The following is a 239,958-nucleotide window of genomic DNA, read 5'->3' as shown; positions in this document are numbered from 1 at the left end:
GGAGCTGATTATGTTGATAAATCATGTTCAATTTGATATCATCCAAATACATTGGGATTACAGCTCCCAATCATCTTCTTCTTCTTCTTCTTCTTCTTCTTCTTCTTCTTCTTCTTCTTCTTCTTCTTCTTCTTCTTCTTCTTCTTCTTCTTCTTCTTCTTCTTCTTCTTCTTCTTCTTCTTCTTCTCCTCCTTCCCTCCCCCTCATCCTTCTCATCAACACATATATATTGCACTTCTTTTACCTTCTGAATATTCTGCATGTCCTCCCCCAGTAGGAAAGACGTAAGCAAAAGTTTAGTTACATAGCTGAATTTTCCATGGGGATTTTGCAGGCTGTTTCTAAGGGCTTATATTTCAATTACCTTGTGTTTTCTTCCTCAGAGTGGTGGGAATGTCTCCTGCCAGTTTTCAGTGGAAGTGGTCCCCTCTGAGAGGCCCTTGCTATAAAGACACAAAGAAGGGCCCTGGCCTGGTTGTGCACTGCTGAGAGAGCACTTTCAAGACTGGCATCTTAGGAAGCCAAATGAGGGCAAAGCATTAATGAGAAAAGCCTGGCATTTTCCCTGGGGAAAGGCACTGGTACTCATGGAAACAGATTAAATTGCAAATAGTCAAACATCAAATGGATTATCTGGATTCCAAAGCACTTAAAAATCACACGCTGCTAGTTAAAATATAATTTTTCTAATAAAGAAACCTCTCTGAAAGTCAGTATTGGTCCCGAAATTAATGATTCATCCTTAAAACCCATGTTTATGTAAATGCTATTTCCCAATTACCAACCATTTGTTTCACACCCTCAAACCGGTTACTTTGTTCTCCCATTGACAGTTACTTTCATGTAATTTGTTGCTTAAATTAATATTTTGCATCTAGATGCACAAATTCAAACCAATGTAAACTGAAAGAGGACATGCATAAAATTACACTGTAAGAAACTTTCTATACGTATCTCTAGCCGAACAAAAAAGAGGGGGATAGCAATATATATTAGGAAACATTTACAAGCAAAACAGGTATATGCAGACAAGGAGGGTAGGATTTTGATGTTAGAAGTTTATATAAATTATAAGAAAATGTTATTGACAGTGATATATGCACTGAACGAGAAACAAGAAAAATTTTATACCAAACTATACAGAAAATTAGTAGAACAGGAACATGAGAACATATGTCTGCTAGATGATTACAATGCAATAGCAAATTTAGGAAAAGATTACAATAATGAAAATCCAGGGAAAAAAAGGAAAAGGAAAACATTACCAAAAGTATTCTATCAAATGGCAGAAGAATTAGGATTAAAAGATATATGGAGAGAAAGAAATCCAGACTAAAAACAATATATTTACTATTCAGCACCACACACATCATGGTCAAGATTGGATATGTTATGGACAAATGGGGAAATGGAACGTAATATAAAAGAAATAGAAATTGAACCTAACACATAGGTGGACCATAATCCCATTAAAATAATTTGGAAAGGATTGGAAAAAACAAAAACAAAAGATGGATACTAAACAAGGAGATCCTAAAAGAAAAAGAATATGTTAAGATGATGGAAAAAGAATTGGAGTTCTTTCTGAAGGAAAACAACAAACATCAATTCCAAACCTATGGGAGCATACATCAGGGGCCTAGCAATTTCATATAATACACGTAGATATAAGGAAAAAAAAGGAGAACAATCTAAACTACTAGATACTCTTAAGGAGTTAGAAAAAACACTAGAAAAAACACCACATAAGACAGCAAATATGGAGAATGTTGGGTATATGGATACACCAACCAGGTTTGGGTTGAATAAATATGTAAACCTAGTTAAAGTGTTTTGTAGCTTTAAGCACAAGAAACTGCAATGTCATTGTGGGTGCGGTTGCAGGCAGCAATATAGGTAGGAAGGGAAACGTAATAGCCCTGGCTTCTGGATGCAACTGTCTGAGTCACCGGCTTCTGGATGCACCTGGTTCTGTTCCTGGTCTGCTGCCTGCTGTTTTGGAACGTCTGCTTGCTTTTGGAGGCTACTGTGCCAGATACCATTTCAACTGAACACAAAGACTGTTTGCTTGGTGAGCTGAGGATTCAGCGTTGTCTTTGAGAGAAAGGTATCGGGAGGAGAAGATTTACAAGCAGATAAGGACATTGTATTTACTGTTAATGGACTTGATAACTGGATGGATATACTGGATAATGACATATGGACTGAATGACACTTCTTAATCTCTGTGTGCAATAAATAACTATTTTAAAACCACAAACAGTGTTTTTGTCTCCAGTGTGTGTATACTCTTGGCCCAGCCTCTCTCTCATTTGCCTGCCTGGCTTGACTGCTGCTGCATACTCTGCTTGGGGGTTTATCCCCAAACACTAACAGAGAGTATAATGATTAGACACAAATTGAATATGTTAGCACAAGATGACTGGTTACAGGACATAAAAAAGATAAAACAGAATTATTTTGAATACGCGAATAATCCGGGAAGGTGGCTAGCTCATAGACTGAAGAAAGAAAAAAAAAAAAGAGTAATTCAACAATTGAAAGATGCTGATGGTACGCTACAACATCAAACTGAAAAGAAAAAACATATTGTTAAAAGTATTTTTGAGGAATTATATAGTAGGGAAGACGTACCAGAGGGAAATATCCAACATCATTTAGAAGGGCTACCTATGATCCCAGAAGAGGATAAAGAAGAGATAAACAGGGAAATAACATTAAGAGAACTGCAAGAGGCAATCCTGAAACAGAAAAACAATAAGACACCAGGACCAGATAGTCTCCCAGGGGAACTGTATAAAACGCTCCAAGAAAAATTAGAAATGCAATTATTAGAACTCTATAATGAGGTACTGACGACAGCAAAATTACCTAAGTCATGAGGGGAGACATACATAACATTGATCCCAAAAGAAGATTCAGACCATCAATAAATTCAAATTATAGGCCCATATCCCTTTTAAATGTTGATTATAAAATATTTATGTCCATAATTGCAGAAAGATTGAAAAAAACCCTTAATCAGATCATTCATAGCAACCAAAACGGATTCTTACTGAATAGACAAATTAAAAATAATACCAGAATGGTAGTGAATATAATAGAATATTATGAAGCAAACCCAGGAAAACAATTGGCAATGGTCTTCCTCGATGCGCAAAAGGCATTTGACAATGTTAATTGGCAGTTCATAATACAACAATTAAAAAGCATGCAATTTGGCAATAAATTTATTAAATTGATTTTGACAATTTATGTGACACAGACGACCAGTGTAATAATGAACGGTGACAGAACAGAAACATTCAAGATCAACAAGGGAGTAAGGCAGGTATGCCCACTGTCACCCCTTCTCTTTATTCTTACCGTAGAAAACTTATTGGAAAAAGTTAGGAAAAATGTAGAAATCAAAGGGGCTTTGATTAAAAAGGAACATTATAAGGTACAAGCATTTGCTGATGATATAGGGTTGTTATTTTTTGAAGATCCAGAGGATATGGGAGTAAAATTAATAAAGGAAATAGAGGAATTTGGCAAGGTCGCAGGCCTTAAAATTACTAAAAACAAAACAAAATTATTGACTAAAAATTTAAAAGATAAGCAAAAAAAGAATTAGAAGAAAAATTGGGAATGCAAATTGTGAAAAAGGTAAAACATTGAGGCATTTGGTTAACAGCAAGATGTTCTTCAACCAAAAAAGATAACTATGACAAATTAATAATACAAATAAAAAAAGGATTGGAAATGTGGGGGAAATTACAGCTATCACTACTGGGGAAAATTGCGGCAATTAAAATGTCTACCCTACCAAAAATGCTATATCTTTTTCAAACTGTACCAATAAGATTGGATAAAACCTTTCTTAGAGAATTAGATCGAATAATAAGTAAATTTGTTTGGGATGGGAAAAAAGCTAGGATAAAAATGAAATTGTTACAGGGCAAAAGAGAAAGGGGTGGCTTTGGACTCCCTGACTGGGAAAAGTATTATCAGGCTGTGGCTATGGTATGGATTAAAGATTGGATCAACCTGGAAAGTGGAAGAGTATTGTCGATAGAGGGTCATGACTTGCAGAGAGGGTGGCATAGTTTCCTATGGGATGGGAAATGTAAACAGCATGCATATTTTCAGAGACACATGATTAGAGATTCATTAATTTGGACATGGAACAAGATTAAAAAGAATCATTGTATTAAAATACCGAACTGGTTGTTAACTATGGAAGCACAAATCTACCCAAATGCAATGGATCTGGGGAAAAAGAGGACATATTAGACACAAAAGAAAGATTAAAAACTAGACAAGAATTATAGCAACAAATATAAAGATAGATTGGTGGCCATACATGCAAATTCTGGAGAGATATCAGAAGGACAAAGAACAATTTGGTTTCTGCACAGAAAAGCATAAATTAGATAAAATTCTACAAGAAATGGAAAAGAAAATGATTTCAAGAATATATAACTTTGTACTAGATTTTAAAATTGAAGAGGAGGTGGTCAAAGACACAATGGTGGTATGGGCAAAAAATGTTGGCCACAATATAGACCTGGAAAATTGGGAGAGAATGTGGGGATCAAATTACAAACTAATTACATCCACAGCATACAAGGAAAATCAATACAAAATGTCTACAGATAGCACCTTCCTCCCGCTAGATTGGCAAAAATGTTTAACTCAGGCCCAAATTGTTGGAAATGTGGAAAAGAAAAAGGCACTTATTTTCATACCTGGTGGACATGCCAGGAAGTGAAAAAATATTGGAATACAATTAGACAATGGATAGAAGAAGTCACGAATCAGAAAATTGAATTTAATCCGGAAACTTTTTTATTAGGTATAACACAAAAATGCAATAAAACAGATAGATATATTATGTTACATATATTAACAGCTGCAAGGATTTTGTACACACAACTCTGGAAGGAAAAAAGGGTTCCACCGGAAGGCATGCTTATAAAAAAAAATATAGATTGTATAGAGATGGACAGGCTAACTATGAAAATAAAAGACAGATAAGATTCAATTTATTATAGGGCCTGGGATGCCCGGTATGAGTAGTTTAGAAATAAAAAGAGAATAAAATGGCAATTAGGAAAAGAATGAGGGAATATGTAAATATGTAAATATACCATGGAGAAGATTGAGATGTAAGGATAAAAGATATTGATTTATAGTAAGAGTAAGATGTAATGGTAAAGGAATAAGTAAATACATATACTGAAAAATGTGAGGAGATGCAAAAGATGTCTTGATGTTGATAACAATGTATAAAGTTTTATTTTATGTTTTTAAAATTTGGAAACTTAATTTATTTTTTAAAAAAGAAACTTTCTTTGGAACGGAGGTGCTCTTTTTGGATCCCACATACCATTCTAGTTGTAGATAAGTATGTTCTTATTACTTTATTTCATAAAGAAGATTGCAAATCTGAATCCACTATCTAGAAGTAATCCCCACTGAACTCATCATGAGGAAATTCTTAACAGATATTTGTAATGCTGATGTTAATAGTTTATACTTAAATGCATGATAACAGCAAATTCAGCAAATTTACTCTGAAGTCATTCTCATGTGTCCAGTGGGACTTACTCTATCAGAGCAACTATTATCTTGTAGCTGTGTTTGAATAGACAGAACAGGCATTTAAGTACCAATAAAGGAGAATATTTGTAGCTCAGGGTTGAAATGAGAAGTCCTTGGTGTTCTTTGAGCTTGGTTATTTTCTTACAGATGTTTCATTAACCAAACTAGGTAACATTATCAGTGCACTTATTTTGTTGCCTAGTTTGGATAGTGAAATGTCCACAGAAAAACAACCAAGCTCAGAGAGCACCAAGACAAAGACACCCCCCCCAGGCATTTTAAGTAACAAAATATGTTACTATTATGTTTACCGATCTGATCATGAAATCCGTAGAGAAGGTGGTGTTGCTATCTTCTATAAAAAGTCCTTACATCTAAAAAACATCCAAGTTACCCAGGGGCTTGCTCTTCCTGAGACCATTATCTGTGATCTGACCTTAAATATCACATTTCGTTTCTTACTATGTTACAGAGCCCCTGATTATGACATCGAACATGAAAACAAACTAAATACACTACTAACACGGGCAGCATCCTGCCCACACACTTTTATCTTTCTTGGTGACTTCAATCTACCTCATATTAACTGGACCCTAAACGAATGTACAACTGAACCCATACATGCCACCTTCTACAATGCTGTAACAAATCTGGGACTGGAACAACTAGTAACCAACAATACTAGACTTAACAACTGCCTTGATCTCATCTTCTGCAATAGTTTAAATTCAATTTATGGAATACAGATTAAAGAACCCTTTTACAACAGTGAGCACAACATGATTGACTTTTGTCTCAACATAGGTCCACACAAAAATCATCACAATGACAAAATCCCCAATTATAACTTCAAAAAAAGGCAACTATGATCTTATAATCAATGATCCCTCTTCCCTTGATTGGCAATGTCTATTCACTGAATACAATACTGTTGAAGACCATTACAACATATTCTTACAAGAAATCAAAAGAGCCATCAAACTATATGTGCCAATAACAACTCCCCAAACCAGGAAAAACAGATTACCCACAGCGATAAGGAAGCTTCAATCCAAAAAGAAATCACTTTGGCGGAAAAAAAAATCTGTTCACATTGCCAACTTCAAAAGCTGATACAAAAATCTATGCCACCAGATAAAAACTGAATGCACTAATTATCACATTAAACAAGAGGAAAACCTTCTACGCACAAATTCCACCTGTGCTTTCTACAATTTTGTAAACAACAAACTAAAAGACTCAAGATCTATCCCACTCCTGAAAGGACCCAATAGCAAAGACTGTTGGGTATATGGATACACCAACTGGTTTGGGTGAATGAATATATAAAACCTAGGTGTAAGTGTTTGCAGCTTTAAGCTAAAAACTGCAATGTCATTGCATAATTATGGGTGTGGTTGTAAGCTGCAATAAGAGGCAGTCAGAGAGACGTAACACTTCCTGGTTTCTGATCCTGGACTCGAGTTCCTGGTGTTACTGGTCTCTGGTCTATCTGCTGTCTGCCTACTGTTTCCTCCTGTATGAGACGTCTACTGTGCAAGATACCTCTCTCAACTGAACACAAGGACTGTTTGCTTGGTGAGCTGTGGATTCAGCATTGTCTTTGAGAGAAAGGTATCAGAAGAAGAAGATTAACAAGCAGATAAAGACATTGTATTTACTGTTTAAAAGACTAGGTAACTGGATTGATAAACTGGATACTGACATATGGACTGAATGACTATTCTTAATCTCTGTGTGAATTAAATATCTATTTAAAAACCACAAACAGTGTTTTTGTCTCAAGTGTGTGTATACTCTTGGGCCCAGCCTCTCTCTCATTTGGCTGCCTGGCTTGACTGCTGCTGTGCACTCAGCTCGGGGGTTTATCCCCAAACACTAACATTGGTTATGGGCCCAGCAGTGTGCACAGTCTAGCTAACCAGGATATACCAGTGAGAGTTTGGTCAAGAGTTACACATTACTGTAAAGACAAACTGTTTGTTAAATAGTTATTTTTCTGCAGAGCAATGGCACAAGTGAATTTGCCAAGTCTGTCCATGATATCCAGGTTAGATGGAACAAACTATGTTTCATGGTCAATGAAGTGTAGTTTACTTCTACGAAGAGAAGGTTTGTGGGGCATAGTTACAAACCCACCAGATGTATCCAACTTGGATCCTACTGTTGATGAGGATGCCAAAAAGATACAGGACTATAAACAAAAGAATGAACAGGCTTTGTGCATCATAGGACTGACTCTCTCAGACCAGCAACTGATTCATATTCGTGGAGTGGATAGTGCTGCTAATTATTGGGATAATCTCAAGAAAGTTTATGTTCGAGACAGTGTAGGAGCTCATATCAATCTTACACGAAAGCTGTTTAGAACACATCTTGAGAGGAATGGAGACATGTTAACTCATTTAAACTGTATGAAAAGCATTTTTCAAGAATTACAAGAAAAAGAGCTTATATTTAATGAGTTGCAACAAGTATACATTATACTGTCTTCTTTGGATCGAAGCTATGATGATTTTGTGACTGCTTTAGAGGTATTGCCAAAAGACAGTTTATCAGTAACTGAGATAACCGGCAGGCTAATAGAGGAAGCCAGGAGGAGGTTTGAGCGTGACCAGCTGAGAGCAGATAAGCCTAATGAAGAGAAATTATCTTCAAAGCCTGAAAGAAACCAGCTATGCAAGGTATAGCACCCAGAGGAAGAGAAGTTATCTTCAACGGCATACACAATTAAAAAGTGTTTTAATTGTGGAGGCAGAGGACATTTGGCAAGATTCTGCAGAAAAGGAAAACGCCAGAATGTAAAGAAGCCAAAGAAATCCTTTGAATTAGCCACATACAGCAACTGTGATATGAAGAGTGATTTATGGGTGGTGGACAGTGGAGCATCCCACTGCATCACGAGAGATAAGACAAAGTTTATAAAAATGTCTACAAGCTCTCAGCATATATCACTCGCTAACGGTTGGCATCTCAAGGCCAAGGGTGAAGGTATTGCATATTGTCCATGTTTAAACCAGAATATAAACATGTTGTATGTACCACAGTTAAAGATGAATTTACTTTCTGTAAGAGAATTAGTTAAACTAGGATATGTGGTTACATTTAAGAATAATAAGTGCATACTGGAAAGAGATGGCAAAAAGGTAACTGCAGCTTTAAATGGAGCATTGTATGTCTTACATGATAGTAAGAAAGGGGAGGCACAAACTGTATTTAATAATACCAAGCCTCATGATGAATGTATCCATTTATTGCATAGGCGTTTGGGGCATGTAAATTTTAAAATGCTAAAACGTACAGTAGAGTTATCTGAAGGAATAAGGTTAAAACCCTGTGATAAGTATTTGCGTTGTAATGTCTGTTATGAAGATAAGAGTAAAATATTGCCTGCAAATAGGCTAAATGGTTTTAAAACTAAAGAACCTTTAGAAGTAGTATTTGCAGACATTATTGGTCCAAAGAAACCCAGTATGGGGGGTGCTCGGTATATACTGAGCATTATGGACCATTACTCTAGATATGGGTTTTGCTACTTAATGAAAAGCAAAACTGAAACATATCAACATTTCTTCAACTGGTTAAAGTTTGCAGAAAGAAAGGCTAAACGGCAACTGATAACCTTGGTGACAGATAATGGTATGGAATTTGTTAACAGCAAATTCCAGAATAGATTAAAGGCAGCTGGAATAGAACATAAGAAATCTGCACCATACAGACCACAACACAACGCATTTATAGAGAGAAGAGGCCAAACACTACAGGCAATGGTTAGAACAATGTTAACTGATTCTGGAGTACCTGATTCTTTGTGGGGGGAGGCTGCAATGTGTGCAAATAGCTTATTAAACAATGTTGTTAACTCAACTACTGGTGAAATTCCATTCACCATGTGGCATGGCAGGAAGCCTGATTTGAGTTACCTGCACACATTTGGTGCACCAGCATGGGTGCATATCCCTACACAACTCAGGCGTAAAGGGCAACACAGAGCTAAACAATTATTCTTCGTTGGTTACCAAGCTAACCATAGGGCATATAGATTTTGGGAGAAAGGCACATCTAGGGTGTTATGTAGTGCCAATGCCCAATTTCTAGAGCACGTAGGATGGGATAAGTTAGAGCAGGATAGCAATAAAGAAGTGGTTATTGAATCCTACAGAAATCCCATTAAGTATCCCTGTAACTTTAAAAATAAAGTAAAGAGAGAAGTACAGGAAGAGATTGTGCCCATAGAAGAAGAAATAGAAGAAATAGCTGAGCAAGATGAGGAAAAGGACCAGGTAGTAACTCAAGACAGTCCTCATACCAGCCCTGTAATTCCCAGAAGAACTACACGTATATCTAGACCGCCTGATAGATACCAGGCTAACACAGTGTGCCAGGAAAATAGAATCCCAAATACTGTGGATGAGATAGAAAAGTATCCTTCTAAAGAGAAAGAAAATTGGTATGCAGCAATTAATAAAGAATTGAAATCCTTGAAGGATATGAAGGTATATGAAAATGTGAGATTACCTGTTGGTGTAAAACCCATTGGCTGCAAGTGGATTTTTAAAATAAAAACAGATAAGGATGGAAACATAATCCATAAGGCAAGATTAGTAGCTCAAGGTTTTAGACAAAGTGCAAATGACTATGATGAAGTATTTGCACCTAGTCTGAAAGCAGCAACTTTAAGGGCAGCATTAGTATGGGCAGCAAGCAAGCAATATATAGTTAACCATTTAGATGTGGAAACTGCTTACTTGCACGCTCCACTAAGACATACTGTTTATATGATAAGGCCTAATGGATTTAAAGAAGACAATAATAATGATAATGATTGTTGGTTGTTAAAGAAGAGCCTCTATGGTCTTAAACAATCTGGCTATGAATGGAACCAGTATATTGTGAAGGAACTGACCAATATAGGGTTTAAAGCTGGTTTAGCCGACCCATGTCTATTTAAGAGAGAAAAGAATGGGAAGATATCATTATTATTGTTGTTTACTGATGATATTGCTCTGATAACTAAGACTAATGATGAAGCAAATGAAATAATTGCATCATTAGCCAAGAAAATAAAAATCAAGCAATTAGGGGAGATAAAGAGATATCTAGGTTTGAATATACTGAGAACACAGAAAGGGTTTAAGATATCTCAAGAAGATAAGATATCTAAATTGCTATTAGATTATAAAATGGAACTTTGTAAGCCTGCAAAGACTCCAATGAGTCAGGATATTTGCAAAATGGATACACAAAGTCCCAAATGTGATAAGGCATTGTATCAATCTTTGATTGGTAGCTTATCATATATTAGCAATTGGTCAAGGCCAGATATTGCTTTTAGTATTAATCAGCTGGCACGGCACAATAATGACCCGCTTCAATGTCACTGGAATGCATTGAAAAGAATCTTAAGATATCTTAAAGGAACATTACACCATGCACTGTATTTAGAACCAGAAGGTGATCTCATATTGAGTGCTTATGCAGATGCTAGTTTTGCATCAGAAAGAGACACAAGAAAGTCGACTTCAGGAACAGCCATAATGCTGGGTAAGACATTAATAGGCTGGAAGTCTATAAGGCAACAGCATATAAGTTTGTCTACTATGGAGGCAGAATTCTCCTGTTTATCACTATTATGTACTGAGTTGATTATGTATATACAAATGTTAAAAGATATGGGTATAACTGTAAATTACCCTGTAGTTGTACATGAAGATAATCAGGCAGCAATTCAAATGGCTACAAGTATTGCAGTAAAAACTAGGAGCAAGCATACAGATTTGAGGTATCTGAATGTAAGGCAATCTGTAAATAGTAAAATGATTCAGCTAGAGTACTGTATGTCGGAGGACAATATAGCTGATAATTTTACTAAAGCCCAAGGTGTTAATAAGCACCTAGAGAGTTGTGAAAAATATGGGTTCAGATTGTGAAGGCATTATATATTTATGTCACCCAAAAGGGGAGTATGTTGGGTATATGGATACACCAACTGGTTTGGGTGAATGAATATATAAAACCTAGGTGTAAGTGTTTGCAGCTTTAAGCTAAAAACTGCAATGTCATTGTATAATTATGGGTGTGGTTGTAAGCTGCAATAAGAGGCAGTCAGAGAGACGTAACACTTCCTGGTTTCTGATCCTGGTCTCGAGTTCCTGGTGTTACTGGTCTCTGGTCTATCTGCTGTCTGCCTACTGTTTCCTCCTGTATGAGACGTCTACTGTGCAAGATACCTCTCTCAACTGAACACAAGGACTGTTTGCTTGGTGAGCTGTGGATTCAGCATTGTCTTTGAGAGAAAGGTATCAGAAGAAGAAGATTAACAAGCAGATAAAGACATTGTATTTACTGTTTAAAAGACTAGGTAACTGGATTGATAAACTGAATACTGACATATGGACTGAATGACTATTCTTAATCTCTGTGTGAATTAAATATCTATTTAAAAACCACAAACAGTGTTTTTGTCTCAAGTGTGTGTATACTCTTGGGCCCAGCCTCTCTCTCATTTGGCTGCCTGGCTTGACTGCTGCTGTGCACTCAGCTCGGGGGTTTATCCCCAAACACTAACAAAGACGACACCATCAAAGCAAACCTCTTTAACACATTCTTTGGCTCAGTATTTGTAAACAGCAATGGATTAAGCCCAGTACTTCCTAGTTGAACAACAGACAACTACAATGATCTAATACATATCGATTTTACAGAAGACATGGATGAAAAAGCACTGTGCAATATAAAACCATCCCTATCTATTGGACCGGATGTAATATGTGCCTACTTCTTAAAAAAGCTATCCACTGCCATAGCCGCACCTCTAAGCATAATCTTTGAAAAATCTTTCAGGACCAGCTCCTTGCCAAAACTATGGTCACAAGCCACGGTCATCCCCATCTTCAAAAAGGGAGACCCCAGCCTACTTGAAAATTACAGACCAATCTCCTTATGCTGCGTCACCTCTAAAGTCATGGAATCAATTATTAACCAATCCATTATCCTCCACTTAGAGACAAACAATCTATTCTCTAATAAACTATTTGGTTTCAGAAAAAAACTATCCTGTAATCTGCAATTCTTACACTGCAAAAACATATGGACTACACAACTCAATCAGGGCAAAGCAATAGATACAATCCGCATAGATTTCTGTAAAGCCTTTGATTCAGTGGTACACGACAAACTACTTCTAAAACTAAAATCTTATGGTATCTCTGGACACCTACATAAATGGATAGAAGCATTCCTGTAAAACAGACAACAAATGGTCAAAATTGGGAGTGTCCTATGAAATTCTGTATCTGTCAAGAGTGGTGTCCCCCAAGGCAGTGTTCTAGGACCAACTCTCTTCATACTCTACATAAATGACCTCTATGATCATATTAAGAGCAACTGCATTCTCTTCACTGATGATGTAAAGCTATTCAACACCACAGACAATACTACTACCCTTCAAAAAGACCTTGACTATGTATCAGAATGGTCAATCAAATGGCAACTTCAAATCTCAACAAATAAATGCTCTGTCTTACATATTGGCAGAAAAAATCAGAAAATAAAATACAAGCAAAATAGTCAAGACCTTGTTGAGGATCCAAACTTTGTCAAGGACCTTGGAATACTCACCTCTAATGATCTAAGTGCTAGAGCCCACTGTAACTACATAGCCAAAAAGGCATTAAGAGTTGTTAATCTAATCCTATGTAGCTTTTTCTCTGGTAATATCACACTACTAACTAGAGCGTACAAAACATTTGCTAGACCTATACTTGAATACAGCTCATCAGTCTGGAACCCATATCATGTATATGATATTAACATAATGGAAAAGTCCAGAAATATTTCACATGAAGAGTTCTCCGCTCCTCTACTCATTGCAGAATACCTTATGCCATCAGACTTGAAACTCTAGACCTAGAAAACCTAGAACTATGCCGCCTCCGGTCTGAACTAAATATAGTACATAAAATCATACAATGTCCTACCTGCAAATGAATACTTCAGCTTCAATCATAACAATACAAGAGCACACAATAAATACAAACTCAAGATTAACTGCACCAAACTTGACTGCAGAAAATATGACTTCAGCAACAGAACAGTCAATGTTTGGAATACTCTACCTGACTGTGGTTTCTTCCCCAAACCCCAAAAACTTTAACCTTAGACTGTCTACTATTGACCTCACTCCCTTCCTAAGTGGCCTGTAGGGGGAGTGCATAAGCCCACCAATTGTGCCTACCGTCCCTGTCCTATTGGTTTTTTTTTTTTTTCTTATAAGTATCTATCTCATGTATTCAAACTATATTTATTCTTATATCTGTATCTTGTAAGCGACTTGACAAATCAAATAAATACTAAATACTAAAATGTTCACCTCAGGAATAGAGGTATAGCTGCCACTAAGATTCAAAAATGTATAGGTTATAATCTGGGTACAGATCTCAACAATAAAGTAAAATGGTTTAAATGTAATGATCATTGGTATCAAGGTTTCCCTATTTTCTTTTGAGGTATAATATTGTCTTTATTTGTTCTTCCCTTGTCCTAATACGTTTCTTAGAGTGAATATTCACTTACTTTAGTAAATATTGAAATCACCAGTTCAGCCTAAATAGAGAAAAGACCTAGAAATGTAAATCAATTTGCATTGTCAGTTGAATTTTTGTTAACCGTCTCATCTTGAGAGCCACGTGTTTCTTTCTTTCAGAAGTAGTTATAATTTAAATATAAATTATTTAAGCATTTCAACTTAGCAATGGGGACTATATTCTAGTATTTATTGATTAAGGTGTGTTAGATTAAAATGCAACCAAAAAATAATCAGTCGGCAAACTAAAAAGTCTACAATCCTATTTCCAGCAGGGAAGCAAGGCATGTGATCATTTCAGAAAGCCTTCTTTAAAGTCTAATTGGTACTACAACTGTGGAACTGTGCTACAACTGTGGAGCACTTTACCACAACTTTATTATTGAACTCCCCTCCCACATTTTAATATCATTAGATCATTTTTTTAGACCTATAGCTCTTATCATGTTATCTGTCAAATAGAACTCTGAATTCAGAAAGGCATTTTCCCTGGAAGTATGCATAATTGTAACATTACACTCTGAGATGATTCATAGCAAAATTTAGTTTGATTTTCCATTCATACAGTTATGCTGTGCCAATTTTTCATGTTTTGTTGAAATGGAAGATGAATTGGAACTTTGTTGCTGCAGACTTTGCTTATTTTTGTGCTTGTTAAGATCATAAACATCTTAGCTTGTGGATTATTCCTTGACATTTCTTCCTGGTGTGTAATGCAAGTACAAATAACCTTGTAGAAATGTTTGCTCAATTTAGGTTTTTTTTTCATCCTTCAGTTTAACTTAATGTTATACCCTGTTCATACCCTATATAAATAATGTAACATTGATATATCTTAAATAACAAAAGCAGATAAATTCTTTGGTTAGTCTGCACCAGAATTCTTCTAGTAGATAGCCCTCAATAGTTGCAGCTGTATGCCTAGATATATTATGTTTTAACCTCATTGTAAACCTCAACGGCATTCATGAGACGAGCAAATATATATGTGCACTCACTTACAAAGTATACATAGAAAAAGAACCTCAGATAATGAAGACTGGCTATCATTGTTCATTTGTACATAAACAACCACATTAGTACTTTATTTCTGTTAAAGAGCAAATGATGTTTAAAGAATCAACAGGATTGTAGTCTTAACGATGACACTGTTTTTAGGTTCCAGAATTCAAGGAATACTTGTGCAGAGAAATGTACTGATGAAGGTATTTTTATGGATTCAGTAGTCAGGAAGGAAGTAGAATAGCAGAAATAATACCTGAATAATTGTTTGCCATGCTTGAGACAATAAAATTGGCTACCCTGTTTTAAAAGATCTGGCTAGTGATAGCACATTCTTTCCTTTTCATGTAGGAGGAGATCAAATGAATCTTTGCTTTCCAGGGTTTTGTTTCTAAGTCTCCAGATCTTTTTAAGCTGCACACATTAAACATTGATCACATGACTAATGGTTTGCTATTGTCATGGCCCTGGTTTATGGTTAGCCACATACTCAGTTACATTTTGACAAATACTTTGTTGACAATTAGTTATTAATGAAAAATGGCCCACATAAGTATTTGGTATTTTTATCTTTGATATATGTCTTTTCCTTTGCATTGTTGGGTGTCTGATGATGCTTCATTCATAAAGTGGCTTTAAATAATTTCAAATCCTTACTTTCTTTACTCAACTGTTTTTACTTCTTTCTGGAAGACTGAAAGTAATTTCTTGAATTTTTTGATTCCAGGGTTCTAGCTTAATTTACAAATTTTTGTTCTTGCATTCCTATTCAATCAAGGCAGCTCGGCACATATGAAAAAAGGATTACAGTTATTGCTGAGAGATGAAAAGCTGGCATTTTCATCTGTGTTTTAATCTGCAGAAGCAAGAAAGGAAAAAAAGGTTTGATGTTTCTCAAGGAGAAAAGTTCATCATTCTGAAATAATGTCTTGGACTCTAGAAGAAGTTGCCACAGAGGAAGTGCAGCATCCCAAGAGGCTGCTTTGGCTCTGCCTTGCATGTTCAGTGGTACCTATGGGGATGGATGAATAACCATTTGTCTAAAATGGTACAGGGTCTCTTGCTAGAGTGGGGGTTGGACTAGAAGATCTCCTAGCTCCCTTCCAACTCTGTTATTCTATAAATAAAAAGTCCAATTAAAAAGAAGCAGGGCTTCAATTGGGTGGTCATAGTTGCCATCTTGAATTTTTGCAAGGACAGAGGCCTACCAGAGGTGGTATTCAGCCAGTTCGGACCAGTTCTACTGAACTGGTAGTAATGATTCTGTGCAGTTTGGAGAACTGGCAAATCATACCACCGGCTGGTCCCATCCACCTCTCCCTGCCCCACCCTATATATCTTGCCTTTGCCACATGGCCCAGATAATTTCCATGCTTCACCTCCGCACCTCACCTGTTCTGTTCACCAAAGGTAAGCATGCTGCCTGCTCACCCTTCACCTTGGGTCGAGGCCCAAGGATGTACCATTCCCTGGCTCCAGCCTTGCTGTTCACCTTAGTTGGGTCGGTTCGGGGAATGTGCCATTCCCTGGCTCTGGCCTTGCCCAAGGTGGCGTCCACCCACCTTGGCTGAATTAGGGAACCTGCCATTCACCTGCTCTGGCCTTGCCCTAGGCTTCCGTCTGCATGCTGCCACCCCCCTCTGGCCTCAAACTATGGCCCCCCAGGCCAAAGAAATTTATTCAGCCTGCGTCATGCTGCGCTAGGCCAAAGGGTTGTGGGGTGTGTGTGTGTGTGGCATGGGCACAGGAGGGCCAAGGTGGTTTGGGAATGGACCAGATAGTTCTTACCTGTAAGAAGTTCCATCTGGAAAGCACTGCAGCAGAGATCTTTCAGCTGCTTCTTCTGTCCTTTGCGAGCCTCGATCACTCGTAGAGATGCTCCATGTGCTTTCCAGGTCGGCAGATGCTTCTCTGTGCTGCTCTTGCTGGGAGAGCATCTTGTGCAATTTAGCAGCTGTGAGCCACTGCTTTTCTCTAAGTCCCATCCAGAAAGTGCTGCGGCTGAGAGAAACAGCATTCAAGATGGCAGCTGCTTCTCTGTGCCACAGCACTTTCCAGATGGGATTTAGAGGAAAGCGGTAGCTCACAGCTGCTAAATTGCACACAACGCTCTCCCAGCAGGGCAGAGAGAAGCAGTTGCTGCCTCGGAGAGCAGAGATGGATGGGAGAATCCCCCAAAAGGCTGCTTGGTCAAGCCTCACTGTGTGGGGGAAGCTGTACACGTACAGAAGCTGTGTGTGAGCACATGCATGGAAGCCACATGTGCATGCATGGAAGCTACATGCACCTGCGTGCACGCACTCACATTTTGGGTGAACTGATGGTGAAATTATTTGAAACCCACCACTGAGGCCTACCAAAACAGTTCCTCTCACCAGACATACAAAACCACAGAAGACAGACAGAAATCTCTGATAGAAACCAAAGATGAATGTTATTATATTCTGTACACTTCCACAGTTGAACAAGCCACTGCTATTCCAAAAATTCAGCAAGCAGTAATTTCCTTTGTCAAAATAAGTAAATAAATATTGTAAACACAATTTTATGCAATTGGTCTGCAGGCAGAAAATAGAAACTTCAGGCTGACAGAAGAAAACCTAAGCTATTCCAGGGTATTGTTATCAAATAGCTGAACAGGCAAAGGAGAACATGGACAATTGGAAATAAGGACAAAAGTGGGGAAATAGATTAATTGTTAACTTTTCTGGCGTCTGCAACAAAAACTACAGCTAAAAGCTGTAAAAATATGCTTGGGCTCACATGTATATGTAATGGCATATACCTAATTTTTCAACTGCAATATTTTTTCAACAAATCCTTATTTTCAAGAACATATGCTAGCGATAACAACAAATTCAATAATGATAGATTTTTCCAATTTCACCATAGAAACGTGTGATGAGTCATGTAATCCACAGATTCCGGCAATCATAGATTTGAAGGGGCTGTATTTGAGCTGATTGCTAGAATCAGGAGACATATTCAATAACATAAAGCTAGGCTATCAAATCTCTTGATAAATGAAGGAAAGAAAGAAGCAGACTATTTACAAGGGCACAATACATAAATATTTCACCTTTTTTTTTTTTAACACTGAAGACCTTAAAAAAGCTGAACAACGTTTGATTTTAAGGCTATGCCTGTCTGATGGAGGACATGAAGATGTCTGGTAACCCTATCCCAGGACAAAAGTATTTCATTTATGTCAAAAAAGAGGAACTGTTAATAACAAGTGAAATTTGCAATTAGCCAACAGTACTGACTGACTGCCAATTTAATTCAGTTTATGATCTGTTAATCTTCTTTGGTTGGTGCTTAGCAACAGACTTATAAATGGAAGCCCTGATGCCAGATTTATTTTTTGTTTGTTTGCTTCTTGCACCAATCTTAATGAAGAAGATGTTTTGTATGAGCATTTGATATTTACGAGAGCTAGTATATTATCACTTGTTTCCTAGAATTAAGAACAAGTTACAAACAAGCTATACAAGCAATCAACTGAGTCCTGACCATGTGACTGTAGGAATGCTGCAACAGTCACAAGTCACTTTTTTCCAGTGCCATTGTCATTTCAAATGGTCACTAAATGAATGGTTGTAAATTGACAACTACCTGTACTAGAGATAAGCCAAACAAATTTTAATATATTTTTCATATATCACATTTAAAAAAAACTACAGATCAAAAAAACTATAGGTCATTATTATTTTACCCACTGAAATGAGTGGAGCATACGCTATCAAACTTCTGCAAATATGACCATTTTTAAAAGCATTTCTAGCAATTTTTGCAACATTTGCTTGACAGCAATAGCTGTGCACTATCACAATAGCATTAAAAAAAATCAGATGCAATCTGTTTTTTGCCTTCGTTTAAGAGAGGATGCAAGAGAAAATATCCTCTCAATTGCAGCATTGCTGACTGGCTTTATTAGGCGAGTAAGGTTAAAGGTGGCAATTTTTTTTTTTTTTTTTGAAAACAGTTTTATTGGTTTTTTTTAACAAAAACAGACAAAACATAAAAGCATCAGCTCTCTTCCATACTTATATACAAACAGTGTGTCGGTTGGTTCATCAGTTTTGTGCATCCATTTCATAGTCTCAATTACGGTTATGTTACATAATAACTCTTATTATCAATCCTAACTTATATATCCTCATATCATTGTTAAAAAAAATCATTTGACTATACTTTTATTCATTCGTACTTTATGAGATAACTATAATTTAAGTAATTTATTCTATAACAAATCATATAATCATGCCAATTCTATCCTAAAAAAAAAACACTTTATAAATATAGTATCTAATAGCAAAAGAAAAAGAAAAAACAAGGATATTCCTTATTATCTAAAATTCTAGGTATTCTATTGTCGTATTTCATCATCTAACCATTGATAGAAAAGGTCCCAAATTTTATAAAATTGTTTATCTTCTTGCTCTCTAATTTCAAATGTCAATCTACTCATCTCAGCACATTCCAATATTTTCTTAGTAATTTCTTCCTTCAATGGAATTTTCTCATTTTTCCAATTTTTAGCAAATACAATTCTAGCCGCAGTTAATACATTTACAATCAGATATTTCAAATCTTTACTGTATACATCTGGTAAGATTCCCAATAAAAAAAGCTCCAAAGGTGGCAAACTTTGTACACAGGGAAGCAAGACTAGAATTGGCTCTTAAAGGGAAAGCACAGCATGGTCCCAGTTCTGCACAAGGGTCCAATGGGCCTCTGCTTTCTATAGTTGATGGAACCAGGCAACTCTTGACCTTGGGATGACCCTTCTCACAGCACTTTCTAGCCCAGATTCTTGGTGGCCAAACGCCAGATGAATTTTTGGAGATCAACCAAATTGACCCCCACACCCCCCAAATTTCTGGAATTTGGTGTTAAAAAAGCCAGTCGGGTTTGAAATCAATTAATACATGTAATGTGATAAGTGTTAATCCATTCACCAATGCAATGATGTGTTTTTCACATTCAGCACTTATTTTGCAAATCGCTTGCCTCTATTGGCAATCTTCAATACCTTCATTTCTTTTCTTTCTGGCCTTTTCTTTTATTTCTTCTACCTTCAGTTGTTCTCTTCTGAAAATATTTCATGCATTGGATGTGGTGCACTTATAATCCATAAACATTTATGACAGAATGAATTTGTTTACTAAATTTAATGAGTTTAAATTATTCTGTTCAATGTTACCTCAGTCATAAGCACAGCAGTTCTTCTTGGATGTATTGTAATATAAGCTTTCAGAGGCACAAAGTCTGAAATACTATTTGCAAAGGCATAAAGTCAGTGTATTTTAACCTTAATACAAATGACCTTCCAGAGCAAATTCCAAATATATGGCCACTGAGTTAGAACTAATTTGCAAATTTTAAACAGTGTCACAAAAGAGTCTGAAGCTAATGTACAATAGAAAATAATTGTCAATTCTTAAGGATATATATAGACAAGATAGGGAATGGGGGTGAGTGAGACATGAGGAGGATATATCTCATTAATATATAAAGCATATTTCTTTCAGAACTCATGACACATGTATCAACTACCCTCCATTATTTTTCCCTCAAAATGTCAAATGCCCTGGTAACTTTTTTGATGGTTATTTTGAACTTCTTTGTGCTGTTTGATATCACATGTTTTCAAATTGTTGAACTATCATTTTCACTTCTTTGCAGATTATGCAATATGGAACAAATGGGTACTGGACACGCATAGTATCCAGGAGAGCCTTTGTGCAACTGCGGGTTGTGCACCAGTTACACCCTTTCCTGAACCAACGGTCCTTACTCATAGTCACTCATGCCCTAGTCACTTCCCATCTTGATTATTACAACAAGCTCTACATGGGGCTGCCCTTGAAGAACATCTGGAAGCTCCAGTTGGTGCAAAATGCAGCAGCCCACATGGTTTTGTGCAGATCCCAGTGTGCACATGTTTCACCTCTCCTGCAGGAGCTGCATTGGTTGCCGATTTGCTCCTGGGTACAATTAAAGGTGCTGGTTGTCACCTTTAAAGCCCTTCATGGCTTGGGACCAAGTTATCTGAGGGAATGTCTCTTGCTGGTTACATCTACCCAGCCCATTAGAGCGGGGAGGCAGGGAATGTTGCAGGTCCCTTCCTGAGGGAGATACACCTGGTGGGACCCAGAAGAATGGCCTGCTCCATGGTGGCTCCCTCTCTCTGGAATATCATTCCCCCAGAAATTAGAATGGTCCCCTCTCTAATTCTCTCCCGGAAGACACTGAAGACCTGGTTCTGCCAGCAGGTCTATGGAATAGGGGTGGGATCCAAATTTTGTAAAAACAGGTTCTGTGGGTGTGGCTTAATTTGTGGGTGTAGTTTGGTGGTCATGTGACTGGGTGGGCATGGCCAGGTGGCCATGTGACTGGCAAACCAAATACAAGTGGTCCTCGCTTAATGGCCAGTTGCTTAGCACGTGTTCAAATTTATAACTGATCTCCCCAGAGCTACTTGAGCTGTTTTTGGAGTTTTGACAGCCATGCACACACACACACACACACACACACACACACACACACACACACACTTCTAACCCTGCTATTCTTTGATTCTGTAATGATCTCCTGCTATAGCAGGGAGTTGAACTAGATGACCTCTGAGATCCTTTGCAGTCCAGCCCTAGATTGCTGTGCTGCTTCAAGGAGTCTTCTGAAGTCAGGGTTTGTGTCCTTCCTTCCTCTCCTTTTTTTCTCTCTCCCTCCCTCCCTCCTTCTATGTATTTATCTATTCATCCATATATCTCATTCACTTTCTCCTCTCTCCCTTCCTTTCTTTCTTTCTTTCTTTCTTTCTTTCTTTCTTTCTTTCTTTCTTTCTTTCTTTCTTTCTTTCTTTCTTTCTTTCTTTCCTTCCTTCCTTCCTTCCTTCCTTCCTTCCTTCCTTCCTTCCTTCCTTCCTTCCTTCCTTTCTTTCTTTCTTTCTTTCTTTCTTTCTTTCTTTCTTTCTTTCTTTCTTTCTTTCTTTCTTTCCCTTCCTTCCATCTCTCTTTCTTCCCTTCCTTTCTCTCTCCCTTTTTCTTTCTTTGTCTTTTCTCTTTCTTTTCTTTCTTGTCTCTTTTCTCTCTCTCTGTCTCTCTTTCTCTCTCTTTCCCCCCTCTCTTTCCCCCTCTCTCTCTTTCCCTCTCTTTTTCTCTCTCTTTCCTGCCTCTCTCTCTCTCTGTCCCTTCCCTTCCTCCTTCTCTCTCTCCTTCTAAAGCTAGGAGACCCACCTGAAACACACACAAACACACACATTTCCAACATTACTCATTAACTTACGTTCTTCCCGGCCAGTCTCCTAGAGTCCCAGGGACTGGGTGCGATTGTCCGTTCACACCCAGTCCTGCATTGCTCAGAAAAGCTGGTAGGCAAGGCTTCTGGGTCCAACAAAGGGGCCAGGGGCAGAACTTCTTCCCCTCCCTCAAGCTCCCCCCCCCGGCTTCTGTTGCAGCCATCTTGAGCAAGGCGAGTTAATTAGCAGCGATCGAATGAAAGTCTTCCAGCTCCTCAAGATTGAGTTTAAGAGTGCCCCACGGAAGAAGCTGAGAAGCTGAGAACAAGGTGGGGGTGTCCCTCTGCAAGGAGTGTGAAGGGAGGCAGACACTGCGCCTCTGAGCAAAAGAGAAGGCGAAGCCCTGGCTGTCATCTGGGAAGGGGCCACAGAGGGACATGTCACGTGCCCTTGTTGCCCTTGCAGTTGCTACTTTTGCTCTCGGCTTCTTCCATAGGGCGCTCTTAAACTCAATCTTGAAAAGCTTCCAAGTCCCACTCTCATCGCAAATGGCTCCCGGGTGACAAAAAGAAGCAGGATTCAACCAGGCAGCTTCTTTGCTGCCGGGGAGCTTATTCCATTGAGAGGGAGACTTGGAAGCTTCTCCCTCTGCTGAGAGAGAGGCGCTCTCATTCTCCCTCAAGTGCCTACCTCGCCAGCATCCCAACTGAAGGTAAGTGTAAAGGGAAAGCTGAGCCAGCCAGGTCAGAGCAGTTGCCACTCGGCTGCTCACCAGTCTGCATCTCGCCCACTGCTCGGATTCTCTGCAGCTGCTAGGGCTTGCGGCTGCTGGGGGGTTGGTGAAGGATGCAATCAGGAAGCACGCATTCGCCTGCATTACCCCTCTGCCAGCCACCCCTTTCTTGCCCAGCTGAGCGTTTTAGCTGAGTGCGGGCCGCCAAGGAAGATCTGCTCTCGCGAGGCTTGACTTTCTCACAGAATGCGGCCTGCATTCAGCCAAAGCATGCAGGCCAGCGGGTGGCAGAGGGAAGGGGTGGCAGGCAAAGGGGCTCCCTGGTCACCCACCCCCACTCCTAGCAGACAAGGCCAAGCAGCTGTGGAGAATCCAGGCTGGGAGGAAAGATGCAGGCTGGTGGGGATCCAAGCAGTGACACATCAGCCCTGGCTCGCCTTCCTCTCTGCCACCATTGAGCCAGGTAAGCCGGAGGCTAGAAATGGTTGGGGAAAAACCTTGCTAGGCTGCGAGAGCCACATGGGTGGCCCCCGCAGCTAAACAGGCCAGACAGAGATGGGGGACAGCTAGCTAGGCTACGAGCTCCCAGGCCACCGCCAGCACGTTGGTGGCAGCATAGGCCAGCCTGGGAGTCGGGACTCAACTGGGGCTTGTGCAGCAGTGGCGGCAAGGGCGGTGGCAGCAATGGTAGCACAGTGGTGGCAGTCTAGGCTGACCAGGAGTTGAGACTCAACTGGGGCTGGCAGCAGCAGCAGCTTGTAAGTGACAGTGGCTTGCAGAGCCTCACTCACCTAGGGAGATCATGGTGGAAGGCAGACTGAGATGGCTGGTGGGTGGGTGAAGGCAAACTGCAGGCAGTGATGGCACAGGCTGAGATAAGGAGGGGCGGGGTGGGCTGGGTTAGAATACAGTCAACTTGTTGTGCATGTGCGCGATGTTGCTCATACACGATAAGGACTGACTGGGCAGGGAGTGAAGAAGCGGGCGGAGAGGGCAGGGCCAGCCAGGGGTCCATTTTACCAATTCTCTGAACAACCAGGAACTGTAACAACTGGTTCTATAGAATGATGCCAAACTGGTAGAATCCCACCCCTGCCGTGGAACCCAGAGTGGGATGGAGCCCATCAAATGGCTCATGTGATCTGCTGTCATTGGGGAGGGGTGTGTGAGTTGGGGGGTGATTCCCCCCCCCCAGATTTTGTTCTATTGTACTTTATTAATTTATTTGATTCTTTTTGTTAGATTTTATTGTTTTTTATTTTAAATATGGTTTTACATTCTTTAAGCCACCTTGAGTCACCATGGGTGAATAGGCGCCAGTATAAATTAAATAAATAAATAGCAAAATTGACTAGATGTTGGTTGCCAATTAAATTCCTGAGAACCAAGTCTTTTGGAGAGAGATCAACTGATAGGAAGGAAATGGGAAGGAATTATTCCAATCTGTTTACCCCAAGTGATTGGTAAGAGTGGAAGCACTGCAGTCAAAATGGAATATATGGTAATGTGTATGATTCTGGTTGTATTGTACACACACAGGGGTGGGATTTCACTGGTATAACAACCGGGTCAGTAATCGCACGCTTCACTCCGTGTTTAGAAAATCTTTAATACTTACCTTCTAGAGCAGTCCCTGTGAATAAAACAGCTGAGGTGCGGCAAACCAGCTATGCTCTAAGAAAAGGAAATAAAGCACAGGAAAGAGCAGGAGAGGGTGGGCCCAGGGGTGGGATTTACCAGGTCGCACCTATTCGCTAGAACCAGTTGTTAACATTCTAAGCAGTTTGGAGAACCGGTTGTTAGAAGAAATTACTGGCCTAATCCTGTAAGGAAGGCAGGAAGGAAACATTCTGGTGTTGCTTACAGAAACTGCCTCTCCGTTAACCCTTATTACATTCTTGGCAGGACTAGACTTCCTGTCTCTGAAACTTTTCTGGAGTTTCCCCCACCTTCCTTTGCTGGTACTTTGCTTGTGTGGAGTGACCATTCAAAGTTACAATGGCACTGAAAAAGTTTCTTATCACCCTTTTTCACACTTACAACTGTTGCAGCGTCCCCACAGTCATGAGAGGCCAGGCGAGGAGATGTGTGCCTCGATGTGAGTGATATTGAGTTGGCCATGCCCAGCCAATAACATGACCACCAAGTCACACCCACCAACTTAGCCACACCCACAGCACCGGTTGTTAAATATTTGAATCCACCCCTGGGTGGGCCCACATGCTTGTTGCAGCGAATTGGTTTGCTGCCAGCTGATCTTTGGAGCAAGGGTTTGCCTGAACCGGTCTGAACCGGTAGAATCCCACCCGTGTACACACATACTTGTGGATTTACATTTTGCTTGTTAAAGTTATAGGCCAACTGTGGGTTTTCTATTTCTATGACTATGTTTCTTTTAAAAAATGCTTGCTTTGGGAGATACTAAATCTTAAAATAGAAAATGGCAACTTATGCAGCTGAGGGCCAAACTTTCCATTTTTTTGGACTGCCAAGGGCTGCAGTGGGTGAAGAAAATATATGGGGTCACATTTAATTTTTTTCTCCTTAGGTTTGGAGGTCAGGGAATTTGGATGGCTGCTTTTAGAATCACGCTGCATTTTTAGGTCCAGTTCATAATTTGGGGGAACCTTGCAAACAATGTTCAGCAATCACTGACTGAAAATTCTGCAGGATAAAGACCATATATAGTGCTGAACTAAGTATGCAGATTTCTTAGAAGTAAGAAATCCACATCCTTTCCTTGTTGCAGACAATAAGGAAGGAGCAAAGGTTAAAAACAGTACACTGGATCAGACAAAGGACACATCTATTTTTGTTTGGTCAACTTCATTTTATAGCTGCCTTCAGAGAATCCATAAACACAGATAAGAAAAGTACAGCCCTCCTTACTGATTATTTTGCAGCAGCTGGCACTGAAGTTAGTCTGCCTCTGATTCAGGAAAGGCTAAACAATTATCAGGACAAGCTGTCACTGATAGCTGTATGCTCCGTGAATTTTTCCAGACTTTCTTTAAAACTAAGTAGATTGAGAGAGTGACTGGGCCAAGCTCACCCAGCTGGCCTGGTCCCCAAAATGGGAATAGAGCCCAGAGTTTCTTTGCTTTTAGTCTGATGATTTGACCTCTACACCTCTCTTCAGAGGTTATTTGTGTGTGTGTGTGTGTTTTCCAGTGATGGGATTCAAATTTTTCTACTATCGGTTCTGTGGGCATGGCTTGGTGGGCGTGGTGTGGCTTGGTGGGCATGGCAAGGGAAGGTTACTGCGAAATCCCATTCCCTCCCCACTCCACTAACCTGCTTTCCAGTTCCATTCTCCTGTGCAGGGCAACCAAAGAAGAACCAGCCAATCAGCTGGGACTTGGGAGGCAGAGAATAGAGGGGGGGTGGGGCCAGTCAGAGGAGGTATTTGCCAGTTCTCCGGACTATTCAAAATTTCCACTACCAGTTCTCCAGAACTGGTCAAAACCTGCTGAATATCACCTCTGGTATGTTCTCCATTGAGTCAGTGTTGACTTCTTCTCGGACAAATCCTTTCAATTTTCTTTGCAAGATTGCCGAAGTAGAGCTCATAGTTCCAGTCTGCTGCCTTAACCATTGCACAAAACTGTCTCTCTTCTAATATGTTAGGTCAGGGGTCTGCAACCTTGGCAACTTTAAGCCCGGAGGGCAAAGTTGGCTAGGGAATTCTGGGATTTGAAGTCCTCCAGGCTTAAAATTGCTAAGGTTGGAGACCCCTGTATTAGAGCACTGTGATACAGTGTTTTAAATGTATAAGCAACAGTTTAAAATAGCCTGGCCCCAACATGTAGGTATAGGTAGTCCTTGACTTATGACCACAACTGAGCCCCACATTTCTATTGCTTAGCAAGACAATTGTTAAGTGAGTTTCACCCCATTTTATGATCTTTCTTGCCACAGCTGTGAACTGAATCACTGCAGTTGTTAAGTTAATTATGTGGTTGTTAAGTGAATCTGGCTTCCTCATGGCTTGCCAGAAAGTTGCAAAAGGAGGTCACATAACCCCAGAACATTGCAACCATCATCAACCAGCAGCCAAGCATCTGAATTTTGGAGATACCGCAATGGTCACAAGTGTGAAGCATGGTCTTAGGTCACTTTTTCAGTGCTATTGTAGCTTTGACCAGTCACTAAATGAATAGTTGTAAGTTGAGAATTACCTATACTTTAATTGCTGGTTTCGGATGCCAGTTGAAAGGTTGGAGTCTTCTTATTTCAAGTATTCTCTGTTTTTACAAGGACCTGTTGTTCTCTTTCCCTCTCAAAGGTTACTGAAACAAAGCAAGCTATTATTTTAGTCCTTGAGTTTACTTTTACTCTTCACATTTCTTACAGATGTCCCAAAGGGGCTTTTTCAAGAGGCAACTGGACTTTCTGGTTTTTCTTTGAAAACGTTTAGCTTCTCATTCAAGAAGCTTCCTCAGCTCATCCAGAAGCTTCTTAGATGAGAAGTGAAATGTCTTCAGAGAAAAACCAGAAAGTCCAGTTGCCTCTTGAAAAAGCACCTTTGGGACCTGACCATCTGGATGAGTTGAGAATCTTCATAGACATTGTTTACAGCTGTACACTGAAAGCTGAAATACAAGAGGCTTTCAAGTCAGTTTGTAGTAACAATATTTTCACAAGTGTGGCAATTGCTCCATCTGGTGGTGTAAAATAAGAAACACCAATGTGATCAGTATAAGAGATTACGATTAGAATTGAGACTATATAGGCAGTTTTCAATAAAACAGAATTATGTTTTATAATTGATCTAGGGCAGTGATGGTGAACCTTTTTGGCACCGAGTGCTCAAACCAAAATGTGAGTGCATGCCCATGCATCTGTGCATGCTGGAACACCGGAAAACAGAAGACCAGCTGGCCGGTGCTCGCATGCCATTTTGGGGCCGCTTTTGTCCATTTACATGCTGTTTTACAGGCTAAAAATGGCCCGGAAAATGACCTGAAAATGGCCTGTTTTTGGAGACCAGCTGGCCAGTGCACATGTGCACACTAGAAACCCAAAGAGCAGCTGGCAACAGCGCGCATGCTGAGAGGGCTATGTGCCACCTCTGGCACGCATCACAGATCTAGGTGGTTTAGGCACCAGGCTAGAAAGCAAGAAACCTTGAGTTCAAATCCTACTTAAGCCATGGATGCCAGTTGGGTGACTTTGGGGCCAGTTATTTTCTCTTAAACCAACTTACCTCACAGGTAACTGATATAAAAGACTCATTCCAGCAAGTCTTAATTTTGATGATTAACTAATACAAGGAACCTTTCAATTTATGATTCCCTCAGTTAAAAGCAATTGTAAATCAGTAAGCACAATACAAAGGTTATGCTTACAGCACACCCGCTGATTTCAGAAGACTAAGATGAGGTCCAATTGAAAGCAGAGGTGGTATTCAGCAGGTTCTGACCAGTTCTGGAGAACCAGTAGCAGAAATTTTGAGTAGTTGGGAGAACTGGCAAATACTGCCTCTGACTAGAGATTTTACAGTATCCTTCCCCTGGCACGCCCACCAAGCCACATCCACAGAACCGGTAGTAAAAAAAATTTGAATCCCACCACTGATTTGTTTTCCTAAATATAGCTACCTACAAAGTAACTGTGCAAATAATACAGTATATTTTTAACCACAGAGTTGTGTGTAAACATTTCTATTTAGGTCTCTTCATAACTATGCTCCCCCCTGCATTTGTATTTACATGATAGGGAAAAAATGAAAAATTACACCTTCCCCTAACCCAATTCAGACTGACAGTTATTTTATCTTCTGATACACAGCTTCTCCCTTTGTTATACTTCTAGACAACAGAGTATTTTGGAACCAGAGAAACATAGGCCTGTAAGGAACCTCGGGAGTCTTCTATTCCCACTCTGTGTTTATACCAATCTCAAATAGTTGTCTATCTATTTTTGAAAACCTCCAGTGAAGAAGTGCTCATAATTCCAGGAGGCAAGCTATTCTATTAATTAATTGCTCTTACTGTCAGAAAAATTCTCTCTAGGTCCCTCAACTGTTCATCATATAATTTAGTTTCCAGACCCTCAATATCCTTGGCTCAGAACTGGACATAGAATTCAAGTGTATTCTTCCTAGTACTGTATAAAGCGGTACTGTCACGTCTCATTGTCTTGACACTATTCCTCTGTTTGCATCCTAGAACACATTGGCTTTTTGGCAGATGAAAACACTGCTTATGGTCATACTTATGTGGTGTTCCATTAAAATACCTAGATCTCTCTCACAGTTGCTACTGAGCCAAGTACCACCTATTCTATATACATGTATTTTGTTTTTTCCTGCCTAAGAACTTTACTTTTCTCATCACTAAACTGCATCTTTTTTCCCCTTTAAGTACACTGAGAGCATATGCACCAAAGACAAATTCCTTGTGGGTCCAATCATATTTGGCCAATAAAGAATTCTATTCTATTCTATTCTATTCTATTCTATTCTATTCTATTCTATTCTATTCTATTCTATTCTATTCTATTCTATTCTATTCTATTCTATTCCTATGCTATTCTATATCTTGTTGCATAGGACCCAATGCCTTTTGGATCTTGAGTCTATCTTAATGTATTGAATGGATATGTGCTCATCTTCTGGCTGTTGTTAACTCCAAACCTTTATTTCTTCCTTTATTTATCTAGTTTCTTGGAATGCTACAAAAACCATGCCTGAAAAAATAAACCCCTTAAGAACAATTCTAAAACAAGCAATCCTTTTCACACGTCCTCAGAAATAAAACATACTATAACTAAGTTCATTGTATTTACTCCTCTTTGTGTACCTCCATTAATAACAGTAGGTTTTAGGCTCAAGTAAATATGCATCACATCATACAACTCATGTGAAATTCTCCTATCCCAGCATCCACTTTTTCACCCTATGTTTATCACTGTGAATTCATCTCCATGTCTCAATCCTTTCATTGTTCATTAACCAGGTGTCCAATACACTTAGTTTCTCATGAAAAAAGGTCTTTTCTCCGTAACAGAATGCAAAGCTATGTGACAAAGACAAAACACCTATGAGGCTTGGTGGCCCAGTGGGGTGGCTGGAGAGGGGAACTGGGCCATGGAAGTGGTAGACTGGCATGCATGTGTGTGCGTGCATACGAAGCCCTTGCATGAGTGGCAGGTCAGTCCACAAGCACGCAGCTCAACTTGCCGGCCTACTGCCCATGCAAGTTGAGCTGCATGCATGTGAATGACATGCTCCCAACAGCCACTCATGTGGTCCAATTCTGTATAGTCTATGGCCTGGTAGTGGGACATGGCCTAGGGTAGCTTTGCTGGCTGAGGAATTCTGGGAGTTGAAGTCCACAAGTCTTAAAGTTGCCAAGGTTGGACACCCCTGGCCTAGGGTTTGAGAACTCCTGCTTTATGCCATTGATTTCTGAATCACCACCATCTTGCATGTAGGTTATGTCTCATTAGAAAGCTTTCAGTGGCAGCATACCACGGAAGCGTACCAATTTACAAAGCTTACTAATAATTGGCAGAAATTATGACAGCAAGTTGAATTTAATGTTAAGAGAATTGAGTTAAAAGAATTGCAAAGCACATAGTTTTCTTGGTTTTATTTCCAATTCCATTAAAAATGTCAGCATATCCAGCCCATTCCTTGACTACAAAACTAGTATTTAAACAGCAAAGTTGTTATATAAAATGAAAGCTAAGAACCCTGAAATCATTATTACATTTTGAAATCAAGCAGGTTGCATTCCCATACCAGCTGAGAAAAATATGGTAATAACCGTAGGTCTACTATGAAGTGGCTTAAATTCACTATAACACAGGATCATATACCACAGCCATGGACAAAACTATGGATTTAAAAAGGAAAGAGAAATGTAAAATAAGCAGATATCTAATTCCCTTTACTTGTATGCATTATTCACTCCCAAAATGTAAACATATGTATTTATATTTTCTCATATTATTCATCAGACATATGTACAAGAATAGCCACATCAAATATGCTATGGTCATTAGTTAGATTAAGCCTTTACAAAGTGCATAAAGCAAATATATATATTCATGGCACAAAAGTATCAGAGACCTGACTGCTTGAATTCTCTCCTTCTCTTAAGACCAATATGACCATCCTACATTGGATACATTTTATTTTTAATTTAACCAGTCTCCAGTGGCTTACCATGTTTCCCTGAAAATAAGACCCAACTGGAAAATAAGTCCTAGCAGGATTTTCCAGGATGTTAGTAGTATAAGCTCTACCCCACAAAATAAGCCCCCATTAAGATCGTCAGCCAGACGGACACATTTAGTACCCCAAATAAGACCAAACTTAAACATAAGCCCCAATTCAACTTTGGGAGCAAAAATTATTATAAGCCCTGGTTTTATTTTGGGAGAAACACTCTATCTCCTATTGCTGAACACAGGAGCCCATTTCACATGCAAAGAAAGCAAAAGATGATTTCTATCTTACAAGCGCATTCCACAGGCTGATTCTCTTCTAATAAAAACCACATTTCCCAAGAGGGAGGGATCATCAGACTTGAAACAAACCCTTGGGAACCATATTTAGGAAATCTTCCTTTCACAAAACAGACTGGGCCTGTCCAATTGGGTGTGGAATCCCAATAGACTGTTGGGCAGAAAAGGCAACTCACAGTGCAGAACCTTTTTTTTTTTTAAAAAAAAGTAAATATTTATTTATTTTTTAATGGCAGAAATCTTGAGATTGAAAAATGTTAAATTTTTTGATGTTATGATTGTGTGATATCTGACATCCGCGGAAAAAAACACTGCTTTCAGAAATTCTGCTTTCAGAAATGTATTACCTTGTTCAAATACAATATCTAAACCAACCATGCAGATAAACTAATTCATTTCAAAAAGAATATATAAATACAAGAAACAAAACCATTTCACTCAGTTTCTATTGGTAAAGAATTTATAAAAATCTATAGAGTTTATTTTTTAAAAAATGAAATGGGATCCATTCTTTTATTGAATAGGAACGCTTCCTATATATACGATGAATAACACACCAGTTAAAATTGTGGTTTTAAGGCTGCATCCTGACTGTACTGACGAAGAATAAATCCCACTAAACTCAGTGGTAAATGATTGTGAATACTGAACTCTTTAAAAATACATTTCTGAAGTCAATTTTACCAAACTAAAATATATTCAATTTTTTTTGATACATATACTTCAATATTAACTATATTGTTGAAACAATAAATCCAGTGTATTAATTAGAAAAAAAAACTAAGTATATTTAGGTTCATGGTACAGGCCAGTAGAATTTGCTGCATAATAAATACTGAACTAACTTCAGCTGGACTATTAACCAGAGTAAAAATATTTTGATTTTGGAGTCATACAGTAATTTATGTTGCTCTTTCGATTGTCTATCTGCGTAAGCTTGGGGGGTTTAATTTCAGGAACTCTTTAACAGAGCTATCTTATGAGTAACTTTTCAAAAATAAATCCTGCATTTCACAGTGAGGAATTGCACCTATTATATGGTTTTAAGGTTGCATCCTTGTGAGTTGGTAAAATGCATCGTTAGGAAAGTGAAACAACACATTCAAGCTCTTGAAATGGCAATCAATCAATCCTACCAATGCTAAATAATACATAAGAAGTGATGGATGGAAATCCACCTATGAGCGTGTATATTGGACCGTGCTGTATTTTTGTTTTACCGTTGAGGACTTGCTTAAGGTTGAACCTGTGGGAAACACTTCCTGTGGGCTACTTTGGTTAAAGAATGAGTCAGAAATTAAAATCTGTTCCTGCCTCTCATTGTTAGGAAAAGTGCCTGCTTCAGCTGTGGCCCGCCTAACAGGAGTTGGTGTCACTACTCTCTCAGTTATTACCACATTCTGTCCTTCTGACAGATTGGGGATGCTTACAGAAGCCTTTAAATCAGAGCTAGGCACAAGGACTCGCTCCCTTTCTCTTACAACAACGTATTTTGAATCTGGGAGGTCTGGGAAGACACCAGCAGGTATTTCTAACATATCCTGCAAGCTAGAAGCAGGTGCAAGGACCCTTTCTGTCACTACCACATTCTCCTTAAACTGAGGGTCACGGATGACTGTTGATGGTACCGTCCCATATGATGTTTCTGTCACTACAACATTGCTGCTGCTGCTGCTGCTGCTAACCACAGGATCTGGGATTCGCTTCACTGGCTGCAGGTTAGACTTAGTTGTAACAGTTGACTCAGTTATTATTTTCTCAGTCATCGTTTCTGAGCCAAAGCCTTTCACAGGTTCAGATAAGTTGTAGACAGCCCCTGACGAATAGGTGTGTTCGGCATTCGCTGCATGCTTCTGCTGTGAGTACTGCAAACCAGATCCATTCATTGCAGGATTAGTTGTATCTTTCTGGGCATGAGAACTGAACTGCTCTGCTTTTAGGTCTGTGTGTTTGCCCATGCAGATCTCAGCCAGAGTCTTAAATTTGTCTCCCAAGTCATCCAAAAAATGTTCATCAATGTCACCGTCAATAAAGCTACAGCAGCCAACTGAACCATGAGGTGACTCGTGCTCTTCCTCCTGGGAGTAAATGAGTAGGCAATCTTTGGCAAGCTGCAGTTCATCCTCATCAGCAAAAGCATCAGCTTTCTAAAATGTGGAAGAAAAAAAAGAGCACTCACATTTCAGAGTTATCATTTTTTTAACCTAAAGTGTTTAGATCAGATTAGAGTTACATAATATTTTCATATTACAGTTGACATTCATACATTGAACACTTCAATCCAGAGCTATTTTATGTGGATGAAAAGAACAAGGATCACCACATTCATATTTTGGCAGCAGAAATCCAGAACAGTAGATTTAAAAAGATCAGCTTTACTCCCTTGCATTATTACCTCATAAGCTTTCCCTCTTTTTCCCCCTCAAGCAATCTTTTTAGATGAATTAATGATAGAACATATATTAGGTTGGTGATAGTGGCAGCTTTAGGACTGAATTATAGTAAATTTTATTTACTATCCTGAAATCATTGGCTCTACTTTTAATGCAGATGTTTTCAGTTTGCCATTTTTTCTCCTTGAAGTCCAGAAATTTGTGATCTATTTTGGAAAAGGCAATGTTTTCTACTAATTAAAAGATGAAGCAATACGTATGATTTTGTGATAATCCACAGTAATATTTTTTATTGTTTATATTATCGTATTGAGTTCATTAGTAACCCAGAGACTACTGGTAAATATATATCATGTAGATTCTTCTTCCTTCTTGTTCTCATTTTGTATTTTTTTTTTAAATGGCTTTTAAAGATTGTTTGAAAAAAGGCAATATGGGAGAGAAAAAAAGACAACTGATATATCATTAAGAGAAATATTGATAGTTGCAATTGCAACTAAATGTATTGTTATAAAAAAGAAATGAATGAAAGGGAATGAAGGCAGGATTTGTATATTTGTGTATATCAGGATTTGTCTGATATAATTATGCTGATTGCTCTCTGGAAATATGAAGAACTGTAACGCTCTTGAAAATCCATGAAAGTGTCTTCCAGCATATATAGCAAAATATAAAGGGAAAATGCGCCTTCCAGACCTAATTATCCTCCTGCTCCCAACTTCCTCAAAAGCATGCAAAACCAGGCTGTTTCAATCCTATTCTCCACCCTGGCCCACCCTTTCTCTATCTTCCCAAACAGATTTCTTAATGAAGCCAGCTGGCCCCCCCAAGGAATTGGCTTGCAGTTGCCCAAATGGGAAGAAGACGCCCCTCCCTGCAACAATACATAGTCAAAATCTATAAATTCAACAAGATTAATAACACCCGTGACTATATATTATCAAAGGATAGAAAGTGTTGATCAATAGAGTGAATTCAGAAAGTAGACTCTTACCTCATTGAAGTAACCCCGTAAGAATTCTTCATTCATGATCATGCCAGTATCCATAGCTAAAGTTCTGCCAGCTCCTAACAGCATTGTCCCACCTGCTGTCAAGCCTGCCCCTGCGGCTGAGGCACCTGCAAATTCTCCCCCAGAAAGAAGAGCTTCTCGGTCTTCTCTCTGCCATCTCGTGATCGTGTTGTTGCTCATGTTCTGCTCCTTGATTGTAGAGGAGAAGCTGTTCCCTGCTGCTGCTGCTGCTGCTGCTCCTCCTGCTCCCACGGCTGCTGTTCCAAAGCCCACATATTTTTCTGATCCAGAGGAAGTAAGGAGGTTCAGCATTGCCTAACACCAAAGGCGACAAATTAAAAAACAAAGATGGGCTTTCTTGAAGGAGTAGCACTGAAATCATGACAAGAATAGCTTTGCTAGATTGCTAGGTGAATTTGCTATTGGCATGGTTTGGTACTTACTTAGAGAAAAGGGAAAAGTTTATAATACACCAACAGAAAATCCAGGGTTCTAAACTGTGGCTACCATGTAAGACTGCATTACAATTTTATGATTGTATTACTAATATGTAGTAGGACTGTATTGCCCTTATCCTTGACATCTTTCCTACAGTATTACCTACTCCTGTTGGTATCTTATCACTATCACTTTGCTGGTTACATTTTATGATTTATGATTGTATCATATGATTTATCATTTTGTTGCTTGTATGTATCCTGAGATCTTATGCACTGGAGACAAATTCCTTGTGTGTCCAATCACACCTGGTCAATAAAGAATAGTCTGTATTGTGTGTTCCTGTCAAGACCCTTCTAAAAGCACGTTTGGAGAATAGCAGACAGAAACAATTGTGGAAAAGCAGAGCTTTTTGAAGGTAGTCCAGAAAAAAAAAGAGAGAATTATTTCCTCCCATGCTGCTTATATGTTGATATGAAACCCATAGGGCATTCTTATACATCATGATTCAGTAGTAAGATGGATTTGACTTGAGTTCCCAGTGAGTGTGATTATGGCTGCAATCTAAATCCAGTGATTTAAATGGGACTTTGGTCATATTTATGACTACAGGCCTGGGAAATTCACATTGCTCTAGATGAGTACGTTTTTCAATCTTGGCAACCTTAAGATTCTGGCTGAGGAATTCTGGAAGTTGAAGTCCATACATCTTAAAGATGCTGACTTTGAAACACTGCCCTAGATGCATTAATCCTTTTAATGTCCTCTTCCCATTCCCAAGGAATGGGAAACAATATACCTTATCTTCAGGTGCTGCTCCTTCACTGTTCCAGTTACGCAACATTTCTTCACTGTTGTCAGGTATAGCTACAAATCCTTTTCCACCTCCTGATCCAAAGCCCGATCCAAAGCCACAGGCCAGCAGTAAGAGAGGCACGACTGCAAAGGAAACACAGTGCAACAGTGAGCAACAATGATCAAATGCTAGGAGAAAAAATATTGAGCGCATCTGCACTCTGATCCATCTCAAACATTTCACAATCAGAACAAAATTATTAAAACTTGCCAGGAGAGATGAGTCACCTACACAATGATAAACAGGCAACTTTCCAGCTCAGGCGTGAACTTTCTTTTCTACCAACTCAACAGTTTTTAACATTCCAATGAGAACACAGCATCAAGCACTATCATCAGAAAGAAACTTCTATTTTTTTTAGCTTGCTTGTTTTTAGGTGAGTTTTATATATTCAGGTTTGTGCACATTCCAGAATGATAAGATATAGAATGTGTTGCTAGGTGTAAAAACAAGTACTTTGAAACATTAACATTTTCAAAAAATAAATAAATCTGTCTATATTTAGTACTAGCAAGATTAGGTCAGGCCTGAGTGTGTATATACTTAAACACATTCTGCCCTAACCTGACCTATGGAAGTTTGGAAGCTTCTTAGCTGCCAGTATGGGTTTCTTAAGAAGAAAGCAATGGAGAATTTGAGCAACAATCAAAGTGAGAGCAGAACACCAGCTCCTAAACAGAGAGGAAGAACAAGAGAAAAAAAACACCACTCCACCACCCTAACATTTTTATGTCCTTTTAAATGCTTCATTCCACATTATATGCAACAAATAAAAATTGGATTTCTATTTATTGTGGGAGAAATTAATTATGGCTGGATAATGTCTACAGTCTTTCTTTTTCAAACGAAGTAAAAGATTTGCAAGCTCTCATATGAAGAGGCCTTTGTTTCAGAGTTCTGCTTAGTGCCAGTCATGCTTCTAGACCAGGGGTGTCCAACCTTGGCAACTTTAAGGCCTGTGGGCTTTAACTCCAATAATTCCCGAGCCAGCATAGTGAATTCTGGGAGTTGAAGTCCCTAAGTCTTAAAGTTGTCAAAGTTGAACAGCCTTGCTCTCAACAGTAGAGCAGGTTGGACACCATGCTCTAGACATTATGAAATAATATTAAATGCTTACGTAGTAGCAGCAAAAATGCCAAGATCATCAGTGCAACTGCAGAGGGTCCCAGAAAAAGAGAGGAGCTGATAATTCTACTCTGGCAACCAGTGCCATCCTTGCAATCACAAACGTCCACCTCCAGTACTTGTTGGTCAGGACAGCTCAAGCCTTGGTTATCTTTTATTAAAATAGGAATTCTGTATGTGTTAGGTGTCACATCCTGGAGTATAAGCTGAGCTCTGGACCCTTTGTAGGAAAGAAGAAAAACAACAACAACAATGTTCAGTAAGGAAAGGACTTAGATCAGAAGTCTTCCTACCTTTGGTTCTGATAGCTAAAGCAGCCTTGCCCAATCTTACAACTCCCAGGATTCCTGGTCATTGATAGGAATTCTGGGAGCTGATTTAAAGCACAGCCAAATTAGGAGATGCTACTTTAAAAGAAGTATTCTTATTAGGAGAAAACTACATATTTCCATAGTCTGTAATTACTGCACAATGTTTTGGAAAAATGAACCATTCTGAACAAAGCAACAATTATCTGGGACATTGACATATTACTTGATAATCCAGCTACCACAATATATTTATCACAGTTCAATCTATTGAAGGGAATTCAGTTAATCACGAGAAGAAAAGATTTCCTAGCTGTGGAGTTTGAAGGTTTTGGGCTGCCCTCATAAGCCTACTTCTGTTTTATTTTGCAACTGGTACTAAACATGTTGCCCCATTTCATTCATATATACCACAAACAATTGCTCAACTTGTTTGCAATTGAATCTGGTCTAATTTACAATGAAGCAGCACTATTAATATTTCTCCCCTGACTTTGACTGCCAATTCTTGAAACCAAGAATTGAAGCAGGAACCAAGCCATAAGCTCTGCTCTCCTAAAATCTGTAGCTTCAGGGCTATTCCAATCTCTATAAAATGTGGCATGACTCATACTTACCATCTACATGGCCAATTCTCCATTTGTCTGACATTCTTTCAGGTTCATCAATGATCATGAAAGTGAAAGGACCACCATTTGGATGTCTATCTCGATCCTCAACAGTGATATTAATATACTTTGTATCAGTACAAACAGTTGTTTTTTGAGTCACAAGAATTGGGCAGTGATCATTCTTGTCTTCAATCTGAATAACGATGGTACCCGTAGCTGTTTTTGGAGGATAGTCTGCAAAGCACAGAAAACATATCCATTTTTATACAAACTACTGATTAATTAGAAATTTGTTTGCTTCTTTAAACATGTACAAGATTTTTAATATGAACCCAGTGGTTGATTTATGAGAAGTTTACAATTCACTAGATTGCATAGTTGAATTGAATGTAAAATACAATTCATACCCATGAAAATTTTGGAGGTTACTGTTATACAGGTAGTCTTCGACCTATGACTGTAATGGAGCCTGCTAATGGTGATACCCATTAAGTGAGACAGTGTTCCTCAACAGACTTTGCTTAACATTTATAAGGGTGAATGACCACAGGGTGCTTCAGCCACTGTAGGTTTGAAACAGGGTTGTATGTAGCTTTTTTTTTGTGGGGGTGGTGGTTGTTGTAACCTCAAATGACTGTTAAGTGACTGATCATATCTCAAGGATTACCTGCAGTGTTACTTCCCTCTTGCAGTCTCAGAATCAGACAATTATTCAAAAACCCAGAGCCTCAGATTGGATTCTGGTCAATGTTAGTTTTGTAGCTCTCACTGTACAGTGTAATGCACAAGCTTCACTACATCCTCTGCTCCTGCATCCACTTAGTACTAAGAACTCACCAGATATTCCAGATAACATAAAAGGTGTATGATTGCATTATGGATTTATTCAAAGAGAAAAGTACCTAGGCATTCTAATACGCAGAATATTGTGATTCTGATTGTGCATGATACGTAAAACCAATCTGCTGTGGCGGCAGGGAAGGGGTTCACCAGGGAAGGGGTTCACCATGCAGTGGCAGAGGACCAATAAATTCCAAATCTGCCTTGGTTATAAGACAGCAGTTATTCTGCCAGCATCCTTTCTTCTTTTGTGGACAGAGCATAGATGGAGAGTGGGATCTATATTTTTTTCAATCATTTTCTGCACCTATTTAGAAATCTGCATATTCACCAAGAATGGAAAGAAAGAAAGCTCTTCAAAGAAATGGAGAGCTTGAAGAAATCTCATATTGAAAATCACTCTGTACGATTTCTCTGCAGGTAGCTGGAAAAGAAAATTGCCCTACATTAAATCTCTCTTCCGATTTTGAGTCTAAGGTAACCAGGTTGAAGTAAATTACTCAAAACTAATCTGGAAACTGGGTTACCAGAACCTAATCTTGATGCAGAAATGACCACATTTCTGGTTTAGCATGTTTGGATGTTGTATAATCTTAATCCTATTTGTTCATCTAAACAGGATCCTAGTTTGGCTGTGGTTTGATGAAATTGAGACCAATACCAATTTCTTCAGAGTAGGAATATTGGGTTTTTTTCATGCTTTCTCTATTCCACTTGCTGGCATTTTGCCAAAGCTTTTTGACCCCCCCACCCCAAAGATCTTACAACTCTTGGTAATTAAGAACCATTATAAAGTACCACAAAAATATTAACTACGTACCAGTACTTATGGCCAAAATTGTTGCAGTGTAAGTACCATTGATGACATAGGATGATTCATAGTCTAGGACTTTACGTAGTCTGATTTCAGCTGTTTTAGCATTTATTATCAACCAGTTCGCAATATCACTTCCTTTGGCATACCTGTATAAATTTTAAACATATGTGAAAGTAAGCATACAAACCTAAGATTAAGCATACATATGGAAATATATACTTCTTAGGAGACATACAAACTTTTAAAACATCTACTTACTATATTTCTATTCATAGTTAATAAATAACAGTCAAATAATTGTTAAATACATCAATATTAACAGTCACATTTTAATACATTTATTCTTGGTGTATTTCTAGGTGTGCCTTGTTCAAATCTCTAGCAAATCCACATAGCAAGGACAGCTTAATTGGAAAACCAGAAGTTGGCCCAATAAATCATTTCTGAGTTGTTCTTTTGCGCTAATTCTAATTTGTTCAACAAACAATGTGCAAAACCATATTTTAGGATGACATGTAAATATTAATGTTTCCACTATTTATTTATCAATCATATTTATATGCTTCCCATTTCACAAGAAGCAACTCTGGAAGACCATATAAATATGGATATACCTCCATCATATTGATACTGTATGTTTATTATCCAAAGCAGTCACTGCAAAGACATTTAAAACAAAAAGCACTGGGAAGCATAAGGCATAAATTGCACCTCTCTTTTCAGCATAAAGGATGAGAAATGTTAGTAGTGAAAGTAGTGAACATGATAGTAGTAAAACTATGTGGCTGGCATATTGAAAACATATAGGAACAGAATGTTCTCTTTCTATCGTAACTCTTGACTATTGTGAGCTGCCCAGAGTCACTGGAAGTTGAGAGGCCTGTAAGTTTACTAATAAACAAACAAGCAAACAAACAAAAAGACTTACGTGATGCGTTGTGCTATTTTTTGTGTGTCTTCATCATAAGCTTGAAAGCTTCCAATAATCTGGTTTATTTTCATTGTTTCAGTTGTCTTAATCACTAATGTTTGGGGCTTAAATACAGGGCCTTCCCTCACATTTTCCACATTAATTTTGACAGAAATTGGTTTTACTTGGGAAACTTGATTAATAATTGATTTGTGATATGCTGCTTTGTTAGAAACTACTATCTTCAGGTCCATCGTCCTCAATTCTTCGTAATTTATTTCCTGAAGAAGAATGAAAAAAAGAAAACCATCATTTAGAATGTAATTTCAATTTACCGACTTGCATATCCTTCTGGACTCTTGGTGGAAGTTTACTACTGCAACTTCAATATTATTTGCTATGAAATATCATTGAAAATCCATTCAGAGTCAAGAGTCCTATCAATAAAAAAGAGCAGAAAAGACTCCTGAGTTTTCATGTCACTGTATCAAATGGAGTTCAAGGCACAGAAGAGAGCAAAGCATATCTAGATCATAGGTTAAAAAACAGATACATCAAGCAATTGAGTTAGGAACCTCTATTCACCCTTATTCTTTGGCATAAGAAAATGGGATTTGTTAACTGACTCTGATTGATAATGGTTATTAAAAACTGATGTTATATTATCTCACAATTTTAAAGTAAAACAAATTTACTTTACAGATTTGTAGTATAATTTGTGGATCAGAAAATGAACTGTTTAAATTATTGTGAAGTATAAGAATCTGAATTAATGGATGCTGTTTGTGGGTATGTATTGTAGGTAGGCATGTTTTATGTGCAAAAAATTCTACCATACTATAAAATCTCATCATAATAGAAACAGGGCAGAGATGTGGTTACAATGAAATTATACCAATCTGTGAAGAATACTCATACAGAACACATCAGCTTGCCATTGTGCTGTATGCTGTCATTGTTCTCTTTTGCTAGGTACTCTTACTGGATTGAGGTCAATGTGGCAAGTGTACTGCCTCTTCCCCTCCACTAACCTTAATCAGAGTAAGAATTCCTTGGTTGGTTTGTGAATCTGTTTCTATACGGAAGTAGCCTCCTTCATTGCCAGACACAATCGTAAAGTTTGCCAGCCAGTTATCAGTAAATTGCTCATCGTCATCAAAGACGTCCAGGCGCATGATTTCCACATTAGCTATATTTTCCTTTACACTTCCTTCATACTGTAAATGAAGAAATTTTTTATAATAATGCATCTTTCTGATCATAATTGAAGAAACCCACCCAAATAACCGCACACTTTTTACTCACCGCAGTCCTGTTAAGTTTAGGGATGTTGTCATTAACATCCAGAATCTTGATCTGTAGACTAGTCACTTGAGCATTTCCACGTTCCTCTCCATCACAATCTTTTGCTTCTACAACCAAGGAATAACTATTATGTATCTGCAGAAGATTAAAATAGCATGGAAGTTAGGATATATAAAAACAGTGTCTAAGCAAAAAGTGGAATGCCACCCCTATGGCTGAAAAAGAATTGTGCCACTGACCTGCGGAACTTTAAAGAGTGAGTGGGACCCAATATCACCCCAGAGATTGCTGAATTACAACTACCAGTATCTGTAACTTCTGGCCACATTTGGAGGCAACATATTTCCCATTCTTTTTTTTTGAAAGCTCATGGTGTGAAGTGCAGAAATGTGACACCTCCTTTTTGCTGCCAGAATGCACACAGAAAATCATGGTGCCTGAGAGTGGAGGTAATCAAAATATTCTGAACTATAGTAGTGAAAAGCAGAAGACTACAAAGCAGAAGGTCAGAGAAACAAAGACGCAAAGGTGTAAGCCATGTACGCATTGTGGTTCTCATCAAAAGATAAGGACATTTTCTTTTTCTAACCCTCTGAATTTTTTTTTTTAAAAAAGGCTCACAACCGTATTGAGACTTTGCAGGAGAGTCACAATAAAAGCATATCACAAAAGACTATGTATTTCATAAACATTCAATATATTCATAAGAGCCTAGGTCGAGCCAAAATGAAATAAGGTTTTGGAAAAATATACAAATATTAGATTATGCATGTGTGTTTACGCATATATATCCTTAAATATGTATTTTATTTATTAGGTTTACAAACCAATGACTAAAAATTATTACTTTAAGCCAACTTATAGCACCGATAGTCAGATAAAATCTACTGCAGGTCTCACGAGGAAGAATCCTGTTTCAGATACTCATGCTGAGCTTCAAAGTTGAGGTTCAAAGATCAATTGGGTCTGGACATAAATATCAAAGGAATCCTCTGAAAATTTGACTAAGTGAATCCTATCCAGTTTAGCTTATATTAATGATTATGTTTTACTCAGTTAACTACTTGCCCATCTTTTGTGAACTATTATTACCTTCAAATACAAATAGGTAGTCCTCAATTTACAGCCATAGTTGAGCCCAATATTTTTGTTGCTATGCAAGGCAGTTATTAAGTGACTTGTGTCCCATTTTATGGTCTTCGTTTGCCGCAATTGTTAAGCAAATCACTGCAATTGTTAAGTGAATCATGCAGTCCTTAAGCGAATCTGGCTTCACCCATTGACTTTGTCAGAGGTTGGCTGGGAAGATTACAAATGGTAATTACATGACCCCAGAACAGTGCAACTGTCTTTTTTAACCACATTGGAACGGTCACCAAATAAAAGGTTGTAAATCGAGGATTAACAGTATTAATACGATGGATTGGTTTATTAATAGTTTCTGTATCTTTTAATTATTTATTTGTAAGCTGAAGGTAAGATAGTGAGTGACATTTAGCTTACTGGGAATGACCAAGAAGGCAACCGCAACATCTCCTTTTACACGCAGCATACCCAATTTCCGGAACTGGAAGATAATCCGGGCCAGGAAGAGAAGAAGGCGATTGATGGAGAATGGTTGCTCCTCTCGTTTCATAAAGGAATTTTCATGAAACCTTAATACCTTCCATCCTTCTACCAACTCAATAAGAAACTAGATAAATAAGAAACCCTTATGAGAGAGAGAAAATACCTCTCTGTCAAGCTGGAATGTTGCTGTCCGGACTTCGCCTGTTGCTTTGTTAATGACAAATGCATTAAGATCATTAGGTTCTTGGGAAATAATCCTAAAAGCAATTTTGGAGTTGAATGTATTGGGCTCATCTGCATCAGTTGCATTTATCTTCAGCACAAGAGTACCTAAGAAGAGCAAGCATTTTACAAGGATATATCAAACGGCAACAACTAAGAATGCACATTTTCTTCCTGACCACTCTAGCTGTCCTGCTTATGGGCACATACCATTTTTGAAGGCACACAGGAGCAAATTCATCTAATGCAATCTCAGCTTCTGAATAGTCCTCAACTTACGACCACAACGAGCCCAAAATTTCTATTGCTAAGTGAGACATTTACTAAGTGAATCCCCCCCCCATTTTACAACCTATTTTGCCATAGGTGTTAAGTGAATAACTGCAGTTGTTAAGTTAGTGACATGGTTGATAAGTGAACCTGGCTTTCCCATTGACTTTGCTTGTCAGAAGGCCACCAAAGAAAATCATATGAACCCAGGATATTGCAACCATCGTAAATATGATGCCAAGCATCCAAATTTTGATTACTGCAACAGTCACAAGTATGAAAAAAAATGTCATAAGTCACTTTTTCAATGCTGTTGTTACTTTGAATGAACTATTGTGAGTTGAGGACTACCTGTATTGGTGTGATGCATGCCATTGCAAGTTCCTAAATGAAAAGCAGGTTATATAAACCCAAACAAGTATTCAGTGGTAGAATAGGCACACTAGATACCATGGAAAGGAAAGGTATATTTATGTCATCCCAATAATAGAGGAGGTGCTGCTAAAAGTATCACTGTAGAAATTTATCCTAAGCAGCAATTTACCTCAGCCCCTATCCTCAGACTGTTACGGTTCTCCCCAAATCCACTACAAGATTTTGCCTTTTTAATTACTATATAGTAAGGAGAACAAGGTTAAGGGTAAGGTAAGTACATGTAGTCCCTACTCCATACTATTTTGAAACTAACGTAAAACTAAAACCAAGATTTTTGGCTCCTAGACCTTATATTTTGACTGTCAATAAAGCACTGATTCTCAACTATTTAATTATGTTTTCTAATGTCCTACCTCAGCAATACTATAAAACAAAAATCTGTGATATTTCTACTCTACTGCAATACTATAATCAATAAAATATTTATCTGTGACAAGGGCACAGAGGCAATAGGAGGGAAGGAATGGATTCAAAAAATTGTATAGGGAAAAGAGTAGGAATGCTGAGTCAGAATGAAAATGTACATAAAAGTCTAGAACGTACCCACTTCACACAATTCTTCAACAGAACCACTGAAGCTTGTTTGTGAAAACACTGGGCTATTGTCATTTACATCCAGAACTCTAATCCGCAGATCCAGTGGCCTTTCCAGATTTTCACCTCTTTGATTCAGTGCATAGCCCCTCAGCTGAAAGAATATTAATGAGAAGTCCACATGATTGATTTCATTCAATTCATTCAATTAACAGAAAAATAGAAATAATTATCACCGAATTATACTGCTCACTTTTTTCCACTGGCACATTAAGAAAAATAAATTTCTATAAACACAAAAATCAAGAGCTGAAAACAGATATGAATCGATCACTTTCATCTGCTTACATGTAACATTGGGGTTTTTTCCCGATCGACTATTCCAGTTATATTCAATTCACCAGTTTTCCCATTAATCACAAACAAACCATATGGTGGCTCTGTGACTCCTGGACCAGAAATGGTGTAAGTAATAATTACTCCTTTTTCAACATCTTTGTCAGACCGAATCTATATGGAATAGGAGAAAAGAAGTAATATTTATTGTTTGTCTCTGCAACTTAAAACAAATGTTTTAATCTTTAAAAAAGATAAAGATTTATGTTATTTTAATGTGTGTGTGTATGTGTGTGCGTGTGCACAAAACTTTTTATTCTGTGAATGTAACATTCTGAGAAACTCTAGAAAAACGGTGTTTTTCTTCTGGACCATTCCAATCTATCTACTTCAAATTGGTCCAACAATTTCCAGGAATGTAAATCTTCCGGAAGAAGTGGTTTGCATTGCACTGGATGTGGCCTACTTAATTACCGAATCAATGAATTATACAAATATCAAAATAATTTCATTCCGTACCCAAGCCACGTGTTTGTATGAACTAGCCTTTATAAACTTAAAATAGACAATACTTTCAGAGGTAGGCAGAAATTTAAAACCATATTAAATAGATTTAACCAGCAAACAAAAGTCACAGCTCATCCTCCAACAGATGGATCATTATATGTATGTAGAAAAATTGTCCACTAAACTAAATGGAGAATGGAAAGAATCTTATTGAACCTCCTTTGTACATGTGTAGAACAGATGGTCTCAATAGAAATAGTATATAAATTTGTCTATGTGCTGATGTTCCCTTGTAGTCCACTATCCAGGATCTAGCAAATAATAAAATATATAATCTAGCTAAATAATTGCATTTCTGATTCTCATACGGGTAGGCAAAAGTCTTTTTAATTAATCCTCGATTAGGGGAGAAAAAAGCAAATATATTGAACTCCTTTCATAAGATTATTGTATTATAATTTAGCTATACTAAATAATAATTATTGCTCTTTTGAATTTTTTCCAATGATAAATCCAAATTGTACAACTGATATTATATGGTCGTTTCTATCCAGCATAGAAGGAGAGAATTGCAACTCCAGTCCAGGTTGAGGAAAACTATTAAGGACAAAATGAAAGACATATTTGTTTCCAAGCCTGACTTACCTTAGCAATTGGGTTCTTATAGGAATTGTCACGCTCTTCCCAGATCATGGAAGGTGGGACAATCCATTCTCGCTTTTGCCTGATTAAGCTCTTCTGATGGAGTACTTGCTCATGCCTTCCACCAAGAATCTGTGAGGAAATTCAGTTTTATTTGCAACAATAAATGTAAGTTAATGTAATGTAAGTTTTCTTATTGCCATACTGTCAAACCATTTAAATGGTTTACACTAAATTCTTATTTAGTGTAAATACCCTAGTGGGATTTGTAACAGAAAAGACATGGCATGCTTCAATATAAGCAACAACACAATATTTATATAACAAGGGTTGTCATTATTTCTGATACAATATGTATGCTCTGAAAAACCATAAGCACTTATAGGAAGGAAAAATTCTTGTTGATCCTATGGTACTGTTCATCTTTCAACAAGGAAATTGTAAAAAATATTGTTTTACTCTATGGTTTCTGCAACATTTTACGTTATTTGCTATATATCACAAAGGTGCTTTTTCAAAAAGCAACTGGACTTTCTGGTTTTTCTTTTAAGATGTTTGGCTTTTTATCCAAGAAGCTTCTTCAGCTCTGACTGGATGATGGGGAATGGAAGGATTTATACTCCTTGCATACAGCTAGTCATTTGTAAGGAGTATAAATCCCTCAATTCCCTACCACCCAGTCAGAGCTGAAGAAGCTTCTTGGATAAAAAGTAAAACATCTTAAAAGAAAAACTAGAATGTCCAGGTACCTCTTCAAAAAGCACATTTCTTGGATGACTGAGAATCTCAATTGACATTCTATATATCACATATACACTTGGCAACTGTTGGAAATAAATTACTTAGAACATTTTGCCTAAATCTTTAAAAACCTTCTTAGTAATATACAGAAATATACACAGAAAACCCCTTAAAATTGATAGTCTCTTACCTCTAAATGAAGTCCATTTCCAAAGATTACATAACTCTGCAATAAACAGACACAGCAATTAAAAATATAACTGGCCCCCCAATATAAACCACTAAGAAAATTAGCACAGCAATATTTTGGAATCAGTGGAATTCAGTTAAAATAGTGCACATTACTCCACCCAGACAATATTAAGCATATTTAAACTATTTTTTAAATAACAAAACATGCATATTTAAAACCAAATAAGCAGGTTTTCACATTTAATATGGTCAAAAAATGGAAGTAAACTGTGGAATTTCATAGACGTTGATACAAATGAAACCTGAAAACAGTTAAATCAACATTAATGCCTCAATGTTGTTACAGTTGCATTTTAGGTAAGTGTTAATAGAACAGAGAAAGCAAATACAACTTTTCAAACATGATCCAGGCATGTAATAATGCCCCTTTCCTGTTGAAACAAAACTTGAAATTGATTAATTAGATTAACATTTTAGTATCTAAGATTATGTAGCCATCTCTATTCTTTAAATAGTGGCTTACCACATGTAGTCAAACACAATTAATAATTGTGTCAAACACAATTAAGGTATCATTAATAAGATGATCAAGAAATGTCAGTTTGGTATTCATTCATTCAACTCACCCTTTAAAAAGCTATTTTGTTTAATTTGCTTAGTTAAGCTTTTATTAAATTGTGAACAAAGAACAACATTGTGCTAAGGAAATTAAAAGTATACACAATGTTTATCCGGGAAATTGCCAGCCATTAATATGGAATATAATTATTGTAATATAAATTATTGTCTTTCAAATCTTGGGAAATTCTCAAAATTATTTCTAGTCTACGGAAGGTTTCTATTTTAGGGTGGATTTCTTTAGTTTTAGTGATAAATGCATTTTCTTTTCCCATGTCAAAGCCTGTCATGTCCTGATATGATTCATGTCTCTGTCAGAAGGATGCAGGTATAAACCATAGTTTCTTGAGGAAGTGCTCTGTGTGTATGACACAGTTGTTATACATAAATAGAACATTATGGACTCCTTTACAATCTCTCAGATATTGAAACACATTAACTAGACTTGGGATCTAACTCTATAGCTCTGTTTCTCTCAATCTTAGTGGCTTTAATATGTATTGACTTCAATTCCCCAAATCGCTACATGGGGAATTCTGGCAACTGAAGTTGCCCATCTTAATGTTGCCAAGTTTGAGAAACTCTAGAACAAGCACTTTATATCAGGCTATTGAACTTTGTATTAAAATCAATATTTATCACCTGAATCAATTTTCTTTGATAATGCCCATTGTTTAAAATATTTTGGAACAAGGCCAACTGTTCCAATTCTCCTTCATCACAGCATCCCTCATTCTAGAAAATTCAGACTGACACCTAAATCCTCTTTGTTTTTACAGTCAAGTTTCTGTACAGGGGAAAAATATTTAAGTAGATACAATGAACACATTTCTTTGTAAATATTAAACTGAACAACTTCAGGCCAATAAGAAACTGTTGTTTTGTCCTGTCTCTTAAACCAGCAGTCCCTAAACTTTCCGACTCCATGGACTGTCAGTGGGGAGGGGCGGAAGCAGGGGAGGGGAAGAGATGGTTTCATGTGTGCACCTGTTGCTTGTGCAAATGGAACTTCACCTGGTTCCCAACGGACCACAGACTGGTACCAGGCCACAGACTGGGGATTGGGGACCCCTGTCTTAAACTGTTACTGGCTTTCAGAAGATGGACTCCCCCACTAAGCAACAATAAAAGGATTGTTGCAGGGAACAAAAAAGTAAACTTCCTCACATGTACCACCCAAATATATTAATATTCTGCATGCCCTCAGCTGGTATTATTTGGCTTAGAAAGATATAGGGATCAATATAGCTTCAGTCATGCCAACCAAGAGCCACGACCTCAGGTCCCTTCAAAACAATCAGCAAGGTGGAGGCCATTTTGAACTTGGGAGAGACTTCATTCCCGGGTACAGCTATGTGACAGCTCTGGGGTCAGTGCTTACATGAAGGTACCCAGAGCACATCCTGCCAAATAAATTGGTGAGGTAGATACTGCAGGAAAGATGTTCTCGAAAATGAGCACATTATTTGGACTTTCCAATCAAATAAGAAACAACAATGTATATAAGAATTCTTTCCCCTAGTATTCCAGGTCCTTCTACTTAAGAGTTCGATATGAGTTCAGTTAAGCATTCACCCAGTTTGTGCCTTCTGGATTTATAGAATTCTAGTTTCATCCACTATTTCTAGGGCTTGCACATGGAAGATTTTTCTGATCACTGCCATGCTTTGGAGGTTATTAGCACGCCAATTATAAAATTACAGAGGTATTTTGAGCTCTGTGCTTTTATTTACACCTAGTCCAGATTTTGATAATAGAATCAGTAGAGCTGAAATAACTTTCTCTGTGTTGCAAATATAGTTCCAATCCCTAAATAGCATTCTTCTATGTGCAGATGTGATACTCCCACTTAAGGGAAAGTAGAGATAAGAATGCACTTTCCCCTTGTTAATATATCTTAGTTATATTCAATTCTGAAACTTAAGTGTGTATTTGCAATGAATCATGTAGCTATGCATCACTGAACCCAATGAACTCCCTATAGTTGATGTTGCAACTAAAATTCCTTTGGGCATTCAGACTATTTTACTGCGACTGAACACTCAATTTTTCTACAAGACACCAGGCTGGAAAAGGCGATATCATTATTTCTGCAATGCATGGAAGTCATAGATGTTACTGAACTCAGTCAACTGATTCATCGCAAATACCTCTTAAACTAACTTTCTTCAGTGTGGTGTTCTTCAAATACAGTGTGTGAAAACTCAGTTTTCATTGGTTAGAAGCCTTGAGGAAGTTTGTCTAAAATGTAGAGCTGAAAAACTTCAGGTTGCCAAAGAATAGTGGGAAAGATTCAGGTTTCTGTATCTGCTATTACCTAGTGCTCATTCACAATTCTGCCAAAAAAATTGCTTTAAGTGGCTTACAAATAAAATAACAAAATAGTTTATGGAGATACAATTAAAAAATACGACTAAATATAATATAATAATATGACTAAAAAAAATCAATAAATTCCACTGATGAAGAAATATAACCCATACAGTATGCTTAAAATAATTAAAAATATAGTAAACAGAAGTACTCATAATTTCTTTGGAGCTTAGGGAGACTTCTATACTTCAGCAAGACAAAAACATATACTACCATAATTAAACGTAAGGAAAATGATCATGTATGAAAGATAGCCACCTTCAAAGGAAAAGTAAGTAGAACAAAGTCAAATTGCATTGGTGCATCAATGTGAATACATTAATTGGCTAGAAGTTATCTTCAAAACAGAAGGACGAAAATTTAACTTGATTCAATTAATGATTAAAATTAATTTCCTGAAATATTTAGCCTATTCTGAAAATTGATGCCGCATCTACTTATAGACACAAATCATTTTCTTTTCACAAAAGAATTACTTACATGTGTCCCAAATATACTTACATAGAGAAAATAATGACCCAGAAATCCAGGCCAATGATCCATAAACCTATACATGATTACTTTGTGGCAAGGCCCTTGAATGCAATGGTTCTTACGTTGAAGTAGCATGCATATGGACATACTTATTTAGCCCAATTTCCTTTATGTAAGGTGGCAACTATATATACATTATTTAATAGCAGTGAAAAGATGGCACAAATGAGAAACAGAATACAAAACAAGTTAGAAGAGGGAAACTGACACTAAAAAGAAATAATACATTTGCACCTTCAGTTTAAAATTCCCCACTCATCATACAATTTGGTTTTTCTATTCCAGTTGGTTCTGAAGGCAAAGTTTGCAATACAAGAAAAAAACATGCCTTGCTTATTTATATCCAGTGATAAGCTTTAGTGTGGATTATACAAGAAAAATCTGGGGCTCAACCATGAGAGGAGGAAGTATATTTAGATTAAGGTGGAGTTCTGTTCCTTCAGGAGTATTATGGAAAAATGCTCTTTATCCCAAACAAAATTTATCATCCTCCAATCTAACAAGGCTGGCAAAGACAATATAATGAAACTAGCCAAGTTTGAACTCGGGGAGAAAAATCTGGACTTCTGTATTTTGTTTTCCAATTTGTAACATTAACAGATTACCAGAGTTGGAAGGAAGGTCATCTAGTCCAAACCCCACACCCAAACAGGACACCCTACACTATTTCTGAAAGATGGCAGTCCACTCTCTTTTTGAAAGCTTCCAGTGATAAAGCTCCCACAACTTCTGAAGGCAAAAAAAAACCCCATTTAAAACATTTCAAATTCCCAACTAAGAGTTCCTTTATTATACTGAGTGTTGAAAAATAGCAACGAGGCAAGGCCTCCAAACCTGAGATATTCTAGAAATGAAAGATATTGATCAGCAATCAATGTATGAAGAATTGGTGAATCTAAAATAAGTTTTCTATTAGCTTCTTTACCTATTCAGTAATGAAGAAAATTCTTGATAAAGAGACAGTACATCTTAAAGGCAACTGAATTTTATACTGAAGACACAATGGACTAAAAATATGTCATTTTTCCATTAAAATCCTACCCATTCTCTCTTTTTTCCTATTTTTTACCCTTTCAGAAACAAACATAGTTAGCTCTATCTTTCCCCCCCAACAAGATTAAAAGCCATTTATAAGGAGGCTTTCAATAACAAACAGTTAAAACAGAGTAATACATAGTTTAACTTTTAAGTAAAAACTTTTAATTTTGCTTATAAAATTAATTTTATAATTAATTTTACTTATATTAATTTTGCTTATAAAAACATGCAAGGAATACAAGAAGTAGCAAGATGGTTCTGTCACTCTATCTCCATTTCCATGGCTCTTGCTTTTCAAAATGAAGCAAAAAGCTTCGCCTGTATGTAGAAGGCTCCCTGAGTAATGCTGAGTCTAGATTTCAACATTATGCAAAATACCTTCCAACTGGTTCCGCATTTCAGATATTATTCTAAATTAAAACAAACAAGGAAACCAAGATGGGAGAGCAACTACAGGATGATCAGTCTACCTCTACACTCCTTAATGCTGAATTTAGACTGGAAATATCTGAAGTTGCATTCCAGGACTTTCAAAGGCCTTCTGAAATTTAGCATCCATCTGGTCTAATATCTATTTTATGAAGGTGGCTAGGTAGATGCTTTGAGTTAGTTCACTAATACTTTTGTTGCCCCTCAAATAACCTTCAGAAATATTACTCTTTATTGCATTTTATTTAGCTGCCATGACCAATATCCCTGACAGAGCTGATTCTCCATTAATTCAACAGATTCACTTTAAATTCCTTTTAAGGAAAAAGTTGACACCATACCCTATTGTAGCGCATTCCAAAAATTCTATTTTGTCTAGAGAAGCATTCCTTTCTGTCTCTTCTGAATTTACTATCAGTCAGTTTCGCAGAAAGAGTGAAAATTCTAGTACTGTGAGAAGGAGGAACTGTAATAAGAAGCCATTTTCCTCCACATTGTACATGGTTTTATATACTCCTCCCAGAATTATTGAGAGTTGGGTGGCACGCAACTTAAATTATTAGCTACCTTGATCTGTTCCATTCACTGTATTGGATTATAATATATCCCATTATTTTTGGTAAAGCTCTGCTAGCGTACTAAAAATATTTTAGATGTCTTGGAAGATTCAAAATTAGGCAGGCACTGTTTTTTCTTAATAAAGTGAGTTTCCTCATAAAGGAGTTATCCAACTGCCTTTTTCTAAATCTTTTGTTGTTCCTTGTTTTGGGATTCTCTGAAAACAATTCTCTGAATTTTATTTGTAACTTCTGCATTAAATTTGCTTGTTTTGCTTACAAATAATGAAATTCTGTGTTATTTATTTAAGTTATACTGCCCGATTCATGATTGCGACTTTGGGCATCTTACAACAGTTAAAAACACAACAATGAAAAACAACAACCCATAACTAGCAGTCAAGGTATATGCAAGTATTCATAATGAAATCTCAATAGGAAATCCCCATAAGTTTAAAAAAAAGATTGGATGCTTTCAGTCAGCTAACTGAAACATCTAGATTACTTTCAGAGTCTGAAACAATAAGACGATTTTCTTTGGTAAAATTTTGGTCTTTCTACCTAAATATATAATATGTTCACTTTTCAGCTCAGCAACTTTACATTTTGAAACTAAACTTCTGCAATAGAATTTAACATAATTTTTCTTTTTTCATTGCTGTGAGTTTCATAAACTATTTTAATTGCAGATCTTCATGATGGTATAAAAATATGAGAGGGAAATGAAAATGACTGATGATAAAATTTCTTTTCAGTGATCTCCAGTGCAGTGCCTATGAGGAAAAATAATACAATAAAAATAATACACAATAGCTTTCCTTGATCATCCCCAACATTTCTAAAAGAAAATAATAATAATTATTCTTGGCTAGAAGAGAAAGACTGGCAAGCAGAGTCACAGAATAAAAAGAAAAAGAGGGGGGAATCAAAAATTGGTGACTTGTCACCAACTTTTGTTTTTCCTAACTTTTAATGCCCTGGACATTTTAAAAAATTTAGTTGCCAAGGTTGAGAAACACTGACCTAAGCTAATCTTTCTGGGACAGCCTCATCCAGATATACTGGGCATGAAGGCCAAGATTTTAGAAGCTGAAGTCCAAAATCTGAATGGCACTCAGTGGGCGAAGGTTGATCAAAACAACGCTGAAGGAAGCATAATATTTCTTTGAAAATGCCTGCTGTTTGAAAGGTGGGGAAATTCTACTTGTCAACATAAATGAAGTATTATGTCTCTTTCCCTGGGGATGGAGATGTTACCACAACAGCAGATAAGAGGTAATGAACCTGTCTGCACCTTATGATCATGGAACGTTTTGTCACCAATTACCTTTACAACTGTCTAGTAATTCTGCCAAAAATATTATTTTAACAGGTTTTATTGGCTGCCATCCCATACAGAACTCTCTTAATCACAACAGCAGCTCTGCCAGACCAGCAGCCTGCTTTCCTTCCTCAGCGGGTGGATAGAAACCTTCAAAAACTGCCAAGAGGAGGCAAAAACAGCTGCCTCCTATAAAGAGGAAGGCTAGGGTTAATTCTGCTTCCAATATATGTGTATACATACATATACACATGTTACATCAACATATAACACACATATTCTACCCTTCTTCAGAATTATCTCACCTTACTTATATTATTTCATTCCAGTTGTCACATTCCACATAGCCCCCTCTTTGGCCTATTTTGCATGTTTTCTCCCTTCAAATGTATTCCTCCTGCCCCCCCCCATTAGTTGCTTGTACATGACCACATCCCACAGGACCCAAGCAAGAGATTACTTATCACAGGTCAGTCTAGGTCCAGGACTATACAGGTGTATTGGAACTGCTACTCCAACAACCATGCCACAGAAGATTGCGGGAATCCTCTTCCCCAGTCATCTAGAGGGCACCAGATCCCAGGGCAGCCTGACAGCCTTTGTAGAGGGAGGAATTTTAGCAGGCAATTCAAAGGCTGGAAATTTGGTAGGCAATTTCTTTCCTCATCCTCAGAGCAAGGAACAATCTTTCTCTAGAGCAGTGTTTTTCAATCTCCAAAAAGTTAAGTTGTGTTAAGTTGTGTAGAACCAATATGCCAGCTGGGGAATTCTGGGCTTTAAATATCTTAAAAGTTGTAGAGGTTAAGAAACAGAGCTCCAGAACTTCCTGAATTATTCCTGCCTTCCTTATTCAAATCTAAATTGTCCTTCTAAAGCAAAACGATTAAAATGTAAGTAGAATTTGAACCTACAAAACAGAAATTTCCAGATTCATCCTGCAAACCAACCACTGGACAAGCCAGTCGAGATTTAAAGCCAGTTGCTTCCAAGAAAAGCGCACATACTACATATAAAATGGCAGCCTCAACAAGTTTCTCGCAATACCCAAACACCTCCAGATCTTCACACGACTTTCTCTCCCCCGAGAGGCACTTAAAAAAAAACCAAAAAACCCAACCTCTTTCCACACTGCGATAACCGCGATTAGCATCTCGAATGAACCTCCTGAGGTTCCGGCGCTGGGTTCGCAGGGCGTGGCGCGGCTGTTCGGGTGAAAGAGGAGCCATTGTGCCGACCGGCGCCCCACATTCTCCCGCAGCGGAGAGCGCACCGGTTCCTGACCCCCAAACTCAGGGTCTCCCTGTCTCTCCTTTCCTTTCCTCAGCGGGCATCTCCCCAAGAGCCGGAAGGAGTTGACCGTCGGGAGCAACAGGTGGGCTTCCAAACTCACCGAGAGTATCCAGAGGCCGAGGTATCCAGCCATGGTGCAGTCCCCGTCCTGAACTTTTCGCGCCCTGAACTCCGGGTCGACGGCAGCGGCAGCAGCAGCAGCAACCCTTTCCGCTCACCTCTCCGGAAGGGAAATAGGGACACCGCTTGGAGCGCCTGGACTCTTGGCGACGGCTTAACCCAACCCCTTCCCTGCGGGTGGGGAGTAATGAAAACAGGGCTGGTTACCAGCGGCGGCGGCCGCGGGGAGGGAGAGGGAGAAGAGGAAGAGCAACAGCCGAAGGGCGGAGAATACCGGTCTTGGAAGGGCAGACCAGGTGGGTGCGGGAGCCCCGCCCGCCATTTGAGTCAGGTTTCCTCGGGACTGGAAAGGGCGCCGGGGGGAGTGGGCGGTGTTTGTTGTTGACTTTTGCCTTTTGGGACGAAAGGGCTGCAGAAGGCGCCCCTTTTTCTGGATGTCAAGGCGAGGTTTCATTGCAACCTGAGTTACTTTTGCTCCAGCAGGGCCTGTTGCTGCCTCATGGCAGCCAACTCTCCCTTTTCCTCTTCCTCGATTGTTGGGGGCAAGTATGCTGACTTTGTAAAACTGCTTAGGCCAGGGGTCTCCAACCTTGGCAACTTTAAGTCTGGAGGACTTCAATTCCCAGAATTCCTCAGCCAGAATTCTAGGAGTTGAAGTCCTCCAGGCTTAAAGTTGCCGAAGTTGGAGACCCCTGGCTTAGAGTGGGCTGTAAACAGTGATGGGACTCATAAATTTTTTACTACTGGTTCTGTGGTGTGGCTTGGGCGTGGTATTCCCTCCCCACTCCTGGGGGAAGGTTACTGCAAAATCCCTATTCTGTCCTTACCCCACTAACCTGCTTTCCAGCTCCATTCTCCTGTACAAGGCAACAAAAGAAGACCCAGCCAATCATCTGGGACTCAGGAGGCAGAGAATAGATGGGGCCGGGGTCAGTCAGGGGCGGTATTTGCCAGTTCTCTGAACTACTCAAAATTTCTGCTACCAGTTCTCCAGAACTGGTCAGAACCTGCTGAATACCACCTCTGGCTATAAACCACTGTGAAGTAGTATATAAGTCTAAGTGCTATTGCTATCTTGCTATACTCTTGTTCCGGAGGAATTCCCAATCGCTTCCCTTCCCTGTCCTCAATTGCCTTGAATTCCAGCTCTATAGGGAGTTCGGAGTAGTCTTACTGCTTTATGTAGATTTATCCACTTGACTTGAACATAGTCTCTTACTCCTCTCTCTCTCTGTGTTTGGTGGATACCACACAGTAGCTTCTTTATCAGATTATAAATGTTGTTTGGGTGAGCTATGTTTTGTAGTACCGGCTGTGGCTTACAAAGGTTCACATTTGTGGGCGATGGCAAAATTGCTTTGCTTTCCCTTAGTGGGTTGCTACTTCATCAGAGCAGGAATGATTACCTACAATCTTTTAAGTATTTCATTTAAGCTTGTGGTTGTCATAAATTCAAGGCCTGGATTAAGGTACTTTGCAGGTCAAAAGAGGTGCACTTTCGGTCAGTGGATGCTTGTCAAAGTAATTTGTTCTTAATGGCAAAGTGTAAAGTATCCATAGCTGCTTTGGATTTGCTAATAAATTCCCTTGAATGAGTTGTGAGTGGAAAATATTTCTCTTTTCACTCTCTGCCTGCCACAGTTGAATATTAAAGTTTTCCTTCCTTAATTGCCTTTTTATCTCCTGATAGTAACACTTTCTTTACGGAATGGTGTTTTCTCTGCCCAGTTAATGGTTTCCTCCCCTAAAGTATAATTTAGACCAATTTCTGTAGGAAAGCTGTTTCAGTCTATTGACCAAGGTGAATGCCTGCCTAATTTCAACCCAATTATGTATTCTAATAGATCTTAAGTTCATCCAGTAAGGCATGTTTTGTTACTAATACCTGCTCCTGTTGTAAGGACAAACAGAAGTGAAACTATAACAGAATAATAGAGTTGGAAGGTACCTTGGATGTCTTCTTGTCCAATCCCCTGGACTAGAAGATCTATACCATTCCAGACAAGTTACTGTCCAGTTTCTTCTTAAAAGCCTCCAGTGATGGAGCACCCACGATTTCTGAAGGCAAAGCTATTCTACTGGTCTCTTTAGTTCTAGGTTGCTTCTCCCCTTGATTATGATCAAGTGATCATGAACAAAGTGGTCTGAAAACAAGGGAGAGGTTTAGAAAGATAAGTTTTTAAAAAAATGCATTCTAGACTTGGGCTTTTGTTCCTTTTTTACCTGACACTGGTGATAAAATCTCATGTCCAAAAAGGGTTTGCACATCATACAAACCAAAGAGTACATTCAAATATATATATATTGATGGCAATTATAGTGTTGGCAAATAAATTTGTACATGCAGTTACATGAATGCATTTCTGTAGAATACACTTGAAGATATCCTTGTTATGATTATGGTACTGGTACATACAAAGTTGGTACAATTAGCGTGGGGAACTGACAGGTGAGCAAACACATTTTTGCAGGTGAAAAAATATAAGATATATCGAGACTGTTAAATAGCTGCTGGATGAATAAAATTAAAAAGTGTTGGACAAAAAACCCTACAAAAAACCAAAAAGTTTATATTCTATATTCAAAGTCATAAAAGGGCTACAATATCAGAGGTTCAAAAATCCAGTTGATGGATCACGGCGCAAAGGGATAATCTGAACTCTGTTGCCATCAAAAAGTTATTTGGAATTATATAGCCAAGATACCCTAGTTTATCTAGGTTTAGAACATACATTACACGAAGCCAAAGCCATGCAAACCACAATGATGTAATGGGATTTTTGAACCCATTTGTAAATCACAGAATTATTTTATAAACTTGGGGTTTTGTGGGTGGATTTTAAACTGGGAATTTTGTTCAAGCCTAGCCATTTGTGATTAACTATGATTGTGTAAACTGTATTTGGCTAGTTAGAGAGAGGCCTGAAGAGAGAGTGCTAAAATTGTTACATTTTGTTACAGGTTGTGCTCCACAAACACAAATATTTTGAACAACTATACAAAGTTTTTCTTTGCAGCATCCATCCTTAAAGCTTAGAAACAATGTATATATTGGATGAAAAATCAGAAACAAGCTGTAGCCTGTCAAGCAATTATTTCTGTTAACATAATTTGTTTAGACTTGTTATGATGTTTCCAATATGGATTCTTTTTAAGGGTGTAGCAGTATCTTGGTTCTCGGACAAGTGATTTTAAAAGAGAGAGATAAGGGGAGGAGAGAGGGAGAAAAGGAGAGAGCAGTGGTGCTACTTCTTCAAACTGGAAACATACAAAAACATAAATTTGTTCTTATGAATGGAAAGGATATTTATTTATTTCATTTTATTATGGATACTGTGCTTCTAAGTTCCGATTTCCAGGTTCGTATCCAGCTTCTGTCCCTGTTGTCTTCTTCACCATGACACAGACTATGAATGGTGCGAAAGATTCAGAAAGAGAACCATCTGCTGCTGCAATTTAATGAAAAGGCTAGAATCTTGTGGAGAACTGGTATCAGGGATTCTAAGTGTGATGTGAAGTGCAGAGCTGATCAAACTCCCTTTTGGGAACACTGTCTTCCACCCGAGAACACTGCTTAGTAATATGACCATGAATGAATCTATGTTAAAGTCATTGTGGCAAAATTACAATGGCATATAGATCAGGCTGTCCAATGTTCTTGGAGAGATGAGGGAGGGGGAGTCATATTTGACTGATAGGCCTTGGTGGGACTCCAGTTGTATGCGGATGACAAATTGCAACATCATCCTGGTAGTCTAGACAGAATTACCAGACAAGGGAAATGCAAAACAGCTTCTGACCTGCTCTTTGCAGATGTAATGTTATATATACACACATACTTACCTACAGTATATCAAGGTCATATGTCTTTAAAGTCTCTAATATTTATTTGATAATGGCTAGGGGTTCATGGCAGTGTATGTGGAACTCTGCCCTCTATTTTTCCCCTACAGCACCTTTGTGGGGTATATTGGGCTGAAAAAAAACTGACTGCTCCTAAGTCACCCTGTGAGCTTTCATAGCTAAATGTGGGCTCAAACCTCATTTTCACAATTTTAGTCAAAATCTTAACAACATTTAGCTGCGAATAATGCCAATATTTCAGCCCACTTCTTGGATTGGTGAAAGTTCAGGGGAACTTTAAGGAAACATCATCTGATCCAATAAATTTCTCTATGTGAAAAAAATTGTTCCAATATGGCTAGTTTTATTCCTTAAAACCGATCAGTGGTAGGATTCAATTTTTTTTACTACCAGTTCTGTGAGTGTGGTTTGCTGGGTGTGGCAGGGGAAGGATAATATAAAATCTCAATTCCCTCCCCCCACCCCACTAATCTGCTTTCCAGCTCCCTTCTCCTGTGCAGGGCAACAAAAGAAGACCCAGCCAATCAGCTGGGATTCAAGAGGCAGAGAACAGATAGAGATGGGGCCAGTCAGAGGTGGTAATTAGCCGGTTCTCCAAACTACTCAACATTCCCGCTACTGGTTCTCCAGAAGTAGCCAGAACCTGCTGAATATCACCTCTGAAACCAATCCAAGTCATCTCAGAACTTAGTCTAAACTATGGTTTTGTCAACTCCAGGAGTTGTCTGTAGATTCAAAGAACACTAAAGAGGGAAGTGTCCCCTATCTTGATCTATATATTTCATTTTAGTTTTCCTCTGAATCTCATCCTTGAAATTGGGTCAAATCAGGACATGTAACACCAAGATTGCTTCTGCGTTTCATTTTGTCTGCTTGTTTTTCCCCCCAAATGTTTGTTGGTGCTTTTTAAAAAATGAATTGTAAAATGTATTTTAAAAATAATTTCAAACATATCTATGTCCTTGCACCTTAATGAGTCAATGATAAAATCTAAAAATCTTTTGCACAATGGTCAAGCCTAATTTCCCAGTATCTGTTGCCTCTCAACTGGAGGCTTAATGGTGATGTCACACAGGTGAATATTAAAGAAGCAATTCTTACTTGTGAAACTTTCTCAGACTCCATTCACAAATTCCACTCCCAAGTTGAGCTGACTAAGCCAAAGAAAACACATTAATCATGCACAGGCCTGTATATGCAATTAGCTTTTACATGTTTGGGAAGATTCTACCTTGACTGAGTCATTTAGTATTTGATTCTGCTCAGTTTGAAATCAGGGATTACTTTGAGATAAAGTTCTAACTTAGTATATTTTGAAAGTTCTGACTTCCTAGCTGATTAAGTTTTGGTTGTTTTATCTTTTAACTGTACTTAACTGCATTTAATTCTGCTTGCATTGCTTTCAAGGTTGCTTTGAGTCCTGAAACCACATGTACATGTCTTTATTTTCTCTGCAAAACAATGAAAGTAGTGATACAGTGATTGACTGGTGATAGAACAATAAAGCATGGAGAAACAGCATTTTTGGAAGCAGTGAGACCACAGATATTTGCCATTGAAGGCCACATAAATAAAGCTACTAAAGAGGGAAGGTCTGAAGTTTTTCACCCATTTGGAGCCACTGGAGCAAACATTGAAAGGCAATTTCAAAGGTAAAAATAGAATAATGTTGCCTTTTAACAAAAGGCATAACAAAAATATCTAATCAATAACGAAACAAAGTTTGAAAAGTACCCTAAATGTTTTGGATATATATAATTTGTGAATGCTGCATGTGCATGATAACTTTTGATGAGGAGCTCTGTTGGCATAGTGGTAAGAATGTAGTATTGCAGGTAAATTCTGTCCACAGCCTGGAGTTGGATCCTGATGGGGCTCAAGGTTGACTCAGCCTTTTACCCTTCTGAGATGATAAAAGAAGGACCCAGATTGTTTGGGGCAATATGCTGACATTTTAAACCACCCAGAGAGTACTGTAAAGTGCTGTGGAATGGAATATAAGTCTAAGTGCTATTACTATTGTTAGGATGAATTACCAGCCAAACTACTCCAGTTGGATTGGACCTCAGGTCCCATTTGAAGTTGGAAGAGAGTTCAGCAAATTTGGAACGCCCCAGGGAAAGGCTGTCATTCCATTTTGAAAGGATAGGTTTATAAGGATTAGCAAATACTATTCCATCAGAATCCTAGGTCAGCTGAAATCACTAAATATACAAATTTATTTCATCATATTATTTCCTAATTCCTCTGTGTGTAATCTGTGAACTCATTACTTTTCCTTACGGGAAATTACAGCTGAAATTTACTCAAGAAAAATGCCTACACTTCCGTGTGAGCCCTATGCAGATCCCAAAAGTAAGTAGTTCTTAGTAAAGAAAAAGGGTAGGTGCCTTCTTTATCCATACTTTTAGTTGGTGTTCTCCCATGTTAAAGAGATCAATATTGAAGTTGAAAAGTTCTATCTTGAAGTAACTTCTTTCCTTTTTTTTGTAGGATTGGCCAGTGTTTGGAGACTTCCTGGGAGGTATCAGTTGCTTGGTGATATGGCTCTTATTTTGACTAATGTTCATGTTATTCTTTTGTGTATGGTTTGAATTGGATGCTTGACTGGATGGTAGATTGAATCATTTCCATTGATTTCTGGAGAATTCCTTTATTTGCACGCCAGTATTCCAGAAATTCTCTGGCTCTTCTGATGCTTCTCTGGTCAACACTTTCTTTATTTTCCCAGTCAAATGTGTGGTTCATTCTGTGGAGGTGGGTGACTTGTGATTGTCGTTGTGATTTTAGATCGTTGTTGCAGGTATGTATTCAGTGATTCTTTGATATAAATGGTGCCCTGTTCTATGTAGCATTGGTTGCAACCCAGACAGTTGAAGTTCTGTGTGAAGTTGGCAGAGATTGTAGTCTTTGGCTTACACAAGATTCTTTCTAGAGTTTTCCAGGGGTGTGACACCTGGTGGCTTCAGAAATCCTGTTTTGTTTCGTGGTTTATTTGTTTTTATGAATTGCTGAGGTGGAGATGGACCTGTTCTTACTGGATATGCTGTGAAGGTAGTTGAGTTCTTTTATAAGAGCTGCTGAGCTGCAAAGTGTTTTTGCTCTATTGCTGATGGATCTTACATAGCTGATCTCTTGTATTTGTGTATTAATTACTATAGAAGTTTAAGATTCAGTCTAGGTGGGTGGACTTCCATAAACTTGAGTTTGCAACTTGCCATCATTTAATTTAACATGAACATGTCTAGAAATGAATGTGTGTTCCCTTTCTACATATATATGGTGAATATGATTCCTGAGCAGGTATTGGATATCTGAAATACACTTTCTTTTTTGGGGTGGTTTTTTGGGATGAAAATTAGTAATTAACACAACTAATTTGTGTTTTGGATTAGATCTTAGGAAGAGCAAAGTTTTTAGGTGTTGTATAACAGAGAGTTGGCATCATTTCCATCCATTAGTCACTTAATTTTTTTTCCAGAAGCTCTATTCAAATTCCACTCAATCTATAAATGCTGCAAATAAATCTTCACTTCTGAGGAAGCTTCCCTGGATTAGGGAAAAACAACAACTGCAAAAAACACACTTTGGGTAATACCTTCTTATGCCCAGAGGACACCTACTAAAAATATGTACAATAAAATGAAGTACAATAAAGCTTGGCTACTCTTACCCCAGAAGATCCTGGTTTTCTGTGTTGAAGATCATCACTTTAGTTTCATAGAAATGAATGTCACAATGCATATTTTCCAAATCCATTAAATTATTGTCATGTTTATATCCTGCCCTTCCTCTAATATGCTCCAGATAGTATGCATAGCATTTTAAAATACTCTGGAAAATTTTGGCTTGCATTTTAGGGACAATATATATTGGATTGTGTAGACCATACATATTTGCAACTGTCGCAGTCAAGTAGTGAAAGAAAGTGGGATGGGATCCCAACTTTCTTCATGTGCAGAATACATAAATAAGACTGCTGTGCTAGAGGAAGCAAAAGGACACCCATCCCATTCTATCTGAGGAAGCTGGACAGATTGGCAATTAAATGCTATAGCATCTCTTTAAACATCTGAGATATCTGCTTTTATTTTGCGGAGTGATTGGACCAATGCTGGATACACAGAATATTTATGTAGGGTTTAATCTGGCTTTTACAGTATAAGAACAATTCTGAAAAGTTGTCAGGTTAGCTCAGTTGAGTCACATAAATAGCAACACCCTACCCAGCTGCTATGGTACGGTATCATTGAAGCAAAGATTGAGAGTTATATTTAAAGAAAAAAGACTATTATATTACCTGACATTCAGGCATATGAGATAAAAGCTTGATATTTCACACTGAAATTCTTACCAGTCTTCCTTATTCATTGCTGCTAAAGATTGATGGCAGATGCTTCCTTCTAGATGCCCTATGTTCCTTCAGAGAGAACATGCTTGCAATTGTTATCTAGTTTAGGAGATTTTCCAACGGATTGTATTGTTAGTTTCATTTAAGAAATAGTTATGCAACACTACTTTGAAAAAAAGCAAAGGAATTAGGATCTTTTGCTTAATTGTTAATAGAAAAACAAGAAGGTCGGTATGATTCAACAGTATGTTTTTAAAAAATGCCATTTACTAGTCCGGACTGTCAAATGGTTGGTATGAAGAGTGAGTACTGTAAAAGCACTTGTTGTCTCTTATGTCCTTCAGATTTCAGCCTAAAGAGTTCTACATCATGTTCAGTAATAAATAAACATTAAAAGAATAAAGAGAACTTTGCCCAGACATTTTATTAATATTATATTACATCTTCAAATTTCAGATCATATGCCAATCTATTATAATCTCTCAGCTGTGACATTTCATTCCTAGAGAAAACATTCTTTCTGAAAAGCAATCATACCCAAAACCAGCAATGGGAGCTTATACTTAGAAAGGATTTAGATATCTTGACTTGAATGACAGACTTGTTTCTGGTTGGAAAACAAAAAAACCTACATTTTTTTTCCAGTACTAAATTTATAAAGAGAGTCAGTGCAGTTAAAAACAATTATTTCCTAGAAGGATGTTCATTAAAAAATGTTTTAATTGGAGTTGCTTATATCCTACGACATAAAATCAGAAATAAAGAATAAAAATAATTAAAAAATGATTTCAAATACAGCCTTGTAATATTATGATGTCATATTTTAGCTCACTGGATAGGTTGTAAGAAGTACAACTTCATTAATGCATGTGTTGACAAGGCTTTTATAAAATGTGAATGTGAAATATATTTGTAGAACACTATTTATCAATAGATGTTATGATTCCTGCTGTGGAGAAACATTTGCCATGGGTTTTAGCTTACAAAGTCAAATAATACAGTTTTCCCTTTCTTAGTCCCCAGGGTTGCAGCAGTTCTTCAGATTGCTCAACATATTGTCATGGGTACAGTAAAATAGTGTTCCCTTTAACAGAGGAATTCAAATGACTACTTAACAGCCTTGTTTTTACCCTGTATTACAATAACCAAATCAAACTCAAGCAGCAATGTTCCTAGGGGGAAACAAGGTGGGGAGGAATCAAACAACATAAACAGCGTTACAGCATGGCAATACCAGCTCTGTCCCTTTTCTACACACCTGGAAGTGTCATGCATGCTGCCTGAGCTCAAGAATAAAATAGAGATTTTAATTAAAATGGGCGTTCATTTTCTACAGGTATAAAACTCTTCATACTTGAACTATGCAACAATACAATAGCAACTGGGGTGATTTCTGCATATAACAAAATAGGTGTGGCATTAAATAATTACATAATGGTTAATGTCTCATTAAATGATTACAAGACATAATTAGGTTAGTAATTAGGGGAAGTAAGTGAAAGATGTCTTATATTTGAAACTATGATTTCCAGGATTATTTGGGAAAAATTACAGTATACATATGCACAATGCGAATATTTTGCAAGGTTTCAAGTTGCTTTGGGCAGATTTAAAAAAGATATAAAGACAAAAATACATTGCCATATTTTTGTCTGTAGAAAAAAGAGCTGAAGGGGAAGCTTTCTGCAAAAGAAAAATCAACTGTGAATACTAGATTGAGTTGCTAGTTGTATTAGAAATTGCTCTTGTATTTACATCTTATTTAGTATCTTTGGGATGGTCAACATGCATGTTAAATTGGGAAGAAAACTAAAGACAAGAAAGAAAACACCAGGAGCAGAGATAAAAACCCATATCCTTACTTTTCTATAGAACTCTATACCAAAACTAAAAAAAACTGTATGTCATGTGTGTCAAACTTGTGGTGTCATGTTGATGTCTCATGACCTTTTTTTCCCTTCGCGGAACTGGGGTAGGCTTGGCCTGTGTGTGACACATTTGGCCTGCAGGCTGCCAGTTTGACACCCCTGGTGTACATAAAAGATAAAGGGGATAGCTTACTATAATCTGGTGGCCAAAATTCCCTGCGTTTAACAACTATATGTACATTGGAGTGTATTCTCTATATTGGAGCTAGTTTTAGTTTACATATGGTACATAACTAAATTGTGAAGGTCAGGTTCTAAAGAACTGTGTTTCTTTTTCATACCAAACATGGTTATGAGCTGTTGCTCTGAAACAGCAGGGTTTTGTTACAATTAAATTGTTAAAAACTGATGGGAAGTCATCTGAAGTCTTTTATTTGAGAATGGAAACAATAATTTTTTTATATTTTTTTTCACAATCCTATATCAATAGAGAGAATAACCAGCAATATTGAATTGCGATTTGCTATTGAGAAATGAATAGATCTAAATTTCTACCACTTTCCTGTCAATTCTAAGCCTAAAATAGCTTTTTGGATTTTGAAGCCTATACTTTATTTCAATAGTTCAACATTTGGGATTTAAACATGTAGAGAGACCTTGTGTCTTTATTTTCTTGGGAGAAGAATATTTTGGTATTCAATTTTCTATTCAAATCACATATAGCACTTTTATCTCTGTATAATCAGAGAAAAGTGGTTGTTGCTGCTGTTGGTTTTTTTTTTTTTTGCTATATGATTGAAATGGAAATTTAAATGAAGCACAAATGAGTATTTGTCCACTCACAAATACTTTCACAATACATGATATGCTGCCTAAATCTGTTAACATCCTGTACATTTCTATTGTTACAGCAGAATATTGTCATTCTTAAGGACTGCTATACTGATTGTAATTCACATAGTCTTGTTCAGAGATACAGATTTAATATATGCCGTTATTTTTTCTGTTGACACCTTTTTGTCTTTTAGCTTATGCTGACTAACTGCTTTAAGATGAAACAAAACTATGCCGAATTTATCGGATCATTATTTGGAACAGTCTCTGTGCTACTGTTTTAAAATACAGTAAGGAATTCCAGAATTTTAATAGTTCCTATAAATCACTTTGTGCACAGCTGCATTTCCTTACCATGGTGTTAATAAGTACAAAGGGGAAGTGGTATGTTGGTCCAAATATTGCTCATCAGCAAACATATACAAAAGGCTCTGTTAGTGATTGCTCCATTATGTACACTATCATGTTTCCAAAGGCAATATATCAGAATTTTCTTATGTTGGCAGTGCCCCTATATTTTGGTTTATAACTAAATGTTTGGAGATTCTGTTTCAGACAAGAATCATTTTTCTGATTTTTAATTTGCTACCTATAAATAATAAAAACATTATTTAGCAGCAAATCTAAAACATAAAAAGGGGGAAGGGAAACATGTCACAAGTGATCTTTACTAATTAGAATACTGTATAGTGCTGTATTTTGTTACCCTTCTTCGAGTTGAACCAGGAGAAGCTGTTCCAATTGCCTGACTAAGAAGATTATCAGAAGCCAACAATGAATTAGGGCCACCACTTAGACTCCCAGGGACACCACTTGCTCCTGTTCCAGACAGAACTCTTTCGGTTACAACCACATTACGGGCACTTGATATGTCAGAAGGGAGGGTCATGTTGCCATGTACACTAGCAGCAGGTCGAATCACTCTTTCGGTCACAACTACATTTGACCCTTCTGTCAGATTAGGAATGCTCAAAGAAGATGGTAACCTTGTATTAGGAGCAATTACTCTTTCTGTGACCACAACATTTGACCCACCTGGTAGGTCGGGAATCTCTATCATGCCATGCAAATCAGTGACTGGGGCAGGAGCCAGCACTCTTTCCCTGACCACAACATTTGATCCAGTCAGAGTATCAGTATTAAGTGTAGGGGGTTTCATTGTTGAGCCTGAAGTATATGTTTCTGTTACAACTACGTTACCATGGAGCATAGGATCAGGCATTGGCCTTGGAGGTTGTACATTGGAAGTAGTGGTGTACGTATTTTCTGTAACGACCGTGGTACCACCAACAGCAGGAGGTTGAGGCATAGATGAAGATGTGTTAACAACAATCGTGGTTCCAGGTGGTGGAAGATTTACCTCAATATCAGGATTGGGCAGAGGCATATTGAGATCTGGGAAGGGCTCAATCTCTCTTCCCAAGCAGATCTCTGCCAAGGTCTTAAATTTAGGACCCAATGTATCCAAATAGGACTCGTCCAGATCATCCCCAATAAAACTGCAACAGCCAATGGAACCAACAGGCGTGCCTATGCCCTCATGATCATATATTAAGAGACAGTCATTTGCAGGTCTGCCTTCATCTTCATCAGCATAGGCAAATGCTTTCTAAAAATAAATAAACAAGACAGAATTAGCATTGTTTATCACTAACAGGAGAAGGACTATAAAATGTTCTCTAAAAAAGTTATCTAAAAGGGTGATTAAGCTGGATTTCAGTTATATCGGTTGTTTCAAACTGAATTCAAAGTGCTGTACATTTCATAACATGGATAATTTGCATTTTACTTCCTGTTGTGGAAAGGCAGTCCAAATTTTGCACCAAGGAATTTCAAATACTACAAGTTATGAGCACTTTGCATCACTACCATTATTTGGCATAATATAGTTTAGACTTGTGTTCATAAATCTGAACATAGCCTAAGCAAATATTTCTAATAATAACTTACTGCCATTTTTTATAGTTTGCTAAGTACAGTATAAAATGCTTTACCTCAGAGAAGTAGCTGTCTAAGAAAGCCATATTCACACCACTTTCTCGGTATTCTTTTATTCCTCCATATGTATCTTTCCGTCCCATTGTCCCATAGCCTGCGGTTGTCCCATAGCCTGCGGTTGTCCCATAACCCAGTGTAGTTCCGTAGCCTTTTGTTACTCCAAGTCCTGTTGTTTCTTCAATTCCTGAACTCACCATTCCTCCATCACCATATTTAGCTGTGTAGATATCTGAAAATGATAATTTATTTTATTCAAAACAAAACCAAAAGGACAATACAATCACCTGTCTTCATGGGCTTGGAAACTAACTAGTTCTTCAATAATTTATTGAACAATATATGGGTGGTAACTAACAACTCACTTGGAGAGGGAGGATCATTCTAAAGAGTGGGAATTGAAACAGAGTAGGCACAATTCCTGGATTTTACAAGGTTGTAGTGTTTAATTGAGGGGACTTGCAGTACACCCACGCTGCTGGGCTCAATCATATGGGAAAAGATGATAGACATAGATAGTCTCTTAGGTAGCCTAGCTTTATGCCTTGAAACAGTGTAAAGGTTAGGGTTCGTATACCACCAGCTTGGATTGTACTCTGAAGCCTAGTAGCAACCAATGCAACTTGCAAATATAATACTCCTTCATTGCCTGCGCTGTCACATTCTAGAGTGGCTGTAGCTTCTGGATGTTCTTCAATAACAACCCCAAACCCCTTGTTAACCACAGCTTCCACCTTTTGAGAATTGAGAGTTCAAGAGGACTGCTAAATTGCACATATCTCAAATGGGTAATTACAACTCCATGGAGCATCAGAAGTGGAGAGTCAGCAATGATGGCACAAATATAGAAACTTGGTAGGATTGAGCCTGAGGCTGTTCTTCCCCATCCAGGCCTAAAGCCTCCAAACATTCCAAACAATGGATCACTAACTCAACAAACCGGGGTCAAGACATGCAACTGGGCATCATCTGCATGCAGGACATATTGATGACATGTGACATCAAACTGGAAGATGATCTCATCCAGCATTTTCATGTGAACAGATGTGGAAGTGTCAAGCTCTGTGGCACCCAACATGCAAGGGACCTGAAAACAAGTTTTCTTTCTACCTCTCGATACCAATTTAAATCAATCACAGAAAATAGAAGAGAACTATCATAAAACAGTGGCTATGATAATTATAATATTGATGACACATAATAGATTCAAAGAACAGTATTGATCAATTCACTGATCAATTAATCGATGCAAAGCAATTGCCCAATTTCTATTGATATGCTGTGAATATTACAGTCATTCCTATGCTCCTATGCAGATTCTCTTTGTATAACAAATTTTGTAACTATTTTCATGAGCCTACAGAAATTCTATTTCCACAAATGATAAGAATTACATATGGAATAATAATAATGATAATAACAATAACAATAATAACAATAACAATAACAACAATTTCACTCCTCCACTTTCCTGCTCTTTCTATTCCCATCAACTATCATAATTTGCCAGTTAAAATGTTAGTTTGTTTACCTGAAGAGTCTGCAAACTCTCCTTTACTTGCAGCAGTTACTGGTGCACAGATATTTGACACATCCTGGAAAGAAAACCCATGATAAGTTATTAGATATACTTTTTAATAAGTAACATAAATTTAATATAGACATATATTAGAGGAACTTTTAATATAATGGAAAGCAATAGTGCAATTGGTAGAAACAAGACATTAGTTCTGTGTGCAAGTATGCCTTAAATTTGGTTATAGAATCTATAGTACTGTAGTTCCTTGTGACAGTACTGCCAATGGATCCATCTGGTTTGGTATCAGCACATAAATGATATTGACTTGGTTTGGAAGCAATCAGCGTTTGGACCTGATTAGTACTGGCATGAGAGGCCATTGGAGTAGAACATCCTGGAATGGCGTGGCAGCAAACTACTGCTGTAGAGTTGCCAACATCCCGCCTCTCCCCTGCATGGTTGTGTTCACAGGATCATGCTCAGGATGTAAAAAGAAAGAACGATGACATTGACAGAGTTATGAAGAATCTGTTACATAAGGCAAAAGGGGCTAAATATTTTTCAGGTCCAGAATGAGATAACATTCAGAAGAGGCTTAGTCAGAAGCTTCCCTAATTTACTGGACTATAAGAAGGAAGCAGAATCAGACTTGCAAGATTCTGTTATTTATACTAATCTCAATAAAAGTAGTATCAGCCTTCTTGTGGGGTTGATTTCCTGCTCTTGTCTTCCTAGCACAGTTGAACTTGAGGGCAACTTTTTTTTGGCTGGAATAGTAGGGTACCTGCTGAGGTCCATCACTAATAATCTCTTCTAGGCTTTTTGCCTAGATTCTACCTATTCATCAGTCCTTTCTGGGAGTATGTCAGTGATTAAGCAATAGGAAGCAAAGGCAGCCTGCACTTTTTTTTCCTAACAAGGTACAGATTGGTCTCTTAGGTTATGAATAGTGATGGATAGTGGCAAAGAGGTTCCCTAGTCTAAGAAGGGGTAAAGTTTTTCTGTAGAAGACTACTAGCCCTTAGTCTTGGTGATTGGAGATCTGGTGGGAACTTGGCTTAATGCATCTCGAAGGAACCAGTTGGTTGATGCTGAAATAATATGTATCTGCAAGTAGACATAGGAATATGCACATGTCTTTGTGTATTTCAGTGAAGAACTAACCCGGTCTTCAGGCTGTGCTCCTTCAATTCCCCAGGAATGGATAGCTCCTTCTGTGCATTCAGGCACAGGCTCAAATCCAGCTCCAACTCCACCAGCAGATCTGGATCCCAAATAACCAAAACAATCACTCTGTGACATCAGAATCGGTACCACTGATAAACCAAAATGAAACAAAAAGTTATGCATTTTTCATCAATTGACTAAATATTTGACCTGCATATAAATAGAGGCACTCAATAACATGGGGCAAGTCTATTTCTAGTCTACAATGTCTACCAAAGCCATATAATCATTTCTGGAAGCTCTTGCTCCAGGTACCATTACAGCAGGGGTGTCAAACTCAAGGCTCAGGGGCCGGATCTGGCCTGTGGGATACTTAGATCTGGCCTACGGAGCCACCCTGAAAACAGCAAAGGACCACTTACAGTGCCTCTGCCAATGAAAAGAGAGCTGGGGAGGTTTGTGTGCAGCCTCCCCCAAGCTCCACTTTTGCTGCCAGAGGGTTGCAGGAAGTTGTCCCATCCGAAAACAGAGCTTGGCAGCCTGTTTTTGCTGGCATAGGCTTGGGCCCCCACAGGCATCCCCAACATGAGTGACATCGAGCTGGCCATGCCCACCCCTGCCACAGTGCCCCTGGCCCCCCCAAGGTTAAACACAGCCCTGATGTGGCCCTCAATAAAATTGAGTTTGACACCCCTGCTTTATAGGTTGAAGTGTGTTGAGTGGGTGTTTTGGCACAGTTATCTCAGCACCCCACATTTTGGAAACCTTTTTCTGTACATGCATACCTGGCATCTACAGTATTGATTTTTGGTGCTAGATAAATACCTCTTAAATTTTAATTCCTTCAGTACCATGTATTAATCATTTTATATCTGTTATCTAGAGCTTTTAAAGTCCTTTTTACTGATAATTTTCATTATTTAATGTGGTTTTTTTTGTAGTTTAAGAGACATTCTTGGGATTTCTTTTTCTTTGAAAATCACAATCACATTCTTAAATGAGAAAACATTTTTCAGGATAATACTCAAGATTTTTGAAAATTAATATCAGCATGTCCATTTCCATTCAGCAGATGATGCATCTCAAGAGGCACATCATGAGCAGAACACTTTTCTAAATGTGTTCTTTTTTCTTCTTGCATGGAGAAATTGAGACCAGGTTCACAGAAACATTTTAGTGTTGCCAGTATACTGTACCAGGCAACCTCTCAGGCAAAGTTTGAGAATGCAAACAGAATTGTTTTCGATCATTCCTTCCCAATTAATGGGAATCAAATGATGTATTTTTATAGAAACATTATATATTGCAGCAAAAAGTTTTATAGAAGAAGTCAAAATCATATTATATAGGAAAGACATATTTTTTTAAAAAATAATTCTATCCTTATAGAATACTTACATACAAATATTAATCCTCCAAGAATCATCAGGCCAATTGCAGCAGCACTAAGAGATGTGTCTCCACCATTTTCCCTTGCTCCTCCTACTCCAATCGCATGTCCACTGGTGCCACTATGTGAATGTCCACCACCAGCCCCACCTGTACTACCGTCATCTCCGCCACCGCCACCTCCACCACCATCAGTATCACCTCCTCCTGTTCCCCAACCTGTTCCCCAGCCACCACCTGCTCCTCCACCACCAGCTCCTCCACCACCGGCTCCGCCACCACCTGCTCCACCTGCTCCTCCACCACCGGCTCCGCCACCACCCGCTCCACCTGCTCCTCCACCACCTGCACCTCCGCCACCTGCTCCTCCGCCACCTGCTCCTCCGCCACCTGCTCCTCCGCCACCTGCTCCTCCACCACCAGCTCCACCCCCCCCAATAATTATAACTTTGACTCTCTTGCTAGCTAGTCGGGTACACATTCCATTTTCATTACATTCACAGGCTTGCAGAGGAATTACCAGTGGCCTTTGACAGCTTTTGCCACTGTTGTCGGTCACTTTGACTTGGACCTCATAAATTATGAACTCTATGTTGTTGGTGAACAGAGCTGCAGAAGTACCTGGAGGGAGAAATAAGGGAAAGGACTATATTAAGAACTCTGCTTTGAAATCTCTATAATTAAAGTTCATTCTGCTAAATAATTATTGTGACTTGGACTATGAAAATTCAATGAACAAAAAGTCTCGAGCAGGATAAGCATAATATATATATATGGATGTGTACGTGCATGTGTTTGTGTGCGTATGTGTACAGGTAATACTTGATATACAACTAAAACAGAGACCAGAATTTCTGTAGTAAATCATTATGGTGGTAACTTGAGTCATACTTAGTTTTATAACAATTTACATGATCATTAAGCGAATCCAACTACCCCAATGGGATTTTTTTGCTGGAAATTAGCACAAAAGGTCACAGATCATAATTAACGTAACTGCAGGTAACTGCAACTGGTTGCAAATACAAGCTGGTTGTTTAAGTGTCTGAATTTCAATCATGTGACTGCAAAGATGATGCAAGAATTATAAATGTGAGCAGGGATCATAAAGCACTTTTCCCAAGGCTGTTGCAACTTTGAACCATTATTAAACCAAGAGCCGTATATCGAGGACTCTCTGTGTATCAGTTTGTATATGGACTGATCACAGTGATAGCCTTCAACTTCATATGTTTTTTTTTCTTCCCCTTCTCTCCTTGTCAGCCTTACAAGGTGGGTAAAGTCAGGAAGCAGGAATTTCCAGAAGTCTTGGAATGCACCTTAATGTGGTTAAAGTATTATAAAGAAACTTAAAACTCCATCAAAGCCCCACTCTACTTAAACTTATATATAATAAAATCAAGGCACAGTTGACTTGAATTTCTTTCTCATGCTTTCCATTTTACTGAGATTAAGCTATCTTTTCTGAATTGAACCCAATGTGTTGTCACACAGCCCTCTACTCATATTCTACTAAGTTTGAAGGATCTCTCAGAGCTGCTGGGATGAAAGTGAAAAAAGTGAATTTTCCTAAAATTCGGAAATAATTTCCTAATAATACACATTTTGGAACCCTACAGCTTGGGCTGAGAAGTCTTCAGAAAAAAAAAATTCAGCACACAGCTGCACAGGCACACATGCACATACACAGGCGCACATATCTCCTGCAGCTATGTTGCTATATTAGAAATACTTTTCAATTGAAAGAAGTGATTTTGGATGGGGAAGAAAAGTAAATACTCAGTACTGCACTCATTGAATTGTTCAAAGATAACTGTGAGAGAGATAGTGGGTGAAAGGGAGACTTCCTAGCATTTCATGAATTGTTTAATTATTTTGAGTTAGAAAGAGGCATTTAGATTTATGAATTACATTATGTGAAACCATTGCATGTAGCCTTTGCCAAAGCAAGGCCTCAGTTTTTTATTTGCAATGGGCCTGAAGGAATAATCTTCAGGAGGCTAAGAAGACAATGATCAGATAAAAGAAGTCCAGGTCAGAACTGTAATCTAAGAAAGCATCTTAAACAAGACCATCTCTCATGAAGATAAAGGGAGGGCAAGGGGAAGCACTTTCTGACTTGTAAAATTCGGTTATCATAACCCTATAATAAAAGTAGTAATGGATTGCATTACTTTAATTTCCTACACTGTTTTAGCACTATGAAGCAGTATATAAGTTTAAATGCTATTGCTATTTGATAAAAAAAATATTTTGTTTGTTGTCCTACCGCTGACCATGTTTCCCCCTTCTCTAAAAATAACCAAGACGAAGAGAAATTGATGCCCCTTCCCAGTAGTGCTGGGATTCGTATACCACTGATGGATTAACCTTGAAATTCAGATAGTTCAATAATTCAGAGAAATAAAATATACCAGTTAAAATATCCCCCGAGCTATTTCATTACTTTGGTTTCCTTGTATGATCCTATTCATTAGCTTATTGCCTATAATGAGTGGAAAAAATATCATTTGACAAAAAATTCAGAAAGAAGAAATGGTGGGGGGGGGGGAGAGTGTAGTACAGTTGTCTGAAATGAACATTTGACCTTAAGACTTCTTTAAAAAGCCCAAGCCACCACCAATAGATTCTTGTATGCAACCCAGGATAAAGATATAAAGGGAGGGTTGAGTGAGGAAGAAGAGCATAATTATTAAGATGGAAAAACTGAACATGTAATTTCACTCACCATTTACTACTTTGATATCCCACCAGCTGCCTTGAGGCTGAGCGATAATGCTAAATGTAAAGGGTGGCCCATATGGAGAATCATCTGGATCTTTAGCTGTGATCACCACAGTTGGATTGTTCATACACACTCTCCTGATCTCTTCAGTCACAATGGGACAGTTATCATTGACATCTTGAATGGTAAGCATAATAGTGCCAGTGGCTGTTGTGTAAGGGCGGTCTGCAATAAATAATACCCAAGAAGGAAAATCAGATCAAATAAACGTCATCACATAACATTGCACAAGTACACTAGTTGTGCATAATGTTGCAAAGTACAATAAACTCAATGCATAAATAGGATCCCAAGGATAATCTGGAAAAGTTAATTTGAACAGATAAGGAAATAGGAAAAAAGGGGCAGTTTTTAATAGCTCAATAGCATGTATAATTTTAAATGCATCTTCCAAAATGAAGGCTAATTGAAAAAAATTCTCAATTATAACAATTAAGGATAACACTGAAAGCATATAAGAGCAGTATCCAGAGTTTGTCAGATCTCTAAATACTGTATATAGCAAAGATTAGCAAAGATAAAATTAAAAAGTGTGGGCAGAAGTAGTGGTTCTCCGCACTGTAAAAATTTTGCATTGCTGTGCAGCTGAACAGCAAATTGTTAGCAATGCATTTTCATGGCTGGCTAGGGAATTCTGGGAGTTGAAATCCACACATCCTAAAGTTGCCAAGATTGATAAACATTGCTATAGTGATTTAAAACAGTCAGCAAAATCTTTGTTGCAGATGTTTAGGAAAGTATTTACTTTCTTTTATTTAAAAATTACATAGGGCACTTTCCCATTTAGTCAAAACAGCTAGGGTTATAACTATTTAGAACAATAATTTCATATTTCTAATGGGCAATAATGAATATTGAAACAAAATTCATGTTCTTACCTCTGGTAATAGCAAGGACTTCTGCTGTGTATACCCCATTGACTACATAAATTGATTCTCGATCAATAATTTTCTTAAAAGTGATGACAGCAGTTTGAGGATTGATTTGAAACCAGGCAGCAGGATCACGGCCTATCTCATACCTATGTTTTCAATAATGGAAATGCTTAGAATGAATTATAAATGTTAAAATAATGGCAGACACTAAACTTTTGCTAATGCAGACTGTTCAATTTGATTGACTCATTACATGAAAAAAAGAATTCTGACAGTTGCAGTCGTAATAATTTCTGAGGGTACTAGTCAATTTTTAAAAAAATAATAGCACAGGAATAAAATGTATCCCCCCCTCCCCCGGTCTAAGTACCAGCTAATAATCGCACTGAAGCATTTCACACTGCACTATTGTAAGCAATTTTCAAAAATGCAGAATATTTTAATGTATTTTTTGTGTCAGAAGGTCTCAAGTTGTCTGCAACCCTTATAAAGGCTGAATATCAATTCTGGATTTACTGACTGAATTTTGCCATGAGACATTGAGCACCACACTAGTCAGGCACAAGTTAGCTTAAATCTTGAGTCAAATTGCTAATGCAGACTGTGAAATTTGATTGATTCATTACATGAAAAAAAAAGAATTCTGACAGTTGCAGTCCTAATAATTTCTTGAGGTTGATTTATGTTGAATATCCCTTTTTGGGGATTTGAGAAATAAAAGTTCTAAATATATACAATATAGTTAAACCAAAAACCTATAAAATCTTAATTCATTGAGGGAAGACAAAATTGAAGTAGAGAATTGGTAATTGGTAAGCAGTTGGTTATCCCTTCCAATTTTATCTAGTTGAATACATAAATTTCATGCCAAAGGCTATCTTACCGAATATTTGTGGCAACTTTTCCAGTATCCTGATCAATGGCTTGGAATGTTGCAACAGTGTAAGTGCGTATAGTTTCAATTGTTAAGCTCTCAGATGCAGTGACGGTCAGTGTAGATGGACTAAATGCTGGTCCTTCAATTACATTAGTTATCTGTACCACAACTGGGGTTCCAACAGATCGATAAAGAGAAGCCACAGAAGAGTGGAAAGGGGCAACATTTCGCACACCAATATTAAGGTTTATGGTTGAAAATTGTTCATAATCGATTTCCTAAAATAAAGAAATGGCATGTATGAATTTTACATTTGAATTATTTGTGCTTGTGTGTATATATATGTGAATGCATCAAGAAATTCACTTGTCTCTTAATGATATATCCAGACATATAGAACATTTTGTAGAGTGACAGATCATCCATGAATAAGAAGAAGTCATTTCTGAAAAGCCAGCCATTCAAAAACTTATAACTACAAATAAAGTCAGATTGGAGGTTCTGCTGAATGTTAAAAAGATTGATGCTAATGAAATCAAATACCATAAAAAAATGAACTCCATCAGGAATATGAAGCTACTGTTATTCTCAGATGGACAAGTTAAATTAGTAATAATCAGCTTAAATGATGAGTGTGTATAATTACAGAATTTAATATGTAAATAAAGTCAGATACTGATTACAGCAGAGATCTCGATCATTTTTAACATCTCCCTCGTATATTGTGGTGCTTAGCTGCCAACTCCCAAACAGCTGATTGAATTCCATACCTGTTGCTACCCTTCTCCTCATCTTCAATAGTCCCCCCCACCTCCAAATTGACTGCATCCAAGGCAGGCCTCCTCTACCCTATCTCACCCTGCCCTTGGTAAGTCACTACTTCTATCACATAAAGAAGATTTAACAACCAATTTAGCTGGTTTTGATTCATAGCCAAAGGCATACAATGACATAGTTTGGAAAAGACTGCAGAAGTTAAACTAATTATTTTCCTTTTAAAAACAAAATAATCTTTATCCAGATATTCTTCTGGGCGCTACTATTATAAACAAAATGCCAGGGGAGATGTTTGATTATCACATACTCAGAATCAAAATGTAGGTTTTGAAAATAATAAAAAAGAAAAATTTGAAATCCATACCTTTACAACACTCAAGATACCTTCATTAGTCGTTCTATCTACTGTGATCTCAAAATTGTGGTTTTCATTTCCAGAGATAAAGAAAAATTCTGCAAACCAGTTATCTGTAAATTCTTGATCTGCATCAAATACCTGTATCCTCAGCAGCTCCTGACTCAGTGAATTTTCTAGAATTGATACTGAAAACTAGAAGAGAAAGAAAATCATAGCTGGCAGCAAAGACACGTACTAGATTCCCATCACTTTGAAAGAAATTTGGCATACCACTGTCACTGTGGTTTCAAATGCTACAAATAGTAAGTATCCACTTATATTATGATATTAAAAAATAAATTATGATATTAAAAATAGTACTTCATGCTTACTTATTGGGTAAGACAAAAACATTGTGGATAAACATGGGGAAAGTGTTTTTAGTCTGGAGAAGTTAATACTTTTAAAATGTTTTTTAATCTTGAGGACAGCTTGATCCTATTGAAGCATACACTTAAACATATGAGCTTAATGCTGGATCAGGCTACAGAGCCTCACCTTGCCACTGCAAAGTTTATGTATAATGCTACCTGAATTGGATAGAATGGGTCCCCAAGAGGATACAACTTCATACATGAAGGGTTACTCACTGTCAAAATCTATACTGTAGACTCAAAACAGAGTTAGCAGCATGACCTCATTTGTGACATATGTATTCCAGAGAATAGAGTGAATAAATGCATTGAATGCAAAAATCATCCTTAGTTTACTATAATGCTTCTACCTGCTCACTTTTCTATTTCCATCATACTATGAGACCATCTGGTAGAGCACAGTAATTTCCTCTCTTCATTTTTCTCTCTGCTTTTATTGGGTAGTAGTGTATTAGCACTCAAGATGACAACACGACTTCCCAAGCTACATTGTAATTGCTATCTGGTCCGTACAAGAAATAAATGAATTGCTAAAACTCTCTATGGACTATACCACTTCAATATTTGGAGAAATAAACTGTGTTTTTGTATGCTCTTCAGCTTTTAAGAGTAATATGTCATTATGAATAAACAACTGCAATGTCAGGAAGAGGAATCAAGCCTTCAATTGTTTTCTGTTATCTAGGTAATTTATTTTAGTGAAAAAGTTCATTCATTACATGGTCATATGGAAATAGCACTTCTGGCCTAGGTATGTGTTACTTGTCCTATGTATTTTTTCATCTGAAGATCACTTTACACATGGTTACACAGCAATGAACATAGATTTTCCCTGAGTCCATCCATTCACCAATGGATGTAGTCAATCCCATCTGTTTTAGAGGTCAGATCTATTTTAAATCCTCAAAATATTCTTTTCCAAGCCTAATTGGTATTGTTTGAAACAAAAATAAGACTCTGGGTAAAATGTTCATCTTAATTGTTGAAATCCTTCCTATTAATGACAATTGTAAGTTCTCCCATTTTTTCAAGTCTTGAGCTATCTGTTGTTTAAGTTTAATATAATTATTCTCCTTCAATGTACTACATCTTGATGTCAAATATATCCCCAGATACTTAACCTTGTTTGTAACTTGAATTTTTAACAGTTCTGCCAACTCTTCCCTTTGTTTCAGCAACATATTCTTTGACAAAATCTTTGTTTTATCTCTATTTATTTTCAAACCAGCCACCTCCCCATAGACCTCTATCTTTTCCAACAGTTTCGAGGCTGTTTCTATAGGGTCTTCCAAGATAAAGACTAGGTCATCTGCAAAGGCTTGTAGTTTAAATTCTTCCTTTTTAATTTTCATTCCTTTTATAGTTTTATCTTCTCTGATATTTCTATTCAACACTTCCAAAGTCAATACAAATATCAAGGGAGAAAGAGGACAACCTTGTCTTGTGCCTTTTCTTATATTAATAGGATCTGTAAATTCTCCTCCATCATTACCTTAGCTGTTTGTTCATTATAAATTGCTTCTATTGCCTGAATAAATCTTCTAGCAAAGCCCATCTGTTCCATTAAAAGTAACATAAATCTCCAATTCACGTTATCAAATGCCTTTTGAGCATCTAAAAATATCAAAGCCATTTGCTTTTCAGGATGTGCCTCATAGTATTCCAGGGTGTCCAGAATTACTCTCATATTGTCTCTGATTTGTCGCTTAAAAAAACCCATTTTGGTCTGGGTGGATAAAGTTATTCAAGTACTTTTAAGTCTTTCTGCTAATATTGAAGCAAAATTTTATAATCTGCATTTAGTAAAGAAATCGGTCTATAATTCTTGATTTGCAGTAGGTCCGCCTCCTCTTTTGGAATAAGTGTAATATAAGCCTCTGACCATGTTTTAGGTATCATCTTTTTAACATAACTTCATTCATAACTTCTAACAGTGGAATACACAGTGATTCTTGAAAGATTTTATAAAATTCTACAGGAAACCCGTCTGGACCTGGTGCCTTTCCATTATTTTGTTTCTTAAGTGCTTGACTTAACTCCATCATTGTTATATTACTTTCTAGCATTTCTTCAATCTCTTTAGGTATCTTAGGTAGATTTGCATTCTGTAGGTATTGTTTAACTTTCTCCTCATCAATGTCTTCTTTCTTATACAAATGCTTATAAAAATCATAAATAATCTCTTTTTTTTTCTTTGCTGCCATAACAAATTTTACCTTGGTCGTCTATTAACTGCGTGTATTTTCCTCGACTTCTTTCTCCTTTCTCAATTTGTATGCTAGCCATCTACCTGGCTTATTTGCATCCTCAAAATAATTCTGTTTAGCATTCCTAATTTTCTGTGCCAATTCTTCTTTCTCTATTAAATCCATTTTATGTTTAGTTATATCCAGTTTCATTTTAACATCTTTTCTGTGTGGCATTTTCTGTAATTCTTTTTCAAGTCCCTTATATTCATCATCCAAGGCTTTAAGAGTTCGCCTTTTCCTGTTGTTCTTTTTTCTTGTATAGTCTATTATCAAGCCTCTAACATAGGCCTTCATTGTGTCCCAAACATTCTGTATTGAGGTGTCTTCTTTTCTGTTCTCTTTAAAGAAGAAGGCCAATTCTTTCTCCATCCATTGTATAAATTCCTTATCCTTTAAAATAGAATTATTTAATGTCCATCTCGATCTTTTCCTTTGTCCCTTCCATTCAATTGTCAATGGGTTATGGTCAGCCCAAGTACTTGTTTCAATATTTACTTCTTGAATACTAGACATTAAATCTGTTGAGATCCAAATCATATCCAGTCTGGACCATGATAGATGCCTATTTGAATAGAACGTAAATTGCTTAGATTTATCATTTCTTTCTCTCCATATGTCTTTTAAAGTTAATTCATCTATCATTTTAAAAAAGGATTTAGGAAGAGTTTTCCTGTTATGCTTTACTGTTGTTGCAATATAGTCAAGTCTATTATCCACAATTCCATTAAAGTCTCCCATCATAATTACATTAGCATAGTCAAGTTCGGCAGTCTTAGTATGTAATTTTCTATAGAATTCTTCCTGTTTATCATTCGTGCATAAATTGCAATCAAAAGTATCTTTCTATTATTGTCCATTATTTCTACCATTAATATTCTCCCATCATCATCTGTATAAATCATTTTTGCTGGAATGGCCTCTTTAATATATAAAACCACCCTCTTTTCTTGGATTGTGTCAAAGAGGTAAACAATTTCCTAATTTTGGTTGTAATAACAATTGTTCATGTTGCTTTTTAATATGAACTTTTGTAAACAAATTATGTCGAACCTTAATTTCATTAATTTATGGAAAATCTTCCTTCTCTTAGCAGCTGAGTTCAGTCCATTTATATTCATTGTAATCAATTTTTTTTCTTCCATAATTATGTTTTATATTTAGATTTAACCACTCTCGTGGGTCTTGCCTCACGTTGATCTTTAATATCCACTTGTCCACCTACTGCACCTTCTTCTTTTCCAACCTCCATTTGTTCCTCTTGAGATTCAATTGATGGGACCTCCTTTCCTGCTCCTCCTTCTCTGCCTCCAAAAACCTCTCTGCGCAAAACAGTTCTGCTTTCTCAATTGAATCAATTCTATGTCTCTGTTCCTGCCACGTAAACATCAATCCTTCTGGAATCAACCACCTGTAAGACACCTCTTTTTCCAATAACCTTTTAGTCAGGAATCGGTATTCTCTTCTCATCTCTCTCACTCTTCTAGGTATTTGTTTTAAAACCAAAATTTCTTTACTTTTGTATTTCAGTGGCTTCTCTCTTGCTACTTGCAATATTTGTGTCTTCAAAGATTTTTAATAAATCTAATATGAACTTCTCTGGGTAGGTTATTTCTCATCGCATATCTTGTAAAACTCGATATATCTCATCAATTCCATCCATCATCTTCTTCTGTTATCTCGAGCGCTCCGCCAAGATTCCTACCATTATCGCAACCAAATCTTGTCCTTTTCTTCTTCTATATTTTGGAATCTAAGATAAAATTCTGATCTATCCAACTCCCACTTCAACATCTCACTTTTTTCTTGTTCAATCGCTGTTAATCTATTGTCGATATTTCCAATTTTCTCCTCTTTTGTTTGCCTCCTCTTCAACATTTTGGAGTCTCTCTTCATATTTTTCCATCATCTGTTCCATCCTACCTGTTCTTTGTTCAATAGTATCCATTTTTACCTTAAGATCTTGAATTCCTTGCATAATCATCTGGAAGGATACTCTTTCTTGTTCTTTTTCTTTCTCTTTATCTTGCTTTAACAATGTCTGAATTGAACGCTGTCCAGATGGTGGGGAGGCAGAAGCAGACATAGAGGCACCTAAGATATAAATTTCTTACTCATTTTAAGTGGTTCCAACTCTTCAAGTTTTTTCAAATTTTAATCCACGAAAAAAGAGAAAAAATATGAAATTTTAATCCAAGGTAAAAGGCCAACAATAAAAAAGCCAAAAGTGAGAGAAAAAAAAAAAAAGAAAAAAAAAATTCTTCAAATTCTTCCTGACCTTAGTCCAATAAAAAAGAAAAAAAACCATAAAAAAAAGTAACAGTAAAAATAAAAACCCAATAATAATAATAAACAAGACAAAGCCAAAAAGGAAGAAGGGAAGAAGAAAAAGAGAAAAAACAAAAAACAAAACAAAAAACCAAGAAAAATAAGTTTCTTCAGATTCCACACCTTAGTCCAGCCAGAAAAAAAAAAAAAAAAAAAAGAAAAACCTCAATTAAAAAAAGGAAAAAGAAATAGTCCGCTAATGTACATTAAAAAAAAAAAAAAAGGAAAAAAAGAGAAAACAGGATCCAAATAGGCAAAAGAAAAATAAAATCAGTTAAATCAAAATAAAATATAAGTAGAAAAAGAAATTCAGAGGCTTCCTTTGCAAATAAATCAAGCTTAAAAGTCAGGACCTTGATGTTAGTGAAGGGGTTGGCAGAACTCAAAAAAACAACAACACTGCACTCTATTTAATTATCCAAGGCTCTAATTATAACTCCCTTCTCTTTCCCACAAGCTTCAAAGCTGAGCCATGTATATCCAGAAAGACACCTGTAATAATATTCCACAAAGTGCTTTCCTCTATCTTATCAGGGATGTCCTTGAGAAGAAGAGTCTATTTTTCTTTTTTAAATATTTCCGAGCCTCTAGGTGGCAGTGTTACAAAGTATCATAATTCTCACTTTCCCCCTCCTCTCTTAAGGGAAAGCCGGCTTGCAATACACAAAACAAAAACCGAAAAATCAAACAAAATCAAGAGAAGCCTCTAGCCCAGAAAAAAATAAAAATAAAAAGTCCAGAAGAAGAATAAAACATATGAATATATAGAAAAAGAAAACAGTCCAGTTATCCAATAAGTAACAATAGAGTCCGGAAGCAAAGAAAAGAAAAAAAATGGATTCTCTCTTTGACGTTTCCCTAAAAACGCCGCTAAATCAATTTTGTCAAAAACAAAACAAAAATCACACAGGTTTCTTCAGATAATTAGAGTAAACTTTCCAAATTCAAAAATTAAATAAAAAAAGAAGTTCTCACCCAACCGACAAACTCTTTCTCAAACTCTTTCCGTCTGAGTCGCCCGGCCTCAGCAGCATGGGGCTGCCTCTCCGCCGCTGGCAAGAAGAGCTTCACCCGGCTCTCCAGGGATTTTGCGGTATCCCGGAATCCTCAGGATATGCTCTTCACGATGGCTGTCCCTACGGGACAGCGTAGGTCCGTTGGACCGGCCAGTGGCGGAGATATCGGCTGCAATCGAGGAGCTCGATTGCAGACCGTATCGCCACGGCGCAAGCTCCTCCCATCTCCGAGGTCAGATCTATTTTATATAATTTATGATTCTTTTAAAAATTATTTTCACTATTCCTGACTTATGTTTTTTTTAAAAACCCCTATCATCTTTAATGCATGAAAAGGTTCTTTGGACTAAGAAGTTGTTGGACTTTGGACTAAGAAGTTGGCTTACCTGGCTTGATTCTGAAACAGCACATATTGCAATGATAAATTTTTTGGCTTTAGGAAAATTTGAATCAAGCTCTTAAATTATTCTCTCTCCTTTGGAAAGAAAAGTATAACTATGTGGACCAAATATGTATCCATTTCTTCCTGGACTTCCACCCCTTATTTCTGATCCCCAGAAGTTGTTAGAGAATGTAGAAATAATTTCTATCTTGATGATTACTTATAATTCAGTCATAACATCTCCTTCTATTGCTTACGAAAGGAACTAGGATGACATGATGGTCCTGAAGTGATTAGGAAGTAATAGACAGAAAAGTGATATCACCAGCTTTCCCCCCAGTGGTAGCTGGAGGAAAGACTGAAAACAGAATATTTCATAAGAAGGATAGTGGGGCGCTGGCTTTTGGATCTAATGAATCTAAAACTACTTATTTTCTGGAAATTGATCTATTGATTTCCACTAATCATCCACTGCAGTTAGTGAGTATGGAAGAACAATTGTAAAATCAAGAATTTCCAGACTGAAAAAACAATAATAATGGATCATATCAGCTATTAGTCAACTTACCGAACTCTGAGAAAGAGTAGGAAAATTATCATTCACATCTTGAACTTTAACCTGACACAAACATTCTGATGATATTCCATCTGGCCCTCCATTTCTGTCTGAGGCTTTGACAACCAGAGTATATTGACTTTGTTCCTAAAGAAAATACGGAAGAGAAGAAACAGAAGAGGGAATAATGTGAAAATGCTGTAAAATCACATAACAAATAAAGAACATTGCTCTGATCCAAAGCGTTTTAATTTTATAAAACATGGATTTTATTTTATATTTTGTAATATGTATATTGCCTTTATACTATACACATTTATCTTTTTCTTTGGACTTTAATTGAAATACTTGTTTGGATTAAATGTAGTGTACTAATAAGATTTACTACTAAATTAGCAAGCACTGGATTATAATGTTAGAAATAATCAGAGCCTCCCCTACTTTGCTTGTTTACTCAATTTATATGGTTGGCCATGATGCTGGATGGCTCACAGAATTAAGTAAAAAAAAAATTAAAACAAATTAAAACTATAAACCATAATATCTGGGAGAGTGCAATGCATACAATTACTAGTAGAATAATAAAGGCCCCATGCCTACATCAAATTCCCCAGGCATAAATCTTTAAATCTTTCTTAAAGGCCTTCTGAAGGGCCAGCCGGACTGGGGCTGGTTTTAATACCAAGGGAATGATTTTCTAAAGGATGGATGCTGTGGCTGAAAAGGGCCACCTCCTGTAGATATAGAGTTTAAAATTTAAAACTTTGAATTGAATCCAGAAACAAATCGGCAATCAATACAGGTAGTGGAGCAAAACTGTAACAAATACTGATCAAGGAGCACACACAATTATCCACACTGCTGTATTTTACATCAGTTTCCTATCCAAATGCCCACTGTCTCCAGATACCAGGACAGGAAATCAACAGTATCACTTAGTTTGCTGGAGCTGAACATTCTTATTGATGACACCTCACCAGATACCTATGGGTGACTTTGCTCAGTGTGTACATTTTAAACTGGAACGGAAAGAGTACCAAGTCACATGGGAATCCACAGAGAGGAGGCCAAGGGCCAGACCTCTTTCAACACTAACTAAAACTAGCTGGATCAACACAATACAGTGCCACCCATTCCCAATCCCTTGAGTTGGCCCAGTAAGATACCTAGGTCAGTGATCCTGAAGATCATAGAGAAACTTCTGTCTTTTTCTTAGTCATTTTCATGACATACACTTTACTTGTAGCTGTTATTGAGTTTCCAGAAATCTCACTTATTTTTAACATAAGTATTTGTTTATTTTGAATGAATATTTACTGTATTGATCTTATGAATTTTATTTTTAACATATTTTGAAAGTATTTGTTTAAGTATTTTTGAAAGTATTCATTTATTTAACAAACTTACATAGCTGCCTAGCCATTGGAGGAAACTCTGGGTAGTGAATAGAACAAAATATGCAGAACATTGAAGAAAACAATAAATAATATGGAGGCCCGATAAAACTCATATTCATCCATCCTCCATCCCATGCCAGTTCCATCAACATCCTGGCCACAGAATATTCTGTTTTCTCAACAGTATTTTTTTCTGTAAAAGGCTTTTCTGTTTTGCTTTTACCTCTCTATCAAGAGCTTTCGCAATGTGAAGTTCTCCATTTTCTGTGTTCAAGATAAACAGTAATGGGCCTGAAGGAGTCTGGCTTTCAATCTTGTAGGCAATTTTGGAATTTAAATTATTTGGCTCATCAGCATCTGTAGCAGTTATTTTCATTACAAATGTATCTGGAAGGGGTGAAAAGGCAAAAGGGGGCAAAAGCTTCAGATATTAATATATTAAAATCATAAGTGCCATCATTGTGAAATAGCTAATTTAACATGCTTATAAAGAAGAAAAAGGAATGCATTTTTCCATACTAGGAAGGCAAATTCATGGGAGTTCATAGATCATTTTCTACTCATCTGCTACCAAGGATGTACCCCATGAAAAAGGAAAGATTTTTCTAATCTATTTAAAAAAACATCTTGAGTTAATTGTAATGCAGTGGTTTGCTTTAATTCTATTCTTAGGTTATATATGTGTATTACTTTGAGATTATTTCAATTATCTCAGAACAAATACTGCATTTTTGGTTTGCCAAGTGTTTATCTATAGAGTAATATTAAGTGATAGTGATCATAAGTGGGAAGTGATTAGGTAAATGATAGCAATAAAGGAGAATATTTATAGCTCAGGCAGAGGTGGGATTCAATTTTTTTTTTACCAGTTCTGTGGGTGTGGCTTGGTGGGTGTGGCAGGGGAAGGATACTGTAAAATCTCCAGTCAGAGGTGATATTTGCTGGTTCTTTGAACTACTCAAAATTTTCGCTACCAGTTCTCCAGAACTGGTCAGAACCTGTTGAATGCCAACTCTGGCTCAGGGTTGAAATGAGGGGTCCTTGGTGCTCTTTGAGTTTGGTTGTTTTCTTGCAGACATTTAATTACCCAAACTATAATAAATTGTAAAAATATTATTATACAAAACCTGTGAATTACATGCCATGGTTAGACACTGGGTGCAACGTCTCCTTACATATGATTATTTTGACATAATCTCAATTTGCTGGTGACAGATGCCATAGTAATTAGGCCCTCTTAGGTCCTAAATGTTTCTGGTGGACAGATGGAGCTCTGACTATACAGCTAGTCCTTGACTTACAACAGTTCATTTAGTGACCGTTCAAAGTTACAATGTCACTGAAAAAAATGACATATGACCGTTTTTCACCCTTATGATTATTACAGTAACCTTATGGTTACATGACCAAAATTTGGATGCTTGGTAACTGATTCATATTTATGACAGTTTCAGTGTGCCTATATCATATTATATATGTCTCACTTAGCAGCATAAATTTTGTGCTCAATTATGGTCGTAAGCAGATGTGGGCTGCACTTTTTTTAACAACCGGTTTGTTAACAACTCAGGCAGCACTGGCTTTGCTTTCACGTGCCCCTTTGGGTCTTCAAACATGCAGCTAATTAACTCAGGCAGCTCTGGTGATTATAGGAGGAGTGGCATGGAACTCAGCTGGGCAGTGTGGGTAGGGGGAACAAGCCAGAAAGTTAGTTATATATGGAAAGGATAGCGCAAGGGCAGGTGGGTAGGTCCAGCCAGTGATAACAACTGCTGGTTCGTCCGAAACGGTGCGACCAAGCAGCAGCCCACTACTGGTCATAAATCAAGGATTACCTGTATACACCACTGTGGATTAATCAAAGAATTGAAAAATATATCAAATGCAATCAAGAATAAGCCAGGGAATCATAAACAGGTCACACAACTCATGTGCTCATCATAGTGGAAAAATGTGACTTACTGTTACAAAAATAAAGTGTTATTTATTCACTGACCAGGGTAGCATATATGTGCTTTATTATTTATTTATGATAAAGAAATACCCTTAGCTGAAAAAAGAAAAACTCAATTTTTCAGTTTTCAAAGTGAGACCTTTATCAGTAGTAACACAAATGCCAATGTGTTTAATATGGGAGAATTAAACCCCAAGCTTAATTTTTCTAGTGACAAAAATGGGACCCATGGGGCAATCCTGTGCTTCTTCCTAAGTTAAATTACTTCCAAGAAAGATACCACAGCATTCATATGCACATTTTCCAGAAATTAGAAATTATACAGTTGACAAAATGATACATGAAACCATACATATTGGCTACTATTCTGGGCGGGGTGCATTGATTTAGAAAGTACTTACTCTCCATGCTGCTTTCTATTATTGACCCTGAGAACATGTGTTGTGTAAATATTGGTGGATTGTCATTTATATCCAGAACCCGAACACGAAGATCAAGAGGTGTTTCTATTGATTTTCCAGTCATAACATTTATAGCGTGACAGTGAATCTGAATTAAGACATTAAAAAAAGATTAAAAGCTTTATTCAAAAGGTCTATAAAGTAGTCAAAACACTTTCAACAGTGAGCTAAAGAAGCTTCATATCATATTGCAAGAATTAGGTCATCTTCGACCTAATTACAAAATGATCTCTGACTTTTCTCATATTCCAGATGGCTAACAGTGATAAATATAACCATAGTAACTCATATAAGAGTAAAAACAAGATAATCAAAAATAAAAGATTTATACCAACTACCCAACAAAAGCACCCCAATTTTATATTAAAAACCATCAACATCCTAGAAAGATGTATAGCTCAAATTCTTATTCTAAAACTGAAAACTAAAGTCTCATTAAAGCGACTAACGTTTCCATGAAAAGGAAAATGTAGAAGTTATTACCAGCTGCTGCAAAGCCATATTTTGGGAGTTTTAATAAATATGCTTAAAATATCAAATGGTCTCAGGAAATCACCTTTTATACAGTGGTGAGTAACCATTATTTAGATACTGTAATCATAACCCATAACAGGTAAAGACCTGTTTTGCCAATATTACTTACCACAAACATTGGAGTCTCCTCTCGATCTACTATTTTTGTTATATTAATTTCACCAGTCTTCTGGTTAATGACAAATACTCCCACGGGATGTTGATCAATTCCTACTCCACTTATTTTATATATAATTGGCTGGGTATCTGCACAATCTGATCGGATCTGTTTTAGAAAACAAAACCAAAAATATTGTAGTCTTTTATTTAAGGTTATTTATTAACTTTAAATAATGTGATAAACTTCTAGTCCTGGTATGGCTCAGAATCCTTAAGGCATCTGATAACAGACACCATTTTGACAGGCCTGGATAGGTGCAGTTCATTAGGAGGTGGCTTTAATTTAAATAATTCTGATTTGCTTGGTTGACCCAGGTCATCAAAAAATGAGCATTGTCCTTGATAGAGCAAAGAAACAGTTTTCCCAAGAAGACTGGATTTTACTCAGCCTTCAGTACTGTAGAGCAAAGGAAAGCTCACAGAAGAAAGAAAGGAGCATAAAAGAAAGGAGAATAAGACCCTGTCTATGAAACTTCAAGCTGAAAATCCAGTTAATTTATTTCCCACTTTCTTCTTGGTGATGGACATGTGCTGAAGTCCTTCTTGATTAAGCCACAAAGTAATTAGAAAAATTAGGCTGAGTGTATTGATTTTATCTGGAATTCTTGTGTGGTTCGACTTATTTTTGCAATATGTCCCTTTTCTCAATTCTTGTTTATAATTATGCATCTGGCTTCCTTAGTTCTATATAGAAATGAAAGACTTCCCAATATTCAAAACTACATTGCTCCATATTTAGCTCCTTGTGATTGTAACAAATTTTGTTCTATATCCCTGGACTTTGGGCAGGAAAATTGAAAACATCTTTTCTGGTTTTTAGACTTGGGAGAAGCCCTAAGTATAAGGACTAAGAACTTTTCATCTGATAGATTGAGGTGGAATGTATATGTTTAGTAGCAACTTCTTGTAATTGTCTCTTATTGTAGAACTCTTGGGATAAAAATGTTTGTTAAGGTAATTTTAAATGGTAGTTCCTCACTGATTTAGAGATTTTTGAGATTTCAGTTTTTAATGTGAAAATTTAGTAAATGAAAATCAGGGGAAAGGTATGATTTAGCACCACTTAATTATTATAATGATACATATTCCAGTGCTGAGTCCAGCTAACATTACCAATTTGGTATCGACTGTAAAATCCAATAAAGAAGTTATGTGCCCAGCAGGATCTATGGCAGAATCTTTTTTTGCATAATATATTTATTTCTAATAAAATTACAGTATATAAACAGTGCAATAAAATTCAATTTAAATATGTAAGGATTGGAAAGGGAAACAAGAAAAACAATTAATAAAACCAGATATTAATAATTCCTTAATATTCCTCCCATACATTAATATATTTGTCTGGCATAAAGCAGGTATTGTTCTCCCCTGCTTAACATAGCATATAAAATTAGACCAAATATATGAGAAACCTTTAATTTTAGAAAGAATGCAAGTGAAAAATGTAGCTCAATTTTTAGCTAAGGCAATATGCAAAATCTTTTTATACACATGTTCCTAGTACTCCAAAACAAAAATAATTGTGTATTTAATCTCTTCCCCCATTTATGTGGGGAAAAGCACAGAAAGAGAAGACATTATAGTAAAATTGGTAGCAAAAACAGCAAGTTTACCTATAGAAAATATTTGAGCTCTACATAAAACTCCATTGATGAGACAGAATAATTGCATAATAAAAACGTGGTCTGGAAATTCCCTTAGCCAATATGTTGCTTTTGTTTGCTTACCTTTTTGCAACTGTTTGAATTTTATCTATATAAAATGCTTGGAACTTACTCTTGCAATTGGGTTTCTTTTTGAATTATCTTCTCCTTCCCTACAGGCAGCAGCAAATTTAATCCATTCTCGTTTCTGCCTCCGATGGAATTTCCATCTCTCCATTCCTTTTTCATTCCATTCTTTTACCTTGAATAAAGAACGCACCAATATTATTGGACTAAGTAAATGACACCGCAGGTATATAATAGTACATTTAAAATAGAATAGGCTAGCTGCACATTATCTGTTTCTTTTTGCTTAACAAGAAGCTTTTCACTACTCTTTTAACTTCACAGAATAATTCCAGATACCCAGATGTTTTAAGTGGAATGATCTAAGCCTAGGAAGATGTACACTGGGAAAGAAGTATTTTATTTATTTTATTTATTTTTGTCAATTTCTTACAAGATAATAGGTATAAGTAAAAACATAATTATGAATACTTGGATACATATAAGAAAAAGTATCGTTAAAATGGCTTCTCTGTTAATGTGAGAATTTGAATCGGAGGGCCACACTATCTCAAGACAGAGAGCAGTGGGTCATTGGGAAAACTGGTGACTCCAGGCCAAGATCCTGAGGGAGGCAGAGAAGTAATGTGTGAAAATAAGATCATATACTTAGAATGTTTTCCCTGTAGCTATCAAAGGCTCAAGCAATAAGGAAGGCTGAGTCTTGCATATTGACTTACAATAAGCATTTTCTAGCAAGGCTCAATTAGATTTGTATTGTACACATGACTAGCAAATGAATTGAAGTGATTGTTACCTCAACATGAAAAGTGCTGATGCTGAAATCTAAGGACACCTGAAAAAGAAACAAAATAAGGATAAAATATGCGTAATGGTTTCATTAGCTCTGATGTCTATATTGTTAGATAGTTGAAATACATGGAGAAGGGAAAAAAAGAATCCTATTGCACAAGATCATAATGCAGAAACTGGTTTCATGTATATCTCTTTCCTCACAACACAGGTCTGCTTTTTCTTTGAATTAGTGGTTACTTCAGTTTAAATTAGCACATCTCTCAATCTTTTTTTTTTTTTTTGCCAAATGACCTACATTTAAGTTTATTTCCACTTGCCCCTGACAACTGGCAATGTTGGTTGAGGCAGGTTTCGTAACATTCAGAGCATCATGAGTATCCCACTTTTGGTTTCAACAAATATGATTAAAAAACTCCAAATTGATAAAATAAAGTTTGATTTTATTTTAAAATGTAATATTTTAAACATCCTAAAACTCAAAAGTGTCAATAGCAGGCTAGTCTCTCTCTCCCTCCTTCCCTCCCTCCCTCTCTCTCTTTCTCTCTCTCTCTTTCACACACACACACACACACACACACACACACACCCACACACACACACCATTGCAAAATCTGGAATGCTGCCATTTTTGGTTTTAATTAAAGCTTATAGTTTAAGAGTTTTTAAAGTTTCAGTACGGCAGATGTTCTCACCAGATAAGAAAATTTCAAGTAGAAATGTTATCATACCTCAATAATTTTAGATAGAACACAAAAAAGTTATGCCTCTGATAAATAGATAGCTTTCTTTACATGTATAATTCAAATGTCTGATAAAAATTCCTACCTTGTACAATAGGATAAAGTCTAGCAATTTCAAGACAAAGAAAAAAAAGTCAGTGTACAAGTTCTGTAAATTTTGGTAGGAATGTTGCTCCTTCACCAACTGATTGTTGACACAAGGTTTAGACATTTGCTTTAAAAATTGAAATCCATGATTCTTGGGATATTACATGGTCTATACTACTCTACTTTCAACAAATATTGTGATCATGCCTTTGCAATAAATATTCAATTGTAATTTTGCTCCATATGTAAAGGAGAACATTGGCACTTTCTGTGTTTTAAGGCTTCTGGAATGACAAGCCACTCCCAAAATATGAGGATTTTCAAGATGATTCTTCCCATAGCACCAAAAATCTGGGTGTGCCTGTAGAAGTATAAGATATGTGTGAACTTCATTTCAGTTTAGGTGAAGACTGAACTCATTCTGATTTGTGATGCACTACTCCAATATTTCTGGTTGCTGGCTTTTTAAATATATTTTAATATTTGTATTACTTATTTGTTTTATTTTAAATTATAGAAAATATTATTATAGATAGAACTTTGTCTACAGATGGGTTATATAGAGACTTCTCTAGAATTACTAGACACACACACACACACACACACACACACATACACACACACAATTTTATATATATAATTAAATATAATACAATATTTAACAATTTACAACACAATAATATTGTTGTTTGGGCTCAGCAAGTTCATACAGTGAAACTTGCTGACTGTCTTATCACAGAGCCTGATGCTAAGCGGGAATGGTTGGGGAACCTGTCTCTGTGCTGGGGAACATTAGAACCTGGATCTCTCTATTCTTAATCTAGCACTTTAACCACTAAACTAGGCTCTCCAAGGGGCCATATGGGACTTACAAAAGAAAAAGAGGAATTGCACATGAGAATAAAGCAAAATTATTTTCTATCAGTTACATAAGATTATTTTGGCCTAATGACACCATAGTTATTTCAGCATTGATGTGAACCAAGAGGCTACAGCATATGGAATGATTTTAACTCTTTTAAATCTTAAATTTGTACACTATTCAAAATGAGCTTGAATTGAAATAGCAAACAAAACTTATATTCATGCATCTGGTTATGCTTATGATTTTGTATTATAAAAGAATTGGAATATTTTGTCCAATTCAATTAAATTGGCAGCTGTGAAGTAATACTATTTAAATAGCAGGAACAAAAAAATGGTGTATTATAATTTATTCTGATGTCATGCTGTAGTTTCTCCTATAATAAATTTTAGATTGTATGTTTTCCAGAACAGGAGCCTGTCTTGCATCTTGAATCTGTTATATCAAAAGCCATGCACTTGATAGCCCCAGAACAGTTTAACTCTTTTGTGAATGTGATGGCCATAAAATGAATAGACCAGAGGTCTCCAAACTTGGCAATTTTAAGACCTGTGGACTTAAACTCCCAGAATTCTCCTGGGAGTTGAAATCCACAAATCTTAAAGTTACCAAGTTTGGGCACCCCCAGAATAGACAATACCCAAAAGAATCTCCCAAACTCTCTCAATTACCATTTTGTCAAATATATATATTACCATTTTGTCAAATATATATATTAAAATGGAAAAAATAGTAAGTTCAAATACTTATAATTTTACTTGCTTTCTGGAAAGATTTATTGACAATGGTCATGTAGAAAGAGTGGCTACATAATTTGGTCACTTGGAGTGGAATTATAGAAAATTGATCCAGATGTAATGTAATAGAATCAGTTCTTCCTACTGGGGAAGAAACCCCGCCAGAGAAAGTAACAATTTTAGCTAGAAATTAAAGAAAGACATATGCCCCTGGTGTCCTGGAGTTGACAGTAAACCCAGTTGTAACCATAGGTACCACCAATGGAAAAGAATATATGTAGCTCAGGGTTGAACTGTGGGTCCTTGGTGCTCTCTGAGCTTCATGGTTTTATTGTAGACACTTCATTAACAAACTAGATAACATCATCAGTGCCAAAAGGAGAAGTCCATGCTAAAAGCCCCTTGATGCCATTTGGTGATAAAATGTCTTCAGGAAAACAGGCAAACTCAGAGAGCATCAAAGACCTCACATATGGAACGTAGCTATAACTAGGAATGCAGGATTGACAAGACTTTTTGACCAAACAGCATTGAATACATCACATTCCTTAAGGATACAAATCTTTAATTGTATAACAATGTTGTCCTCACAAACTTAGAAAAGTACAAGGCGGTATTGGCTATCAATTGTCCAAAAATATTTTAAAACAGGACACTAAACTTTCTGAAACACATTTGACTATATATATTTTCAGTATATTTTACATGAAGTGATAGCCTGAACAAATTAATTTGTTCAATGAGACAGGATTAATCAGTCCTTGATATTTAAACCTTTTGGGTTCTTTTACGGAAATCATACTGTTAATTATTTAGTCTTTTTTCAGCTAATAGCAAAGAAAAGATTACAAAGCCCCTCCCATACTATATGAAGTGATGGAAAGGCCTGGCAGTTTGCTAGTGCTAAAGATAATAGTTTTCAAATACAGCAGCACTGAAGAAAGTTTTTCATAGTCAAGCATGTTTTATGAGACAAGAAAGAACAAAGGAAGAGTGTTCTTTTTCAGAAGGGTGTAGCTAACGCTAACAAAACATTTGTTTTTTTTCCCAATGTGCTTATTATGGCTTTGCCTTCCCTTCTCATGATAAAGCTATTGATTGTAATGCACAACACTTTTTTTAGGTCCAATGATATGGATGGGTCCTAGAAATGCAAACTTACTTAGATATGTGCATACTGAGTAGTTTTTAAAAATTTCTTTACAGATAGAAAAGGATCCTGCTACTCAAGAGTTCCGAACCAGTTTGAAACCACTTTTGGCAACTGAGTTCCCATGAGATCAGCATTATTGGAGAGCTGAGATTACTTTTTTTCTGGTTCGACTGCTGTGTAATTAAAATTACTGCTGAGCTAAGAATTTTTTTTTAATGCTCTGCCTTCCTTTGTGTTGTGGAAGGAACTGTTGCCTTACTCCCATTCCCACCTTTTGAGCTTCAACTCCTGTACAGAAACTCTTCCTTTGATGGCTTTGTCTCTTCCCCCCAAAGTCAAGATTGCTGGTTTTCCACCCCTGCAGAATTTAGGAGCCAGAATGCAACATTTTAGGCTGTTTTCTGACCTTTTCTTTCTTTTGGAATTCTGTAGGGATGATGGGATTTTTGTTGGTGTAGGAACTCAGGGTAGAGTAGTTATGGTCTCCTTGTTGTCAGCATATCAAATGGGCAACAGGAAAAGCAAAGATGGGTGGCTTTTTTATTGCTGCTGAAGGTTTGGAGAGATGAAATAGTGGATACATGATATTGGCCCTGGATAGGACAAACAGCAAATTCCAGTCTGCTTACTGCTTTCAGTTGCAGGCAGGAAAATCCCTCACTTCCCAATAGCAATTTCCAATTCAGTGAAAGTCAGTTTGCTTTATAAATTATTTCAAAGCAGAAGACAGTTTGGGACCAATCCAAATAGGAAGTGTTGATATACTTGTTTAGTTCCATGATAGCCAAGGGCAGGTATATGTCTATATTGTGTCTTTCCCTGGACTGTTCTCCCTCGGTCTACTCTGCAGTCTTTCTGGTTTCCTATATTTCAATGAAATCCATAAGAAGAATTCACAAGACTACTTCTTCCCTTGAACTTTTTAAACATAATTTATTCATTTATCAAATTTATTGGCTGCCATCTCACCATAGGATAAATACAAGGGCTTATTCCATTCTTACAGGGAAATCCCAATTTTGAGAAATCACTGATGATTTTTTCCTTTTTCAAAAGATTTTCAGAGAACATCTATCCAATTTCTCTGCAAAAACATGGGGGGGGGGGGAGAAAACCATCTGTTCCCACCCCATTTCCATTATGCTGACTTCTCATTTTATCAGCAAGGATATTATTATTGACCATTACATACCAGTCTGGCTTCAATTGCTAAGCTACGGTGGATTCCCCAAAGCCTGCTCCTCTGGGAATTCGTCAGAGCTTAATTCAGGGCGTGGTGGGTGGTGAATGTTTACTTAGGACCTACTAACATATCTCCTAATGACAGATATATGTCCTGACTTTCATTCCATATCAGCTGTGGGGGGCGGGGTTTGGAAATCAGTCCTATATACCCTATTATATGACACACAATAATATATGTCCAAGTTTTTTTCCTGCAATTGCTATGGAATCAAGACCTTGTTATATTTCATTAAGAGACACGTGAATAGGGCTTCAAATGCAGTGTTGCCACATGGGCACATGTTTCATGTTAGGTATATATCAAACTATATTCTTAATCTCTGCAATCATAAATAGTTTATAGGTTATTCACTGATGGTTTTTCTTAAGTGAATAGGAGAATTGACTAAGGATCTTGTCTAATTTCTCTTATTCTCTTAATACTTGCTCACAAAATCTAATCATGTCCTTTCATATAATATTAGAGTGACAAAACATTCTTTGGCATTAAGTATTAATAAGTACAGTATACATTTATCATTGGAAATGAAACATTCCTAGTAATCCTGTTGAGCATAATTTTGAATTGAAATATTTTAGGACATAGTAATTGTACAAATTTTGTACTGAATAATTTTGGCATTATTTACGGGAATAAATAGCAACTGCATCAAAACACAAAAAGAACATAATGATGCCTTGCACTCTTCATTAGAAGAGAAGCACTAAGTACAATGGATATGTTTTGTGTTTGTTATATGATACCTGATAAGAAACTATTTACCTGAAGGGAAAAAATATATGAAACCCGCCCCTTCATTCTTTAAGAAGAGACAAGCAGATACACTGGTTCTTCTTAGCTATAATTTATTGTTAAAGAAAAGAGAAGATGTATCATTCCTGAATTAAAGAATGATATCATTGCTTCTTGACATTAGAAAACTGTTAGCATGAGAGGTGAATCTATGAGTATTTCTGTTTTTCTGTATGTAATATATTTCTATACATTCCACATGCTATAAGGAAGCATGTGTAATTCACCCTTTGTTTTATTGGATAAGTTTTTTTTTATTGGAGAGTTGATTCTTAATTAAGTAGCCTGAAACCAAAAAACATAATTTCTGACAATTGACTGAAAACATAAATGATGCAATTGTGATTGATTTTTTAATAATTGTGTGGGAGAAATGATTGATAAATTATACTCTGAACTTTATATTTGATATTTTCATTTGTACCAGTACTGATTTGTGAATGAGTATGCATTTTATGTCCGACAAAACTAAGAGCTATGTATAGCTTTATCATAGTTTTGATGTGGCACAATAATTGCTCATGCTTTTGTCAAGAACAGTATAAATTATTCAAGCAAATACTGTAAAAGATAGTCGGGAATCCAGCATGTAATAACTGGGAAAGGAGCCAGCTGCTGTTTGCAGTGAGAGGTCCAAGGTCCTCTTCCGAAGTTTAAGCATGCAAACTTTAGTTTATTATAGTTCAAAAAAGGGAAAGCCAATCCACACAAATAGTTTTCTGGGCTGCTCACCTCTTCTGAGTATAATTAGTGATTTCTTAAGATTTCTATGGCACAGAGTTGAGAAGAAGACACAATCAAAATGATTAGTCAGTCAATAATTCTCAAGAGTAATTAAATGATTGATGTAATTCAGTATACAAAATTAAAGTTGGAATCTCAGTTAGTAGCCTTGTTAGTAGCAGATGTTAATATATTATTTTTGCCAATTGCAGCAGATAATTTGGGACAAATGAATCCAGTCTTAGAAAGGAATGTCACAACTATCAGATAATATCTTTAATCGTAGAATTTGATGCAGTTGCTGCAGGAGCACCAAAAAAGTCAAGCTGGCAGGGTGACTATGCCATCAAAGCCCCATCACTTTTTTACATGTGGCAACACATGAGAAAAAGGGAAGGGCCTTGATTCCTGCCTTACCTTTTTTGAGAGCCATCTCCTGGAACTGAGAAGGAATGGTTAATCTCCCTGATCCTTTTAAAAACAGAAAGTCTGACTGTTACTCAGTTTTTGTTCTAGTGCTAGACAGAACATGTTCATTTTGGGTAACCAGAAAAGATGTATGTAAACCATTTTACATTAGCAAAACCGAAGATTAATTCCATTCTTTATCTGTTCTTATTTGGGCTACAAGTCTAAAAACAGAATAAGAATAAGCTCCATTGGCCTTCAACTTTGATCACTTTGTCTTATAAATATGGGTATATTTGTTTATAAATATCAGGACCAAATCATGAGCATTTGTTCAAAATGAAAATATTGTAAATGAGAGTATCATTAATTCCCAAACTTTAGCTTTGCAACTTCAGCTTCAAAGCCAACTGCAAACAGAAATTAATTTGCCATGGTTCTTGCCAAAATAATATTATATGCAATTATGAAATACTCCCTACTCCACCTATTGCATCCAAATGACTGAACATGCCCTTAATTCCTGATCTGTTCCATTTCCCAGTGCTGTTCATTCTAGGAACTGAGTCTGCTCCCTTTGAAGATAAGCAGAATATTGCTGTGAACAAAGCTGGATATTTGAGTACATTATGCTATTAGTCATCATTGTGTTATTGTAGTATGCAGTTGTATCAGCAGTTTGGGCTAGGTATTTGATTCCTGAGCTAACACTCCCACTATGCAAGATTAGATCTTTCTTTCTTTTATTAAATTATCTCCAGAGTTCTATAAATCTGCCATTACCTATCAGGCAGTAATGTCTTTAAATATAAATAGTATTAAATATTCAAATTCCCACCAAAAAGAACCTCAGCTTGCATCAATTCTTTGATTGATTTACTTAGAAATAAGGTCCTTAAAATGCATTCCCAGATAAATAGGATTGTATCAAAAACTAAGCAAAGTAGGGCAGTAGGCTACATTAAAAAATGGTAGTGTCAAAACATTTCTAATACTGTGACCAAACCCCAGTGTGAATGTCTTTGTAAAATCACCAGGAATTAAGGTTGTCTTCAGTTCCTTTATCTTTAAATTTATCTTTCAGTAGGATTACAATGTGTGGGGGGGGAGGGAGAGAAAGAATTACATTTTGATAGTTTAACTGCACCATATTGCTAATTTGATCATAAACTGATTGAATGTGATCCAAGTTAGGACCTCTGAATGAATGCAGGCTTTGTGCATACCTGTATCCTAATTTAGATGCACACCTGGAGATGGATTTTCATCTCCCTTGTAATTATTCACTTAAGAGCCATTGGACTGGTTAAACATGTATTTTACAATGGGTGGGGATGCTCATCCTTATGCGCATTTATGAGTTTTATACAAGCAACAGTACTCGGGAGCACCTTTGCCTTTTCTTTATTTTAGAGACCATAAAGTATACAAAGACAGTTTATCTCAGTCTGTCTCACATAGAAATTTGCTTGTGTATTCTTTGCTGGTGAGAGAATTATATTCTTTATTTTATATAATGACTATGGATGAATCAGGTATGAGCTGTGCATTAAAATCATAGTATCAATAAATTTCAAATGTCTCTTCTGATGACTATGAATTCCCCAAATCCTTTAGCAGCATGGTAGATAAATAATTCTGTGCTTTAGTGAGATACTCAGACATTGGCAAGCTCTTTCTTGTTTTAATACTTTGCAGGTTGCAACTCATCAAAAATACTTATTAAAGGAAGGTAGAGAAATGCATATCTTCTTAGCAGGCCCTTTCCCTCTAAACAGTTGTCTTCCATTGCTTGCAAAATAAGAACAAAATTGCTAATCTTAATCTACCTATCAGCTATTCAGGTTGGATTTGGGGAAAAGACCCGGAAGCAGTTTAGCAGAATTCTTTGATTCTGGAATATTTCCCAGGACCCTAAACCTAGCCAAACTTTCACGTGAGTCCCCATGTAAAGTTTGATATTTGTCTGATCTAAACCCTATATTTTTTCCAAGTGAATAGATAAAGTCAATGTTCACTTTTGGGTGTTTTCCCTTTGGGTCAACAGCTAATTATTGATGGATACTAATTTTGGGGGTTGTTGAAAAAATGGTAAGTATTCCCAAACTCTTAAGAACCAGGAGACAAAACAGTGTTCTTGCTATAATAGTATTGATAAAAAAGCTGTTACATGTTTTGTATTTAAGTCTACATGAAAACAACTCATTTTTCTTAAGATTGTTAATTTTTTACTGGAAAAATAATCTACCCACAGATCACATGGTCTTGCAGGTGGGCCATAACTTGCAGTAAATGAATTTCTTCTCATCTGATGCCCTCAAGATGTCTTGGTCTACAACTCCCATCATACCACCTAACAGTATAAGGCAACAGTTGGAGGATACTGGACTAACCAACATTCATATTCCAAATTTTTAAATGAATTGTGTACAAATTATGATTGCAGTAAGAAACACAAAAACTTTGGAGAAAATTATTTAGATCTTTAAAATTTGCTGAAACATAAATTTATATACCAAAGCAATCCAAACTCATTTTTTAATTAAGAAAAAAGGGTGTTTTGCTGCTGCAAACTACAAATCATTTTGAGTGAAGTATAGATGGTAGTAATAAACAGGTTCTCACTAGGCAGGTGGAAAAAGTATTGTGCCTCCTTAAAACAAGTCCATACATATACTCTAAACCCAAGCCAACTATATAATTCAGTCTATATAAATCCCATTTGGAGATGGAAGATATTGTATCATCTCCCTCCTAAATATAATTTGTTATGAATAAGACTGAGAGTTGCATCTTCCATGCATCTAACAGGTTCAGCAGTGTCTATTCATACCTTCCAAGGGCAAACAATCATAAATAGATTTCAGTGTATTTTATGTGGTGACCTATGTAATTATATTTGACATTACAAAGATCTATATTCCACTTCTTCATATGAAACCTCCAAAGTTCTTCTGAAATATTTGTAGCTTCTGCTTTTGATAATCATGTCATTTCACCTGTGAGGTGTGTTAAAGGGATTCAATATGCCTGATACATTTATTCATTTTCTCTTTGAAAAATAAGGACCAGCTTCCTTCTCAATACTAGAAGCATACTGAAAGTCCTTCCAAAGAAGGCCCCAAAAGAAAACTTGCTGGCAAATATCTGACCCCAAACTAGTGGGAGTCGTGCTACGAATTGCAAGCAGTTTAGATTGAGGCCTATAGGTTTATCTCTTTTTAAGAAGGTTTTAAAAATGGATGTTGTGCTAAAAGACACGTTACTGCATGTAAAACTGACTGAGGCTGCAGTTGGTATGCAAGCTGATCATAGAAGTGTGGATTGTTAGGTGAACAGCCTAATCCTATTTTTTTTCCAAACTAAGCAACACTCCAGATTTAAAGAAACCTGTTTGTTGTTAGTTTTTGACAACTGTTTTTGACAGCTATCTCTCTGGATGAGCTTGATTTTACTGAAGTAAAAACAGAAAACAGAGCTGGGTTTATTTGTTATAGACTTTCACATAAAAATAATTCTCTCCCTCTCCCTCCCTCTTCTTCTCTCTCTCTCTCTCTCTCTCTCTCACACACACACACACACACACAGCACAGAAGTATTATATATTTAAAGCTTATAATTAAAATTGTGGAAACCAGAAAAGCTATGAAATTATGAATGGGGGAATATGGGTGATGATTAGCCCCTTTGTGGTTCTTGAGCATTAAGATGAATTCTACACCTGTGAGGTTTTAGCATCGACTCTATTTCATTTTGTTAGGAAAAGGAAGCATTAGAACCAAAAACATTAATATGATGGAGGACCATGCTAATTCTATATGCACATGTTTTTGAAATCAACATTCAACTGTACTGTATATCATTACATTTTAATCTTTTAATTAAAACTAAAATCCAGATTTTGATTCCCTTTAGACTAACTGTGACACCGTATTACCTTGAAATATGTCCTGAATGCAAAGGGATTTAGTCTAGTAAGAAAGAGGATTGCACCTAAAAGCTTTTCTGTCTCCAACTTCATCTTAAATAAAATAATACTAGATTTTCAATACACAGTTTAAGAATACCCGATAATTAATTTAAGAAATGCCTGCACCATCAACTTTAAGTAGAATGCAACCCTACAAATGACCTCCAAATTAAAAAAAATGAATATTTGGATTAAAAAAAAGTTTTGAAGATCCATCTTACCATTAAAATAAACAGCACAGCAGCTGTTCTGTAAGGAAGCCAGTCCATTTCATCTGTAGTTTCTTAAATCCAAGGAAGGGGAAATAATGCTCCAGGTGTCTGTACCTTTCCCTCCCCCCCAGTGGCAATGCCTGTAAAAAGACACAGCACAGATGTTCTTCCACCCAAGCTTTGGAGCAAACCTCTGGCTACCTCACAAGGGAGCACTGAAGATGCTGTATCACACAGATTATCTCTCCACCCAAACTACTGGGCAGGTCTGACTCGAAATGCTTGACAACATCATTATTGCTCCAAGGGAAAAGAGATTCTGACACACCTTGATAGTTGTTGAAATAAAATATTTTCTTGGCATCCAAGAGAACAGAAAGATCAGAAACTACCCAAACTACCCACCATCAAAATTTTTCTTCTTCTTTGTGTGCATCCATCAAAACCAATAGCTCAATGAACAGGAGTGTGTGGGAGTCTTGAAACACTGGAATAACTCTTGGGATTCTATTTCAATGAATTAACTTTACAGACTGAACCTGACCTGGTTTGGTGTGTCTGTTCCTTTCAGATAATTCAAGAATGGTCTCCATGTGAAGGACGTGGCCCGACTGTCCCTCTGCTTTTTAAAAAAATAAAAGACCATACCTCTGAAAGGAGTTTCAAACCTTGACTTCTCCCACTCAAAAAAAGAGCCTCTGCGTGGAGAGGATTCCATTTAGTAGGATGGTTGAGAGCTCAGTATACATGCAAGGTGAAATGACAAACATATGCTTCATTAAAGTGAATGGGGCTGCTTGTGAAGCTTCCGAATCTTGTAGTATATAATAAATGAGTTCAGCTATCCTTATTTAATTGTTTCAGAGTTCAAAGTTTCTTACATCAGAAATGCCCAGGGTTTTTAAAAGACAAGACTTTGTTAAAAGGCATATGTAATTGATTTGTCCCTAAAAACTATTTGGAAGTCTGTGAAGACCTGCCTCTTCTCCAAAGCATTGGGCTAGGATGGGAGATGAACTGGGAGCATATTTGGTTTGGCATTTGGAGAAGGATACTTCTGTTTTTAACCATGTTTTTATGGATTTTTGTGAGCTGATTAGAGTTAGCCAGCCATATAAGTCCTGAAAATTAAAATAAAATAAAAATCAGGGGACACCTATATGTCTTCCATAAGGAGTAATGCAACTAGTACTATCCTTAATAGATAATTGAAAGTTATCTGGTTGGGTGGAGGAAAAATAGCCTTGAAGGACAAACAGAAGAGCTGCTACTAATTAAGATAAAAGGGACTGGAGCCCAGGCCAAAAAAGTAACATAAGAAAATGTTACTTTTCTACTTTTGCATCAGGCAAGCCCTTCCTTTTTTCCTCACAATGATAAAGGAAAGGAGGGGACTTGCAAGACATCATTCAGACTCACAAGACATCAATAAAGAATAGTGAAAAATGATGAGGGCCAGCACCTCAGAATCTGGGTATACAGAAGCCATAGGAAACATTTTTGTTGAGAACCTATGACAAGATTACTATGCGTACTTTGAGAGATCTCAGAGTATATAAATTGAGATCCCCCCACTTGTGTCAACTGAGATTTTATTCCACCGGTGGAGATATATCCATCATTGAATCTTCTGCTGCAAAGCTCTGAGTTAACTTATTCCTTATTCTGCCTTCCCAAAATTTGTTCTCAAAGCCATTTTCAAAGCAAAAGTGAGTTACACATGCAGAGAGATACTCAAATACACATACAATTAACAAATGAATAGTAGAGGATTTCCTGTATAGGCAGATGGTTGAATGAGATGACCTTTAGGGCATCTTCCCAACTCTGTGACTCTATAGTTCTAAGTAATAATCAACCAAAAACAACATGTTGAAAGCAATAGCAGCAATAGACAAAGCTCAGCCCTAGACTGGGAAGCTAGAAAAAAATCTTATCTAACTTGCGCTGAACTATGTTGATGGATGATGTCCATCATAACCTTAGGGAAAATTCATTTATCCTGCAGTGGATTGGTTCAGGCTGATATATCATACACATGCATAAGAAGTCCTTACATATTGTATTACTTCCTTTTCCTTTCCCTTTCATTTTTTCTCTTTGTTCTGCTTTATTTAATAAATACATGTTTTTTTTAATAAAAGACACAGATTCTGGGTGGGATGTTTCATCTCCAATTGTCCTACATTGAGTCATAAAATAAAAGCTCTTGCATGAGCAAATTAGAGGCCTATAAAATTCCATTTCCATATATGGCAGTTGAATCCTCCTAGGGGAGTATTTGTACTTGTATACATGTTTTTTATGGACATGCTTGTTGTTTCATGGTACTTGTTTCATGCTTGCTATTTTAGTGACAATTGTGAAATATTTGCACAGGGCCAATAATAAGAGATAATACTGTATATATTTCACTATTCATAACAGAGCATTTTGAACTGCTAACAGAGCATTTTGAACTACTCTTGTTTTTTAAAAGCAATTTATTACACTCTTCCAGATGTGCTAAAGATGTAGTTGTAAGAATTAGCTGCCTGGTTGTTCAGTTCAATTCAATTCACTCTGTCATACTCTAATATAGGGGTCCCCAAACTTGGCAATTTTAAGACTTGTGAACTTCAACATTCCTAGTATGGCTACTAGGAATGGATTAAATGAGTTGAAGTCCACAAGTCTTAAAGTTGCCAAGTTTGGAGACCTCTGCTCTAATACATCAACAATAGAAAACAGCCTAAAAAAAGAATTTTCTGTAAGAAAACTGATAAAATCCCAACAGAGTTCATGTTTGACTTTTCTTCAGTTCTTCTTTAAGAAATAGTAATGCTCTGTTTCTCTGGTTCTGAGCTTACTGGATGAAATCATTTATTATCTTTTTCTGTATTTTCTTAATCAGCTGACCTTCATCCCCATATTTGCAAGCAATCACTGTCCCTCTATTTATTCAAAGAAGGCACTTTGACGCTTCCGTGATGATAAATAAACACTGTTCCCACTAGTGAAAGTACAGATTCTCCAGACAGAAATACACTTCACTTGGTAATGCATAGGAGTTGGCAGTCCTTGAAACAAACAACTGTAAAAGCTGTGGGGTGTGTGAGGACAGAATGCTGGGAGAAAAGATGGGTGTACAATTTGTGCCTGAGGAATGACCCAGATAGGATCAGTTGGCTCTAGAAAATCCTCAAGGAAGCTTTGAAGTCAGTTTGCTTTTCCTGCTTTTGTTTTCCAGCAAGCACTCTATTCTGCAGCTAACTGCTTATAAGTGGAGATTCATTGCATTATCATGGGAATGATACTCAGAAAATAACTTCTAGTTACTGCCATTCTTATATCCTCCAATAGTAAATTTCATACATTTATACTGATGGGGAAAAATCATGTTTAATTTCTCCGGCACCCTCTCCCTCCTCCAATCTATTGTTCATAAAGGACAGGATAACTGCAGTATGGCTACTAGGAATGGATTAAACGAATCTTCAGATTTACAAAGATATCTGTTATGATAAGAAAATACTTTTAAAACATAGGTTGCCAGGAAACCCCTAACCGCACTTAATTTTTTTAAAAAATGTGCTTGGACTTAAGTGTTAGTAAAAGATTTGATGGGAGTCTGGAATATGTCATAGATAAACGCAAAGTTTATGAGGATGATGAACCAGATGAGCAAACAGGATCCCCTATCTTCCTGTATACACTGAAATGCCTCTGGGTAGAAATCCCCAGCACTTAGCTAGAAACTTTATCAGCAATTGTAAATAGCAACAAAGTTGTGTCTATAGTGTTGTAAATCTTCAAAGCATCCATTTAAACATTAGATAAACTTTTGACTTGACTGATAAACTTTTGAAGGCTGTAATTATGTGCAAGCTTACTAAACAGAAGAAAAGGGAAAGAGTGCTAAAAATAGTACCATGAGTTTGTTAATTTTGTTAATTTTCTATATGCAAATACTTTAATCTTCCAATTAAATTTAAATCTATCAAAAAAATTTCCTATTGCAGATCATCATCACCACCATCATCATCATCATCATTATCGTCATCACTGTCATCTCAGTTCACTGCAGGATGAAGGCCTCTTTAATGAAGGTTATGGACTATGTCATATAATACATATGATTTCTGTATAGAATAAGATGCATAATATATGATCTATTAAACTTTACAAGTTATGAATATATGTCAGTACATTGCATGTATTTTTGTGAGATAGTAGAATGTAGCAAGCAACAGTAATTGGCTATAAGATGATATAAAACCGAACTTTCATTGCATTTGTGGAAAATTGGTTAACACATGCCCTAACTGCATTACCCCTACATTTCCAAGAAATGTTGCATGTGGCATGAATGTGAGTAAGGCTGATATCTTTTTTTTTTGCTTACTACCATAAAAATACTATGTTGAAAGCCTCAATTAGCCAGAGTCAGGGTAAGTGGCAAAGGTCACTATCTGCTGAATGAGTGTAAATAAAGTCAACAACTGATATAAAATAAGTATATTGAAATCTTTTGGTCATATAGAGTGAATAAATGAGGATCAAATCACAAAACTTACATAAGTTGGAAGAGTAAATGGGTCAAAAAAAGAGTAAATGGGTCAAAAAGAGGAGAATATAGAGGAAATTGGATTGATTGGCTGGAATTGACGAGATCTTTAAAAAGAGAGATGAGAAATTTAGAATAGAATAGAATTCTTCATTGGCCAAGAGTGACATACAAGGAATTTGTCTTTGGTACATATGCTCTCAGTGTACATAAAGGAAAAAATATACATTCATCAATAATCATAAGATACAACACTTATTGATAGTCATAGGTTACTAATAAGCAATCAAATCATACTAGGAAACAAAATAATATAAATTGTAAAGATACAAGCAACATGGTTATAGTCATAAGTGGGAAGAGATAGGCACTAGGAAGTGTTATTATAATTTAGTAGTAGAGGAGTAATAGTAACACAGTCTTAAATGAGTTGACAATGTTGTGGGAATTAGTTGCTTAGCAGAGTGATGGCATTCAGGGAAAAAACTATCCTTGTGTCTAGTTGTTCTGGTGTGCAGTGCCCTATAGCATCCTTTTGAGAGTAGAAGTTGAAACAATTTATGTCCAGGATGTGAGGGGCCTGTGATATTTTCACAGCTCTCTTTATTTAAAGAATAAACAGAAATGCATGAAATGTATAGACATGATGGAAGCAAGGATAGTTTGTATGAAGCAATATAATGAATTGTAACAATATGTAAAATTAACTAGAATGTCTTTTCTTTTCCTTAGTTCATACTTTTAATTTCTTTTGCTTATTATTTTTATTCATTTTCTCTTCTTTATATAACATAGCTTGCCTTGAAAGGGAAAGCCCGATAGGCTTCCCCATCATCCTGATTGGTTGGCAGTCTTGGTCTGTGTTTGTTGGTCTTGGAATTTGCTGTGTTGTGCTTGATTGGTGTTTCTAATATCATCTGTCTGTTTTGTAGCTTTTTTTGTCTTGATTGGCTGGCCACAATTTGTTTCCTGTATTGGAGGCTTTTAGTGTGGCTTGGCTCCGAGTAAACGGACGGCTATCATTTATTAGGAATCTAGGTTTCATCTGGGTGCCTGGTTGGCGTATGTTTGAGCTGGAGGTATCAAGGGGAGTCTGTTTGTGCCCAGATTTTTTTGTTTGAGAGTACAGGCTTCCAGATAATTGACAGTCCAGTGGAATCATCTCTTCTATTCATGCTTTCAGGTCTTTTTTCAATCTCTGTGGCTTCTCTGATAATTCTGTAGCTGGGGTTTGCTCACAGAAACGACTGTGAAAGTCTGACTCACAGACAAACACAATATAGAAGCCTGATAATAGAAGATGAGATTCTGCCGAAACTTTGCTACAACTTTAAAAGCACAACTATAATGACGTGGGAAAATACCCGAACAAAGCTGAATACCATATATATAAATACCGGTGAAAACTTAAGAAAACACACACACACACACACACACACACATCTGCCTATCTCATAAATGCATGATTCTGGGCGGGATACAGCTAAATATATGAGAGCTGAGATTATAGTATCCTTATATTACTAATACAGCTTTGCCTGCATTTTTCAATTGAATTTCAAAATAAAAGGTAAAAACAAAAGAAAAATAAACTCATTTCAAATTTGATCTGTGTGAAATAGTATTGGTGTATTTATAGTGAAATAATTGAATACAAAAACACTGGGAATCCACAAACCTCAGATTCTGATCTCTTTCTTATTTAAGGTTTATAGCCTGTTTGGGTGAACAAGAGAACAGACTCTGGGTAACTGATGCAAATAACACCAGGCTATTAAAACTAATCATTTGAATTTACCTGACAGCAGACTGGAAGCTTCTGTGTAATTTCAGCAGTATGACATTTCCCCAACTTTGTCCTTGTTCTTTGGTTCATGTTACATATGTATGCAATTATCTATCTATGCGGAGGTGTTTGCAGGAACGGATACACTGATTAAAATAATGAAATGTTGCAGAGTTAGGATTCAAGATTTACCTCTCTTATTTGTAGTTTGAAGCTTATGATACAGGTACAAAATAGATGGATGTCATCATTTGCCCTCTCTTAATCCCTGTTTCCAGGGCTCCTGTATGAATGCAATGGTTGTAGGACCAATCAAGAATCACAGCCAATATATTTGCAGGTGCATTGAACATATGAACACATCTTTTCCTGAATTCTTGCAAGTCTGTAACTGTAAGCATTGACTAGACCCGTGATGGCGAACCTATGGCATGCGTGCTGGAAGTGGCATGCACAGCCACTTCTGCCGGCATGCGAGAGGTCACCCAGAAGAGTCCCACTGCGCATGTGTGCGCACTGCTTGCCTGACAGCTGATTGTGGGTATCTGGTGCTCATGGGCAAGGGTGCACAGAGACATGTGGCGCAGGGTCATGTGTGCATGCGCAGAGGGCATGTGGGACCCACACGCATTGCCTTCTGGGTGCAGGCATATGAATGCGCATGTGCAAGTGTGCACACAATTTTCAGCACGGGAGCCCAAAAAGGTTAGCCGCCACTGGACTAGACTGTGCTAGATGGTAAGAAGCATGTAAGAGGCCATCCAGGAGCACCAAGACTTATGTTCATAATACTCTTTATTCAAGTTTAAAATATACAGTACTTTGTCATTGTCTCAAAAAATACAAAGAAAAAATATCTTCCTATTTCTTATCACATATCTACAAACAAATGTTTAAACTCTCGACATTCAAACTTAGTCCAGAAAAATCCATTAAGAGCTATTAGAAACAACAAATAAAAATATTAATTATTAATCTCTTAAAATAATATCCCACAAATTAATTTATCTTATTTTTATCTCTCCTCAGTTTTAATACCATAATTTATCAGTTTCTCCATAGTACAACAAAATTGTTTTCTTTCAATATCTAATCTAGAAACAATTTTTAGCAAATTATTTTTAGTTTCATTGTTCAGTCCTAGTCAAGAAATACCATTAACTTTGTAACCCTTTGTTTTAATTTTAAAAGTCTTGACGATTCCTTTATGTAATGTCCCAAATCTATTTTGGCTTGTTTTTTCCTTTTATTAGGAATTCATTCATAGGCATAACATTATCTGTTTTGTAAATCTGTTGTGAGAGAATTGTCCAAGTCATTCTTCTGACTTAAAAAAATCACTTTTCAGATTATTTTGTCCCCCTTTTTCACTATTAAAACCTCTGCCAGTTTCAGTTTGTAGGTTCTATATAACATCTTTGCTAATATCATTCTTGTCTCCTGACAATTTTAAAGCCTTATCCAAAATAGTCCGATTTTCAGTTATATCCTTTTGTATCTTTTCTTTTAAGCCCAATTTTATTGTTATCAGACAGACAAATATACATTCTAGGTACATTGTTGCCAGATAGCTTTAAATTCTTAGAAAAATATTTTTCTCTATTTTGTGTTAGTGGGGAAATCTCATTTAATTATAATCTTTAATTCTTACGGCTGCCTCTCCTAACTAGCCTTCAAGGTCTCCTTTTATCGTATTTTTCTCTACTCCAGAACACTTTCCCAGGAAGAGATTTCTCACATTTAAACTCAAATCTTAATATATTTTAATGCAATTATAAACAAGTTATGTGAAGTATTCTTATAGCTTTTTCAAAGTCCTGTTTACAGTCACTCGAGCTCTTTAGTCCATTTGAAAACTGTCCCAAACTAACATTCTTACCAACTCTTTGCTGCTAATTTTCAAGGAAGCTTTCTTTAAATTTTATGCTTATATAAATCTTCTTTTGATGTGGACTGGGCAAAAATCATCCAGTATAATGAAACCTGTCATTCTGGAGGTTCCAAAAAGCAAATTATAGACCATTTCTAATAAAAACAATTAAGAGGAATACTGGGCAAACTCACCATTCTTTTGAAAGGCTCCAAATTGGCAAAGCTATCTTTCCCAACTCCCAGAGCCCTAAAATCTGCAGAGACTGCTGTTTTACACTCCTGTCATGGGGAGCATCTGTAAGAAGCATTCTGGGCCATCCCAAATCCTCTTAATCCCAAGAGGAATTTGGGAGACAGTTCCTTCACTGGCTACACTTTCCATTGTGATCATCAGGCCTTCTAAAAGCAAAGCCTTCTTAGTTTGCTATTGCTATGTCCTGAGCATTAAAGCTTTTCTGCTGACAGTTGTTATTGATTGATAACCCAGTTACATCTGAATTAGGTGAGCCGGTCATTAAGTATAATACAGGTAGTTCTTTAATTACAATGGCAATTGGAATTGGAATATCTATTGCTAAGCAATGTAATCATAATGCATGATGTCCCAGTTTACCTCCATAATCTCAGGACTATGCAGGCCACTAAATGAGAACCTCATGTGACCTTGACATGGTAATAGGTGGGAATTCTAGCAAGCAGGCCAGCAGGCAAGAGCTATGACTAGGCAAGGGTTCCAACTGGTTGCTACAGAGTATGGGTAGGTGTACTGGAGGGTGCTACAGAACATGTTCTATGGTGGTTCTATGGAGCGTAGTTGGGCAGGCAAGTGTTGCAGGGAGGCACTATAGATAGAGGGCAGGGCAGTGAAGAAATGATTGGAGTGGGAGCGACTTCCAGGAGTGACTTGCAAAATCCTGCTGAATTCACACTGACTTTACTTGAGGTAATCTGGCAGGAAAGTTTACAAATGGTGACCCTGTGATCCCATTGCAACTGCAAGCTGATTGTTAAGCATCTGAATTATGATCACACTGATCATGGGGATACCTTGTAACTGGCATTATTTTGAGAATCGGTTGTAAGTTACCATTGTTCATTGCCATTGCAACTTTCAATGGTCACTGAATGAGTGGTTGTAATCCAAAAACTACTGTACAAATTGATATAAAGAAGCATTGCCATTCAGTTTGATATAGATGCAACCAGATTGGCAGCCTGCTGGAGAGGGGGGAAAGGGGAACTGGGCAAATGATAGGCCAGCGTGCAGCCCAGTTGTACGCGTGCAGCTCAACTTGCGTGAGTTGGCGGGCTGCTGTGCATGGACATGCACGTGCATCTCAACTTGCAGAAGTTGAGCTGCTTGCCCGTTTGCATAGGTGCCGGCCCACTGCTTGTGCAGCCTGGTTGCAAATAGGCCACTGACCCTGATCTATATCATTGAGTGCCCAATATTGTATTTAATTATCATGCTGAATGTGAGTAGCTTTTGTATATGATTTCACTAATAAATGCATTGTGGTGCACTTTTCTGTAATGTACACTTTTAAAAATACTAATACAGATATATCTGTATTAACACGCACAATTTAAGTTGATTTAACCATGTCTACACTTCCCTATTTCTTTTCCAAGGACATCTTCTGAATTGTCAATAAAATTAGGTTTAATAAGAATATCTTGGTCTTTCTGATCAGGGCAATCTCTGATCCTATAGATCAGGGTTTCAAACTCAAAGGTCGGTGGGCTGGATCCAATGGGGTGCTTAGATCTTGCCTGTGGGACTATCCTGAAAACAATGAAGGACCAGCTTGTGGTGTCTCTGCCAGTGAAAATGGAACTCTGGAGGGCTGCTCACAACCCTCCAGAGTTCTGTTTTAGCTGGTAGAGGGTTGCATGAAGCTGTCGCAGCTGAAAATGGAGCTCGGGATCCCGTTTTCACTGGCAGAGCACTTGGACCACCACAGGCACCCCCAAGATGAGTAATGTTGAGCTGGCCACACCCACCCTGGCCATGCCCATCCCAGTCCCCCAAGTTCAAACAAAACCCTGATCTGGCCCTCAATGAAATCAAGTTTGACAGCCCTGCTGTAGATGTTGCTGAAAACCAGTTTTGTTTCTGGCCAAGCAGACCACAGCTTTGGAAACTTGTGTGACCCTAGCAAAAACGGGAAGCTGCCCATTCTCTGTTACTCTTTTACAAACAGAAACATTGTATGTTTTTTAGAACTTTCCATGTTCTTCTATAGCAGCATGGATGGTTACAACTGTTTTCATTTGCTTCAAATGAGCTGATTTAAACTAGCTGATCCTCATTTAAAACTAGCTGCTCCAACTTTTATTCAGACTGAGGCTACTGGCAAAGCATGGAAAAAATATGTTTTGCCTTAGCTTCTGCAAATTACAGGAGGTCTATCATGTTAGCCAGATAATGTGAGCCAAATAAACAACTGCAGGGCAAGCTTGCTGATAAACCCAACTCAGGGAAACCTTGCCTAACTTGATTTAGAATAAGGGAGTGGTATGTATATTGAATATTTCCATAGAAACCTCTGGCAGTATTTTGAAACTTAGAATGATTGTAGACAAAGGGCTTATTTTTCTCACAGAAGTAAAAAGACAACGGTGCATATTTTCTCTGAATGTTTATGCATTGTAGAAAGTACCAATAAATAGAACCTAAGGCACCCTTTCAGTCTTTGTGGAGGAAGGCAAAGAGAATGCAGGAAGAGAGCAATAATAATTAACAACATATTCATGTAAACATGTCCTTAATGTTTTATCAGAGTCCATCCCCCAGGTGTGTCCCTGAAAAGTTTAGTAACAGGCAAGAATATCTGCAGGTTAAAAAAAATAATCAAGACATGATTTTTCCATGACTGTTTTCCATGTGTGGCACAAATATGATTCATATAAAAGATAGGTGGGGCTTTGTTTGCGGTGTCTTAGCTGCTATCTTGACTTCTTTGACCACACCCGTTGACACCCCTGGTAACAGGTATCTAAGGAAAAGGTGTATTTCCCCCCTCCCTTTAATCATGGCACCCTAGTTGTGGAATGCTGTCCCAGAAAGCCTTTCAGAATTAAGTGAACCTTTCTTTTTTTTAATTTAGTCTCTCCTACTTTTAATGTTCATATCTAATTTAACTTTTCCTTTTGTTGCTTGAAACTTTCTGTCCCAGTGATCTAATTTTCAGCTGCCATACTTCCATGTGAATGCCTTTTTATAGTCATGGACCCAGAGTAGTCTGAAATCGAAACCTTATTATAAGGAATACTTACAAGATTATTTGGCTGCCATTCTAGTCATACTATTTGACTACACTCTCCATTATAATATTTAAAATTAAAGCTTCCTTGTGTTTATTTTTAAATATTTTGGAGGTAAGTTAAGTCTTAAAAAAAAACCAAAATACAATATACAGGTAGTCCTCTAGTTATGACCATAATTGAGTCCAACATTTACGATGCTAAGTGAAACATTTGTTAAGTGAGTTTGCCCTATTTTATGACCTTTCTTGCCACAGTTGTTAAGTGAATCATTGCAGTTGTTAAGTTACTAAAACTATTGTTAAGTGAATCTGGCTTCCCCATTGATTTTTCTTGTCAGAAGGTCGCAAAAGCTGATCACATGATCGCAGGACACTGCAACCATCATAAATGTGAACCAGTTGCCAAGCATCTGAAGTTTGATCAAAAGACCATAGGAATGCTGCAATGGTCATAAGTCTGAAAAGTGACTTTTTCAGTGCTGTGGTAACTTTGAATGGTCACAAAATGAATTGTTGTAAGTTGAGGACTACTTATATATTGGATGGTGTAGTCATGTTGGTGAAATTACTATATAATTTAAGTTATAATATAACTTTTTAAAGAAATGTGCACTGAGGTATCTATTTTGTATTGGTTTAAAATGTTCTGATATACCTTGAATTTGATTTGAAATATTAAATCAAGCTAGAACTACTATAAAATGGCAGGACCATTTCTGTGCTCAGCTGAGAATGATAATTAGATTAAATACTGACTTCCTCCTCTTACTCAGTCCTTTCTCTTAAATTTGTTGTACCTTGTGAGTTGTAGCTGAGTTCATATGCCAGCGTAACTTCAGCAACTGCAAGGCTTTTTTGTGCTCATTTATATGGGTGGAGTTGGTGATGATATGGTGGACAGGTATTGGGAGCAATCCCTAGCTGTTTTCTGACGCTGGGTGGGGTTCCTGCTGCAAGTTCAGTAATCTAAGCAATAATTAATGTTTAAACTTTATGAAATGAAGTTTCAAAACTGAAAAGCTGTAGAATGAGTGTGTTGCCAAGGAAATATTTTCTTTCTTTTGAAATAATTTTTTGTCCTGGATTTCTGTCAACATACAGATTCATTATGTTTGTTGTAAGCTTGAATCCAGAACAACGATGGCTGTCTAGTGAAAACAAGAGAAGGAAGTTGAAGCCAATTTTGCAGAAACAGAATAAGCCCCTCTCTCCCTCTCCCTCTCCTCCTCTCTCTCAGAGAAAGGGAGACCACTGAATTACACAGTGATGACCAACTATACCCAGTTGTCACATTAACTACAATGGGAGTTTGTTGTGTAAATATATATATTTCACTCTACAAAGTTTCTGCCTTAGCTACAATTAAGAAATGGTTGCATTTTGCTTAATGCTAAATTTATTCTCTATTAACTAGGATTGAAGTTTGTTACAACTTGATAGTTTGTTAGATTTGCTGAGTTGGTTTCCTCCCATTTTAGTTTCTAAATCCTACCTAAGGAATCCTGTATTTGCTCCAGAAAGAAAAGTAACTCATTTAACTATTCCCAGTATTTAAATAAATGCAAAAGGATCTAGTGTTATAGTTATCATTCCCAAATTATTAACATGTTTTTATTGCTTTGAAAATCATTTATATCATATATAATTTTTCTTTAGTTTGCAAGTAATCTTTAAATAGAAAACTAATGAAACTGAAGAATTCTAAGCCTTTTGGAGTGGTGTTACTTTCCATTGCAGTCCCTGTAGTAGAGAGTAGAGACTCAGTGCAATGGAAACACATTATGTGTAACTGTTATGCCAATTGATAGGAGTGGATGTGAATTTAATAAGAATGCTGTTCATGCCCATATTATGTCTTGAAATGGAATGTTCTGGGTGGGGCAAAATTCAGCTGCAGCTCCTTTCTCTGGAAGTAAGCCAACTCATCTCTTCTGCTTTGATCATCTGAATCCCAAAAAGGTTAGGTTATTTTCACAGGCTATGAAATAATATACATGTTTAATATAAAAATAAATATGTCATTACAGAGCAATCTGATTTTTTTAAAATATTGTTTTTCCACTTGTAAAATCAATTTAATTCCTGTCAAAGTAACCATACATAATATTGCTACTTGAATGGTGGAATAATGAAAAATGATCTATATTAAATCTATTTAATCCTAGCAGATTTATTTGTGCTTAACTGAATTAAGATGTTCAAAAGATGCACAAAGACTACACAGAATCGCCACAGGATAGTAATGGATCATCAGCAAGTTCATAGATATGTCATATTCCTCTGGAAGTAACTTTTCTGAAGGAATATATCTCTACTGCAAGAACAGATACAATGGTCAATATTTACAGATGGTATTCTCATAACAGTAATGTTAGTGACTTCGTTCATTGAACTTGCACAAAAATTAATGTGAGCACAGAAATTTTGAAATAATCTACAAGTTCCCCAAAGAAAAGGTGTCAAGTAGTCAAATAGCTCCATTCTGGATTAATAAATTAATAAATGTTTTTAATTGAAAAATGTGCTATCAGGTTTTTTCTATTTTTTTTTTAAATTAAACATGTTGAAGCTTCAATTATTATTGTTTTAGTCCTACCTGGAAAGTGATATGCATAATATTCCTTTTATAGAATCTTGAAGACAAGTACTCTCTCTCTTTTCCCAATTTAACCCCGTATATGTTCACCTGGATGTTTCAGTAAAACTCTGGAGAAGCTATGGAACTGACGCTCTTGAGTGGCTGGTGAAATGCACAGTAAGTCTTATCTGTATAAAATTATTGTTTGCAGGCAATTGTTTTAATGGATGCTGAAGTGCATAGATAACCATGTAAGAGCTAATTTTTTCTTAATACATCCAACAAGATGTAGTTCAGTGGTGAGAAAAACAAGCCCCTGTTCTTAGAACAGAAAAATCAGATGCACAGGTACAGAATAGACACTACGGGCTCAACAGTAGTGCTTGTGAGACAGATTTAGGTATCTTGGTGGACCACTGCTTAAGCATGAGTCAGTTATATGCTGCAGCCAAAAAGATCAATGTAGTTCTAGACTGCATCAACAGAGGTATAGCATCAACATGGGAAATGATAGAACTGCTCTACATTTCGGCGGTTCAAATCCCTAGTGCCGCATAAGCGAGTGGGCTCCTGTTACTTGTCCCAGTTTCTCTCAACCTAGCAGTTCGAAAGCATGTAAAATGGAAGTAGAAATTAAAATCCTTTGCATTTGCAAATCTTCCAAGCCTTTGTGTGCAAATTACTTTAAGACAGGCTATCATACACATATATTAATCATTCTGTGTCAGGAAATTCCGCCTTACTTTGAGGTTGGATCTTCCTCTGACATGCTTCCACCCATTGCTTCTTATCCTGCCCTTAGGTGCTGGGAGAGTGAATTGACACCCTCTCCCCTGTGACACCCTTCAAGTATTGAAGATTGCTGTCATGTTTCCCCTAAGCCTTCTCTTCATACCTAGTTCCTAACATACCTAGATCCTTTAGCTGTTTATCATACAATTTAGCCTCCAGAACTCTTATAATCTTTGTTGCTCTTTCCTGGACTTTTACTAGGCCCAATTAATCTTTTTTTGTGTGTATTGTGGTGACCAGAACTGGACACAGTATTCCAAATGTGACTTGACTAATATAATATAAAATAAAGGTTCCCCTCGCACATACACGCTAGTCCTTTCTGGCTCTAGGGGGTGGTGCTCATCTCTGTTACAAAGCTGAAGAGACAGCACTGTCCAAAGACATCTCCGTGGTCATGTGGCCAGCATGACTAAATGCTGAAGGTGCACGGAATGCTGTTACCTTCCCACCAAAGTGGTCCCTATTTTTTTCTGCTGGATTAAAACAATGAACACAAATCAGACCAATAAATTGGCCCTCTGCCTTGTTAAAGCATATGAAATGAACTTTTATTGAGCTGGATATCCCTGATCGATGGTTATTAAGACAAGGTTTTATTTGGAACCATTTGGTCTTTTTATACTGGAAAATTATATCCTTACACATCAAATAACACCATCATAGCAACTGATTATTTAGAAACTATTATAAATGATCCAAAAACAACATACAGGTAGTCTTAATGTATAACCATTCCTTTAGTGACCATTTGAAGTTACAAATAACACTGAAAAAATGGCTTATGACCAACCTTTACGCTTAGAACCATTACAGCATCACCACGTCACATTCAGTCATTTGGCAACTGGCATGCATTTATGATAGTTTCAGTGTCCAGGGTTTTTGTTTTTTTTTACAATATTCCCAGCAAGTTTCTGATTAGCAAAGTCAATGGGTGAACCTAGAAATGCTTAGTAACCATGTGATGCATTTAATAACTACAGTGATTCATTTAATAATCATGCTAATGACTCACTTAACAACAGCTGGCTACAACAGAAACTCTGGGCTGTCCGAGGATTGCCTGTATATCTTCCCTCAAAAAGGCTTATGCATGAAAATGTCATTAAAGGTTATTTGATTAATGCTATTTGAAATCGAAATATTCCCTATCCTGGATAAACATTTGGCATCCTTTTGTTAAGTTTCCTTCTGTCCAACTAGTTTTCACAGAGTATTTAGGAATCTGCAGGAAGGAGGACAAAGAGAAATTGTAATAACAGTCACAGAAACGTAGGTGCTACATATTGTCACCAAATGATTTGAATGGGATCCACACTTTTAATGAAAATATCATAATGTATTATGTTATATTCAAATAAAACTAGGAATATAAGTTATGTACTGAGTTTACATCTATTTACATATTTACATATTTAGTGCAGTCCCTCTAGCTATTTTGCATAATAGCTCCTGGAACAGAGGGCACTAATTTTGGAGATGCTTATCTAACTACTGTTGTCTTTTAAACTTCTTTTAACATAATTGGACACATTTTTTAAAGTCATCCAATCTAATGTAATATACCTTAAGTAAAACTTTATTAGGAATAGGACCTTTTCCATCGATGCTTCAAAAAAAGAAAGGATGGGGAGGGGACACAGAAAAGGAAAGAAAATTCCTTTCTGGCTTTATGAAGTCAGGCAAATGAAACCTCTGAGAATTAATTAGATTTATACTTCCACTGGATTTTATTTTTATAATACTGCTTGTTGTTATAATAAATAATGTATTAGTTTTTTATTTTAATCATGTAAATCATAACGACATTTTATTGATGTGAAAATATGTTTAATACAAATAAATTAATTAATAAAAATGAACACAAATTAATATGATTGGAGTTGGATGATGACCAACATTTGGCAATGAGATATTGGGTGTAAATTACAATATCGTTTCTTAAAATTTGTGGATGGTTTTGAACAAGATGTTTCTTTGTGAACTTATAGGTAACAATTTATTTTAAGTCCAGTCTAAAATATCTATATGCATGATTTTATTTAAGATTACTTGGCATGGTATTTTTATCATTCAAAATACAGAGATGCTCTTGAAATGCAGAAGAATACAGTCTCAAATTCTTTGTCTTCCTTTGAATTATTGACTCTTTCTTGAAGAAGAATACATTGCATACTTGGTCACCTTCTCGCATGTGAATTTTTAGAGGTGAGAGTCATTTGGGGGAGTTCCCCCATGTTGTCATACAGCTCATATGAGAAGCAGTCTTGAGATGTCCTATGAATCAACTTGCAATGGGACTTCTTAAGGCTTAAATGGAGGTGTGACCCACCTGAGTCAAAACTTTATTGGATCTTCCCCGGATGAGACAGGAAGAATCATTTGTGCACCTAGCAGTAAGACACAGCATTTTGAGTTGGTGTTGAGTGAACTGTGATATTATTCTGTCATGTGTGTGCTAGACAGATCCGTCATGGTTTTTGCAGTGTCCCTCTTTGAACTTCCTCAATGAAAAGAAAGATATAAGCTTCAATTAATTGGTTGAAATATTCTGCTACTACATTTTTTAAAAAAGGGACTGTCTAGCACTTGTACCTCACTTTTCAGTTAATGAAAGAATCAAGTAAGTTGTAAATAAATGAGAGGCAGGAATTCTAAAATTTTATTATTGAGTAGTTTTCATGTGGATTATATAGTGCTTCAGATCCAGTTCCAAAAAGATATAGAGCAGATGAGACTGTTTGCAACATTCTAAAACAGCCACTTTTTTCAAGATTATATGACAAATGTTAAAGCAACCAGATGATCCCAGGAAAAGATGTGGCTGCTTTAAAGGGCTGTAGATAAGTCCTAAATTTGTGTTCCTACATGCTCTGAAACATTTTTTGACTGTTTTTAGAACTGACTCTGGAAGTATTACATAGCCTTCCTAGCTATAAAACTACAACATTTTTAAACCTTTCTCATAGGCCATGGGTTCACCACCTGGCTTTTGAGAATTATGTCCTCCAAAAACTAGTCAGTGGAGCATCAACAAAAATTCAATCTTATTTCATTTTCTTTACATTTAAGTTCAACTAAAGTTAAATATAATGAATATGATTCCTCTCCAGTCATGTATTCAATAACATTTTTTCCTAACATCACATTCATTTTACAATTTGGCAAAAGGTTTGGAAGTTCTTCAGGACAGTATGTGACTCTGGGCCCAGGATACCCTCTCTTGATTGGACCATGTGACATCAGAGTCACGTGGTCCAATCAAGGCTCTGTCTGATGGCCTGATGACATCACAGCTTCAGGGTTGACAATTGGAATACTAAGTGCAAATGAGAAATCAAAGCTTTCCCCGCTTTTAACAGACATGTGATACTTGTGACCTTGATTGCAGGAACTAGGTTTTGTCTGCTATTTTAGTGTCATTAACCTCCAGCTCTCTTTGGGTATCAAGTTATGAACCATTGAGATAGAGTCTACATTGTTAAACAGACTTTATAAACTTTTTTCTTGAAATATGGTGGTCACAAATCCCACTGTCCCTTGCTGACATCTTTTGGAATTGCAGTACAACTAGAGTGCACTAATTTGGGAAAATAGTTGTAAAGTCTTAAGAACATTAAAGTACAGTAAGCAGCCATTTTTTCTACTTTAACAGTAGCTCAGCACTGTTGTTGTTTTATGTTATACAACTATAAAGGTGGGAATTATCCTAACTATTCTATCCTGGAGTTTGAGGGATGCCCTCTTTTCTTTTTTGGCCACCACATGATTGTGATGTCATTAAGAGTAGAATCTGGAAGACGGATTCAATTTCCACAAATTGGAGGACCCAGATAGATGGTGATGATTAGCTGGTGGCCATATGCTAAGGCACTAATGTCAAGATGACAGTGAGATAAGAATAGAGAGCCAATACAAGAAGATCCCCTGAAGAAACTTTATACCCTTGCCCAAAATCATGGGAGATAGACTACTTTATCTGACAACATTTTGTTTATTGAAGAACCATGAATCACTTTTGCCTCAATTTATTCAACTTCTAAGCAAAGGATTCAGTAACTCCGTTATCAGATGAACTTTGTGCTCACACAGAGAGGGGAATGTGTATATCCTGATGATACCACCAAACTTGATTCTTGTCATTCTATGGATTCCCTAGATGGAAATCCATTGGGAAAAAGGTGGGCATCCTCCCCAACGTTTTTCTAATTCTGAAGAACATAAAACATTTGTTCCTAAATGTTTACATTAATTAATGTATCTGTCATCAAATAATATTAGCATATACTAAATTTTATGCTGGAGCTGTACACGTGAGATCTGTTTCAAGCATTTATTTGCCAATGTGACATGGGACTGGATTAAACCATACCCAAAGAACCGTTTGTGGTCCAAGAGTACATTTTAGCTACATTTTTAAACCACCTAGAACAGCAGATGGATGGCCATTAGAAGAAGTGAGATGGAATCTTCAGTCTTTTTTTTTGCTTGTTTTGAGAATAGAGAGTAAAATAATCCAAGTTTATTAGATGTTTAATAAACAAGATATACCTATTAGAAGCTTAATATGATTATTATACTGTCTATTAAAAATAATAAACAAGTAGGCAATCTGCTACTGAATTTCTTTAATATAATGTTCAGAACGGGGGATATGTGTGTAAATAAAAAAATCAACACAGCAGAACTGGCCTTGTGAGGCAAATTCCAGCCCTTTTGTCAAGGACACATGCAAAAAAGGTTCGGCTTGTATCACAATACAACTTCTACTGTTTTATCTTTCTCTCTCCACCACCCTCTTGTGGATGCTACAAGGTCTCTGGGAGCTTCAGAAAGAAGGGACTAAGGATACATAAATTGTTTGCCCATGGCTACAATCATTATTTTGAAAAATAGAATGTAGAAATGAAACATTTTGCTATTCCATAATTCTTTTAAAAGTAAATATTTGGAAATTTCCCCCCTCCTGCCCCATCTTTTAAACTTTCTGGCCTGCAAGCATTTTAGCCACACCTCTACCTAATTCACAGATTGTTTTACAGGACAAGCTGCAACAATGACTGATTTTGTCTCTCAGTTCACATGAAGAAATTCTCATATACCCTGCTAGTGACAGTCCCTCCCTGTTGTAGGGATAAGGAATTGTGGAAATTCTTGTCCTATTAAAGAAGAAGATATAGAAAGTACTCAGTTATCCCTAAATGCTAGAACATGGAATGACTTTTGTTTTTTTTGAAGCAATGTCAAATGATAAAATGAGTGGTAGAAAGACTAGAGCAGAGATTTTCAAACGTTTTAGGCCCTGGAACTTGTTAGTTTTTTAAAAAATAATTCCAGAACTCCCGGTCAAAAATTAAAACTCTAGAGATGAAATTTTGCTATATTAGTGCTAACTTCTCACCCACAAGCTCATTGAGTATTGTGTCAAAAGTGTGGCTGTGACTCTGTGAGGAAACCCCCTTCCACCCAGCTCAAGAAATGATGGTTCTGTCTTCAACCATCCACTGATGTATCTACTAAGCCCTTTGAGATAAATGCCATTCAAATTCTGTGTGGAATTTGATGCAACCCTTATTGCAATGACTGATAAATCCTTAAATCTTGATTTTGTATCTCTTCCAACATCTCAGTTCCATGTATTAAAAGAGGCATGGTACAACCTGTTCTAAAGATGATAGTTCTCCATTTGGAAGCTTTATTATTTGTTATATAATTGATCATAGTATTATATCTAGCAATGGAATATGAGTTTGTGTTTTTAGTGATTCCATTCCTGTTTCCAAGGAAACTCCAAATGATGACCAAGCAACCTCTACCCATTCCTCTTACTCCTAGGCTAAGAGGGTCCCATGGGAATCTGTTCTGTTGTTTAATAACTACATGAAAACTCTAGATAACATCAGACAAAAACTCTAGACAAAAACTCTCATCACTAGCTGGGTATGTCCCTAAGATCTTTCTTTCAAAAGAAAGCACCTTTGGGACATAGACAACTAGATAGACATTGTAATGGATATGATGTACTGAAACAAAGGAACTGTCTATTGGCAGTTTACAGCACTGGAAAGTGTATAACTCTTTGACTCTGAATTGGATTGTATTCCCTGTGAAGAGCAGGGATGAAGTTTTAGTGTATCCCTGAGACAAATATACTAATTTCTGTTCACAAAATAATGCTGATCCATTATTTTGTTCACATATGCAACAGTGAAAAGGTCACTACTCTGTTCATCCTAGGTTGCTACTCAAGATGTTCCAAATATAGTTGTCTTTTTCCATATAGCTAGCAGAGTGCTTTTACCAACTAAACAGGTTTGATTCAGCCTACAAAGCACTGTGTAGTATGTGGGCTGCCAACATTGGTCAATAGTTTTAGGCAAGTGCCTATTTGCATTCAGAAATGGGATTATGTCAATTATTGCTTGATTCATTCAGTTCCTTTGGGTGGTGAAACTCTTTCAAGAGGGCTTGACTGTTCTGTCAATTGCTTGAATCAAGTGGCAATTAGTCACATAAATATACACAGTGAGAATCAAGGCAACATATATGCCAATGTTTATGCCAGTACTTATGACCAAGAATGGATACCCTTCTCTTTAGAGTCTGGATCTGCTTTCAGGAATTGAGGAAGCTTAATCTTCAGGGGAACTACAGCCTTATTGGTCAAGGAATGAGGAATGAAGGATTGGTAGGCTGAAAACCAATGGTACCTGGGCAGATTGTACAGCAGATTGTACAGCAGATCATACAGCAAAAAAGCCTAGATAAATAATATGGAACTAAATCTATAATGAATCCACTAATTCATGATAGGGAACTCCTATGGCAATAGAAGTTGCTTGCCTCAATAGCCTTTTTATAGCATGGAGATTATAAAGACTTTAAAACACCTTTTAGATTTATAAGATTAATTAGATTTATAAGAAGCTGGCAAGACGGGAACCAATGAAGCTCAGTCCAGACAGAATTGTTGCAGAAATTGTTGCAGAAATAGGTGCCTTCCAAGGAAGCGAAAAAAAAAAACCAGTCAAAAGTCTGGTGACTCAAAAAGGCAGATAAAAGTTTTAAGATTTAAACACAGGCTGTGATATACAAGACTCTGTTTTGCAAATAAAGATATAATTTACATTTTTGCATTGCTAATCCAGTTCTTGTTATGAACCACTGTTCCTTTGACAATATTAATGTGCTCATAAGGTGCTTCCATGGAAGCCACAGGTCAAAGCATCAACTTCAATGGCACCAAAACCCTAGCCACTATAGAAAACCCCAGCCACAGAATCATCAGAGAAGCCATAGAGATTGAAAAAAGACCAGAAAGCATGAACAGAAGAGATGATTTCACCAGACTGTCAATCATTTGGAAGCCTGCACATACAAACAAGAAAATCTCCACACCACAAGCCAGGCAAACACCTGGGCACAAACAGATCCCCCCTGATACCTCTAGCTCAAACACACCCCAACCAGGCACCCAGATGAAACCTAGCTTCCTAACTAATGATAGCCGTCCATTTACCCGGAGCCAAGCTGCACTAAAGGCCTCCAATAAAGTAACACAATGTTGCCAGCCAATCAAGATACAAAAAGAGCCAAAAAACTGACAGAAGATATTGGAAACACCAATCAAGCAGAACACAGCAAACTCCAAGACCAATAAATGCAGACCAAGACTCCCAACCAACCAGGATGAAGAAAAAACCATTCTGGCACAGCAATAGGCTGCCCCAAATTTAAATCTGAAACCACTATAAAAGCCTGACTCACAGATGAACACTATACAGAAGCCTGATGATGGCAGATGAGATTCTGCCAAACGTTGCTACAACTTTAAAAGCACAACTACAATGACGTGGGAAAATACCGAACAAAGCTGAATGCCATACATGTAAGTACCGCGAAACTTAGAAAACAAATATATATATATATATATATATATATATATATATATATATATATTAAATAAATTTTTTATTTGGGTTTTCACAAAAACATAATACAAATAAAACATCTTTTTTGAGAATAGCATGATCCTGGGTTAGCACTTCTTCACAGAGACACAAACTCAATTTCATATTCATCTTTGTGTTCTATTCCATATCTTATTACTATTTTAACATTTTCTCCATAATTTTTCCCCTCCCTTGGTTTTCTTATATATCTTTTCTAAGTTTCAATGTCTTTCCAATCATTATATTTATACTTTTGTCTGTCCTGTTTCAATTTCATATTATCTTTTCTCATTAAACAAATTTTCCACTGTAGTTACTAATTGGAGTATGACACTTTTATATCTTTTAATTTTATCCATTCAACTCTTATTTAAACTTCAATTTATGCCTTTAAAATTATAACATTCAATATAGTACATAACTTCCAATCGAATTCTGCTTGGTACATTTTTAAAATACACACTATGTTCATACACACACACACACACACACACACACACACACACACACACACACACACATATATGAACATAGTGTGTATTTTAAAAATGTACCAAGCAGAATTCGATTGGAAGTTATGTACTATATTGAATGTTATAATTTCGGGTTTTCTCCCGCATAAGATTGGAAGTATCTAGGCAACGTTTCGATGAAGTCTCATTCATCATCTTCAGGCTTGTGTCTTCGGCTCTGTGCTTCTCAGAGTAATGTGAGCTTGCAGTTGCTTCTTCCTTTTAACTGCTAGTGGGGGTGTGACTTGATTGGGTATGGGCTTGGCTCTGTTCTGATTGGGTGGGGGTGTGTTCTCATTGGTTGGGGGTTTGGCTGTGTTCTGATTGGTTGGGGGTTGGCTGTGTTCTGATTGGCTGGGGGTGTGTTCTGTTCAGGTGGGGGCTTGGTTGTGCTCAGGTTAGTCTTAGTTGTTGGGGGATTTGAGCTGGTGAGATGTGGTCCACGAACGCGAAGCCAAACAACAGGACCTCTGAGAAGCACAAAGCTGAAGACACAAGCCTGAAGATGATGAATGAGACTTCATTGAAATGTCGTCTAGATACTTCCAATTTTATGCGGGAGAAAACCCAAATAACCAAAGATCCATATGTATATATGTATATGTATATGTATATGTGTGTGTGTGTGTGTGTGTGTGTATATATATATATATATATATATATATATATATAACACACACACACACACACACACACAAACAATAGTAAATAAAAAACTCATTCCATTCCAATTCAATTCTATCATTAATATTAGTTAAAATCTTAACATCTTTAACATTTCTTTTCAATTGAACATCATACTTCCATGTGAACACTTATAAACTTTCCATTATTCTTTTTTTCCATATTTCTCTTTACTTATATTTTTATAAATCATTAGTAATAATTAAAATGTCCCCATCCTTTCCTAATTTCATTCTCTCATTCACTTTATTTCATTTATTTTTTAACAAACATTCCACTCCATTACAATAAGTATTTTATCCATCATTTTAATCACACATTGTTTCATATTTTCTAAAAAAATTTCTATTTCTAATATAACAATACTATCTTATGTACCTTTGCAGAATCCCCTTTTCAGTTAAATTTTCACCCATTATCTCTAAATAGGCTTATACTTTCAATCCTTATACATTTTCCTTGTTTCTCTGTATCTTGTTTCTGCCCTTTATAACTTCTTTTCCTTGCCTTCTCCCCCCTCTTCTTCTCCTTCCCCTTTTTGCCCCCCGTCTGTCTACTTCTAATTCTTTCTTCTGTGATCCTCTCTTTTGTTGCTTCCTAATATTGTAATTATTTTTCAAACTATTCTTTTTTTTGGTTGTTTTTTCAAATCTTAAACTTTTCACTCTCTTTCCCCCCTTTCCTTTCCACATAAAATTACTTGATCATTAAAGATGGCTTCTTCCTTGTCCCAACCTTCTTGTTCTACAAGTATTTCTTGTTGTTTCTCATAGTTCCAGATCTCCATTTCTAAAAATTGAAATATGAAGCTAAAAGAATCTCTTCCTTCTTGTGCATCTTCTTTCTGTTTTTTAAGTTCCATTTTCAGTTCTTCTGAAAGTGATGCCATTTTAAACACTTTTAAATCCAATAGCCAAAAATCCAAAAATCACCAAGTAATCCACATAATCCAAAGCTGTTTCTTCTTGCTTCTTTTTTCCACTTTCTCTTCCAGGGATTCAATTATTTTGTTACAAAGTTTCAGTTAGAATGTATCTTTTAGGAATCTTGTTAAGGTTTCACTGTAAGTTCTTTTTAGTTCCAGGCAGTCTCCATCATTTTTCCAGATCCCACCCTTTTATTCTTTCCTTTTCTCTTTTTTCCTGCTTTTAAAGGTTTTTGAGTATCCAAAAGTCTTTATTATCCTTTTGACATTTTATTTTCAGCTTAAATGCTTATTGATGTCAAAGTGGATTTTTGCCAATTTCTTACTTAAATCTCTTAGCTGTCAGTATAAGGAAGGGAAGGGGGAAAAAAAGCCAAATCCTTTCCCTTTCCTCTCTCCTTCGCTGCTTCAAAGTCTTCTTTGGGAACAATGTTATTTTTTATAGTTCAAATTCCAGGGTACCTTATGTTGTTGCTTTTTCAGTTTACCCTGGTCAACCAAAACTTTCTCTTCTTATCTTCCTCCTGCACATTCTTTTCCGGTCGAGTTCTTCTTTGAGGTGGCCATTTCTGACCACCACTGCAACCGCCTTCAGGAAAGTGAGTAATGGCCAGCTGAGGAGGAGAGATGTGGCTCTCCTTGACCCTGTTGGCAGTCTCCCCCCTCTTCACCACTTCTACAGGATGGCTTAGCCCCAAATCCAGCTGGCTCAGGGCGCTCCAGTGGCGAGCATAGATTGAAACTGCACACAATCGTGGATTTCCGTCCGTCACCGAAGAAGCTCAAACTGGAAGTCAAAACCATGTATATTTTAACCAGGCAAAATATTAAATATATTGCATATTTTAAAACTTTTTAATGAAGGATAAATTGAATTTCTAAAAAAAGAATGAGAATCTATAGATTTATAGATCTAAATACCAACTAATAAAAATCAATTCAAGCTTAGTAATTGCATTACATAATCAGCCTAGAACTGTGATTCCTGTCCCCCAATTCAGAATTCCTCATCTCCTCCCCAGAAAGGGAAATAGAGAAATGAGGACGAAGATACTTGAGAAAACACAACTATGAGATACTTTCATAAAACTAAAAAGTTTCTTCATTTACATGTTCCACATTAGTAATTGAAACTCATTAGATTAATTTAATTGGCTTCAAACTAGGTAACTATGCATTTGTAATGTCAATTTGATCTCCAAATTAAATTCAGTGATCTCCAAGTCAATGAAATATTGAACTTCCAAGTGAGATGATAATGAATAATGGAAGGAAATATTTGCAGTTGTATTCCTGTGGGTTGCAGTTAGTCAACAACATTTTAGATTTCTCTTCCTGTGGCTGAACAGAAAGGACCACCCAAGGAGTGAGAGACCTAACCTGAGAGTTACCCTCAAGCATGCAACCTGCAGACTGTTGCTCTAGCAGCATGGTTGGCAACCTTTGGGGATCAGATGCCCACATTTAATTTCATCATGGAACTAAACATCAGAAAAGGTAGTCATGATGTAAGATAGATATGGGATTTTTTAGTTCTTTGCCCAGTTTTTGAAGAAAGGAGAGGTTTTAAGATAAATCCTTGAAGTTACACTACAGGTTTGATTGACACTCATGAACATTATACTGAATTTTCTAGTGAATCTTGGAGGTGCCCTACAGCCATACCTACTTTAGTACTTTGCCTGAAGAGTAATATAAATATGTAACAGATAAACCATCATGTCTCCTTATGATGATTTTATAAGCTGCTTTTCTTCTATTTTTTGCATGTAGAGTGGTTGCAAGAGTAAGTCATCCAATACAATTTTGGGATCAATTACCTGTCCCTCCCATAGTTCAAGTTGCCATTTCTCAATGCTAATCCTCATTAATGATAATTGCACCAGTGGTATTTTCTACTTATATTGTATGCGTTGTACACTTTGTTGACTTTGCAAAATACAGAATTATTTGTATATCTAGATGCATCTGTTTGTGAGCTCTTGATGCTCTTTGAGCTTAGTTGAGCTCAGAGAGCATCAAGGATGCTGCAGTTCAACTCTGAACTATGGTTACTCTCTTCTATTGAAAAGTGGTTTGTAACTTTAATAAATTCAAAAATAGTAAATGATGATGATATCTGTCTCTTTTAAATGATGGGATTATTATAGGACATAATGACATTCTGCTGTGTTCTTCTCCAGTGTACTAATATCACAAGAATCTGATTATGTGATCATAGTTTTTGATTGTTTGATTGTTAGATTTTCATCCTGCCTTTATTTATAAATGTTTCAAGGTGGTGAATATATCTAATATTCCTTCCTTCTCCTATTTTCCCCACAAGAACCACCCTGTGAGGTGGGTTGGACTGAGAGAGAGAGTGAGTGCTCAAAGTCACTCAGCTGACTTTCATATCTGAGGTCGGATTAGAACTCATGGTGTTCTGGCTTCTAGGCCAGAACCTTAACCACTACATCAAACTGTTTATATCTGGATTAGAACCAAAAGTTAAAGATAGACATAAATACTGATTTTTCATTGAAAGGAATTTGCAACTTGAGAACTATAATCTTATCTGATTCCTTATAGACCTGTCTAGGCTTCATGAATCTATTTCAGAATCCATGCTTTCTATGTTTTATTCTTGTCCTTCAGGCATTCAGCATGAGAGAAAGTTTTTTTTTCCAGTGGTGATATCAGGGATTTAATTCAGTTTCATATTTTTATTTCAAAATATAAGAATTGACTAACGAAGGACCATGAGTAGGGCTTCCCAGTCTAGCCATGGGTGTGATTGATGCACAAGATGGGTTTGTGTAAAGGTCCTCTTAGCCAAGACTGCAACTTGTTCTTTGAGAAGGAGCCACAAGTTCAAGAGGACCCCCAAATTGCACACCAACTCTGTTTATCCCATTCAGAGTTTAAAGTAGGAAATCTCTGTATTTGGGAGCACTGAAACTAACACATGCTTGGTTTTGCCAGCATTGAGATGAACATATTCACTTGCACCTTCCAGCTTTCAGACTCTGGGAAGCAATCTTGTATCACCAAGTATCACCAAGACAGAAATGTACAATTGGGTATGATCTGTACTTTGATGATACCTCAGCCTATGTTGATAGATTACCTAATCTAGCAGCTTCATGATGTTGAGTAGGATCAAAGAAAGAATGGAACCTGACACACCCTGTAAATGATGATGAAAAAATGAAATGAAAATTCTTTATTTTTGTGGATTGGAACAAGGTCAAGTTCTTTGACTTTTTTCAAGTTTCTTTTAATATTTTCCAGAAATAATTCTGTAAATAATCTGGTTTAATGGCACACATATTTGTTACAAAAATTGCACATGAAATAACAGATCTGTAATCTGTTTATCACTCTCACTGAGGATTTTGTGCAATCTTGGAAATAAGGAATGGTATTTATTATTTGATATAAATACTTATAGACTTATGTATTATTCCAATTGCCAACCAGTGTGGTGGCCTAGAGGTGAAGACACTGAGGTTAAGAGTTCAGTTCTAGGACATGACAGGTGTTTCTCTATCAGAGAGCAAGGAGAAAATATCTGCTACAAACTCCATGTAGGCGTCAGAAAGAGCATCCGGCCAGCTCAGCTCCATTCAATTGCCTTGACTCCACCCCCAATAAAAGAGATTAGAGGGTCATAAAAAGGAAAAAAAAAAGTGGTATTCCAATTGCCAAACAATTCTGAATATCTTACAATTATACCATAAGTAAACAAAATGAAAATATCAAAATAGTAAATAATACTGAGGTATAAATAGGATAAATGTAAATAAATAATAAAGCATTGAACAATAAAATATTCCTGTGCAAAGAAAACAAATCCTTACATGCCCATATAGGTGCACATTTTACCCTTTCAAATCAAATCTGTGCATTTAAAATAATCCCCCCCCACACAAAAAATCTGGAATTTAAAGATGAAGCTACAGCAACAACTGATTATAACCCTCTAAGAGAGATGTTATTTATGATCTGCCCAAAAGTAAGATTTTTTTTTAAGTGTATTATTCTCTAAGTTATTTTGATGATGTTATGCCTACAGAATGGAATGAAAGAAAAAGAAGAGAACTCACCAGTTTAAACAGGAGGAAATGGGATAAAATCAAAAGAAGCTACTGTTTGTTTACTGGAAGTTTCCATTACTATTTCTCATTTGAAATGTATTTGTGAATTTTGAGGCACTGATTGGAACAAATTTGATAGGTTTAAAAACTTCTGAGAACTGAAAATCACCCTAAATCCCATAGATATGCAAAATCATTTTAAGAGAAGCACCTGCTTTGATGTGTTAAAATTATGTATTTTATTTTCCATTTAAGGTATTGATTTTACTTATAACTTTCTCTACAATAGCAATAGCACTGAGATTTATATACTGCTCCATAGTACTTTATAGCACACTCTGAACAATTTACAATGTTGGCATATTTTCCCCAACAATATAGGTCCTCATTTTAACATCCTCAGAAGCATGGAAGGCTGAGTCAACCATGAGCCCGTCAGGATTGAACTCCTGGCTGGGGGCAGAATTAGCCTGCAATACCGCATTCTAATGATTGCACCTCTACAGCACAATCTCAGATTCATTTCAAAAAAAGGTCAAGCAAATAAAATACTTAGGTACAATTTTAAATGTTACAAATGCTTCACCTGAACCATGATAAACAAAATAAAAAATAAAACAAAAAGGCCACTCATGTCAAAGATTATTTAGCATTTAGTATTTATTTGATTTGTCAATCACTTACAAGATACAGGTATTAAAAATAATGGTTTATTAATAACCGAACTTATAGACTGGTCTTTCCTGGATATTATCATTGGTCTGGGTCCCTGTTTTTATTATTTTATTTTAAATAGTATGAGAATGGAGTCCCACAGACTCATAAGCAGCTCATTTTGGAAGAATTTAAACTGAATATGAGAATACAAAAATATTGAAAGGCTGCATGAAATCTTAGTTTCCCAACTTGATGTTGCACATGCTAAAATGTAATACGTGATATTTTACTGAGCCTAAGGATTTTTACTTGTAAATTACTCAGAGTCACTTAGTGAGTGGACAGTGTATAGATTTGATAAATAAATAAAGCTACAGTAATGATAGCCAGACAGAACTTTCGATCATTGACCAATAAAAATGAAACCAACAAAATGAGCAATATAAAACTATCCTCTAAAAACTAATTATTAGCAATCATTTGTGGGTAAAGCTTACAAACAATGTAGCAAAAATTTGCTACTTTTAGAGAAATAAATTTATCTTGATTATTCAACAGACAGTCCAGATAAATTCTATCAGAGTATCATGTTGCACTATTGTTCTTGATTATCTTACCTTATGGGAATATTGTCAAGGCATAGCAAAATATGCTTGAATTTTCATTAAAGAAGTTGACATTTTTTAGCCAAGGTTGTTAAAAAATATTATTGGAGCTGGTGGCCAGAGCAATGGAGCTAATTATATTCATTAGGAGAGAAAGAAGACTGAATTTGCATATATATATATATATATATATATATATATATATATATATATATATATATATATATATATATATATATGTTTTCTTCAGTTTTCGCGGGTACTTACAACTTTAAAAGCACAACTATAATGATGTGGGAAAATACCCGAACAAAATATATTCTTATCTGTTTTCTTAAGTTTTCGTGGGTTCTTACATGTATGGTATTCAGCTTTGTTCGGGTATTTTCCCACGTCATTATAGTTGTGCTTTTAAAGTTGTAGCAACGTTTCGGCAGAATCTCATCTGCCATCATCCGGCTTCTGTATTGTGTTCGTCTGTGAGTCAGGCTTTCACAGCTGTTTCTGTTTTAAATTTGGTGCTAGCCTACTGCTGTGCCAGAATGGTTTTTTCTTCATCCTGATTGGTTGGGAGTCTTGGTCTGTGTTTATTGGTCTTGGAGTTTACTGTGTTCTGCTTGATTGATGTTTCTAATATCTTCTGTCTGTTTTGTAGTTTTTTTTGTCTTGATCGACTGGCAACATTGTGTTTCCTGTATTGGAGGCTTTGAGTGCAGCTTGGCTTCGAGTAAATGGACGGCTATCATTTATTAGGAAGCTAGGTTTCATCTGGGTGCCTGGTTGGCGTGTGTTTGAGCTGGAGGTATTGGGGGGGTCTGTTTGTGCCCAGGCATTTGCTTGGCTTGTGGTGTGGATATTTTTTTTGTCAGCTCCATAGGAACACTACTACAAAACCTGGCCAAATACCTAGCAAAGCAGCTATAGCCCCATGCTGAAGCAGCAGCTTCACATGTACAAAACTCATACCACCTCTTGGAAATGATCAAAGATCTACATGTGGAACAAAAAGATCTGCTTGTAAGTTTTGACGTGGTTTCACTATTCACTCAATTCCTGATAAAAGAAACCCTAGAAATCATCAAAAATAAATACCAACCATTCAAACACCGCATGGAACTAGCAGCACACTGCTTAACCAACACATATTTCATATACAAAGGACAAAGATACAAGCAAATTGAAAGCGCTCCTATGGAATCACCACTGTCACCTGTCATTGCAAACCTGTTCATGGAAGAATTAGAACCCAGAGCCCTCGCCAATGCCACCCACAAACCCAAACTATGGCTAAGATACATTGATGACACATTTGTTATTTGGACCCATGGAAAAGAAAACCTAAACAATTTCCTAACACAACTAAACAGCACACACCCAAAAATCAAATTCACCATGGAAATGGAAACAAAACAAACAACTACCATTCCAAGATGGCACACTAGGGCACACCATATACCAGAAGAAAACACACACCAACCTCTACCTCAACACGCAATCCCACCACCACCCAGCACAGATAAACTCTGTGGCCAAAACACTAATTGCCAGAACCAAATGCCTGGCAGACAAGACACACATAAAGACTGAACTATGCACCCTGACTAAAGTACTGACAGCCAACGGCTTCCACAAAAGCAAAATCACAGGCCTGATCCACAAAAACACACTGAGACATAATGGAGACCTAGAACATGAACAGACCTATGGAAGAACTGTCCTGTCCTACATAAGAGGTACTACAGACAAAATCAGTAAAATATTACACAGGCATCACATCAAGACTGCCTTCAAAACAGACAGAAAAATAGCAACCATCCTAAGAAACCCCAAAGATAAAATTGACCTGGAAAATCAAGGCATATATGAAGTCCCCTGCGCATTATGCCCTGCCACATACATCGGAAAGACCAATAGAAGAATAAGTACCAACCTGGATGAACACAAAAATGCAGTAAAAAAGCTGGAACACACTTCCTCACTAGTCCAACACAGGAAAGTGACAAGTCATAACATTGACTTCAATGGCACCAAAATCCTAGCCACTATAGAAAACCCCAGCTACAGAATTATCAGAGAAGCCATAGAGATTGAAAAAATACCTGAAAGCATGAATAGAAGAGATGACTCCACCAGACTCAATTATTTGGAAGCCTGCACTCACAAACAAACAAATCTCCACACCACAAGCCAGGCAAATACCTGGGCACAAACAGATCCCCCCTGATACCTCCAGCTCAAACACACCCCAACCAGGGCCCAGACGAAACCTAGCTTCCTAATAAATGATAGCCGTCCATTTACTCCGAGCCAAGCCGCACTAAAAGCCTCCAATACAGGAACACAATGTTGCCAGCCAATCAAGACAAAAAAAGCCACAAAACAGACAGAAAATATTAGAAACACCAATCAAGCAGAACACAGCAAACTCCAAGACCAATAAACATAGACCAAGACTCCCAACCAACCAAGATGAAGAAAAAAACCCATTCTGGCACAGCAGTAGGCTAGCCCCAAATTTAAAACCAGAGACCAGAGACATACCACAAGGCAATATTGAAGCAGGAAAAAAAATCCAAACTTTCCCTTTTACCCACGTGAGTGGGGCAGCTTGGATGAGCTCAGAGATTGACACAAAATAAGAATGCCACATAGATACCACAATATTGCTCATTTTTCTCAGGGAACATTTAGCAACATAATTAGAATAGGTAAAGGTAAATGTTCCTTCAGTTTCCCTCTTCAAGCAGATTAATGCCTTGAAGACATTCAATGGTAGTACTATGAGTTGCATAATGTCTCATTACAAGATTTCTATATTATTTATAACATTTTAGAACAAGGGTACTTCTCAAATAAATACATTTTCTACATCAGTATTCTTGATTATCACAGAAGTATGTGCCACAGAAGTTTAAATTGTTCAGATGGGTCTGGAAACATTGAAGAGGTATTTGAAAGAAAGAAAAAAGCATGCCCAAAGATAAGTGTCATTTTCAACATAAGGTAGTACTGTTACTACCATAGTTATATAGTACTTCTACTGAAGAATGTTTAAAATTTGCAGCTGAAATGTAGGGCAATAAATTGCACATGAATAATGGCAAAGATTTTATCATGAGAATCATCAGAACTGGGCTGTCCTAGTCTTCACTTGATTCCAGATACAAGAAGAGAAGTCAGATTCAAATCGGGTGTGGTTCTATAGTTTCACAGCCGAAGGCTAATTATTAACAAAATTCTCCACCCAAGAAAAGTTGTATGGCTGGTTTAACTTTGCCAACAGCTTTGAAAGCATGCTAACCAAGCCAAATGATTTTTGAGAGCAGATTGCTCTCTGGAAAACATCTTCACCCTTTTGAAGGATGGGCATTTATCATGTCAGGGATAAAAGTTTATAGTTATATGTTTATATGTTATGTTCATACTTATACTTGTTTTCTCATAGGGGCTTGACAAACTAAACTAAATAAATAAAAAATAAATAAAAACAAGATGCCTTTTATTAGGAAAAAACTTAGCTAAAGTTTTTAGCACAACGTATGGATTATATAGCTTTTCTTTCTACATTCTCCACCTCCGATCTATTTTGAAGCTATTGCATGAATATAATCCTTTCTGTTTTTTTTTAAAAAAAATCAGCTCTGTGCAGGTGCCTATAAGGGGATCTCTGTGCAGGTGCCTATAAAGGGATCTGTGCAGGTGCCTATAAGGTGATCTACTTTTTCTTTAAAAAGGGGCTTTAGAGAGACTTTAGGGCAGGGTTGTCAAACTCCCAGCCCCTGGGCTGGATGTGTCATATGCTGGCCACACCCATGCCCGGTGTAGCGAAGGGGGAAAAGATCCTGATACATCATGTGACATTGCCATGATGATGTGAGTTTGACACCCCTGTGTTAGAGGATTAGTATTTTGCATTGCCCTACAAGGCAACTTCATGACACTTACTTTTATATAGTTCAGGCTTCACTCTTCCTCACTAAATATGTTTGTGTATGTGTCCCTTCGGGTCAGTGACTGCCTGGTCAAGCACATGCAGTTTTTTTGGCAAGAGATTGATAGTGGTTTGCTATTGTTCGCTTCCTGGACTGAGTGAGTGGCCCAAGGCCATCCAATTGGCTTTGTGCCTGAGGCAGGACTAAATGTAATGGAATGTGGGGGAAATCTTGGGGGTGGGGAGAGCTGGGCAAAGAGATGTTGTCAAGGAAGCTGTCAGATAAGAGACAGCATAGCCTGCAGAGAGATAGTGGAAAGGGCAAGAGGATCAGGAGAGATACTCCCTAGTTTCTCAGGTGGTAAAGAAGATAGAGAAATGTACTTTCAGACTTGCAAGATTCTGTGAATATAGCATTAGAACGAGCTCATCTGGTTGAGATACTATCTGGTTTACTGTGTAAGGTTGACATCAATCTTTCAAGTCTGGAAGTACAATTCTCTTCCCCCATATACTTTATCACCTGAGAAACTAGGGAGGGTTTCTCTTGAGTGAGCTACTGTCCCACCCACTATCCCTCTGAGCTATGCTGTCTTTTATCTGACTATTGCCTTGGCAGCATCTCTTTGCCAGTCTCCCAAGGTCCTTCCCACATTCTATTGCCCTAAAACTCATGGTTTCCCAATTACTAGACTTAACGACTAAACCAACTGGATCTCTTTCACTAAATATACAGTAAATTTATTTTCACAACACTTAAAATGCATTTGATTTTAGCATTTTCTCATAATTTTCCCCTCAAAATCTTGCAGGAATCTTGTAGACTGAAGGGTAACTCTCCCATCAGAAATCTCTCTTTTTCTTTCTGGAAATATTTTTAATTATTTATTCCAAAATATCTAATTTTGTTAAGGTAATGCAAGGGAATATGATTGTGGCATTTGATGACATCCCACTTAGAGAATTTTGGATTGTTGTAGCCAGTACAAAAGAATGAATTGAAGCAATGTCAAGTAAGAATCTTGCTTCATATTCTTATACATGGAGAGGTCACAAGAACTCTTTGATGTCCCACTTCTTAAGAGTTGTGCAAAGCTATTTCCATATTCCTATTGTAGTTCTTTCGCTACTGAACTACAACACAAAATGTTGATATAGATTCCCAACACACTACTCCCTTTGAGGCTTAGGAATGCCATTGATGTGGATAATAATATGGTTATGCTTGGAATGTTTGGGAACATATCCAGGAAATTAGCAGCAATCTTCCATCCTTTCAAATGAATAGGCACTTTATTCCTAAATTACAAAGGGTATACTACTATAAACATGCAATATCACATAAAATAAGAAAAGGAGGTGTCAGGGTTCCTGGATTCACCTAGGTCAGCTTCAGAGTTGACAGGAGGACTGAGAAAATATTTTGTAATATTTGCTTCATGGGAGATTGTTCTTACTGTCTGCATGTTCATATTCTCCCAACAAGTTAAATGTCATTGATGGTGTCTAGTTTATAAATAAAAATACCTCACATGGTAAACATTTTTAAAATAACATTCGTTGTAACATCCATACTGGAATATGGATTCAACCTACCAAAAAGTCTCTATGGCAAAGAGCACAAAATGAAAGCCAAGCACTTCAATGAATTCATGAGCTTCTATAGTAGGTACATCCCTTTTAAAGTAGTCATTACACAGTAGCTACAGAAATAATTACTTCCTTGGCTAAATGACATTGGCATTCTTATTTCCAAAATACAAACAGTTGAATCCCTGAGGCACTGAACATGTTAAAACTGATACTTGTATTTAATAGCTACCTTCTGATTAATAATCTTAAGATCTACTTTGGGTTGGCTAAAAGAGGGAGTGTTCTTGGTACAAAAATCCAGTGTAGATAGCTCATTGCTTTATTTTGCTTCATCTGATTTCCCCTTCTGCATGTCAAAGATATTCAGAGATAAATACACACTGGAGTGAAGCCATTTGAAGCATTGTACTTTTTGAGATAAATGCTGCCCATTGAGTTCCGAGATTGCAAATCCAGAAGTAACTTGATAGACAAAGCGAGGATAGGAGTGGGGGAGAAGCTCCTTTCTATGTTAGCCTCCCCATTAGTAAAGAATTGCTCTGCTAGCAGCAAAGAGTTCTCCACCCCTCCTAGATTTCCTAACCTCTCCAGTTAGGAAATTCCACAAACACAAAACTGCCATTACTAGCAACTTACTGGTGAAAGCCATGGAAGTTTTCTATAATGGCATAATTGAGAAGCATAATAATATGGATGTAAAGCCCCCAGTATTTCCTGACTGGGCCCCATGGTAAATAATTCCTTCTCAGCTTCTGCCCTGACCAATGCAAGCCAGTAGGCCTGAGGTGTAGCAGACCTTACCATTTCACTCTCAATCCATATGTTTTCTCATAGAGCAATTTCACTGCTGGTTTACTAGTTTTAAGCCCCACTGAACTTAATTGGTGATATGCTGAGCAGTAATACATTGATATTCATATGACTTCTTGAAAGGATGCATGGATTTTGTAAAGGGGCCTCTTCAATTTGCCAGCAAAGGAAAAACTGTGGTGTGTTTCTTTGTAGAGTTTTGGCAATTTGATTAGATTGTTCCAATTAAGGGTGAGCAAACTGAGCTTCTTTGTGTGACTTTTGCATTGTCCTCCAGTTTCAACAATGACTGAAAATCAGGGTATGATTTTCTATTGCTTTGAGATGGTTAACACATAACTACTAAACAAATAAACTAAAATAAAGTAAACCACAGCCTTCCAACTTGCTCTAAAGCCTTAGAGGTAAAACAATACAAAAACGAAGCAGTTTTAAAAGCAGGCATTTGTGCTATTTGGGAAATTCAAGTTCAAAGTCTCCTGGAGATGACTGAAACTGGTGATATAGTTATTTGACTCTTGGCTTTTATGCGTGTAGTGCTACAATAGTCCCTGTTTATTCTTTCAGTCTGGTTATAATACTAGGTTAGGAAAACTAAATCACCATCTTACAATGCTTATCTCTTCAGTGAACAAATGTGTGGGTGTACACAGGTATGGCTTCTGGACTTCCTTTAGGAACAGAGCAAATGAAAATACAAATCTTATCAGTTTTACTCCTCTTGAACCTAAATAAGCCTAATGAGGTATTATTAGACTAGTCTGTCTATTCTACTTAAGTATGACCTTTCATCTTGGCTAAGAGCTACTTCCCCAAATAAATGCCCCAGGATAACCTCAGGGAATGTCACTGCTTCTTTTTCCTCCTAGGTCTTTGTTCTTTTCAGATCTCTTTGTTTAGGTTTCAGATTCACCTGGTGTTTTAGGTGTTGGGTTTCTCTATAAGTAGTTTGCTCCTCTGTTTTCTAGAAATAAGTTGGTAATTATATCAAAGAGCATTAGGGGAAGATTGCCCCTGCCCTCTCTGTGTGTCTCAATAGGAAGAGCTATTTGTTTTGCTAACTGTGTTTGATCTGCAGAACAAAAAGCTGAAATAAGATCTGCTTTGATTGATAAATAAGCTCATTTCCTGGTGATTTCATTGATACATCCCTGCAGTGTTCTTGGGGCCTGCCAGTGGTTTCTTTTGGATTTTTTTCCTGACAATTCAGGAAAAGACACTGGAATTCCCTGAACGTTTCAGATTCATGAACTAACCAGTGATCTTCTTTTTCCCGTCTCGAGACTGCAAGTAAGAGACAGATAGTCCTCCACAGAGATCTGAGCTGAACTCTTGTTATTTAATAGAGAGACATATAGTCATTGGAATGTGTAGAAGGGAACTATAAGATTTCAGGGCAGGATTTTTATATGTTTATTTCATGTTAGGTAAAATTACATAAAGATTGGTATTCAATATATTGTTACTGTTACTGAGAAGGAGTAGGCAAGCTACTTCCCACCATGTTTATGCTTCTGTAAATAGAAGGCAAAATTCTGTTCACCTGAACTGATTGCAAACTCATTGTTTGCTACTTTTTGCAAAATGCCCAGTTTTTCCTTGCACGGGGTCTTTTTTCCAGACATTGTATGCTCAGAAGGAAAAGGTAAGTCATAAGTCCTTGATAGTGTTATTGACATGCAAATTAATTGGAATAGATGGACTCATTTGTATAGTCATGGGATATTAGGAATTGCTCTACTGAAAAAGCATGAACCAAATACCTATGTTAAAGAACCATATAGACGTCTTTCATCCCAGCTCAAAAAATATAAGATGAACAGACAGATGCATTCAACTCTGAAAAATAGGGATGCTCATTGATTATCATTAATCAGTGACCTATTACGGATGTGACAAGCAGTATCTTTGTAAACAACTTACAAAGATTGGCATGGTTCTGATGCAACAGTATATAAATGCTCTGTATAGAGAGTAAAAAACCTTGAGTTCAACAGGTATTTGTCAATATTTTTGTCAACACACATGATAATTAGCCCTAATGGTTGCACAATCATCCAAATGTTTAGACTGGATTTGATACTGTATGAACTTCAATTCTTTACCTTCTAGTCTATTACCCCCTGGTATTGCCACATCAGTTATCCACACTTCTTTTCAACCACATTTAAATTTGGTATGTTATGAGTCAAGATTTTATCAGTATCTATTCAGAAATCTCACAGTATTTTAACTTGCTCATTTTCAGCTATCTTTTCAACTTTATGTTCCATCTTTTTTTTATTACTGGCACATGGTGATTTTTACAGATATTCCAGTGAATCATTTTGACAATGTGATGTCATTGTTTATAATCAGTTTATGCAATCTTCGTGCATGAGCTGAGTATATGATCTAGTGTTTTTTCTGCTTTCTTTGCATTTTGAATCATGTGATTTGCCTTGATTGTATTCATTCAAATAACCTGTTCTCACAGAACTAAAACCAACTTTTACTTTTTTTAATGTTCCAGTTATAAGCCAGTTATAAACTCTTTATAGTTTCCCCCTCATTTCCCCCTCAATTTGTAGAAATTGACCATTAATGCTTTTCCTTGCCAGCACTTTCTCTTTGTATTTTTATTACATTATTTTGACAGTCACATGTTTCCTGCACTTTTAGTAAGTTCCAATTTTTAACTTGTATCAATGCTTGTTCTTGGCTGTTTGCTAAATAATCAGCCAATGAATGCTTTTCTTCTTTGTTTGACTTGAAGTACATTTCTGCGTCCCATTTGTGTGGGGCAGATATAATCTATCAAAATCACTATGAGGATGTAATGTAGATTGAATAATAATTAATTTTCTTGTTTTTGTTGGGAAAATAGGACAATGAAGGAGTATTAGGTATATTCATCACATTGAATTATTTATAAATAAGCAAGCAAGCAACCTGGTTTTGCATTTTCAGAACATATAACATTGTTTTATTGAATCATAGATTGGCAGGGATGGTCATTTCTTGTCCATGAATTTGTAACAAGGTAAAAATTCAAGTCAGCAGTGAACCATGTTGGGGGGAAACTGGCTCTGTAGAAACCAGACTTCTTAATTGGCCTGATTTATTTTTGAGAACTTGTGCAAGGCAGAAATAAAAGAAAAAGGGAACAGAATGTGATAAGCCTCTGATATCAGCCCGCCTTTAACCATTCATTCATCTTTTGAATATAATGTAAATACTTTAGTGTGGGGGAGGGGTCTTGTGAATAAAGTGTTTATTCAAGCTAAAGAATGAAAGAATGAAAAAGGACACCAGCAAAACTACAGTGAATTCAGAAAGTATTCTGACCCCTTCACTTTTGTCAATTTTGTTATGCTGCAGCCTGATTTTTACAGTTTTTGAAATTCATTTTTTTAATAAATCTATACTCAATACCCCATCATGATAAAATGAAAACAGAATTTTAGAAATGTCTGTAAATTTATTAAAAAGAAAAAAAACTGAACGATCACATTGGCATAAGCATTCAGACCCTTCACTCAGTACTTTGTTGAAGGACCCTTGGCTGCAATTACAGCCTTGAGTCTTTTGGGGCATGACACCCCAAACTCTTGCACACCTGGATTGTGGGATTTTATGTCATTCTTCCTTGAGAATCCTTTCAAGTTCAGTCAGATTGGATGATGACTATTGATGGACAGTCATTTTCAGTTTCCTCCAGAGACATTCAATAGGGTTCAAATCAAGGCTCTGGCTGGGCCACTCTAGGACATTCACAGAGTTGCCCCTAAGCCACTCTCAAGTTATCTTGGCTGTGTGCTTAGAATCATTGTCATGTTGGAAAGTGAACCTTCAGCCCAGTCTGAGGTCCTGAGCTCTGTGGAACAGGCTTTCATTTGGCGACAATTGCCATCCAACCTGACTGAGCTTAAGTGGGTTTGCAAAGAAGAATGGCAGCAAATTCCCCTATTCAGATGTGCAATAGCAATAGCACTTGGACTTGTATACTGCTTCACAGCCCCCTCTAAGCAGTTTAAAGAGTCAGGATATTGCCCCCAGCAATCTGGGTCCTCATTTTACCCACCTCGGAAGGATGGAAGGCTGAGTCAACCTTCAGCCAGAGAGAATCAAACTGCCAAACTGCTGGTAGCTAGCAATCAGCAGAAGTAGCCTGCAGTACTGTATCCTAACCACTGAGCCACCACAGCTTGTTGTATTATAACCCAAAAGATTCAAGGCTATAATTGCTGCCAAAGGTACAGAAGCGCTGACATAATCTATTTTCTTCAGAATTCCATTTATAAACATATTTATGATTTGACCATGAAACTCAATTTATCTAACAGGGTTCGAGAGATACAGAAGGAGAATGAATTTGGTGAAGAATGATTACTAAATTGTGTTTTACTCTTGTAAAAATTCCAGAGCGGTACTATCTCAGCCCTTTCCTAAAACATAGAGCAAGTCCATACCTAGTGCTACTTTTAAGGGATGTACACACACTAATTATCATGTGATGCACAGTAGTAAATCTCTCTTTATATGAGATTCCATCTTAAGTCATTCAAGTCAGTCTCACTATCCCTCTAAAAATGTTGCTTTGTTTTTCTCTGCTTACATAAGCAATTTACGCTTATCTTTTGCTTTATCTCATCTTGCAGGTTCTTCCTACCTGAGGTTCTGCAAATATTGTTCCAATTGTTATGAAACATGCTTAACATAAAAAATACTGATGCCAACATCGTGGTTTTTAATTGGAATGTATATGTGGAAAGAAGAATAATGTTTTTAAAGGCTAGCCAGATTTCACCCTGCATCATCGGTTTGTAAATTTGAGGAAATGATCAACCAAATAAACTGCATGTAAGCATGTGTTACTTTTCCATTTCTTTTTTTGAGCATGTATGAGAGATTTTTCTTACTGAAGGGATTACTGTAACTTATAGGGTGTGGCAGTGATTAATAATTTTTGCATCTTTTCCAGTGGATAGCTGAAGAGGGCGCAGATATTTTATTGTGTTCCTTTTCTGTATTTACCTTTCATTCAAGTCAGAACTTTAGATACTTCTATGGCCACCTTCATGTATTTCAGATGCACCATAGAATGGTGACATATGGAAGGAATTTGATTTATTTTCTATCCCTTGGCAACACTTGAAGGAGACAGCATTTCGTAGATGGCAGGTGGCTATTTCCATCAGATCTGCTGAATCCTTGGGTCAGATTGCTGGCTTGGTGGAGCTGTCTATGGAAAGTAAGTCCAGACCTACTTGCTGGCATGCTGTGGCTACATGAACCATGTGATCTATATTCACATGTTTATAGAACTGTTCTAGGTGTACAAGATGGACCTACAGTACCTGCAGAAATCATGTTTGTCCTGTAAAATGTTGTCTTCCTGCTGATTCATGGAAAAATATGGCAGGCCTGTGACTTTTGTCATATTTGTCCCTGAGATTTAGTCTGTAGTAAAATATATATCAAATAATTTTATTGGTTTTTTTATTTTTCTGTATGTATCCCAGGTCATTCTGGTGTAGTTCAGAACTATTGACATAACGGTTATGAAGAGAACAAAGGAGAAATTCTGCAGTACAATAAAAAAGTAAGAACATTCATTTAAGTTGACATCATTATTTCTGATTAAATCTTAATGAACAATATTTGGAATTTCTTCCAAGGCACAGACACATCTCAAATTGTTACTGTAATATAGCAAACAATGCAAACCAGCCAAAAGAAGTCTCCAAAAAGTAGAGAAAGTTATTTTTTTTTCCCAAAGTGGTCAAATAACACCATTTATTTTGCAACTGAAAATTCAAGCCAAATAAACCAAATGTATTAGATTTTGATAGAATTTCTTCTAGCGGATTGTTGTGAGGAACAGTGCAAAATCATAGATATTACAAAGAGCAACAGAGCAAAGAAGCTATGTTCCTTTCTATGTAGAGATTCAGAGACTTTTGAAAAGTTAGTGGAAGTGTTGACATTCAGTGGCTTTTCTTTGCTGTTTCTTTGTGTCATTTGGGTGGAACAGGTACTTTTCTAAACCCTATCAGATTATAAGTAACAAGCAAGTGTAACTTGTCATTATTTGAAATAACAGCAATGCTACTCTGTCAAAAAGATTTTATTTGTGCTATTATAGGAAAAAGTAAAGCTGGAAGTTAATGCCAAATATACTTTATATGTTAATTACCTTTTAAAAATATATAAAGGAGATTATATGGCTGATTAATAGTGTGAGATAGCCATAATAATTTCTTCCAGCCAAACAGACATGTCAAGGAGACAACACAAACAAACACAAATACATGGATGTACCTTTTTAATTAAGGTACAAATATTTTTCCATGTGATTAAATTGTTAAAGAAAATTCTGAAAATTACAGTAATCTGTGGTTTTCAATACTGGTGAAGAAGAGGCACAACATTTTGGATTTCTGAATCTTGTGATTTGCTTCTGACTCCACCCTAAGTTGAACTGAGTAGCTTCTAATTAATCCAATCATTGACTCACTTGTTGAACTAGCCCAACTGTTCAATTGTTGGAACTAAATCTTATTGTTAGTGCACTATAATCAGAACAGTAGCAACAATTCACATAACAAAACTAGATAAGTTGTTTCTCAGATGGCTTCTCTACTCTATTGCTTTTCATATCGCAATAGAGGTAACTCATAGATGATTGCTAAAAATTAAGGTACCAAATCTCTTGGCTGCATTCTCGCAATCCTTTGCCCTGCTCATTCATTCAATTTTTTTAAATGAAGGAATAGGTTTAGAAAGACCCAGAAAAAATGAGGCTTTTAAAACAATTATAGAATGAATGAATGAATGAATGAATGAATGGTATTGAAGAAACTAATAGACAATGTTGTTTCAAGGACATCTTTTCAGCCAACATAAATCTGGTATCTTTATTGTTTAATCATGAGCCTGGGATAGAACAGATGGAAACCAAACTCCAGTCCCAGGGCCAACTAATGGATGAGTCACAGCGTCTTAGCCAAACAGGTGTGACACCTGGTACAAAATAAGTACCTGCCCCACCCTCCCTAGAAGCATTTCTTTACCTGAAGGAGGAGTATTTATATTAACTTGCAGACTCAGTACCAAGCCCTTTTTTAATTGGCAGGGCGACTGTGTGAAAATGCTGACTGAGCTCCCTGCATAAATACTGGCTGTCACAAAGAAATATTTGTGGGTGGGGCATATGGAGAAAGGGGAAGAAATGAAAAATTCTTTGATGCTTATTTTATTTATATAGCTGTTTGATGTAAGCTTTGAGAAAGTAAATAATAAATCTTGGAAAAGTTTCATTGAAAGTAACTAAATAAAAGTTTTCCCTTAGCAAGTCAGACTCAAATGACTCAGCACTTCAGGGCTCCTTCTTACAAATCTCACTGCATGAAAGATTTCTCAGAAGTATCTATGTTGCTAAATAACAGCAAAATGTGGGAGTCTTTAGGGACACATGAAGCTGAGTATCTTTAAGGAGAGCTAGGACTAGATCTGAGACAGGAAACTCCTTTCAGATTTAAGGTGGTTTCAACTTTGTCTGTCTTACAGGTAATCCTTGCCTTCCAACTGTAATTGAGCTAAGAATTAGGGTCATAGGTCATGTCAGTCATTAAGTGGAGTACCAAATAACCACACCTGATTTTATGATCCTTTTTGTATCAGTCATTCAACAAACAGAGTAGTCATAAAATGAACGTAGTGGTAATTCAGCAAATCTATTTTCCACAATACGCATTTTTTGCTATTTTGCGCATTTTGGAAATAAAAGCCATTTTCCAGCAAAAAACATAAATCATGGTCACATGATCATGGGACATTGTAAAGGGTAATAAATGCAGGCTAGTTGCCATGAACATCCATGGTAACTTTGAATGACTGCTAAGCGACCAGTTGTAAGTTAAGGACCCCTTGTACTCACTTATTCCCATATTGAATACTTGCTTCACAAGTTGAAGATTTTGAGTCATATATTTAAATATCGGTATTCCAATTTTCAAGATAAGCTATTAAAAATATAACCTATATTTTATAAGCCTTTCATTTGAAGCAATAGAAAACACATCTAAATTAAATATTAAAATTACATTAAAACCAAAACTGGAAAAATGAAAACGTTGGTAGTGAACGCTGAACAAAAAAGCATTGGGTTTGTTGGCATTTAGCACTTTAACAAGGTATATTCAAAGGGAAATGGACTGGTGCCAGAGCTTTAGGTATACTTTGGATGCTTTGTAAGACAAGTATAGGCAGTAGGATACCTGTAGGCATCAATGATCCTAGTGATATCTCCCTTGGCACCCATGACTTTATTAAAAATGTTACATTAATTAAAAATAAATAAATGGGAGTATGGCATGTTGCAAAGCAAAACACTAGCTTCTAACAATTTCTTCATTATCAAGAATGATCTAAGCATGCATAGGTTTTGCAAGCATCCTTAGGAAATAAAAAGTTAGTGCTTTGTTTGGATGTGCCATCTGCCACAAAAGGGCGACATGACATGATAGACAACATACTTAGGAACTTGTATGAGGAGGGAGTAATTTCATCCATGACAACTATTTTGTGAATCAGTTTTGTCCATGAACAGATTGTTAGGCTATTGTGATAATAGTCACCTATTGTGCTGAAGGCATATATTTAAATGGTGAAAGAGAAAACTTAAAAGGCTGATGTGGAATCTTGCTTCCATTGTCATTCCAGTACTCTTACTGGGAACTGGACTTTCATCTCTCTTTTTTTTTAAGGAAAAAAGGGCATTTTATATCTATGTTTATGGTAAATCAGATAGTATTTTCAGCCACATTAAAATGGTTTACCATCTGTTCCACTGGAATAATTTCTTCAACATCTTTTCATCGATTGCTGGTGTGTGCATGTATTTTGAGTCTTGCTGTGTTCCAGGCCATAAAAAATAAAAAGTGCAGATGGTCTCCCAGTATGCTGCTAGCCGAAAATATAGCTGCTACTGTCAGACACAGCTGGGTGGTAGCAGGACTTTTGCCATGATATGAGGAAAAGACAGAGGCAGGAGATTAGGAAAAGGCACCTCCGCCACAAGTTTCTTGGCTGCTGATACTGTTCCTTCTCCTGAAAACACACACTTTTACATAAAACAAAGGACTCTTGTCTGATATTGACTGCTTGAATAAGACATCCCCCTGGAAATGCACGTAAGGATTTTGGCTCAGGGCATTGCAATTTCACATTTTCTGTGAACAATACCAGTGGTTTTTTTTTTCTCCTGTAGAATACTAGTAAGTGGTAAAACTGTTTTGAAGGAAGAACAAAATATTCCCAAAGTACTTAGCACTCAGGTGAAATAGAAGTGCTAATAGAAATCTGGCTAATAAAGTGCATCCTGTTGAAAGATGAGAAGATGTAACCCATATTTACAATTTCTCATTTCTGTAGATCAGTCCTATTTTGCCCTGGAAAAATAAATCAAGAAAGATGCACAGTGTTGTTTTGTCTTCTTTCATTTCTAGTACTCTGCATTCAGATAAATGGAAATAACCAAAATTTTAATATGCTATCATCTGAAACAGTCTTGTTGGAGATCAATCATTAAAAATATAAACAATATTAAAACTTTATATGTGCTTAATTGTAAATTGACTTTTCCCCATCTTCTGTTTATAGGTTTTAGCTTTGAGCTTGGTGATTGTTTAACCAAGGACTGGTCACCATACTGCCAATCTATGTGAAAAAATATCAACATTATTTCATTGCAAAAACAACAGATTTCCAGTGGTGTTTGATTCTTAGACTCTTCAGTTCTACAGCCAAATGCAACAGTGACAAAGAATAGATTATATGCAGAAACACATTTTTTTTTAAAAAAACATCAAGAATAAAACTGTAGCAATTAATAAATAAGTTTCTCCATTTACTTTTTGTTTGGCAAACATTTCCTTCAAGTATTCAGGCCAACATTTACACTACTAATCAGAGAAATATTTTAACACAGCCTGTTCAAATACAAAACACACCTAAAATTGTACTTTTGTATTTTTATTATTTTAGACAACAATCAAACTTAAGAAATCTCTGGGACTAGCTTCCTGTTTTCAGGAAAGAAAGGGAAGCATTTTATCTTTATTGCAAAGCTGAGTATCCATAGGTATGTCTTTGGCCCTCCTTGTATTCCTCCATACTGCTCTCAAATTCAGAATGTCTCTTTCTTTCTCCAGTCCCTATGCTCTCTCAGATTATCTTCAGAAAATTAGATTCAGAACTTTTAGAAAGGCTGGAAAAGTTAGGTATCTGTAGAATCCCTTTAAATCTTGTTATGGAGAATTAGGACAGGGGAAAACAAGAGTTCTGGGCCACACCTGTAAAAGAAATACTGTTAGATGTAGTTATGCTGATTCTGGTATCCTTTTGGGGATGGTGGTAAGAACAAATTGGTAGAGCATGTTTGTATACAAATTTTGTTCCGCAAATTTTAACATTTACATTAAAAAATACTGGGTTGAGATTTAGTTTTACATTTGGTTGTCACAATTCAACTTTTTGGAACCCATCACAAGTAATGCCCTTTTACATGACACCCACAAAACTCTTTCTTTCAGACAGACACATTTACTAGTCTGTTAGTTCATTTGGATTTCCTAACAATTAAAACAAATGTTTTACAATTGCTCATTAGAGAACAATGTTTTTTTAGCTAGTGGTAGGAAAGTTGTTTCTTTGATATGATCATTGAAAGGAGCTGATTTGGTTCACAGTTTGGAATTTTTCTGTACAAATCACTATTCTCCCCCCCCCCCAGGAGGGGATCCTTTTTCACCAATAAGGATATATTTCATGGTGCATTGATTCATATTAAACAGGTGGTACTTGTAACAAAATGTTGCAGAAAGGAGGGTTCCAATTCTGTGTTCTAGTCTTTGTCCTTCTTCAGTTTATTCCACTCTTCCCATTCCAAATCCAATAGGTGTGTTTTATCTTCATAATCTATTTATGTTCCCATCATCCATCCTTTGTTTATGCTACTGGTTGAAAGGCAGGGAAGGGAAATGCTTATGGAATTGAGATTTGTAGGAGATGAATCTTGGGATATGAAGTATATAGATTGTTTCTTTGTATGGTTTTGGAAAGTCTGAATGCCTCAATGATCCAAGTTTAAGGAGCTGATCCATATGACCTCATCTAAAGGAAGGATCATTTATCTTGTACATACATTAAAATGATTAAATATGAAGATAAAAATTAAAACAAAACTAAGTTAAGTTGTCTTTGCCTATTGTTGTTGTGAATTGCTTGCAATGGTTGTGTTTTGTTCCACCATTCAGTCAGAGCTGAAGAAGCTTATTAGATGAGAAGCAAAATGTCTTCAAAGAAAAACCAGAAAGTCCAGTTGCCTCTTGAAAAAGCACCTTTGGGACAACCGTGACATGGGTGACTGAGAATCTCCATAGATATCTAATGTAGGGTTTCTGCACTTTGCATGACTACATATGTTCCAAATGCATAAACACATATTATTTCACAAGTCACTTGATGAGCAATTTTCTATCCAATTAAAGCCATAATCATATTAAGCTGAAGCTGCCGCCACTTGACTCCAGAGAGCACAGGGTGTATTAAAAGTTATTCAAGTCTCAAAGAAATCCTTATTTTTCCCTTGTTACCTAGCCAAAATATTGTGAATGTCCTTTTTGTTAGACACTGACTCATGAAGCTTTCTTCCTCTAAGCTTTGTCGCAAGAAATTGAAAATGAACAGCAACCCCTTTGGATCTTACTAATGATGATGCTCAGCTTAGAGGTGTTTCTACAGGATGAAATGAGCCACACTCAAGGGCTGAGCATTCAGATACCAAACATGCCCAACATAAGAAACAACTCATGATTAGGAGAAAAAGCAATAATGTTGAGCAGGCCTAACCTGCCCTTCTAGTCTTTGCTAAAGGTGCAATATATTCCGTTTTTGGTTGGGTTTCTTATTCCTCTTCCTCTTCTTGGGGCTGACATGACACCATATTCATGAACTAGAACAAGCCCAAGCACAGCTTCAAAACCTGGAAGAAATCTTTCTGGAAGAAGAATTTTGCTCTCACTCAATTACACTTCCAAAGAACTCTGGCTTGCTTTACAATAGTGATCCTTTCTTAAGCAGCCTATGAGCTAACTGCCACTTGCAAGAGAAAGATAATATAAATACTATCCTTTTATAGCATATTAGCCTACTGTTTAATAAGTCCTAATTTTAATCTAGAACTCTTTATTTTTTTAGCCCATCTGTATTACACAAATAACTCAAGGCAGTGAATATAGTCAACATACCTTCCTCTTATTTTTCCACAACAACCCTATGAGGTGGGTTGGGCTGAGAGGGAATTACTAGTTGAAAGTCACCCAACTGGCTTTCATGGCCAAGGCAGGACTTGAACTCATGGTCTCCCACTTTCTAGCCTAAAGCCTTAACTGCTAGACCAAACTGGCTCTCCTTTCATAAATCGAAACTAAAGAGATATATCTGTTTTCTTGGTTCCTGCCAAACTGTATCACATCACATCATATCACATCATCACCATGTGCTTAGGCTATATTATATTCAGTCCTTAATATCTGTTCACTTTGGGTGGCTTTGCAGAGACATTAGGAAGAAAGAAGTGGAAGAAAACACTAGCAATGTACAAACCAACTTCTGAATTCAGAATTGAATGATGTTGATTCAGAAAGTTTGGGAAATTCAATTGAAAATAGAAGAAACAAATACATATTGAAATTCAAAATTGTCTAGTCTCCATCTATTGGTTTGGAATTGTACTTTATAATAAGCCTACAAATTTAATCAGTTTAGTGGAATGAAAACCAGACCTTTAGCCATTTGATAGTTACTAATGATAATGATTAGTATGAATGTGATGACCTGGGGCATGGTACAAAGGCAACACAGTCAGATAATCAGTAGGAGTCCCTTTATTAGCTCCAATTTTGCCCCCAATGTCCTGGTTACCTTCTAGGCTGGAGAAAAAAACTCCCAGGAACAGCCTTTGGCTGCAGAGAATCAAGTCCAAAATGTGGTCAATAAAAACTGTAACTATAAGTTCAATCAAGGCAAGATGAGGTAATTAGTCCAGCAGGGCAAGAGCAGGAATTTCAGACAGGCAGTAATTCAACACAGTTGGAAGGATGCCAGGAACACAGATAGCCACAGTCAATACAAGATAAACTCACATTTGTTCCCAGCAGACGCTGCACTCAGCTTGCATCTCTTTTAAACTCTTATTCCCAGGTGCGGCTAATGAAGGAAATGAGGGCCCTTTCCTCTCCCTTAAGCCATGCAGCCCACATTGCTCTCTTCTCCGTTCCTTACTGCGTGCCCTAGGATGAAGAGGGGGTAGGCCTGGGTCTTCCTTTGAACCCCCTCTTCCTTGTTTTACCTCTTTCCTGCTCTGCCCAGCTGGACTTTGCCCTTCCCTGTTTCCTCCACAGCCAATGGAGCCACACTCCCACTCCCTAGTTAACTGTTTGTCTTCCTCCTCGGATTCAGACTCCGACAGGGGCATGACAATGAAAGTCTAGATTTACATATTGTGTTTTGGATTTTCACCATTGAGTCAAACAGAGTAACCTCCAAATCAATCCAGGATGAATTGTATAATTTTAAAAAATACTAAATCACGATCCAAACAAAATCTTATTGCTAATACACACTGTTGGGCTAAAATAACCATTATGTTTAAAGAATATTGTTGTGGTTTTGGGGACTTAACTTTCCACATACTCTTCCTCATCCCAGAGTATAAGATCTGGAATAATGAATTCAAGTTACAGGAAGACAGATTTTACTCAAATGTTAGAACAACCTTTCAAAAATAAGAGCAGTTCAATAATGGAACCCAGTACCAATAGTAGTTATGGGTTTCCTATCATGTACGTATGGAACTAGGGGCAAGAGAGAACATCTGTGGGATGTTTTAATTTGGATTTCCATTCCTGGTTTAAGCAGAAGGTTGGATCCAATGAACTGTCTCCTTTCAATACTGCAATTCTAAGAGCTTCTTCAAAATGACCAAATACTCTGTATAAAATTAGTGTACATTTTATTTAACAAGGCTAGGTGGCTTGGTTTGCATAAAACATTAAACTATAAAGGATGATTCTGAATGGATCATAAAAGATGGGTCTTGTAAGCTGATCAGACTCACATATGGGGAATAGCATGCCAAGTTATACAAAGGAATAATTACATAAAATAAGAAAAAAAATCAATTATACTATGATTTAATCAGATTCATAAATCATTTTGCTATTTAACTGGCAATTATAAAAATCAAGAATGCCAGTTTAATAAAGCAAATTATATGTGAACACATAAAATATTTGCAATAAGGAAAAGTTGAGAGTATATCAAAATAACTATCAGAGCCAGGAGACTCAGGAGGTACATTGTACTTAACACTAACTCACTGTGCATAATAATTTTCCTCTCTGTAAATTACATATTCAAATATTCTGTATATATGCATGAATTCTAGTATGTTATTGATACCTGAGGAAATTTGTGAAATTGATTCATCTGCTCCATGACAGAAAGGCAGGGCAGATCCTTTACAATGGTGATATGTCCGAGGACTGAAGGAGAGAGTATACACATCAGATATTGATTGGACGGTTCTCTCTTTGACTTTTGTTGCTTGAACAACTAAATGAAGTGCCTTCAAGAAACACCCTTTGCTGATGATTTTGTACTTCTGGCATAAAATGATGTTGAACAGAGTCTCAGGCGCTGCTATGCTCTTCAACGTATCAGCCTAAACTGCAGTGAAATAATATTTACCAGACTGTGCCAAATACCAAGCCTATAGAACCCAAACTCATTTTTGATAACACACTAGTGACAAATGTAAATAGCTTCAAATACTTAGGAAGCATAACCTCAATGCTAACTCTTCCAGTTGATTGTTACTCAACCATGCACATTGTTAAATGGAGTCCTGTGGAAAGAGCCTAGGTCTCCCAAGCATAGAGAAAGGCCTGTGCCTTCTCTCTGGTCCACTGGTGAGAATGATGGTAAGAATGAGGGCATTGGCTAGCATTTTTGCCAAAACTGAGGTCTGTTCTTCCAATGCACCATGTAATTTTTGGGAAATCTCTTGGAGTGCTGGAGGAATGGATCTCAAATTTGGCACAAAGTAAGTGGATGCTATCACACCAGACGGCTCAGAATCAGAGGTGGTATTCAGCAGGTTCTGACCAGTTCTGGAGAATTGGTAGAGGAAATTTTGAGTAGTTTGGAGAATGGGCAAACACCACCTCTGACTGGAGATTTTACAGTATCCTTCCCCTGCCACGTCCCCCAAGCCATGCCCACAGAACCAGTAGTAAAAAAAATTGAATCCCACCACTGCTCAGAATGCTAGAGTTTGCTAGTTTTTTCTCCTCCAGAGGGGTAGAAACATTAGCATTCTCTAATGCTAAGCAAACGCCAGTGTTAGCAAATGCCAGTGTTCTGAGCCTTTCAGAATGCTAGCATGCGGGGACATCATAGAAAGAATTTCTACCTCCCTGGATCCATAAGGGCAAAACCTCTGCTGATAAAGAATCCCATGAAGTCTTCCTGTCAGCAGAGCTGATGGAAGCACATCAAAATGGGCTCTATATTTGTTTAGGGTCAAATTGTATAGATACCCCACAGTAGAGGGCTTGCAACTTTCTAGCATTTAGCAGTAGAATTCAGGGACACTTGGGCAATCAATGTCCCTGATTCTCTCTTTTACCTTCTCTAAGGTTAATTTTGCTTTCTCTTGGTTAATTGGCCTAATTATTCAGGAGAGAGGCCAAGACTGCAATTTCTGCTGTACAGATGCAGTGTTAATGAGTCTGATAATTATTTGACAGTAGCCAAGGCATCAGGTCTTCAGGGTCAAATTTGATTCTAAATCCTCAAATTAGAATTCTAATTCAGGCCTAAGCCCTTATATCTGGTACAGTAGCTTCAAATTTCAAGACTGCATTGGAGGTGCATTTTGGGGTACCAAAGTTCTATGAGAATTTGACTGAATGGCTTCATAAGCTATAGATTTGTGTCTGGAGCAACTTGTATCCCATATAATAGTTTGGCAGTGTTTTAGCCATTAATGATTTAACTGCTACTGGGATGTAATTTGTCACCTGTTGCTCATGAAATTTAATTATTGCTCACGTGCTCTTTTGGACATAATTTACCTGAACTGTTAATTTCCTGAAGGCCTGAAATACTATGACCATGTATTTTTTTAAAAATGTTTAATCTGTTCCAGTTCATGGGAATCAATCATCCACTTGTGCTTTTGTCTTTTGTTAGAAAAAACTACAACTTTAGGTTTGTCATAATAGATTATTAATTGTTCTCATTATAGTAGAATGCCAGGATTCTCAGTGCCCGCTTCATCCCTACAGAAGACAAGGAGAGAAGAATGGTATCATCTGAATAGAGTAAAATTGGGAGATATCTTCACTATAATTAGGAGCATGGATACCAGCTCTCTGGAGAGTTTTAATTAGAGAGTTGAAATAAAGGATCAGCTCAGAATATCCCCACATTTTACCCTTAATATATTATTAAAAACTGCCTTGAAATCAATAAAGACTTCATATAAATTCAAATCAGAGTGGTTTAAATATTTATTTGTCAAAAGTTGAAACGCTCCTTGGAACTTAGACTGCTCTGGATCAGTTATTCCCTCCTCTATTCCCAAGGTTTGAAGTTTGATAATTGTGTACAGGTAGACCTCGACAGGGCCACAATTCAATTATGTTCAAAAGATTAATTGGCCTATAATTAGCTGGATCTTTCCAGTCATGTTTTTTATATAAGGAAACCATTGCGGATTCCCCCCGTCCCCAGTCCTGTCAAATCTTGGTATGTGGAATATGTATGAGAATACAGAGATCCTCCAATTGAATTGGATTTCATTAGCTCGGGGGGTATATTGTCACTACTGGGGGCTTTACCACACCTAGTAATAGTAATAGCAATAGCTATTAGACTTATATACTGCTTCACACTGCCTTACAGATCTCACTAAGTGCTTTACAGAGTCAGCATATTGTCTCCAACAATCTGGTTCCTCATTTTACTGACCTCAGAAGGATGGCAGGAAGAGTCAACCTTGAGCCGGTGAGACTAGAACTGCCAAACTGCTGGCAGTCAGCAGTCAGCAGAAGTAGCCTGCAGTACTGCATTCTAACCACTGCGCCACCACAGCTCTTAACCACTTAAACTGGTTAATGATCTTTTTTACTTCTTTGCATGTGACCAGGGGGGTCACTATGGTAGTGAGGATAATGGTACATCCATTACATAAGTGTTAGCATGAGGCTCACAGTAAAAGGCTTGGACATATTGTACCCAGATACCTGAGGAGACACAACAATGGAGTTGTGCAATGTTGCTCTTTCTTCAGATCATATCTTTCACTGTTTCAGTGTCCTTTCAGTTCACGGAAGAGGCCTGGAATGGGGCTTCTCTTTTCCAATGCATAGAATCAATGTCTACACAAATGATGTTGGCAGGACAATTTGGACTTTTCAGACCATCATCTGTGTACTCTGCACGATGGGTTGCATGAACTTCACAAGGACCAGTAAAAAACGTTAGATAAAACCCCAGAAGCAAGGGACATCGATAAAGGCAGGTGTATTGCAGAAAGCAGGGATGTTTCTGAAATGAGGTTTCTTAAACCATACCAAGAAAAACCAGAAAGAACACTGACTCATAAAGTTCATGACCTTTGAGCTCTTATACAGATTTAGAACAATTCTATTTTGAAATAGAACAATTGGAAGATTGTTTTGAATTCACCCAAAAGAAACAGAAGCAGTGGAAAGAGAGTAGCAATAAAAACATTGATTCCTGCTTTGAAAGGTATATATATGTTATGTATGAAAAGCTGGCATAGTATAGAATGCCTAGGAAATCTATAGAATGTGAGGCATTTGTAGGCAAAGTATGAAATGTCTGTGTAATTTTAATATACTATATACACTCCCTAGGCATTCTACATAAAACCTAGCCATTAAGCACAATGACAAGAACTATTTAGGCAAAGTATGAAAATAGAGTCATGAAAAGGGTTAGGGTTAGGGTTATTGAAAAGACATATGAAAATGAAAAGAGAAATGCAAAATAAAGTACAAGACTTTCTTACTGAAAAACAAACAAGAAAAAAAGACTAGTATTGACCTACTTGTTGCAAAAAGGAAAGTTACAATGGCATTTTAGACAAAAAGGAGAGAATCTTGAATCTATTCTACAGGGTAGAGTTATGTTACATTCAAGTAATAGGTAGAGAAGAAGCAAATGGCATTAATCATGGAGGGGACTGAAGACTTCATTGGTAAGCAAAACTCTTTCAGCTGGAGGGTCATTCCACCACTCTTCCTCATAACTAGATTGTTGGAATTCTATGAAATGAGGAACAATTTCCTTCTAGCAGCTGAGGAGGGAAGGGCAAATTCTGGTCCCAATTCACCCTACTTTTTCCACCCTCCAGGATTTTAGAACAGGATGAGAACTCTGAAATGAAACTGAGCACGTTCCACAAGTTCTTTTAGGACCAGCCCTTTTCAAATTTAGCAGGAGAACTAAGTTAATGACTAGTACTTTACCCTAGATATTCAAAGCTTGAATTAGGGAAAAAAGCAGTCCCATTCACTTTCTGCATAATAAACCTGTTATTTCCTGCTGTTCATTTATTAGTCTGGTTTACTTTTTCATTTCACTCTTACTTTCCAGTGGAACATCACTGGACTTGACAGATCTCTAGTTCAATAGACTTGAAAGCTACACTGCTGTAGCTGAAAATGGTACTTCCAGCTGAACTGATGGATAAAGGCAACATCTTTCATAGACGTATCTGGCTGCAACTTTTTTTAAACTTATTGGTGAGTAGAAAAGAATTTGGAACAGATGAAGTAGCAATAGCATTACTAATTACTCGCCAGTTTGTAATGCAACTGAAATAGGATATACTAAAATGAATATTAACTTTTGTATTCCATGGAGAATGAAGCTTATATAGATTGAGAGACAGAGAGAGAGGACATTGTCTTTGTATCAGAAGTGTCCCATTTTGTGTGTGTGTGTGTATGTTAGAGATAGATAAATAGATGATGCTTCATTTGTTATATTAAGACAAAGATGCAAATTGTGAGGTTCAATGATACATGTAGCCTCTCATAATCATTTTGTGACATCCAAAGTCTGCAATGTTTGTGGGGTCAGAATATTGGAATATTTTGTGTTTACAGAAACTTGGGAGATTTTAAAGGACAAAACAAGAGCCTTAAGCCTTGTGGATGCTTACATCTCTCAGTTCATTGCTTAAAACTCCTGCAATTTCCTCAGACGTGCCTGATCCTGGAGTTCAGTAGTGCAACCCTAGCCTACCATACAAAGCTTATACATTTCTGCCTTTGGATAATGATCATGTAGATGACTTTTTAAAACACAGAAACAGTATATACTCTTTGGGCCAGTTCTAGCAAAGCATGGTTTTATAGAATCAAGTATCCATCAAAAATTTTAAAAATCCCTAATTTTAAACAATTCAAAGAACTTTGGGAAAAGTTGGTCCATCTATTTTTGAATTGCACTGTGAATATTATGTATTTTTTTCTATTCCATGTAACAATATAAATGAATCAGTGAAATACAATAGTAGAAAATTAAGCAAATTAAGTAATTGCTTTTGGGGGGAGGAGTTTTCAAATAAAAGCAGTTTGTTTTTATTCATCTCTCTTGTCTCTGTTTGATTTACTATATTAATTTGTTATCAGTAACTGGTTGTTGATATTCCATCCTGACTAGTTTTTAGAATTGGTATATCTTTTAAAACATGTTATGACCATAGAGACATTTTCTTTTGTAGTTTTATAGCATGTTGATTTTAGGATTATTTTACAGTATTGAAATAGCTGTCAGTATTTATGCAGGATGGAAAATGCTAAAGAAATGAAAAGAATGATGAATAGAAGTGAAATTTAATCCTTTGACAATTAAAAAAAATTAGAATGTGAATAAGTCATGAAGGGAGAAAAGTCTGGCTAGATTTTGGAATAATAACGTCTTTCCCTCAAACTCACTAAACAAAAAATATTTTAAGATGTCATATGATAAAGTTACAACTCAGTAACAGTAAAATATTATAAAAAGACATGATGAATTCATTATACTTCATATTTTCAGGAAAACTTTCCAGTTAATTAGGTCAGTTTAAAGAGCAGAGTTGTCATTTCAACTGAAGCCTTCAAGGTAGGGCAAATCCTTGCATCTCAGCTAGGCTACAAGCAAAAACAAAAGTGACATTGTCACCTACTTCAACAATAAAATATTATCAATTGTTTGAGGTTTACTTTACACTTTAATTCAAGATTAATATGTTTCTGTTACCAAATGTGGCTAATTAGTGTTTCCAATATGTAAAACAGAATTACTTCTTTTGTCTTATTATTAAAATATAAGGATAATATTTGAATAATATTTTCACAATAGTATGCATTACAAACCATTTTATTGAGTTATCAAGGCTTCTTGGAACATGATAATACGGTCAATTATATTCAAAATAATCTGAATTGATTTTAGGAGCAGTAGAGAGGCAGAATCTATTTCCATAGACCAACTTCTAATGGCTCTTGGCCAAAATAGAAGGACAAAATTTAGTATGGTATAGGAAATTTAGTAAGTGAAGCTGCAGGCTCATGGCAATCTTGACAGGGGCTTTGATTCTGTAGGAAATGATCCAAAACAAAGCACAACAACTCATTTTCTTCCTTTGTTTATTAATAAAAATAAACCAGTTTCTTAGAGGCATTAAAGCAATTTTTGCAGTATATTGTTAAGCCAGTTGGGTTTCCTTCACATCCTTGATTCTTGATTCTTTTTTAATTGATTGTCCATTAATACCAGCAAAAAAAGTTCTGGTTTCAATTGAATATTGATCTTCAAAATTCTTTTATCATTATATGTATTTGAACCCAGAAATTGTGGTGTTTTTTTAATAAGTCCAGCAAGCATGATAAAAATAAATAATTCTTCATGTCATCCACATTTCCAACATAAACTTGAAGTATCATATATTCTAGGCAATTTTTCTGTGGTCATACATCATACATAATAATAATAATAATAATAATAATAATAATAATAATAATATATAATATACTTTTTGATCCTTTTAAGCACATATTCTTTTCACTGTTTCTATTTGTACATTATGTCCAAAGTTTTTAGCCCATTTTATCACTACTTCTTTCATTTCAAATTTCAATATAAATGTAAACATTTTAGCAATTATATGTTTATCATTTGTACATAATTCAACTTCAAATTCTATCTTTTCAAATTCCAAATATCCTGTTATCTACTCAGATCGTTCTCTCAACTGCCACTGAAAATTAAAACCATTGAAAAATAAATTTACCTGCAGCCAATTTTTCTTCTGATTTCATCTAATATTCTCCATATCCCTGCTCTAACAACTCTTTAGTTTGCCATTTTTTACTTACTTTTTCTCTCCTGAAAACTGCTTGTTGTGTTGAAAGTCTATCTTAACTATGGGTAATGTAGTTATCATAAGCTTAGTTATTTATAGCTTTAGCTGAAATCCTGTTTCTATTCAGAGATGAGCAAAGATGTTAATGATAGTGCTGATATTCTTTCTTGAGCTAAAATATATGGTCTTCTTTGTTAAGCCTTCCTTGAGGCTTTGTTGAGATATCTGTGCCAAGAAGACATGCCCCTCTTTTTCTGTGGAGTACTTCAGCCTCTAGGATCAGCTATCACCTTTTCTTCCCCTAAATTCTTTCCTCAAGTCTAGCCAGCCCCCTCCTTTTTTGGGGGGCAGACTATCATTCCTCTTTCCTGTGAGAAAGTTTCTGCCTCTGAGAAATATTGGTAATCTGTTCTTCTCCTAGACTTTACAAAAATATTATATTACTACTTTTAGGTACGTGTGGTGTCTAATCTTATTTTGTACTTGCAAGAAGATAGCCTGAGAAAGAGTAGTTTGTTCACATTCCCTGCTTGTTTGTTGAGTGGAATTGCATCTCATGTTTGTACAACACCTTATTCTTTTCATTATGCAAGTTTTTGTTTCCTCTTTTTATTACAATTAATAAAATCTGAAGTTTGTCTCCTTAGTGCAATGCTTCTCAAAGTTTCTAGTGATACAACACTTTCTACAGTGAAGAAATGTGGAACCCATTCAATTAAAGAGACACTTCTCTCAACCTTTTTGTATTTAGTACATGGAGCTCATTTAGGTAGTTTGTTCTAGAATGAAAATAATTTAAAAATAATCTAAAATTAACCACTCAAATTATGTACTTAATACTATATAACAACAGCGATTAGCATTAAGCTGTTGAAAAATTTTCTTCAATAGAAAATTCTGAGTATGTAAGAATTAGGGGCAATAAGATTAGACACCACACGTACCTAAAAGTAGTAATATAATATTTTCCAGTCCAGTGAAATCCCATTGCCCTATTTCTGATTTTTTTGGGTTCCTTAGGCAAGAACAAAAGTTAACTTAGCACAAAACATTGATTCAAAATCAGTAAGCTAGAATTGTACATGCTCAACAATGGAAGTGATGAGATCCCGACAGATGAGGGTAATGAAGAAAATAATAGAATGTGCAGGAATAGATAAACACTTCCTATCAAAGATAAAGAAGAAACTAAATACTTTTTGACATGGGATTTATTTTATCAATGGCTAGACAATAAAAACAGAAGTTAGAAAGAAAGGGACATAAAAAGGATAGATGTTAAAATGGACAAACAAAATATTATTGTCACTACAGTATTGTTATTGAGATAAATGTTATTGTAAACACTCTGATTATGATTGCCTAAAAATAATTGTACCCAAACAACACACTGTTCAATTGAAATGGACTTTTTCTATATTATAGTAATAAAACAAATAAAACTTTAAAAAAATCAGTAACTACTCTTGAAACTAATTCACTATTATAATTTTAAAGAGCTCTGATGGCACAGTCCTTAAATAGAGTATTTTAGGCAAACCCTTTCCATAGCCAGGAGTTTGATCTGATGGGGCTCAAGATTTATTCAGCCTTCCATCCTTCTGAGGTTGGTAAAATGAGCACCCAGATTTTTGGAGGCAATATAATGATGTTGTAAACCACTTGTGGTAAAGCACTATGGAGCAGTATATAAATCTAAGTGATATTGCTATTGTTATCAGTTCTCTGTTTTTGTAAAAGTCATACTGGATTAAAATTTGTGTGTTTTAATGAACCACTGAGCCACTTCCACAATGAATCAGTAACAAGAAGGCTTGGAAGTTAACATGGCAAGGCAAAATCTTAGGTAGAAGTGGGCTCTGAGCTGCTGTTTGGCAGTGAAGACAGTGATGCAAGGATTGAGTTGATGAATGGCTGGTTTGGGCAGCTGACTAGCTGTGAAAGTATAAATGTGGAGTTTTGAGGCACTGAGAGATACCTCTGTAGACTACTAATTTCACAATCACTACTTTAGTGAATTCACATAATTTCTTGTTCCTTGGCTTAGAAATCAAATCTTGTTGCTTTGTATGTGCTTGTTTCAAAGATCTCCCTCTCTCCCTCCCTCCCTCTCTCACACATACACAGTGAGCACAATTAAGATCAAAATTGAAGAAAACTTTATAGCTTTCCTTCCTTTCTCTCCCACATATTGCTTATTTCCTTGAGGCCCAGGTGATGGTGTAATGAAGAAGAGAAAGTTATCTCTCTGTTATCTCTCTCCTCTTTTTTCCCAACTTAAAGCCTTTATATAGCTTTAGAAGAACCTTCATTGGTAGAACAATAACCAGAGGCATTTATGGGCAGCAAATAATGAAGGCATGTCCTGATAAAAATACGGTGACTTAAAATATTTACATCAACCATTAAGGATGCAAATTAAAGATGGAATTTACATGAGGATGTCACTAGGTAATATAAGTAATACTTTTGCACAATTAATTTTGTGCAGATGCCTATAGCAGCAGTCTTAAGGAAGGCACAAGATGGACAGGTGCACCAGAAAAATGGAAAACCTAGAAGGTGGTGCAGGGATCTGATTAGACTAGAATCTCCAAATTTTAAATTAAAATGTTGGTTTATGTTTATGTGCCTTTGAAGACAACTTGGACACTGTACTGAATCCTGTAGAATGTAGCAAAGTAGATCGATTAGACTAAAGAAATGCAACACACACAAACACACCCCGCTCCATGTACATAGGCACAGGTATACTTTTAATATTTTACATGAATGTATTACCCATACATTTTAATGAATTCATGTATTAAGAGAGAAGGAAATGAAATGGTATCTTTTGAAAATGTCTGAGAAATAACAAAACTAGTGGATAAATATTCTGCTTTTGCATCCTGCCCATTGGCAAAATTTGGATGAACAAATACATTTGCTGAAAAACAGTTATGTGACAGAACCAGCTCTCTTTACCTTTTGTAAAGATTTTTGCCTTCCTAGTAAGATTGCTAAACATATGTTTAAATTACATTATTTGAAAGGAAGGCAACTCTCCACGTAACATCACCTTCTTGAAATGGAATATGAAACAGAAAAAAGTGAATCTAAGGTGGCTTTTAAGCCAAATTATTTGGAGAAAGCTACTGTCTTTTCAAACATATTAGTCAATGAATAAAATTTTCATGTTAGAAAAGCTGTTTTAATGCAATGCTTTGTCTATTTTCTTTCCCTCCTTTAGACTTTGGACTTATTTTGTGAAGCTTGCAATGAAGTGTCTTTTAATGTACCTCACAAAATGAAGATGGGGATGTTTATTGGCAGAGGTGAGATAACCTCTCTCTCATGCTTTGTTTGTAGACGCTGGAATTCGAATCTGGGTTTTGTAAAAGTCTTACAGCAACAGCAATTTGCTAGAGGCTAACAATATCATCACTGTAAGTGATAGCTAGAAAAGTTCTGACTCCTATGATTTAATATAAGCATGCATTTATTTTAAATTATTTAGGCCTTTAAGAGTTACATTCTTTTAAAAAAATGAATTGTAGAATTGGGTCAACCAATGTAGTGGTTAGAATGGGAGGGTCAGTTTATGTCCTCCCCAAATATTGGGTGACTTTGGATTATTCTCTTTGCCTTTTCTCTTTTCAACTGGTTTTTGAATTTCTTTTTTTTTCTTACAGTAAAAATGAAACATTGTCTTAATGATACTGGAATTATTGGCATAAACAATCCTAATTTTATAATTCTGGAAGATGGTTCACTGTATACCAAAAATGCTATTTCTTTGACTACACATGAAAGTATCATTACTGTATTTTCAAAAAATATTTATACACATGAGCAAAAGCGGATATATGTTAGCTTGCTAACATACCCCCAAAAGGTATATACAATTTCTTTCATTCTTGAGTCTATCACTAACTATCACACACCTCTTATCATCCATCTTGTATTCATTTTACTTGATTTGAGAGTAATAAGAAAATAAGCTTAATAAAGTGAAAATGGGACATTTAAGCATGTTGAAAAGAGATATGTGCTCAAGAATGAATAGGAGATGAATACACATGGATGTTCAGGAAGAAAAAAGTATGTTCAGTAGGCTTAGTGATACAGAGAGAATGAATAAGGACTGAATTGCATAACAAATACTGTTGAAGGCAAAAGATGTGGTTGGGTGGAGTTAATGACATTCTCAAAAATGGAGAGGTAAGAAGTTTAAAAAACAAGTGGCAATACTGAAACAGATTATAATCATAAAGAAAGCAACATGGTTCACAAGGATAAAGTATAAATTAAATTATTACATTATGAAAGAAAAAGCCATAGATCAAAACTAATAAAAAACAAAGTATCCAATATAAAACCCTTTTATATAACAGAAAGTAATCATAACTGGATTATTTTTATTCTTATTTATTTATTAAATTTATTTGCCACCCATCTCATATCAAAATGATTTGGGTTATTTAGTTTTAAAATACTAAAATCCTAACAGATAAATAATTATAAAACAATAAAAATAGAAATCCCAATAAAAATATAGTTAAATGACGGGAAGGAAGGGAACAGGATGTATGTGGAGGAGATGGGATTGCCTCTTAATGCATCAATCATCCCCAGTGCTATGCTTCCCTGTTGAGGCCTTAAGCCACCTGGCAGAGCTAGGTCTTTAGGCTCTTATAGAAGGTTGGAAGGGTGGGAGCTAATCTTGCTTCAGGGGGTGAGATGTTCCAAAGGTCAGGAGTCATGAGAGAGAAGGCACTTTTCCTGGATCCTGCCAGTCGGAATTCCTTGATTGAAGGGGCCCATAGTGTCTCCTCTGCCAGCAAAGGTGGGGCCGACCATTCCAGATGGGGTGACACAGTTCTTCAAGTAACCTGGACCCATGCCATTCAGATTCAATGACATTTAGAAATAATGGCTGCAGCCCAAAATTTTATCTAGAAAATTCAGAATATACAGTAAGAAATGCACAGAAGCAGTTCAGGTTTATGGTTAATGGGGAGATTAGCTCTGATCTCCAAGATATATGAGCAATTGATTCAGTTTAAATATTTATCCATATATTATTATTTCATTTCCCATTAATACCCTCAAAACAAGATAATTTAGCCATGCCAGTATAATGGCCTTCTATACGAGGCACAATATTGTGCTGAAGGTGCATCTAGTCCTGTGTTAGGCCTGGAAGTCAGCAGGGTGACACTGGGCCAGTCACCGTCTTTCAGCCCAACTCATCACACAGAATTGTTGTGGGGAAAAATAGGAGGAGGAAGGAATATTAGGTATGTTCATTGCAGATAATTAAGCTCATATTAAGTAAATTAGATTTGAGCTTTCCTTTTCTTTTTTCTTATCTAATTTTTGATTGCTTACTTTTCGCAGTTATTTGCTGTGCTTTACAAAATGTTGCTTGCTCCTCAAGATATCAAGAATATGTATTTGTTTTATTTTCATGTTTGTATTGCATCTTTTAGCATTACTATTTTATTATATATTGTTCATATGATGGTATGAAACTCAGAATATGAAAATGTACTGTTAGCATTTTTATTAATTTATGGATAAATATTCATATGAAATTAAAAAATGGATTATCAAACAAACTTGATCAGCGGCATTAGTACTTTAATAATTGATATAATCAAAATGGAAAAACAATTTAATTGCATAATCTGGTATGTAAAGTATTGAAATTATTTTAAAAAGCAAAATAATTATATTTTTACCACACTACAATTATGTTGGGAATTAATATTACCTGTTACAATGTTTGGAATAACAGAGATCTAAGTGTGTAACTCCCCCAAAAAAAAAAACCTGCCACAGAGAGGAAGGAGTCAAGATATTTTCTAAAGCACCTGTAGGCCAGACAAGAAATAAAGGATGGAAACTGAACAAGGAGAGATTTAACCTGGAAATAAGGAGAAACTTTCTGACAATGAGAACAATCAACCAATGGAACAGCTTGCCTTTGGAAGTTGTGGGAGCGTCATCACTTGAGACTTTCAAGAAGTGATTGGACTGCCATTTGTCAGAAATGGTATAGGGTCTCCCGCTTGGGTGGGGTTTGGACTAGATGACCTACAAGGTCCCTTCCAACTCTGATTATCTGTTAAAAGATCTGTTAAAACAAAAGCATGATTGCTATAGATACGTGTTTAGGTTTCTCTCTTTTCTCTCTTCTAGGACTCAAAAACTAGGAGAAGGCATGTCCGAGCAACTGTTGTGGGACGAACAAAACGAAGATGGGCTCCAGTGCCAACTATTATAATGGAAAACTCACTAGGGCCTTTTCCTATGCAAATTCAACAGGCATGTTTTTAATGTAGTCTTCACTTGGCATTTCAAATGATCTCTGCATCTAAATTACACCCGCCAATGAATGAAATGTAGTCATAGAAGTAGACTTCTTCTCAGAATGTAAATTGTTCTCCTAATTTTCCCGTAGTGTCTTGTTACCAACCTTTAAATGGTTTTCTAAAGCAGGGGTCTCCAACCTTGGTAATTTTAAACCTGGAGGACTTCAACTCCCAGAATTCCCTAGACAGCTTTGGGAGTTGAAGTCCGCCAGGCTTAAAATTGCCAGGATTGGAGACCCCTGTTCTAAAGCACTGGGAGACTCTTGTTTGAGAAGGAATAAAGTGTCGCTGCAAAATCCTTTGCAGTACTGAAGCAAGGCAAAGTACCTCCATGAGGCAAAGTGCCTCACCGAGGCATATCACTTGCAAAACTGAAGGTACATAATATATTCATTGTTGTGAGGATAATATTTTCTTTGTTGTGATCTGAAGAGGTCTATACAGTACTTACAATAAAGCATATATATGAAATGTATTCTACTTAATTTCAGAAATGAAATTAAATTGCTGCTAAGTCCGTCTAGAAATAACATGCATACAGTAACATCTGATGGAATTCCATATAAGGGTCTACCAATTATAATTGCCCATTAAATTTTTAAAGGACTTTGTCTTTAGAATTGATTGACAGGCCATAATGGCCTCTCCATTGCTAAAAAAAAAAATGAAATTATGTTAGTCTAGATGCATTCTGAAACAATTTAGTTGAGATAGCCTACTTGCATTATAGACTTTTCATGGGATATAAGTTTGATCTAGAACAATTAATATGCCATGCCATATGCTAACCCAGTTAGCAGGTTACAACCATTACATACCTCATATGGTGCCTATTGTGCACTGAAGTGTACTGTGATCTTAATGATCTGTATAAAGAAGTCCTTTGCAATAATCCTTGGCTGTTCCAATGCACAAAAGATTCTTAATGAATTGTCAATGATTTCAGTTCAGTTGAAGTGAATTATTGTATGTAGGCAAGAAGTAAAGAATTACATTTGTCAATTTAATTTCATGTCTTTATTTTCAGCTGTCTTCTGACATGGCACTAAAGTACAATATTAGATATTTCATTACTGGCCCTGGTGTTGACAAACCACCACTGAATTACTTTTACATTGAACAAGAAACTGGAAATCTCTTTGTTACTTGCCCAATAGATCGGGAAGAATACCCAGAATTTCAGGTATGTGATTCTGTACAAAGACATATACATATATACATACTACAAAAATAATGTTATGAGTCTGTATGCACTGCATAGATTTCAGAAGGACAGACCTATGACTTTGATCTGCCAATATTCTTTGAATTTATATTTAAGAATCAGATCCATAATAGACAGCTATTTTGAAATTAATTAAATTGTGTTAGTGTAATTACTCCCTATTTATTTAATAATATTTACATCCTGTTACATTAAAAATTATTACTTGGGGCAATTTTTGGAGGATTCTTGTGGTTATACTTAAGAAGCGTATTTATACAATGAAAACAATTTGATTGTAGGAAACTTTTGTATCTGAGGTATGGGATAAACACATCAACTTGTTAGTCAATCACAAAGTTTCCTGGGCACACAACCTTCTTCCCAGGTTTTCTTCAAAACAAACCTCCATTTTTTTTCCCTATAATCCAATCACATCAGGGAAAATAGACAGTATACCTAATAGACCTAGATATAAAGAACATGTCCATGAGAGGCTGTCCAGGTCTGCCAATAATCTTATAGATATAATAATGGGTTGTAGAATAATGCAAACCTTATAGTGCTTTTTCGGTTCCTATTTGAACTTTCATTTTTCTTATCTCACCCTTTATCATTTTCCCTGGGTTTATATTGCTTTAGCCAGTGTCTTATAAGTATTCTTCCATCAAGTCTTTGTGCTTACACAAAGACATCCTTTCTATGTCCTTTGTATTTTTCTACTTTCCTTGGTTATTTAATGGGTCCCTTTTCCTATTATTATTTTTCTGTCTTTTTTATGTTTGGTCAATTAAAGGCAGAGAACATTTATAATAACAACCACAACAACAACAACAACAACAACAATAATAATAATAATAATACCATGTTTCTCCAACAATATGTCCCCCCCCATAGGAAGACCCAGCGTGTTTTCTAGGCATAAAATGAAATTAAGCTGCTCCCCCCAAATTTAGGCCTAGTTTAAAACATACACAATTGGGGGGGAAGGCGGGGGGGACCTTGACATTAGGAGTGCCCCGTGGGCAGCTGCGCCTCGCCATCAGCTGCTCCTAACAGCCAATCATGGTGGAGCATGGAGGGCTCCCTTACCCCTCCCTTACCCGGGTCAGCAGGGAGGCGGCATTGATGTGGATGTCCGGCAGCGTTTCAGCCGCTTCTCAGGCCTCCGTAGCCTCCACGGTTCCCACCAGTGCTGGCGCCTCTCTTGCCAGTGCCATCTCCAACAACAGCATCTGAGTCGCTCCCACGTTTCCCCTGTCCCCATAAGAACAGGGAAAAAAAACATTTTGAGATACCTGAGAGCACCATGCAGTGCATTTTGGTTTAATCCCGAGCAGCTGGGTGGGCGTGAGAAGAGCCGAGCGAGCATCTCTGCTGCTGCTACCCTTGGTGCTCCAGCCTCGGGCTCTGCAAGTTTGCAAAAGTCTCGGTGCGCAGCCCGTTCCTGCATTCCAAGCACACAGGCCAAGCTGCAGCTGTCCATCTCTCGCCAGCGCCATCTCCAACAACAGCGGCAGCAGCAGCGGGAACCATGGAAGTTATGGAGGTGGCTCCCCCACCCGAGAAACGGCTGAAATGCTTCTACAGTTCCTGTTGCTGCTGCCGCTGTTGTTGGAGACAGTGCTGGCGAGAGAGGAACAGCTGCAGCTTGGCCTGGGTGCTTGGAATGCAGGAATGGGCTGCGCACCGAGACTTTTGCAAACTTGCAGAGCCCGAGGCTGAAGCACCAAGGGTAGCAGCAGCAGAGACGTTTGCTTGGCTCTTCTCACACCCACCCAGTCACTCAGGATTAAACCAAATAGCAGCGCACGGCAGTCCCAGGTACCTCAAAATCTTTTTTTCCTGTTGTTACGGGGACAGGGAAAAAGTAGGAACGACTCAGATGCTGTTGTTGAAGATGGTGCCGGTTTTTCGGGGCTCAAAAAACAATAAGGTCCGGCCTTATTTTGTGAGAAACAAGGTAATAATAATAAATAACCACTACTCCCTATCCCGTTGACAACACACATTCATACCAGCCATTTAATGGGCTCCATCTCACTCTGGGTTCCCCAGGTCTGCTGACAAAACCACATCTTCAGGGCCTTCAAGAGTGTCAGAAAGGGGGGGTTAGACTAATTTCTGGAGGAATGATTTCCAGAGGGAGGAGCAACCAAAGAGGGAGCCACCCTTCTTCTGGTTCCCGGCAGATATATCTCATTAGGGACTGGACCCACAACATTCCTTGCCTCCTCACTCTAGGGGAAATAGCTAATATTTTCTGCTGATTCTTTCTTCTACCAATGTTCTTATATCTCTTTTTATGTCTATGGTTTCTTATGTCATTTTAGGTTAAAATAGCTTACTTTGCCTTATGCCCTTCATCTACTTAATCTGTAGCTCATCTTTATGTCTGATACTTGTATGCTCTTTACATATTTTTTGAACATCTCTAGAACTTAGCACTACACCTTGCTATAAGAAAGGAGTTTACTAATGCAGGAGCATTCACCCTGCACCTATACAAATATAATAGTTATTGATCAAAGCAAATTCTCTACAGCAAATGGATTAAATAATTGTGCCCTGATTTATCATAAATTTTTCATTGTCTACAGAAGAATAAATGTTTCTTTTATTGCATTTTCTGCAGCTCATTTGCTATGCAATGACACCGGATGGATATACCCCAGAAATCCCACTTATTCATATAATCAAAATAGAGGATGATAATGATAATACTCCAGAATTTGAGTACAATATTTATACTTTTCATGTACCTGAAAACAGTATAATTGGTAATTGAACTTTTCAATAAATCTCAGATCACAGATTTGGAATACAGGTAGCCCTCATTTAGCAAGTACAATTGGGGCCAGCAGCTTGGTTATTAAACAAAGCAGTCACCCAGAGAAATTGTGACTATGCTTTTGATCTTACTTCAGCTTTCATTTGCTTTAGAGACCTACACAGATTGTAAATGGGAGGTTCTGTTGCAAATTTACTTTTTTTTCACCATCATAAGGTCCAGTGGTGGGATTCAAATTTTTTTGCTACCAGTTCTGTGGGTATGGCTTGATGGGTGTGGGTGTGGCTTGTGGGTGTGGCTTGGTGTGTGTGGCAAGGGAAAGATACTGTAAAATCCCATTTCCTCCCCACCCCACTAACCTGCTTTCCAGTCAGTTCTCCTGTGCAGGGCAACAAAAGAAAACCCAGTTGATCAGCTGGGATTCAAGAGGCAGAGAAAAGGTGGGGGCTGGGCCAGTCAGAAGTGGTATTTGCAGTTCTCCCAACTACTCAAAATTTCTACCACCAGTTTTCCAGAACTGGTCAGAACCTGCTGAATACCACCTCTGATAAGGTCACTGTGCAAGGCCATCACTAAACGAGGACTACCTGTATCTGTTTTAATATGTTTTGTGTGAAATTATCACACCAGTTATTTAAGTGCAAATATAGACTTTATTATTGAGGAATGCAAAATTTATTAATAATAAAATATAATGGTAGCAGTAGAAGGGTATGTTTAATAACATGTCAAATACTTTTTGTGTGGAAGTGCCTTGCCTGCTTCCTAGGGCTGAGATAGTATGACTGGCCCATGGGCACTTTATGCCCAAGGTGGGACTAAAACTCAGTGTCTCCTGGCTTCTAGCCTGCTGCCTTAACCACCAGACTAGCTAGAGTGTTATTAGATGGAGAAATTGATATAATTAACTTTGATATTTGAATAATGTGGGCATAGCTTTTCTTCTAAAGGAGGAAGACCTGAGTATTATGAAAACCTAAAATTGATGCCTTCTATATACAGGAACAGTAGTTGGACAAGTGACTGCAGCAGACAAAGATGAGCCCAATACACTGCATAGTAAAGTGAAATACAGAATTATATCCCAGAATCATCAGAAACTTCATGAATTTATTATAGATCCGGATTCAGGCTGTATTACGGTAGCATTACATCTGGACAGAGAGGTAATTTTCAATTTAGTGTTACACCAAAACACTAAGTGAAACAGCATAAGTAAAACTAACAAAGGACAAAATAGATTGGTCTTAGATAGAGTAGCTGCAATATAGCTGAAGTGAAAAGTCCTTTTGGTAGTTAGGAATTATATAGCTATTGTGAAGCCAAATTCAGATAATTTAGTGGGTAACTTTGGAACAATGTCTCAGTCTGTCTTACCTATTTCATAATATATGAAGAGGGATAGTGAAGGGAAAGAAGCAAATATATTGCCTTGAGTATCTAAGCATTAAACAGTGCCAGATTATTATTTTTTTGCAGAGTAATCTTTGGATGAAATGGCAATATTGAATAAATTCTTAACTAAGTGAATAATCCCATGGCCTTGCTTTAAAAAAATAAAGTATTTTCAATCCGCCCAGGAAAATTATGCCTATATTTTTTCTAATGTTCTTCAGATTGTGTCAGCATACACACTACACATAGAAGCAAGAGATATGGGAGGCGAAGAGTTTGGTTTGTACTCTACAGCAGCAGTACATATTGAAATTGGAGATGTAAATGATAACCTTCCTCAAGTAACACAAAGTATGGTAAGTCTATCATAGTAAAACCTATTGATGATGTTACTTTTTTATGATATTTTTAGGGGAGGGTTAAAGTGGAAGGATTAGAGTTTGAGATAGTCAGAAAACATTTATTACTTGGACAGAATTTTCAGGGTGAGTTGAATCCTTTCTCATACTACTGAAGCAAGTTGATGCCTAAAAATTGTTGATGTCTAACAATTAGTTATTACCTTTGGGAAATACTTAAGGATGGATAATCTGCCAAATGATTGGAGAACAAATTCTATCTTTCCTTTTTTATTAAAAAGTGGCAAAGGATCTGAGCAATTGGCTAACAAGCCAGGTAAAACTAGACAGGATCACATGATTATTAGATGAATCTTATCTGGCATTAGAACTATTCATAGCTCATATTTGAAAATTGTTTTTTTCAGTATGTAGTGGAGATATATGAAAATATAGAACATGCAGAAATATTATGTATTCCTGTTGAAGATAAAGATGAACCCAGAACATCATCATGGATGGGTGTATTTGCTATTACTAAAGGAAATGAAGATAATAGTTTTGCTCTTAGAGTTGACCAACAGCAGAATATTGGGTGTTTAAGCACTTTAAAGGTAACTATGGATAGTAAAAAGTGTTACTGCAATGATATGAATTGAATTTTACTTAATTTTAAGGTGTGAATTACTTGTTGAAATATATTTTTCACAACTTTCTAAAGATGTATTTTACATTTTTTAAATGTAATACTATTTCCCATTAAAACATGTTGGGAAAGAGAAGAAAGAGAAAACTCAAATGAAATTTGATAATAGTAATAGACCCTGTATTTTCATCAGTAAGTTGAAATAGAAGTAAAATGTCTTAGTAGTAGTATATTGATTTGAGTAGCATTTACTTCCTCCAGGAACTGGATTATGAGAAAAGCCATGAGAGAAGATTAGAAATTGTCGTAAACAATGAAGCACCTTATGTTTCACCTCCCAATTCAAGAGCTCTTCCAACAACTATGGTGAGCATTGTGGTCAAAATTAAGGATCAAGATGAAGGACCTGTATTTGAATCTTGTGAATACATTCTATACATAAATGAACGCATGTTGGTTGGCACAGTGGTTGGTAATTACCAAGCAATGGATCCAGAAACTGGAAACAAACCCTTAAGGTACAAAATTATTATATTGTTTGGTTTATTTATATATTGTGTGTAACATAAAGCAATTATAATTAACTTATTGTTGGAATAAATTTGAGGTACATAATCTTGTTAAAATATTTATTCTTAACAGTTACAGAATAATAAAGGACCAATGTGGTTGGATCACCATTGATGAAATAGGAAACCTCAAAGCAACTGACATTTTAGAAAGAGATTCAAAAAACATAGAATACAGTCAATGCAATGTAACGGTATCTGCAATTGATCAAAGTGAGTATCAAATATTGCGAAATGTTAGTACTTTTGCTACATGCATAATGCTACCCGATGTGGCTTACAAAAAAATGATCAGATGCTGATGGCTATATTAAAATATTTTTTATTGTAATCTTATGATCCCTCACATTTTTGCAACCATGATCTAAGGCCCTAAGTAGACATGTCTAATATTTGAAATACATTAACTGTATATCTCTTTTTAGACCAATCTCCTTTGGATTGTTTTACAATATTTACTTGGGATGATTGACATTTTTCTTCAAAATCCATCTTTTTAGGTGTAGAGCCTGAATTATATTGCCCTTTAGTGGAATAGAATCAGCAGAATAGATCCTTGTCCACCCTACCCTGTAGTCTCTGCAGGACCTCGTCTACCAAGTAGAAAACCATGAGCTGATTGTTATTTAACTTACTTTTGCATTTATTAGATACTTATTGCACTTTTCTTCTGAGAATTTGGGCAACACATATATTTGGCAGTAATTAATTCTGTTAACAATGCATAATTCTATAGTTTAACAAACTACATTACAATTCTGTGGATGTGTGCTGTAGCTCTCAAAAAAGCCAATACAGTCCTAGACTGAATCAACAAAGGAATAGTATCAAGATCACATGAAGTATTACTACTGCTTTGGTAAGACCAGACTTAGAATACAGCATCCAGTTTTGGTCACTGTAATACAGAAAAGAAGTTGAGACTCCAGAAAGAGTGCAAAGAAGAGTATCAAAGATGGTTAGGAGGCAGGAACTAGGTATGTCTAGTCTAATAAAGAGAAGGACTAGGGATGACAATGATAGCAGTCTTCCAATATTTGACAAGCTGTTATAAAGAAGAGGGGAAAACCTTCTTCTCCAAAGCACCTGAAGGCAAGGCAAGAAGTAACATAAATATATCAAAGTGAGCTCCAACCTAGAGCTAAGGAGAAATTTCCTGACAAGAACAATTGGTGTAATAGCTTGCCTCCAGAAGTTATGGATGCTCCCACAACTTCCAAAATCACTTTTTTGAAGAAGAGATTGGACGGACATTTTTTCTGGAATGCTATGGGGTTTCTTGCTTGAGCAGGGGGTTGGATTAAAACTGGGGACCCCTCCAACTCCATTATTCTGTTACAATGGCTTTCTTCCTATGGATTATGAATTAGGATAGTTTGTTAAACCAATGTTTTATTTAGCTTTCACAGAAAAATACTTTTGTAATGTTATATGGTTTGATCAAGTTACTCTCATTACTGTATTAAAACTAAGCATTCTGATTTCCCTAGGTGGTAAAACAGGAAATGGGGTAATTGTGATAAAACTTGCTATTGAGAACAATTACCCAGTGAGTACCAGTAAACACTATGTCATGTGTAAAGATAAAAAACCAATCTGTATAAACGCCAGTGACATTGATTTGCCGATGTCCACTATGCCTTTTCATTTTGAAATAGAGAAACCAATGGACTTAAAATGGAAGTTAACTCCAAATGATGGTATGTTTTTGGTTTTTAATATCTACAAAATACATTGTGACTAATATGGTGTGACTATCATATGAAGTGTAATTTGTGGTTTTGAATTATTTCTTTCATAGATGCATCAGCACTGCTTTCTCTAGTTGAAGATATAGACTATGGGTACCATTATATTCTTCTCAGAATATGTAATGGAGAAAGCATCAGAAAAAGTGAAATATTAGTTCATTATTGTGACTGCGCAATTCCAAGTAACTGCTCCAAATCCACCACAAACATATCAGTGGGTTATTCTCCTTCAGACATTCAAGTAGAGCGCACTCCAGCTGCATCAAGTCTTTTAGGAGCCTGGAGCATTCCTGCAATGGTCATGGGTTCATTAGCAATGCTATGTAAGTATGTGTATGTCTTGAAGAAGCAACATGAACTGTGAAGGGTGACATTACATTCAGTCCTTGCCTAGCAAACACCTCAACTATCTTTAGGTTATAAAAAAACCATTTTCCAACTAATGCATATATTTCTGACAAAATTTTGTGTGCTTAATCATGCAAGCCAGAGAGAAAGTGACATGTAGCTATATGAAGACTTTATTTAAATGAGATGGCAGCAAGCAAGTTCTTTGCTGTGTTGCTTTCAGTCACATGTTCATTTATTAACACGTTTTGCTAACAACTTGATTGGACCAGAATTTGGTTGCTAAATGAGGAGTGGGTATAGGAAATCCTATATCCTAATGGAGGGGATAGGAAATAGCTCCTTATTTCCTACCTATGACTAGCTATATAGCCTATATAGCAATTGTTTCCAAATAAATTCTTTCTTTAAAGCTTTTTTTGTCTTATCCATGCCTCCTCTCTTTTATAAAATTAAACCCAACTTAATTTCATTAATTAATAAATTGTAATTTCATATATTTATTTAAATCACATAAATAAACCGTCTTGTTTTCTGTATTTTTTGTTTCTTGCAGCAGGCTTTGGTGCACCTTTTGGACTTTGGCTCTACAGAAAACATCGCACACCTCAGGAAGAACCTGATTTAACATTTGAGAATTTAACAAGATCAAACACTGAGGCACCAGGTGAAGGAAACACAAGACCAAACACTGAGGCACCAGGTGAAGGAAACGTAAGATCAAACATTGAGGCATCAAGAAATACAGTAAGCAACACCTTGCCTTGTATAGTAGCAAATGTAACAGGTTTATTTGGATAGATTATGAGAAAGAGCAAAATATACTGTCTCATTGTTTTAGAAAGCAAAATACACTGCATTTATATCAGTAAATTGGGGGATTGTGATGTGCTCATATGTTTAAAGCTAAACACTATGGCATTTTTTGTACATGGGAACGTATTATCTACCATCATTCTTTTCTATTTAAATGTTTAGAAGTATAAATTTTCCATTAAAAAAACCCTGCTCTGGCTGAATCCAGAAAAGATAAATATTCTGAATATTTTGATATTCTGACATAAGAGAATATTTATGACTCAGGAATGAACTGTGAGGTGTTTGGTGCTCTCTGAACTTGATGATTGCTTGCAGAAATTTCATTATCAACTAGATAAAACATACATCAATATAGTGATTATGTTACCTAGTTTATTTAAGTTTATACCCAGTACAACCCAGCCAGTGGGGTTAACCATATAGTGGTCCTCTTAACTTATTATTTTGATCTTACGAAACTTCAAGATATAGGGTTTTTGGTGCTCTCTGAGCTTGGTGGTTTTCTTGCAGACATAAAATGGCTGCAAGAAATCCACCAATTTCAGAGTACAAAAAACCCTACATATTGAAGTTTCATACGATCAGAATAATAAGTTAACTGGAACATTATATGGCTGACCACACTGGCTGGGATGTACTGGCTATAAAGTTACATCATGAATCCTGAGTGTAGGCAATGGGAAACATTGTGAAGAAATGGATGACAGAGGACAAGTGGATTATTATTCAGCCAGTAAGTACTCTGGAATATACAATTAGATCTGGGTACAGACTGTTCGGGATTTTTTTTTCTAAAATGTTTTTTTCTTCAGAAATTCTATTGTTATTCTTCATATTCCAGAATTTAAACATCATTCCCGTGTCAACAATGAATGAATTCATAAATACGAATACAGGCGTAGTAAAAACTGAAAAGAAAGATTTGGAAACAGGAAAAAGAGGATGGCATTCCACATCAGAATTAATCAAGGGAGGAAAAGTGAATCATGTGGCACTATCTTTACAAAACTGTGCGCCTTCTTTAAGGAATTCATTCAGAGATTTCTGTACAGAATGGCAGAGGTTCACTAACCCTCGCTTATCTGAAGTAAGTGTTCTGACACAAATTTCTAACAGTGTATAATTTTCTAGTTTTGAGTATTACAGAGCTGGAAATAACATATTGGTCTTATCCCATTAAGGTACTGCTTTGTATCGCAGTTCTTAAAAATAATCCAAAATGGGTGGCAAGGTACTTTACAAATAACAACAATATTATACCATTGATATAAAAACAGTATATCAACTATCTAAAATATGAGCAGCTAATCAAGCAAGAGGTAGGAAGCATGATGAAAATCAGCACAATTTTCCAGATTTTGCCGCAATCTTAACCCATATTTTCCCATTCTGGTAACACACACATTTACATCAATTCTCACAGCTATAGGGCATATGAGACTTAAAGGTAATACATCTAGAATATACTATATGGGGGGAAAAGCTGTTAACATGCTTCCAATATTTATCTTGAAAAACTTAATGCTGGAATTTAAGACCAGCACCTTAAGATGTAATTACAATGATAGCTGTATTCTTTCAAATAAAACAGCACGTTCTTCCAAAAAAGATATTTTTATGAAATATAGTATGTATGATATATAGGACAAAGAGGTAACACAATTGGAAGATAACTTATTTTTGCATCATACATATATTTTAAAAAATGATTATACTTTTATTGTTTTTTGCCCAGATGGTATTTCTTTGTGGACAAGAGGAAGAATATAACCTGGCTAAAGAGTATTTACACACATATAATTACGAAGGCAAAGACTCACCAACTGGTACTCTAAGTTTCTGTACAGGAGAGTCAGAAGAAGAGAAACTGAGTTTTTTAAACCAGCCAGAGCCTCCATTCCGGACATTAGTTGAAGTTTTTGTACAGAAGGATTGCCTTTAAACTATTCCTGAAAATCAGCTGACTTCAACTAGGAAATTCCCCTTTGCAGATTCCATTGAAATGAATGAACGGTCTTAAGAAGTTCTAATGAACTGTAATAGAATTTTAAAAGAATTTCTTCCCCACAGTTGTGTCTATCAATTCATTCTTTATGGGATATTTTGGGATTTTAAAGAATTATTTTAAACAGACTACAATGGAAAAATGATTTAAAATATTAAGGATTTGAAGTCTCCTATAGATACTGATTTATGTGAATAATTCAATTACAAATTTAAATGTTTATTTTTACATCCTTAAATAACCATTTTGTTCATTATAATTTAAAATACAAGTGTTTCCATACCCAATCCACTATTCCCTTTTGAGATAAAAGGTGATATGCAAAGTGTAGAAAAAAATGTACTTCAGGATTTGGAAAAGTCAAATCTTCATCCTTAATTTATACTTACAGCATTTTCAAAGATATCTTCAGAATTGAAGAACCTCATAGAAATTTATGGAACAATATACTGGGTTTTCAAAAATGTCTTCTATATATGCATGTACTGTGTATGTGTGTGTGTGTGTGTATTTCATGCAAAATATGATATATGTATTACTTTGATAAACCTCTTTAAGATTGTACTCATATTTAATGTGCTTTGAGAAATATCACTATGCTATAAGAATAATATATTCAATAAATATAGAAAATGTATATTTTTTATTATATTGAAAAACAAATCTTTGGCTATTGGCATAAATTTTGACCTAATGCAGTTGTCATAAAATTCAGCATCTCATCTATCTGAAATACATCAAGGTCAGAGCTGAAGTTTGATATTCAGAAATTAAGCAATGCAATGTCATCAACATACAGGAAGTCCTTGATTTATGACCAGTTGTTTAACAACCATTTGAAATTACAATGGGCCTGGCTTGCTTTTATGAAAATCCCATGGACAGTGCGATTTGCATTATTTTTCCTGGCATTTTTGGTTAACTTTCAGCAAAAAAAAAACGCCAATTCAGAAGTTGTTGATTTGCTTAACAACTGTAGTGATTCACTTAATGACTGCCACAAAAAATGTCACAAAATCAGGACCGGTTATGTGGATCCTCATCTTAAGATGGTTCCAACTGTGGTCATGTTGAGGAATACCTGTATATTAACTTATATTTTAATTAATTTTGAGACAAGCCATTTGCTTTATTATTTTGTCTGATAGCAAATACTGGCTATAAAAGTACAATTAGTCAAAAGAGAAACTGAGCATTTTTGTCCAGTATCTTTATGTTGAAGAAGATGAAAAAAAAAATCTCCAATTTAGATTTAGCCACTTGATCTCATATTTGAGCCATTTAATAAATCCTATAAATTTTTGTATTTGGCCCATTTAATAAATTCTATAGACATTCAAATTTAGTTAATATATTGCTTAACCTGCTGTCTTTCCATAAGATTTTTGGGGGATGTTTTGCTTTTCATAAAATGTTTGCATGAATATATGCATTTCCATCCAGTTTTTATAGATTTTCCTGCAATGAAATGAAAATGATCAAAGGCTGCCAAACTATTATTAGATGTATTAATATATCAACACTGATAAGCTGATGGTTACTTCAATGACATATTAGACTTAATTATATACAAAATTATATATTTTTCAATTTGTGCTCATTAAAGTTGACTCTTTAAAAGGTTAAAAAGTTGTAAGCTCCTTTCAGGAATAATGGCAGAAATCAGCATGCACAAAATCCACACTTATAATACTTATATAAACACTAGTGCTACTATATCTTTACTATTTTAGAACCTGTCAGTCTAGTGGTATACCACATATTTTATAGTATATTATCACTTTCTTCCAAACTCCTACATATGATTTTTATCCATTCAATGAAGCTGATGATTATGCTGAAGTATACTGATTATACTATCTATCCTTAGTATGTTTGAACTTAACTGTAGTGATCATTAAGCTAAATATTGATATTGAATATATTTATTGCTAGATAAATTAAGCATTTTATTTAACACACAGCTTCATGTAAGCATAGCATGAAGGAAGAAAAATGAAGATTACTTGTAGATTTCAGATATCTACTTTCAGTTCACATATAAACATGCATAAATACAATACAGTATGAATACATGGATGCAGAAAACGAAACGGAAATAGTGGGCTAAAAAGCCATAACAGGTAATAAGAAGGTATATTGAGTCCAATGCCTTATGTTTATATAGCGATAGTAGTAACACTTAGATCTATATACTGCTTCACAATGCTTTAGAGCTCTCTCTAAGCAGTTTACAGAACATATTGCCCCCTAGAACATGGGTCCTCATTTTACTGACCTCGGAAGGATGGAAAGCTTAGTCATCCTTGAGCTGGTGAAAAAGTGCTGGCAGTCAGCAGCAGTAGTCTGCAGTACTGCATTCTAACCACTGTGCCACTACACCTCTTATGCTATGTATATGGATTACTCTGAATCAGAATAAAATAGATTTATTTCTATTTCATCAATAGTCATTTTCAAGAATAGCCCGAATACATACTTTGTTAATCACATTTTATTTACTGAAATAGATTACTATTTATTAGTAGAAATATAATTATAAAATAAAGCACTAATTAAATAATATGCAGAGAATACTTGCTATGATTTTGGTCCTTGATTCAAAGCAATAGAATGAGACGATCCAGTCCAATTGAATATCTGGCTGTGGTACAAGATTTTTAAAATATTTAATTTTGACATAACCTGATTATAAATAAAACTAGAACAGGTTTATCTATTTTTTTTTTCAGCAGAGTGGGATGAGATTTGCAAGCATGCTATACAAGAGATTAATATATCAAATGTTATGGAAGTACCAAACTTTTTAACCTACATGCCTTTAAAAATAATTTTAAGGTGCTTGTAAGTTCATATAGGACAAAATATGACAATTTTTGTAGCTATGATATCTCTTATTGCAGGAAACATGTTAACTAAATTTCAAACAATATGTTGAACATTTTTTTTGGAAAGGGAAAGGTATTTTGTAAACAAAATTGACGTCAACAGTAAATGTTGGATTTTGGGAGGGATTTGGGGAATATAAAGGAATAGTTCACTATTGATTTATTTTATTATAAAATGGTTAATTCATAAAGTCAAATCAGCTATTAAGACAGTTTACCAAATACAGTCTATATGTATTTGTCTATATGAGAGGTAGAGTGAAAATGAGGTGGAATGCATGGCAGTTAAAATACCTTTCTCAGCCCTTCAGTGAAATTCTTTTTATAAGAATGACTGGGCTAAGGAAAGCCTTTCTAACACTGAGTTCATACCCTTCACCTATACTTTTCCATTATTGCTTTTTATATGAATAGCAGAAGGTGGTTTTTTTTTTTTTTTGCAATATTCTACTGTTTATGTTTGAGAGCATTAACAGCAAATGTATACCTTCTTAAGTCCCAAAATCAACATGGCAAAGGTTCGGACAAGTCTCTCCACCCTGAATTCTAACTGTATATTCTAACTATAGTATGGGCCACTTCTAAAATACAGTTCTGGACCAATATTAACAAAAGAAGTCTATACCTTATGGCTTATCGTTCAAAAGTATAAAATAGTTTCCAATAAAATATTTAACTTGTATAGATCTTTTAGAGCAATGGTTTAGTACAAATCTACTAGATCTGCACCTTGATTATTAGGTTTGTCCATTTTTTTCTATTTGATACAAAATGTTTAAAATTAGAACAATGTATCATGTTGTTCAATGCTCCCCAAAATGGACATGTTAAATCTTTATAACTTCAAAATATACTTCTACACTAATAGAATGTAGAGATAGAATTGGAGTATTACCAATTATATTTATCCGACATGGGTAAAATGAGGAGCTAGATGGTTGGGGACAATATGCTGACTGTAAATTGCTTAGAGAAGGCTGTAAAATATGATGAAGTGGTATATATTGCTATTGTTATCTGAAAAATATGCTAGTGAAACTATTTTGCAATTAATATCAACATTCATTCATGGAAATACAAATCCAGTAATGATGTTGGAGTTCCATTTATTTAATATTTATTTAATTACATTTAATGTTGGTTACATGTTGGTGTCATTTAAAGTTGATTAGAAAATGGGACTGAAGGAGTCTTCACACTAATTAATCTTCGGGGTGTGATAAGGTTGTGATTCATTCAGCCACTAATACTTTTGAAAAGTAAACTATTTAGAATAGTAGAGGCAAGAGCTTGATCTCAAAATAGTCATGAAATTGTGAGACCCATTAAGATGACAAAAATGTATTCAAAAGATTCTAAATTCCACAGCAGTTTATTTAAGTTATTTGTACTTAAGGTTGCCCGTCCTATTTACACACAGTGGACTTTCATTGTACTTTACAGAACCTTTGATAATTAAATGATAATTGTCATTTAATTGTCATTTTGGTGCTATGTCACTTTTTTCCTCTCCTAAACACCTTTCATTCAAAAAAAAAAGGTAGCCAACTTTATTTTAGACTCTCTTCACAACTCTGTGGAAAAGAAAATAGATTTTATGTTCAAATGATGTTCTTGTTCCTTTAAAACTGGCAGTTACACGAGTTTGACCAATCTTGCTCAATGGGGAATTTTCTTCTGTAGCAATTCCCTTGTCTTCCCAAGAGCTAAATTAACATAAAAATATGTTTGCCTTGACACTAATGCAGATGATTAATCAAATGAAAAAGGTATTCTGTGAAGATATTGATTAAAATGTTTTCAGATACTATGTTTTTCCCCAAGCATCACCTCTATATTCTTCAATAAAATATATGTAGCTCACAAACACTTCTATATTGTAATGAACTGCAAAAATAATCTTGGGAAATGAGGATATTTGAACAGCAGCCAAAACAATAATTTGATAAGAGAAATCTTGGGTCCAAAGGAAGAATGGGCAGGAAGAAAGTGTGTCTGAGGGGACCCTGCCTAGTTTTCTGGAAAGTAAACAAAGGGGGTGCTTCAGACTTAAAGATTCTATTGCTATAACCTTAGAGTAAAGGTGGTGTAAGTGCTCATGTTTTTGGTTTCCTGTCTGAAGTAATTTGAAGGGCTGACAATATGTATGTTTAACTTTGCATTTCAAATAGGTCAGTGGTTATCCTGCCACAATTTCAAATGCTAAAATGCTTTTAATAGTTTCTCAGGCACCATTGTGTTAGTCAACACACTGACCCATTGTGTACCTTAAATGGATTTGTTTTGAAGAAGACCTTGTTCCGGGCAGAGATGGTTTCTTCTGTAAAATTCCAAATTCTAGTGATCAACAGGTTCTGAAAGAACAGCGTATATTTGATTCGTGGTTGCACAGAAAAAAGAAATAACACCATTGGTGAGACAATCCTTGAGTTGCCGCACGACAGAGGCAAAGAGAAATTAAAACCATCGAACTTGCTACTTGAAAAAGCGGAAGGAGGTTAACAGCGCCCTGAGCCAAATGGGATTTAGGAACAAATATATTCAGTCCTTGCCATTCCTTTTCAGGGAGCAGAGTCCTTTCGAGGGCCTCGTTTCGAAGCTATAACGCTGCAAGCAGACTTGTCTAAAGAGAGTAAGGCCACCCGAAGGCAAAGGCAATTACTAAGAGGTGACGAAGTTGAAGGAGTCGCCGCCTTTCCGGTTCGCCTACCCCGATCTCACACATTCCTGTGCGCCTGCAGTCAGGGACGAAACAGCCGGACAGGGCATGTCCCAGCTTTTTTCCTACCTTCCCAAAACCGGGCGGGGTTGGGGCTCCATTCCCTAGTCAAATAGAAAGAAAGAACGAGGGAAACTAATTAGCCTATCTCAAAGGTGCCGTTGCTAGTACTAACCTTCCTCCCTCCGTTGGCCCCACCCTGGCTAGGAGCGAAATCCTACTGCGGACGGGAGGAGCCGCCAGCTGGAGCCTAAGCGAACCAAGAAAGGCAGAGAAAACAAAGTCGTCTCCTCCTCCTCCTGCTCTTCATTAGGCCCGCCCTTGGAGCTGCAGCCGGGGAGCCGGGCGGAGGAACCTCAGACTCACCTGGTCAAAGTCGCTCGGCGCGCAGCCCAGTGGCCGCAATTCCCACCAAACCGCCAAGCCTCCGGACATGATCCCGCCGGCAAGAACAAGGCACGGAGGGGGCCCGCTTGGAGCGGCTTCCTTCCAGCTCCTCCTCAGCCTCCTGGTGAGTGGAGCTCTACTGGGAGGGGAGTGGCGGGGTCGCCTTCCCGAGTGAGTGGAGGCAACAAGGTCTCGATAATGGCAGGCTGAAAGCCACGAAGCCGTCGCTGGCCCACGCGGGACCTTGAGAGATTTGCGCCCGCGTAGCAAAGACTTAAGTTTGCGCCGGTGTGGAAGTGTTTGCTAGGAGGAGCGCCTGTGTCGGGGTGCGCCCTGGCGCGGTGGAAAGTTCCTTTGGAGAGACCAAGGGTTTACGCCTGGCATACACTGGGGGAGAAATGCTGTTATGTTTTGTTTTCTTTTTCTTTTTAAAAGAAAATGTCTTACGCAGCCAAAGGCAAAACCTTAAAGACTTAACTTTTTGCTTTCACTTTTTTTCGCCTGCGCGTGCAGAAAAGGGGCGGGGGGGGGGAAATCAAATAAATGAAATTGTGAAAAAGGGCAGCGAAGTAAGAGGGTTGGGAGGAAGGGGTCGTCTTTCACCTTGCCGATTAGATAGCAAAATATGGCCGGTTTTCAAGAAGGGCATCGACTTTTCCTTGGAAGGGAGGATCAAACCACACCAAGCGTTGAATTTGCTTTTAAAATTAAGGTGGCGGTTCAAGGCTACTTCACACTCCTCTCTTCCGAAACAAAAGATGATAAATAAACGTTTGTCTCTATCTTCCTTAACCTGATGCAGAGGTTGAGGGGTGGGTAAGCGAGTAGGAGATCTTTAAAAAGTTGTATTTTAAGCGGCTTCTGAGTCGTGGGGAGAAGAAATAATGCAAATAAAGAGAAGATAGAACCAAATATTGCATATTTCATGCCCTGGAAGGGCATCATCTTTTAGGGTGGATATAATTTTGAAAGAGTGGCATTTACCTTTTGCAGACTTTGCTGCACTACAGTTTATTTGTTTCGTTGTCTAGGGTTCTCAAGAAATAATGTTTCCTCTTTCCTATTTGAAAGCAACTATTTACCTGTTTATAGCAATAAAATGGTTAATTTGCTTGCATAATCTGTTGAAACCCAAGGAAATATTCTGTCTCTGGAGAGAAGAGAACTGGGTTCTTATTTAATTCCCCTGTTTTGGAATATTTTTTCTTTCTTTCAGCAATGTCTAATAATTTCTATTATTGCTTTAATATTGTTTTAATAACCAGCATCTTTTTATTTAAATATGAAAAATTGTGAGATATAAGAGAAATGCATCGTAGTGTTATAATTTTAGAGTACTACTTTGGGAATATATATACTGATTTCCCTGGAGATCTCTCTCTCTCTCTCTCTCTTTCTCTCTCTCTCTAACACACACACACACACACACACACACACACACACACACAGAGAGAGAGAGAGAGAGAGAGAGAGAGAGAGAGAGAGAGTAAAACTCCCTTTGTTCAAGATAGAATTGAACAAAATACCTCAACTAATACAGATAAATTCAAGAAATATATGGCAATCATAATAAGCTGAAATAGTAATGAATTTTGAAAAGCAATTAGTACATTTCACTTATATTTATTTCTAATAAGAAGCAGAATTTAAAAATACAATTAACTCACTTAAACTGGGTGTGATTGCTTATGTCGTAAGAATAAACTCCAGAATTTCATATCTCTGTTTAACTTTTGAGAGTAAGCATAGTTTGACAATTCAATTAGTTGGCTCCAGCATATTCTGGAAAGGGGTCTCCAACCTTGGCAACTTTAAGCTTGGAGGACTTCATCTTTGCTGGCTGGGGAATTCTGGGAGTTGAAGTCCTCCAGGCTTAAAGTTGCCAAGGTTGGAGACTCCATATTCTGGAATGATTACTCCACCCATATATGACGGCCTAGTTCTGCTTTCCTTTAAAAAGCTGTTAAGACCTGGTTTCTTTGTCGAGTTGAGTTGAGTGGATTGAGTGGTGTTTCTTTAGTTGTTTAATTATTATCTCCCTTTTGGATTCTTCAAAGAGGCAAGAGTTTTAATGTGTGTCTATTTGGGCAGGAAACATTGCTTGATTTATTGTATACCATCACATACTTTTGAGTTGGCAGCTGCTGGAAATCAAATAAATTAATAATTCATTGTTCAAAGAGACCTGTTTTTATTTCTGATAAAACATGAATGTAATAATTATTTTACTAAATCTAAACTCTTTTTACTGATTGGTGACTTTTCCAATCTGACAGTCCATATATGAGCAAGGTTGCTGCCTGCTTCTTGCTAAGAATAATGTTTAAATGTACATTTTATTGCATAATTCTGTTATAGTTGTATTCCTAGATCATATACTTTAAATTTATTATGAATAACAGGTAATTATGATATTTGCATTTATGCTGTACTCAATCTTTTTTCCAACAATCATTACTAGGTAACAAAAATGGTGGTAAAAATGACTGGTTGAAAATTATCAGAAAATTAATGAGAGAACATTAATAGAATATAATTTTTAGTTCATAGTACATTCTTAATTAGAATGATCAAACTATGTTTATTGTTAAAACTTAAATATGTGAAATTCTTATATTATTCTTATGACATAAGAAACAATGCAGTTGCTTATTCTAACATAGGCAACTGATTTTAATGAACATTTATGATTATTTAATGCAATAAAAACAATGAATAATTTTTAATTAAAACACTGATTATTGCATTTAACTATATGCATCTAGTTTACCTGTATCTAGTTATTCTAGATAAGAGACCATGAGTTTCAATCCTTTCTTAGATATGGAAGTCAGTTGGATGATCAGTTATTGTCTCTCAACCCAGCTCATCTCACAGGATAAAAATCTAATAAACAAATAAATAAACCATTCATTTATTCCCCCTTCAAGGTGATAAAATACTTTGTTTTCTTTTTATGTTAAGGTGCTTTCTTTTTGTAGCCATTTAATATATTTTGCTACTGATAACATTTTATATTCTAAACAAAGTAGTAATTTGAGTTAATGGTATTTAATGAAATAATAGTGTGCTCTTGGATTTAAAATTCAATACTTGGCAACATTCCAAGAATGTTGGTGAAACCTCTTTGCTCTAATTAATAAGAAATGTGAACTTTTATATTAAATACTGCTTGTAACTGATTTGCTGACATTTGTTTTGCAGCCGTACATTTTATGTCTTCAGATAATGTTGAAAAACTAAGCAAAATTGGACTTTGTTTATGCTTGATGGGACACCTCAAAATAACAATGCAGAATTAGACTGGCAAGCAATAATAATAATAATAATAATAATAATAATAATAATAATAATAAAATCCAAACCCAAATAAAGGCAAATGTTTCCCTGTTCTTCACAACAAAATTGCACAGACGCTTTCATGAAGAAACGATTCAAAAGAGATTCTTCCTTAAAGAGTTTCCAAATCAGGAAGCATAGCCCATCACAAGTACAATATAATATCATTTTTGGACATAACCTTTTAAGAAGGATTTAGATAAACAAATGGGTTTATAAAAGGACAAAAAGATAATAAAAAATGGGAAACTAAAGTTATATGAAAAAAGATGAACGGAGTTGACATGTTTAGTTTTGAGCTGAGAAGATTGAGGCGAGATAGAACAGCATTCTCAAATACCTGAAGGGATGTTATACAGAAAAGATCAAAAATCATTCTCTTTCATTCAGAGTTTAGGACTAAGACTAATGAATTTAATTTACAGAAAGTCGTTCCTCTTTAATATTAAAAAGAACCTTCCTACGATAAGGACAATAGGACCAGTTAATCAGAAATATAAAGTGCCACCGTTTATTGGATATATTTAAGTAGAGTGGAAGAATCATCTGCTCAAGAAGCTTTTAGGAACAAAAGGCTTGGTCTTAGTGGCAAACATCCTTTTCCCATTGCATTCAATTTGCACTTCTTCCCCTTCCAGACTTTATAATTTTATTATAACACAAAGAACTGGATTGAAGGATTCACTTTTAGTTAGAGCTGTATCTCCTGAATCCCTTTTTAGCATTGAGTAATTAATAAATGTTTAAGGAAAAAACTACTTTATGTAGGAATAGAAAATAATATACAAATGTTTAACATTTTACTTTGTTTTAATATATAATAAGCTATTAAAATCTGTGAGAATATTAAACTAGAGCTCACTGCTTCATAAATGTGTGCTATTGCAGTCATTTTAATAGTCCCTAAAATAGCATGAATATTGTACCTTGCTACTCTTTCCATACAATAATTGGCTGCGTAAAGAATGCAGAATTGTAATCCCTTGATTCCTGATGATGGTGCTCATTATCTGTATTTTCTATTTTGCCCTACCCATATCCTTGGTGGTCCCTTGGTCTTTGTGAGTGACTATAGCAAAAAAAAAAAAAAAAACCTGGCTTAACTTAACTGCATAGGATATCTCATGACCTTCTACTGCAACTGCTCAACATGCTGGGACGCAACTCTTGGTTGTACAACAAAATGTTTGCTATTGTCTTGCTATACTTGTTGGGGCTGCATCTCTACAATCCTATATAGAAAAGCCTAAAGATACTTCTTCATATGTGCTGTAGATTCCATTTCAGTGTATGATTATATTGCCTCAGTTTTCGGTCTCTTGAGGGTTAGTTTGTTCTTTTTAGAACAATCCCTTAAGGCTTAGAGCATTCGTCCTGCCTTGGGCATGGAGACAACTGCGTGATCTTTCTGTCACAGCCCTAAAAAGTGGCAAACCATGTCTGAAAATGTTGCCATGAAAACTGCAGGAACTTGTCCCTGCAGTCCTTAAAAGTCAAGACTGACTTGAAGAAGCATGTGAGTGTATGTATATGTATGTGTGCGTGTGTGTGTGTACACACACACACACACACACACTTTACAGACTTATCTTTTTGGGAAAAAGAAGAATGCTGTTGATCTTTTCTCCGTACATTTCACACTTTTCAGTGGATTGGCTCAGTGGTGCATTCATGTCCATGGAGCATTCATGTCCATGGAGATTCTGTCATTCAGGTCATGGTTGTCCCAAAGTGCTTTTTCAAGGGGTTATTGGACTTTCTGGTTTTTCTTTGAAGACATTTCACTTTTCATCTAAGACGCTTCTTTATTTTTTCTTCAGCTATCAGTTATTTCCTCAAGGGAATTCTAAATTTCTAATTCTAAGAGCATTTTATAGTGGAAGAAACATTTGTACTTGTGAAAATGCTAAATAGGTGATAGTTATGACTGGCTCTCATACTTACAGCTGTTACAGCATCCCAAAGTCATCTGTTTGTGATTTGCAACTTTCCATGCCACCTTCTGACAAACAGAGACAATGGTGAAACTGGCAGGAAGTCACAGACACATGACACCCTTGCTTAATAATATGCATGGCCCTGGCTTAGTGGCAGCTGGGACTGCCAGAATTGCCATCGCTAAACTGTGTTGTCACGGGTTTTTGACTTACGACCATGTTGCTTAACTGAATTTCTGGTACCAATTAGTGTTATTAAGTGAGGGCTACCTTCATTATTGATGAGAGGTCTGTGCCTATATAGTGATTGCAATTTACTTTGGAATGCTTGTTTATATCCATTTTGTTAACTATAGCTTTATAGGCACTCATAACAGAGTAACCTCCTAGATCTAATTACGATTTACTGTATTAATATTCTTCCAAAAAAGCATCTTGAGAAACTTCCCTGGAAACCCTGTTTAAAGCATTACAACTATTTTTATTCACTATAATTGGCAACTTTGATTTAGAACAATGGTCCTCAAACAGTTTGATGATTGAGGACCTTAAAGAGCTTTGGTTTATGTGAGTTATATCAATATTTACTGTATTAGTTAAAACGGAGTATTTTTTAAAAATAATTACGCATTTGACTTCATGGGGCCATTGGTCCCTAGACCACACTTTGAGAACTACTAATTTAGAGAAGAAATGGGGAACTTGAAACCTTTCACTCATTGCTGAACTACAATTCCTGGCAACCTTCTCCACTGGCCATTCCACTTCAGTTGCAACATTAATCCATGCAGTTTATATTTTCTTGTTATTATTGCATCCAGGGTAAACATGAACAGACTGTTAACTTGCAAAATATTGAATGATCAACAAATTGGCTATTAAGAATTATTATACCACATAGGAAGAAGACATCTAAACAAAAGCAGAGGATACAATATTTAACAGTTTTTTTTAAAATAAAGGCAAGAAAAAAGACTTTTGAGCAAGATGATCAGTTTTTTTGTTCTGTTTGTAGCAATTGACAGATTTACCTTTTTTTAAAAAAAGGAATAAGCTAATGCTTACTATGAGAGTTCGTTGAACCTTTGGTGCTGATTTAGATATTTGTATCTCTCCTTTGTTCCTTAAACCAGGGCCATAAAATAAGTATATTTGAATTGGTGCATGATGGTGGTATTCTGGATGTCATAATGTAGCTCAGGAATTCTCCCCCATGCTGCATCGAGAGCCCAGGATGGGTTGACACCTTCCTATGACATCATAGCTGAGTAGCTCTAGATAAGCTTAGATAGCTCTACATAAACGTCATAGCTCTTGATAAGCATTTCTACAGTGTCAGCACAGCTATGGACAATGCCCTGGCAGTGCCTTCTGTTGACATTCTGGTTCTGGCCTCATTCTCATCTTCTGGCACTCCCACGGAGCTAGAAGATATCCTGAAACCGGATGATAAACGTTCCGAACAGACCCTCAAGCACAATCAGTAGGCTGCTGCTTGGGCTGTTGGAGCTTCAACAGAAGCATCCTTCTTCACCAGGGCATCCATATGGTGGCTGCACCAACTCCAGAATAGATTGCCTGGTTCTGACCTTCGGTCTCACCAAGACCTTAATAAGATTATTGCAGCGGCGGAATTCACTGCAGATGCCACTCTCAATTCCGCCAAATTTGTATCCAAGGCCATGGCATCTTCTGTAGCAGCAAGAAGACTTTTATGGCTCCGAAACTGGCAGGCGGAGTCATGCCGCAAATGGAAGCTGGCTTCAGTTCCTTTCGCAGGCGATAAGCTTTTTGGCGATGATCTGGAACCTTATCTCATCGAAACCAGAGATAAACGTAAAATTCTCTCTTCCTCTGGGAAGAAAGCCAACTATCGCCCTGCTCCTTATCACCCTCCTGCCTTCCGAGCGGAGACCTCATCTCGCTTCACCCGCTCTCACAGGTCATACTCCCAATGCCAAGACCCATGGGCAGAAACATCTGGCAGGCAACAACCTTCTGCTGGTAAATGGCCCTTTCGGGGGAGTTCCTTCCGTCACTCTAAGTAATCCCTCGTTCTCCCCACCCATCAGAGGTTGCCTAGCCTTCTTTGCTTCCAAGGGAGGAGTCAACGATGGACGCCTGGGTGCTCAGCACTATTAGGTCAGGGTTACAATTGGACTTCCTAACCCCACCCCCCCAATTTTTTTTGATCTGTCCTGTGTCTCAGGACATTTCCAGGCAAGCCCTCATGAATCAGGCCATTCAGCACCTTCTTGAAATCAGGGCTATTCAACCTGTTCCCCCGTCTCAACGGGGACGTGGGCTTTATTCTTGCCTTTTCGTCGTTCCCAAAGCCTCAGGAGGGTGGTGAGCCATCCTTGATCTAAAATTTCTCAGCCAATTAAATACAGGCGATTTAAAATGCAGACTCTGCATTCTATTTTAGAGAGCATTCGAGAGGGCGACCTCCTCTCTTCCATTGATCTCACTGAGGCTTACCTCCACATCCCAATTTGGCCACATCATCCCCAGTTTCTCCATTTCTGTTATCAGAATACCCATTACCAGTATCGAGCACTTCCCTTCGGCCTCTCATTGGCTCCAAGGGTCTTCACAAAGGTTCTGGCATCATTGGTGGCATCTCTGTGTTCTATTCCAGTGAGGATCCAATGCTACATGGACGACATTTTGATTCTTTCCTCTTCTATCCTTGGGGCCCATCGGGATTTGCAAATTTCCCTGTCATGTCTCCAGAACCACGGATTTTCCATCAACACCAAAAAGAGCCAGCTCTCTCCTACAACCAAATTGCAACACTTGGGAGCAGTCATCGATACCATGTCGTGCCAGGTTTTCCTGTCCCCAGCTCGTGGAAAGAGCCTTGCAGAGATCATCAGCCAGATCCAGCAACATCAAATTGTCCCCCTGTCGCTGCTGTCCAAACTTCTGGGGAAGATGATTTCCTGTATTGGCATTGTTCTGTGGGCTCAGCTCCACTCCCGAGCCCTCCAATGGTTCCTGCTTCCCTACCAACGAGCAGGAACCAGCCACTCATCCATCAAGGTCCCACTCCTGCCACAAATCCGGAGATCTCTCAATTGGTGGCATTCCCCATCTAACTGGAGGTGACTCCTGTTCAGGGACCCAGACAGGCTAGTGATAACCACCGATACCAGCCTCCTGGGTTGGGGTTCCCATATGCAGGGCCAGATAGCTCAGGGCGTTTGGTTCAGATCGGAACAGACCCTTCCCATAAATTGGCTAGAGCTCAGAGCTATTTTTCAGGCTCTCAAGCTTTTCAGGCAATCAGTGACCGGCTCTCATGTTCTGGTCCTTATGGACAACATGGCCGCAAAGGCTCATGTCAACCGGCAAGGAGGGATGAGGTCCAAAGCCCTCATGAGAGAGGGTCTATGGCTGGGGTTATGGGCAGAGAAACAACTGTTATCAATCTCAGAGGACCACATCTCCGGGGTCGACAACTCCCAGGTCAACTGGCTCAGCAGGAGCCTAGTCGACCAGGCAGAATGGTCCATTCCTCCATCTCTATTCAGGGATCTTTCCCTCAGATTCGGAACACCAGAGGTGGATCTTTTCTCCACTCCTCAAAAGGCCCAAGTCACCAGATTCTTCACCAGGTTTCCTTGCCAGGGAGTGGAGGGGACCAATGGCTCTTCGGTGTAGAAGGCCCAAGGGTCTCCTCTATGCCTTTCTCCCGCTTCCCATCATTCTGGCAGTAATTCAGAAGATGTTGGAGGAATGTGCGGAGCTCCTCCTCCTGGCACCCTATTGGCCAAGGAGGCCCTGGCTTGCGGACCTGGTCAGCCTATCAGTGGCTTCTCCTTGGAGGATCCCAGCCCATCTAATCTCCCTTCACCAGGGGGGCCTGCTCCAGCCAGAGCCCCAGTGGTTCAAGCTGACCGTGTGGCACTTGAGCAGCAGTGGCTAGAGGAGGCTGATCTTCCAGAAGGGTTCTGGCAAACCACCTACAAGGCGCATCTATGATGCCACCTGGAAGGCTTTTTCTTGATGGTGCCTCAGGGAGGATCTTTCTCCTGCTTCAGCCCAGTTGGCAGAAGTTCTTAGCTTCCTTCAGCATGGGCTGGAGAAAGGTTTGGCCCCCAACACCTTACACAGGCAGGTTGCGGCCCTTTCCTCAGTCCTTTCATGGGGTTTGTTTCCTTCCTTATCTCATCACACTTCAGTTGGGAGGTTTTTGAAAGGGGCTTCTGACCTGCACCCTCCGGTGGTTCACAAGTATCCTTCCTGGGACCTTCATTTGGTCCTTAATGCCCTTACAAAGCTCCCCTTTGAACCCCTTAGAACAGTGTCTCTCCGTTTCCTGACTCTGAAGGTAGTGTTCCTTGTTGCCATCACTTCTGCCAGGAGGGTTTCTGAGCTTGCTGCTCTTTCCATCAGACAGGACCTTTGTTCCTTTCATGATGATAGGGTTGTTCTTTATCTGGACCCCTCATTTATTCCGAAGGTTAACACCTGGTTTCACAGGTCCCAGGACATTGTTTTGCCTGACTTCTGTCCTCTCCCGCACCATGACTTAGAGCAGCAGTGGCACACGCTAGACGTAAGAAGGGCCCTTAGAATATACATTAAGTGCACTTCCTCCTTCAGGAAGTCGGAAGCCATGTTTGTTTCCTTTTTCTCTTCCCACTTGGGGTACAAGGCCTCTTCTCCTACTATTAGCAGGTAAATCAGGTCTTGTATTGAGCAGGCCTACAAAGCTGCGGCCCTTCCGGTTCCCCGAGGTCTGAGGGCACACTATACCAGAAGCGCAACCACTTCTGCTGCCTGGGTGACCCAAGAATCCTTGGAGGAGATTCGTTGTGTGGCCATGTGGACATCCCCGTCTCCTTTCATCAGACACTACCATCTGGATGCTTTTGCCTCGTGGTTCCACAGTTGGTGTGATGAGCCAGACGAGGACCCGCCCGTGGACATGCAAGCTTTGGTATGTCCCATCCTGGGCTCTTGATGCAGCATGGAGGAGAATGGGCGCTGGTAGAAGTTACCGTGAATGCCCTTTCTATCTATGCTGCGAGAGAGCCCAGCCCCTTCCCTGATTCGTCCGGAGAGGGTAAGACATATTTCTGTATTTATTTTGGGCTTTCAGAGACACCTTTCAGTCTGTCAAGTATCTTCGCCAAAGCTGGGGTCTCTCCCGGGGGCTGGCTTTTATATCTTAGTACAGACTCAGCTATGACATCATAGGTAGGAGTCAACCCATCCTGGGCTCTCTCTCAGCATAGGTAGAAAGGGCGTTCACGGTAACTTCTACCAACGCCCAGTCTACAGGCTCTTTAACCCCAAGCAATGGTTCTGTTCAAATGAGTTATATTGTAGGCAAGACTCCCCTAAAAGAAATTGAAAAATTAGTTCTGGTTCAACTAAGAATTGAGTATATTCTTCCAAATCTATTGAAGAATAAGGCCTTGTTATTTTTTGTGCCTTGCATTATGTCCCTCGATGTGCGATGTGTTGCTTGAATTGACTGATTTCACTGTTTGCCCAAACGTACTATATACATGGTTACTTTGCCTGTACTATGTTATCCTAAATTAATTTTCCCTATGAAGTCAGTGGAATGTTATTGTGATGTGGTTTGTATTCCCTAGTAATTGATGGAAATTATAGCATTCCTTTCTGTAATGGAAACATAATTTTGTGCAACTGTTTCTGCAAGTAATGATGCTTTATAAAACGTCTCTATCTTCATGTATTAAAACAATGTTATTAAACTTTGAAAGGCGTGGGGATTTCATTTTATTATTTTTTACTTTTTAAAATTTCTTTTAATACATTATTGGCGGCTGTATAAATTATCTAAAATAAATAAATACATAAAATAAAGTGTTGCAGCAAATCCTGCTTCCAAATCAGGACACGAGACCACGAAAGGTTGGAGAATACAGGTTTTATTTGTGCACAAGGTTCAGAGCATTAGCATGGCAAATTCTGAACCCCTGGCTTTTCCTGAGGCATCACTTTTATACATAGCATGACTTCAGACTAGGCCGGGGCGTTCCTTTTATTAAGTTTTACCAAAAAAGGAGAATAACATATATATAGAGAAAAGGAGAAATACATTTGATTATTCTGTTATCTTACACCATCTGTCATTTTCCATATCCACCCTTGTATATGGGAACATAGCTAGTTCCTTGTTTCAGTAACTTTGTGGTTTTGCACGATATTGTTACATTAAGCAAACTTGGAGTTAGGGGACTTCTTCTAAATGTATACATACTTTCTGTGTGATCTTCCATTCTGCTTCATAAGAATATGTAGGATGAGAGTATCATGGAGTCTTATTAATTTTTTCTGCTTCTGACATGTTGCAATTTTTACTTGTAATACATTAGATATATTTTTTATCTATTTTCTGCATAGTGTTGGAAATTTCTATGTATGGTGATGTAGTATGCATCAAATTCTTTTATATGGAAAAATAAGACTAGATTTTCTCTTGTTTATAAATGCTTCATAATTCATGTTTACTATTTTGAATAATTGGCAAATTGCAGCAGGGATGTGCAATTTATTTCCATTATTTATAATTCTGCAATACAAATATAATTGAATGCAAATTCTTTTGTCCCCATCTAGGTATTAAGTTTATCTTGTGAAGCTTGTAAAAAGGTTACCCTAAATGTGCCTCCAAAACTAAAGCCAGACACACTAATTGGCCAAGGTGAGAAAATGGCAAGTTTCTTAAATATAATAATTAGAATCTAATATTTGTGGTTGTTTTTTCCCCTCTCTCTCCCTATACCAAGATTTTTTTTCAAGTAAACCATATTGTATTTGAAAGAGAATTTTCCTGATTAAAGAGTATTAGGATATTAAATATGCTTATTAAAGAGTGAGTTAGGCAAACTCAGCAAGATATTAGGATTCTAAATTTAAAAAAATACACTAATGAACAGACCAAATGTCAGCTTGGAAGAAAGTGTACTAAAATTACAATTTTTACCTAAATTAAAGGGAGCTAGCTATTTATTTACTTCCTTCTATCTTGGCATATATTTGGAATACCAACAACCATTTTATTTATTTTCTGCAATTCATTTGCTCCAACTTAGCATCTCTGAGCAATATCTAACCAGACATGATAATAATTTAAGATTTATTATTTAGAGATAAGCCAAGCTGAATAAATAGGTGACAATAGACATTTAAAGCTGGATTCCTTAAGTTTTTTCTTCGTATGTCTAACTATTTATCAATGGTCGAATGTATTATGTATATGATATGCTTTCCAATCCCATCTTCCTACCTTTTTCAAGTTCTGGGTGCCAATACATTTAAAAAATAAAAGCTAGAGTTATACAGAGGATATTGGAATTTTATGCATTCCTAAATGGTTTTTCTTTCTTGCTTGAAATTTTACATGGTCTCATCTAAAAGACTAAAATCTTGTGACATTTGGCCAGTTTATTTAATTTTAGATTTACACATATGTTTTCTATGGGGATTACATCAGATTTTTGCTATACTCTGATTTATTTAATGCACTTACGTACACAGTGTAAAAAGTTTAGGGTATATACATGTATCTTTAGTCTTTGAGAACAATTCTTTACAACTTTCTTTTCATTTTTTTTGTTAGTAAACCTGAAAAGGTGTCTTAGAACTCCTCACCTGATCAGTACCAGTGACCCTGATTTCATAGTTCTGGAAAATGGTTCTATATTTACCACAAATGCAGTTTCTTTGCCTTCTGGAAAGAAAACATTCACCATATTACTCAAGCATTTGCAGAATAGTCAACAAAAGCAAATCCATGTTAATTTACTGTCACATTCTCCAAAAGTAAGTGGTTTGGAATTAGGTGTTATGAAAGTTAATTGACTATAACAGATTCTAAGACAATCCTGATTTTTGGCTTCTCTATCCTCATTCATATGTAAATCAGCTCTTCCAAACTTAGTAACTTTTAGATTAATCAACATTGGCCAATCACTGATGGGGATAGATCATATTGTGGAAATTTGAATTAGTTAAAATGTTTAACACCAAAACATTCTTCTAGGAGTTTTGACTGATGAAATGAAGTGAGAGTCTTTTGACATGAGGTTCCTTCTGTGATTTTGGCAATGTTTGAATGTATGATGTATCAAAAGCACATTAAACAAAGAAAAATAATAGAGAGACAACACTGTATGGCTTCTTTTGATTGCCTAGCAGTTCCTGTAAGTTGTCATTAGAATATATAACTCTTAACAGAATTTTTTTAGCATCCCTTTAGCTAGAGATGAAAGATAAATTCTTAGTTTATCTTGTTAGAATTGTTGTGTTGGAGAAAGAATGATGATAGTAAAGACATTCCTTGAAAAAGTATATTTGGGCCACTGAAAAATATAAGTGAAGAAGTCGGCTGAAAATACTAAAATAAATTACATATTTAGCAAATAGATTGCTGTTGCTTATTTGTATATCTTTTGATTTTAGACACACAAAACAGGAGAAATAGTTCTTAGACGCAGTAAACGAAGATGGGCTCCTGTACCAACCAGTATAATGGAAAATTCACTGGGACCTTTCCCAATGCAAATTCAGCAGGTAAGTTAATAAGCTTCCTTTTCCTATTTTAAGTAGGAATATGTACTATTAGCAACCTATATGTAATCCAACTAGTCTCATGTACACAAATATTAGTAATAACTTGCTCATCATTGCTCAAATGGCAAATTACATAAAAAGTTGTACAGATAGTTGCTGATATAACTTACTTACTTTGTTATTCAAGTTGTTTCAATGTTACCACAGTATGATACAAATCTGGTTTTTAATTTCCTTTTTTGTTTTGGCAACACCTTTCTAGAAGACTGGTGTATCCAAACTCTGTAATGAAAGAATAAAATTACCAATTTGCTTATCACTCTATTTCCAATTAAAGAAATTCTGCTTTTGAGGATATATGCTTTTTTTCCCAAGAGTTATGACACATTGTTTCATGTGTCCTTGTTAAATAAATACTAGTTATATCTGACTCACGTTTTATGAGTTGAAGCTATCGACAGACTTCATCTCCTTGTTCAAATACTGATTGAACAGCACAATAATGTAAATTGATTTTGCAGTTTCTAATGTGATTAGTTGCTGTATGTGTGGTGCCTGCTGAGATTTCTAAGAGCTTTTACAAGAGATTGATTTTTAAATTATTTTCCTGATATTTGTGGTAAATATCTAGTTTGACATAGTTCTCAAACACAATAAAGGAAAGTTGAGCAGCAAGACTAGTTAGTTTACAATCTAAATCATCAATAATCTTTGTAATTTTTGAGGTGTGTTTTGATAGGTGTACTGCTATTGCTGTAATGGTTAAAGTAGATTAAACCTTCCAAATAGCAAATGTATATCAGTGTTTAATTTACAAACACACACACACACACACACACACACACACACGCTTATACAGTTGATGTTTAATATAATATTGATTAAAAATTGCAAAGTGCATTGAATTGTTTTGTAATATGAAAAAGTCTATATCTTTGAACTAAGTACCACCTTCTGTATTATTATTTATTATTTATAAGTACAAAAAAAGGGAAGCAAGGAAAAGTTATTTGGAAAAATAGGAAATTATAGATATTTATCTCTAACTATCCCCTTCTCTGTACAACAACTATTTGCAGTATATATAATATTTAAATTTCCTTAAAACCATATTATATATTTATATTTGCCTTCTTAATGTACATCAAAGCAAACAATATATAATTAATACATGTGGGCAATATGTAGCCCTTTAGATATTCAATTCCAACTCCTATTCATTTTAACTGCTATCTGAAACAATGAGAAATGGGATGTTACAATTCAGCAACACCTGAAGGACTATATTATCATCTTTTGGCATTATATTAAATACTTTTTAAATGTTTTGATATTTTCTGTGGAGGGGAGGATTGTTTTACTTCGGTTCTGGGATGTAGGACATGGTAATGTTTTCCTTTTCCCTCCCACTTTTTTTTATAGCTATCTTCTGATACAGCTCAAAAATACAACATTACCTATTCCATTAGTGGTCCTGGTGTGGATCAGCCACCACTGAATTTTTTTTACATTGAAAAAGAAACTGGAAATCTCTTTGTTACTTGCCCAATAGATCGGGAGGAGTATGAGGAATTTCAGGTAAGAATGATAATTTTATCATTTTCTAAAATGCAGGTTTGCCCTCAGTTCATGATAGCAATTGGGACTGGCTAATTAATGTGATTGTAAAGTGCAATATCATGTGACCAAATCACTTAACTGTGGCAATTCCAGCAGTTCTAGTTGTTATTGTTAAGTGCATCACCATGGGTCATTAAGCAAGAATGTCACATGGTCACCATTACGGTTTCCCCATTGATCCTGCAAAAAAAGAGGTCAGAGTGATTGCTGGATGTTCCAATCTCATAATTACAAGCTAAGAACCTGGATCACCATCACATGATTATGTGGACATAAAGAAATTTGGAATGCTGAGGAGTGGTCTTAAGTACGACTTGTTCATGTTGCTAATTATTAGAAAATTTAGATTTTATGAAACTCAGAAAAGCAGTTTCATCTCTTGGGAGACTCTGTTTAAGGTTAATCATACGTTTCAAGAAGAACCAGGCTGCTAAGCTATTATTATTTCTCCACCCTTATTGCATTTGCTGATTGCCATTCAGCAGCTCTGATTAAGATCCCTTGATCTCTGTTGGAAGGGAAGGTCCCTGGGAACATCTGTTGGGCCACTGTAAGAATTATTCAGGCTATCTGATGGACAGCATCATTCAAATATACTCTGACATGTTCGGTGACGCGATCTAGGATACACTTCAGCTGTTGACACCTGAGGAAGTAGATAGGGTTCTCTGTGCTGTCAGCTCAGCTACTAGTGTCTTGAATCAGAGTCCTTTCATCATAAAAGTGATCAGGGAGATGACCTGCATTTGGGTCCTTGCTGAGGCGCCAGTCTCTTTAACAGAGAGGGGATGGTATCTACTGCCTTGAAAGAAAAGGTCTTGCATGTTCTCCTCAAGAAGCTGCCCTTGGATGGTTCTCAGTAAATACTGTCCAAACTCCAGCCTTTTAATTCTGTGGAAAGTTGTTGAGAAAGTGGTTGTCCTTAAGTTTCTAGAGGAAGCAGATTATACCTATTTCAGTGAGATTTCAGGCTGGGATTTAGTAAAAAGACAGTTCTGGTTGCACTCTAGATGTCCTATGGTAGAGCCAAGATGGTACATTTATATGCTTCTCGATCTCTCAGTGGTTTTTGTTATCACTGGCATGACCTTCTGAGCTGACTTCATGACAGTGATGGGGGAATGGGTTATTCTCTTCCTTTCTGGATAATTTGATCTGACAAGGTGGCACACTCTGGATTCCTTCAGCGAAATAATGCCATTTAATCTATGCCAGTCTTGTGCCTTCTCTGTCACAGAGTCTGCAATCTGGAATGAAGCCCTGTTTGCCCCCAAATCTACTGATGTTTCATAGGGTAGTGAAACCTGACTTTTTACCCAGGCTTTGGGCTAGGACGGTTGAAGTCCTTCTGAGCAATCTGTAATGATTTCATTGTTGCACACTTTTGTCATCTTTTGTCTTTGTTATCATATGGCTTTATTGTTGTTTTTTCTGCTGCTTTTTAGTTTGTGAACTGCCCAGAGTTATGGAAATCTGTTTGTGTGCAAATTAAATATGTAACTCAATAAATATTAATGTGCAAGGAATGTAATAGTATATCATGTTAATTGTTAAAATAGATCAGCAAAGAAAATCAACTCTGCATAGATAACAAATTAAAATAGTTTCTTTTTTACAGATAATTTGCTATGCAACGACATTAGATGGCTATACACCAGAGATTCCACTTGTACATTTAATCCGAATTGAGGATGATAATGATAATCCTCCAATTTTTAATCCTGATACAGTTACTTTCAGTGTTTTAGAGAATAGCAGATCTGGTAAGCATACATATAATTTGAGAACATTTTATTTTTATATTCTGTTAACAATTTAATCCCTTTTGGGGACTGCAGTTTAATGGATAAGATTCAGCCAATGAAGACTGAATAGTAACTGAACCTGGTTTCTAAAAGAATGATTACATCAACTCTTTGGAATTGGATTGTTTAATAAATAAAAGTATACAAATTACATATAGCTATTAATATTTTTTATGTGGAATGAAGCCATACAATTCTCTAACTTGGATTTTCAAGGTAAAATTCTCTATCTTGGAAACAGTCACAGATGACCATTTCTATCTTGAAAATATCTTCACCTTAATATCTGATTCACTTTTTTGCTCAGAGACTATTGTCCTCTACTGCTTTGAAGTTCCTTGGATCCTCAATAGCACGGGTATCAAATACATGATGTCACATTGCTGTCACATGATGTTTCATGATCTTTATTCCCTTTACGGAGCTGGGGTGGGCATGGTCTGTCAGTTTGAAACCTCTAATCAATAGAATTTTGTTTCTGATGATTTGGGTCAGTTTGATACATTATTGGACCTTTTTCTGACTCAATTAATAAAAAACTAAGGAAGCTTCTGTTATTTAAGGTTAGGATTAGAACATGAAAGTTTCTATTTATATCATATGTTTCGAGCATTGCACTGAATGTCAACAGTGAAATCAAACTTCTTATTAATTTGCTGTATATTTTTAATTTTATTTATTTTTAAGAATCCACTGTAACATTGCAGCAAAATTGACAATCACAAATGGATATAATCTTCATTAAACATTATATGCTTGTACTTGAATAAATAATTTCCACAAAATTCTTTTAGTAGTTTTAAATTTAAGTGTTGTTGATGAAAATGTGACCAATTTCATGCAGTATGATAAATCACAGCTGTAGTAAAACGAGCAAGACTGCATTGATGAGAAATCGTAGAAACGAGGGCAACTTAAAGGCAACTAGAAATGTCCTTATTGTATTAATTTAAGTATTACTTGATAAGTAGCATATATACAATACTATTTGGAAGCTAACTCTCTAATAATCCTGTAAGAAGCATATTATGGTAGACCACTGCATTTTTTTTCCATGTAGGAACCTTCATTGGGCAAATGACTGCAACAGACAGAGATGAACCTGGCACCCTGCACACTAAACTGAAATACAAAATTGTGGGACAAACTCCTGCTTCATTTAAAGGTGGCTCTTTATTTACTGTACAAGCAGATACTGGTGATATTACTTTGCAAACTCCATCTTTGGATAGAGAGGTAATTCCCTACCCCTGAAACCTAATGTTATTCTTTACCTTTGCAATTTTCAGGGACAACTTTTAAAGAGGGTTTGGAACCAGAATCTTTCCTTTAAACTATAGACCTGAAATGGTTTTAAGGAATGTACAGTTTCTTTAGTAACAAAAGTTTTATTGATCATGGAGCCAATTTGAACCACCAAATTCTTAAGCATGCTACAGGTTTGATTGATGATGCTAACAAAATTGGATTTGTGTCCTTTATCTTGACTTGACTGAAAGATGGTGGATAAAATATTTGTATCTGAAGTACAGTCAAAGAGAATGCAAATTCTTTGGGCTGCACTTTCAAAGAGAGTATGGGAAGCAAATGGAAGCTTGGAAATGTGTTGGTAAGTCAGTTGCTAGCCAAGGGCATAGAATTGGAAGAAGAAATTCCCAATAGTAAGTGGTTTGAGGAAGAAGATGGTGATTTGCCATATTGACAGCTTATACTTTTGAGATAATTACAATGTTAAAAGAGGACCTTTCCTTCTCTGTGTTGTAAGGCTATTCATTCCACAGAGTGAATAGAAGAAGAGCATGCCCCTTAATAATACATTGGTAAAAGCAATTTTTCTCTTTCTGCCATACTTACGTTTAGTCAGATGTATTTTAAACAGATTTCTGAAATTCACAGAAATTGTCATTGGTATGTAATTGGCAGTGCAACAATATATAAAAATATATAAAAATCATTGCAGCCTTACCCAACTTGACCTCTTCTATAATGACTTCTAAAATAGTCATAGTTTTTAAAAAACCCTTGTGATTCATTACTCTATATATTTATAAATTGTATGTAATTCATTTGGTTTTTAAGAATGAATAAACAATATTGATGTCTACAATGCTCTCTTTCAGAAAATAGATAGATACACGTTATTACTGGAAGCAAGAGATATGGGAGGCCAGAGTTTTGGTTTATGCAACACTGCAACAGTTGTAATTGAAGTTGGTGATGTAAATGATCATGCACCAATGTGCGAACATGGTGTGGTAGGTCTGACATGTTCAAACTAATTTTGTTTAATGTTTTTCATTACATATACATATGTCATATTGTGTATATATTTATTAATTAGGAGTCTAAACCTGCATGTTTTAATCTATCCCTATATGGTTAGCCTAGTATAGAGAGTAAAAAGAATAGTTTTGAGGAAGAGTGGAAAGATCCATTTCATCCAAAGAGATGTGAAGGAAAACATACATTATGTCTGGCACATGTAGAAAGCGTACTGTATGCAAACACCTTGGACCGATACCTCCCTAATTTCCACAGGTATAAAATAGGAGGGGGAGCACAGCCAGACTTGCAATTTTATGGCAACTTTATGAAGCCAAGAAATAAGTTCTATAGAGGAGTAAAGACTAGTTTAGATTGGCTATGATAAAATGATCTTGCAAATCCAGTTGTGTTCTCTCTCCCTTCCCCTTTGTATCTATGGGAATGTATACTCTGTACCTAATAAGGAGATGGTGCAGGGAATTGTTCCATTGAGCTTTTTGTTTCCTAATTCCTTTCTATCCCCTCCCCGAATTTATTTTTGACAGATAAATAAGCACAGTTGAAATCTGTGCATGGAACTCAAATATTGATATGATTATTGAATTGTTTTTTAATTTGTAAACTGGCTATGCCAGAAAAACTTGACATGAAAGGATTGTCCCAAGGAAACCTACAAGTTAACTTATTTATTAAGCCATGATTCCTGTCCTCTTGGTTGCAGAGAAAACAAATGATTTTCCCCCAAACCACTTCCATGTTTAGTTTGAAATGTCTTAATCTACAAATAATATATAACAAAACTAAAATTTGAGATAATTAATAGAGCTAACTAAAGGAGGGGAGATGTAATTGGGAAAGTTGGTTGGTTTGTTTGTTTATTTTCCTTCAAGCCATTGTTTGATTCCTGGCAATAACCGGGAGAAGTCTCTGCAGTGTTTTTTGTTGTTGCAAGATTTCAGTAGTAATTTGTTCTGGTATTCTTCCTAGGTCTTAGAAAGAGTGAATGATGCTGGGTTACCCACCTGGCTTTGTACGTAAGGCAGGACAAGAATTCATAGTCTTTTGATTTAGATGTAGTCTGTATTATTATGCACAAAAGCAAATAGAATGCTGCTTGGGATTATTGCATTTTAGAATAATAATTGCTAGTATCCTGGCTGTTCTGACACATTCTCCAGTGGCTGCTTAAGGATGAACAGTCCATAGCTACAGCGCAGGTGGTTAGATTCTGCTCAGCAGCACTGGGAATTCATCAGAAACACGCGTCTAATCCACCATGGCTATTTTATACAACAAACATGGCAAGCCTTTTGCACTGCTTATTCCTTTGCATTTTAGTATTTAATTGACTACAGGCATCACAGTTTAGTACAGTTAGGCCATGTGTAATTAACAGATTGGATTTTAATATAGATTTTATTTATTATTTTCTAGAGTTTTTAACTGGATATTCACTGAGTGCTTTTATTTGTTCTGGTCTCTGATCTATTTCTGTAATAAAATTGATTGATTGATTGAGTAATAAGATACTTTTAAACTTTGTATAATGAAATTAATCTATGAACATTTTTGTTAATTTCAGTATGAAGTATTTATACCTGAAAACACAGTTAATGCAGAAGTAACGAAAATTGGAGCGATAGACAAAGACGTACGGGGAACTCCAGCGTGGCATGCTACTTTCAGTATTGTAAAGGGAAATGAAGATGGTTCTTTTAAAATTGAAACAAACCAGGATTCAAATACTGGTACCTTATGTATTAAAAAGGTAATAAGGAAAAGGATTATGCAAAATGTTACAGGATATATATTTCCACCTTTACTTCAAGTTCTATTGGGAATTGCAGTCCTATTTTCCAGTATTGAAAGTGGCAGTGGTTTTCATGATACTTTTAACACTGCTAACACTGTAGTTGTATAGTTTTCCTTAAAAGTTACAGTTGCAATAATTTTTCGGTATTGAATTTTTCCAGGTAGTTGTGTTTGCTGTATTGACTACATATTTTAGTTTTCTCACTATTTTTATTATGAAGTTGATGTAGTTTTTATTTTATGAACATTTGAATACACTCTGTTTTTCTTTACGCTATTCCAAGTTCATGGCTGAATATTTTATATTGGTTTTCCAATGTCATGCCTCTTATCATTTTCATGACACAAAGCTATGCCCAAGAAATAGGAGCAGGTTTGCAGAAATGCAAAGAAATAATAAAAAACCAAACCTGAACTTGCTTAGCGGCCATGGAACTAGACTGGAGAAAAGGAATCATAAATGGAACTCTCTTTATGCTATCCTGTTTTGTTACAGGTTCTATTTGTTTTATCCAGGGCATTAAAGTTACCCAAGCTCCCTCTTATTCCTAATTTAAATGGCTTCTTGGAGCCAAATAAAATATTTTTATTGATGAAATTTTATTTTATTATAAAACAATTGCAATGTGATTCTATCTCTTTGCAACAATGGCAAAGAGATAGAATCAGAAGCATTTAAGCTTTTTTTAAAAACACTCAATGATTAGTGTGATGGTGTAACAGTTATTTTGCATGGGCCTGATCTGAAAATTATTCATTAAAGTCAAATGAGATGAGGATAATTTTTTAAAAATTAATGGCATTCTAGATTAGCACTGTTAGAGATTCTGTGTTGCTGTTTGTTCTGAGTTTGTTGTATTAACAGAAGCATAGAGATGGACATTTTTTCTTCAACAGAATTTATAATTGGGGAAAAAAAAGGAGAGAGAGATTTGACTTTGCTTCCTGTCTTTCTTACACCTCAAATTGTTGCTAAACAGGAAATTGCTTTTTTAAAAAAATGCTGGTTTGTACTTCCATGATTATAACTTAGAATGGAACTCTATTAACTTGTAGCAAATCTTGTAATATATTTTCTAGGGACTGGACTATGAAAAGACCAAGGAGAGAAGATTAGAAATTGTTGTGAATAATGAAGTACCTTACGTATTAGCACCGAATTCGGGACCAATTTCTACAAGCACTTGTGTTGTTGTTGTTAAAGTACGAGATGTGGATGAAGGGCCTGAATTCCATCCTAAAATATATATTTTGGATATAAAAGAATGTTTGAAAGCTGGAACAGTGGTTGGCCATTACGCCGCAAGTGATCCAGAGACCGGAAATAATGAAGACATACGGTATTGTATTTTGTGACTTAATTCACTTTCTTGTCCTGATTGTTATGGATTATGGGCACATTTTGCTGTTAAGGAATTATAAGCCTAGAGCAGAGATTGGCAAGTTTCTGATGCAGCTAGACGACTGGAAGGGTTTGTTATTGTTGGAAAGCTAGTGAGATTACAGGATGTGACCGAGTAGTTTTGGGTTTGTGTTAAGAATGATAATTGAATTAGCAAACTTCGAAGAGACCAAACTGCTTCCATGTTCATCCTTCAGATTATCTAACAGCCTTCCATGATCCAAAATTCAATTTAGGATGGGAGAGGGGGATTGGGAGAAAATGTAAGAGTTAAAATGGGATAATTTTCCTTTCAGAGCAGGAGGATGGGGGTTAGTGCTGTCAAAATGATGTGTATGATTGAAACCTTGATTCCCCACATTATTTTTTTAAATATCAGAAATTTTCACATTTGGTTGCACAAATATGGTATGCTTGGGATTAGGGTACCCTTAAAACCCTGAATTAAAAACCTCATTTTCAGATAAGGATGCTGTTCCATCCTCATCCTATTGGTAAAATTATATGTGCACTTCTATTGCTGTTGGCATATATAGCTTCACAAGTCTGATTGTCTTATTTTTCCTATTAACATATTTCCCAAATACTAGTGGGGTGGGTCAAATTTAGGAAATTTGTTGTTCTGCTTCATGAATATTTGAGACAAAGATGCAAAATAATTGTTTTTCTGCCTATATAATCATAAAAATATTCTCCTGAATTAGCTATTCTGTGGAACTGATGTAATGATACATCTGCATTAGCCTTATTTGCAAACTGTTTAAAAATATCTAGGATACTATGAAGAATACATTTCAAATTTTTGTTTCTAACATGTTATTTTTGTTCTTTGCAGTTACAAAATAATAAAGGACCCATGTAACTGGATCACCATGAATAATGATGGTGAAATCAGCACCACTAAAATGTTAGACAGGGATGCACCAGATTTACAGTTATATCAATGTAATGTAACAGTTGCTGCAGTAGACCGAAGTGAGTAGAAATGCCTCAAATCATATATATTTTAAGTCACTTTCTGCTATATGTTTATTATGACTTCCTATGCAAGATCCTTCCTTAAAGAAATGCCAGGAGTATTGATGAGATTGAAACATAAAAGTAAAGCAGCATATAAGTTTACTTTGTAAATATATTGGATATATAAATAGTCCTTACAAACTGCAAACTGGGACTGTCAACTCCATTGCTAAGTGATGTAGTTAAGTGGAATAAAAGATACTAATTTACTCACATGTGCACACTTCCAAATCAAAACTTAGGCTTGTGAAGTGAAAGTCAAAAGGATTTAATAAGCAGTGGCACCAGTTCTTTCATTACCACCAAAATTTTCTATCCCTGTATACTTATCTGGAATTCCCAGTTTAGGTAGTCTTTGACAGTATATGTAATTATGGCCACAATAGGGACCAGAATTTGTGTTGTTAAGCAAGGTGGCTGCTAAGTGAGTTGCACCCAACTTTATTACCTTTTTGCCATGATTGGCATGGTGGTGCAGGGTTAAAATGCATTATTGCAGGCTAATTCTGCTGACTGCCAACTGCCAGCAGCTCAGCAGTTCGATTCTCATTGGCTCAAGGTTGATTCAGCCTTCCATCTTCCGAGATTGATAAAATGAAGACTCAGATTGTTGGGGCCAATATGCAGATTTTGTAAACCGCTTAAAGATATCTGTAAAACACTGTGAATATGAGTCTAAGTACTATTGCTATTGTTAAGTGAATCTTGGTCATTAAGTGAACCTGGCTTCCCCTGTTGACTTTGCTTGTTGGAAGCTGGCTGACAAGTTTGCAATTGGTGATCACATGATACTGGGACATTGCAGCTATTGTAAATACATGCCAACTGTCAAACATGTGTTCATGCAACCGTGGAGACGCTGCGATAGTCATAAGTATGAGGACCGGTTGTAAGTTATTTTTTTCAATGCCATTGTAAGTTGAGGACTACCTGTACAATGCTTCCTCCTCATTCATTAAAAGAAAGAGAATCTGCCCTCAGTGTGAAAATGCATAGCAAAGATCTAAGTTCCATGCATATATTTGAAATAATCCCAAATAGTTTAAAAAATGTTCAGGTTCATAGTATTTGTTTATTCATTTATTTATTTTATGCCATATGTACATGGTTGCCTAGCTCACAAACAAATGTCTTAGTGCAGTGTAAAAGAAAATTAAAAGCAATATATAGAAAATTATTATTAATGTTATTTTGGAAAAACTTTAACATTATAAAGGGCACAAAATATTGGGCAAATAAGCAGGTGTTAATTTACTTGATTTGGAGGAGCTACCATACAGACAGCTGTTGTGTTAATACCTTTGTTAATGTCACCTTGTTTACATTATATAGTGTATGGCCTTCTCTTGGGAATTGCATAATATTCCCAGTCTTCCCTGTGAAAATATCTTCCTTATATTGCGAATGAAGCCAATGTATTCTTAAATTGATTGATTGCAAAAGTCATACCTTTCCTAATGCTAGTGATCATATGCAAAATTGAAAAGTCAACCTGAAAAGCCTTGTGAAATTTTTAGTTGTGGTATTCATTCCTGGATTTAGCTTTTCCTTTGTTTAAACTTGCAGTTAACTCACCAGCTAATCGTGGTTAGATTTGGATTATACTTGGATAGGGGAACCCAGGAATACAAGAGCTTCTCATTTATTTCTAAAATTGCTTATATTTTTTTAGGTGGCAAAACAGGCACTGGAACAGTTATAGTTAATCTACTCGATGAGAACGATAATTACCCAGTCATTGTTTCTAAAGAGTATACAATATGCAGAGATAGAAAACCAATTTGTCTTACTGCTGTGGATGCTGACATAGATCCTCACACAGTTCCTTTTACTTTTTCCATTCTTGAAAAAGAGACCAAAAACTGGAGATTAACTGAAAATGATGGTAGGTGCTCATTTCTAAAATCGGAATCTTTTATAGTTGACCTAATACATTTGAAATAATATTCACTCCTTTTTAATATTAATTTTTTTGCAGACAGATCAGTATATTTGGAACCATCTGATGCTTTAAGCTATGGCCAGTACATAATTCCTATTAGAGTATCTGATAATGAAGGCAACTCTGGGATTTCTGAAATCAAAGTTACACTGTGCGATTGTACAGTTCCTCAAGATTGTATTTACCCACCAAGATCGATTGAACCACATAAGTCCTCAGATGTCACTCTTGGTATTTGGGCCATCCTTGCTATGATTTTGGGAGCACTGCTGCTGTTGTGTAAGCTTACTTTTTCCTCTTTTTTGACTAGAAAACTGAGGTACTGAATTATGAAATGCTTTTGATATCTTAAGTTTGCGAATCAAGTTTGCTGATTTATGTAGAATTCATTCATATATAAATTTATCCATTGAAATATTTGAAGCAAGTAAAGATATTTCAGTCTATTTAGATGCTCCAATACTGTACCCTGGTTTTGCATGTCTCTGTCCTATCCGAATGCAGGGAGGTCAGTGTGGTGTACCTAAGCTAGGGCTACAGGGGAATCGGTTTTGCTGTTTAAGAAGGCTGCATTTATCGCATAATTATCCCAGTCTTCTTCTCTCACTCTTTCCTTTACATCAACATATAACAAAATAATTTACATATTTGTAAAATTTAAAAAAAAATAATGGATTCATATTTAAACAGGCCAGAGATTTAAATTACGTTAATAATAGTTTCACCACCTGCTGTACTTCACAGTTGAGCAATTTTCTGCTTAAAAAGCTTTAGAATTTCTTATATAAGTCTTTACCTTTATTGTACTAGAAGCACTATAAATCAGGGCCAACCACTGTTTATTTAAAATGCTACTGAATTTGGATTGATCATGAAGATAGATTTTAAATTATCCCTGTATTGAAGGCTGTTGAAACAAAATGCAATTATATAATGCGACACATAATTGGCCATGTTGCCAATGGTATTTTTATTTATTTATTTAGAAGCTTAAGAGTCCGCCCCCCACATTTAAAGCAACTGCAAGCATTTTCTTAGAACAAATGATTCCAAATTAGGAGTCTCTGTGGGCCAGCCAAATGTTGAAACATTGTATATTGAATGCATCAGCAAGTTTCAGCCTGCATCTTTCCTCTACCTCTTTGCCAAACTCGCCCAGTTTGCTCCCACGCCTTGGAAAAGTGCGGGAAGGTGGTTCCATTCATTCTATAGAACAGGGCCCCCCAAACTTGGCAATTTAAGACTTGTGGACTTCAACTCCCAGAATTCTCCAGCCAGCTATAGATCTCTGCTATACAGAAACTCTTGTTCTAGGGTAGGTAGACCACATTAATGTACAATGTTTTTTGATGGAACAGCTCTCTTTTTGTCTTCCCATCATAGTTTGAATAATTGGAGAACTACAAATAAAGCTTTCTTATTTGCTGTGGCAAATAATAAGCTGCAAGTTTATTGCTTTTAGAATTTGACATGATGATAGCTTCTGGAAACTTAAGAGAATTAGAAAGTGAAATGGCTGTATTAGAGGGAAACAGTAGTTGATTTTCACTATTTTCGATGGATAGTACAATAGATGTAATTAATATTACTAACAATTAAATGTGCTGATAATCTCATTACTCATTATAATCTCACTGTTGTTTGTCCTCCTGTAGTAATTCTGATCACGCTTTGTGGATGCTTTGGTGGTGCACCCATGGCTGGTACTAAGCATGTTTGTGATGATTTAGCCAATCAGAATTTAATCATATCTAATACGGAAGCACCTGGAGAAGAAGTGATGGTAAGTAACATTATGATGCTTGGCTAGAGAGGTTGCAATCGGTGCCAGTACTTGTGCCTTTTTTGAAATTCTTATATTGATGATTAATTTAGAATGTGTAGGATGGATACCAAAGCAGGTGGCTATTAAAACAAGTGTCAGGACTGTAATAAATAATATCATACTTACTTAAATTATCCCTATTAATTATAGCTTTCTAGCTTTACTTTACAGCCCTGCAACTACTCTTTCACCCTCCACCACCAGAGTAAGCATTGCAGGTTAGATAATAATGAGGATTGTCTAGTAGTCACTGATGCTGCCTAAGACAAAAGAAGAAAATAATTATCTGATTGGAGTTAAAGCTGGAATTTTGATATCTCACAGCTTGCAAGAATAAGGCACAGCTTGCAAGAATAGTCCAGCTTGTCTAAGTAGCCTCTTGTCCAGGTGTATGTCAGTCACAGGGCAATGTGGGAAAGGATAAAGTGAAAAAGATAACACTGCAAGAGTGGAAATAGCCTTCCCAAATTCTCAATCCTTTTTTGAAATAGAGAAATTTGCAATGGAGGAAAAAATCTTAGACTTCCCCTTAAACATAATAATAATAATAACAACAGTAACAACCACAACTTTTGTGATGCCACAGATGCAAGCTTGGGTTCTTCCTAAGGATCTTGGAGATTGGTGGCAATGTCAGCTATGATGTGATCTTTCTCATTCTTTACAGTTCCTGGAAGGGAAAGCCAAAGCTTTGTGGGAGGGATTCAACAAAATATTTTGTAATATTCCCGTTAATATCAGGCTTCTTTTTTAAAAAATGATCATGGCTTTAATTTGAAAAGCAGATCTTTTCATTTAATTCTTATATTCCAAGTGTCAATGAGATTCTTATATTGCATGGGAGTCTGCTATTTCATTAGAATTATTTTAACAGCTCAAGAATAATGCAAAGATGTTACTTTCTAATAAACAAACTGCCCTGTTTTAAATAGAATTGGCCATGCTGAGCAACATTTTCATTTTTGGTCATTAGATAAATGGTTTTCTTAATGTATATGGCATTGAGAAAAATGTAATCTCAGTTTCCATTGGATTATGATTTTTGAATTAAAATTGGTATTCTATCATGGGGTGTATATGATGACCTCAAGTATCTATGCAGCCCGGTAGAAATGAGATGTAATAATTTAATCTTAATATCACAGAACTCTCCAAATTCTGTCATACACAAGGGTGATGAAGATAAACAAATTACAGTTACTTGCAATTATGCAACTTCAGGGATACTTCATAAATTGGTCACATAGTAAATCTACATGTTGTAAATGGAATATCTTGGAAAAGTTTGTATTTTTTGTTTCTACGGTTCTTCTAATATCTAAACCAGCTGTAAAATAACATCTAAATCTTCACTGCTTTCTCTTCAAACATTCTAAAAAAAAACTTTGCCATTTTTCCCCTTTCAGGATCCGAACATACTTCCTGTGAAAACAGGAAACATAGTTACATCTGATCAAGGGGTTGTTTCTGGAGTAAAAACTGGGGGACAGGAAAGTTTTGAAATGGTCAAAGGAGGACACCAGACCATGGAATCGATTAGGGGAGGAGCACAGCACACCTTGGAATCTCACAAAGGAGCAGGGCATCATACTATAGAATCTGGAAGAGGATATGGGCAGTCCATGATGGATACGTACAAATACAATTATTCAGAATGGCAGAATTACACATTCCCTCGTCTGAATGAGGTAAGGCTGCTAACCAATTTCTTCAGCATGCAACTGTCTAAATCTGTGAGTGAAACAGCCTGACAAATTATTTGGGATCTCACTGAATTCTCTGAATAGAGAATTTTCTACTGTTTATAGAATATTCTTTTTAATTGCCTTCTTGTCTCTGGATTTAGGTGAAATATTTTTTTGCTTTGTTTATAAATTACCATATTGTTTAGAAAGATTGTTTATTTGGGCTTGTGATTTATAATATCTGTTTGCTTTGTTTTGTTCCCACCTGTCATACTGTTGGTTGTTCTTTCTTTGACTCAAACAAGTGATTTTTAAAAATGTGAGAGTCCTTGTTGCCAAAGGGCTAGGTACACATGTCAATAATAAATCTAAGCCAATATAATCCACTAGTGTTTTATTACTAATTTATACACAAATAATATTTAATTTTATTAGGAATTGCTTTAGAAATGCTAAGTTGTATATTTGTGATCAGTAGAAATCTGATTCTTTTTGTTATAGTCTTCATAGATTGAATGATATAGACCAATCATGTGCATTTTTTATATATAGGAACCCATTAGAGGACACACTCTGATTAAAAATTAAACATTAAAAGGTAAATCAATGAAATTTATTTTATGGCATATGTTGTGGCTAGTTTAAGGAAACAAATGACCTTTTTTTTTCTTTTTCCTGTGCAGAAAGTATATCTGTGTGGGCAGGACGAAGAGCATAAGCATTCTGATGACTATATTCTTTCATATAACTATGAAGGAAGAGGATCGCCAGCGGGCTCTGTAGGCTGCTGTACTGATCAGCAAGAAGAAGAGGCACTTGACTTTTTAGATCAGTTGGAACCAAAGTTTAGGACATTAGCAGAAACCTGCGTGAAGAGATAGATGGAAAATCATCACTGCTATGCAGAATAGCTGTTTCAAATCTTGAATACACCAGATTTATGTTTCTTGTTTTTCCTGTAATGGGTGTGGCTAATCAAAAGTACATCCTAACATTAGGTTTGTCAGGACTAAGGTTTCTATATCTAAACTTCATGTGCTGCATTCTATTTTGTTTTAGGCTCTCTTTAGCTTTCACGTCAATCTATAATTAACTTGCTTCCCAAATGCAACAGATTCTTATTTTATTATTTTTCTGGATTTCATGGGGATTATTTGGGGCTGCTACTCCCATGGTTTTCAGGTTTCAACCATGATGCCTAGGAATTTTGGGTGCTGCAACTCTGCCACATCTTTCTCCACTGGGGAAATTGACTGTAGGAAAACAAAGTTCTTTATTTGTTACTTTTAGGTATTGCGCTTTAAGCTAGCTACGGTATTTTTGCTTGGATGTCAGCAAGCTTTCTTTAATTTAGTTAAATCTTTAGCTTTATAGGGAGAAATGGCAAAGGATTGCAGTTATTAATTACTTGCACTTTATGAAAACAAAGATTCTGTTTTCAAAACAAGATGCCATTTTTTCTGTAACACCTTCCTTTCTAGTCTTATAACCTCTAGCTTTCCTCTATTTTTCTCCTTAGCAAACACCCAGTGTTTTAGGATCACTGAGAATACTTGGGCTTTATCATCTTTTTTTAGGATTTGGAATGGGGTTGGCAAGGGTGCTTTGGCAAAGTTTGGTTTCCCCCCTAAGCCTGATAGTGCTTTACTCTTTTATATGGATGTTGTGCTTTTGACTAATAAAGATATTTTAACAAAGAAATTGCTTATATACAATGAAATGTCTGTGTTAAATAAATCTTTTTGATTAGACAATATACAGAATGAAAAGCAGAAATGGTTTAATGTATAATCTTAACAGTACAGCTAGCGTAAAGGGATGTATTTACTAATATTGCAGATACAAGCATAGAAGTGAATATAAAAAGTGCAAAGGCGACAATTTTCCGCAAGTGTTTAATGGCAAAGTGTTATTTGCCTTGTTTACCCAAGGACTACTGCTATTCCTTTAGTGTAGTTTTTAATCACATCATAAGCAGAGGTAAAACTTGGGGGTGGAAGAACTACTAATATCAGCACTGCATTTTGTTTTCTTTCATCAAAAACAAAACTGTTTAAGGGACAATGTATGCTGACTCTCCATTTTATGTAATGAATCATGCTTTGCAATTTTCATGCATGAACTAACATGGTCCTTTTTATCCTGGTGTAATATAGATTCGTGATATTTGTGTACCTATACTTAAAGAATTGGAGAAATACATAAGGTGCTAGAAATCTATAATCATAAAAATTGGCACAAAGTATATAGTATTTGAAGGTACTTTTTTGGAGACTGAAGCTTTTATCTTCACAGGTGTAGCCTCAACATGGAGCTGAATCTAGTCTTCCTTAAAGTAAATAATTGGAAAACGTTATAACCCATTTACCTAATTAATTACAATTAAGGTACTTTAAATATAATTGAGTCCATATACATTTTACAGATCTTTTAATAAGAGATAAAGTTCTGACAGGCTATATGTACTAGTGAATATGAATTGTTTCAGAGAAAAGTGTTGTTGCTGCTATTGCTGTTGTTACTAATAGTAGTTTCGGTTGTATTCCTGATAGGAACATTTAAGTGCATCAATAGGAAATGACCAGCTCTGATATAATTGGATATAAAAGCACAAAATGTTGTTTTTTTAATGCACATAATATCTTAAATATTAAAAGAAATATCTTAGAAAAGTAGGAAAAAAATTATGGATCAATGTTTTACTAAATGCCTTGCCAATTTCTGAAATTTAATAGTGTGAACTTTAAAAGATTAAATACAAGCAAGAAAAATTGACTTAATCAAGGCTTCATTCTTAAGGATTTTTCTAGAAATAATAGAGAATGAGCTACTTTGTAAGTTTTGAGAAAACTTTTTTTAAAAAAAACTAAAGTTACCTTAGCTATTTGCTTAATATATGCATCATTTAAGCAAAAATGCTGGGTGGGAATTCTGTGAATTCTAGTCCAATATAACTGGAGGGTGCAGTATTTGGTGGCTCTGTAGTACTCCATATAAATTTTAACTGTTATATGACTATAACCATTGAGGGTAGTTGTGGTTTTCCATCTTCTGCTCCTTCCCCTTCCTTCCAGATATATGGCATTTATAATTTAAATGTATTCTCTTCGTAACTATTATAAAAATAAAACCCTCCAGAATAATGTATATTCTAAAGAATGTTACATAGTCTTAAAATAGCAATTAGATTTAAATTTATTCCCTCTTATCAAACTTTTGTCGGTGTCTTGTGTTACCAGTAGTTTAGTGAAACTGAAGTTCAATTTTTGTCAGTTTAAAAATTATGGTCATTGTAAAAGCCTATGGCTGTAATTAAGAAAAGAAGAAAGAAAAGAATGTACTAAGTGTGAAATATAAAATAGAAATTCAAAATCAGACTTGGTACAAATAAAATTGATAAGAACACATGCTGTATTGCTAAAATCATGTAACGGGCTGAGACATCTTCAGTTAAGCTTTCTTGGTCATAAAACTGGCCCTTGGCTTAAGCCAAGTTGTTCATTTCTGAACACTCTGGTTGTAATATAGGGATAATACTTAGTATTGCACTGTATTTGAGGTGCTTTGAATGTTCAGGCAAAGTTTTGTACATGCATTATTATAGTTTCTGGCTTTTAAGTAGCTTAGACATGGGTTTTCTCTGTTTTCCTCTTTTTATAACTGCCTAGTACAGGCAGTCCTCAACTTACAACTGTTCATTTAGTGACCAGAGTTACAATGGTACTGAAAAATATGACTTATGACCCTTTTTTCATAGTTACAACCTTTGTAGCATCCCCATGAACATGGGATCCAAATTCAGATGCTTGACAACTGTCTCAGATTTATGATGGTTGCAGTGGTAATGTGATTACCTTTTGTGACCTGAGAAGCATAGTCAATGGGGAAGCCAGATTCAGTTAACCAGGTTACTAACTTATCAACTGCAATGATTCACTTAACAACTGTAGCAACAAAGGTTGTAAAATGGGACAAAACTCACTTAACAAATGTCTCATTTAACAACAGAAATGGGCTCAATTGTGGTCATAAATCGGACTTCCTGTACTAGCAAATCTTTTAATTATGATATTATTAAGACTTCTTCATTCTATGGAGCGCAAAGATATTAGGGTGTGTGTATTTTTTTAGAACTAGGGCTTTTTATCAGAGGTCAATAGCAGGTAAATCTCTTTCTAAAAGACAGTTGTTGGTTGTTATCCATTTTTTTCCCCATACAGCAATGCTGAGACATACAGATCAGGCTAGAATGGGACATATGCGTTTTTGGCAGATTAATAAGAGAAATCTCCCTTTAAAAGAATGTTAAAAGTTGTAGTAGTCTTTAATCTCTCCTTTGGAAAGAGGTAAAGATTGAAATAATGCTTGTTTAAATCTTAAATGTGAAGTTGAAATTTTGTATATTAAATTACAAAAATATAGTTAAAAGTATCACAATTTACCAGCAAAGTATCTTCCAATTTAAAATGATTTGGTGTTTTTTGCAACTGTTTCTAAGTAGTTTTTAGTTGTTTAAACATACTGTATAATTTCATATCGTAAAATTATTTTTACATGAACAATACAATGTCCTTTGTGTAAAAATAAAGATAACTTCTGTAAAACCTGCTTATTTCTTTTATGTTCTAACTGATGTTCACTGGCAAGGATAGATATAGTTTGAAGTTTAGCTGGAGCTTATTTATTGCTCAAGTTTTACCATTTTCTACAATGCAGAAAAACAATTAACAGTCAATATCCTTTACAAGTGTTGCAAAGTTGCTCAGTTATATAATAACTATGATGCTCTTTGAATACCATTGTCAATCAAAAGGCATTTGACAGAGAAGAACATGCAGAAACAGTTTTTACATGTGAGTTGATGAGTGAAAAATCCAAGCACAGAGTGCATAATGTAAACCTTTTCTAGAACTTTCTGATTGTATGGATTTTGTCAGCTTCAGTGATGGTAGATTAAGAATAGAGCCAGAATGGTTCTTAACAGTTACAGGTTTGATTCCTACACAAAAACATTTTTAAATTACAATCGTCACCAATTACTCCATAGCAATTTCTGTCAATCATATTTCATCCTTGATTTATCAAGGATTATATCTCATTATTGTATATCAGCTATACTGTATTTGCGTTGAGCCAAATTTATATAAAATGATACAGTAAAATCCATCTGTAAAAAAATTGTAATGCAAATAAGATTAAAAGCACAATGTACATTTTTGCTAAGGTATTTTTCTAAGTTATTTTATTCCTGTCCTATTTCACGGGAGTTTGATATGCTATGCTTTGAAATATCACATTCTCCCAGGTCACTGAAAATCATTATTGCTTTGACTTTTCCCCACCAATAAATATTGAATTAATCACAAGATAAACAGATACAGCTCAGATTAGCTAATTACTGCAATCTGATCATTTCATAGGCAGTTGCACAGTTTTATTATCTTACACAGTTTCAGCTGATACAGCTAGAGAAAGCCATTTCTTTTGTCATTTTAATTATCCTAAAGGAAATGCAAGAAAAAAAGAACTCTGGGTGAATATCTGAACTGAAACTTATTTATTCATTCATTCATAAATTTTACTAAGATTTAAGGAGTCAGTTATCGTAACTGAGGAATCATTTTCCTGTTATGGTGCAGCAAGATGATAAACGTGGGTTATTTTAAAAACCGAATTACTTTGGAATTTGCTTTTGAGAGAAATCTCTTGTCTAGTGAAGGGGCCAACCCATTTGTTTCACAAATAAGAGTCCTTATAAGGTAATTTCGAGGGACTGTATATGTATATTTTTCCATGCATTTATTGGGAAAACACCAGACAAGCACCAGAATCAAAGTCAATATGAATGCAGTAAAATGGTTCTGCTCACTGAGAACATATTGCTGGCAATTTAGTTACCTGAAATTAGTTCATCTTTTTGGCCAAAATGCAATCTTCATCCTTCATCCTAAGAAAAGAGGTGAAGTCAAAAGATTTAATTGTTCAGTTTTGTTTAAAATGTTAAATTTTGTTAAAAGTTCATTGCAATAAATAATTTCAGGTTTTCCTTTCCTTTTTTTGTATCATGGTTGTTTTCTTTTTCAGTCAGCAATATATACCTGATTGCTAGTTATAGGTAATTAAAAATAGGTTTAAGATACTTTTTCAACCCTGACTAAAACAGGGTTGGAAAGCATAATTAAAATGTGGTCTATAATAATCGGGGGGAAAAATGTACCCTAAATAAAAATGTTTGTGTTTTAAATACATTGGCTGAGCATTGAACAAAAGAGCCAATTTGGTATAGTGGTTAAAGCATTGGACTAGAAATTTGGAGACTGGATTCTAGTTCTGCCTTAGGCACAAAGAAAGCTGGGTCACCTTGGGCCAGTCACTTTCTCTCAGTCTTTGGGAGGATGCAAACAACTTCTACAAAAACCTTGCAAAAAAAGCTGCAAGAATTTTCCTGGTAGTTTCTGAGAACTGCACACAATTGAATGTGAAAAGAAAAAAATGTACATGCTACAGTTAACTAAATAATTACATACTCTGTACTTAGGACTTACCCTGATTAATTATTTTCCTTTTGAACACACTCTAGTATCATTCATGAATTGTGGAGAAAAAAAATCTACATAGCAAATGGAAATACATATATGGATTAACATCCAGATACCTCCCATAATTCATTGGTAACTATAATTTCTCCTACATTATTTCACAAAGGAAAATCTAAGCAAATTAAAGGGACAGGAATTAAAACTTGACCAATTACTACCTTCATCTTAGTTTTCTTTAAGTTCTTCCTAGGTTTTGGAAGGTCTTCAATTCTCTATACCAATGTTCCTTTAAAGTAGGGATGGGGGCGATGGCCCCTTTATGACCTGTGAGCTGGCTCAGGAATTCTGGAAGTGGAAGTCTACAAGTCATAAAAGGACCATAGGTCCTGCTTTAAAGAGCTAAAAATGATAATGTGTTTATAATAAATTGTTAATTTGACTTTTGTATAGCATAGTAAAGGACAGGATGTTTTTTGCCTTTCTCTTCCTTAAACCTCATTTTGTACTGAAAAAGAAATAGCTTGATCAGTAAAAAGAAAATATTACTTTCTGCAGAGCTATCTAATCAAGGAAGAAGGCTAAGAACAAAGTATTGTTGCAAAGACTCCTGGAGCTATTGTCCTGTCATTAGCAGATATCGTAATATTTAATCATTGCATTGTTTTGGTGCCAGACTCGGCAAATTGAGAAGTTAGCCTTTGTAGGTTGGCAGGCAAGGTACTGGTTTTTAATTATATATGGAAGGCATAATTCTACTGTCTTGGAGAAATTATCTAGAATCTAAGCGGCAGCAGTATATAGGTTTTTGATTCATTTATGCACACAGGAGCATAATAAAACACCAAGTGAAATCCATTTTCTTGTCAAATCTTCATGCTGCTCTTACATAGGCAACACTTTTCCAAAATAAAATAAAGCAGGTGCTTTAAGCCAAGATCTCTAGCAGATCTCAGGTGATATATAAAGCATTTAAATACATTGAGAAAACATGTTGAACAATAAGCTATATTTGTATAACTCCAATGAGATTCTGAACTACCATATTCTATCCAAGTCCAAGCTAAGTTGCTTTCAAACACAGCCTCAAGTAAATGTTTCTATTAGCAGAACCATGAAAAATTAAAAGGCTTTATTCAATGCAAACATGGCTAACTATTCAGCATAAATGGCTTGAAAAGGCAAAGAAACTAATTGGAATGTGAGCAATTCTAATCCAGATTTTAAGTGGATAAGGACACTGTCCCCCTCTCACTCTTTTTCCGTTCTTTTGTTTCGCACAAATATATTGCGAGTGAAAGGACAGATGAACCTTATGACAATCATGATAATATGTTTGGCATATGAGTTTTGAAATTAAGCTAAAGGCTGCATAAAATTAAATTAAAGGTCTACGTACATAACCTTTGCCTGCTATGTTTGAAGTTATAAGTACAATATTTGCACTATATATGAATTATACAATAACTTTTTTGAGGGACTCACAAATTATATATCCACCATTATTCTCAAGCATTTAACTTTTCATCATAGCTTTCATGCTGAACAAACAGGAAAGTCGCATAGTAGTGTTTGTAACTGCAATTACATAGAAATGTCATTTCATGCATCAACCCACATTCCTTTAATTATTAATTTAGCTCTACCAATAGGTGGGGTGAATTATTTGTCCCAAGGGACAATGGATGATTGGGGAGGAGAGGAAGTCACTGGAAGTTGTATGTTGATTGTAGTCTGCTCAGCAATACTATGATAGTTGTCAATTAGCATTGAAGTAAGATTAGCTTGGACATCAGTCTGGCTTTGTGCATTAGATGGATATAAAAATGGGAAAATACCAGCTTCCTTTTGCCTTAGTGGCAAAGAAGTGACATTTTAAAGAAAAGGCAAGTGTATAAATTCAACTTACGTTCTTGCAAGATTTATATGAAATTGCAATCCTATTCTTCAATTTGGACAGCTAGAATTGTGCCAATTTTATTGTCTATCTTTTAAGCACCTTTGATTAAAGTTAAACCAGAAAATAAGTTCAAAGACTGCAAACATCTCACATACTCCTTTGTTGTTGATGAAAATTTTCAGTCATCCAGGTGGAGTTGTCTGGAAGTTGAGTCATGGCAACTGGACTTCTTTTCTTGTTGCCTTGAAATGTTTTGCTGCTTATACAAGTAGCTTCTTCAGTCTCAGCAAGTTGTTTAGTTGGTTAGGGGTTAGGTCTTCCAGGGAGTTTCATTTTTCACCTAATCTGAATATGCTCATTGAGTGAGTAGACAGAGAGTCATTGGAATGTAAATGTTCCAATTCCTAAATCCTTTATCCTAAGTAGGTCAATAAGTTGGACTTCTCTGGTGAACCTTTGAAGGTGTCTTAATCAATCTTGGGGATTGATGAAAAAGCAGCCAAAAAATGGGGGGCAGATTGGAGGCCTTCACCCTTATTGAGGGAAGGATTTTCTACTTTGGCATAAATAGATTCCTTCACTCCTTCCTCAAACCATCTATCTTCTCTGTCCAAAATGTGAACATTATTGTCTACAAGAGTGTCCTTTTTCTTTTACGGAAATATATATTGCTGATTCTGGTCCTGAGGTGCTGCTTCCCCTGCGTCAGGCCATCCCCTTGTGTAAAGGCTGCTTGGTTTCTCCAATGCAGAGATCTGAACATGCTTTACTGCACTGGATTGCATATACTACATTACTTTTCTTATGTTTTGGTGTCTGATTTTTAGGGTTATTTTCCAATTATTTTCCAAATGTAAACTCCATTGGTCAGGGATTTCTGACAGGTGGAACATAAGAAAAAAAAAAAAAACTTGTTGTGGCCCTTTGGAACATCTTGCCCCCTGAGGTGAGATGGGCTCCTATCCTTCCGACTTCCACAAGAGCTTGGTTCTGCCAGTTGGTTTGGGGCTCCAGTGGGAAAGTATCACACTTGAGTTGATTGGTGGATCAATAGCAATAGTTGATGGACCCCTGTACATTCTGCACTCTCTCTCTCCCTCCCTTCCTCTCTCTCCATCTCTTAGTTAATATTGTGATTATATGTAGTGTTAGGGCAGCAGACCCAGACAGTGAGGAAGTGGAGGAGGAACATGGGCCAGTCCTGGAGTCTGGGGAAGGCCCTGTGTCAGAGGCAGAGATGGGGCTGCCTTTATCAGCTGCCTTTAGAGTTGGAGATCAGTGGGGCAGAACAGTTGGAGCCTGTTCCCAATATGCACATGCGCAGAGCTGCCAGGAAAAGGGAACAGTTAAGGAACAAGGATCAACTTGGGAGTAAAGGCTCAGGTGGACAGTGAATGGCCCCTCCCATAGGGAATAAAGAGGAGTGAAAGGGGAGGGGTGTTTGCAGGAGACAATTAGTTCAATTAATTAGGGTGAAGATCTGTTCCTGACTTCTTGCCAAGTAATTGCTGCTAGAGCATCGCTTTTGGAAGATATCAGCCTGGCAGCTTTCCAAGCCTGATAAAGGTCTGTAGTTGTGAAATCTCATGAAAGACTGTTTGCCGGGATCTTTGCTGGAGAGGAATTCACTTTAACATAAGTAAAAGGGGTTTTATTGGGATGAGGAGTCTGCTTCATGATCTTGGGAAGTCTAGGTTAGAACATGTAGGTTATGTCTTCCTGTTTCGTTTTTCTAATGTGCAGGGTTGCTACAGTGTGTTTGTGCTAATATGAACAGGGCTTCTCTTATGGGATTGTTGGGTTGTTACTTTGGTATTAGAGCACTTGGATGGTGTGGATAGTTTTATGAGAGACCTGTGTTTTTAATTTGCCATCACTGCTGCTGCTGCTGCTGCTGCTGAGGGTAGCCAGGAAGGTTGCATGGTGTTGTCTTCTTCTCTTGTCTGTTTTATTGTTTAGAAAATGTTGATTTTGCACAGGGGTGTCAAATTTGCGGCCCACAGGCTAGATGAGTCATGCGCTGGCCATGCCCATGCCCGGTTTAACAAAGAAAAAAAGTCATGATATGTCATGTGACACAACTGTGATAAAATGAGTTTGACACTTCTGATTTTGTGTGTTTTCTCTAGTTGGTCTTTTTTATTGAGGTATTTATTTTATTTTATTTATTTATTTGTCAATTGTTTACGAGATAATAAGTAAAAGTGTATACAAAATTATGAATACATGAAATGGGTACATATAAGAAAAATAAAAGAAAAATAAAAGAAACAATAGGACAGGGACGGTAGGCACGTTGGTGCGCTTATGCACGCCCCCTACAGACCTCTTAGGAAAGGGGTGAGGTCAATAGTAGACAGTCTAAGGTTAAAGTTTTTGGGGTTTGGGGAAGAAACTACAGAGTCGGGTAGAGTATTCCAGACATTGACCACACTGTTGCTGAAGTCGTATTTCCTGCAATCAAGCTTGGTGCGGTTAACCTTGAGTTTGTATCTGTTGTGTGCTCTTGTGTTGTTATGGTTGAAGCTGAAGTATTCATTGACAGGTAGGACATTGCAATGTATGATTTTATATACCATGCTTAAATCAGACCGAAGACGGCGTAATTCAAGGTTTTCTAGTTCTAGAATTTCAAGTCTGGTGGCATAAGGTATTCTACAACGAGTAGAGGAGTGGAGAACTCTTCTTGTGAAATATTTCTGGACTTTCTCAATTGTGCTAATATCAGATACGTAATGTGGGTTCCAGACTGATGAGCTGTATTCGAGTATTGGTCTAGCAAATGTTTTGTATGCTCTAGTTAGTAGTGTGATATTACCAGAGAAAAAGCTACGTAAGATTAGGTTAACAACTCTTAATGCCTTTTTGGCTATGTAGTTGCAGTGGGCACTAGCACTTAGATCATTAGAGGTGAGTATTCCAAGGTCCTTTACAGAGCTTGGATCATCAACAAGATCTTGACTATTCAGCTTGTATTTTATTTTCGGATTTTTTTGCCAATATGTAAGACAGAGCATTTATTTGTTGAGATTTGAAGTTGCCATTTGTTTGACCATTCTGATACATAGTCAAGATCTTTTTGAAGGGTAGCAGTATTGTCTGTGGTATTGAACAGCTTTACATCATCAGCAAAAAGAATGCAGTTGCTCTTAATATGATCACAGAGGTCATTTATGTAGAGTATGAAGAGAGTTGGTCCTAGAACACTGCCTTGGGGGACACCACTATTGACAGGTACAGAATTTGATAGGACACTCCCAATTTTGACCATTTGTTGTCTGTTTGACAGGAATGCTTCTATCCAGTTATGCAGTTGTCCAGAGATACCATAGGATTTTATTTTTAGTAGTAGTTTGTCATGTACCACTGAATCAAAGGCTTTACAGAAGTCTATGTAGATTGCATCTATTGTTTTGCCCTGATCAAGTTGTGTAGTCCATATGTTTTTGCAGTGTCCATATGTTTTTGCAGGTATCTATGTACTGGATCCATACTTTGGGTTGTAAGCATAGGTGGGCTATAGATTCTAGACAATGCATTATGGTCTCTAAGAAAGATAAACATTCTAGTTTTTCTTTTGCCAAAGTTGGTCTCTGGCAGAGAAACTGGTCCTACTAGTTTAGGTAGCCAAAACTACAGAAAAGAACACCCTCCTCTTGTGGAAGTTTTGACATTATTGCAGAGCTGCACATCCTTCCCACAAAACATGTTTGAAAATGCAGATATGGTACATGATTCTTCATGTTTAGTGTGATTCAACCCTGCTATTAGAAAAAAAGATTCATGAGGTTGTTCAAACATGTTTTATCAGTCCAAGTGACTGCACTACTAACATTCTGACGATTGCAAAATAATATTTCAACATGACTCATTTGCTGACAAGTTGAAACAAACTCCAAAAAGCACTAAATCCTAGTCACTGCCATATGAAGGATACTTTCTCAAGATTTCTTAAAAATAACAACTCCAAAATGTTACTATTTTCAAAGGTTCTTATACAAACTTAAAGACAGAAATGCATGGACAACATGTCAAATCAGGTAGGGATTTTTGACTTTTTGCAGACCTCAGCAAGAAAAATAGAAATGAAAGAGAGATTAAAGTAACTTTATCAAATGTAAAAGGGAGGAGCCCATTTGATTAACATGCATCTGCTCAGTTAGTATGGATATCTTTGCTAAAGCTTGTTTAGCCATGTCATTAATCTTTCTCCTTTTTACCAACTCAGAATTTTGCACCCAACCAGTGTATTCCTGGCTCCAAGTCTGTTTTGAATGCATAGATTTAAGTAACTTTTTATTTCAGTTTGTGGAGGAATAACAATTAAAATAGTCCTGCTTGCAAGCACCGGATGATCTAAATCTAGATGGAGGCTCGTTCCAAATGTTGTTACAGTCCCTACAAACCCTGTTGCAATAGATTCATATTTTCAGGATTTTCTTCAGGATCTTTGCTGGTTTTTGATAATCAAGAAATATTTATTCTCAATAACTATAAAATAACTCAGATTGTAGGCTAAATAGTAACTGATGTTATTACATTAACATACTGTGTGGAAGAGTTTCTTTGCAGTCAGTCTTCACAGTTGTTTCAAAAAGCCTTTTTTTTTTTTTTTGCTTCTATAGCCAAGTGATTTGATCTACTAAACAAGTTTTTCCTAACCTGGCACCTTTCAGACATGTTGGGACTACAGTTCCTCAAATTCTCATATGTTATCCTGGCTGGGAATTCTAAGTGTTATCTCAGTACATCTATAAAGTTTTAGATTGCAAAACATTTTGCCAGCGTGGCTGATTCCCAGCTATGGGTCTGGGCTCAGTTCAAGGTTCATTTTCAATTTCCCCACCTCCAATGACTCTTCTGCTCCCTCATTTTTTAACAGGTAGCAAAAATGGTTTTAATCCATGGGATTTTCACCTGCTTTTCTTAAGTATTTTGCTGCTGCTTCCATTCTCACCTTCTTGCAAATACTTCCAGATGAGAGGAAAAGACAATTAGGCCAGAGGTGGTATTCAGCAGATTCTGACCAGTTCTGGAGAACGTATAGCGGAAATTTTGAGTAGTTTGGAGAACCGGCAAATACCACTTCTGACTGGAGGTTTTACAGTATCCGTCCCCTGCCACGCCCATCAAGCCACACCCACAGAACCAGTAATAAAAAAAATGACTCCCACCAATGAATTTGGCTCTTAAGTTGGTTTAGGCCTTTTCCTAATTGAAGGCCTCATATTAACAATATATTAAAACATTGGCTAAGCAGATTTTGCAAGCATAATGAAATATTTGCAATCTGCCACTTCGCAAAACATGTATCTGCAAGATAATCAATTTTAGAGCTATTTTAGAATATTTGGGGACACTGAGAAATAGGGAACCGAAAGTAGCAGATGGTAAGAGATTTAATATGTACATGTGCTAAGTGACAGTCAGTATGAGCGAACAGGGTAAGACTCTGGTAAAATTCTATTTCACTGGGAGGGCTGTCTGAAGAAGGATATAAAAGCGAGAGCTGGATCCCAAATCTTGGCCACTGATGGTAGCTATTCCTTGCTGGACCTAGCTACTATTTTTGGACCTCATTGCAATGGGTTTTTGATGAAAATATTATCTTACTGAAATATTGTTGTACTATGTACTTCATGTTTCAAATTACTCATGAAATAATCCTCTGATTCTTAAAGTATTAATTGTTTCTCAGGATTACTGTCTCCATATTTTATTGGTCTTGTTTTATGACACAGAACATTTCAATTCTTCTTTAATTCTTATTTAATGTTAGGTACATTTAATCTTAGCCAAAAGGCTAAGAAGTGATTAGCTGATAAAGGCAAATGGTGACACCTGGAAAATTTGAGAGATGGACGAATTTTAGTTCAACTGAGACACAAACTATGTTTTTTTAAGAAAGGAAGGAAGGAAGGAAGGAAGGAAGGAAGGAAGGAAGGAAGGAAGGAAGGAAATTGGCACTCTCAGTATTTAGTAAATGAGAGGGACAGCTTGAGTTCATTAACACCTGGAGCATCTGTTGAGCCCTTGAATACAGACTCAGTGGACCCAGATCAGACTTGCTAATATTCAGTCTTGCAGCAAAAACTGTTGCAATTGAGGATGGAAGAAACAAATTAGGTGATAATATGTATACATGCGAATAATTTATAGTATGAAACTGTCCTGGGTAGGCAGAGACAACTGGCTATAGGTGATTCCTCAGATAGCTAAGTTCAGAAGATTTTACAAGTGAGAACCAGAATCTTGAATTGCATCCCGAAGTTATCATTATCTTAAAACCTATTTAAAATGGATGCCTCACTGAGACCTGGAGTCTAGAGCAACATATTTTATGTGTGAACCCAAATATTAATATAAAATGGTCTCTTCTTTAAATGAAACAGATTAATTGAGAGCCACATTTGTATATCAGAGTACTCTATAAGGATGGTGATTAGAATTTTTGTTTTTAGTTATGTTGCAGATGGTTTTATTCATGTTTTGTATTATGATATGGCCTCAAGTGTTATTTAAATAAGTTAATATTATTTATTATTTATAATAATTTTGTTATGGCTTTCGGACAGTCTTCAGTATAATATATATAGAAAAATAAGATGCAAAATGTAGGAAATATATAACAGGACAACACAGACATATTCAATTACGAGCTTCAGGTTTTTAAAAAATATCCCAGTAAGCAAACATGATTAGAAAAAGATGCTTGCTCTAAAAAGAAAATTGACATTTTCCTGTGCTGATAGAAATTGGTGTCTGCACACCACATATTTGCAGTTGTGTGATTCCATGCTACTGTCTTTGGGCAGTTCTGCACTGGAACTTAAGCTGTTTATCTCCTGACTGCTCGCTGCTGTTTCTTACACCAACTGAAGAAATACCATTCTGGACTGCTGTGGGGTGGGTCAGTCTGAACAATAGTCAATACAGGACCTGACTGGTCATCCCTTGATTCTGGGCAGGGAAGACAAGCCTTGCTTGCTGGATCCTGTACGACTGATTTGCATTGCCTGCCTTTTCTTTTTAGGGACTGTTCTATCTTCACTAGCCTACTTTCCTTTGCTTTTCAGATGTTTGCACACATGCATGCATCTCAACCTCCTTCCCACATTATCTTCTTCAACATCAACACATTTTTTTCTCTCCATGTGGTACCATTATTGCTCTGATGATACAGTAAATCAGGTCAATAAAGGAACAGGTAGGAGCAGAGGAACATTCCTATGATTTTGTGTGTGTGTTTGTGTGTGTGTGTGTGTGTGTGTGTGTGTGTAGTAGGTCTATGGAAATTTTATAGCAAGGAAGAATAGATAACTTGGCTTCATGGAAAGAAAGCAGGAACATTTACTATGTTACTATTGTTGTTAAAAAGTAGGATGGAGGAAGACAAGCTCTGTAGCATTGTGGGCAGAATGGAAAAGAAGCCTGCAGAGGAATAGAAAGGGAGATATAGGTGTTGAATAGATCATGAGCTTCTAGGGAGAAGAGAGTTCACTGATTTAATGAGCCATTGTTGGGTGAATTACAAAATTACATTAAAAAATATAGCAATTGCCGATCAGTAGAGAAAATAGCAGCCTGGCAGACCAGGATGAATAGGTTGCACAATGTCATGTGCGGTTACTAGAACAAAGGAAGGGTGTGTGCAGGCATCGCAGCTAATCAGAACTGGAATTGCTATGACTTTCTGCCCATGGAGATTCTCATTTGTTCAGGACATGGTTGTCCCAAAGGTAGTTTTTCAAGAAGCAATTGGACTTTCTGGTTTTTCTTGAAGACGTTTCACTTCTCATCCAAGAAGCTTCTTCAGCTACTTCTCTCAGAACTGAAGAAGCTTCTTGGATGAGAAGCAAAAAGTCTTCACAGAAAAACCAGGAAGTCCAGTTGCCTGTTGAGAAAGTACCTTTGGGACTATGACTTTCTGAAGTGCATAGCACAGCTTGGATTTTTTTTTTGGATAGCATTGAACTGAAGTTGGAAAACAAGGGTGCAGGATACATTTGCAATGGGCTAGGAGTGGAGATCTATCTCTGGGATTGCTAAGAACTGACACTCACTTGATGGCACATAATCCATCAGGAATGGGAAAAGGACAATGTCATCTGTTCCTGTAATCAGGAAGCAGTGAATAACTTATATTGGTAAAAGGCCAGGCAGAAAGAGCACATAGGCACCTCATTGATTTCCCACTTGTCGTGTACCTCAAATTACAGTTTGCAATTTCCCTTTTCTGAAAGGAAGCTATGTGGGTAAAACTGAGCTCTTAAGGTCCTGGGGCTGGATTGGTTTCCTTTTAGCTGAAACTTTCATGTAACCCATTTCTGATTGGATGCAAGATATCCATTTAACTTTGGGCTAAAATGGAGCGTATCCATATACTTATAGATTCAACTACCAAATATAAACAATGCTGCATAGAATCTTTAGGACAAAGTATCTTTAGGCTGCAGAGAAAAATGAATTTCTCATTTAGGATTCACGTTAAAGGTGAAATATTCAGATAAATCTCTTGAGGTTGTTTTTTATGATATTAATAAACATTTATTGGTCAACCCCATTATTGGACTTTACTTGCTTAAATATGACATCCTGGCACCAGTTCTGGGCAAAATAGACTGTATGAGAAAGGCAATGAATGAGAGTGGCTGAAAGGCTGTGTTGGGAACCTGAGAACAGAATGCTACTGGAAGCTGAATCAGTGCACTAACTGAAATGTTCCCTTCCAGGCAGGGTTGGACCACATTTATGAAGTATCAGCATGGGAGCGCCATCCAGGAACTGCCAAAATTTTCTTCAGAAGTATTTTGCTATCCCAGGAAAATGAAACTCTGCGTACGTACTTGTGTGAGCCAGAAGAACAGGCACAATACCCTTCAGGCTCTTTTTGTTTTTGCTTCAGAAACTATTTCATATCCAGCTGTCTATAAGAAATATTTCCAAGTCTTTCTTTGCAGAACATCACATTTTATAAACTTCCCAGTCTTCACTTACAGATCTCCAAATACATAAATACAGATATTTTGGGGGAGGAATATTCACTGCACATAGAAAGATATGGTAGCAGTTTTAAAGGAACCATAAGATAGTGGCATACAAATTCAATAAATAAACAGATAAATGCCAGCTTTGCCTATCTTTGTGTTTTGAATCCTATAATTAAGAATATCCTAAAATAGAGCCATGGAACTTGGAGCACTCCAGAGTTGTTCTGCTAAACAATTTATTTGCAAAGACAGCAAAATCAGTGATGAAGAAAGACAGAAGGCATTGTTCCATGGTATCTGGAGAGATAAAGATTTTGCTCTTCTCCTGTTATAATCTGATGAGTAATTTTATCAGGGTAGTTAAGCTTATATAGCAAGAACTGGCCACAAGATGTCAGTATGTGATGGAAAATGAAAGGGTCCCATGGTCCTTGTGTAAATTAAAATAGAATTATGCACAATTCAATTCAAAATACAGTATTAATTAAAGGGGATACTTAGAAAGAGAATCTTATCTATATCTCTCTCTCTCTCTCTCTCTCTCTCTCTCTCTCTCTCTCTATCCATCCATCCATCCATCCATCCATCTATCATTGATCTCTAAAAATCTGTCAACTGAATTAATAATTTTATGGAAAGAATTATAAGATTACTGAAACCTTGCTGTGAATCAAGTTCAAGTCTTAATATGTCAAACTGAATTACTTTACCATTTTTATAACCTCTAGTGTCATTGGTTTTCCATCTTAATGTGCACTGTACATTTTTAAAAAGACAACAAAACACAATGATTCAGAATACATTTTGTTGACCATCAGTTTGCTATGGTTTTCAGGTATTCTGCCTCTGATATTCTTGCTTCTTAAATTCTCTGCCTTCTTACCTTCACTGCTCTTTTCCACTTACCTTCCTATTTTTAAGCTTGCAAAAAAGAAGAAAGGGAAAAAGTGTGCGTGTGTGGAGTGGGTGGGAAATAACTCCATTGTCCCCTCAGTGAGATACTAATCCCAGCAAAATATTTTTTAGTTTTGGCACCTGGATTACAACTCTTTCTTTGCAGCACATTCTCTGAGTAATTGTGATACCGCTAAAATATTCATAGACATTCATTACAGCTTAGACCATAAATAACAGAGACCTCATTCCTTAAGTGCTATATAATAAAGATTCCTCTTTTGATAGTAATTTTAGTGTCATAGTAGCCTGTTCAACAGCCAGAAAGACAAGAAGAACAAGAGCAATTGAGAGAGGGCATTTACATGTCATCATCATTTTTACTCCCAAGTTCTCATAAACTGTCTGCAGGTGACCTAACATTGTCTTTATTTCTGCTAAAAATACTGAGACCAAATAGCCCAAATTACTGCCCTGTTTCAAGTTCTACAATTCTTGCAATACAAAATAAATGAATGAATGAACAAGAAGGAAAGAAATAAAAAGAAAGAAAGAAAGAGAAAGAAAGAACGAACGAAAGAATGAATGAATCATAGCAGCCTGGGCCTTTGGTTGCTTTGCTCTAGGGGTAAATATTAAATGGAAATAGAGAAAACACAATAATTAATGTTACTAATCGTTTTGTTTAAAGAAAATTTGCAAACCTGCTAAGCAAGGGTTTCTATACCAGGATCTGAAACTCAGTAGTCAGAATGATGAAAGTAAGCAAAAAATTGACAAAGGTCTGCGATGAGAAAATGGATTCTCAGTATGATTTTCACAGCCTGTTCTCATTGGAGTGGTCCACGAGAAGAGATTCATAAAACGAATAAGCTACAATCAATTTAATTTTTTTGAAACTGCTTGATGTCATGGAATCTAGAGTTACTTTCAGACTGATATGTGTCGAGATGTGGTTGTAAGAGAAAAAGTGCTACAAATTATTTAAAAAAATATTTGATATATTTCAACTTTCTTAAGAGTAGAAGAAGGTTGTGAAGGAGCTTCTCTACACAGTTAATTGAATCTCTTTGTTATTAGATCTGTACCGATAGTTTCAAAGTCCTCCATGCCTAAGGATTTGCATGAAGGTGTGTAAACATTAACAGACTTTGATGAAACTTGAAAGGAATGTAGATGCGCTCTCTTTCTTTCTCTCTCTCTCTCTCTCCTTCTCCCTCTCCTTCTCCCTCTCTCCCTCCCTTCCCCTCTCTCCATACTATCTGATAAAGAACCATCCCAAATCATATACGTCCTTTAGGCACCATAAACACCTATCCCTTAGGGAATCTAAAAGAATATATATCATTAATTAAAAAAAAAACAAGAAACCAAAAGTTGCTTCTATTAAAGTGAAACAGTTAAGAAAAAAATATTTTAAAAATATTTAAGCATATTGAAAGCTAAAATCTGTATGGAATAACATGTTACATTTCTGCATGATATTATTTGTAAGATTAAAAAAAAACATCATCAGAATTGTTAAATTAAATGAGATGGGAAATGGGAAGAGACAGGAGGAGAAGTGAGCAATATGCTTGTTCCGTAGTCTAGGGTTCTTGAAATATAAATCTATGTTGCAGATGTACCTTGATGAATCTCTTATTTGGTCAGGATGTTTGTAAAAAGAAAGTGAAAGAAAGTAGATAATAATTTAGCATTTAGCATTTAAATTATCTATTTTTGTACTTTTGTACATATTTAAATGGTTAATTCATATTGTAAACCGAACTCCAAAAATTTGGTAACTCAGAAGAACATTTATGGTTGATTACATTTTAGCCCTTAACAAAACAATTTATGGAATATACTGCCATCATGTGGTCATAGGATAAAACTATCAATTCAAGGAGAGTTCATTTGAACCAATAATAAATATTTCATTTTTGGTCTAAATAGATAGCAAGAAAAACAATTTCTTTCCCCAGTATTTCAGGCTGCCAGTCTATCCTAATACGTGAGTACATTTTGACTGAGGAACTAAGCATTCTTTTTCAATTATTAAATATAATTTGTTTTATGTGGAAATTTCATCTGAAACATTGCAAAAATCTCTGTGAAAGTAGAAACATTGAAACAATATTTCAAGTTTTGCATTACTTGAACATACTATTCTCCGTGTATCAATCATAAATTGATTGATGGTTGGAAAGGGGAAGAGAAGCCACTCATATTAAAAAAATAGAACAGAATAGAATAGAATAGAATATTGGCCAAGTGTGATTGGACACACAAGAATTTGTCTTGGTGTAAATACTCTCAGTATAAATAAAGAAAAGGTACATTCGTTAAGAATCAAGAATCATAACATACAACACTTAATGATAGTCATAGGGTACAATCAACAATCAAATCATACTAGGAAACAGTCAATATAAATTATACAGATACAAGCAACAAAGTTACAGTCCTACAATCACAAGTGGGAGGGGATGGATGATAAGGAGTGATGAGAAGATTAACAGTAAAAGTACATTTTGTAAATAGTTGAACAGTGTTGAGGGAATTATTTGTTTAGCAGAGTGATGACTTTCGGGTACAATGAGTACAATGTACACAAATACAAAGGGATGGGGCTTCAATTATGCAATCATGTTTTGTTATCTTGAATTTTTTGATCCCTCCCTCCTGAAGACTCTACTGTCTCAAGATAATCTATGACTGTGATGATGAATCTATGGCACGCATGCCGGAGGTGGCACACAGAGCCCTCTCTGTGAGCACATGAGCCATTGGCCCAGCTTAGCTCAGCTCTGCTGCGCATGTGTGCACACCTCCTGCCAGCCAGCTGGTCTTCAGGTCTCTGCTGCGCATATGCCCCCCCGATGCACGGGGATGCGCGTGCATGTGCAGGGGGGGAGCGTATGCAAAGGGGATAAAAAGGTTAGCCATCACTGATCTATGATATGCTTGCAGTTACATTGCAGACTTTTGAAAATCTTTATTGGAAATTTCATCATTCACTTATATACTGGTAAGCTGGACATACTGGATACTCCTTTTTTGATGAACTGTTCCTCCTGATATCTTTTCAAAATGGCCCTTTTGTTTTTATTTTTTTTGGTGGTGGGGGAGGGACTTAGACATGATATTGTCATCGACTTTTAATGGAGTAATTGTGGTGATTTTATCAATGGTATCTTTCTGCTAATATCTGAGTTTTCTCTAATTTTGGGTTGAAACCTCCAATGCAACTTCAAAAGTTGCTACCAACTTTTAATTTGACAAAAGAAGTAGTAATTAATAAAGTTGAACATAAGCGAAGACAGAGAAGGAGGAGAGAAACTCTCAGGTGGATATTGAGGGTTATACCTAGTCAGATTCAGTGTTGGTGAATTCCATTTTGCTTCTGTCCATCCAGTGTCCCTTACACATGGTTACCTTTATCTAAGAGTATAATAGTAAAGTCTTCAATGTCATCAGGACTCCTAATGATAGAAGTAACACATGGAAACTTATTAAGGACAGATCCAACCTAGAACTTAAGGAGAAAGGTGATATATGGAGGTGGTAGAGGTGGTGAAGAGTGGGGAGATTGCTTGCTGAGTGGAGGGGAGCCGCATCTCTCCTCCTTGGCTGGTCTAAACTCCCTTCCCCGAAGGTGGTTGCGGCAGTGGTCAGAAATGGCCACCTCAAAGAAGAACCCGACTGGATAAGATTGTGCAGGAGGAAGACAAAGAGGAAATCAGGACAGACCAGGCTAAACAACAGAGAACATCTAAGCAAGGTACCCTGAATCTAAAAGTACCTAGAGGGATACTTCTGAAAGAAGATCTTTAAGTGCTGAAGGAGAGAGAAAAGGAGGTTAAAAACCCTTTTTTAAACCTTTATATTGACAATTACAAATGGTATGGAAAGAAATTTATATTAATCTATTTTGACACTAATAGGCAACCTTAAGCTGAAATCTAAGTGTCAAAAGGAGAATAAAGATTTTTTTCTTGGTGATTTTAAAGCCCTAAAAAGAAGAAGAAGTGGAGGCAAAAGGGTGGGACTTGGAATAATGGAAAAATGGAGTGCCACCTGGAAAAATAAAGAGGATTAACAGTGAAACTTTGAAAAGACTTCCGAGGATACATTGTAACTGAAATCTTATTAAAAGATACAGTAACCCACAGAAAGGAAAAGTAAAGGCAAGAAACAAGAAGGAACAGTCTGGGATCATTTGGTGATTTAAAAAAAAAAGTTTTTGGCATTGGTTTTTTTTCTTTCTTTTTCTGTTTTTACTTAAAGTCAATCGGGTGGTTGTTCAAAAGTGTTTAAAATGCCATCACTCCTGGAGGAATTGAAGATGAGTCTTAAAAAAACAGAAAGAAGATGCAGAAAGGGGAGGACGATCCTTTGGCTTCGAATTTGAATTTTTTGAAATGGAGATCCTAAACTACGAAAAGCAAAAGGAAAAGCTTCAAGAGCAAGAAGAAGGGCAGGACAAAGAAGAAGCCATTTTCAATGATCAAATAATACAAAGTGTGGTAATAAGGGGGAAAAGGGAGAGAGGAGTTGAAAGTTTAAGACCAAAGGGAACAGCCAAAAAGAAAAATAGTCTGAAAAAGAAGTATAACAGCAAGGAGAAGCAGAAAAGAAAACTACAGAAGGGAAAATTAGAGAGAGAAGGGTATAAAAAAAGGGGTGAGAAAAATGGGGGAAAGATAGAAAGGGAAAGAACTTATGAGGGACAAAAACAGGAAATAAGGAAAAAGGGGAAATGTACTAGGATTAAAGGTATTTGCTCAGTTAGAAAACATAGAGACAATGGTTAAATTAAGTTAAAAGTGAGGATTCTGCAAAGGTACAAAAGATAGTGTTGTGACAGTAGAATACTGTAATGAGTTAGAAATGAAATAAGTAAATAATCTATGAGATAAAACTGTATTGTTATGTAATGCTTTAATGTTTATTTATAATTAATGCAATAATAAAGAAGAGAGGGAAACATTGCAATTGTTTCTAAAGATTGATAAAATATTGAAAATAAATGTGAAAGATTTATAAGGAAATTTATACCAGTTATGAGAATGAATTTGAATAATCATTTTGCTTATTAATAGTAAATAATTTATAAGATAAAACTGTATGACTATCCAATGGTATGCTTATTAACAGTTAAGTAATAATGAAGAAGGGAGGGAAACATTTCAATTGTTGATAGATATTGAAAATAAATGTGAAAGATTTAAAAGGTTCATACCAGTACTAGAATGATTTTGAATAACTATTTTGTTTACTAATGTATATATATATGTTTTCTGAGGTTCTCGCGGGTATTTGTATGTGGATCTTTGGTTGTTCGGGTTTTCTCCCGCGTAAGATTCAAAGTATCTAGGCAACGTCTAGAGACTTCATCGAAACATTGCCTAGATACTTTGAATCTTATGCGGGAGAAAACCCGAACAACCAAAGATCCACATATATATATATATATTTTCTGAGGTTCTCGTGTGTATTTGTAGGTGGTGGAGGTAGGTAGGTGGATCTTTGGTTGTTCGGGTTTTCTCCTGCGTAAGATTCGAAGTATCTAGGCAACGTTTCGATGAAGTCTCATTCATCATCTTCAGGCTTCTGAGTGGATGTGAGTCTGTTTTCTACATGGAAGTGTGGTGGTGGCATCTTGTGTGGCTCTCATGGGTGTGGGTCTGGTGTCATTCTTCATGTTAGGTACTCGTCTGTTCATGAGGCGGGTTTCCAAATGGCTGGAAGGCGGGAGGTGTCATCTCGTTTGTTCATGCTGTGTGGGCGTTTTTCTATCTCTATGGCTTCTCTGATTATTCTGCTGTTGAAGTGTTCGGTTTTGGCGATGGTTCTGGTATTTTTAAAGTCAATCTCATGTCCTGTGGTTTTGAGGTGTTGGACCAGGGAAGAGGTCGTTTCTTCTTTTTTGATTGAATTCTTATGTTCTTCAATGCGTGCACTTATTCTTCTGTTAGTTTGTCCAATGTATGTGGTGGGGCAGGCAGTGCAGGGGATTTCGTATACTCCTTGGTTTTCTAATTCGATTTTGTCTTTGGGGTTTCTTAGGATGGTGGATATTTTTCTGTTTGTGCAGAATGCTGTTTTAATGTTGTGTTTTTGGAGGATCTTGCTGATTTTGTCTGTAGTGCCTTTTATATATGGGAGGAGGGCTTTGCCATTTTCTTGTTCTCTGTCTTGGATTTTGGTTGGGGTTTCTTTTTGGATTAGGTGGGTAATCTTCTTTCTTTGGAATCCATTGGCTGTTAGTACATTGGTGAGAGTGTGTAGTTTGGTTTTTTGGTGTTGTTCATCGGCTAAGCATTTTGTTCTGGAGATGAGTGTCTTGGCTACGGAATTGATCTGTGCTGGGTGGTGGTGTGAGAGTGCATGTAGATAGTGGTTTATATGTGTTTTCTTCTGGTAGATGGTGTGCCCTAGGGAGCCATTGGATCTTTTGTATACCAAGACATCTAGGAAGGGAAGTTGATTGTTGGCTTCTGTTTCCATGGTGAATTGTATTTTGGGGTGTAGGCTGTTGAGGTGTGTGAGGAAGTTGTTCAGTTTTTCTTTCCCGTGTGGCCAGATTATGAAGGTGTCA

At 36.6% G+C, this 239,958-nt stretch overlaps 4 protein-coding genes and 3 long non-coding RNA genes across 9 annotated transcripts; 5 read left to right on the top strand and 2 right to left on the bottom strand.

The window, feature by feature from the left end:
* Window positions 1–30,728: 30,728 nt before the first annotated feature.
* DSG2 (desmoglein 2) lies at window positions 30,729–56,194 on the bottom strand. The gene is made up of 15 exons (XM_026699255.2): window positions 55,947–56,194; window positions 47,685–47,720; window positions 46,757–46,885; window positions 45,617–45,778; window positions 45,278–45,422; window positions 43,971–44,137; window positions 42,239–42,373; window positions 41,965–42,150; window positions 40,952–41,214; window positions 40,027–40,169; window positions 38,373–38,600; window positions 37,440–37,667; window positions 36,266–36,405; window positions 35,011–35,343; window positions 30,729–33,770 (listed from the first exon to the last, which is right to left on the bottom strand). The coding sequence occupies exons 1-15, from the start codon at window positions 55,977–55,979 to the stop codon at window positions 32,802–32,804; spliced, it is 3,297 nt and encodes a 1,098-aa protein (XP_026555040.1). The 5' UTR covers window positions 55,980–56,194; the 3' UTR covers window positions 30,729–32,801.
* Window positions 56,195–61,490: 5,296 nt separating this feature from the next.
* Window positions 61,491–64,599, top strand: LOC113435455 (uncharacterized). Its single transcript, XR_003373933.2, has 3 exons — window positions 61,491–62,185; window positions 62,324–62,354; window positions 64,526–64,599. It is a non-coding gene; the product is annotated as an uncharacterized LOC113435455 (long non-coding RNA).
* Window positions 64,581–103,773, bottom strand: LOC113435453 (desmoglein-1-like). 2 transcript variants are annotated; one of them, XM_087931197.1, is made up of 18 exons: window positions 103,542–103,772; window positions 92,601–92,639; window positions 91,851–91,979; window positions 90,022–90,177; window positions 89,319–89,466; window positions 87,187–87,350; window positions 85,579–85,713; window positions 78,632–78,817; window positions 77,497–77,768; window positions 76,617–76,759; window positions 75,682–75,903; window positions 73,371–73,574; window positions 72,963–73,208; window positions 71,562–71,713; window positions 70,410–70,473; window positions 68,878–69,110; window positions 64,770–68,492; window positions 64,581–64,737 (listed from the first exon to the last, which is right to left on the bottom strand). In XM_087931197.1, exons 1-17 carry the CDS (start codon window positions 103,587–103,589, stop codon window positions 67,554–67,556), a joined length of 3,480 nt encoding a protein of 1,159 aa, XP_087787323.1. In that variant the 5' UTR covers window positions 103,590–103,772; the 3' UTR covers window positions 64,581–64,737; window positions 64,770–67,553. The 2 variants fall into 2 exon arrangements, with proteins under 2 accessions (XP_087787323.1, XP_026555039.1); XM_026699254.2 differs by having other exon boundaries at window positions 72,963–73,574; window positions 103,542–103,773.
* On the top strand, window positions 78,812–149,964 carry LOC148126371 (uncharacterized). Its single transcript, XR_015743187.1, has 6 exons — window positions 78,812–78,927; window positions 117,636–117,760; window positions 120,463–120,774; window positions 144,767–144,968; window positions 145,631–145,710; window positions 149,772–149,964. It is a non-coding gene; the product is annotated as an uncharacterized LOC148126371 (long non-coding RNA).
* An 8,876-nt stretch (window positions 149,965–158,840) lies between these two features.
* LOC113435632 (desmocollin-1-like) lies at window positions 158,841–180,284 on the top strand. The gene is made up of 16 exons (XM_087931198.1): window positions 158,841–159,010; window positions 164,855–164,939; window positions 165,297–165,499; window positions 167,809–167,934; window positions 169,009–169,164; window positions 171,821–171,965; window positions 172,979–173,142; window positions 173,593–173,727; window positions 174,138–174,323; window positions 174,617–174,873; window positions 174,998–175,137; window positions 176,415–176,624; window positions 176,726–176,998; window positions 177,580–177,770; window positions 178,684–178,929; window positions 179,578–180,284. The coding sequence occupies exons 1-16, from the start codon at window positions 158,930–158,932 to the stop codon at window positions 179,782–179,784; spliced, it is 2,805 nt and encodes a 934-aa protein (XP_087787324.1). The 5' UTR covers window positions 158,841–158,929; the 3' UTR covers window positions 179,785–180,284.
* A 5,175-nt stretch (window positions 180,285–185,459) lies between these two features.
* On the top strand, window positions 185,460–216,753 carry LOC113435456 (desmocollin-2-like). 2 transcript variants are annotated; one of them, XM_026699258.2, is made up of 17 exons: window positions 185,460–185,965; window positions 197,721–197,805; window positions 198,724–198,926; window positions 199,566–199,676; window positions 201,099–201,254; window positions 202,915–203,059; window positions 204,162–204,337; window positions 205,222–205,356; window positions 206,949–207,134; window positions 208,259–208,518; window positions 209,416–209,555; window positions 211,273–211,485; window positions 211,579–211,821; window positions 213,198–213,325; window positions 214,774–215,055; window positions 215,605–215,650; window positions 215,736–216,753. In XM_026699258.2, exons 1-16 carry the CDS (start codon window positions 185,888–185,890, stop codon window positions 215,638–215,640), a joined length of 2,577 nt encoding a protein of 858 aa, XP_026555043.1. In that variant the 5' UTR covers window positions 185,460–185,887; the 3' UTR covers window positions 215,641–215,650; window positions 215,736–216,753. The 2 variants fall into 2 exon arrangements, with proteins under 2 accessions (XP_026555043.1, XP_026555042.1); XM_026699257.2 differs by lacking the exon at window positions 215,605–215,650.
* A 10,620-nt stretch (window positions 216,754–227,373) lies between these two features.
* LOC113435457 (uncharacterized) lies at window positions 227,374–233,931 on the top strand. The gene is made up of 3 exons (XR_003373934.2): window positions 227,374–227,528; window positions 230,565–230,695; window positions 232,221–233,931. It is a non-coding gene; the product is annotated as an uncharacterized LOC113435457 (long non-coding RNA).
* The last annotated feature ends 6,027 nt before the right edge of the window (window positions 233,932–239,958 follow it).

Source organism: Pseudonaja textilis, chromosome 3, assembly GCF_049901715.1.
Source record: "Pseudonaja textilis isolate UNSWEBS1 chromosome 3, rPseTex1.2, whole genome shotgun sequence".
Classification (NCBI taxonomy): domain Eukaryota; kingdom Metazoa; phylum Chordata; class Lepidosauria; order Squamata; family Elapidae; genus Pseudonaja; species Pseudonaja textilis.
Note: the sequence above shows the minus strand (reverse complement) of the source record. Positions and strands in the feature narration are given on the sequence as shown.

Excerpts from the sequence above, each read along its gene's own strand:
- DSG2 (XM_026699255.2), bottom strand. The coding sequence starts at position 55,979 with ATGGCTGGATACCTCGGCCTCTGGATACTCTCG. Across the intron at positions 47,721-55,946 it reads TCGGCCTCTGGATACTCTCG|AGTTATGTAATCTTTGGAAA; the intron begins GTGAGTTTGGAA and ends TGTTTATTGCAG. Across the intron at positions 45,423-45,616 it reads AAAAAACCCCAATGTTACAT|CTGAGGGGCTATGCACTGAA; the intron begins GTAAGCAGATGA and ends ATATTCTTTCAG.
- LOC113435453 (XM_026699254.2), bottom strand. The coding sequence starts at position 103,589 with ATGGACTGGCTTCCTTACAGAACAGCTGCTGTGCTGTTTATTTTAATG. Across the intron at positions 76,760-77,496 it reads AAAGTTGCCACAAATATTCG|GTATGAGATAGGCCGTGATC; the intron begins GTAAGATAGCCT and ends TTGAAAACATAG. Across the intron at positions 75,904-76,616 it reads AGTCCTTGCTATTACCAGAG|ACCGCCCTTACACAACAGCC; the intron begins GTAAGAACATGA and ends TATTTATTGCAG.
- LOC113435632 (XM_087931198.1), top strand. The coding sequence starts at position 158,930 with ATGGTACTTCCAGCTGAACTGATGGATAAAGGCAACATCTTTCATAGA. Across the intron at positions 169,165-171,820 it reads AAGAATACCCAGAATTTCAG|CTCATTTGCTATGCAATGAC; the intron begins GTATGTGATTCT and ends CATTTTCTGCAG. Across the intron at positions 175,138-176,414 it reads GGTATCTGCAATTGATCAAA|GTGGTAAAACAGGAAATGGG; the intron begins GTGAGTATCAAA and ends TGATTTCCCTAG.
- LOC113435456 (XM_026699257.2), top strand. The coding sequence starts at position 185,888 with ATGATCCCGCCGGCAAGAACAAGGCACGGAGGGGGCCCGCTTGGAGCG. Across the intron at positions 203,060-204,161 it reads TTTAGAGAATAGCAGATCTG|GAACCTTCATTGGGCAAATG; the intron begins GTAAGCATACAT and ends TTTTCCATGTAG. Across the intron at positions 208,519-209,415 it reads GGAAATAATGAAGACATACG|TTACAAAATAATAAAGGACC; the intron begins GTATTGTATTTT and ends TGTTCTTTGCAG.